At 37.3% G+C, this 288,358-nt stretch overlaps 1 protein-coding gene and 1 non-coding gene across 2 annotated transcripts; both read right to left on the reverse strand.

Moving 5' to 3' along the window:
• Positions 1-216: 216 nt before the first annotated feature.
• MEI4 (meiotic double-stranded break formation protein 4) lies at positions 217-177,357 on the reverse strand. Its single transcript, XM_087856895.1, has 4 exons — positions 177,135-177,357; positions 155,594-156,129; positions 70,967-71,098; positions 217-1,199 (listed from the first exon to the last, which is right to left on the reverse strand). The coding sequence occupies exons 1-4, from the start codon at positions 177,355-177,357 to the stop codon at positions 939-941; spliced, it is 1,152 nt and encodes a 383-aa protein (XP_087713021.1). The 3' UTR covers positions 217-938.
• An 82,024-nt stretch (positions 177,358-259,381) lies between these two features.
• Positions 259,382-259,487, reverse strand: LOC123797647 (U6 spliceosomal RNA). The gene has a single exon (XR_006781013.2). It is a non-coding gene; the product is annotated as a U6 spliceosomal RNA (small nuclear RNA).
• Positions 259,488-288,358: the final 28,871 nt, after the last annotated feature.

Here is a 288,358-nt window from a genome sequence, read left to right on the forward strand (position 1 = left end):
GCAGATGATGATATGATTTTATATACACTCATTTTTTTTTAAATACCAATGGCATTTAGAAATGGTAATTAACTTATGAAACAATATCGCACATAATAAAGTAAATTTGTATTTGTTGTGCCCTAAATTGCACAATAGGAAAGTACATAATGTGTACTCATTAAGCTAGTTGGTTATGAATTTAATAATTGAAATAAAGTCAATGAAGCTGTGTAACTGAAAATTCAACTAATACTTTTAATAAGTATAGATAACTTTCAATAAGTATATTTCTGGGCAGATGTCAGATTTGTAAAAATATCCTTAATGATTTAATTATACATGACTAAAGTACATTTTAACAACAACAGGAATATTATACATAATAAACAGAATCAAAACAAACACTTTAAAAACAAACATTTTAAACAATGAATTAGTACTTTCAAAGGACTTAATATGTTGATTTTACGAAATTGAGGGCCATTCGGTTTATAAATGTTAAAGAATCATCCTCTAAGATGATAGACAATGATGTAAATGAAACCATGTAAGAACAAAGTTTTAAAAGTTTCATTTATAACCACTTAAAGACTGTTGATAAAGCAACAAAACTTTTAAGATCTCTTCTGCCTTTTACTATCTATTCCATGTAAATCTTTTAAAATGTAAATATTGTTTATGAGATAGACAATTAATGGTCCATTAGAGAGAATAACAGAGCTAGACTATATTGAGTAACGTTGTAAACTACAGTTACATGGAAATAAGGACATTCTCAACTGAAACTGGCTGATTTTAGTATAGAAATATGACTCATAATTTTTATATACAATTTAAAACTACTGAATTAATGATTATATTTAGACATCCCTTTAAAATGCTCATTTAAAAATATTCTTGAAAATCTTGTAAGGAGATCTTCATACTTCAGTATGCTTCTGACATTTAGTAAATTGCTAAGGAAGTGAGTTACTCTCAACAGTTTCTACTGAGTTCAAGAGAATGCCCAGTCTCCACAAATAAAAAGTAAATAAAGGAAACGCATCAGAGAGTTGGAAAATAGTGTCATCATGCTTTTGAAGAAATTTCTTGATTTCTTGGTCATCATGCCCTCCACCTGAAGCGTTGCCTTCTTTGTTTTCCTTTTGAAGAAGCTGCTCCAGAACCCAGAACAGGGAGAAAATATTTTCATAGTGTGTCACATAACCGGCTTGAACCTGCAAATAAACAACAAACTCCTTAAAAACACATATTAGTTGTAGCTCAGCTCAGAAAAAGCCAAATAAAGGTATTAAATTTTCCGACAAAAAGTAAATTCTTCGTATATTTGACACTTTCTATCTTCCTGTTCCTTTAATTGGGATGGAGGGAGAACAAAGGAGAACATTTCCTTTCTTTCAAACACTTTACAGTCTTGGTGAATGATTTTTTCTCTTGACGGTTTATAAAGCTCAAAATCCTTTCTCTGTCTTACTGCTATAATTCATTACTCAGATGAATCTGAGAATACTTGGCAATGTCTTGTGTGTTGTGGGAAGGACTTCCAGTGCCCGACACTCCTGCCAATGATAACATAAAGATCTTGGGGGTAGGGTTTTAAGAATGTTTCTTTCTTCTTCTTTTTTTAAAGATCTTATTTATTTGTTAGAGAAAGAGAGAGACAGAGAGCACAAGCAGGGGGAAAGGCGGAGGGAGAAGCAGACTCCCCACTGATCAGGGAGCCTGATGTGGGGCTCGATCCCAGGACCCCAGGATCATGACCTGAGCCAAAGGCAGACACTTAACTATGGAACCACCCAGGTGCCCTAAGAATATGTTTCAGTGTATAACTCCGTCCTAGAAGAGTTATGATCTCTAAGAAACCAGACATGGATCTCTAAGAGACCAGACATGATCTCATTCTGAGTCTACACAAATCGAGGAGGAAGGGGATTAGATTGTGTAGAATCACACACATGGTTATGAGGGAAAATGCAGATGTGTCTTGAGAAGTTACTGTTTGGCCCTAGATGATTGAAAGTGAGACAAATCAAAGTAAGGCCTAAAAAGTAGACAATGGAAAGCACAACATGAGGGAATACAGACGTCAGTTTAAAGGTTTAAACTGACTTTAACATTTGCTTATTAAGACACGTGTTGGAAACATTCCCCAAATCTATCCACTCTAATAAATAAAAAGAAACCTTCTTCTAGAGCCCAGAGGAATGTATTCCATAACAAGATGGTCCTATAAACAGTTAAATATATACTTTCTTTTTATTGAGGTATAATTGATGATATAATATGCTAGCTTCAGTATCCCATAATGATTTGATATTGTTATATATTGCAAAACGATCACCACAGTAAGTCTAGTTAACATCTATCACTTACATAGTTACCAAATTCTTTTTCTTGTGAGGAGGACTTTCAAGATCCACTCTCCTGGCTACTTTCAAACATGCAATTCAGTGTTATTAACTACAGTCACCATACTGTACACTGTATCCCCATGACTTAAATTTATTTTATAACTGGAAATTTGTACCTTTCCATTCCCTTCACCCATTTCAGCCACCCCCTAACTAACTCCCACCTCAGGCAACTACCAGTCCGTTCTTTATATCCATGAGCTTGGTTTTGGTTTTGTTTTTTTAAAATATCCCACATATAACTGTATTATATGGTATTTATTTATTTTTTCTGTCTGACTTATATCATTTACCATATTGCCCTCAAGGTCCATACATGTCACAAATGGCAAGATTTCATTCTTTGTTTATGGCTGAATAATAACCCATCGTATGTATATGTGAGTATGTACACACACATATATATAAATATGTAAGTATATGTACATATACATACATGTATATACATACACACACCATAACATCTTTATCTGTTCCTCCATCAGTGAACATTTAAGCTCTCCCCACGTCTTGGCTATTGTAAATAATGCTGCAATGAACATGGATAATACATATATACTTTTGAATTAGTGTTTTCTTTTTCTCTGGATAAATACCTGGAAGTGGAATTGTTGGATCATATGGTAATTCTGTTTTTAATTTTTTGAGGAATCTGGATAGTGTCTTCCATAATGGCTGCGCCAGTTTACATTCCCCCTGACTGTGGGAACACAAGGGTTCTCTCTTCTCCACAGTCTCACCAACATTTATTATTTCTCTCTTTTTGATAACAGCATTCTGACACGTGTAAGGAGCTATGTCACTGTGGTTTTGATTTGCATTTCCCTGATAATTAGTTACGTTGGGCATCTTTCCATGTACCTGTTATGTCTTCCTTGGAAAAACATCTATTCAGATCCTCTGCCCATTTTGTAATTGGATTGGGTTTTTGCTATTGAGTTGTATAAGTTCTTTATATATTTTGGATATTAAGCCCTTATTTGGTATTTGATTTGCAAATATTTTCTCCCTTTCAGTAGGCTGCCTTTTATTTTGTTGATGGTTTCCTTTGTTGTGCAGAAGCTTTTTAGTTTGATATAGTGCCAATTATTTCTTTTTACCTTTTTTTTGCCTTTGCTTTAAGGTGTCAATTCCAAAAACTAATTTCTAAGACCAATGTCAAGGAGCTTACTACCTATGTTTTCTTCTAAGAGTTTTATGGTTTCAGATCTTAAATTCAAGTCTTTAATCCATTTTTAGTTATTGTTTTGTATGATATTAAATAGTGGTTCAGTTTCATTCTTTTGCATGTGGCTGTCCAGTTTTCCCAGCGCCATTTATTGAAGAGGCTACTTTCCCCATTGTACATTCTTGGCCCTTTTGCCATAAAATAATTGACCATATACGTGTGGGTTTATTTCTGGGCTCTCTATTCTGCTCCATTGATCCATGTATATGATTTTATGCCTATTCCATACTGTTTTGATTACTATAGCGTTGTAATATAGTTTGAAATCAGGAAGCATGATGCCTTCAGCTTTGTTTTTCTTTCTCAAGTTTGCTTTGGCTACTCAGGTTCTTTTGTGTTTTCATACAAATTTTAGGATTGCTTGTTCTCTTTGAGACTTTCTTTTAAAGTGCTTGTAATAAGAACTATTTCTCCAACTGCCTATATGTCACACTCCTACCAAACTGGACTCTACATTCTTAAGTGAATATACCTAATATCTGTGTGCCGATTCTTTTGATCTAGAATGGCCTCTCTCGTCAATCTCTGATTTCTAGGACCGTGATCAGCCTTCAGTGCCTACCATAGATGCCACATATCCACTGAGCCTTTTTTGAGCCCCTCAGTTTTATAGGTTTGAACTATTTGCCTTGTATTCTGGTTGGTTTATATTTATTTCATCACCCATTTAGATTCTAAACATGTTGAGAGAGCATATGTGTTCCTGTCACTACAGTTTCTACAATTCCTAAAACACTATCCATCTTGCCCATAGTAGATGTCAATATACATTTATTGTTTTGAATTGAACAGAAATCACACTAATGTAAAAGGAACTACTATAGGTACATACTGGTTACTGTCTGAAGGAGAATCACAGTGACATTTTTCAATATTAAACGTACTTTTCAAATACTTTCCTTATTCTAAACTAAAAAAATTCACAGTATGGGTTTAACCTGATCTTGTCAGCAATACTTAAATATTTGTCAACCTGTTCACTAATGACCATAGACAGTGCAAATCCTGTCGGAGTTAACAGATAATTCTTCCTTGGAACTATGTTATAAACATAGCTGCTTAACCTAATTAGACATTAACATAAATTAGGAAGTGCTGAAATACAAATTCTGTAGCAGAAGGGCACGTTTATTTCATTCACTTTGACACTTTACAACAATGTGCAGTACTCTATAATGATAATCTAGGCAGGAGTGTCGCAATATTTTAGGGTTTACCTCTATTGATAATATTAGCTCTATATTCCAGCGTTTATCTCACTGGGTTCTTAAAATACGATAGAATTTTGTGAACTGAATGACTATTCTTTTTTGAAATTATTTAATTTTTAGTGAATCCTGGTTTTCATGTTTAACATAATTTTATGAACAATAAAAAGTTGTCAAATGGTGCTTCTCACAAAACAAGGGAATTTCTCCCTTTGATGAAGGCCGTAGCATCCCAGGCAATTCCAGGGCAAGAGTGTGAAGCAGGCCGAGAGTGTCTTGGTACCTTTCCATTGGCTTTGAGAGTCTTACTTTGGGCGTGTTTAGCTCTCCTTCCAGGTAGGCGGGGGTCCCATCTGTAGTGCCCCATCTCTATGTTGTTTTGGACTTTGCTTTTACTCTTACTAGAATTTATCTGTCTTGGGTTCCACCTCTCTCCTAAATGCCTATACCACATCATTTGATACATTCTTTTACTCTAAGATATTACCAGTTATAGGACAGTAATTTGAAACTAACTCCTCTCTTTAGGGAAAGTATGTGCTTAGCTAACGTGCCTTCGCAGCCTTTCCTTCGGCACGACTGAAACGGCATGTCTGTGGGGCCCGTCTTTCCTGTAGTTTCCAGATCTCTTCACACTGGAAGCTGCCTGCTCTGCCTAATCATATGCTTAGGCGCTTTCTGAATTAGTGCATACACTGAATAAAAATGAAAATAAATGCTATTAAGGTGATAGTCTACCATATTTGGTGTTAATTTTACACTCTCAGCATCGAACTAGACTGAATCACATCAGTGTTGAAAAAATACCCAATACCGGTGGAACATACCCGCCAGCAAAATACTCAAGTGTTTTGCCTGAACATCCTGCTGGGAAGATTGAATGACCCCGGTACACGAACAAGACGGCTTCTGTATCTGATAAAATGCTATCAGTTTATCTTCCTATCCAGGTCTTTTAGAATTGAAGGAATCTTGAGAGAAAGCTTTTAGAGTCCCGTGACTACTTCCTATTACCTAATCCCATTTTATATAACAGGGGACCTTCAAAAGAGAAAACACTTTCTCAGTAGAAAAATCACCAGATATTTTTGTAGAGTATTTTCAGAATTAAAACATTTCTTCGATTTATTTTTCTATTCCTGAGCTGGGCTTAAGAAAGTTAAAGTCTCCAAATATTTTTTTCAGTGGTGAAAAATATTAATTTTCTTTACATGCTGCTAAATTTCACTTCAAAATTTAGATTCTGAAGTTAGGCTATAGACACATAATGCCAGTTTCCTAATTACTGTTTTAGTTGGAATTCAGTCAAGGTTAGCTTGACATTTTTGTGGAGACTTATTATCCTTGAAGCAGACACTGCTATCTGCTTATTCTATATCCATTTCTCCCTCCCTTTTCATCAAAAGAAACCCAGTTTTGCTTAAGGTGGCAATAGATCAACTAAAAATGTCTATTTCCAGTCTCTCTTAAGGCTAATTCTGCTCCGAGATACAAATATAAGTAACTGGGTGAGCTTCCCGAAAGCTCTGCGGTAGTAGGCAAAGTCTTGTAGAAGGCTGCTCCACCTTCCCTCTTCAGCATTGTTCCTGCTCCGAAATACCCATACCACACTTAGAGGTAGAGGAGCCCCTTGCGAGCTTGAGGATGAGGGCCACCAATGCGTCAGTAAAAAGGACCAGATTCTGGAGGCATGGTGCAGCTCAGTGCACCCACACAGGATGGCTGCACCTTCCTATGCTTGGGTCCCCCTCTTCCATTTTGGTCTTTTAACATTGGAACCTTGATGGGGCACCTCGGTGGCTCAGTCGGTTAAGCATCTGCCTTCAGCTTAGGTCATGATCCCAGGGCCCTGGATGGAGCCCTGAGTCAGGCTCCCTGCCCGGTGGGTGTCTGCTTCTCCTTCTCCCTTGCTCCTCGCCTCCCTTGCGCCTCTCTCTCTCTCGCTCATGCTCAGTCCCTCTCTCCAATAAATAACATCTTAAAAAAATAAAAATAAAATTGGGACCTTGAGAGTTCATCTCGGCAGGAAGGGGGCTCTGAAGGTTTCTTCGCCTTGAGAAGGTGGTGCTGTCTCTGACACAGGAAGGACAGAGATGCAGAAAACGGCAATAACAGTCACGTTTCCGGACAGCAGATGATGTAACAAAGTGTCCTGCACATTTGAGTGTGGCTCGTACTTTGGATGTTTACATTTAATACCGAAAAATATAAAGATGCAATAGTTCATTAAATCAGTGGTTTGATAATTTACGTGTGCTAGCCAAAGGCATGTGGCGGTGAAGTCGGACGCTTTCAGAAATAAGCATGCTGTTATGGAAGGGGTGAGAACACAACACGACGTTTTTCTTATTGCTACAAGCACAAGAGGCAAAGGAGAAAACTGAATCATTACGGGGCAGAAAATCAAGTCAAAGAGTATAGGCGAATAACCTAAATGTTCAATTAAATGTTCACTGAATATAAATATACCATTGGCTCAGTATCCTCCACGCCAGAATTTATTAGACAGAAGCAATAAGTAAGATACAACTAAAATTAGTAGTCTCTAAAAGAATGAATTAAACAGAATACTTTAAAGGAAAAGGTCAGTTGTCACCATGATAATTAAGTGGGAAACTTATCCCTGAGTTTTAATAACTTAGCCTTTTTTATCTACTAGAAAGCAAAGAAGGCAGTAGATTTCAGTGAAGGAGTTGAGGAGGGTGAAGTTAACCCTCTCTCAGCAGTTTGCTCAGCAGCTTGCAGCTTCTGAAGCCCGGCAGAGTCCTGAAGGAGCTGCTAAATAAGCAGGGCTGGGCTCCGGGGCCAGCGCAACCTGGAGGACGACCAGGGCAGCGACAGGGCTTGAGAACAGAGTAGGAGAACTGTGTGCACATTATATAGAATGTATGTTTGTTTATTTATTTACTTATTTTAAAAATATTTATTTGAGGGGTGCCTGGGTGGCACAGCGGTTAAGCATCTGCCTTCGGCTCAGGGCGTGATCCTGGCGTTCTGGGATCGAGTCCCACATCGGGCTCCTCTGCTGGGAGCCTGCTTCTTCCTCTCCCATTTCCCCTGCTTGTGTTCCCTCTCTTGCTGGCTGTCTCTCTCTCTGTCAAATAAATAAATAAAATCTTAAAAAAAAATATTTATTTGAGAGAGTAAGAGAGAAAGAGTGCATGCGGGCCCCTCCCGATCCCAGAATTCTGAGATTGTGACCTGAGCCGAAGTCAAGTGCTGAACTGACTGAGCCATCCAGGTGCCCCACGTATGTATATTTGAAACCAGTGCCCGTATGACTGCAGTAGAAGCACACATTCATTTAAACCCATGTCTCTGCAAAAATGAGTGTTCTTTTCTTTTCTTTTCCCCACAACCTTGGTGCCAAACCACACTGACGGTGTATAAAGCAAAAGGCTGAGCAGAGCAGAGCAGAGTTAATTGGGAAAGATTTCCTAGAGCTGAATTGTGAGCCAGGGCTCAAAGGGAGTGAGAGGTACACATTGGTGAATCATCTTTTGATCAGATTGCCAGGTAAAGGAGAGTAAAAAGGATCTAATGGGTATTAATCCTTTTTGCTTTATACAGATAATGGTATGATTATCTGCCTAAAACACTGAATCCTGGAGACTGGTTCTAAGGGCTTATGTCTAATTTTGAGAATAACTTAGATGGAAAGTTCTAAACTGTTGAAACTACTAACATTTGCAATCTTGATATTTTGCCATGTTTCCTATGGGAAATAGTTTGAGTATGATAGTTTGAGTATGCAAGATTTATATGTAAAGCTACTCATGAAAGGAATATACATAACAAAAAATTTAAATCTGTCATTATGAGCCTTGTTTAAAAATAATGATTTTCTCATTAACCAATTTTACCTACTTTTCTCAAATCTGTTTCTTAAGGCTGAAATTATGTAATAAAGTAATAGCAAAATGAACAGACTGAAAAAGAAAATGGCCTGCAGCGGGCTAGGAGTTTGGACAAGAAATCACAGAAAGGAGAAGGATGATTTGTATTTGTTTGACAAAAATATCTAGGCTGAGACTCCATATAAGAACAGATGTGGGAGAGGCCCCTGTTGGTTCAGATCTTTGAGAAAATAGAATCTTACTAATAAGCAAGACTTTTTTTTTCTTTTTCAAAGGAAGGTCATCAATCGAACACACATTCATTATTTATTAAATCCCAGCTCTGCCATTTACTAGCTATGTGAGCTGGGCAAGTTATGTAACCTCACTAAACCTACCTTCCCCATCTAAAATTTGGAAATAACAAGGATAACTCTTCCCTGGGGTTGCTGAGAGAGTAAATTGCATGTTCAAAACCCAGGACAGGATACACACACATATTTACACATTTAAAACACGCACATTTTCAAATAAGTATTACCTATTATATGTTATTATTACCATCATCATTATCGTTTTTTTTTTTTTAAGATTTATTTATTTTAGAAAGAGAGCATGAGTGGGAGGGTCAGAGGGAGAGGGAGAGAGAGAATCTCAAGCAGACTCCATGCTGAGCGGGGAGCCTGACGCAGAGCTCAATCACATGACCCTGAGATCATGACCTGGCTGAAACCAAGAGTCAGTTGCTTAACTGACTGTGCCACCCAGGCGTCCCATTATCATTATGTGTTTACCCAAAGTGAAAAAGATACAGTCGTATCCATGCGGTACTTTGCACCTGGAGGCAGGCTACTGCTACTACTCACGTACCGTACTGTGATCAATTTTTAGAAGCGTTACAAGCTCACTGCAAATTGTTCATCTAGAGTTGTGCAAAGAGCCTAGGCTGTATCTTCATCTACTTTCCTCTACCAAGGAAGTCCTTCGTAGACAAAAGTAGCGGAGCGTTCTGTTTTGCATAGAAGGGTGATGCTGAAGAACCAAAATGTGAGATAATTACCTTAAAGCCTTGCTGATGGTAGAAGGCCCTGAAGATGGTGTCAGTGTGGGTTAAATGGGTCTTATGTGATATGAACAACTGTAAGAAGGTCCATCTGCCCAGTCCCTACCTTTAACTCCCTAACAAGACATGATAAATAGCCAGCTTGACTATCTTTTTAAAAAAAGGTTATGTTCTCCAATTATCTGACTAGTGTGAAAGACATCAACTTGTTCAAGTCCATCCTAGAGGCAAGTTGGTAAAAATGAGTTTCTGATTCCTAATAATTTGCCCTTCTGGTGACTAACCGAATAATGTCATAGATTAAGTCCCAAGTACTTTAAAATTTTTATATTTGCACTTTTCTCTGGGGAAATATCCTGTGCTTTGACTCCTGTTTATCACTTTCATCAGAATAAGCAGATTGGTGGATATGATAAGATAGATTCCACATAGACTCTTATTCTCAGATTTCCTCACATAAAGGATAGAGAAATCCTAATACATGGACATGGCGTTTTTCTGTTCCAACAGATTTCCTGAGTCAACATTAAACAGCTTTACACTGGATCCTCACTCTTTTCTCAGGATCTGTACCCTACATTATGTGGTCATCAATCCCTCACAGAACAATTTTCAGCATTTTATACCATAATATGAAACTTAAATCTAAGGCTAGAAATCCCTTTCAAATACATTTGAGAAGCAAATAGATCACTCACTAGTTTGGACTTTCATCACAGTAGTTCTTGGCAAAGCAGTACAAACCAGATAATTTGATTGTGAATATAAGAGTCTATTAAGTGAAAGAACAGGGTTCAGAGACTGGAATAAAAGCAGCTAAATTCCTTAAGGACTAATTCAGCGGGGAGTACTTAGCACTTTAAAATTTTGTTTCTGCTTGCTTTGCGCTCATCCTTCTCTTCTGTCGGTCCTACTGCATGTGTTGAGTACTCTCATGTGTCAAGCCTCTGGTACGTGCTGGGGATACAGAGCTGAATAGGGCAAGATCCCTACCTCTATAAGAATTCTTAGTATCCTTCTAGGAAGACAAAGAAGTAAATAAATAATGACAGCGCAGAGTGCATGCTGTAAGGGCGAGAAAAGAACCCGCAAGAGAACGGAGTCGCGGTGTGAGAAGACGCTAAATGTCAGGAAATGAGTTTAGTTGTGAATGGGGATGTTGCAGGCTCACTTCCCCCTGGGGGGTATGGCAGGATTCTTTTGGAGAGATGACTTGAAAGTTATTATCAGCACAGGTAAAACACCTGTTTGGCTCCTACCACAGGGGCCTGTGTCTCTGGCTGCACTGAAGCAAGGGAGAGGCAGAGAGCTTAAAGGGTGTGTGGGGAAAGATGTCACCAATCTCTGCAGAATCCCTACACCTCTGCCTTCTCTAAGGCAGTGGAACCAGACTGGATTGAGCGGTGTGTGCAGTCAAGGGCCAAATCAATTCTGTCTGTTAACACAATTTAAAGAATGTGTTTGGTTCCTTGAGCTCTATTGCCACTTAAGTGTTTTATATTTACCTTCGTGAAGGAAGGCACAGATCATGATGCACAAAAATCATATTCTTGGGACAAAATGCACTGTCTCACCAAGTTAAGCCATTTCCATCATGTCATTAAGACACAGCTTGAGAAAAAGAAATCAAAAGTGGTGAAATATCTGATACATATTGAAAACAGATCCAGATGGCCATTACTGATGGAAAACAAATGTCCAAATAGCCAGTGGGGGTAAAATCAACACGGAACATTCTTCTTTAGGACTCTAAATAAAGATTATCCCAGACAGCATCAAAACCTGGTCAACTAGGCAGAAGGCAGGAGGCCGACTTGTTGGAGAAGCATCAGTGAATGCCCGGCCATGCAAAAGCCAGAGGCTAAAATAATTTCCTAGAGGCTGTGTATCTAAGCTTTGATATATTTGCCAACGTAAGCAAGAAACGTGTGTGTATGTGTGAAAGTTTATATATTTAACAGCACTGGATCCAAAGCCCAAGATCAATGACGACAAGAGGATGGGCTCATAGTGACCAGATCCTTTGCAATAATTTTGTTTGAAAACCAAAACCCAAATCTGATTGGCCTCAGATAATCTACTAATTATCTCCCAAAGGCTGACTGAAAAGGGTTGGAATCACAGAAATTTAAAGTCAATACATTTGCCCCTTTTTTCTTCCTGTTTTCAATATGTATCATCACTAATTCAATGAAACCAGTTTATCACAGCTTGATAAACTACACAACACACGGGAAAGTTTGGAAACACAACGGAGTAAAAGCTCTGGGTTCTTATGAACATGTTATATTATCGTTGCGGTAGAGACCAGGCCGAGAGCAAGATTCATGGTACATTCTTGTTCTTCTTTTAAAAATCAACCAACCACTATTTCTCCATTTTAAAAAATAAGACTTTTGAGATATAATTGAGTAAAATGGACCCCTTTTAAGTGTTTAGTTTTATGAATTTGATAAATTACTTGTAAGAACAGAGATATGTCGTAATAGAAATAATCTCTGAATAAAGAAACAGCAGTTATGCTACAACGATGTGATGTTGTTTAATGACACTGTAAATGTTACCTTTTATCTAGATGATTTTTTATTAAAATATATATACACAATATTTAGTTGTTTTCACAGCTATATGAAATACTATTTCAAACTTAACTATAATTTTGTTATCTGAAGGTACTCTAGAGGAATTTTTGAAAAGACAAGTTCCATACGTAATGCAGAAGAAAGCTTAGGAGAAGGAAGTAGACTTCGAACTATGAGATAGCTTTTCTGGCTTAACTATTTTCATTATCTTCACACAGATGATGCTGGGGAAATTTATCTGTCACAAAAATGCTAAGTGACCCTAGAGAAAGCTTTCTTAGGTGCTGGTGACAGTCACTACTGGATGACAAATGGAAAAAAAAAAAAAAAAAAGGAGAGGGGTATAGAACCAGAGAACTGAGACTTCCATTAGCTCTCTCGTTCAAATAACACGTCCTCAGTAGCTAGTGCCAACCACGATGGTGAGATGGAAATTACAAAGAATGACAGAAGTATAGGTTCATATCCTTTAGGCATCACAATTTAAGGTGGAGTTAAATATGTAAACAATCACAATTCAATGGGATATATATCGTAAGAGAGTCATGTCCACAGTGTTATAATGGCATTGCTGCTAAGTGGGTTACAGTAAAAAAAGAAATGAAGAATGCACTCAGCAAATAATCTCAATGGAGAGTTCTAAGTGCTCCTGTTTTGGCAAATTAAACTAGCAGTGGCCTACAGGGGAAATGAAGTACATGATGGGACATTTACAGGGTAACGTAAATGCAGTGAAAGCAAAACAAGTAAAACAATTTGGTATGCGTATAATAAACAGGTGTCAAAAGTGTTTGTCTTTTTCAGATACATATTACAAAATTAAAATCAAGTCTGGGGAGATACTTGCATTTATAAGACATAAATTAGTTTACTTAAGCAATAGTGTATGGACTTGGATATATGCTTTACAAACATATATTTTCAGAAAAAAATAATGTGCCCAATAAGTTGACTATCATTGGTTAATTTCAAAGACATGTTTAAATAACATCAATATTTTAAACGTAATTATATTTGTTTCTTAATCTGAGTCTGAAATTCCAATAAATTTTACCTTTTTTGGAAACTACGTTGCTAACATTAGAAGAGTGATCTATTCTTTATTCAAATTCAATCCTAAATATAATATCTGGATCTGACACAACAATGACATTAATGTTTTAAGTAAGATGATATATTTACTAATACAACAAAAACCCTCCAAATACATAAAGTGGTTTCAGTAAGAAAAAAAATGAATACTTTATTCAAAAGGTTTTCAGAACTCTAATTCATAATGTTTCATATGTAAAGGAACACAGTAGTTCCTTGTAAAATGTTCCATTTTTTGGGACTAAAGCCGCACTTCTCTGGATGTCCAGTTTCCAAACGTCAAACATCCTAAATTTGCGGCCCCTGAGCCAGTGAAACAGCTACCAGGAAACTATTCCTCGCTTACATCTCCTCAAGTCATATCATGAGCTAATTCTGAAGGTAACAAAGGCAGAGCAGGAAATGCTGCCACAGGAAATTAAAAGAAGCAAGAATTGATAGCAAAGGATAAATTAGAAAAACTATAAAATTCAGACATGATAATTTCTGGATCTTTTAGAATGGGAAGAGAGCTCAATATGCTTGAATCCAATGTGTCATCAAGGATTTAACAGTACAATTCAAAACAGATGATTCTTGATTTGCTCTATTTAATAAATAGTCAAAATATACTATAGAGTTCCGTTAAAATGTTAAAATAAAATTTGAGAAATATCTTATTTGTGTGCAGAATTTTCTTATTCAGAAATTTTTCTAATGATCTTAGATGATGTGATGTACCATCAAATAACATTACCTATTTGAGCCTAACATGTTTCTGGGGATTATCCACAGAAAATTATTACAAAACAGTTACTTCTTAGGAAGTTTACTAGAAAGTTTACTGGTATTATCCTTTCAAAGAAACAGTTTTTAGAAACCTCATTTAGAGAAAAAGAGTACTCAAACTATATATACAACTGTTTTAGGAAAATGTGTGTGTATACACATACATACATACATATATTCATGTGTGTATATAATTGCATATAATTAATATGGACATACGTATTTTAATGATCCATGAGAGTGTATATTTTGGCAACAATAACATTTTATATACATAGTTTTGAAGCAATTATGGGAAAACCTGCATAGGCTCTCATAAAATAAAAGAACTTTGGCTTAAAGGTATGTTATTTTTCATAAAAGTGTAGTGCAACAATTTAGTGAATGTGTATTGTATAGAGAAGAATCTGGTCTTTGTACCTCATTCCTGGGAGACAACCTCTAAATCTTTGGAATTTCCTTAGTGATAGAGGAGTGCCTTTGTTATTGGTAGTGGGCCCGGGGCTCACACTTGAGATTATGCTAACAAGAAGAGTAAAGACAGGGGCTATCACCTGAAACACCAACCATGTATTTATAGAGAATTGGGTCATTAAGCCAGCCTGACCTCCAGGCAGGGGTGGGGATGGAGACAGAGTTCAGTCATCTGTACGCGGAGTCAATCATTTCTACGTAATGATTCTCCAATAAAAACTCCGGAAAATGATGCCAGGTGCATCTTCCTTGTTGAACACATTGGTAAACTAAAAGGGGGCTGTACCTGGATTCCATGAAGAAAGCACATAAGCTCTGTGTTTAGGGTTTTCCTAGACCTTGTGCTATGGGTCTCTACATTTGCCTGACTTGATTTGTACCTTTTCTAATAAGGACAGAAATTTCCTGAATTCTGTGAGTTATTCTAGTAAATTACCAAACCTAAACGAGGTGGGAGGAATTCGCCCGCATTTGTAGCAAGTTGGTCAGAAGTGTAGATAGCCTGGAGGCCCATGAACTTGGGGCTGGCATCTGAAGTGAGAGCAGTCTTGATGGGGACTGTGTTATTAACTCAGCGGGGCTTGTAGTAATTCCGGGTAATCAGCACCAGAATTAAACTGAATTGGAATATACTCGTGTGTCTTGAGGTTAAGGCAAATTATGTGAAGGTGTGCAGATGGTCTAAGGAAGTCACCAAAACATAAAAGTAAATTTTACAAGATTCTCCCATTTCATACTTTTATAAGCTGAAGTGTAATTGACATATAACATTATATTTTGTTTCAGGTGTATAACAGTATACAGGAGATATATATATATGAAAAACCACAGTAAGTCTAGTTAACATCCATCACCATATATAGTTATAAAAAATTGTTTTCTTGTGAAGAGAGCTTCTAAGATTTGCTCCCTTAGCAACTTTCGAATATGATAGTATTATTAACTACAGCCAACATCCTGTACATTATATCCCCTTACTTATTTTATAACTGGAAGTTTGTACCTTTGGATCCCCCTTTTCCATTTTACCAACTCACTACCTCATGCCTCTGTCAAGCACTTTTTTGTCCTCTGTATCTATGAGCTTATTTTTTGTTTTGTTCTTTAAATTCCACATATTAGTGGGATCACAGAGTATTTGTCTTTCTTTGTCCGAAATACTTCGCTTACCATAATCCCCTTATGGGGCATTTGTTATTGCAAATGGTAAGAATTATTTTATGGCCAAATAGTATTCCATTTTATACGTGTATCACATTTTTTTAATCCATTTATCCATTGATGGACACTTAGGCTGTTTCCATATCTAGGCGATTGTAAATAATTCTGCAGTGAACATGAAGCTGCATAGATCTTCTCAAATTAATGTTTTCATTTTCTCTAGATAAATACCCAGAAGTGGAACTGCTGGGTCAGGTGGTAATTCTAGTTTACATTTACCTCAACACTGCACGAGGACTGCCTTTTCTCTACATTCTTGCTAGCACCTGTTATTTTTGTCTTTTTGATAATAGCCATTCTGAAGGTGTGAAAAGATATCTCATTGAGATTTTGTTTTGTATTTCCCTGATGATTAGTGATATTGAACATCTTTTCATGTACCTGTAGGCCATGTGTCTATTTCCTTTGGAAGAACAACTATTCAGACCATCTGCCCATTTTTAATTAGACTACTTGGTGGACTTTGCTATTGAGTTGTATGAATTCTTTAGATATTTTGGACATTAGCCCTTTATCAGGTAAATGTTTTGCAAATATTTTATCCCATTCACTAGGTGCCTTTTCATTTTGTTGATAGTTTCCTTTGCTGTGCGGAGGCTTTTTAGTTTCATGTAGTCCCACTTGTTTATTTTTGCTTTTGTTGCTTTTGCTTTAGGTGTCAGATTCAAAATATCATTGCTAAGACCTGTGTCAGGGAGCCTATTTCATATTTTTTTTTTCTTCTACGAGTTCTATGGTTCAGGTCTGATCTTCAAGTTTTTAATCCATATTTTTTTTTGTGTGTATGGTGTAAAAATAGTGGTCCAGTTTCATTCTTCTCTCTGTAGTTGTCCAGTTTTCCCGAAGTGCTTACTGAAGAGACTGTCCTTTCCCCATCGTATATTCTTGACCTCTTTGTCATAAGCAAAATAAGTCAGAGAAAGAAAAATACTATATGATTTCACTCAGATTTGGAATTTAATAAATGAGAAAAGGGAGAAAGAAAAAGAGAGACAAACGAAGAAACAGACTCTTAACTGTAGAGAACAAACTGATGGTTACCAGAGGGGAGGTGGATGGGAGATGCGTGAAACAGGTGATGGGGAGTAAAGAGTACACTTATCATGATGAGCACTGCGTAATGTATAGAATTGTTGAATCACTATATTATTTCAAAAAAAAAAAAAAGAAAAGTAAGAAAAAAAAAGAGTCTGGAAGAGTTCCCTCCTCTTCTATTTCTTGGAAGAGTTTGAGAAGGGCTGGTATTAATTATTCCTTGAAAGTTTTGTAGAATTCACCAGAGAAGCTGTCTACTCCTGAACTTTTGTTTGTTGGGAGGTTTTGCTTACCGATTCAATGCTCTTACTAGTAATTGGTATTTTCAGATTTTTCTATTTCTTCGTGATTCGGTCTTAGAAGATTGTATGTTTCTGGAAATTTATCCATTTCTTCTAGATTGTCCAGTTTGTTGCTGTGTAATTGTTTACAGTAGTCTCTTACTATCCTCCACATTTCTGTAATATCAGGTGTGTAACTTCTCTTTCATTTCCAATATTATTTATTTGAACCCTCTCTCTCTCTTTTTTTTTCCCCTTGGTGAGTCTGGATAAAGGTTTGTCAATTTGTTTATCTTTTCAAAGAACCACCTCTTAATTTCATTGATGTTTTCTATTGTTTTATTTTGTCTCTATTTCATTTATTTTCTTTCTGATATTTATTATTTACTTCATTTTACTAACTTTGGGCTTCATTCTTCTTTTTCTAGCTCTTTTAGTTATAAAGTTAGATTGTTAATTTGGATTTTTCTTGTTTTATGAGGTAGACCTGTATTGTTATGAACTTCCCTCTGAGAACTGCTTTTGCTGCATTTCATGGATTTTGAATTGTATTTCCATTTTCATTTATCTTACAGTATTTTTAGATTTCTCCTTTGATTTCTTCATTGACTCATTTGTTGTTCAGTAGTATATTGCTTAATCTCCACGTATTTGTGATATTTCCTGTTTTCTTCTCATAATTGATTTCTAGTTTCATACCATTGTAGTCAGAAAAGATGCTTGCTATGATTTCAGTCTTCTTAAATTTATTGAGACTTGTTTTGTGACCAAACATGTGACCTATTCCAAATAATGTTCCATGTGTACACAAGAAGAATGTGTATTCCACTTATTTTGGATGGAATGTTCTATATACATTTTTAAGTCCACCTGGTCTAATGTGTTGTTTAAATCCAAGATTTCCTTATCGATTTTCTTCTGGATTACTTATCCATGAATGTAAATGGAGTATTAATATTCTTACTTTAGTCACATCACTGTCAGTTCTTTTAGGTCTATTTATATTTGCTTTATACATTTAGGTATTCCTATTTTGGGTGCATAAATGTTTATGAATGCTATAACCTCTTGTTGGATTGGCCCCTTTATATTTACCCTTGTTTTTTATTACAGTCTTTGCTTTCAGGTCTATTTTTTCTGATATCAGTTTAGCTATATCGGCTTTCTTTTGGCTTTCGTTTGCATAAAATATCTTTTTCCATTCTTTACTTTCAGTTTATGTGTGTCCTTAGATCTGAAGTGAGTGTCTTATAGAAAATTACATGAATGGTGTTTTTTTATCCATTCACCCACTTTGTGACTTTCAATTGAAAAATTTAGTCCATTTACAATCAAAGTAATTATTGATAAATATGTACTTATTGCCAGTTTGTTAATTGTTTTTTTTTGTGTTTTGTATTTCCTCTTTGTTCCTTTCTTGTTCTCTTCCCTGTGGTTTGATGACTTTCTTTAGAATTATGTTTATATTTTTCTCATTTTTTTGTATCTACTTTTTTCGCTTTGTGTTTACCATGAGGTTCACATATGACAGCCTATATGTCTATTTTTACTTGATAGCAACTTAAATTTGAACACATTTTAAAAACTGTTTTTACTATCACCTTTCATTTTTTATGTCATATTTTACATCTTTTTATTTCGTGTATCACCTGACCAATAATTATAGTCAGTCACTTTTACTATTTTTGTTTTTTAACCTTCATATTAGCTTTCTATGTGTTTAATCCACTATTTTTACTTTATATTCACCTTTACCAGTGAGATTTTTACTTTCATATATTTTTTATTAGTGCCTTTCTTTCTTCCTTTCTTTCTTTCTTTTTCTTTTCTTTCTTTCTCTTTCTTTCTTTCTCTTTCTTTCTTTTCTTTCTTTCTTTCTTTCTTTCTTTCTTTCTCTTTCTGTAAGACAGTTTAAGTGGTGATGAGCTCTTAGCTTTTGTTTGTCTGGAAATCTCTTTATCTCTCTTTCAATTCTGACTGATAACATTGCCAGGTAGAGCCTTCTTGGTTGGAAGTTTACTCCTTTCACACTTTGGATATATCATGCCACTCCCTTCTGGTCTGCAAAACTTCTGAAAAATCAGCCGATAATCTTATGGGGTTTCCCTTGTACATAACAGTTTGTTTTCTCTTACTGCTTTTAAGATTCTCCTTTTATCTTTAACTTTTGACATTTAATTATAACGTGTCTTGGTGTGGATCTCATTAGGTCCATTTTATTTGGAACTCTGTATGCTCCTGGACATGAGTGTCTGTTTCCTTCCTCAAGTTAGGAAGTTTTCAGCCATTATTTCTTCAAGTATGTTTTCTGCCCCTTTCCCTTTCTCTTCTCCTTCTGGACCACTACAGTGTGAGTGTTATTCCACTTGATGCTGTCCCATAGGTATCTTAAGATATCTTCATTTTTTAAAATTCTTTTTTTCTTCTTACTGTTGTTGGGGTGAGTTCCACTGCCCTGTCTTCCAGGTTGCTGGAAACTTATGTTTCAGTCTGCCGTTGAACCCATTCTATTGTATTTTTCAGTTCAGTTATTTATTCTTTAAGTCTGTGACTTTTGTTTGGTACTTTCTTATATTTTCCATCTCTTTGTTGAAGTTCTCACTTTCGCCCATGTTCAGTGAGCATCTTTACGACCATTACTTAGAACTCTTCGTCAGGTCACTTACTTGTCTCCACTTTACTAAGGTCTTTTTCTGAATTTTTGTCTTGCACTTTTGTTTGGAACATATTCTTGTTCCCTCATTTTGCTTGGCTCTCGGTATTTGTTTTTATGTGTTAGGTAAAATAGCTACCTCTCCTAGTCTTGAAGAAGGGCTCTTGTACGGGAAATAAACCTTACTATTGAAACTTACCCTAGCTCTTGGTTGATTCACAAACCTTTGTGACTGTCTGAGTAGCCTGATTTATTCTTGATAGCTCTCAGTTGTTTAGGGTGTGCCAACACTTGTCATTGTTCCCAAAGGTGTGATCTCATTTAGCACCTAGTTTCAGGCTGATTGGAAGCCAGATTCTTCAGCAGCTTTTAAAGTATGCAAATATACATAGTCCTATGGAATAGCAATCATAAATCCTGCTGACCTTCAGATCAGATCTGGAGGCATTGCCTGGATGATAGTTGCAGGAAGAAGGGCTTCAGTTGAGTGTTTAACCTCCTTTCTGGAGGACTGTGGCAGTGTATAAACTCCTTTCACAGTGAACTGTGGCAAGGGCAATGGAGGGCACAAAGATGGTGTGTCTCTACTTACATTCCTTGACAGTGCATCTGAGGCCTCTGAGTATGTGGCAAACTAAAGCCTATCTCTCAGGTTAAAACTCCAGGACAGGTATATGAGCCCTTTTCAAAGACAGACTGGGGATGTTTCTGTTGCTGTCTGTGCAGTGCCCTGGGTAGAATATCTTGCCCAGGATTGTCTTTCCAATTGTTAGTCCCATGGGGCCCAAGCCCCTCTGGCCACCAGAGCCAGGTAATTGAGGGGAATCTCATGTATGTTCTGTGTACTTTCCCACCAACTTTAGCAATGCTGCGGGAGAGTGTTGAGGGCAGGCCATGTCTGCAGCTTTTGTGATGCAGGGGAGGTGCACTGGGGTGCACACTTGGGATTTTAGCAAGGCTAGGAAAGAGTTCTGGGAGCGGGGCACACACATAACTTTAGTGAAGCCAAGAAAACACTGGGGCTGACATGTCTATAGCTTTAGCAATGCAGGGAAAGACTGTTGGGTCATGGCCACACCCTTGGCTTTAGCAAAGCTCTGTCCATGCATACCTGCCAGCACTAGCATGGTAGAGGGAGAGTGCAAAAATGGTGCTCACCAGCACCTCTTTCCCCAAAGAAAGCCCCACCTGGTCCCTGTCCCCTGGCAGATGCTTTAAAATCACATATATTCCTTCACATATATTCCCGTCACCTCTCAAATTGCTGCCTTGTATTGGGTCCCAGGAAATTGAATCTAGGCATAAGCTCCTCAAAATGAGTATCTAAGATCCCCATGGCCCCCTGAGGCCCCTGGATACAAGCTCTGTTTATTTCCAAAGGCAGATATTTTTTGGTCCTCCTCTTTCTGGTTGCAGGTCCCAAGTGTTGTGGTGTTCAATGGGGGGATACCCCTCGAGGACTCCTCAGGGAGAAGCTCTGGATCCATGAGATCCCTCCCTACTGTGGTTTGCTTGTCCACAGTGGGGTTTTTGGTGAGACTGTGCCTCTGCCTCTCCCACTCATCTCAGTGTGACCCTTTTATCCCTTGTTGTCAAAGAGCTGTTCAGCTAGTTTTCAGTTCTTTTTCTGTGGGAATTATTCCATATGTAGCTGTAGATCTGGTTTGTCAATGGGAGGAGGTTCTTCCCGGGCCACCATCTTGGACCACCTTCATAATGCAGTTTTCAGAAAAGTCACACCATGGATTATCTTTTCCAAGAAATCTTTTTGTTCTTACTTAAATCATTAAACGTGTATGTGTGTGTGTGTGTGTGTGAAGAAAAACGCAAGATTTTTGAGAGGAGAGAGAATCATTCTCACAACTTCCAGTGCCTTTTCCGGTGCTCTGTACTCAGTTTTCCAAAAAAGATGGCTGACTACTTGATTCCTGGAGCACAGAATTTTTACCCTCTCTAAAATAAAACCATTAGGAAAATAGACTTAATCAATGCTTCTTTCAATCACAACACCTGATATTTTTAAAATACTCAGTTTTCAATAGCCAGAGTTGACATTTCTGGTTAATCAATATTTAAGATGGTTATTCAAGTTTGAACCTTGAGCCATCTATTTGGGTATGGATGTCAACTAAAAAGGTTGGAAAATCTAAGTGGGTGAGGAAATCTTCTCTGGTCAGTCACCATCAACTGCATGACATGGAAAATGGCATACTTTCTCTTCTTTCTGAATACTGGCATTTCAACTGTCAAAATATTATCTTCTGAAATATTTAGCTATGGAAATCTGAGCAAAGCCATCTATTAATGGGCTCATATCAATACAACTTGGAAGGGTCATAAGAAACTTAGAAGGAGATATATACTGCAGAACCTTGTACAATGCTGGGGTTAGGGATGCTGATCCCCTGCACAGTCTAAAATCCAAATATAACTTTTGACTCCCTCCAAATGTAACTACTAATAGTCTACTATTTATGGGAAGCCTTACTGATAATAGAAACACTTGATTAACACATATTTTATATGTTGTATGCATTATATGCTGTATTCTTACAATAAAGAAAGCTAGAGAAAAGAAAATGTTAAGATCATAAGGAAGATAAAATACTTTTACAGTACTATATTTATTGAAAACTGTGTATAAGTGGACCCATCCAGTTCAAAGCTGTATTGTTCAAGGGTCAACTGTTCTCTTGTTTGTAGCTAGTAACAATAAGAATTAGGTATGATTATATTTTATGGTAACATTTGAAATTTTCATTCTGCATTTTCTTTTTCCTTCATTCCCTCTCTCTCCTCCATTTCACACTTTTTCTCTTTCTCTTTCTAATTTGAGAAGCATTCCCTGAGACGTTTTGTCACTTGAGTTGTTATAGTATTTTCTCTTATATTTTTCTAAGTCATGATAACTGACATTTTAATAGCTTTAATTGACCAATAAACAGATTGTCTTGTAGCAACACTTGGATTTCCTATTATATTAGACATTATATCAAGAGAGGTGACATTTAAGAAAAGGGAAAAGGTAGAGGACACTAATATTTATTGAATACCAGTTGTAGTTCAGATACTATGCTAGGTACTTGACATAGGGATTCTTACTTAAATGACAATGGATTAGGTGGTAGTACTATCACTATTTTATAAAGAAACTGTCAAGCTGACCTGGATCATGATGGAACTGTGATTTCCTCCAGGTTTCTATGGCTCCGATGCCTGTGTTCTGTTATCCTAAGTTTCGTATCTCTTGGTGTGAGAGAAGTCAGTTATGTACTGCTTTATATCATCACATTCCAGAAAAAGGCTGTGAAATAGATAAATCAGCTAATCTCTCTAGATTGCAGTTTGTCAAAAATGAGGATCTCAATTCAATTATCCCTTTAATACTCTGGTTTGATAAATTCCATATGGACTAGAGCTCCCCCAAAGGCACAGCTTAAGTGTTATGTGCATCTCTCTTGCTGTATGATGTGCATTTTATCACAAAATATGTATTTCAATGCAATTCTCAATTCTCTACACATTCATAAAATCTGTTAAATTCATAAAATGCCACAAAACTTTATTAAGACGCTGATTTAGCATAAAACAATATGAAGCAGTATTAATTGTGTTTGTTATTAAAGAAAATTCCTTCCCAAGATTCAGAATTTCTGATCTTCTGAAGCACTACAAATCACTGACAATGGCTGAAACTACTCTTCATCTAGTTGACAGACCTTCTCAAGGTTTGTTTTACAATTTCAGGGAATTATAATGTGCCTCGAAGGGTTCTACATCTTTTACAGTCATGTCAAATATGGCAGAAAGCTAAAGCCATTGTTAAACTATACTTTGATCACAACTCCTTCACATTTAATCACATAGTCACTTACGGAGTCATTTATTCATATAACATTTCCTAGGTGCTTCCTATATGTTACCTAAAACATAGACCCTCTATGACCCAGTAGTGAACCAAAAAGATATAGAAAATGCCTTGTTGGAGTCTAGTAAATAAGAAAGAAAATAACTAAACACACACACATGCACATGCACACACAGAGCGGTGAATACTATGAAGAAAATAAATGCAATAAAATCAGGAAATGGGGAGCCACACATGAGTCTGTCATCAGGGGGAACAGAGAGACTATAGAGGAGCCAACTCTGTGAAGGAAAGTGAGCAGAGCATTCCAGGCAGAGAGAATAGCATGAACTGGGCTGGATGACTGGGTCCACGTGTACACTTGGATAATTTGAACCCCCATCCTTTAGCTATGGCCCTTTAGCTATTTTAAAGTAAGCAAATTGAAAATAAGCAAGACATCTACCTTCCTGCCTTCTTCAGTGCTCACAAAAGACAATTTTGCTTTCGTACATAAACATTTCTACTGAAAGTAACTTTTTATTGTATTTGGGGTATCTGTATTGAAATCTACCAAATTAAATTCAAAATAAACATATTCTACAGGATGATTATAATTTCTCAAGTGCCTTTTTTACGAAGGACTTATGGCTCTTTTTTTTTTCTTTTAGGTAGGACAAAAGTACACCAGAGGTCAGAAGATTCCAGTCCTAGTCCTGGCTTTGTCACTTGCTCTATGATCCTGAAGAAGTCCTTGCTGTCCCTTGAGTTCTCCGTATTTGTAAACAGAAAGACTGGCAGAGGGGTAAGTAAATCCTGTAAACCATCTCCAGCTATAAAATCCCGTGATGATCAAAAAACAAGGTAAGACTCTATTTGAATGTTAAGGAATCCAACATGGTACTAAGTATACAATATAAAAATATGCATAGGAGATGTGTTGTTATTACTATAGAAGTTGTCTTTAAACACAATTCATAAATATTTTTTTGCCAAAAAATGCTAAATTAACTGATGAAACCTCAAACCAAACCTATAGTTCAAAACTTAATCTAAAAACAATTGTATTGTAGTCATTATTTTAAAAGAGCTAGTTTCTTAAATTATCAGAATGCAATATGATAAGCAGATATTCATTACAAATTTGAGATATAAGCTTCTTTTAGAAACTATACTTCTTTGCTGTAAAAAAAAACTTTTAATAATACAACCACTTGATGAAAAACAGCGTATCATGGCTTCACTCAGTGTAATTACAGTTTTGCTAGCTCTGTAACATTCATGTTTGTAAATAGTTTGAATGGCATGTAATTATCTGTTTTCTCCTAATACTCTTGCTGAACCTCTCTGTGAAATGCCTGAAAAAGTTATGCCAGAATTAAGGAAAGTCAAGGCTATATCCGTTTATCTTTATAGTTTGGACATATCGCTCTATGAAGTAAAGTGACATTTAGCAGTACTGTGTGACTATTCAAAACTTAATTCATGGTTCTTTTGTTCATTCTCCTTGGCATTCGAAATGTGGATTTCAGATGCATCACTAAAATGTTTATATTTGAAGCAGACCAGTTTACCATATCCTTTCTGTCTTTCACCGCCCACCTGTTCTTCTCCCTGTGATTAGGGACATATTGTAGCACTTGCTCCATTTCCTCTCCAGTGGATGATGAGATTGCCCTGAGAAGCCTCTCCATACCTCCAGAGGCTTGAAAAGATGGAGTGTCCAGGAGTGCTGGAGAATTGGTGGGCTGTCCATTCATCCCTATGCCTCCCAATTCAACAGATACTTCCTATGTATCCACTCCTACCCTTCTAATCTGTCATTTATGCATTTACCAAATATTTATTCCAAGCACTCTGCAGCCTCAAGACCTCTTTGTTTTCTGCCTCTTTTCCCTGATACCTTCTTCACCAGCTATTCAGAGTATATTTCATTACTTCATCCAGGCTAGTATTCAAATGTCACCTCTGCAGAGCGGTCCACCCTACCTAATGACATGGCTCCATAATGTTCCATCTCCTCATTGCAACTTATTTTTCTTCATAGCACTACCTATTTGACAGTATTTATATGTATCTTTTTTTTTTTTTCTGACTCCCTCTACTGGAATGTAAAGTCTAGGAAGTATTTTGTTTTGCTCACTGCAGTATTTCCACCATGCAAACCAGTCTCAAGGTTGTCATTCAGTATATGAATGCTGAATGTGTGGGTAACTTTTCTGAGGACCTTTTCTGCATAAGGCACTGGGATGGGCCAAGCAGGAGATGTATCCAAGAGCAAGACATATTCCAAGAGTAAGGAAGCAGACCCCAAGCAAGGGCAGGGGCTGCATGAAGCGTGGGTGCTGTTCTTCCAATTGCCAGTCCCTTCTCTTCCACTGCAGTGGCCATGCTGTGCTTCCTTGGGCACTTCTGGTTGGAATCTTGGGGATGATCACAGGATCAGGTGTACATAGCTACTCCACAGCTAGACTAGATTATTAATCCAGTCTTAGACTCATTCTCTGGAGAGTTTTGCTCAATAGCTTTGTCTGCTTTTGACTTAATATAGAGAACAACAACTCTACAGGTGCGTTCTTATCTTCCTTTCTCATTATCCTCAACATGTACAGAGGTTAGGAGCATGAGGTTGGAATCAGACAGACCTGGGTTTTAATTCTCATTTGACACTTATAACTGTTTACTCTTGGTCAAGTTATTTGTCTTCCTTGAGCCTCAGCTTTAATACCTATAAAATGGGGATGCTGATAAGATAAATGATATAGTGCTTAAGAATCATTTAGTCTAATGACTGATACAGAGTGAAAACTCATTAAGTGTTCATAGAAAAAAGCCTTACAAGTGATATACACTTCCTGGACATTGGGGATTACTCCCATTTCTACCTATGTGTGCTCACCACACACCCCAACTAGAAAGAGAAGCCTCACCTACAAAGCACAGTTGTTAACATACCACAGGCCAGTCTTCCTTAAAGTAAACATCTTGGGGCGCCTGGGTGGCACAGCGGTTAAGCGTCTGCCTTGGGCTCAGGGCGTGATCCCGGCGTTATGGGATCGAGCCCCACATCAGGCTCTTCCGCTATGAGCCTGCTTCTTCCTCTCCCACTCCCCCTGCTTGTGTTCCCTCTCTCGCTGGCTGTCTCTCTCTCTGTCAAATAAATAAATAAAATCTTTAAAAAAAATAAAAAATAAAGTAAACATCTTGGGATGCCAGCAGGGCAACACAAATCATTGACATAGCTCATTAATTCTCCCAAACTCCATTTCTAGGTGAACAGTGAATGAGGAATATCCTCATCTAACTAACATGATAAAGACGGCTTGTGGAAGGTTGGAGAGTTCCAGCTGGTAGATGGTGAGGCAAGCTACAGGACAGGGTATTGAAGGATTCAAACCAAAGAAAGCTGTAGAGAAGGTGGATATTATAAAATTTTATGGATATTTTAATAATTATAAAACGTCAACCTTATAAAAATATAGTATTTATTCAATTGTTTATCAAATATTTATAAAAGCTGATCCTACATACTATGCGTGACTTGATATATTAAGTAAACATTAAAAGAAATATGTAGACCCCATGATATAAGCAGAATGCAGTAGAAATAGTAATTAATAATAAAAATATAAATAACCAAAATATAATAGTTAAGATTAACTGAATACTACAAACACTACTTTATGCATTTTACTTGTATTTGTTAATTTAATGCTACCAACCACCCCTTGAAGTACTTATTATTATTGTCTGCATATCACAGAGGAAGAGCACATGTGAAGCCCAGTTAATTAGAAGTAATGCCAGCACTGAAAATCAGGAAGTCTTATGATAAAACTTTTAGCTTGACCACTATCATACATTGCCTCCTAAACTCTTGGAAATGAACTTTTCTTTCTCAGAAAGAAACTTTAAATTAAAATACAAGTTTTTTTTTAAATAACAAAAGAAATCTAATTCAAGCAAGAAGAAAAAAATGAAGTCAAAAGTAAAATTAATGAATTAAAGAATTAAAAGCAATATACTTACTACAGATTTAACATACTTCTTTTTGAAGTGTGCACAATAACAAACAACAGTATAGTTTAATTTTAAAATAATGGTAATTGTTTTAGTATTACTTCTAGTAAGAATAATAAGTTGGTAGCATTAAATTAACAAATACAAGTAAAATGCATAAAGTGGTGTTTGTAGTATTCAGTTAGCAAGAGCTAACGGTCATGCAGAATTTGCTGTGTGTTAGCCTCTGGACTAAGCAGTTCATATGTATATCACCAGTTAATCCTCACAATAAACTTTTATGATAAGTAATCTAATAGCTATTTAACAGATGAAGAAACGAATCTTATAGAATTAAATTAACTTGCTTATGTTCACCCACTTACTAAATGCCTCCATCAGTTTTGAATTCATGTCTGTCTGACTGAACCCCAGTTTGTGTGATTATATATGCAGATGCTCAGAGAAAACAAATATCTAAAACTAAAAATGAAAAAGCACATGTAACAAAATAAATGAAGAGTATTAAAATTTGCAAGAGAACATTAAATTTTTTTTGGCACAGAAGTTAAAATTTCTATTACCTGACTGATTTTTACAGGAGGATGTAATTGACACAAATTGACATAACAAGTAGTTCAAAAACTCAATAGCCATGAAAAAAGTAAGAGCTGCTGTTGAAAAACAAAATGAAAACAAAGCCTTTAATGAAAGAACCAGGCCTAGACAGTTTTATAGGCAAATTTTATCGAGCTTTAAGAGGCAGATAATTCTGTTACCATGTAAACCTTTGCAACCAATCAAAAGGGCACTGTGGAACAAGACAGACAAATGGAGATAGCATTATGGAAGAGCAAGGCCATTCCTATAGATAAAGTAACAGTTACTATATATAAAGATGATTTCAGATAAGTTCTATAGGGGTAATGGGGCGGAGAGGCATTCTATTTCAGATGCTACTGCCAGGATAGCCCTTTCTAAGCAGGTGATACTGTTATTGGAGTAATAATATGAAAGACAAGAAGACAAAATATGAAGAAACAGCATTCAAGGCATAGGGAATAACAAGGAAAAATGCTGAGGCAGGAATGCATACAACATGAACAAGAAATAGAAGAACAGAAAAAAAGTATTCAGAGAGAGATGCAAAGAACATGTACAAGAAAATAGAAGGAACAGGAAAAAAAATTTAAACATTTGCAGTGAAAAGGGAGACAGTATGAGATCATTCTGGAGAGGCAATTTCAGGAATCCATGTGATTCATGCTGGCATGTGTTATGGAGGCAACAGAGAAGACGGCGAGTTGTGGAAAGTTTTGAACTATACTTTGGAGATACTCATATTCAATATAGATGTATATAATATGTATACTGTATATATGTTTCTATATGTACATCTATTTTACTCTTAATATGGCCAAGAAGACATGATTAAATGCAAAATAAAAATTCTTATTCTATAAGTGGTTTGATATAATGCTGTGAAGTGTAGTAAAAGGCACTGTTAGAAACTCTGAGCCTGAGATGAGAGATATAGTTTATCATTAATGAAAAGATGATTCTTTATGAAGGAAAATCATTTTATAGCATTTCAATCCATCTTGATGATTCCCATCAGCACTTGTCTGAGTATAAACAAGAAAGGTTTTTGCTTTTGTTTTTTGTTTGAAGTAGGCTCCACACCCAGTGTGGAGCCCAGCGTTGGGCTTGAACTCACAACCCTAAGTTCAAGACCTGAGTTGAGATCAAGAGTTGGATGCTTAAATGACAGAGCCACCCAAGCGCCCCTCCAGAAGGGTTTTTAATAAAGTACACTGACCAAAATGCTTTCTGAATCTTTCTTAACAACATTATGGATCCACTTTTCACTGGAATCATAAACCAGGTTAAGTAACAGATTTAGGTACACACAGCAGCTGCTATCAACTCTCCCCTCTGACTTCGTTCAGATTTAATTTCACAGATTTTTCACAATCATTTTTAGAGAAGCATGTAAGTAGAGAGAGCAGTGGAATAAATAGGGTCAGAAAATCCAGGAACACATTATCTCTGCTGCTAAGTTGTCTTCAAAGTGAAAATCACATTCCCTGTTCTGTGATTACATTATGTGAGAAGCAAATTAGTGGTCACATTGTGAGAAGCAAATTAGCTAAGTGATGTGAAAAGAGTTCTGGAAATTTTAAGATGTAAGATTTGGTTATTCTGTAGTAAGTTATTCTTGGAAGTACATGAGTTTAATAATGCACTGATATCAAATGGAATAAAAGTCCCGAGAGTCAGTTCATGTTTACAGGATCTGCACTGGCTTTTGAGAAGTACAGGTTTGTGATGTAATGCTCAGTCTGGATCACAAGTAAGCTACTACCAAACACAGATGGGCCCAAGGGCTTCATCTCTAAAATGTGGTTGGGGGATCTGTAAGCCTTGTCTTTCAAATGGATCTTTGAGTACATGAGATTAGTAACTTGGTTGGAATCAAAAGACTGCTTTCTCCATGATTCCTTCTTTTGTGTGGGTAGTAGCTTCCATAAAAATTCTTCCCTCACCAAAGTCTACTAAAATTCTACTTATTTCTCATTAGAGTTAAGAATTGAGAATTCAAAAACTTAAAATTCATCTTGGGATGCAGACTATGTCAGATCAGCAGCATCCTGAATGTCACTCTGCACAGTGTTTCTTCAATAAATATGGCTAAAGACATGGTTACACTGGACGGAATTTTGCATTCACAAATGAACAAAGGTATTCACCAATTGCTGGATTTTGAAATTATTTTAGAAAGTAACCTCTTTGGGCAACGTTATTTTATGGAGAGTATAAGACTGATTCTACAAAATGTTAAAAAGGAACTTGAGGCAATTTAGATATAAACTTTGCAGCTGGCATGAGCCTTCTGTATAATGTGGTCAGAGTGGCCCCAGTGACCAAAAGTGACAAGGCCAGGTGGGTCAGATGGATAGCTACAACCAGGTAACCCATGTGGAAGGCTAGTTCCATCACAGCTCATGTAACTGTGGTTTTGCTTTAGTAAGGAAAAATATAGGTGTCAAACTATGGCATGGAATCTTTGAAACTGCCAATTTTAGGGAATCATCAGGAATAACTTCAAATTATTGACTTCATAATTGGAGAATCTGTACCAAAGCAACAATCATTCCTATATGACGAAGTCAATGTCGCACTCCTTTGAACTCTTTCTGCAATCAGTTCATCAGTAACAACTTCTTATTCCTTCCAGCTATTTGCTGAATAGCAACCAAAATTAAACTATATCCACATTAAAAAAAATATTCTCCTCTGTAGGTCTTATAAAATGTCAGTAATTACCAAAATGAGAAATTTTGTCCTGAAAATATGACCCAAGGAAATAAAGCTTTCTAGAGTATTTGAAATATACAGATGTTTCAGATTGTCACAACATAATCTGAAATTTCTGCTCATAAACCCTGTCTGAAAGAATTGCTTGAGAATATACTCCAGTAAATAAAAAATAGATTCTAAAAAGAAAAATATGTAGACATAAAATTGGAATACACACAACATAGACATTTATATACACACAACCAATCAAACCAAAACTGAGCATAGTATGGTGATTAGTCCAAATAATTATTAATACACAATGCAAAAAGCACGAAATATATGAAACTAAAATCTCAGGGGGACACAAAATGGATGATAATATTCATGTGCTCTGGGTAAAAGCAGGTGGGAAGCTGAGAGTGCCTAGGTCCTTTTCCTGTTTGGAGTAAATACTGATTAACTCTAGGCACTAACTCAAAAGTTATACATTTAAATATATGTATAAATAAGATGTATAATGGGGGGCCTCGGTGGCTCAGTTGGTTAAGCGGCTGACTCTTGGTTTTGGCTCAGGTCATGATCTCCAGGTCCTGAGATTGAGCCCCTCATTGGCCTCTGGGCTCAGCAGGGAGTCTGTCAGGATCCTCTCCCTCTCTCTGACTCTCTGTCTCTCCCCCTCCGGCTGCTCCCACTCACTCATGTTCTCTCTTTCTCTGAAATAAATAATTAAATCTTAAAAAAAAATAAGATGTGTAACCTCAAATTAATATAAGGGAAAATACTCTCTATCAATAATAAAAAAACAAGAAAGGGAAAAGAAAACTAAACAACAAATTATGCTTAAACAGAAAAAATAAAAAGATGGCAGGAGTAAGGACCTAAGGGTAAGATAAAAGACAACACATGACTGATTTCCTTGTTTAACTTGACCTCCATATGGGTCCTCATTGTGTTCTTCATAAAGGTTACCAAAATATGTAATTAGTTTATTCTTTCTTGTTCAGGGTATCTCTGCCACCCTGCTCCGCTAGAATGTACTACAGGGAAGGGATTATTACCTTTTAATTCAGTAATATATTCTTAGTGACTTGCACAGTGCTATATGCTGTTTGCATCAGAAAATACAAAATAACAAAAGTATAAAATGGTTGAAACAGTTAAGTAGACAAATGCTAATAAAAATCAAACTGGCATGGACATATAATAGACAGAATAGAAATCAAGGTGAAAAGTACTGAATAAGATAAAAAGGTTTATTTCATGTTGAGAAAAGTCATAATCTACCTCAAAGATATATTGGCCATTTATCAACACAGCTGTAGAAAATGAACAAATAAACCCAAAAAAACAAAAACAAAAAAACCCTGTCAAAAACAGAAGCAGCAGTCTATGTATCTATAATCATATTAAAATAATTTAACATTTCTGAAATTGATAGATGAAAACAAAACATAAGTAAGCCTATAAATAATATAACTAGATAATTATCACACACAGAACTTGCTACCCAACAAAGAATATATTCTTATAAAGCATTCATGAAGTAGTTAAAAAAAAAAAACATGTCTTAGGTTACAGAGAAAATTTCAAAACACATGAGAAGTGTAAGTTATAAAGGCCATGCTTGCCCATAATGCAGTTAAATTGGAATTTAAAAACAGAAGTATAGTAACAATAAATCCACTTGGAAATAGTTACATAGCATGTACTTGGAAGAAAAGAATCAAAATTGTAAGATGTAAATTTTCACAACATTAAACTAAAGAATCACTGTAATCCTAGTGAAAATCTTGAAAATACTTTAATAATCTCACCAAGTTAGTTATAATCTGCCCCAGGAAGAGAAAATTAAACTTATCAATACATGGGTAAATTAAATATTTAAAACAACCGCAGGACCTGATTCACATAACTGCAGAGTACTAGAAACCTTATGCTCCCCATGAGATGCATGACAAATCAGCTGCCCTCCGAAAGGCAGCACAGCACTGAGAATTCAGGTTGAGAGACACCTGTTACTGTCTCTGTGAAAGCAGCAATAGTAATCTACTAATCCATTGTAAAATACTAATTTTTTAGATATTCTAAATATGTCACAACTGTTTTAGTAGTTCCTTTGAATTCTTCATTCCCTGAATAAGTAACACATCTATTCATTTACTGAATTTTTGCTATTTGCCATATAGTTTCTTCTTTATATGTAATGATACTGTAGGGTTTCCAGTGTTTTTTCATACCTCATTTTAACATCCATATATGATAGGTACATTAATATCATCATCCTACTTTATACATAGCCTCAACGTTTGGTTTGCCCAAATCTCTGACTGTGAGTGACAGTGCTAGGCCTTAACCATGCTCCTGCACTCTATACTCAGTACGGGGCCTTGATTCACAACTGGAGATCAAAGGGCATTCCTCAGTGTGACATGCTTATGGGCTCATGACATTAAATGGATTCTCATTAGTCTGTTTCCCACCCCCATTTCTTTCTTTATCAAGAAGGTAACAATGCTAATTTCATGAAGCCTGTCCTTCCAATCAATTTAGTAAACTTTGCTATGTACAGTGGTATGTATAGATGAGGTTTTATGGGAACATAGCACAGGGATACCCAACAGAGTGTGGGGAGGGTCAGGAAGGCACCTGCGTTGAGTTTAAGGATGAGAAGTCAGCAAAGACGAGGATGGCTGAGGTTAAGGAATGGCACTCGAGGCAGGGGTGCAGGGTTCAACCAAGGCCAGGGTCTAAGAAAGAGAATACTGGGGGCACCTGGGTGGCTCGATAGATTAAGTCTCTGCCTTCGGCTCAGGTCACAATCCCAGGGTCCTGGGACCGAGCCCTGCATTGGGCTCTCTGCTTGGCAGGGAGCCTGCTTCTCCCTCTCCCTCTGCCTGCTGCTGCCCCTGCTTGTTCTCTCTCTCTCTCTCTCTCTCTCTCTCTCTCTCTCTCTGTCAAATAAAGAAATAAAATCGGAAAGGGAAAGGAGAGAATACTGCTTTTCAGTGCACTGTGACCACTGTGAGAGAACAGGCTGGAAAGGTAGATGGGGCCTGCTCATAGACTCTCTTGTCTACCATGAGAGGGAACTTGCATTTTACCCCATAACTAATGAGGTGCCAGGGAAGGATGTAAATGGAAGAGAAACATTTTTGATAAGAGTCCTGTGGGAAGTGGGTAAAGAACTGATATCTAGGGTAAAATCATTAGATGAATGAAAACCTATGGGAGAAAAACAGACAGCAAATGCTACTCATAAGAATGCCCAGTGTGTATTCTCAATTTTAATTCTTTGTTAAAGAACTTTGTTAAAGTTTTAGTTAACCCAACTATCTCAATTACGATTACCTGATTCTACTGAGATGAATAAGGTAACTCAGTTACCTTCACAACACAGTTATGTTTCCTTGATAACGCAGTTTGTTTCCAAAGAGGAAGCTGGAGACTCTTTTGGAACTACCTTCTCATTAACAGAAGGGGTTTCCTCTATTTAATCTTTATTCTGTAAATCCAACCACTGTGGCAAAGCATAAGTCTTTTTAATTTACCCGCTTTGTTCCTCTTCTAGGAATAGAGTATACCAGATAAGGAACTAGAGTTTGGAGTCAGATAGACCTGAGCTTTACTAACCATGTGACCTGGAATCATTTATCTACCCCCTCTGAACCTCTGTTCCTGAGCTATGGTATAAAAAATATCTCTTTCAGAGAGTTTTGTAATGTTTAAATGCAGTAATTTTCTTAAGTATCTAGCACAGGTCCCACAGATAGGAAGGGCTAAAAAAAAAACAGATGCTATTATTATATTATTATTTTCTTATTATATTATTATTATTATTATTGAGGTAGCACAAGTTGATACTTAAGATCATGGGGCTTTGAAACCCTAAGGTTTGAATTCCAGCTCAGATACCAGTTCCTAATCTCAGAAGTTATTTATCATCTCACCTATAAAATGACCAAAAGTGATACCTACACCAGAGGGTTGTTCTGAGGATTCAATGGTACAACATAAGTCAAGTCAGCTCCGGGCAGGCACACAGCAAGCAGTCAGGGCGTATTTATATTACCATGGCCAACACCACTATCACTTTCCCCTGTCATGATGAGTACTCTCTTCTGTGCTTGGTCATGAGTATAACAAGGCAGACACAAACGTCAGTCTAAATAAAACTCTTCACATAAGCTACTGGAAAATGCCCATTACTGGTGCAAACATACGTGGGCCAAAATTACTTCCGTTCTTTCCTTATCGTTGCCAACAATTTGTTTCCCTCTTTATAGAAAAATTACTTTTGTCTTATTGAAAAAGACACACAGCATGGTCCATGAAAGAATTGATAAGGTAGACCTTTAAAATTAAAAACTTCTGCAGAAGACAATGTCAAGAAAAGAAGACAAGCTACAGACTAGAAGAAAATATTTGCAAAAGACACATCTGATAAAGAACTGCTATCAACAAGATACAAAGAACTCGTCAAAACTTATGTCCACACAAAAACCTGCATAGAGATGTTTATAGCAGCTTTATTCATAATTGCCCAAACTTGGAAGCAACTGAGACTTCCTTCAGGAGGCTAATGGATAAATAAACTATGGAACATCCAAACCACATAATATCATTCAGTGCTAAAAAGAAATGAGCTCTTGAGGCATGTAAAGATATGGAAGAAACTTAAGAGAAAGAAGCTAATCTGAAAATGCTGCATATTGTATGATTCCAATTCTTACGACATTCTGGAAGAGGCAAAACTATAGAGAGAGTAAAAAGATCAGTGGTCGCCAGGGATTAAGGGAGGGGAGATGGATGAAGAAGTGAAGCACAGAAAATTTTTAGGGCATGAAACTGTACTGTATGATATCACAATGGAGGATAAATGTCATTATACATTTGTTGTCTAAACCCATAGAATGTACAATAACAAGAGTGAATCCTAATATAAACTATGGACTCTGGGTACTGATGATGTGTCAGTGCAGTTTATCAGCTGTAATAAATTTACTACTCTGGTGGAGGATGTGGATAAATGCCGTAGGCTATACATAACTGGAAACGGGGGTATATGGGAAATCTCTGTACCTTCCTCTCAATTTTGCAGTAAACCTACAACTGCCCTAAAACGTGGAGTCTCTTTAAAAAAAAAAAAAGACATAGTATAATGGAAATTTAGAGAATTTAGATTAACAGCAATAAAAAATCGTCCATAGTCCCCCACTCTACAATTACTGCTGACATTAACTGTGTATTACACATTATTTTAGTCAATTTTATATTAATTCGTTTGATTTTTTAAAAGAAGAATATTTCCAGACCAAAGTCTTATGCTGAACACACTGGCCAACTCTTTAACCTGAAAAATTGGAGCGAGAGGTTTTTGAGTGATATCATCTCTTGTTTAGACTGAAAGGGTAAATTTAATAGCATGCCTTTAACAGAGCAGATTCTCAAATAAACACCTTAACTAGAATCCAAATAATGTCAAGTCCTCAATTAACGTACTCTTCCCACCCCGGTACTATGCTTTTGGGAAAAATGTGAACATAAGAATTGGAAAAAAGTAGGATGTATTTTTTAAAAAGGAGTTTATGGTCACACAAAATCACTTAATGCAGTCTTTTTAGTTCAGCCGAAGTCCAGTCGAACTGACATTCACAAGGATCGCACTCTCCAAGACTGTCTAGAAAATATTCAATTATGTGAAAGTAACGCTTAGTTAAACAGAAGATCCAGTGAAGTCAACCAAGATAGCCCGTTACCTGGATATTCCAACAAAATGTTGCAGAGTCTCTGAAGAATGGAACCGTCAAAAGCAGATCTTCTCAAACATAGTTATCTTTTAGATTATACTCTCTAAGCCTCTCATCATTTCACTCTGTCACCTTCTAACAGAACCTCATTTATGTCCTGATACAGAAAAGTCACACGACACATACAGGGATTCAGGTCATGTTTTGGACTTAACTCTTCTGAAAGACACTGAACATTAGTATTTTCCCAGAGAATAAGAACTCTCCTGACCTTGACCTGTCAGAGTTTCACTATAGTTTTCAAAGCCTCCTGATGTACACTGTTTCATATGCTTTTCATAGCCCTCTAAGTTATGTAGTGTCGATATGTTATCTTTGACTTACAACAAAGAATCTGAGATTCGGAGATATCAGATGGCTTTTTTCCTAAGGCCACAAAACTCTGAAATTGCAGAGCTGGCTCAGCACTCTTATTTTTGCTATTGTTAAAATGAGCAACCTCAGGCTAGTCACAGAACCTCCTTGGAGTTCTTCTGTCTTTCACTAGTAAAAATGCAGGGATCAGTCGAGATGATCTTTCCCTTCCCTTGCAGCTCTATGATTCTATGAGCTATAACCCTCCAGAGCACAGTGCTCTTGTCCCTAATACTTAGGTATTAGGGAACCTTGCTTTATTAGCATTAATCTTTCTTATTGGCTTTACTGACCCCTCTTTTCCATGGGCAGTTCTCAAAGCATGGTTCACAAACTGCTGGGGGCTCACAGACCTCTTCAGAGGGGCTATGAGATTAAAACTACCAGAATAAAATTTTAAAACGATTTGCCTTTCCACTGTGTTTGTGAAAAGGACAAATAATTTGTACTGGTTGTACAAAAGCAGTAATGGGTCAGTCACGGGATGGGCACCTTAGCACGAAAGCAAAGCGGTGGTACCAAACTATAAAAGTAGGCATTGTTTTCTTCCTTACCTGGTGTGAGTGTACAAACAAAAGTAAAAAACAAACAAAATAACAACAAAATGCCAGTTTCAAGATGTCCTTGATGGGGCAGCAAAATATATTAATTTTCTTAAATAGCAATTCTTGAGTGCACATTGTTTTGGTAGTCTGGGACAAAATTGGAAGTACGTATAAAGCCCTCTGCTGCAGGCTTCAGTATGATGGGTTCCACAAGAAAAATGACTTAGGTGACTGAACTGTGAGCCAAATTAATTTCTTTTTACATGGAACACCATTTCTACTTGGAAGAATAGCCAACAGAAAACTATGAAGTGAAACTGTCATTTCAAAGAAAACAAATTACAGTATTTGTTACCGATGATAAATTGAAGCTTTCAAGTAAAAAATCGGAAGTCTGAAAACCTTGTATCCACCACAGTGGGCTGGAAAGTTTCCTAATATTTAACAACTTTTCTGATGAGATTGGTGGTGATATTAAGAGATGTAATTCTTTTTAAATATTGTGCAATAGAATGGGTCAACATTGAGAATATTTATCTAACTCAGTGAACCAACCAAGTGACTAAGGCATGGGTAAAATGTCCATTCAAAGTGCAAGCTAAACCAGTGGATTTTAAGATAACAGAGTATGAAAAGTTCATTATTATGGTTTCAAATACGTTGACACCCAGAATAATTTCTCATCCACTTTGCTCACGTCCTTCCCTATTTCTACAATTCTTTCCCATTTGCTTTGTGTTTCTATATTGTTCTCATTCTTTAAGGTATATCAAATCTTGGATATAGGAGATACTAAGAAATGTGTATTCATTTGTGTTATAAGCCAAATCTTTCAAATCTTAACTCAAGAAAAAACAAGTATTTGTTGCCCATTTCCTATAAGGTATTGAGGATTCAGAGGTGCGTGGAATGTACTTTCTCCCTGAAGGACATAAATGCCTCCTGCACACTCTCTACCCAGAAAGGCCCCGGGACAGCCAGTGCCTTGTGTTCTCTTGCCTCGCATTGTGGGCAGCATTTATTTGATGCCTCGATCAGTTCTACGCTGTCTGTATATACTCCACTGTTCAGGGAGCCTGCAAAGCCCTTTGAACACCTGCTAGATAGGTTCTGGCATAATGAAGAACTCACTTGCTTCCCTGTCCGTAGTTTAAACATGAACATTTTAAAATTACTTGTCTTTCTATAATTTTTTTGGTATTTATTTGTATCCCATCTTAATTCAAATAGGAATCAGAGCATACACAATTGTCAGGACAACATATATGCTTTACACATTGTACGTCTTATGAATGAATTAGTTGACTCCTACTAAATGAGTAGGGCTTGCTCCTCTTTTCTAGATCAACATTTAAAAAATGACTGCAACTTGAATAATTCATAAGCGTCTTCAAAATGCACTAATGACACCTATTAGAAATACAAATAGCTACGAACTTTTTGATTTCTTGACCACAGTGAGTGGGTCTTTTTCTGCTTTGTGAATCACAGACATCTAATGTAGATCATTGCATACAGGATGCACTAAAAAATACTTGCTGATTCAGGTTAAATTCTAAGACATATATACTGTAAGCCAAATCTAAACTTGTCGCTACCTGGAGCTATTCATATCAGTATATTTTCAAAAAAGAGAAAGCACCATGCCAGCTTTCTCTGAATAAAAATATATCTTTTTGTTTCTCAGAGTCCATAGTCTCTCATGCTTCATGAGGGCTTCAGAGGGGAGGAGGGTGGGGGAATGGGATAGACCGGTGATGGGTAGTAAGGAGGGCACGTATTGCATGGTGCACTGGGTATTATACGCAACTAATGAATCATCGAACTTCACATCAAAAACCAGGGATGTACTGTATGCTGACTAACATAATATAACAAAAAAACATTAAAAAAAATAAAAGATCTACAAAAAAAAAAAAAATAGTCCGGTCCCATCCCCCAGTCTCGATTATTCTCTGTAACAGCCCACTCTTTATTCCTACCATCACTTACCATAATTAGCAATTATTGTATTTAACTGTTAACTTCTTTCTGATCTTCCCCACTACTCTAGAAGGGCAGGAACCATATGTCTTATTGGCCATTGTAAACTCCAGGACCTGATTGTAAACAAGGTCTGGCACATAATTGGTTCCATCAGGATTTGTTGAATGAAGGTGAATATGCCAAAAACCACAAGTGGAGATACTGGCCTTTCCCTTCCCCCCTCCACTTTGACACTACTCCTCATCACTTCACTCTGCACCTTGCCCTTTGAAGGGAATTGCTGCTCAAAGGCTCTTGAGCAACGGGCATACCTGTTTTCAGCACCTATCACTGTCCTCAGTGGGATTTCTCCCACTCCCCCACCTTCAGTCTTTACCACAAAGTGCCCACATCTTTGTGCAGGAAGGCCAAGCCAAGCACAAATGAGTGATCTGAACAGAGGGGACAAATGGCTCAGAACACCTACTTATGTATTTGTAAAGGGGACCAGCTTTAGAGCTTTAGAGTCTTCATTCCTAGAAAGGAAACTAGAATGCAATCAAGTGATTCATACCACAGGGGGCAATGGTCTTCTTTACGCTAGAACTAGTGGCATTAAACACGGTACACAAAATCTCTTTAAACCAATCCATTGAATGGCACCCAAGGTTTGAACCAATTAATCCACAACTAGATCACAGCTGGAGACAAGTGGTGGCAGAGAGAAGTCACTAGGGTCCCATCTCACATCCCAACTGTAGACAATCCATAGTCCTATTGACTTTTAGCAAGGAAAGAACATGGTTGGGGGTTGTTGACTGTGTTCTTCCCCCCACAAAGCCCTAGGAAAGTAAAACTGATAACTAGGGATGACTTAAAAGTGGCAAATAGTGCAAGTCAATGAGGAAACCAGGCTTGCACAATCATTAAAACAGCAGCATCTCCCAGAAGGCAATTCCTAGAAATAAAATGCCAAGCATAGTGTAAGTCATCAGAAAGACTCTGGAGCTGGAATTTCCAGCTTGACAGAAACTATCCACTTAGTGTTCAAAAAAAAAAAGAACAGCATCACCCCAATTTCTCACACTTGTGTTGTTTCTGAGACTTAGAATAGATTATTCAACTAAATAATGGCTCCAAAATTCATCGGACATTTTAGCTCTGTGACCCTGGTTAAGTTACTTGACCTCCCTTGGTCTTCATATCCTGTAGAATAGAAATAATTGTAGTACTTGCTCATATTGTATAAAGATTAAATAAATTGTAATGTATGTACGTGCTTAGTACAGTGTCTGACAAAGGGTAAATGCTATGAAAGTGTTGAAAATCAAAAAATGTGTACATATATCTTAAAAGCTTTCTTTCTGTTGTGGAGCATGAATATTTTAGTAATAAAGTCCTTCGGATGATTATAGCACCACCTGAAGAAAAATATAAGATTAAAGTAAGATTAAATTTATCCATTTCTATTTTCAAAGCCTTTTTTTTTTTTTTTAAACACTTGCCACATCCCATGCCCCTCTGAGGTTCTCACACAGGACAGATGAGGTTCAGCTTCCTAACAGAGGGTTTTTCCACAAAGCAACCAAGCTCAGAAGGCATTTTTATTTCTACAGAAAAGAAACAAAATGGTATAAGACTCAAGTTAGAGGAGAGAACTTGATTAAAACTCTAAAAATGGAACTTCATTACATATTTGAATCCCTAATCTAGCCCCCTTACATACAGAACTTAGATGTTCAGTTCTTTTTAAAAAAATATCCTAGGCCCGTTTGCAAATAAGCAAGTTAAGTAATATTTGAATTGGATTGTATGTTTAGGCCATTAAAGGATTAACCAGATACTATTTAATAATAATAATAAAAGCTCGCTGTTCTACAAGCTATCAGCATTTTCTCCTTTCCCAAATCCCTGCTTTCAACTTCTGTCGGTGCCCTTCAGTATACTAGTCCTTTAAAGGCTAAATGAAATAGAATATATGATATAGTTATCTCCTCAGATACTTAACCATTTTGCACGTGTTTAAGATGAAAATGGAAATAAAGTTGCTATGACTTTTTACTAAATTCTGTCTATGCTTTCAATTTTAACATTAGATGTGCTCATCGGTGAAGGGTTTAAAATCAATCTGCCACATGGGATGAATGTTTATGGAAACACTGCCTCAGATGTTACTGTAATATTGTGTAGAAGAGCAATTCCACAGAAAAGTCAGATTCTTAGGAATAAACACACACTGAGAGTCAAAGAGGTTTTCCTATACCACTATAGAGTGTCCTGAAGATCTCACTTCGGCATGCCAAGCACCACTAAATCCCTAGTCTACTCTATATTACGAGCTATCGATCTGTAATCACCAAGACTGTAAAGGGAGACGCCTTTCTTCATAAATTTCTTGGAGTCCTCATTTTTCCCTATTTGCATTCTTTTTTTTTTTTAAAGATTTTATTTATTTATTTGACAGAGAGAGAGACAGCCAGCAAGAGAGGGACCACAAGCAGGGGGAGTGGGAGAGGAAGAAGCAGGCTCCCAGTGGAGCAAGGAGCCCAATGAGGGGCTTGATCCCAGGACCCTGGGATCACGCCCTGAGCCGAAGGCAGACGCTTAATGACTGAGCCACCCAGGCACCCCCCTATTTGCATTCTTTGAACATCTGGGCAATTTCGAGAAAATATTTATAAAAAGCCATAAGCCATGGGTTATGGTTAAAATTCTAATCTCCAAGGAAAGCATCAGCAAAAACATAGAGTATGATTTTTTCCCCGAGTGAACAGGAATGCAGTTCTCATTTCGCCAGTCCATCCTTCTGACATACCCCGCCCGCGTGCTGTGCCGTCAGTATCCTCAGCTGACCTGAAATCTCCTTCGGTCCCGTCCTCACTTTAGTGCCTTAAATCCTTTCTCTCCTATGAGCCTGTCAGGGGACTGCCCAGCCACCATAGTTTTCTTTTTTCTTAAATCTTTTTGGACTTGCTTTCTATATTAAAATATTAACATTATCTCTCTATAGAATCTAAATATATTAAATAAGATGCAGACCTGTTCCTTTAACAATTACTTTATGTGCTCATTCAAAATACTTATTCGTGACCTACTTTGGTTTGGATGCTGCAGCAAGCATTTCTCTTCACAATTAAACTGTAAGTGCCCCACATGCCTTACCCCTCAGGACAGTCAGTACCAAGAGTTGCCTCCTGGTAAGAGCTCAATAAATATAAGATTAATAATAATGACAAGAATATAGTTTTGAAAGCAGCTATGGTTCATAGTCAAAATAATGTGCTTAATAAATGAGAGCAGAAGTAGTATTATAATTAGTATTGCAAGTCATGATTACTGGCGAGACTAACTTCTGCCTCTCTGGCCTCATAGAAACCTGGCTCTGCACTTAACTGCGGCAACTCTGGAGTTTCCTTGAGAGAGGGGCTTTGACAGTGGAAAGCTAGTTGGGAAGGGCGCTGGACACCATGGCAGATGATCTGAGTGTGCTGTGTCACAACCACCAAGCTCAGCTTCCCAGAAACTGTGGCAGACTCGAGCCCGTTGCCCACCACAGGGACCTTAATAATCTTTATACTAGTGTTTCTTCTCTACCTCTCATCCAAAGAATGTTCATTCTTTCACTCATCTTGCCCAGCACTCTTGGAGGCAGTGATCATGTCTCGCAGGCCCCTTTCCTTCTGCTTTACACGCTGTTATCATCTTAACTGATTCCTATGCCCGCTGCATGACACATCCAGGGCCCCGGACAAATAACATCTTGCACTAGTCAGCTTGCAGTGAACTTGACACCTACTCCATAACCAACAACTAGAAGTGCCTCAATTCTAAAACCTTAAATTCCAAACTTCCACAGGTGGAATACAGCTTTCCTTCGTTCTGTTTTTCTTTTATTCACTGGACTTGTCACTTGACATCTCTAGGCCATCCAGAACACCTCTATCTCTATACCTTTTAGTAGCGTCCATTTCCCCCCGTGTTACTTCAACAGAGTTGACACAAAACTTTGTATTGGTTTAAGATGTTTGAGCATAATGATTTGATATACATACGTATCACGAAATGATTACTACAGTAAGTTTAGTTAACATCCATCACCTCACATGGTTACAAAAAATTTTTTTTCTTACAAGAACTTTTAAGGTCTACTCTCTCAGCAAGTTTCAAATATACAGTACAGTATTGTTAACTGTAGTCACCATGCTGCACATTATATTCCCAGAATTTATTTTTCCTATTTATCTGATAACTGGAAGTTTGTACCTTTTGACCACTTCACTCATTTCCCCCATCCCCCACCCCCATCTCTGGCAATCTGTTCAGTTTTCTCAGATTTCACATATAATAGGACTTCTTTCACATAGAATAATGTCTTTAAGGCCCAACCATGTTGTTAGAAATGGCAAGATTTCATTCTTTTTTATGGCTGAATAATATTCCATTGTGTGTGTGTTGGTGTGAATGTATGTATGTATGTGTGTATCACGTTTTCTTTGTTCATCCACTGATGGATTTTGGTTGTTCCATGTCTTGGCTGTTGTCAATAATGTTGCAATAAACATGAGAGTGTAGGTATTTCTTTGAGATCCTGATTTCACTTCCTTTGGGCGTATACCCAGAAGTAGGGTCGCTGAATCACATGGCAGTTCTACTTTTTATTTTTTGAGGAACTTTTATACTGTTTTCCATAGTAGCTACACCAATTTACATTCCTACTAACAGTGCTCAAGAATTCTTTTTTCTCTACATCTTTACCAACACTTATTATCTCTAGTCTTTTTTATGATAAGACATTCGAACAGGTCTGAGGTGATCTCTCCTTGTGGTGTTGATTTGCATTTCCCTGATGATTAGTGATGTTGAGCAGTTTTTCATGTACCCATGGTCTATCTGTATTAGTTCCTGTGCCCTTTTTTTAATTCAATTGTTTGTATTTTTTCTATTAAGTTGTATGAGTTCCTTATTTATTTTGGATATGAACCTCTTATAAGATATGATTTGTAAATATTTCTTCCATTCCATAGGTTGCCATTTCATTTTGTTGATGGTTTCCTTTGCTGTGCAGAAGCTTTTGAATTTGATGTAGTCCCACTTACTTATTTTTGCTTTTGTTGTCAAATTGTTGCTTTCCATTCCTCCAGTAAGTACTTTTTAATGTACTAAATATGTGCCATGCATATCCTACCTTCTCAGAAAAATATTCTGAGAGCCACACATTAGTCTTTTTCCTGAAATTATTCTTTTGAGGCACTCAAAGGATTTCTGCATAAAATAGACATGGTGAGGAGATATAACTCCAATATTCTTTTCTTTCCTTTTTTCCTTTTCAATTCTGAGTGAACCACAGCTTACAAAACAAGTGGTGTGAGTTTCAGGGTCAGTGACAATTGCTGATTGTGGGTTGTTTCCTTTCTATTTAAAGTGAAAAATACTCATTTAGTCAACATATTTTTTTTTCCCCTTAAGTGAGTTCTAGAAATAAAACTATGGATAAGACATTTGCACTAACCTTAGTCCAAAGAGAAAGACATGAAAACAATACTGCACTATAATTATTTCCAATAAAATGTGTGAATATCTACCAAAGTTAGGAGGAAGGAGATGGGTGTTCCTGCCATGATGATTAGGTTACAGAGGGAATTAGGTTTTAATTGTGTCAGAAAATTGTTCAGAACAAATATAATTTTACTTGCACAGGGAGCAAAAGAATAACAATCAGGAAAAGATATTTTATTGAAATACATTTGGAATTTTCTCGTGACACTGCAGTGACTCTGATGATTTCTTTCAATACCAATAGACCTCATCATGACAGCCATTAAAACTGCAGCAACACATTCTCATGCTTATTGAAAAAAAGTAAAAATTAATCATACTTAATTGACATTTTGTTGTTACCACAGCCAAATACAGAGGAAATAATTGGCTTTATTTTTTGTACTTACTCACAACTTCTCTTGAATTAATTATAATCTAAGGCACAGAACTGTGACAGCAACTGCACCTGGTTCCTTACCACTGTTTGCTCCTGTATAGAATGATTCTGTGCACCATTTCAGAACTCAGAGAATACCAGTGATTCTCTTATTTAAGCACATTTTTCATTAACTCACCAAAATAAATAAATAAGGATATGTTCCCTAATTCCTTTCAACTTCTAAGAGCACAGAAACCTTAAAGGTGATAGGAATTCTTGCTAAAAATGATCTCCCTAAGAGCCCTCTAGTTTTTCACTAAAGAAACTTTATGCCAGAGGCTGGCTGAGTTGGATAGAGAAACATAATTCATAGCCCTCCAAAAATTCTCCTGGACTTGCCAAACAACAGGATGGGGGGATCAAGGAGCACTGATACTGCATATACAGCAAGATGCAGCAAAAGCTTTGGAAACTGTCAGTGTTTAGCCCTCTGGTCTTACTGCATCTCATAAGCTCACCAAATCACTATGGCCAGGGACACAGGATTCCATGTTGGGGTAAGAGAAAAGCACTGAACACAGGGGCCACAATCTCTTTAGCAGAGGAGTGGAAAGGGGGTTTCCTGTTACCTGAGTGCACAAGGACCAGGACCAGAGACAGGGACAAATGACATGGGCATTTGTGAGGAAATCTCTGTCAGATCCAATAATAATTTTCTCATTAGAAGATAAAGGCAAAGGAAAAAGGCAATTAAACAAACAAAAACACAGATAACATGAGAAATGGTACAAGAAAATGAGTAGTATCCTAAGTATGAGGAAAAAAGAGACTGAAAATGACTTACCTAGAAACCAGAATAAATGATGACGTACTGTATGGTGACTAACATAACATAATAAAAAACAGAATAGAAAAAAAAAAAAGAAAGAAACCAGAATAAATGGAGGGAAGACGGTTAGGCAAGGTCAGCACCACGTTCATCGTGAAAAGGTGAGAGCCAGTAAAAGGTAAAAAGACACGCATATTGAACGATAAAAAAAAAACACATGAAGAGTGAAATAAAAGTGGAATGGGGTCAAATGAGGAAAAATCATAAGATAACTGAGATTCCAAAGGAAAGCTAAAGTCCTCAGTGAAGATAAACTCAAGAAGCAGCATTATAAAACACTGAATGAATGAAGGGAGAGCTTGAGAAGTTTGCCTGACATATAGTGGGTAAGGACAAGGGATGAAAATGATGAGAAAATACTGTAAGTACAGTGAATGTGAGCTATAAACCACAACGACTGGTCATCTGAGGATATATTTTTAAAAAATGTTTCCTCAGGAAAAAAGAATGCTGTTTTAAAGGCTCACAGCATTCGACAAAAATTATGAAAATCTATTCGGTTTTATTTTTGAACTTGAAAAGATTATTCTGAAAGCCATTCACAAGTATGAACAGGAAGAACACCTAATATAAGGCAGTTATGACAATTAGGTATTAAAATAGATAATAAACCTAAAGTAACTAAATTGGTGTGGCAACAGTGTGAGAACTGATTAGCGAACAAACAATATACATGTGAAAACTAAATAACCCCACAAACTCAGAGAGCAAAGTGGAATTTCCTACCTGCTTCACCTGGTTCCCAGTGGATAGGAAAAAAAGGGCGAGGGCTTTCTAAACATTTGGAGTCATAAACCCACCCTTACACATAAACCCACCCTTGGAGGTGCAGCTCACACTTATTTTAAATTGTAAGATGGTCTTATTTCTTGTATGCTACGTAGTCATAGGCAATAGACTCATCTGTATGTAATGCTTTTTCTGAGAAGCCAGGGAAAGGGTTTGGAGATCTTGGATTCCCTTTCATTTTCAATATCCATATAATATAAATATTTAAGTTATACTAAATTTATATAATATAAATATAAAATATATATCTACAAAAATATATCTTATATATATGTAAATATATATTTACATACACACACATATATATGTATATATATATTTTTTCACAAAATACAAAACCATTGCCTCTAACTTCTCTCCTAAAATATGGCAAGGATTGGGGGATGCCTTCAGGCATGGTCACTGATATAAATATAATAAATATACTCTGATATATTCACTGCGTAATTTAGATTTTGGAATCAAAAACATTTGCCAAATTACTGATTGATTTGTGTATTTGTTTAGCGTTCTGTATTCACCCCATAGTTCTTGAACATAAAGATTTCAATTTGCAATACAAACTTTTGAATTAGTAAGCAGAAATTTAGAGAGCTGAGAAAGTTTAATCAATTCATGGGGAAATGACTACCCTAGAGATCTTCAAGATGAAGAAAATTAGCCCCAATGCATTCACTCATTGCTAGAAGGCTTCTGTTACGCTTTTAAGGCTTTGGAAGATGTTCCACTGTGACCTTTCAATGTAGCAGAGAGCCTTTGTTTACAGGTGTAAAATTAATCAGGAATTCCAAATCTAAACTTTAGGATATGATTTGTGATGACAAACTCTACTTTTAAAGTGTAATTAATATCATGATTCAAAAAGCTATGGATAATGATTGTGTCAAGAGAAAGACAAACACAGATTCATGAGCCATTCATACAAGCATTAGTAATGTCGCTATGCTGTGTGTGGGCATCTGCTCTATATAACCCTTGAGATATTCTCCAAACTAAAATGGTAAAATGGCCAGAGAAGTGGGTTGATGATGATGCAGTATGTTTAAAGAGTACCCATAAACCACATGTTGGGTTGGCTGTCACCCTGTCTTTGATTCAACTTCCTGGGATTAAAAAAATACACCTACCACCAAACAGCAACTGCATTTTATTATTTTTTTAAAAGATTTTATTTATTTATTTGACAGAGAGACAGTGAGAGAGGGAACACAAGCAGGGGGAGTGGGAGAGGGAGAAGAAGGCTCCCCGCTGAGCAGGGAGCCTGATGTGGGGCTTGATCCCAGGACGCTGGGATCATGACCTGAGCCAAAGGCAGATGCTTAACGTCTGAGCCACCCAGGTGCCCCTGCATTTAATTTTAGAATTAGGTTCAGAGTAGTAGATTTTCCAAAGCCGCTAAACTAGTTAATAATGGAGCTAGAATAGAACCCAAGGTTCCCAACTGGCACTCCATTCTCTTTCCAACCCACATTGCCAATTCTATTATATCTCTCTGTCTTCACCCATGATCAAATCACAAATAAATTAATAATTACTTTAAAATGTCGGCTCATCATTTTTAAGAAATCATAAAATAATTTATTTTCATATTTAAAGTTGTATGACACAGCCTCTTCAGATACGGCTTCCGAAATTAGGGCACAAAGGCCATTTAATATTCACAAATATACAGTAATATATGGCCTTGAGTGATAAATCATCCTGGTCTTTATCTCTGATTGATTATGCCCTCTAGCATGAACTAGCTATTCAAATGGTTAGTTTGAACCACTTGTTCTTGAATAGGTTTTAAAAAGAAACTTCTGCCTACGTCTTTATAGCTTTCTCCTTGGTTGTTGTTTTTTTCTTTCAACAGGCCTGTAGCTTTGAATTGAAACAGAAAGCAGGGTAATTAAAATTACCAGATATTTAATGAGAATATTATGGTAATAGAGAAGATTTTGCACAATAAGGCATCTTTAATCTAAAGAAATTTTACTTTTAGATAAAAATAAAACAAAACTCCCTGTTAACTTCTCGGCAAAGTCATCAAGTGGAAGTTGTACTCCACAAAAGTACTGTGATGCTGTTTCACTTTTTTTTTTAAATTTAAATTCCAATTAGCAGTGTATTATTAGTTGCAGGTGTAGAAATTAGTGATTCAACACTTCCATATAATACCTAGTGCTTAATCACAAGTGCACTCCTTAATCCCCATCTCTTATTTCACCCATCCCCCTACCCACCTTCCCTCTAGTAACCGTTGGTTTGTTCTCTCTATAGTTAAGAGTCTGTTTTTTGGTCTGCCTCTCTTCTTTTTCACCCTTTGCTCATTTGTTTTGTTTCTTAAGTTCCTTATACAAGTGAAAGTGTATGGTGTTTGTCTTTCTCTAACTGACTTATTTCATTTAGCATAATACTTTCTAACTCCATGCATGTTGTTGCTAATGGCAAGATTTCATTCTTTTTATGGCTGAGTAATATTCCATTATATACCTATGTCTATATCACATCTTCTTTATCCATTCATCAGTTGATGGACACTTGGGCTTTTTCCATAATTTGGCTATTGTAGATAATGCTGCTATAAACATCAGGGTGCAGGTACCCCTTTGCATTGGTATTTTTCTTTGGGTAAATACCTAGTAATGCAATTACTGGATTACTTTAAGTAGTCACTATTTACATGCCATTCAACCTTAAAGCATTTATCTAAAGTAAGCACAGTGTCCAAAACATCAAGAGATTTCTAAAAGGCTAAGTAATTTTTTAAATCAACATCCCACTACCCCACAAACTTTTGATAGTCAATTCTGTGAAAATCAGCCTCAAAACAAAACAAAACAAAATGATGCCTAATGTCTCTAGAAGATAATCAGAATTTATATCCCCACCCCCATCATCTCCTCTCTTTCCTCACTTCTTGCCAGAAAGGCCTCGGTTTCTCTCAGGGTTTTAACCATTCCTGCCACTTATGCACGGTTAAATGATTATGACCACTACTGAAGGGACTGGAAAGAAAACAAAACCAAAAATGAACATCTCAAGGATTCCTGCCATACTCTCCAGCTCATTAAGGCCCTGCTCCCTGTCTGCTTGCCAGAAAGACCTGTTTCTGTCTGAGCTCTTGTTACTCTCGAGCACTGTATACTTCTTTGAGTGAGGCTGCTCTTGGATCATACCTGGGTTAGAGAAAAAAAAGAGAAACAGATTCCATACTTTTTTTCTTCCTTAACAATTCATATTTTAGAGTCCTTGGGTAGTTGTTTCTTTTATGTTTCTTTTCAAAATTTTAAGTTTTAATCAGTAGGAGAGAGACGATAATGATGTATCCCATCTCATCCAGTCACATTTTGGAAGCGATGTCCGCACTATACACCAATGCAAAGTAACTCACATTTTGAATTTTGAATTTTAGGAATTTAAAGTATTACTCATTATGTAAAAGCAAAATCATAAAGCAAGAAAAATGTATTTTCTGGGTTCCTGTGAAAATCTTTCAGCCCTCTTCATATGCTCAGTGCCATAGTCAACACAAGGAAATTCAGACACTACCACCAGACTAATTTGGCACCTCTTCAGTTGTTTCTTAAATACTTGTCCAATGTTTATGTTGAGGGGAAAGAGTAAAACAACAACCTTTGTGGTTACCCATGTCTGCCTTCCACAGAAGATGGTTTAGAGACCATGAGCTGTGAAACAAAACACCCGAAAAACTGCTCTTGAACATGGTTCTGGTATCATTCATTTTTATAAGTGCATATTAATGTCAGAGGAGCTTTGTATTTTAAGCTTAATATCTTGTTGAATAGTAACAATAACAACAGGTAACAGTATTGAGCACTTATAATGTTGTTTGCTAAAGGCAAATATGGATTATTAATGAGACCCATAAAAACTATATGTGATAGATACTATTGCTGTCAATATTTTAAGAGAATAATTCAGGTTTAAAAGCATTATTATTTTTATTTTATTTAATCCTGAAATATTTATTTCTAAAAGATAAGGACCTTCTAAAAACATTACTACAATAATATTATCACATCTAAAAAATTTAAAAATTCCCTAGTATCATCATACACAGTGTTCAACTGTCCCCAGCTGTCTCATAATTTATTATATTTTCTAGTTTGTTCAAATCAGTATACAAGTAAGATTCCTATGTAGCAGGTATTGGCAAACCCTTTTTGTACAGGGCCAGATAGTAAATATTTGATGTTTTACTGGTCAAATGGTCTCTGCTGCAACTACTCAACTCTGCTGTTTTGGTACAAAAGCAGCCATAGACTAGACATAAATGAATAAACATGGCTGCGTTCCAATAAAACTTTATTTACAAAAGCAGGTAGCAGGCCATATTTGGCCCACGGACCACACTTCATCAATCTCTGATAACAGCAATAGGTTAATATGTTTCTTCACTCTTAAAATATAGGCTCTTTCTTCCTCTTCTTCTCCCCAACCTTCTCATTATAATGCAGTCTATCTGTTGAAGATGATGAGTTCTTTTTCCTCTGCAGTCTGAATTTTACCAACTGCATCTTCACGGTTAATTAAACATGTTCCTCTCTTCTGTATTGCCTGTAAGTTTGTAATTCATTCTAGAGGCTTCAGGTTTGAATTGTTGACAAAAGAGACTACTTCAGAGATCACATGACATTTTAACCAGGCATTTGATTCCAAAGCTCAGACACAATGATTTAGCTTTACCCTTGGAGACTTCTTTTCAAAAGATCTAGCTTATGTGTGGCAAATGCCCTAGCTAGCTTTCAACTTTGTTGCCAGTTGAGCTCACGGATAAATATTTCTTCATAAGCAGCAGCTTTAAAAAGGCATTCAGCAATGTAGAAATATTGAGGCCAATAAGTGTGTTTTGGAGAATTTTATGCCTTGCTCCACCCTTACCTAATATTTAATTATTTGCACCAAAAACACTGGTAAAGGAGAAACAGCACTAATCTAAAATAGAGCTCATTATCAGGAATTTCTCCCAAGTTCTTGTAAAACAAGAAAAGAAAATCCAGTGCTGAGAACCCCTAATCTCTTATATTGTCCATTTGAGCCCAGTTTGATGCAAACTGTTCTCCCTAATGGATTGACTGCAGACTGAACCAGACTTTCTAGATCTTAGATATGATGAAAATATGCATAATTTCAGAAAATATGGCTCCTCTCTCAGCTGAAATAGGTCAGTTGTTTGTTGCTCAGAGCTATGATTACTTTTCTCTTTATCTTGTTAAAAAATGCTTATTTTGTTGCTACATTTTGCCCTGATGTAGAAAATTTGTTTACTTTGGAGAAAGAATGTACAAACTCATTCCAGATTCAGAATGTTTAATTTGCATGTTCCATTTTTATAAATGAATTGCTTGGTTTTATTTAATAAGTTAGTTAAATAGACATCTGAATAGTAATGCTCCCTGATATAGGCAGCAAAGTTTTTGAATTTTCTTCTGCTATAATATGCTTTCCTTACAATTTAAAAAAATATACTTCGTGTAGAAATTTCATCTACTTTGTAAGCATTAGGATTCTGAAGTATTTAATATGAGTATGTTACCATACTCTAAATTCAGATTTCACCCCATCCTTATCAATATGCCAAAAGCATTATTCATTTTTAATAGCTTGGCTAATACACCCAACAATATGCTGATCGGAAGTATGAACTGTATTTAAGGAGAGAAACATTTCTGTAAAAAAGCCACTAAAAAAATGAGGTTTCATTTAAAATCAATATACTTCTGATACTCAGGGAGACTTTTTATTTTAGAATCTGTTTTATATTTTTAATTCTGAAATATTTTTCAACATAAAAATGTTTCACAAGTGGGACAAGCATAGCTCTTGAGTCCACTATATATTTTCACTGCTTAATAGTTTCTCACATTTGTCTTTTGGGTGTTCAGTTTTATAAGTTCCTTATAGATTTTGGATTCTAACCCTTTATCTGGTATGTTGTTTACAAATATCTTCCCCTATTCCATAGGCTGCCTTTTAGTTTTATTGATTGTTTCCTTCACTATACAGAAGGTTTTTATCTTGATAAGGCCCCAATTGTTCATTTTTGCTTTTGTTTCCCTTGCCTCCAGAGACATGTAAGAAGTTGCTGTGGCTGCGGTCAAAGGGGTTGTTGTCTGTGTTCTCCTCTAGGATTCTGATGGTTTCCTGTCTCACATTTAGGTCGTTCATCCATTTTGAATTTACTTTTGTGTATGGTGTAGGAAAATGGTCCAGTTTCATTCTTCTGCATGTGGCTGTCCAGTTTTCCCAACACCATTTGTCTTTTTTTCGATTTGATATTCTTTCCTACTTTGTCGAAGTCTAACTGACCATAGAGTTGTGGGTCCATTTCTGGGTTCTCTATTCTGTTCCACTGATCTATGTGTCTGTTTTTGTGCCAGTACCATGCTGTCTTGATGATTACAGCTTTATAATATAGCTTGAAGTCCAAAATTGTGATATCTGCAGCTTTAGTTTTCTTTTTCAACATTACTTTAGCTATTCGGGGCCTTTTCTTGTTCCATACAAACTTCAGAATTGTTTGTTCTAGCTCTGTGAAAAATGCTGGTGTTATTTTGATTGGGGATTGCACTGAATGTGTAGATTGCTTTGGATAAGTATAGACATTTTAACAATATTTGTTCTTCTAATCCATGAGCATGGAATGTTTTTCCATCTCTTTGTGTCATCTTCAATTTCTTTTATCAATATTTTATAGTTTTCAGAGTACAGGTCTTTTACCTCTTTGGTTAGGTTTAATCCTTGGTATCTTATTGTTTTTGGTACACTTGTAAACAGGATTGATTCCTGAATTTCTCTTTCTGCTACTTCATTATTGGTGTATAGAAATGCAACAGATTTCTGTAGGCTGATTTTGTATCCTGCAACTTTACTGTATTTGTTTACCAGTTCTAGCAGGTTCTTTGGTAGAGTAGTTAAGGTTTTCTATACAGAGGATCATGCCTTCTGCAAATAGTGAAAGTTTGACTTCTTCTTTGCTGATTTGGATGCCTGTTTATGTTGTCTGATTGCTGAGGCTAGGACTTCTAGTACTATGTTGAACAACAGTGGTGAGAGTGGACATCCCTGTCATGTGTCTGAACTTAGGGGAAAAGCTCTCAGTTTTCCCCATTGAGGATGATGTTAACTGTAGGTTTTTTGTATATGGCCTTTATGATGTTGAGGTATGTTCCTTCTATCCCTACTTTTTTGAGGATTTTTATCAAGAAAGGATGCTATATTTTGTCAAATGACTTTTCTGCATTTATTGAGAGGAACATATGGTTCTTATCCTTTCTTCTATTAAAGTGGTGACCAAAAAACAATCCAGAAACGGGCAGAAGACATGAATAGATTTCTTTTCTAAAGAAGACATCCAGATGGCTAACGGACACATGAAAAGTTGCTCAGCATTACCCACCAGCAGGGAATACAAATCAAAAGATAATAAGATATCACCTCACCTATCAGAATGGCTAAAATTAACAACTCAGGAAACAAAAGATGTTGGCATGGATGGGGAACAAGAGGAAGGCTTTTGCATTGCTGGTAGGAATTCAAACTGGTGCAGCCACTGTAGAGAACAGTATGGCAGGTTCCTCAAAAAGCTAAAAACAGAACTACCCTATGACCAAACAACTGCACTACTAGGTATTTATCCAAAGGATACAAAAATGCTGATCTGATGGGGCACATGCACCCCAATGTTTATAGCAGCCCTATCAACAATAGCCAAATTATGGAAAAAGCCCAAATGTCCATCAACTGATGAATGGATGAAGGAGATGTGATACACACACACACACACACACACACACACACACACACACGAAATATTACTCAGCAATCAAAAAGAATGAAATCTTGCCATTTGCAATGACGTGGATGGAACCAGAGTGTATTATGCTGAGCAAAATAAGTCAGCCAGAGAAAGATAAGTATCATGTGATTTCACTCATATGTAGAATTTAAGAAACAAACAGATGAACATAGGGGAGGGGAAGGAAAAATAAAATAAGAGAGTGAGGCAAACCATAAGAGACTCTTAAATATAGAGAACAAACTGAGGATTGCTGGGGGGAGATTGATGGGGGGATGGGCTGAATAGGTGATGGGTATTAAAGAGGGCACTTGTTGGGATGAACACCGGGTGTTGTATGTGGGTGCAGAATCAATCACTGGATTCTGCTCCTGAAACAGTGCTGCACTGTATGTTAACTTGAATTTAAAAAAAAATAAGGTTCTCACATTGACTTCAGATTCTGTATTTTTTTAAATTTTTTTTCTCAAAGACCTGGCTTTATTTATTTATATTTTTAATAATTTTTTTATTATGTTAGTCACCATACAGTACATCCCTAGTTTTTGATGTAAAGTTCCATGATTCATTACTTGCATATAACACCCAGTGCACCATGCAATACATGCCCTCCTTAATACCCATCACCAACCTATCCCATTCCCCCCGCTCCGAAGTCCTCAGTTTGTTTCCCAGAGTCTGTAGTCTCTCACGGTTCATTCCCCCTTCTGTTAACCCCCCCTTTCTTCTTCCCTTTCTTCTCCTACCCATCTTCCTACTTATGTTCCATAAATGAGTGACACCATATGATAATTGTCTTTCTCTGCTTGACTTATTTCGCTTAGCATTATCTCCTCCAGTCTCATCCATGTTGCAGCAAATGTTGAGAAATCGTTCTGTTTGATGGCTGAGTAATATTCCATAGTATATATGGACAGATGACTGGATTAAGCAGATTCTGTATTTTTAAAAGATTGTTTAAAAGTATGGACATACTGAAAGAGTATCTCGTGTGGGGTGTGTATGCAAAAAATTTTGTATATAATTTTCAAAACCGGTATATTTGGGTAGCTCTATTCCTTCAATACTTTGTTCTTCCTTATAACTTGACATTACAGTTTTCAAAATTTATGAAGACCTCATTTATTCATTTTAACTGCTACAGAATATTCATTGTTGATATACTACATCCAGCCATCTTTTACAAATGGGCACTGTTATTTTCAATTTTTAGTTATTACAAAAATGTTAAAATGAGCACAGATCTCCTTTGTCCAGTAGCCCTGCTATATCTTAGAAAATACACATCTTTAGCTTTACCAGTGACAAATTCCATTTCTCCATATAATCACTAACACCTGATGTTAATTGTTTTTTACTTTATGTCAGTATATTCAGTGTGAAACATCCTATTGCTTTTTAAATTTTCATTTCCCTGTTATTGCTGAAGTTGAACATCATTCATGTCAATTTTCTTTTCATATTTCCTCTTATATCAAACTTTTCATGTTGTTAGCCCAGTTTTCCACTGGATTGTTTATCCCCTTCTTTTATTGGTGTGTAGTTCATGATACAATCTTAGTATTCATCTTTTATTTACTATAAGTTATATAGATTTATTGGGAGAATATCATAAACCTATTTACCATGTCAACAACTAAAATACACCTTTATAAATAAATTTTCTTTCTTAGCTGGCTCAGTTTCATAACAATTTTCCTAGCACACTGAAGCCTTAGGAACTTGAGAGTGAGTTAGGAGGAAAAAAATAAAGCTGCTGGTACTTACTGGGAGTATGCCACAGGGGAAAGAAAAGAAGGCTGATGACTAGATCTAACTCAAGTGGGCCTCCTGGCATTTGCTATTAGGAGGAAATTTTATTCTATTTAATGTCCTTAATAGAAAATTCCTAGCTAAAGAATTACTTATACTAAAAAGACTCAGAATCTATGAGACATGGCTCCTTTGAAGATCATCAGATTACCTGTAAAATTCTCTGGGTTATGAAATGGAGATGTTTACCAACTTGAAGCTCCCACTGTGTGAAAAACCCTGTAGAATCTCACTGGGGGACCTCATCCATCATTCAAGGACAGAGAAACATGTCTCAAACAAGGACCCTGTGAACCACACAGGATGTCCCACATCCCTTTCTACTTCATCTGTGCCCTTTGATTGTCTATCTCTTTAAAATTATTTGTAAAGCTTGTGTTGAATAAATATAGCTCTCTGACTCATAGAATTCAATTTGGCAATTCAGTCATGAGTTTGCTCACAAGTGTCAGCAAGTATTTTGCTAGGGCTAAGACTGACCCCCATTGTCTATTTCCTGTCTTGCTTTGGCATTCTCTGCCTATCTGATTTTACTTGACACTCCACAGAAACTGTCTTTTGATTGATTTCAGCTTCTTTGTAAAATGCTGTCTTTACCACCTTCCTACTTATCCTCATATCAAGGTGAGAGGTTGGTTAATGGGGCCCAGATTGGAGCTAGACTGGAGTTAGGATTCTTTAACATTCATATAAAGTATAAACTAAGCATTTATGCCTCTTTTTCTTTCTTTTTTAAAAAAAATTTACAGATTTATTTATTTTAGAGACTGACAGAGAGACAGAGAGTACAGGGATTTGGGACAGAGGGAGAGGAATGAGAGAATCTCAAGCAGACTCCCTGCTGAGCAAGGAGGCCATTTCAGGGCTCAGTGTCTCCACCCTGAGATCATGACCTGAGCCAAAATCAAGAGTCAGATACTTAACTGACTGAGCCACCCTGGTGCCTCCACCTTTTCAATTTTTATGTAAGTTCCAGTTAGCTAACTTGCAGTGTACAGTGTAATACTAGTTTCAGGTGTAGAATTTAGTGATTCAACACTTACATACAACACCCGGTGCCCATCACAATAAGTGTACTCTTTATCCCCATCTGCTATTAACCGATCCCTCCCCCCCCCCACATCCCCTCTGGTAACCATCAGTTTGTTCTGTATAGTTGAGAGTCTGTTTCTTGGTTTTCTTCTCTCCTTTTTCTCCCCCTATATTCGTTTGTTTTGTCTCTTAAATTGCACATATGAGTGAAATCATATGGTATTTGTCTTTCTCTGACGGACTTATTTCACTTAGCAAAATACCCTTTAGCTCCATCCATGTCATTGCAAATAGCAAAATTTTATTCTTGGCTTATGGCTGAGTAATATTTCATTATACACACACACACACACACCCCATATCTTCCTCATCCATTCACCAGTCAATGGACATTTGGGCTCTTTCCACAGAAGTATACACACACATCAGTGGAACAGGGTGGGAAAACCCTGAAATGAACCCACAACTACATGGTCAATTAATCTTTGACAAAGCAGGAAAAAAGTCTCTTCAACAAGTGGTGCTGGGAAAACTGGACAGCAACACTTAAAAGAGTGGAACTGCACCATGTTTTTATACTATACACAAAAATAAATTCAAAATGGACAAAAGACCTAAATGTGAGACAGGAAGCCATCTAAGTCCTAGAGGAGAACCCAGGCAGTAACCCCTCTGACATCAGCTGTAGCAACTTCCTATTAGATAGGTCTCCTGAGGCAAGGGAAACAAAAGTAAAAATAAACTATTGGGACATCATCAAAATCAAAAGCCTCTGTACAACAAAGGAAAAAATAAAACTAAAATCCTATGGAATTACATATTTGCAAATGATATATCTGATAAAGGGTCAGTATCCAAAATATATATAGAACTTATAAAACCCAACACCCAAAAAACAAATAATCCAGTTAAAAATGGGCAGAAGACATGAACAGACATTTTTCCAAAGAAGATTTACATCAGATGGTCATCAGACACAGGAAAAGTGGCTCAGTATCACATCAGTCATCATCAGGGAAATACAAATCAAAACTACAATGAGATATCACCTCACAAAAATTAACAACACAAGAAACAAAAGGTGTTGGTGAGGATGTGGAGAAAGGGAAACCCTTGTGCACTGTTGGAGGGAATGCAAACTGGTGCAGCCACTCCGGAAAAGAGTATAGAGGTTCCTCAAAAAGCTAAAAATAGAACTACCCTATGATCCAGCAATTGCACTATTAGGTATTTACCCAAATACAAAAAGTGCTAATGCAAAGAGATAGATGCACCTTGGCGTTTATAGCAGCATTGTCAACAATAGTAATGCCTCTTTTTCCATGTCACCTTTCCACATAAACAGTACACTCTACTTTTGTTAAAGTTTAAAAATAAAATATATTGATAAGCCAGCTTTCAGTAGCATAAAATTTTAGTAATTCCTGATCAGAAGGCTGGTTCTATGAAAATCACATACCATCTAGTTACCCACAGAAATCTGCAAACTTATAACAAAATTCTTATAAACAAAACAGAAAACTTGTCTGTTGCTTTTGATGGAGATATTTACCCCACAGATGCTTTGTAACTATTTGTTTACTGACTGGCTTTTCCTAAATGACAGCTGCTTGAAGAGGAAGAAAGCCATTGAAAGTAGTTACTCACAAAGCTTTCCAACACAAGGTCCCAATGGCATAATGATTGAGAAATTAAAATCAATATCTTGATTTTGTTCTCAGTTTTGAACAGCCAAACAATGCAGGCCCTTAGAAAACCAATATGTCAGCAGTTTATGGAATCCTACAGAAGCCACTTTTTCAAAGTCATTTTCAAAATAAATAGAAAACCAAAGTGATTATGTCACAGATGGTAAATATACAATAATCATGATGAGAAAATTCTGTCACTCCAAACAAAAAATTTTAATTAGTTGATAAAGAAAAGACTCCAAGTAGGTATACACAAAATAATACCTGTCAAGATATTATGAAAGTGTTATCCTCACCATCACATAAACAATTTTTTCAAGACCCAAGAGAACTGCATTTAAGTAAGTACACCGATAGGAAAGGATGGCAAGATCAGGATACAAACCCCCCTTTCTCGAAAATCTGGTTCACAGATTATGGAAGCAGATATTAAAATTGATACAAATACATTACCTACAGTAATTTTACTTATATAAGAAATAAGTGGGACAATATACATATGAGTTGCAGACGACAGGTTAAAATATAAAACAATGTCAGTGAAATGCAAAGAACTATGGTGATCAGGCAGTAACAGAAAATATTGCATAGTTGATCTTCCAGACTCTGGAGTCCGATTTTGAGGGTTCAGTAATTGGTGCTGGGCTGACTGCCTGTGGGCTGGTTACTTAAAGCCTCTAATCCCACTTGTCCTCTTTTGTAAAATGGGAGCAATACTACTTCATAGTGTAGTTGGGAGAATTAAATGACATAACCAGAAAATTAAAATTAGTAGCTATCTATTTTGAACAAAAAAAATATAGGTAAAAGCCTTGGAGAAGTATAAAATGTTTAGAATCATGTTTACCACATAATAAGGCTCCATAAATATCTATGATAATAGTTATTAGATTTCTCACTAATTTTTATAAAATAGGATCTCCCCTGCATCTGATATACTAGTACATTAGACATTGGATCAGATTCACACATATTATATTATTATACTATATGTTCATTTTGACTTAGTGATTATTTAGAAAGCTTTCCAACATTAGAAACTAAAACTGTTTTTCATACATGCTTGGTGACATCTTAGCATTCATTATGATAGGAACAAAGAAATCGTAAAGTGAACTAAAAAATTGAGTATAAAATCATTGAGAAAAATTATATTTGCCTTGGGTTCAGATAAAAAAGTTAGATTTCAAAAAATATATTTTAAGTGAGGTATAGCTCACACAGTGGAATGCCCAAATCTCCAGTGCACATTTTGATGAACAGTGAGTGACAACTGCATACCCCCATCCACCTATACCGCAGTCCTACATGCCCCTTTCCAGTCAATCCCAGGCCCACTCCCTAAGTCAACCACTACTGCAATATCTTTCACCATACATTAGTTTTGCCTAATTTTAGAACTTCAGAGAAATTTAATCATACCATATATGTTCTTTTGTGTCTGGCTTTTTTTTCTTAGCCTAGTACTTTTTAGATTCATCTCTGCTGTTGTGTGTATTACTGATTCAATACTGAATTTAGTATTCATTCCACTGAATATGTTCAAGATAACTTGCTTATCGATTCTTCTCTTATTGGGAATATGAGTTATTTCCAGATTGATACTCAAAATTAAAATGCTATGTACACTCCTGAACAATTGTTTATGTCAACATAGCGCTTGAATTGCTCAGCCATATGGTAAGCATATAATTAACCTTCTGAGAAACTGCCAGTCAGCTTTACACTCCCAGTAGCAATTAATGAGTTCCCACACCCCCACCCAAATTCAGTAGTGTTACTCTTTTCAATTTTAGCCATTCTGGCCACTGTTCAATGTATTTTTCTGATGACTGATGATATTGTGCATTATTCCTCTATTTATAGGCCATTAGTATATCTTCTTTTCTGTGTTCAAATTTTTTGCTTGTTTTTATATTGAGTTGTTGGTTGGTTCTCAATTGGATTACCTTAGCTATGTCTAAAATCAATTAGCCATAAGTGGGTGGGTCTTTTTCAAGATTATCTGTTTGGTAGCTTTTTGGTAAACTCCCTAAGATCTTCTACATTACTATCATGTTGACTCTAAATATAGTCTTACTTCTTCCTGTGGTTGGGTTCCACCTATGTCACAGTCCAGAAAGGTCCTCTAGGCCAAAGTCAATGTGATCATGGGGCTCCTAACATTTGTTTCCCTCGTCTTAGGAATCACAGTTTGGCGCTGCCTTTTTCTTTTTTTTTTTTTTTAAGATTTTATTTATTTACTTAGAGAACGAGAGCAAGAGAGAGAAAAGAGAGAGAGAGCACACGAATGGGGAGGAGGGGTAGAAGTAGACTCCCTGCTCAGCAGGGAGCCTGACACTGGGCTTGATCCCAGGAACTGGAGATCATGACCTGAGCCAAAGGCAGATGCTTAACCAACTGAGCCACCTAAGCGCTCCCTGTACTGCCTGTTGTCTGAAATTCATGAATTCATATATTTATCTAGATTTTTAGCTTACACTGGAGAGGCTAACTCTGTTAATAGTAAACTTCCATGACTTTTTAAGTTCTTTTGAATAAGTAATTAGATATTTTTATATCTATGCTTTTCAAAAAAAAGATCTATGCTTTTTCAAAAACAAGCATTTTAATATGTAGTTTGGGATACAAATTGCTAATATGAGTTGAATGCAGCTAGTGTAATAAGGTCAACTTCTGAAATGTATCTCCATGAATCAGTTTCAGAAAATAATTGATACCATCAGCAGTCAATTCATATAGCAATAACCTATATGTTCGACAAAGACTAAATAAATCAAGAATGTGAATATAATAAGATACTACTGAGTCATTAAAAATCACATTTTCTTATGAAAGCAAAATTGAAAAGTGCTAATGATATGCTATTACACAAGAAAGCAGAAAGCAAAACTATGTGCTATATGATACAAATTATTTTGGGGAGCAAGAACCTCTAAGAGTTAAAAAGAAAACTGGAAAGACATAAAATGTGGGGTATGATACTAATATTAGTATTTTATTTTTAGATTTCTTGCATAATCCACATTATATGTTATAAATATATATTACTCTATATCTGACAAAAATTTTAAACCATTTAAGCTTGGCATATATAATAGCCATCTAACATTCTTATTGAAATAAAGCTTGTTTTTTCTTTGTACATCCTTTCCCATTTCACCTTACTTTTTCTCTGAGTCCCTATTCTCTTTTTTTAAATTATGATATGTTAGTCACCATACAGTACATCATTAGCTTTTGATGTAGTGTTCCATGATTCATTGTTTCCTATTCTCTTTCTGATTGATTTTATGATTGCCATATAGTTGTGATATTTCCCAAATTTTTAGGTATGCCCCTTTCCTTTCTTTCAAATTTTAATTTCATATTGCCTTGTGCCTACATTTAGATTACTTCAATGTTTCCTCAAATTTAATATATCTAAAGTAAACTTACTCTTTTCACAAGCATTCCTTCCTAATTATCCTCAATGACATCATTTTTCTTATCTCTTAGTTTTATAGTGTTAATTTTTCCACTGATTCTCCTCTCCTTCACACTGAATCTCTCCTGGAGTCCTCTGGATAACACCCCTTATATACAGTGGTTATCTCTATTGCTGCTTGTGGAAGGTTTATTGCACTGACAGTCCCAAATAAATAGCCTCCCTCTAGTCATGCCCTTTGCCTGTGTTGGCTCCTACTCTGATTCCATCTCCTACCAGCATATAACTGAATCTCTGAGCCTTAGATGTGATGGACCCCTTGGACTGACTACATCAATAGCCGTTCTATCACCTCTTCAAATAGCAAAGCTGAAAAAGCATAAAACTACATTATCTCTTTTTTTATTGAAGTATACTTGACATACAGTAGATATTAGTTTCAGATAAATAAGACAGTGATTTGATATTTTTATACATTAGGAATGATCACCATGACAGGTCTAGTTACCATCTATTACCATACAAAATTATATAATTGACTATATTCCCTATGATGTACATTACATTCCCATCACGTATTTATTTTATAACTGGAAGTTTGTACCTCTTAATCGCCTTCACCTATTTTGCCTGTCCTCTCACCCCACTTCATTCTGGTAACCACCAGTTTGTTCTTTGTATAAGTCTGTTTCAATTTTGTTTGTTCATTTGTTTTGTTTTTCTAGATTCCATATATAAGTTAAATCATATGTCTCTCTCTGTCTCATTTATTTCACTTCTAGGAACCCCCCTGTTGTCACAAATGGCAAGATTTCATTCTTTTTTTTATGCTGAGTAATACTCCACTGTGTGTCTATGTGTGTGTACTATATCTTTCTTTATCATTTCATTTATCACAGACACCTACGTTGCTTTCATATTTTGGCTATTGTAAATAATGCTGCAATGAACAAAGGGGTACATGTATTTTTTCAAATTAATGTTTTCATTTTCTTCAAATAAGTACCCAGAAGTGCAACTGCTGGATGATATGGCAATTCTATTATTAATTTTTTGGGGAAGCTTTGTACTGTTGTCCATAGTGGTTAGACCAATTTATATTCTCACCATCAGTACAAGGGGGTTCCCTCTTCACGTCCTCAGCAGTACCTCTTATTTTCTTTTTGATACCAGCCATTCTGTTAAATGTGAGGTGTTATCTCATTGGTTTTGATTTGCATTTTCCCAATGATTAGTAACGCTGAGTATCTTTCCATGTGCCTGATGGCCATCTATATGTCTTCTTTGGAGAAATGTCTATTCAGATCCTCTGCCCATTTTTTAATCAAGTGTTCTGTTGTTGTTGTTACTGAGTTGTGGGAGTTCTTTCTGTATTCTGGATATTAACTCCTTAGCCAGTACATCATTTGCAAGTACCTTCTCCCCTCAATAGGTTGCTTTTTCATTTTGTTGATGATCTCCTTCATTGTGCACAAGCTTTGTAGTTTGATGTGGTCCCACTATTTATTTTTTCTTTTGTTAACCTTGCATGAGAGACATATCCGAAAGAAAATTACTCAGACTGATGTCAAAGCATTTCTGCCTATATTTTCTTCCAGAAGTCTTATTGTTTCAGGTCTTACATTTACGTCTTTAAAACATTTCAGCTTCTTTTTTTTTTTTTTAAAGATTTTATTTATTTATTCAACAGAGATAGAGACAGCCAGCAAGAGAGGGAACACAAGCAGGGGGAGTGGGAGAGGAAGAAGCAGGCTCATAGCAGAGGAGCCTGATGTGGGGCTCGATCCCATAACGCCGGGATCACGCCCTGAGCCAAAGGCAGACGCTTAACCGCTGTGCCACCCAGGCGCCCCTGAGCTTCTTTTTTGTGTATGGTAAGAAAGTGGTCTAGTTTCATTATTTTGCATGTAGCTGTCCATTTTTCTCAGCACCACTTATTGAAGAGATGGTCTTTTCCCCATTGTATATTCTTGTCCCCTTTGTGGTAGATTAATTGATCATATAAGTATGGGTTTATTTCTGGGCTCTCTATCCTGTTCCATTGATCTATGTGTTGCTTTTTAGACAAGTACTGTAACTATTTTGATTACTATAGCTTTGTTAGTACAGTTTGAAATTTGGGGGAGTGTGATGCCTCCACTGTTATTCTTCTCAAGAACTGCTTTGATTATTTGGGGTCTTTTGTGGTTCCATACAAATTTTATGATGATTTATTCTAGTTCTGTGAAAAATTTCATTGGAATTCTGATAGGGATTTCATTAAATCTATAGATTAGTTTGAGTAATATGGATATGTTAATAATATTCTTTGATCTCTGAACACAATGTCTTTCCATTTAATTGTGTTATGTTTAATTTCATCAATGTCTTGTAGTTTTCAGAATACAGGTCTTTTACCTCCTTGGTTAAATTTATTTCTAGATATTTTATTCTTTTTGATGCAATTTTAAATGTTTTATTCTTAATTTCTCTGATATTATTATTATTATTATTATTATATAGAAACACAACAGATTTTTTTTATTGATTTTGTATTCTACAATTTTACTTAATTCATTTATTACATGTAATAGATTTTTGGTGGAGTCTTTAGGGTTTTCTCTACATAGTATGTCATCTGCGAATAGTGACTGTTTTACTTCTTCATATCTAGTTTGGATGTCTTTTATTTCTTTTCTTGCCTAATTGCTATAGCTATGACTTCCTATACTATGTTGGATAAAAGTGGAGAATGGGCATCCTTGTCTTATTCCTGATCTTAGAAGAATAGCTTTCAGCATTTTACTATGGAGTATGCTAACTTAACTGTGGGTTTGTCATATATGGACTTTATTAGGTTGCAATGCATTCCCTCTGTACCCACTTTGTTGAAAGTTTTTAATCATAAATGATGAATTTTGCCAAATGCTTTTTCTGCATCTCTTGAGATGATACAATTTTTATACTCTGTTTTGTTAATGTGGTGTATCACATTGACTGTGGATGTTAAATTCTCCTTGCACCCCTGGAATGAACTCCAGTGGGCATGGAGTATGATCCTTTTAACGTATTATTGAGTTTGGTTTGCTAACATTTTGTTGAGAATTTTTGCATCTATGCTCATTAGGGATATTGGCTTGTAATTTACATTTTAGCTCTGAAGTGAGTCTCTTTAGGAAACATATAGGTGGGTCTTTTTTTTTTTTTCCTTTATCCATTTAGTCATTTTATTTTTATTTTTTAAATTGGGGCACAGAGTTCATTTACATTTAAAGTAATTATTACTAGGTATACACGTATTGCCATTCTCTTAATTGCTTTCTGGTTGTTTTGTAGTTCAGTGTTCCTTTCTTGTTCTCTTTTCTTGTGGTTTGATGATTATTTTTTAGTGTTAGGATTCCATTCTCTATCTTTTGTATGTCTATTACAGGTTTTTGGTTTGTGGTTACCGTAAGGTTCATATAGAACATCCTAAGTATTCTGCAGGCTATTTTAAGTCGATGGTGACTTAACTTTGAACACTTTGTAAAAGCACTACATTTTTGACCTTCCTCCCCATATTTTATACCTCTGATGTGATATTTTACATCTTTTTATTTTGTGTATCCCTTAACTAATTATTATAGATATAACTGACTTAACTACTTTTGTCTTTTAACCTTCATACTAGCTTTATAACTGATTGATTTACTATCTTCATCATGTTTGCTTTTACTAGTGAAATTTTTTATTTCATAATTTTCTTACTTCTTCTTATGGCCTCTCTTCCACTTAAAGAAGTCCCTTTAACATTTATTATAAGATTGGTTTACTGAAAATGAACTCCTTTAACTTTTGTTCGAGAAACTATGTTTCCTTCAATTCTGAATGATAGCCTTCCTGGGTAGAGCATGCTCGGTTGTAGTGTATTTACTTTCAGCACTTTGAACAGATCATGCCACTCTCATCTGGCCTGTGAAATTTCTACTGAAAAATCAGCTGACAGTCTTATGGGTGTTACCTTGTATGTAACTAGTTGCTTTTCTCTTACTACATTTAATATTTTATCTTTATCTTTAATTTTTGACATTTTAATTATTAATGTCTTAGTGTAGACCTCTTTGACTTCATCTTTATTGGGGCCCTCTACGCTTCCTGGATCTGGTTATGTATTTCCTTCCACAGGTTTAGCAAGTTTTCAGTTATTATTTCTTCAAATAATTTTTCTGGCCCCTTCTCTTTTTCTTCTGAAATACTTATAATGTGAGTGCTATACATTTGATGATGTTCCAGAAGTCCCTTAACCTATCCTCCTATTTAAAATTCTTTTTTCATTTTGTTGTTCAGTTTGGATGACTTCCACTACCCTGTCTTTCAGATTGTTCATCCATTCTTTTGCACCCTCTAATTGATTCCCTCTAGTGTATTTTTCTTTTCAGTTACTGCATTTTTTCAGCTCCGATAACCTGGTTCCTTTTTATACTATCTCTTTTTTGAAGCTCTCATTGTGTTTATCAATTCTTCTCCCAAGTTCAGTGAGCACCTTTATGACCATTACTTTGAACTCTTTATCAGGTAGATTGCTTATCTCCATTTTACTTAGTTCTTTTTCTGAGGTTTTTGTTTTGTTCTTTCATTTGGAATATATTCTTCTGTTTCCTTATTTTGCCTGACTCTCTGAACTTGTTTCTGTGTGGCATTTTGTGGGCACAGGAGTGCAATACCTCCTGGTCATCAGACCCAGGCACTCCAGGGGTGTTCCTTGTGCAGACTGTGTGTGGCCCCCAGTTGTTGGCTGAGAGTCCGGGCTGCAGCTGTTGTGGGCATGCTGGTGGGTAGGTTTAGTTGCCGGTGTGGCTGGTTGGGAGGCCTGGTGGCAACCGTTGTGGAGGTACTTCTGAGTCAGGCTCTTCCCTCCCTCTCTGGGGCAGGAGTTGCTTTGGAGGAGTCCTGGACCTGGCCAAGACTGCCCACGATGTATGGCAGGGTGGGAACCGCTTTGGAAGGGCACCTGGCAGGGTAGGTGGGTTTGAGTAGGGAAGCCACAGAACACCAGGGTGGGTCACCCAGTGCTATCAGGGTAGATGGAGAATGTTCAGAACTAGCATCGGCTAACTAGGCTGAAGGAGGGTAAGAAAAATGGTGCCTGCCAGCACTTCTGTTCCCAGAGAAAGTTCCTATAGATCCCTGCTCCTCCAGCACATGCCCTAAAAGTAGTCAGTAAATCTCCTTCATGTATGGCCCAGGTGCTTTTCAAACTGCTGCCTCTATGCTGAGTCCCAGAGTGAGAGAGATTGTGCTCAGGCCATGAAGAACAATGTCAGCTTCTTATAGCCCTCTGCCTCTCCTGAAGCTAAGCCCTACTGATTTTCAAAGATCCTAGAGTTAAGTCCTACTGATTTCCAAATCCAGATATTATGGGGGCTTACCTTCCTGGTACATATCTTTGAAGGGTGGAGGTGATCAGTGTGGGCTTCTCTCACTCTTCAGGAAGGACCTCCACACCTGTGATCTCTCTCTCATTTGTTGGTTGTCACGCTGGGGGTTTTGGCTCCCAACAGGAATACTTCTCTGCCCCTGCCCTTCTTGATGTGGCTTTTTCTTTATATCTTTAGCTGTGTTAAAGTTGTTCTGACAGTCTTCACATTCTTCTCCGACAGAGTTGCTCTGTATGTAGTTGTAGTCTTGGTGTGTCCATGGGAGGAGGTAAACTCAGGGTCTTCCTATCCTGCCATCCCGATCCCTTTCCTCTGCATTGGTTAAACTACATTTCCTATACTCTCTTGCTGCTAGGGTTATGAATAGAAAGTTGGTTGAGAAACAAATGCACTCACACAACCTTTGTAGTTCAAACTGAAACACATAGTGAGACAGGTATAGCAAAGAGCACACATTTGTCTGTTGTATATTGTGGCAGGACTGTTTTCTGGAACCTATGATAATAGCAGCAGCTCCTTGATTCAGCAGGCAGCTTCCTAGTCATGATGACAAAGGCAGCAATTCCTCTGGCAGCCAAATTCTGCTGTGTGATTATGGGAGTCATTCACGAAAGTACAGCCTGAAGTTTCTTTCCTCGGCCCTCTCAACAATCCATAGCTACTTATGCATCCTTTCTGCTTAAAATGGCTGGACTGAATGTTGTTGTCTACTATAAGAATGCCAAATAATAGTCTGTCTTTGTCTTTAAACAACTATACTAACATCTCGATTGGGAAAATTCATGTAAAGCATATTAATGCATTATTACCTGCCAAAAAGTAGTTACTGTAGTGTTCTTCTTATTCTCAAGTGATTTTACAATCAAAATACCTATGTTTGAATTATGACTTTAAAATATGTTCCTTCTGCAATCTTGGTCAAGTTGCTTAACCACTCTAAGGTTTGATTTCTTTATCTATACACTAAGTAAAAAGTACAACTACTTCATGGAGATTTGTGAAGACTAAATGAGAATATGTAAATAAAAATTTCTTGTCTGTACTTTGTTATTTTCCATACAAATAATCTGATTTGATCAAAGTCATTTCCCACATTGTTTCCTGTTTTTAAACTCCATGACCTTACCTTGCTTTTTAGAATGCTGGGCACACATTTTATTTATTTTTTTACAAGACTTATTTATTTATTTTAGAAAGAGAGAGCACACATGAGTGGGGGGAGGGGCAGAGGGAGAGAATCTTCAAGCAGACTCCCCACGGAGCACAGAGCCCCACGGAGCACAGAGCCCCACACAGAGCTCCATCTCATGACACATGTGATCATGACCTGAGCTGACACCAGGAGTCAGACGCTTAACCGACTGAGCTACCCAGGTGCCCTTGGGCACACATTTTAAAAATTATACCCAATGCCCTAATTCTGTTATCTTCTGCTTTTCAAATACATTTTTCAAGTTGTTTCTTTTCCATGAAGCCCTTTCAGGGACCTGCAACCTACCTTGATCGATTCCTTGATGTTGGAGCTCTTACAAGCACCAAGTATTTTAGCACTTCACTGTTTCCCAAATGGATTTTTAGCTCCTTAACATCAGTAATAATTACTTTAAAAAAATCTCACAGAACACTTACGAGAGTTTACCATTTAGTAGTCCCTTGAAAAATTGCTGCCTAGATGGTTTATCATATTATTCAGTGAATTCAATTAGATTATACAGTATTTTTGGAATATATTGTTAAATGTAGGGAACATAGATATAAGTAATGGTTAAACGTTATTTAAAATTATATACATAATGTTTTTTCTAATAAATTTGTTCTTCTTTACCAAAACATTTCTTCGTCTGATTTCCTTTAATTGTGCTTAATTCTACCACAGAGATGGTAATGATATTACAATGGTTGACAAAGTGAACACATAACATACCAGGGTCAACATTAAAATATAGGAACGGCTTCTGTTCCTTAGGCACGTTTATCAGCATTGATGTGAGAGCTTGCACAGATGAGAGGACCTAGAGCATGAGTTTTCAACCTTGGCTGCACACTGGGATACCTGAAGAGCTTTAAGAATACCAATACCTGCATCTTAAACCCACAGACCTCCATTTAATTGAACCAGCATATGGCTTCGCAACAGGATGTTTATCAGTTAACCAGATGATTCTCATGAGCAATTAGAAATAAAAACCACTGGTGAGAAGCTTTGTTTACATTTAGCACCTCTCCCATTCACTTTTCTCTCACTGTTTTGCTTTAGGAACATGCTGCCCAGTTACAGAGATTTAAGGCCATTCACGTAAGCATTCCTTGTCATCAGTGGCACCTTTGGCATACATATACATGTAAGGATGATAAGATGGTATTATTTTGAAAATGATTTTCTGAAAATATCTTTGTAATTTTAGTAGACAGTAATAGTATTCACATACTCTAGGAAAACAAATGGCAATAACTAAAATATCAACCTGGCAGGAAGCAAAGAGAGGAGAAAAAGAAAGAAAAGTCTATAGCTGTATTAACTATAAATAAGAGTTACAGTTTCAGGCTATATGTACCTGATTGATGGTACCCAGAACATCAGTGAAGCTGTTTACTTCTGATAGAAGCAGAGATATTATAGATTTTCTCAACAAGCTGCAACTTCCTAGGGTTACCAGACTCTGGGACACACAATGCTGCACCTGAAACTAAGATAAAAATGAATAGGTTTCTATTTTTATCAAGTCACGTCAAAACATATTTAGTGGGAAATTTCTAAGACTTTATTACTAAATCCATACTGTCAGGAGTACAGAAGGTGTCAGCATAATTCTGGGTCATTCTTAAGCAAAATCATGAAATAGGCAAATTATAACTATATAATAAAATTTTGTACAGCAGTTAATATTTTGAAATGTATGACAAAGTGCTGAAATGGAAGTTTTAGTTGAAGTATCAAAATAAATAATTATATTTAGATGATAGACCATACATAGAATGAATAAAGAAGATAATACTCTTAAGCCCTTACCCACTAGATATAAGCATAGCTATAGATCTAGATATAAAAGGTGAAAGAATGGAGTTTGAAGATGTCTTTTGGGATAGATATTGGTGCACTATGAATTCCACTCTACACTGGAGACAGGTGGGAAGGACTTCTTTGTTCTCCGTAAGTCAAAAAAGAGGCACTTTAGAGAGAGGAGAAAAAAATGTAGGGCTCTAAATTTTCATCTAGAGGCAGCAAAAATACCACTAAATAAATGTGAAAGGACAATGGGAGGCAATAAACTATATTTTTATTAGGAGAAAGGCCATTTGATTATTAATCACATTAAGTTGTGTATAACTCATAGCTGGAACTTCATTAAACATGTCCCTTAATGTATTTTGGAGAAAGGAAGTTTCAGAAGTATCCTGAAACAAAGAACCAGCACCTACCCTGTCATGTTCTATAGAGTAAAATCATACTGAGGAGACATTACTTTTGTATATAAAATGTTTAAATGACAATGCTAAATAATGCCACATGAAAGTAGGAAATGTCACCTGTGTCCTTTAAGATAAACAGTTAACATAGATTTTTCTCAAGTTGGTATTTTAATAATATACTTTAAAAGTTAATCAATGACAATGAGATAGTGAACAGATTATAGAGTTCAAGAAATTTCTATTATAGATCTGGATATGCATAACTAGTTCTTAATAGTTTTTAAGTCAGCTCAATCCTAAAACCACATCAGTTTATTACCATAGGAAATCATAGTTATTTATTGTTGTTTCTCAATAACGTAACTGGCTAAGACTCGCACCCTCTGTAATTCTCCAGTGCCATTTTTTTGCAGATTGTTTACATTTTTGTTTGTACCTGAAAAAAAGAATACCCTTATCCAAGCTCTAAAACAAATTCTGTTGGGTAATTCACTGATGCTCTTGTTGTTTACCTCCTTTCTTAATATTTAAGTCTTAAGGAGATAAAGAAAAAAATTCACAGTACAATAAAAGGTATATTAGAGAGTGAGAAATAAATTATGAGGGTAGTCACGGGGTTAGGTTTGTGGACTCTGGAATCGAATACTGCCTGAGTCATTAAATAATAGTCCATTTTATGGATATACCACTTCTGTTTATCCACTCACCAACCAATGGACATTTGAGTTGTTTCCACCTATTGGCTATTAGGAATAATGCTGCTATGTACAGGTTTTTGGGTAGGTACAGATTTCTAATTCTCTTGGATACATATCTTAGGAGTGGCATTACTCAATAACATTGTAACACTGTGTTGTTTTGAGGAATTGACAGACTACTTTCTAAAGTGACTATACCATTTGATATTGCCACCAGCGATATACAATGATTGCAATTTTTCCATATTTTCATTACATCCTCATCAACACTTGCTATTTCTTTTTATTTTAGCCATCCTATTGTATGGTGTGAAGTGGATTCTCACTGTGGTTTTGATTTGCACTTCCCTAATTACTGATGATTCTGAGTATCTTTTCATGAGTTCATTGGCTATTTGGATATCTTCTTCTTTGCAGAAATATCTATTCAAATTCTTTAGCTATTTTTAGCAGGTTTATTTATTTTCTTATTGTTGAGTTATAAGAGCTTTTTTATATAGTCTAGATACAGGCCCCATATCAGATATATAATTTGTAAATATCTTCCCCATTCTGTGGAATGTCTGTTCTCGTGGTGGTATCATTAATAACACAAAAGTTTGTCTATTTTTTTTCTTTTGGGGTCATATCTAAGAAACAAATGCCTAACTCCAGGTCACAAATATTTATTCATCTGTTTCCTTCTCAGAGTCTACAGTTTTATCTTTTTAGGTCTATGATCCATTTTGAGTTAATTTTGGTAGATGGTCCATTTGTATGTGAGTGTCTGGTTGTTCACCATTTGTTGAAAAAAGGAATTTATTCCATTGAATTGCCTTGGCATTCTTGTTAAAATCAACTGACTATAAATGTAAGGGTGTACTGATGGAGTCTCGGTTCTATTGTATTAATATATATGCCTATCCTTAGACCAGAACCACAGTGTCTTGATTGCTGTAGATTTGTAGTAAGTTTTGAAATTAGGACATGTGAATTCTCCAACTTTTTTCTCTTTTCAAGATTGTTTTAGTTATTCTGGGCTCCTTTCATTTCCATGTGAACTTTAGCATCAGCATGTTAATTTCTGCAAAAAAAAGGAGGCTGGGATTTTGATAGCAATTATGCTGAATCTCTAGATCAATTTGAGAAATATTATCATCTTAATGATATTAAATCTTAGACTCCATAAACATGAAATATTTTTTCTCTTTATTTTCAACAATGTTTTGTAGTTTTCTGCAAAGATGTACTACTTTTGATAATTATTCCAAAGCATTTTGTTATTTTGCATGCTATTATAAATTGAATTATCTTAATTTTAAGATCACTTTTTAACATTCCTGAGTACGTACTCTCTTAAACATATGCAAAACCATGGATTGGAAAAATTGAAATTATCTATCCCTTCCTCCTACAGTAAATAAGATAAATCAGTAAACCTAAGAGTCATGGATGAGAAGTAAGAACAGATGACATATAGCATTGTCTTCAGTTCCCTTTTTACTTAAAAAAAAATTTACCACTAGCCATTAAAGACAAGAAATGAAATTTATAACAGAATTATCATTATCAAAATGGTATTGCTGTATAGCATTTTCATGAACATTTGGGATACACTTGGATTCTGTAATCATCTATATGTTCTCTAAGAATTCTATCTCATAACCTATCAGGAGGCTTCCAAAACTTGATGCGCCTTACCTATCTCTCTGCTGCTGGTATTAACTAGTAGTAGTAGTAGTAGTACTACTACTACTACTATTCTTACAACTATTACTACTACTATTCCTATCTCTGAGAGGTGAGTTAATCTAGTTAAAAAGTCAGACTCTGAAGTCAGACTACCTGTTGTTCAAACCTGCCTCTGTAACGTACTACCTATGTGACCACGGATCAGTTACTATACTTCTCTGTAGCTTCGTTTTCTCATCTATAGAAGGAGGCTAAGAATAGCTACTATTTCATAAATGAGTTAACCCATGTAAATACTTGTAATGGTGCTTGGTAAAATGAACGTTAGCTATTTTTAAGTCTGAGAAAGGAAGATAATCAGATGGAAATAGAAAGATGTCTCCCTCCTTTTTCCCCCCATCACATCTGCAGCTTTACAGAGAGCTTGCACCTCCTCCACCCCACTGCTTCTGTCGAGGAGGAGAAGCACAGGTATGACTGAGCTCGGGACTGACATGCCAGAGGAAAACCGTATAGGTAAAGACATGCAGAATCTGCTCCTTTGGCTTTAGTTCCCAGAGAATTTAATCTCTTTTGACTACAATGATAAGAGACTCTCAGTGGGTGCCTATCTCCAGACTAAGAACACTTCTCAGTTTAAAAAAGAAAGAAAAAAAGTGAAAATTAGGAAAAAACAAGGTATTGACTAAGAAGGCTTAGCTCAAGCTCTGTGGTTGGCCCAAAATATGCACATATGACTGACATATGGTACAGCCCAATTCTTTAAGGCAAAAATTCCAAGTAGGCCTTTATTATAGTAGGGTTTTACTCTAAAACTATGTATAAACCCATGGGCAAGATTCTGGAAATCTCAGAGGTGCCACTAAGTGGAAATCTACAAACTAGAGCTTGGCAGTTTCCAAAGGGAAGACACAGGCTTTATTTACACTGGGAGGAACTCCTACAAAGTGTGTTTGGAAGGACAGCGCAATAGCAAAGAAGTTCAGCCCACATCAGAAGAACGGCAAGAGATAACGGCACCCTGATGAGTACAACGAAAGAACAGAGGATCCTGAGAAGAGGTTATGTTTGAAGAACCATGATCTATCTGTAGATAGCAGGATCTCAGTTTTGAGTAGATGGTAAGAAATTGGGAAGGCTGACAAATGCAGAAAAGCAAGAAGAGGTAAATAAGACAGGAACTCCATTTCCATCCCTGCCAGATAGGGAACAAGGCACAAAAAATGTTTATTGGGACTAGAATGTGAGGTCAGAAGTTCCAGAAGCACTGCTAAACTACTAGTTTGAAATGAAATTATCCATGGCTCCCTGGATCACTGTTATGGAACAGGTGAGAGCCAAGAGCCTGAGGAAGAGTTAAGCACACAGGTATGGGTCAACTGATTGCTGGGAGAAGAGGTGTAAGTAAGGGGCAAAGTTAAACTATGTAATGACACTGAACTACATCAGGGTGTATTTATCATGGAGCTTCAAAATAAAGCAAGACTTTTTAAAAAAAATCAGAAGGCAAACAAATATTTGCTTAGGTTCACAGCAAAAAAGGACAAGGAAGGGGCAGTCTCATTATGAAAAAATGGTATAAAATTAACACATGACAAAAGAAAAACTATCTTATTACCATTTTTCCCATTCAAAGAAATGATCTTTGGTGTGGAGATAATAAAAAATAATATATATAAAAGATAAAGCAGAATTAAAGTTTCAAATATAATGAGTATATGAGCAACTGGCTATCTGAACTGAAATTAAAATTTGAAGAACTTTATCCTAAAGTATACAAAGTACTTGTAGATGGAATTAATAATATTATAATTACTGAGAAGCCATACAAAAGGCACTTAAAGGAATAGAAGTGGGAAGTGTTATGTGAATTTTTAAAAATATGAACGTTCATGTCTTAATCCACAGAATAATATATATGGATTCTAGGACCATTTGAGGACATTGCTATGCAGAAAATTTTTGAGAACTAAGAAGAGCATACAGAGTCCACTGGGAAAGTGCATCAATTAAGAAACAATGTCAGGCCACACTAACTTTAATTCCTGTCCTATTGTGGTAGAGTTGCTATGTTTTGTCAAAAGCAGTCCCAGACACAGAACACATTGATTTCAACAAGGCCTCTAAGCAAGCCCTTAGGATTTCTTTTACATACAGTAGGGACTGCATAAGATTCAGAATGGGTGAATAAACTGCATCTAAAAAGTAAAGATTGTAATTGCATGGACTCTTCCAATAGCATGCCACAGTACTCGGCATGGTTAGTTTTTAATGAATAATTTGAACAAAATCTTTCAAATCAAAATTTAAACTCTGCAATACTGGTAGAGACCACTAGTGCTGTGGTAGCAGAATAAAATTCAAATGAACTCTCTGAGCTATAATAATTAGTCTCAAGTAAGCAAAATGTAATAGAGATATAGGAAAAGCTATGTCTATTTAAGTTCCTATAACATGTTAAAAAGCAGAATTATAATTATATATAGATATTTTAACTTTTTTATCTGCTAAGCACTTATTGGGATTGGAGCTGAAGACTGTCCAGAAGTATCCAAAAGCCCCCAAAAGGGACTAGTGGCACCTTCATAAAAGTTCTCATATTTCCTGGAAGATGATCACATGGGCTTGGGTGGGGCAAAGGCAGTGATTTCTGTTAGATGGTCATTTTCAAAAATGACTTGTTCATTGTGACTCAGAATCTGGAAAGCTCTGGAGCCCTACCCAACAAGCTTTAAAACAGCCATCTGCCTATATACAGAGGGCACTGTGCTTATTTATGACCAACTTCTCAAAGGCAACAAATTAATAGAAAAAAATTTCATTTCCTTATCATTAGGGACTGTGTGACATTTGAGTGAAAGTCAAAAGTAAATACTAAAAACATGGCATTTTATGCACTCCAAAGGATGTGGGGAGGCTGTAGAAACCATATGCCTTCTCATTTAATCAAAACAGTTTGCACTGTTGAGTCACTGACATTTGTTTAAAGATGTACATGCATCACTAATATTAGATAAATCACACTTCACAACAGGATAACAGAAAAGTGGTGAGCGCTTGCAAGTTCACAAATGAATTCTGTGAAATAAATGAAAAGAAAACAATTTTAGGGGCACCTGGGTGGCTTAGCTGGTTAAACATCTGCCTTCAGCTCAGGTCATGATCTCAGGGTCCTGGGATGGAGCACCATCGGGCTCCCTGCTCAGTGGGGAGTGTGCTTCTCTCTCTCCCTCTACCTGCCCCCTCCCCACACACTTGTGCTCTCTCTGTCTGAAAAAAATAGATAAAATCTTCAAAAAAACCCAATTTCAGATCAAAGGTATATAATCATCACTAAACAGTGACAGAGATTGGTTATGTGGAAGGACTGCCTATGGATATATATTAGAATACTGAATCATTCCTCCTATTTCTGTTCTATCTATTCATATAACTACTAATGCATGAAACCAAGTAAAGCTAACTAAAAACTACTGGAACAATCAGAATTATGCTAGTTTCTTCTGCCTAAAGATTTAGACAAAAGACTTGGGACACTCCATCTGGTATCTCGACAACACTGATAATGACATTTCCCGTTTAAAAACTGAAGTAAGTGACACTCAGAAATGTTAAGTTCACATGGGGAGGGCCAGAGTCTAGTGTTAGATTCAGATCTTTTTAAAAATTTTTTAAATAATTTTTATTTTGTTATATTAGTCACCATATAGTACATCCCCAGATCTTTTTTTTTTTTTTTTAACTTGAATTCCTATTATCTCTGCTGCCAGCCAAGCAAAACTTACAGGAAAATGTGGCATCAGAGTAGCAGAAAACAATATCAAAATAAATATACTATAACTTTTAAGCTCTTATTTTGCACTGTGTACATTGCTCATTATTTATATACTGTATCATTTAATTCTTAAAATCACCCTATGAGGAGGTATAATCTCAATTTAAATAATAGGGACCCAGGTTTAGAAAGAGTAAGTAACTTGTTCAAAGTTAGATCAAATATTAGATCTAAGATAATCACAATCCCCTTGTGCTGTTGCTACCATTGCATACCCAAAGCCATCATATCTCAATCTCTCACAAAAGCATAACAATTCTGAAAGCCCCCAGGAACATTTATGGAAAATTTCCAACCACTTGCCAGATTCTGATAACAATGTTTATCAGTTACCACAGTGAATTAAGGAAACACAATTGCTAGACTGTGTGCCATCAATTTCTGTTAACAGACCAGCACTGGAAGTAAGCTGAACAATAGGGGAGAAGAGACTCAGATAGACAGGGACAGATGGTATCAGCCCTAAATCTGGATAGACGATGCACTAGTAAGCGTTCCCTACTTTCTAAAGCATCTAACATTATATTTCACCCCCTTTATTCTCCTGTTATTCTATAATTAATATGCATTAATCATATAAATAAGAAAACTAAAGTACTTAGGACAAGGAAAAAACATTTTAGATGAGGTTACTCCTGGGAGGTTGGGGAAATAGATAGCTATGAAAACCCTTTTCCCATAAATGTTATAAGTGTACCAAAAAACTTTTGAAATAACCAAAATATTTAGCAATATCAACCATAGCTATTAATATAAATCTGGCTTATCAGAATGTGGATGATCACAGTGGGGAAGCAATTAGCAGGCAGTAATGTCCAGAAAATTGACCTCTGGAACTGACCAACAAGGCTTTAAGCAAACTGGCATGAGTGAGGGGCCCCGCCACTCCCCTAGCTCTCCGGGATCAGAGCCGTGCCGATCTGTGCTGTAGACAGAACCTGCTGTACAAAGATCCTAAAACTTCACGCAGTAAGAATGAAGGTTAACAATCCAGACTCAATTGAAAGTAAATCATAAAAAAACAATTTTCAAAAGCTCTCACTCACATGAAGAAGTATAGACTTTAATAAAAGTAAATATGTTACATAGTTTAGAGTAAAAGTTATTGCTGCAATTAATTACATAAAATGATGTTTTAGAAATAACTAGATGTATTAAGATTCTTTTAAGGTAGGCAAATATTCATGAAAAACCATGATTCTAAAAAGGACACAACAAAATTAAAGCTGTAATAGCCAAACATAAATGGTTATACATTCATTCATTCTTTATAGCAAATATTGACTGAGCATAGTCCATGTGCCAGTGACTGAGCTAGTCCCCATTATCACTTAGATTCAATGAAGAATAAAATAAGATTACTTTCGCTTCAGTAGTTACTTCTGCTTATGGTTGGCAAGATTCTTTAAAAAAAGCTATCAGAGTGCAATCCAGCTTGATCCTGATGTGAAAGAATACTTTCCAAAAAGTTAAAAACGTGATTCTCATACAAATTTAGAGTGAATACATGTCAAGGGTGTATTTACATTATTAATGACTGTAAAGAACATTTGGGAATTGAGTATTGGATTTTAAGAAAAAATACTGGAATAATACTGTTAGGTTAGATACAAACTGATGAATATCCTACAAGATAAACCCCTAACATAACCTGAGTGTGTGTGTGTGTGTGTGTGTGTGTGTGTGTGTAGAGAATGTTTGTGTATAGAAATCATTTACATCTATACCAGATAGGAATTATGGGTTAATATGAAACTTTGCAAAATCAGGGATATGACAAAATACATCCCCAGACATTTAAATAATCCTTGGGTTAGCCTGTTAGGTAATGCCCTGGAGTGTCAGGATAAGCAACCAACATTTATTTATAGGATCTTGATAATGTATCTTAATACTAGATAAAGTAACATATATTAATACATTGCTGAATTCTTCAGAAAGAAAAGGAGATTCTCAGAGGCCAAAACAAAAAGGGGAAATAAAAGTTAGATAAAATCAGACAATTAACTTTCAGAAACGGATACACCAAGCAAATAATATTAACTGTACAGAACTCTCAGCTAAGGCCTGGACCCTTCCAACGTAGTCTAATATTCGTTAGGTTAATCTTACAGAGCTAAAGTACTAATTAAAGACTGGCTGATAAACATCTATGTGCCAGGAAAAGAAACTTCCAAGTTAGTACTGATACCTATAGTAGGACTAGAAACAGTCACCTCTAAGAATGTGCAAAGCCAGCCAGGTCTCTGTTGGGTCTGCAGTTCAAATTTACACTACTGAGTACTCCAGGAGCCCACACCGAGAAAGTAAGCTAACTTTGTATTTACAACTGGAAGATGCAAATACAAAACCACTTTTTTTTTTCAACTTTATTGAGATATAATTGGCATATGACATTAAGATGTACAATGTGATAATTTGATAACTTATGTTGTAAAATGATTACCACAACACAAGAGGGTTAGTTAACACATCATTGTTTCACATAATTTCTTTTTTTGTGGTGAGAACATTTAAAATCTACTCTCTTAGTATCTTTTAAGTATATAATACAGTATGATTAACTGTAATCGCCAAGCTGTTTTTTAGATCCCCAGAATTTATTCATCTTATAACTGGAAGTTTGGGCCCTTTGACCAGTATCTCCCCATTCCCTACACCCCACAGCCCTGCTAAAACACCATTCTACTATGAGTTCAGCTTTTTTAGACTCCACATGGAAGTAATACCAACAGTATTTGTCTTTCTCTGACTTATTTCACTTTACATAACGTTCTCAAAGGTCCATTTATGTTTTGTCAAAGTCAGGATTTCCTTCTTGCTCGAATAATATTCCACTCTGTGTATCCACACCACATTCACCTACAGACAGACATTTAGGATTGTTTCGCTACCTTGGCTACTGTGAGTATGCTGCAATGAACGTGGGAGTGCAGCTACCTCTACAAGATCCTGATTTCCTCTGGATATATACCTAGAAGTAGAATTGCTGAATCTTACGATAGTTCTATTTTTTAATTTTCTGAGGAACCTCCATACCATTTCCCATTGTGGCTGCACCAATTTATATTCCCAGTGCATAAGAGTTTCTTTTTCTCCACATCTTCACCAACACTTTTCTCTTGTCTTTTTGATGACAGCTGTTCTGACAGGTGTGAGGTGGTATCTCATTGTGGTTTTGATTTGCATTTCCGTGATGCTTAGTGATGTTCAGCCTTTTTCATGTACTAGTTGGCCATTTGTATATCTTCTTTGGAGTTCCTTTGCCCATTTTTTAATTGGACTGTATTTTGATAGAGATGTAAGAGTTCTTTATCTTCGGCTGCCTTTCCATTTTGTTCATAATTTCTTTTGCTGTGCAGCTTTTTTGTATGATGGAGTCCCATCTGTTGAATTTTGCTTTTGTTGCTTATGATTTTGTTTTTGTTTGTCTGCTTTGCTGGTGCTCAGTCCCAGTTCCATCTCTACCTTTCTTTTTATCAAAGTATAACTGATATACAATATTATATTAGTTGTAATTATCATATTAGTTATATTATACTACTAATTAGTTTATAACTATACTATATATAGTTATAATCACTTATAGAACATAGCGTTTGGTATTTATATACATTGTGAAATGACCACCATAAGTCTAGTTACCATTTGTCACCACACAATGTTTTTATAATATTGACTATAATCACTACGCTGTAACTTATTTATTTTATAAATGAAGATTACGCCTCTTAGTCACTTTCATCTATTTTATCCAGCCTCCAATGTTCATCCCTTCTGGAAAACCATCAGTTTGTTCTCTGTATCCATGAATCTCTGTTTTGCTTTGTTCGTTCATTTGATCTGCATTTTAGATTCCATATTTAAGTAAAATCATGTAGTATTTGTATTTCAGTCTGACTTATTTCACATAGCATAATGCCCTCTACATCCATCCATGTAGTTGCAAAATGGCAAGATTTCATTCTTTTATGGCTAATATTCCATTATACACGTAGGTTGTTCTGTATCTTGGCTATGGTAAGTAATGGTGTGACGAACACAGGGGTGCATATGTCTTTTCAAATCAGTGTTTTCATCTTCAAATGAATACGCACGAATGGTACTGTTAAACAATACAGGGGTTCTATCTTTAATTTTTTAGGAACACCCACATACTGTTTTCCGTACCGGCTGCACCAACTTAACATTCCCACCAGCAGCGCATAAAGGCCGCCTTTTCTCCACATGCTTGCCGCCATTTGTTATTTCTTGTCTTTTTGATGGCAGCCATTCTGATAGGTGTAGCGGTATCTCACTGTGGTTTTGAATTTCCCTAATGATTACTGATTTGATCATCTTTCCATATGCCTGCTGACGATCTGTATTTCTTTTTTGGAGAAATGTCTATTCAGGTCCTCTACCAATTTTATAGCACATTTTTTGGATACTTAGTTGTAGGAGTTCTTTGTATGCTTTGCGTATCAACCCCTTACTGAATGTATCACTTGCAAATATCTTCTCCTATTCATTAGGTTACCTTTTTGTTTTGTTTTGTTGATAGTTTCCTTTGATGTGCAAAAGCTTTTAGTTTGATGTAGTTCCATTTTAAAATTTTTGTTTTTGTTGTCCTTGCCTGAAGAGACAGATCCAAAACAGTACTGCTAAGATGGATGTCAAAAACTTACTGCCTTCTAGGAGTTTTATGGTTTAAAGTCTTATATTTAAGTCCTTAAGACAATTTGAGTTTATTTTTGTTTGTGGTATAAGAAAGTGGTCCAGTTCCTTCTTTTGCATTTTCTCCAATGTATATTTTTACCTTCTTTGTCATAGATTTATAGACTATATAAGCATGGGTGTATTTCTGGGCTCTTTCTTCTGCTCCATTGGTCTTTGTGTTGGTTTTTGTATGAGTACCATACTGTATTCCATATTATGGCTTTTGTAGTACGGTATGAAATCTGGGAGTGTGATACTTCCAGCTTTGTTCTTTCCCAAGATTGCTTTGGCTATTCAGGGTCTTTTATGGTTCCACACATATTTTAAGATTATTTCTTCTATCTGTAAAAAATGTCACTGGTATTCTGATAGGGATTGCAGAGGCTCTTCAGATTGCTATTAGTAGTATGGGTATTTTAACAATATTAATTCTTCCGATCCATGAGCACAGTATATCTTTCCATTTATTTGGGTAGTCTTCAATTCCTTTAAGTAATATAGTTTTCAGAATACAGGTCTTTCACCTCCTTGGTTTAAATATTCCTTGGTATTTTATTCTTTTTGATGAAATTGTAAATGGGGTAATATTCTTAATTTCTCTTTCTGGTTGTTATTAGTGTACAAAAACAAAACAGGTTTCTGTATATTAATGTTTTATCCTGCAATTGTAATGAATTCATTTATTAGATCTAATATGTTTTGATGGAGTCTTTAGGGTTTTCTATAAATAGTAACACGTGATCAGCAAAGACTGACAGTTTTAGTTCTTCCTTTCCAATTTCAATGTTTTATATTTCTTTCTCTTGCCTACTTTGCTGTGGCTACAAATGCCAATGCTGTGTTGAATAAAAGTGGAGAGAATGGGCATCCTTGTCTTGTTCCTGATCTTAGAAAAAAAAAAAACCCTTCCATTTTTCACTGTTAAGTATGATGTTAGCTGTGGAATTGTCATATATGCCCTTTATTATGATGAGGTATGTTCTGCTATAAACACTTTGTTGAGAGTTTTATCATAATTGGATGTTACATTTTGTCACTTTTTATGCATCTATCGAAATGATATAATTTTAAACCTTTGTTTTGTTAATGTTCTGGATCACTTTGAATGATTGGCACATGTTAAGCTATCCTTGCATCCCTGAAATAAATTTCATAATATCATGGAGTATAATCCTTTCAAGGTATTGTTAAATGCAGTTTGCTACTATTTTGTTGAGGAGTTTTGCAAGCAATGTTCATCAGGGATATTAGCCTGTAATTTTTTTTTTTTTTTTTTGATAGTGTCCTTGTCTGATTTTGGTATGAAGGCGATGCTGGCCTCATAAATGAGTGTAAAAGTGTTCCATCCTCCTCAACTTTTTAAAATAATTTGAGAAAAATAGTTATAAACTATTCTTTAAATGTTTGAAGAGTTCACCTGTGCAGCCATCCTGTCCTGGACTTTTCATGGGAGTTTTTTCAGTACTGATTCAGTGTCTTTTTTTCCCCTTGAAGTATAGTTGATATACTCATATTAATTAGTATAACTAATATTAGTTGTATTAGTTTCAGGTACAACATAATGAATTGACAGTTCTATACATTAACCTATGCTCACCATGATAAGTGTAGTTGCTATCACCATACAATGTTATTACACTATTATTGTCAAAAAAATAATCTCCATGATGTACTTTACATTTCAGTGATTTATTTTATAACTGAAATTTTATATTCTTAATTCCCTTCATTTATTTTTCCCATCCGCCGCCCAAATCCCTCCACTCTGGCAACAAGCAGTTATTCTCTATATTTTATAATTCGTTTTTTGTTTTTGTTGGTTTATTTGTTTGCGTATTCTTTTGTTTTAGATTCCACATATAAGTAAAGTCATATGGTATTTGTCTTTCTCTGTCTTATTTCACTTAACATAATATCCTCTAAGTCCATCGTTTTGTCACAAATGGAAAGATCTCATTCTTTTTTATGGCTCAGTTATATACATTGTATATATATACCACATCTTGTTTATTCATTTATCAATGGGCCTTTAGGCTGCTTCCATATGTTCACTACTGTAACTAATGCTGCAGTAAACACAGGTGTGCGTGTCTTTTTTTTTTCCTAATTTTTAATTTAAATTCCAGTTAGTTAATATATAGTATAATATTAATTTCTGGTGTACAGTATAATGATTCAGCACTTCCATACAACACCTCGTGCTCATCACAACAAATGTACTCCTTAATCTCCATCCCGTTTTAACCCATCCCCCTACGCACCCACCCTCTGGTAACCATCAGTTTGATCTCTATAGTTAAGAGCATGGGGGGGGGCAAGAGAGAGAGAGAGATACCATATGTTCTTTATCCATTCATCGGTTGATGGATACTTAGACTGTTTCCATAATTTGGCTATTGTAGAAAATGCTGCTATAAACACTGGGGTGCATGTATCCCTTTGAAATAGTATTTTTGTATTAACTGGGGAAATATCTGGTAGTGCAATTGCTAGGTTGTAGGGTTGTTTTAGTTTTAACTTTTTGAGGAAACTCCATACTGTCTTCCACAGTGGCTGTACCAGTTTGCTTTTGCACCAACAGTGCACAAGGGTTCTCCTTTCTCTATATCCTCGCCAGCACCTATTGTTTCTTGTGTTGTTAATTTTAGCCATTCTGACAGGTGTGAGGCAGTATCTCACACCTGTATGATAAGTGATCTTGAGCATCTTTTCATGTGACTGGTGGCCATCTGTATGTCTTTGGAAAAATGTCTATTCATGTCTTTTGCCCATTTTTTAACTGGATTATTTGTTTTTTTGGGTGTTGAGTTTTATAAGTTCTTTATATATTTTTGGGTACTAACCCTTTATCAGATATGACATTTACAAAAATCTTCTCCCGTTCTGTAGGTTGCCTTTTAGTTTTGTGGACTGTTTCCTTTGTTCTGCAGAAGCTTTTTATTTTGATGGAATCCTAATAGTTTATTTTTGCTTTTGTTTCCCTTGCCTTGGGAGACATACCTAGAAAGCAGTTGCTATAATTGATGTCAGAGAGGTTACTACCTGTATTCTCCTCTGCAATTTTGAGGATTTCCTGTCTCACATTCAGCTCTTTAATCCATTTTGAATTTATTTTTGTGTTTGGTGTAAGAAAGTGGTCCAGTTTCATTCTTTTGCATGTTGCTGTCCAGTTTTCTCAACACCATTTGTTGAAGAGATTGTGTTTTTCCCATTGGATACTCTTTCCTGCTTTGTTGAAGATTAATTGATCATACAGTTGTGAGTTCATTCCTGGGTTTTCTATTCTGTTCCCTTGATCTATGTGTCTATTTTTGTGCCAGTACCATCTGGTTTTGATCACTACAGCTTTGTAATCATACTTGAAGTCCAGAATTATGATGCCTCTAGCTTTGCTTTTCTTTTTCAAGGTTGTTTGGTTATTGGGGGTCTTTTGCAGTTCCATACAAATTTTGGGATTTTTTTGTTCTAGCTCTGAAAAATGCTAGTGGTATTTTGATAGGGACTGCGTTAATGTGTAGGTTGCTTTGGGAAGTATGACATTTTAACAATATTTGTTCTTCCAATCCATGAGTATGGAATGTTTTTCCATCCCTTTGTGTCATCTCCAATTTCTTTTATCAGTGTTTGACAGTTTTCAGAGTACAGGTCTTTTAACTCTTTGGTTAGGTTTAATCCTTGTTATCTTACTGTTTTTGGTGCACTTGTGAATAGGATTTCTCTTTCTGCTGCTTCATTATTGGTGTATAGAAATGCGACAGATTTCTGTAGGTTGATTTTGTATCTTGCAACTTCATTTGTTTATCAGTTCTAGCAGGTTTTTTGGTGGAGTAGTTAAGGTTTTCTATGCAGAGGACCATGTCACCTGTAAATAGTGAAAGTTGACGTCTTTGCTGATTTGGATGCCTGTTTCTTTATGTTGTCTGATTGCTATGGCTAGGACTTCCAGTACTATGTTAACAGTAGTGAGAGTGGACATCCATGGTTAGAGGAAAAGCTCTCAGTTTTTCCCCACTGAGGATAATAATACCTGTGGGGTTTTCGTATATGGCCTTTATGATGTTGAGGTATGTTCTCTCTAAACCTATTTTGTTGAGGGTTTTTATCATGAATGGGTGTTGTACTTTGTCAAATGCTTTTTCTGCATCTATTGAAATGATCGTATGTTTTTATCCTTTCTTTTATTAATGTGGTGTATCACATTGATTTGTGAATATTTTTTAATGATTATTTAGTTGAGAGAGAGCACGTGCATATGAACGGGGCAGAAGACCAGGGAGAAGCAGACCCCCTGGTGAGCAGGGAGCCTGCCCTGGGACTCTTAATGGACTGAGCCACCCAGGCACTGGATTTGTGAATACTGAACCACCCTTGCAACTCAGGAATGATTTTTTAAATGTATTGCTGGATTTGGTTTGCTAGTATTTTACTGAAAATGTTTGCATCCGTGTTCATCAGGGATATTGGCCTGTAGTTCTCTTTTTTAGTGGAGTCTTTATCTGGTTTTGGTATCACAGTAATGCTAGCCTCATGGAGTGAATTTGGAAGTTTTCCTTCCTTTTCTGTTTTCTGGAATAGTTTCAGAATAGGTATAAAGTCTTCTGTAAATGTTTGGTAGAATTTGCCTGTAAAGTTATCTTGCCCTGGACTTTGTTGGGAGTATTTTGATCACTGATTCAATTTCTTTGCTAGTTATCGGTCTGTTCAATTTTTCTATTTCTTCCTGTTTCAGTTTTGGTAGTTTATATGTTTATAGGAATTTAACCATTTCTTGAAGGTTGTCCAATTTTTTGGCATGTAGTTTTTCATAATATTCTCTTATAATTATTTGTGTTTCTATGGTGATTGTTGTTATTTCTCCTCTCTCATTTGTAATTTTATTTATTTTGGTCCTCTCTTTTTTCTTTTTCAAAGTCTGGCTAGAGGTTTATCAATTTTATTAATTTTTACAAAGAACCAGCTCCTCATTTCACTGATTTATTCTAATGTTTTATTTAGTTTCTATATCATTTCTGTTCTGATCTTGATTATTTCCTTCCTTTTGCTGTCTTAAGTCTTCATTTGTTGATCTTTTCTTAGCTCCTTTAGATGTAAGGTTAGGCTGTTTGAGATTTTTCTTGCTTCTTGAGGTAGGCCTGTACTGCTAAATAATTTCCTCTTAGGACTGCTTTTGCTGTATCCAAACATTTTGGACTATTGTGTTTTCATTTTCTTTTGTCTCTATTTAATTTTTTATTTTTTCCTTTGATTTCTTGGTTGACCTATTCACTCTTTAGTAGCATTTTGTTTAACTTCCATGTATTTGTGCTGTTTCCAAATTTTTTTCTTGTGGTTGATTTCTAGTTTCATGGTGTGTGATCAGAAAATGTAGATGGTATGACTTCAGTCTTTTTGAATTTGTTGAGGCCTGATTTGTGACCTAATGTGTGATCTATTCTGGAGAATGTTCATGTGTGCTTGAAAATAATATGTATTCTGCTGTTTAAGGATGGAATGTTATGAATATATGTATTAAATCCATGTGTCCCAGTGTGTCATTCAAAACCAGTGTTTTCTTGTTGATTTGTTGTTTGGATGATCTATCCACTGATATAAGTGGGGTGTTTTAGTCCCTTACTATTATTGTATTACTATTAATTACTTCCTTTTGTTTGTTTTTAGCTGCTTTATGTATTTGCGTACTCCCATGTTGGGTGAATATTTACAATTGTTATATCTTCTTGTTGGTTTGTTCCATTTATGATTATGTAATGTCCTTCTTTGTCCTTCTTACAGTCTTTGTTTTAAAGTTTATTTTGTCTAAGTATTACTATCCTAGCTTTTTTTTTCACATCCATTTGCATGATAAATATTTCTGCGTAACTTCACTTTCAGTCTGCATGTATCTTTGGATCTGAAATGAGTCTCTGTGGGCAGCATAGGAATGGGTGTTTTTTTTAATCCATTTCATCACCTTATGTCTTTTGATTGGAGCATTTAGTCTATATTCAAAGTCATTATAAATACATATGTACTTATTGCCATTTTGTTACTTATGTTATGGTTGTTTTTATAGTTCTCCTCTGTTCCTTTCTTACCGTGCTCTCTTCTCTCACAATTAGTTGGCTTTCTTTAGTGATTTACTTGGATTCCTTTTTCTTTTTGTTTATCTATTACTGGTTTTTTACTTGTGGTTACCATTAGGTTTGTATATAACGTCTTCTGCATTCAGCAGTTTGTATTAGGTTGATGGTTGCTTTCTCGGGTATTCAGAAGGATATGACAGTTACCTAGTTGTGTTCAAGGGATAAGAGAAGCCTAGGATCCTCCTATTATGTCAGTATCTTAGCTCCTTAAAAAAATAAGTTGAAGGTTGCTTAAGTTTAAACCTATTCTTTACTCTTCTCCTCCCCATGTTTTAGGTATTTGGTGTCATACTTTACATCCTTTTATTTTGTGAGTCCCTTGGCTGATTTTTATAGATATACTTATTTTTACTGCTTTTGTCCTTCCTACCTTACTCTTCTTTATGGTCTTTCCTTTCCACTCAAAGCATGCCCTTTAACTTTCTTATAAGGCTGGTTTAGTGTTCATGAATTCCTTTAACTTTTGATTGTCTGGAAAACTCTCTCCTTCTATTCTGAATGATAGCTTTGCTGGATAGAGTATTCTTGGATACAGATTTTGGAACACTGTGTTTCTAACTTCATTTGTCTTTTTTTTTTTTTAATTTCTCTGATTTCTTTGACATACTGGTTGTTTAATAATTTGTTTAGTCTCCATATATTTGCGTTTTTTCCAGTTTTCTTCGCGTAATTGGTTTCTAGTTTCATACCATTGTGGTCACAAATGATGTTTAATATTAACCTCCTTAAATTTACTGACACTTGTTTTGTGGCCTGATTTGTGGTCTGTCATATAGAATGTTTCATGTGCCCTTGAGAAGAATTCTGGAGAGTATGCTGTTTTTGCATAGAATGTACTGTATAAGGGCACCTGGGTGGTTCAGTTGTTTGAGCATCTGCCTTCGGCTCAGGTCATGATCCCAGGGTCCTGGGGTGGAGCACAACACTGGGATCCCCACTCAGTTGGGGAGTCTGCTTCTCCCTCTCCCTCTGCCTCTTCTCCATGCCCCTACTCATGCTTGCTCAAGTAAAAATAAATAAAATTTTTTAAAAAAAGGAGAATGTACTGTATACCTCTATTAAGCCCATCTGGTCTTATGGGTCATTTAAGACCAATATTTTCTTGTTGATTTTCTTCCCTAATGATCTATCCATTGATGTAAGTCCTCCACTATTATTGTGTTGCTATCAGTTTCTCTCTTTATGACTGTTAATATTTGCTTTATATATTTACGTATTCCTATGTCTGGTACATGAATATTTATCAGCATTATATTCTCTTGTTGTATTGACTTTATCATTATATAATGCCCTTTATCTTCTGTTACAGTCTATTTTAAAGTCTATTTTGCATGATACAAGTACTGCTACCTCAGCTTTCTTTTCGTTTCCATTTGCATGGAATACTTGTTTACATACTTCACTTTCAGTCTGTATGTATCTTTAGACCTGAAGTGAGTCTCTTATAGGCAGCATATCCATAACTCATATTTTTTAATCTATTCAGTCACGCTATGTCTTTTTATTGGAGAATTTAGTCCATTTATACTCAAAGTAATTATTAATAGGTATGTAATTATCCCCATTTGTTCATTATATTCTGGTTGTTTTTATAGTTCTCTGTTCTTTCTTTTCCTCTCTTCCATTGTGGTTTCATGCCTTTCCTTAGTGGTATATTTGGATTCCTTTTGCTTTATTTTTTTGTGTATCTATTATAGGTTTATGGTTTGTGATTACCATGAGTTTCATATATAACAACGTTTATGTGTGTGTGTGTATCAGTTTATTTTAAGTTCATGGTTTCCTTATTTTTGAACACATTAAAAAACCACTATATTTTTATTCCCCCTCTATGTTTTTTATATATTTTACATCTTTTGCACCGTATATCTCTTAACTAATTATTGTAGTTCAAGTTGATTTTACTACTTTTGTCTTTTAATCTTCATGCTAGTTTTTATAAGTGCTTGATCCTCCTATATTTATCAGTGAGATTTTTTTTTTGTTTATGTATTTTTTATTTCTAGTTAAGGCCTTTTCTGCTCAAAGTCTACTTAATATTTCTTATAATGTCAGGTTAGTGGTGACAAATTCCTTTATCTTTTGCTTGTCTGGAAAACTCTTTATCTTTTCTTCAATTCTGAATGATAACCTTACTGGGTAGAGTATTGTAAGTTTTCTCCTTTCAACACTTTAATATATATACAATGTCACTCCCTTCAGGCCTATACAGTTTCTGCTGAGAAATCAGTTGATAGCCTTATAGGGGTTCTCTTGTTCCTTGTAAGATTTTCTCTTTAACTTTTGACATTTAATTATAATGTGTCTTGGTACTAATCTCTTCGGGTTCATCTTCTTTGGAACTCCCTGTACTTCCTAGACCTGCATGTGTTGCCTTCCCCAGATAAGGAAAATTTTTAGCCACTACTTAAATTTCTTAAGTTTTCTGCACTTTTCTCTTTTTCTCCTTCTGGATACATGCATTGCAAATGTTAACATGTTTGACGCTATCCCAGAGGTTATGGCAGGACAGAGTCTGTGGAGTAGCTGAGGGTGGGGCTCTCTCCCCAGCTGGAATTCTTGGGTTGCCACAGCCATGGCTGGGACTACAGAGATGGGAGGTGCTTGGTTTGCACCTGTCATAGCAACTGTAGGGCTGGGAAAGGATCTCCCCTCTCCTGTATGACTAGGGCTGTGGCACTGGGCATGGCTTTCTCCCAGCTCAGCCGGAAAGAGCTCTGTGACTGCCATTAGGAACCGAAGTGGTGGGCATGGCTCTCCCTGACCCACCCACCCACACAATCAAGCTGGTTGAGGTGCTCTGGTGGGTAGTGCAGCTATGGAAGCTGGTGGGACTTTCAATGGACTGTACCTACCAGCATTAATAGGTAAAAAGTGAGAATACTAAGATGGCACTTGGCAGTCTCAGAACTAGCGTGGTAGAATGTAATCATAAAAACGGCACCCAACTCTGTCTCCATTTCCAGGGTTTCTCAGCAGTTTCTTGCCCCTCTGGCAGATACCCCAGGACTAGCAAGTGGGTCTCTTCACTTATATTTTAGGTGATTTTCCAACTGGTGTTTTGTTGGTGTGTCTCAGGGTGAAGGAGACTGTGCATACGCCCTTGAAGAGCAGTTTTTCAATTCCTATATAGCTCTGTAGTTTTCCTGAATGTAATCACTCTTAGTTTTCAAAGCCTGGCTTTTGGAAGGCTTGTCTCTCCTTTGTAGGATCTAAAGTTTGGCGTGTCTGTCATGGAGCTTCAACCTCTTGCTCCCCAGGGAGAAGTTCCATGTTTTTGAAAGCCTCCCACTCTTGGATCACTACGCCTGGGGTGCGACATTTCTCTTTTTGGCAAGACCTTGTCTTTATCTCTCATTGTGGATGCTCTGTTCATCCAGGTTTCAAGGCTTTTAATGAAGAAATTATTCCATATTTAGTTGTATATCTGTCGTTTCTGTGGGAGGAGGTGAGCTCAAGATCTTCCTATGCTGCCGTCTTGAAACCCCTTCTGTTGCTTGTGTTTTTGGTGTAATATCCAAAAATTCACTGCCAAAACCAATGTCAAAGAGCCTCTTCTTTATGTTTTCTTCTGGGAGTTTTACAATATCAGATCTTATGGTTAATTTTTGTGAGTGGTTTAAGATGGGAGTCTAATTTTGTTTGGTTATCCAGTTTTCCCAGCATTATTTGTTAAAGAGACTATCTTTTCTCCATCGAGTGTTCTTGGTTTCCTTGTCAAATGCATAATGTGGGGGGTTATTTCTGAGCTTGTATTCTGTTCTGATATACATATTTATTTTTATGCCAGAAATACAGTGTTTTAATTGCTGTAACTTTTTAGTATTTGAAGTTAGAAATCAGGAAGTATGATGACTCCAGCTTTGTTCTTCTTTATCAGGATTGCTTTGGCTATTCAGGATCTTTTGTGCATCCATACAAATTTAAGACTGCTTTATCTATTTCTGCGAAAAATGCCACTCCAATTTTATAGGGGTTGCATTGAATCTGTAGGTGGCTTTTAACAATTTTTCCAATCCACCCATATAGCCAGAATAAGCTTTAGAAAGAACAAAGCTGGAGGTATTATAATTCAGATTTCAAGCTATATTGAAAAGATACAGTAATCAAAAAAGTATAGTACTAGCACAAAAACAGACATATTGGTCAACAGAATAGGACGAAAAGCCCAGAAATAAAGTCATGCTTATTCAGTCAATCTACAACAAAACAAGCAAGAATACACAATGAGGGAAAAGACAGTCTCTTCAATAAATGGCACTGGGAAAACTGGACAGCTACATGCAACAGAATGAGACTAGACCACTTTCTTATACACAAAAATATACTCAAAATATATTAAGGACCTAGAAGTGAGACACAAAACCATAAAAGTCTTCAAAGAAAACTTAGGCACTAACCTCTTGGACATGGGCCTTTGCAACATGTTTCTAAATATGTCTCCTCAGTCAAGGGAAACAAAAACAAAAACAAACTATTGGGAAAAATAAAAAGTACTTGCCCAGCAAAGGAAACAATCAACATAGAAAAACACAACCTCTTGAATGGAAAAAGATACTTACAAATGATATATCTGATAAGGGGTTAATATCTAAAATATTAAAGAACTTATATAAACCAACAAGGAAAAAAAAACCCAACAAATAATCTGATTAAAAAGGGGCAGAGGACCTGAAGAGACATTTTTCCAAAGAAGACATACAGGTAGCTGATAGATACATGAAAAGATGCTCAACATCACTAATCATCATGGAAATCACAGTGAGACATCACCTTACACCTGTCAGAATAGCTAATATCAAAAAGAAATAACAAGTGTTGGTAAGAATGTAGAGAAAAGGGAATCCTTGTGCACTGTTGTTGGGAATGCAACTGGTGCAGCCACAAAGAAAACAGTATGGAGGTTTCTCAAGATATTGCAAATTTAAGTATCATATGATCCAGTAATTCCATTACTGGGTATTTACCCAGAGAAAATGAAAATACTAAATTGAAAAGATATATGTACCCCTATATTTGTTGCAGAATAATTTTTTTAAAGATTTTATTTGTCAGAGAGACAATGCACAAGCAGGGGGAATGGCAGGAAGAGGGAGAGGGAGAAGCAGGCTCCCTGCTGAGCAAGGAGCCTGATTTGAGACTTGATCTCAGGACCTTGGGATCATGACTTGAGTTGAAGGCATATGCTCAACCCACTGAGACTCCCAGGCGTCCCATTCAGAATTATTTATAATTGCCATGATATGGAAGCAACCTAAGTGTCCACTGATAGATGAATAGATAAAGACAATAATGAAATGTTACTCAGGAATAAAAAAGAACGAGATTTTTCCATTTGCATTAACATGGATGGACCTAGAAGATGTTATCCTAAGTGAAATGAGTGACACAGAGAAAAATACCACATGATTCCACTTATATGTGGAATCTAAAACAAACAAACAGAAATAGACCCATAAATCCAGAGAACAAACTGGTGGTTGTGGGGGAGTGGAGAAGGGCAGAATGAGTAGAATTAAAAAAAAAAAAACTTCCTATCACTGAACATGGGATATTTTCCCACTTATTTTTATCTTCAATTTTTTTTTTATCAAGGTTTTGTACTGATTCAGTGTGTAGACCTTTTATTCCTAATTTATTGTTTTTGATGCTATTGTGAATGGGATTATTTTATTTCTTCTTGGAAATGCATCTGATGTCTGTATATTGATAATATATCCTATAACTTTTGAGAATTCATTGATTATTACTGTTTTGGTGGAGCCTTTAGGAATTTCATATCCAAAAAGAGAATACTTACTTCTTTTCCCATCTGATGCCTTTTATTTCTCTTTCTTATCTACTTGCTCTGCCTAGGACTTCTAGTACTTTTGAATAGCTAAGATGAGAGTTGGGACCCTTATCTTATTACTGATTTCAGAAAAGCTTTCAAACTTTAAGTGTGATGTTAGCTGTGGGCCTGTCATATGTGGCTTTTATTGTATTTGAGATACGTTCCTTCTATACCTAATTTGTTGAAAGTTTTAAGATAAAATGATTTGTCAAATGCTTTTTCTGAATCTGTTGAGGTGATCACGTTGTATTTTTAGTTCTATGAACGTGTTGTATCACATTTACTGATTTGCATATATTTGACCAGTCTAGCATCCTAGGAATAAATCCCACTTGATCATGGTGTATGATCCTTTTAATGTGCTATTGAATTCAATTTAGTAATATTTTGTTGAGAATTTTTGCATATTTAGTTATCAGTGATATTGGATTATAGTTTTATTATAGTGTCTTTGGCATCAGGATAATGGTAGCCTTCCATAATGAGTTTGAAAATGCTCCTTCCTCTTTGAACCACTTTGAAACATATTGGCATTAATTTTTTTTTAAATTTAAATTTTACTTAGTTAACATGCAGTGCAATATTGGTTTCTGGAGTAAAATTTAGTGATTCATCACTTACATACAACACCCAGTGCCCTCTTTAATACCCGTCAGCGATCTAGCTCATCCCCACCCACCTCCCTCTCTCAACCCTCAGTTTGTTCTGTATCATTGAGTCTCTTATGATTTGTTTCCTAATTCCTCTGTAAATATTTGGTAAAATTCACCAGGAAAACCCTGGCAAAATCATCCATGATGAAAACATCCCCAATTTTTCAGAATGTCCACAGATAAAATTCAGAGAAACAGGGGGTAATACTGAACTTGAAAATAAGCCATCATCTGTTAAATAGCATAATAAACAAAAATAATAAATAAAGTGACAAAAAACCCGAACATTATAATAAATAACAAGCTTGGATCACCAAATACTTCAGGTATTAATTAGGCTTATCAAATAGCTATGAATGAAATGACAGGGGGATTTGAAAAAAATAAAAGCAACTGGAACTAAGAAATAAAAAATTAAAAATTCAGTGAATGAGAAAATATCAGATTAGTGACAGGTAATGGGAAAAGTAGTAAGCTGGAAACGGATATAGAGAAATCATCCATAATGTAGGAAAGAGAAAGGAGGTTAACAAACATAGAAAACAGAATGAGAAGTATAATTTTTGTTTTTTAAAGAGACACATTTGGAGAAGAAACAATGTAGGAAAATATAAAAATATTCTGGGCTTAAGGAACAATAAGAACTCACAGATAAGGAAAGCATAATGTATACACTAACAGAAAAGAAAAATTAGACTGGCAACATAATTCCTCAATAGCAACAATAAGAGCCATAGTCTTTCTTTGGTATATTATCTTCAAAACAGTGAAAATGTGTATCAATATATAATTGTATATCTAGAACTATTCTTCAAGAACAAAGAGAAAATAAGACATTTTTTGAATGAATAAAACATGAGTTAATTCAACACTTGTTAAGCCATACTGATGGGGCCTCTAAAGGTTAATGCGAAAGGAAAATGGTCCCAGGAATATTTTATTATTTGGGATTGTGAAGAGCCCTGTTTCCTTTACTAATGTCTGTTTTGAGGGTTTTAGACATACTTTTATATTTCATTTTAATCTACATCAAAAGAAATCATATCCTGATACTGACATTTCTTGGATGTGTTAGTAAAACTAGAGGGCACAGTGAGAAAACAAAAAACATAGGGAAAAAATAAATAAGGTTTCCTGTCTCTGAAAGTGAATAAGAAAGCTAACTCAAAAGTTATCAGAGGGACGCCTGGGTGGCAAAGTCAGTTAAGCATCCAATTCTTGGTTTCATCTCAGGTTGTGATCTCAGGGTTGTGAGATCAAGCCCTGCATCAGGCTCTGCGTGGAGTCTGCTTAAGACTCTCTCTCCCTCTGGGCCTCCTGCTCATGCTCTCTCTCCCTCTAAAATAAATAAATAAATCTTTAAAAAATGTACTCAGTGCATGGAAGAAACAGATGAAGGAAAGAAAATAAGAAAAGCAGGTATGCATAAAAGATAGATGTGAAAATCAGAGATATTTTTTTTTAATTTATTTGACAGAGAGAGAGACAGCCAGCGAGAGAGGGAACACAAGCAGGGGGAGTGGAAGAGGAAGGAGCAGGCTCTCAGCGGGGGAGATCCCCCTGAACGCGGGGATCACGCCCTGAGCCGAAGGCAGATGCTTAACGAATGAGCCACCAAGGCGCCCCAAAAAACCAGAGATTCTTAAGAAAATACAACAAATGAAGGAGAGTAAATCCTCAAAGCTCAGAGTAATCTTCCTAGAACCAACAAAAGATCAGATACAGGAAATAGAAGGACTTCTTCAGGTTTTAAATAAAATTGATACACTGAAACCACCACCAACACTGAAAGCAACACAAAAATACGTCTAGGAAATACTAAATCCCAAGTTTAAAAAAAAGGGGGGGGCTCTTATGATTTCCTAAGGCATTAACTGTTAGACCTCTTTCAAAGAGGAAGCTTCCAGTCAAATTACAGTTCTACATGATTACTTACAAGTATTTCCCACATCACAGGTTACTGTACTCACTGGGGGAAGAAAAGAGCAAAGGGAAGAAAACTCTGGATGGAAAGAATTTGGGGTGTTTACAGGTTAATCATAATATTCACATCACATTGAATTAAAAGTAGATTAAGGGTATTTTTTTTTTAATCCTAGGAATAGTACCAGCAAATAAGACTAATATCCATTAGAGTTCTGGGCAGGTCATAATTTTTCAAGTTTTGAGAAGTAAAATGACAGAAAATATGAAAAGGTTAAACTATAGTACCAAAATATTAAGTAAACTGAAAGTGAAAAAAAAATGGCGTGGAAAAAACCTACTAATCTGACAAACAATGGTGCTAATCAAAAAACACTTAAAACATTAATTATTAAGCACAAGAGTAATAGAAAAAAAACATTAATAGGAATTCACAGACAATAGAGTAAATACACGAAAAAAAATGTTCTACACCTCAAAATAAACAAAAATTTCAAAAAGGTATCAGTTTATAGTCATTCAATTGGAACATGTTTAAATAATGTGAAAGAATAAAAATACTGTATATTTACATTGAAATTTTGTTTTTTAAACAGCTAAGCATCCAACAATGTGGGAATAGGTAAAATTAGGTTGCATCCACTACATAAATATCACAAACACCACAATTATGTAATAACTAAAAACACATTATAATATACACAGTAGAAAGAGTAAAAAAATAAAGGTATAAAAAACTGATGGTTTTACAAAAAAGTAGAAAAATATGTGGTTTTTTTTTTTTAAGATTTTATTTATTTATTTGACAGAGAGGGAACACAAGCGAGGGGAGCGTGAGAGGGAGAAGCAGGCTTCCCTCTGAGCAGGGAGCCCAATGTGGGGCTCAAACCCAGGACCCTGGGATCATGACCTGAGCCAAAGGCAGACGCTTCACGGCTGAGCCACTCAGGTGCCCCGAAAAATATGTGTATATTTACAAAGACTAGGAAGGATGCTAAGTTTCTGGGGAAGGATTGTGAAAATTAATTTTAGAGTTGTCTTGATGTTGATATTTGTTTAAAAAGCTGACGAAAACATGAATTTATGAATCAGATTGATATAAATGTAACGTATATACTGTTATACTTTAATGGGACACATGATTTTTTACCCTATGAAAAGATTTGCAATTAAAGGTCCAATTTTGAAAGATCCTCTAACGCTTTTCAGATATGATCTAAAGGAAAATTAGATAAACTTTTCCAGAGAAACAAATCTTAAACATTAGTTTCAAATGAAAAGGCAGTAAAAATAAAAGTACCAAAATATAATGAAGATCCCGAAACAGAGGGTCTGGAGCAATATAAATTGTCCAGAATTAAGAGGGTAGATGGCAGCAATCATATTTAAAAATTTTTTTAAAAAGGCCCTAATTTGATAACACTTTGGAAAAGCCCTGTTCTGTTGGGATCAGATTCTAACGAGTAGGTTCTTACACTGGCTCAGGCTAAGATACCTGCAGTCCATGAGCAGTGCGGGTCAAGTCAGTATCCATACAGCAAGGACAGTGAGCCGAACAGACACTGCACGCATGAGAGAGAGCAGCCTTGCAGAACCCTGCTCTTAACAACAAGGTAAGCCACGGCACGTAAGGGTCTCTCTCACCGTGCTCTCCGAAACCTGGGCCCTAAGAGCTAGTCTGTCTGCATCATTCTGGCCTATAAAGAGGGGGAGAGAGAAATAATTTTTGAAGAAGAATCAAAAAATTTAAGAGTAATAAGAGTTAAGATTAAAGAAAAAAGATTTTAGAGTCTCTAAAGGCTAATTATTGCTTTGTCTGTGGTGTGTGGCAAACTTCCTTCAGATTTATGGGGGATGAAAAGAGCACAGGCAAAAGCTAGAGACAACCTGACTTGCCATCAGGTCAACAGAGGCATAAACAGAAAGACAACCCTGATGAGGATTTCGTATCAGGCAGCTTAGGTGACCCTGGATATACGAAGTGAAATCAGGGATCCTACACTCAAGGATGGTCCTTGCCACTCAGGGAATTTTACCATTTCTATCCTCACAGAGAAGCTGCATCTTTCAAAAGGATAAAGGGTACAGCAGAGAAGGACAGATTCTGTCAAGCTTCTGCTTTCTGGGAACTTCTCTGAACCAAACCTGCAGAGTGGGAGAAATGTCTCTATTGTCTTTTTTTTTTTTTTTCCGGTACCTCATTTATACCAAGGATAACATCTGTACAATTAAGGACAGAATTAAGCTATAGATAAAATGTTGGTAAGCAAGAATATTTAAGAAAGTGGGGAAAAAAAAAAAAAGAAAACATATACACACAGACCCCAGTGTCATTCAGTAATGAATACAGGATGAATTACAGCTTCACTCAATCTGAGTATACCTTAAAGATATAACGTTGAGCAAAGCAAAGCAAGACACTAAAGAATATTTGTTATTTACAAAATGTTCAAAAACAGACAAAACTAAACTACAATCTTTAGAAATACACACATAGGTGATACAACTTTCAAAAAAGGAAGCTGTTCGCATAAAAGTCAGAAAAGTGTTTAGAGAGGGGTTACAAAGGTGTTCATTTTTAACCATTTGTTAAAATATGAATGCATGTGTGTGTATCAAAGCACTTTTCTCTGTATTGCAAAATATAATTTATATAGAGATCTAAAAATTAATAATGCAGTCATCCTACTCTTGCAAACACATAAGGAAATGACACAAAGACAATTATCGTGTGGTTTCCCTTATATGTGGAACGTAAGCAATAGCACAGAGGACCACAGGGGAAGGGAGGGAAAACTGAAGGGGGAGAAATCAGAGAGAGATGAACCATGAGAGACTATGGACCCTGGGAAACAAACTGAGGATTACAGAAGGGAGGGGGGCACGTGTGGTGATGAGCACTGGGTGTTACACACTGGGTATATATATGTTATATATGAATCATTGAACACTACGTCAAAAACTAATGATGTACTATACAGTGGCTAACTGAACATTAAAAAAAAATTGAGCTTAGGAATGTATGGGTCATTACAAAAAGAGTAATCAGTAAGAAATTTGGGGGAAGATTCAGGCCAGGCCTTCACCACATCCAACAATAGGTTTGTTTTCTGGCAACGTGACACTGAGTGCTGTTCTAATGAGAATAAAAACAGGGATCTGTCTAGAAGTAGAATCCTAAGAAGCCATATGGGAAAGAAACATGTATATATTTGAAGTTCAGGGGCGTGTTCTTTTGGATTCTCGAACACATTTTCCTCGTGGTGTGAGTCTAGAATTTTGGCAGGTAGAGTGTTATTTCTCCTAGATACTCCATTGCCCCCTCACCACCCCACAGAGAAAGGCAGCAGCTGGGAACCTGTTTATAGCTGGTTGTGCCTCGCTGTTTCCCAGAGCCCACCAGCTCTCCCTGTATATGGTCCCCGGTACTTGTACAGATGAGAAAACACAAGAAAAAAAAATGATGGTGGTTATAGAAAGAGGAAGTAGTGCTGGCTTCTCTAGAGTATCAGTACTTCTTTTATGCATTGAAGATGCAGCAAAGTCAGAGTCGGGGCTCAGGGGCTCCCACAGTGTGTGCGGGTACCCAGCAGAGAGCGGCCTGGAAGCGCCTCAAGATGATTTCCTCTGACTCCTGGGGCTTGATTTGATTTTGTTTCTCCTCCTCTGGGTCTTCGCTTTTCTTTGGTCTGTGGGGTGATTTCTATGGAGCTGAGGCAGATTTATCGTCCACCAGCGGCCAAAACTAATTTCCGAACGTGCCCTCACTATATACAGCGCTGGCTCGGAGCCCTTCAGGGCGCCTCCTTAATACCTTATATGTATGTCACTTCTGTTGAACACTTGAAGTATGGAGCTAATATTTTATGACCAAGACATTTTTATTAACAAAAAAGGGTTACTGGTTCTTTTCTTATTGATGTTTTTAGACTAGGCAGTTTTCCTTTTCTTATTTAAAAAAAGGTTGCTTTGTTTTGCCCTTGATATCCAAGTATTCTAGAGAACAACTGATCACTTATTCCTTTTCATTCTTAGAATCTCTGTAACTGACCTTGGTCAGTTTTATTTTCTCCTCCTGACCCACAGCTAGCAACATGTGTTGCTAGTCTCCTGTGGACAGGCACTTAACTGTAAATGAATACAATGTAACTTCCTGAACAATGAAGGCTGAATTAAGCTGAAACACCACCTTGCCTACGTGTTTTAATTCTCTACCTGGCTTTTTATTCATTCTCTTGTAAGTAGATACTTTAAATTATTATTAGTAGTATTAAGCATTTAAACTATTACTGGAAATTTTTGAGCTCAACATTTTTCATTTCAAAATTGACCCATGCGATAATCCAATCCAGTTTGATTCTGTTATTAAAAATACTATGTCAAAGCTTCAGATCGGATAAGAGCCAAAGATGAATTACTACTGTACATATTCTAACTTGAATTCAAGTAAACTTTTGAACAGTTTACTCCTTAAATAATGCTTTAAGTTGTAAGCATACTGTAATTATGAATACCATTGTTTGGAATATTCTGTCATTTAATGTTCAATTCCAACTTGTCCTGATAAATTCTTGCCATCACCTGAATGCCACCATCATCATATTTATCTTTTAAAGACTACATTAAAGACCCCTTCAGACTACAATTCATACCTAGTTCTTTTCCATACAAAATCAAGGATACAACATAGCTAGAGACTACAGAGAGCTAAAAAAAAAAATTAACTTTGTTCTTCAGGCACCATTATACTTCTGGGCATTATTATATGAATATAAAAGAATATAATGGTTATCATGTCTTTAAAATATTTTAGTTCATTAGGACTTAAACTCCTCTGAAATAGATAAAGAAGTCTCCTTTGCAGTGGGGATGTTATGCACACCACTCCCAGTTCTAGACCCTTAAACACACCTCACTATCTCTCCACCTCCCTCTGGCTGCATGCAGAGAATCTAGCAGAGAACTCCAAGAGCTGAGGGGATGTGAAGCCACAACAACAAAGAAGGCCAGGTTCCCAAAGAACCATCTGTAAAGTTGCTCAAAAACACCTGCCTAGAACACAGAGGCAAGAAAAATCTTGTATCACACTAAACCACTGAGATCTGGGCATACCAGTCAACCTATCCTAATATGAATCTTATCACATTTCTCCACGCTAACCAGATTCCTATGAATTTTTTCTAATTGTTTTAAGTCACTGAAGATTGCATTCAACTTTTGATTACACAACTATGAATTGATGGACTTCCATAATAACTCAGCTTTTTGCAGCCTTCTACTCAAAATATAGACCAAAGACCAGGAACCCTGCAGGTGCTCAAATATCTAATTCCTGACAAGAATCTTCACCAAATTGGAAGGCTGAGGTGCCATAAATGACCTTATTTTTTAAAACTGATGAGTTTTTTCACTGGTACTAGCCTTTGCCATAACACCAGAAACTGAGTAAAGGTAACCAAAATGGACACTAATCCATCAAACGCTTTTAGACTGATATACATCTTTCAGAACAATGTATAACATACTCAACTACATTACACAAAATTAAATGTTCAGCAAGACTATATCAGGGTTTTTTTGTATAAAATCTGTTTCTTAAAAAAGAATATAAAGGGACATAGTAATATATTTTACTATCCTAAATAAGTTGAGTTAAACCAAGTAAGGAGATAAGGCAGACAATGAAAAAAGGTTCTGCCACCGACTGCTGTTGAATTTTCTTCATTCTTTCTTATGCATCCATAGTTGAAAATGTTCTAAGTGTGAGCCTCTCCTAATTCCCAAGGAACTAACCTATGTTAAACATTATATTGTAATCTAGTCCACTAACTTGCCTTAATAACCATTGTGCAGAATTGTGATGGTTTAAAAAGTTGGCCCCAAATTCTCTGAAATTCCTTCCATTGAGAAGCCACTGCTATGCTCCTTCCTCTTCAAACGGGGTCGGCTGTGTCTAGCCAATCAGCTGAGGTAGTAATGCTATGTGAATCCCAAGGATAGATTATAAAACGCCACGTAGCTTCTGCTTTGCTCACTGGAATACTTAATTTAAATTCAATTAGCCAAGGTATAGTACATAATTAGCTTTTGATATAATGTTCAATGATTCATTAATTGAATATAGCACTCTTGGAACCTTTGGCTACCACGTAAGCAGTCCAACTGCCATTAGGTCACAATGCTGTGGGAAAGCCCAAACTAGACCACAGCTAGAATCCATATAGAATGGTACGAGATAATAATAATTACTATTTTAAGCCACAAAGTTATGGGGTGATTTGTTAAACAGCAATCATAACAGAAATAAGAATATCTAGTCATTGAAGAGAAAATCTCTACTGAATGAATGCCAGTTATCAGTCACTAAGAAATCTCTTTAAATTTGATACTATCATCTTTTTAACACATGTTAATTTTAGGTATCTCAATCAAATATATTTTATATAAAATTAGCTAATTTTAAACATAATCACTAATGATAACTAAATAGAGCTTAATTTCACCATGAATAAAAGCTAAAAACAACAAAAGCATAGGGTTCTTGTTGAAGATGGTGACACAGGAAGATCCTAAAAGTATCTCCTTCCATTGACACACAGAATCTACAGCTATCTACCAAACAACTTCCCCTAAAAATAACTAAAAACAGGTAAAGTGACCCCTTTGCCTCAGGCAAATAAGAGGGAAACCACACTGAAGCAGCAGGAAAGGTGGAGACACAATCTTACCAGAAACCCCACACCTGGTGCTGCAAACCACAATCAGAAGAGAACTCAAAACCTGGAACTTCTCTCTGAAGAACGGAGTTCCTACCCTACATCAGATACCCCAACTTTTAAGACTGTCACCTGAGAAGTCCCCAAAACATCCAGGTTTGAAGACCAATGGGGCTCCTGTTCATAAAACCCACAAGGCTATGGGGGGCTAAGAAATGTTTCGTAAAGGGCCTGTACGGGGACTCATCTGCCCCAGGGATGAGTGCAGAAGTAACCCTTTGAAAGGTGCCCAGACTTTATGTAAAAGAGACTCATTTTCTAATTTTAAAGCGTTGTTCTGAGGAATAGAGGCTTGCTGCAATATTCTCTGTAGATGGAAGCTGGTGGGTGCCATCTTCCGGCTCTCCCTCTGATTTGCTAAGGCCAGTGAATGCCTTCCCCCCACTTACCTTTCCCCTCCATTTTTAGTGTCATTTTTGCAAACTCCCTCTGCCACACACCAGAGCACCAGTAGCTCCCGGCGGGAGCCTCTACACACATGTGGTGCCTGTGTTTACATCTGGAGAACTGGTCTTCGTGGCTGCCACCCAGAGGACGCCCCTTTACCACCTGGCTCTGGAGACTGAGGAGCTTACGTCCTGGGTACACGGGACTATAACAGTTGGAAATATAGTTCTTGGCAGACTACTACTCCCTGGGTACTGCACAGACAACAGACTGAAACACACCCCTATCCTTTCTCAGAAAGAGGCCTAGCTGCTTGTTCAGGACCTTTTGCCTGACAGCAGATTTCTGGTTTGGTCCACTGGTTGGGACCTACTGACGCTCTCAGAGAATGGAGGCCAATGGATGCAATCTTTATGCTATCTCTCTGCCTCACTCCAGCCTGCTAGTATCTTCCAGAAAGGATCTTATACCCATTTCTAGTGCCCTGATTTTAGAAGCTGCTGCCTGGGGAAACCTCCGCATCGTCTGGCACTGGTGGATACTGGGGCTTCTGCTCGCAGGTCCCATAGGACGGTACCAACACGGAGAGAGTTTGTAAGCGATTACCATATCCTGAGCACAATGAGCGGTAACAGACCCAGGAGCCCAATCTCTTTATGAAAGAGGCCTATTAGGTTATCTTCCCAGTTGCAGCCTGAGGGGCAGGTTTCTAATTAAACACACATCTAAGGGCTGACTGGAAACCTTTCCTGAGAACTTAAAGGGCAGGTACTATTTTCACACACTCTTTGTGCTATGTGCTAGACTGACAGCATCTCTCAGAGGGGAGCTCTCACACGTCTGCACCCCAGTTTTTATGTCTGCTGCCAGGGGATAACTCTGGACTCCCTTGTTCGGGGGGCTGGCATTCCTGGGTCTCATAGGACTACAACAATCAAAAAGACGGTTCTTAGAGACTACCAACCCCAGGGCACTGACAACACACTGAAACACTATCAGTCTTTCTGTGAAAGAGACCTACTTGCTAGTCCTGAAGCTTTATTTTAGGAGGAGGCTTCAGGTTTGGGCAACATCGAGAGGCTATGGAGGGTTTCTCAGAAATGTAGGCCAAAGGAAGGCCATCTTTGGACTCTCCCTGTGCTTTGCTACAGCTCACTACTACCTTTCAGAAACAAGCACATATGCTCATCTGGAGGCCAGATTTTTGTGACTGCCATCCAAGGGACACGTCCAGAAGGTCTGACTCTTGGGGGCCAGTGGGGCTTATGCTTGAGTTCCCACGGGACTACATACATTTGCATTCTTTAAAAGCTGCTACCTGAGGGTCTGGCTTTCACCCAGCCTGAATCTAGGTGCTGAGATCCTTCCCTTTGGGACACTGGTCTTGGAACACCTGCAACAACTGGGAGCTATTAATAAAATAGGCTTCTTGGATAATCACAACGTTTGAGAGACAATCAAAAGCTAGGGCAGGCTTGAACAATAAGGTTCATCTCCTACACAAGGCCAACCCTTCAAGACTGGAAGAGGTAGCTGTTTCATCTAACACTCTCCTACCATAGAAGAGTTAAGTAAAATAAAGGAAGAGAGGAATATTTCCAAAGAAAAGAACAAGGTAAAAACCTTAATGAACCAGAAATAAGTAATCCATCTGATAAAGAGTTAAAAGGAATGGCCATAAAGATGCTCGATGAACTCAGGAGAGGAATGGGTGAACAGAGTGAAAACTTCAACAAAAAGATAGAACACATAAGGTTCCAAACAGAAGTCACAGAGCTGAGGAATAAAATAATGGTACTGAAATAAACACTAGAAGGTTCAACAGAGGATTAGATAAGGCAGAAATAAGGATCCATGAACTTGAAGACAGGGCAGAGGAACTTGCCCAATTAGAGCAGAAAACAGAATTTTAAAATGGGGGAGAAGTTAAAGCCTAAGGGACTTATAAAACAATATCAGGAGGAATAACATTTGCAATAATAGTCCCAGAGGGAGGAGAGAGTGAGAAAGGGACAGAAAACTTACTTGAAGAAATAATGGCTGTAAATTCCCCTAAACTGGGGAAAGAAACAGACATCCAGATCCAGGAATTCCAGAGAGTTCCAAATAAGATGAACCCACACAGACCCACGGCAGACACATTATAATTAAAATGTCAACAGTTAAACACAAGGAGAGAGTCTTAAAAGCAGTCTTTTAAAGCAGAAAATCTGCAGGCAAGATGAGAGTGGCACAATATATTCAAAGCCCTGAAAGAAAAAACTTTCCAACCAAGCATATTCTATTCAGCAGTTATAATTCAGAATTGAAAGACAGAATATTACAGACAGGCAAAAGCTAAAGGAGTTCATCACAACTGCACTGCCCTTACAACAAATGTTAAAAGAATTTATTCTAAACTGATGACTCTAATATGAAAATATATAAAAGTAATAATATAACTGGAAAAGGTAAATATATAGTAAAGGTAGTAGACAAATCACTTCTAAAGCTATTGTGAAGGTTGAAAGACAAAAGTAGTAAAAATAACTATGATTATAACAATCAGTTAAGAGATGCACAAGATGTAATAAATAAAACATGGTAGGGGAAGAGAAATAATGTTGAGCTTTACAATGGGACCAAACTTAAGTTGCCAACTTAAAACAGACTATTATAAATATAAGGTTTGATGTGGAAGCCTTGGGGTAACCACAAAGCAAAACGTTACAGAAGATACACAAAAGATAATGAGAAAGGAATCTAAGCCTACCAATAAAAAAAGTCATCAAACCACAAAAGAAGACAGCAAGAGACAGAGTAACAACAAGAAAGCCAGAAAGTAAGTAACAAAATGGCAGTAAACATATAGTTATCAATAATTATTTTACATGTAAATGGACTAAATTTTCAACCAAAAGGCATACAGTAGCTGAATGGAAAAAAAATAAGACCCATCTATATGCTGCCTGGAAGAGACTCAATTCAGACATAAGGACACACACAGGGTGAAATTAAAGGAATGGATAAAAATATTCCATGCAAGTGGAAATCAAAAGAAAGCTGGAGTTGCTATGCTTATGTTGATGAAATAGTCTTCAAAAAAATAAAAAAGACTAATAAAAGACAAAAAAGGGCATTACATAATGATAAAGTGGTCAATCCAAAGAAGAACACAATATTTGTAAATATTTATGCACCGAACATAGGAGTACCTACACACACACACATATATACATATACATATATGTATATGTATACATATAACAGACCTAAAGGAAGAAACAGACAGCAATACAATAGTAGGGGAATTTAATATGCCACTTATATCAATGGATAGATCATCCAGACATTAAATTGGCTTAAATGACACAGTTACCAGATGCACTTAACAGATACACACAGAACATTCCATCCAAAAGCAACAGAAGACACAAATTTCCCAATTGCATATGGAACATTCTCCAGAACAGATCATGTTAGGCCACAGAACAAGTCAACAAATTTAAGAAGACTGAAATCATATCAAGCATCTTTTCTGACTATAATGGTAAGAAACTAGAAATAAATTACAAGAAGAAAACTGGAAAACTCACAAATATGTGGAAATTAAACAGCATGCTACCGAACCAATGGGTCAACAAACAAAAGTGAAATAAAAATACAAGGAGACAAATGAAAATAAAATACAGCATACAAAACTAAGAAGTAGCAAAAGCAATTTTAAGAAGGAATTTAATAGCAATAAATGACTACCTCAAGAAACAAAAAAAAATTTCAAACCACCTAACTTTACACATCAATGAACAAGAAAAAGAATAAAGCAAAAGTTAGTAGAAGAAAATAATAAAGATCAGAGCTGAAATAAAGGAAATAGAGATGAAAACGATCAATGAAACCAAAGGTGGTTCTTTGAAAAAATAAACAAAATTAATAAATCTTTAGCAAAACTAAGAAAAAAGAGGACTCAGATAAGAAATTAAGAGGAGACATTACAACCAACACCACAGAAATGCAATACAAAACTACTATGAATAATTATATGCCAACAAATTAGACAACCTAGAAGTAGATAAATTCCTAGAAACGTACACCATTCTAAGACTGAATCATGAAGAAATAGAATATCTGATCATATGATTACTAGTATGGATGTTGAATTAGTAATTAAAAACCTCCAAACAAAAAAAAAGTCCAGGATCAGACAGCTTAACTGGTGAATTTCAATATTTACAGAATATAAACTTCTCTAAAACTCTTCCAAAATATAGAATGGGAGGGAACACTTCCAAACTCCTTTTAGGAGGCCAGCACTACTCTAATATAAAAACTAGACAAGGACATCACAAGAAAGGAAAATTATATATCAATATCCCTTATAAATACAGATGTAAAACTCAACAAAATACCAGCAAACCAAATTCAGCAATACATTAAAAGAACACTCTATATGATATGGTGGTATTTATTTCTGGGGATGCAAGGATGGTTCAACATGTATAAACCAATCAATGTGATACATCACATTAACAAAACAAAGGATAACAATCTTGTGATCATCTCAATAGATGAAGAAAAAGTATTTGATAAAATTCAGCATCTGTTTATGATAAAAAAAATCTACAAGTAGATATGAGTACATACCTTAACATAATAAAGGCCATATATGACTAATCCACAGTTGATGTCATATTCACTGGTGAGAAGCTGAAAACTTTTTCACTTAGATCAAGAATAAGACCATTCCTATTCAACACAGTATTGGCAAGAAAGTAGGTAAGAAAAAGAAAAGGCATCGAAATTGGAAAGGGAAGAGGTAAAACTGTCACTGTTTGCAGATGACATGATACTATATATAGAAAACCTTGAAATCTCCACCAAAACTTACTAGATTAATAAATGAATTCAGTCAGGTTGCAGGATACAAAATTAATATATAGAAATCTTTTTGTTTCTATATACTAACAATGAACTGTCAGAAGGAGAAAGAAAACAATTTCATTTACATTTGAATCAAAAAGAATAAAATATCTAGGAATAAATATAACCAAGGAGATGAAAGACTGGTACACTGAAAGCTGTAAGACATTGATTAGAGAAACTGAAGAAGAAAGAAATGGGAAAATGTTCTATGTTCATGGGTTAGAATTATTAACATTGATAAAATGTCCATACTACTCACAGCAGTCTACAAATTCAGTGAAATCCCTATCAAAATTCCAATGGCATTTTTCACAGAAATAGAACAAACAATCCTAATATTTGAATGGAACCAAAAAGACCCCAAATGACTAAAGCAATCTTGAGAAAGGAAAACAAAGCTGGAGGCATCACACTTTCTGATTTCAAACTATGATATAAAACTATAGTAATCAAAAGAATATGGTATTGGCATTAAAAAATAAATCGATGGAGCAGGATAAAGAGCCCAGAAATAAATCCCTGTATACATGGTTAACTAATTTATGACGAAGGAGCCAGGAATATACAATGGGGAAAGGACAGTCTCTTCTATAAATGGAGTTTGGAAAACTGGGCAGCTCCTTGGAAAAGAATAAAACTGGACCATCATTCTTATACCATATTGAAAAATTAACTCAAAATGGATTAAAAACTTGAATGTAAGACCAGAACTATTAAACTCCTAGAAGAAAGCTCCTTGACATCAGTCTTGGTGAGGATTTTTTGGATTTGACACCACAAGCAAAGGCAACAAAAGCAGACATCAACATGTGGGACTATATCAAACTATAAAAGCTTCTGCACAGCAAAAAGAACCATCAACAAAATAAAAGGCAACCTACTTAATACGTGAAGATATTTGCAAGTCCTATATTGCATAAAGGGTGAATATCCAAAATCTATTAAGACTCCCACATCTTCATAGCAATACAACAATCTGATTAATAGGCAGAAGATGTGAATAGACATTGTTCCAAAAAAGACAGACAGAAGCCCAACAGGTACTTGAAAAATGTTCAACGTCACTGATGAACAGGGAAATGCAAATCAAAACCACAATCAAGTACTGCCTTACACTTGTTAAAATCGTTATGATTAAAAAAAAAAAGACAAGAAATAACAAGTGTTACAAGCATCTGGAGAAAAGGGAACCCTTCTGCACTGGCCATGTAAATGTAAATTGGTGCAATCACTAGGGAAAACAGTATGGCGATTTTTCAAAAAATTAAAAATTGAATTGCCATATGATCCAGTAATTCATCTTCTGAGTATTTATCTAAAAAAAAAATGGAAACACTAACTTGAAAAGATATATGCACCACCATCCATGTTCATTGCAGCATTATTTACAATAGCAAAGATAAGGGAAAAACCCGTTTCTGTCAATGGATGAATAAAGAAAATTGTTATATATACATGCAATGGAATAATATTCAGCCACACAAAAGAAAGCCTTGCCATTTGCAACAACATGGATGGACCCTGAGGACATTACGCTAAGAGAAATAAATCAGACAAAGACAAATATTGTATGATCTCATACGTGGAATGTTAAAAAACAAAAACAAGCTCATAGATCCAGAGAAAAGATTGGTAGTTTCTAGAGATGGGGGTGGGGAGTGGGCAAAAGGAGTAAAGGGAGTCTACAGGTACAAATTTCCAGCTAAATAAGTCATGGGTTTGTAATGTACAACATGGCAACTGTAATTAAAAATACAATGTGTATTGCATATTGCATATTGGAAAGAGTAAATCTTAAAAATCCCCATCACAGGAAAAAAACATTTTGGAACTATGTTTGGTGACAGATATTAACTAGACTTATTATGGTGATCACCTCACAATATATGCAAATACTGAATTATATTCTACAACAGAAACTAATGTAATGTTGTATGTCAATTATATCTCAATTGAAATAAATCCTCTTTCAAATGCTCACTTACTTCCCCTTGACTCCACATGCAGGGGTTATGTAAGGATCAAGATGATAATGTTTTATATATATATTAAATTATTAAATTAAATATGTAACAGTTACTCAGACTACTATAATATTAAAATAAATGTTCAAAATTTATTTTAAAAATGAAGCTAAAATTTCAAAAGTTTTAAAAAAGGACTAAATCTTACTCTCCTAATTTATACAGATTAACCTGATTGAACAGATCAACAACCCAAGATCATCATCAGTGTTTACAAACTATAGCTGAAGATACTCTCCTTTTGTAAGTGATGGACCTAGAATATTGGCTCTAATTTTCCTAAATTTTGTTTGTTAACCTCCAGTTCATCGTGGTGATAAGCAATACTACCCTCAGAATGAAGAAAGCTTGTGCACCCCACTATGCAGCCCATCTTGTGGGAGTCAAAGGATAGTGGGTGTAAAGTGAGAGTAGTTAAATGAGAGGGAAATTTTGGTCAAGAGTAAAAAAAGTAACACCACTGGAGGCAATCAGGCCAAAGCAACAGTCATTGAGGCTTAAGAGGAGGAAGAAGTGAACTCCTACTATTTTGTGCAGTAGTTATAGGACACAATCCTCACAATATACATACAAATATCTTACATATGTTATCTATGTATGTATGAATGTATGTATGTATGTATGTATCTATATCTATCAGCAGGATTACACTTTGAGAAAGCCGAAATAAATCCAGCTGTCAGTAGGACAGAACAGTGTTTCCAAACAAAGCATTAACAATTTTCTAACAGGATGTAGCCACGTCATAGCATAGTTGTAAATGACTTACAGTTCCTCCTTCTGTATCATTTCTGCTTTCTGAACCATGAATCTTGGGCCATGCTTTGTTCCTCCTTAAACAAAGAGTTGTTCTTCCCCAAAGATTCCTGAGGTATTCATTTGTTGAACTGCCCTAGGCTTTTTGACTGTCGTCAAATCTGAAGCTGGTTCCTATTTCCTAATCTCTCCATAAAGCCAAACCCAAACCCTATATAAAAATTCCTCCCAACACCCCTTTATTTGGAATGCACCCACAGGTTCCTCTGGGGTAAGCTGTAGCACGCTGAATCCCCTAACATTGATTGGAGGTGTAATCTGGTGGTCTTTGGCTAATGGGTTTCTATAATTTAAATTGAAAATCTTAGGGAAAATTCCCATATTGAAAAATCTTAAAGACAGGAGATTGTCTAGTCTCACTTTTGAGTCCATTCAACAAATATCATTATTAAAATTTATCATTCTGATGCAAATTAAAATAACATACACAAGTAAGTCCAATGGTGTTTTGAAAACGAACAGACATAAACAGGCCTCGGCTGGAATATGAGCAGAAAAGTGAAGTGCCAACTGTGATTAGAAAGAGCAAAAAGGGAAAAGCATTGTCAGAACTCAGTATCAACCACTCTCTTTCAGGCTCTCTTTTGCAGTGCTCTGAGGATACAGACCAGAGATCTGCTCCTCTAGGCATCCTGATATTTACACCTTGCTTCCCAACCCACCCACCACCTCCAGGGAGTCAAATTTTGTGTCACCACTAGATGCCCTACTTCAAGAACAGGTCATTTCTGCCTTATCTGACTATAGGAGAAATCAAGGATAGCAGCTTGACACAATTCCCTACAGAATAATCTATGTAGACAGTTTAGTCTATCTGTTTATTTTCTCCTTCACAAGTCCTACCTGCTTAATCTTTTTCTTACCAAAATCAATACAGTAATAATCCCTGAGCAGTATGAACTATATACTCAAATATTTAGTATTTTACATAAACTTGTGATAATTAAGGAATATGGAATATGTTTCTTTGTGGATTCCCCAAAGAATAGTTATTGATATGAATTTACAACAGTTTTTATATATTTCATTGTTGAGCTTTTCAAGAATCATTCAAGAATATTAACCCCAAATTAAAAAGCAACTACTCTGGAAAAAAATAAAATGAAAGAGAAGCTACAAGCATTATGATTTAGCTATAACTTCATTTTAGAAAACGACTGTTCATTACCATTTATGTAAGTACCTTCTTTTGAAGATGTATTTCTCAAATACATGACTTCATATACTGTTACGAGTTTTTTAACTGTCAGAAAGAAAGATCTTAGAAATCAAGTACACATATCAAATAGTTATTGTGAATGTCCAAAATTAGCAAAAAAAAAAAAAAAACCCTAATTGCTGCATATCTTTATGTGTATACAAGTACCTTCCTAATATCTGTCAAAATGTTAATATTTATTAAGATTTACTTCTCAGGTGACATTTCAAATGTTGTTTTATGAACTACTTCAAAATTACCTCATCATCAATAGAAGCTATAAACCTTATCATAAAGAGTTTTATGAATACATAATAACATCAAAACATACTTTTTAGAGTTTATTATGCTAGAAAGCATTCTAAGTATTCTCTCTAGATTAACTCTGAATTCTCACAACAACCTTACAAAGTTATTCAACCTCTTTTACAAGATTAGGAAATTGCAGTTCAGAAGGGTGAAGTGACTTTTCCAAGGTCACACAGCAAATAAATGGGAAAGCCAGGACTCAAATCCAGACCATTTCAAAACCTGATACAAGTCTGTGTTCTTAATTACATGCCAAACTACCAAATACACATGCACGCTTAAACAAATTTGTTTTCCAACACTGGAGATGCATCTATAAACAATGGAATGATGTCTCTGATATCTATTTACATAGTTTTAATCAGTTGTTAAAAGAAAATTAGAGTACAACAGAGCTTTAATTAAATACTCTTGAATATCCAATCATGCAATCAATTTCAATATAAGCAGTTCTGATTTTAAGTAGATTTTTTCTCTTCTCTTTCTGTTCCTAGCAAGCGATCTAATCAAGAAGATATATTCAAATGCATTAATCTGGAGACAGATCATGGATTCTTACAATATAAAAAGAAACCATTTATAATATCCAAAATAAAAAATACACGTAAGGATAGATACTGCTGTTCTTATAACAGAAAAAACTGTATTTCACTTGTGGACACTTCCTTCTATATTTTCTGATCTATTTATGTATTAAACTTTGATTAAGAATTCAGAGTGTCCATGACATGTATTTTCCTTTTAATACCAGTAAGATTCTATTTATAGGACTAAATACTAAAAAAGTTCCCAGAGTCTCAGTTTTAATTATTTTTTACATTATTAAAATAATAGCCTAGGGGCTTAATATAAGCTTTACATGAACACTGCTGTTACAACAAATGCTTGAGAAATGTACTAATTAACTTGCCTTTACCCTTTATTCTCTGACCCCAGGCAGACGCCTTCTTTACCACTTGTCAAAGCTCATGAACATTTTTACTTCCATGATCAAACTCTTTAAAGATTCCTTCTCTGGACAGCAGCTGGCCTAGAGATCAGTGTCTAATCATAGTGAACTGGGACAAATTTCTCCTATTCCCTTTTTTCCAGGACATTTACCATTCTGAGGCCCCAGCAGGCTTCCGGAGTCCCCAACAGGTGGTCTAGAGGAAGATTTGAAGATCCATTCAAGTGTTAACTACAAATTTTTGCTGCTTGGCACTACAAAATGCTAGACCATCTGCCAGGCACACCTCTACACTCATTAAAACTATCTTGTCATGTCTCTTCTCTGCCTGGAAGACTGGGTGGGCATTAATGAGATTCCACATCTGATGGGGCCAACATCCACAACATACTCCAGACTTGCTCAGCATGTACTGACTTAGCTCAGTCTAACTTAAATTCATTTATTCATGCCCATCAGTATAGGTCTAATATTTAGCAGGTCAGGTCTTAACAGTGTTTGTCAATTGCACGTTATCGGGGGAGTCTTTTTTTTTTAGCACAAACTATAAAGGAAGCTGCAACTCACTGTGTTGTAAAACTAGATCTGCCAGATTTAGCAAATTAAAATACAGGAAATAGAGTTGATCTGAATTTCAGATAAACAATGAATATGTTTTTAGTATAAGCATGTCTGAGATATTTCATCTGGCAACTCTATGTTGCATCATGCAACATTATGATTATTTGAATTTGATAACAGATAGTTAAGCCCTCCCTATTATCTACTGATGTGTAGGTCAGCTTGATTTGATGAAAGACAAGGGACAGATGAATCAAAAGACGTGGTTCTTAGCCTCATTTCACCTCCTACTAGACTTTGACTCTGAGTTTATCCCCTAACGTCTTTGAACTACAGGATCCTTACTTACAAAGTGGATACTCTTCAAAAGCTAGCTCCGTCAGACATTTCCTCAGCTGCAGAGAACCACCTCATTCAAAGTCATACCCCTCCTTAGGGTGACACACATTCCCATGGGAATATAATAAGCTGCCCTTTTGGTCCAACTCAGGACAGCTTTTAAGGACCATTCTAGCTCCAGAGCGCCCTGGGGGGCCAGCCAATATTGCTGTTGGGCCTACACTGCTAATCCCACTTCCAACCCTCTCTTCCACAGATGTTGATTCCAAAGGTCTTCTAGATAAACATCCTGCACATTACACTTCTTGCAAGAAACTGCTTCCCAGGGAATTCAAGCTGTGACATCCTCACAACAGTATTTAACAGAGATGAAACTCCCTCTTTGAAACAACGGTCCTCTCAAGGTTTTCATCCTTTGCCAGTCCTCTGTTTTCCTATTACAAACATTAAGATGCTAGACTGACCCAGAGCCAGTTCTGGTCTTTTTTTTTTTTTACACTCCCTTCATTGATCGCAGTCATGTCAGTATTTCTGGAAGCTAAGGGTTCCCACACCGATTGCTGATCCATACTACTCTCTCAATTTCACACTCGGAGAGCCAACAGTTCGTTTGAATGACATCCCCATTTGGTGCCATCATCTGGGAGCTGGGACACCCTTGCTACCCTTCAATCAATTCTTCACATCCCGGCCACTAATCATTTAAAAACAAAAATTGAACCACATTATTCTTCTGTTTCAGTGGCTTTCCACTATATTTTTAGACAAAAATTCAAATCATTTTCCATGATCTAAAAGTCCACTGAATACTTTTCGTATTAGTGAATGGTCACTTTTCATATTCAATCATAATTACCCAAACTGGGATCCTCTTGAAAGTTAAACAGAGTGCTATTAACAATTACCCCAGGACAGCAGGCAATAATCAGAACTAACCCAGGCAACTGGACGCATTATGTTCATACTGTGTATAAGACTTACACATAGTTTAATGTTCTAGTGTTCATAGCCTTAGTATTGACAGGTCCCAAAATGATGTAATAGTCAAAAAGCTAGCACCTATATTCTGTGAAAGCCATAAAGATATCTCATGGAACCATGGTATTTGAATGAGTTGGTGCTTCACGGCCTTTGGTGCTCATCAACATTACCCCTGGGACATTTTCAAATGCATGACCACTTTTCCAGAACCACAAAATCAGAATGTCTGGGGATAGGCCCAGGAATGTATATTTTGGAAAATCTTCTCAGGGTGAGAACCATTGTGCTACTCTATGACAAGTACTGTTGAACCACTTTTTAAGTTAAATGGGCAAACAACTAACATTGACTATGTACCCTTACCTGCAGCAAAAGTATCAACAGGCTTGGCATTATTAATTACCCTTAGATTAGTGCTTAGTTTTGATTTAGAATACTCTAGCAATAACAGATTTTTTTTAGGAGTGGATAGAAAAACATGATTGGCAAGTGTTGCTTATTGTTGAGACTGGGGAGTCACTATGTGATTGTTCATCCCAACTCTTGCATATATTTAAAGATTATGACAATCAAAAGCTTAAAAAATAAAAGCCATTGGTAAAACAAATAAATGACTGGTTTACTAAAAATGATCAAGACAAGTCCAGCTAGTTCTATTTTTCAAATAACTTTAGTGTAGACCCTCTCTTTACTCTCCATCTTGCCACTCTCCTCATTTCAGGATTTTATTATTTCCCACCTGAAATCTGAATTTAATTCTGTGATATGCCCTAATGAATATAATCCTTCATTCATTCATTCATTCTTTAAAATATCTTTATGAAGTCCATCTATTTGCAAAGAACTAGGATAAGAAACAGTATTTTCTCTGTGCTGCCAGTTTTGTAAGTCATAAATCTGATCAGATCGTTCCCCAAGGAAAACAAGACAAAATTATTATCTATGACAGAAGTGGGCAAACTTTTTCTGTAAAGGGTCAGATAATATATATTAGGCTTTGTAGGCCATAAGGTCTCTGTTGCAACTACCCAACTCTGCCACTGTAGTGCAAAAACAGCCATAGATAATACATAAACAAATGTGTGTTGATATGTTCCAATAAAATCATATTCACAAAGACAGGTGACAGGCTGGATATGACCTATTAGTGCAGTTTTCCAACCACTGAGCTATGTTAACATGTTAACAATCAAATTCCTTAAAACAGTAATCCAAGGTTCTGAACAACCAAATTCCTTTAAAATAGTAATCCAAAGCACATAATTAATATGACCCCAAACCACCATCCTAGTGGTATTTTCTACTAAAACCCCATGCTCTGGAAGCTCCTCCATATTTTTTTTGCATTGCCACAGACTTGGTAAACCTTGGGTTGAGGACATATTAATACTGCAAGACCCAGAACAAATACAACTCTGTAGGTGAAGCCTTCACCATATGCTGTGCTTACCCTGAATCTTGGCAGTGTCACCACCACCCCACAGATATATGACTAAAATAGTATGAAGGTATTTATCACATATTACAGATTCTCTAAGTTCTATATCCCACCATTACTGCCCCTGCTGATTTGTAATCAGATGGTCTACTGAGGGCATTTCTGGGTGCTCCAAAACACCCAAAAGCATAGTATCGTGACCACTGCCATGTCAGCCTCTCAGAGTAGATATTATACTTCCAGGGAAGAAAAAACTGAACGTACTCATAAAATTGAAGCTTATTTCTTTTTCTTAAAGTCCAAAGCAATAAATATGCAGAAATAGGACTTCATAGAAATCAACAGTGAGTCATATGCATGTTATATACATGCTTTGTTCTAAGGTTATTTCTTAGTCTTTTTTTTTTTTCCTAAAACCTTAATGAGGTTTCTGACCATATTTTCTACTCACACATAGCAACTTGACACAGGCCAGATAAAAGGGATTGTTAGAGGTCAAATTATTCATCCCTCTTCTCTTAGGAAGAAGCATTCTTAACATACCAAGAAAAGAAGAAATGATTCTATTTTTAGGGACCTCAAGAGAAAGCGATTTTACAACCTCCCCTGATAATCCATTCTAATGCTTAACAAATTTTGCTGTCAGAAAATAATTTTCATAAGTCCCTTATGCTACAGAATAAAATGATTTTTTTCTTGTCCTGTTCTCAGGAGAGATGGAAAACAGCATACATTGCCTGTGCAAGAGACCCGAATATGTTTTAAAACTTCATGAAATTATCCCTAACCTATCTGCCCTCATCCTTTTAGAATTTTCATTTCTTGAAGCAGTGATTCTGGTTTCAAAACCTGCAAGGTATTTGAAACTTAATTCCAAATATTTATTTTTCTGGTCTAACCTACTAGTGCTAAATAATTGCACATACAGACGTTCTTTCCCTATGTTTTGTAAAAATAAGAATTATTCATCAGACTGTAAAGTTCTAATTATTAAATAGAATTTAAAAAATTAGAAATCAAAATTCAACTATCTTTGTTTAGCCCTTGAGCAATAATATTCCTCCAACAAAGTTTTTTAACCCAATCACACCTAGAAGATTCTTCAAATATCCATTTTTATATAATAATATCTAAATGAAAATAAATAAACATAGCATTATCTAAAGTAGGAGGTTTGAAATCTCATGAAATTGTAATGATTCACCTTGAATAAGAAGAACATATAGCAGGGAATAGTGATAGTCTGCAGAATACCATTTCATTCATATTCAAAGCACTACAGTTCAATTTAATCAGAAGGCTGAGGGGATGACATGAAGAGAAGGAATTCTTATTTGTTTCTAGGTCTTCTCATTCTTCACTTATTCTTTATCTTTCCAGCTTAAGAAAATTTCTCTTTAACAGAACAATCTTATCTTTCTCATCCAAGATCAAAATATCTTCTCTTGTTTTATGGGACTTCATTGTATCAAACCAAAAGTTACAAATAACATGCTGCTAAACAGGATTTCAAACCGTTTTACAGTTAAAGTGTCATATGCCTAATAGCAATGCTGGAAGTACAGATAAAACCTGCTGACCAAAAATCAACGACCCATTAAATATATCTGATTGGCATATCGTACTCAAATGAAGACATCTATAAGCATACATGTGAATAAAACTCTATTAAATAAAATTAACAGATGACTCTTAGAAGACTAGAAAATTATCATGTACAGATCAGTGCCTCTCAAAGCTGCATATACTTTAGAATCACCTGGGAAGCTTTTAAAACTATACTGATACCTGAATCTCATCCACATATTTTGATTCATCTGGGGTGGGTCCTGGACATCGGTATGTTCAATAGTTGGCCAAATAATTCTAGCACACGGCAAGTGATATGAACCATGAATGAAACTGGATAACAGAGAATTATATAAAAAATGCAAAAAAGGGGGGTTAGGTTCAAGATGGTGGCACAGCAAGATCCTGAACTCACCTCCTCTCGTGGACACAACAAATCTACAGCTACATATGGAATGAGTCCCTCTGAAAAGCACCTGAAAATTGAATGAACAAAAGCCTCCACAACAAAGGATAAAAGAACAGCACTGAGACAGGCAAGAGAGGCAAAGACACAGACATACCAGGGGGGAGAAAGAATCCTAGCTGCAGTGAGTCACAGTGGGGAAGAATATTAAAGGCATGAAACTCTTACTTGAGGAGCAAGGGATTCAAGCTCCATTTGAGATACCTGAAACTTTAGATCCTGCACAGGTGAGACAAGACCCCAAAACAACCAGGTTTGAAAATCAATGGGGATTACATTCAGGAAAACTGTAAAACTGTACGGATGAGAAAATCACTCTTAAAGGGCTGGTGTGCAGATTTCCTCAACCCAGAAAGCAACACACACACACACCCACACCCACACCCACACCCACACACACACACACACACAAACTGAAAATCTCATATATCATAGGTAAAGGAGACCCATTTGCCAACCTTAGACCATCTGCCAGAGAGGCAGGAAACAGCAGAAACCCTTCCTAGGGATAGAGACACCGGCAGGAGTCATTTTCATGATCTTAGTCTACCTTACAAATACTGGGGTCATAGGGCCATTTTAAAATTCTCTAACCTGCTAGTGCCAGTAGGCAAGCCCCACAGGAAGCCCCACCCACCAAATCATGAGAGCAGGTGGGTCCAAGGCCCCAGCTGGGGCAGGGACCAGCACTGATCCATAACACACCCCAATAATTGTGGCTACACATGGAAGCTAGGGCAGGGCCTAGCCCCACACACCACCCAGCCTCACTCACCAACACACTACAACAGTGACCTTGCCACAACGGGAGGGCACGCACAATCCATGTAAGGGATACTCCTTGAGCACCTGGCTCTGGTGACCAGGGGAGATTCACTTCCAGGCACCACAGGACATCTACATAAGGCCACTCCTTCAAGACTGTGAGAGGTAGCTGACTTAACTAATACGTAGAAACAAATATGAAGAGTTAGGCAAAATGAGTAGACAGAGAAATATGCTCCAAATGATAGAACAAGGCAAAACCTCAGGAAAAGAACTAAACGAACCCAAGGTAAGGAATTCAAAGTAATGGTCCTAAAGATGCTCACTGAACTCAGGAGAAGAATGGATGAATACAGTGAGAACTTCAAAAGAGATAATAAATATAAGACAGTACCAAACAGAAGTCATAAATGCACTGAAAAATAAACTAGAGGGGTTCAACAGCAGACTGGGCGAGGTAGAAGACTGGATCAGCAAGCTGGAAGACAAAGCAATGGAACTCAGAACTGCAAAATGAATTTAGAATTAAGAAAAGTGAAGACACCCTAAAAGGCCTTCGAGACAACATCAAGTGGAACAACATTCACATGATAGGGGCCTCACAAAAAGAAGAGAGAAACAGGGGCACCTGGGTGGCTAAGTCAGTTAAGGATCTGACTTCGGCTTAGGTCATGATCTCAGGGTCCTGGGATTGAGCCTGTGTGGGGCTGCCTGCTTGGGGGGGGGGGAGCCTGCCTCTTCCTCTCCCCGTCCCCCTCCCCCTGCTCGTGCTCACACAACTCTTTCTCTCTTTCTCAAATAAATAAATAAAATCTTTTAAAAAAAGAAGAGAGAAAGGACCAGAACCATTATTTAAAGAAATAATAGATGAAAACGTCCCTAACCTAGGGAAGGTATCAGACATCCAGGTCCAGAAAGACCAGAGAGCTCCAAAGATGAACTCAAAGAAATGCACCCCAAGATACATTCTAATTAAAATGGTAGAAGTTAAGGATAAAGAAAGAGCCCTGAAAGTAGCAAGAGAATTAGGACTTACTATGAGCAAGGGAAACCCCAGAAGGCCATCAACAAATTTCTCAGCAGAAACTTTGCAGGCCAGAAGTGAGTAACAGGATATATTTCAAGTGCTGAAAGGAAAAAAACAAACAACAACAAAAATACAACTCACTACCTAGACTATACTACCTAGCAAGGTTATCATTCAGAATTGAAGGAGAGATAAAGAACTTTACAGATAAGCAAAAGCTAAAGGAGTTCATCACCACTAAATAGGCCCTAGAAGAAATGTTAAAGGGACTTCTTTAAACTAAAAAGAAATGGCCACTAATTAATAATAAGAAAACATATGAAAGTAAAAATTGTTAAATAAAAGTCACTATTCACAGATAACATGATACTATAACATAGAAAACCCTTAAGAATCCACCAAAAAACTGTTGGAAGTAATAAGTGAATTCAGTAAAGTGGCAGGATACGAAATCAACACATAAAAAAGTCTGTTGCATTCCTATGCAATAATAAACCATCAGAAAAAGAAAATATGAAAACAATCCCATTTATAATGACATCAAAAAAATTAAATACCTAGGAATAAATTTAACCAAGGAGCTAAAAGACTTGTACACTGAAAACTATAAGACACTGGTTAAAGAAACTCAAGAAACAAATAAATGGAAAGATATTCTATGCTTATGGATTAGAAGAATTCTATTGTTAAAGTGTCTTCACTACCCAAAGCAATCTATGGATCCAATGAAATCCCTATCAAAATACCAATGGCATACGTCACAGAACTAGAAAAAATAATTCTAAAATTTGTAAGACTCATCTAAAACCACAAATGATCCTGATCCTGAATAGCCAAAGTAATCTTGAGAAAGAACAGAGCTGGAGGTTTTCATGCTCCTTGCTTTCTAACTAAACTACAAAGTTACAGTAATCAAAACAATATGGTATTGGTACAAAAACAGACCCACAGGGGCACCTGGGTGGCCCAGTCATTAAGCGTCTGCCTTTGGCTCAGGGCATGATCCAGAGCCCTGGGATCAAGCCCCACATCAGGCTCCTCCACTGGGAGTCTGCTTCTTCCTCTCCCACGTCCCCTGCTTGTGTCCCCTCTCTTGCTGTCTGTCTCTTTGTCAAATAAGCAAAATCTTAAAAAAAACAAAAACAAACAAAAAACCAGACCCACAGATCAGTGTAACAGAATTGAGAGCTCAGAAAAAAACCCAAACATATATGAACAATTAATCTATGACAAAGGAGTCAAGAACATACAATGGAGACAGTCTCATCAATAAATGGTGTTGGGAAAACTGGACAGTCATATATATATACAAAAGAATGAAATTAGATCACTATCTTACAGTATGCATAGAAATTAACTCAAAATGCATTACAGATTTAAATGTAAGACCTGAAACCTCTGACTCCAGAGGAAAGGAAAACAAAAGCAAAAATAAACAGATGGGATTACAGCAAACTAAAATGCTTCTGCACAGCAATGAAATCCATCATCAAAATGAAAAGGCAACCTAGTGAATGGGAGAAGATATCTGCGAACCAAATATCTGATAAGGGCTAATATCTAAAATACATAAGGAACTAATACAACTCAAAACAACAACAAAAATCAATTAAGTGGGCAGTGGATTTGAATAGACATTTGTTCAAAGAAGACAGATTACCAACAGGGACATGAAAAGATACTCAACATCAATAATTTATTAGAGAAATGAAAATAAAAACCACAATGAGATATTACCTAAATCTGTTAGAATGGCTTTTATCAAAAGACAAGAAATAATTGTGGGAAAAGATGTGGAGAAAAGGGAAAAACTGTACATTCTTGGTCGGAATATAAACTGGTGGAAAACAGTCTGGAGATTCCTAAAAAAATTAAAAATAGAATTACCATATTACCTAACTATTCTACTTTTGGGTATTTACCTGAAGAATATAAAAACACTAATTTGAAAGGCTGTATGCACTCCCTATGTTCATCACAGCATTAATTACAATAGCCAAGATACGGAAACAGCCTGTGTGCACAATAGATTAATGGATAAAAAAGATGTTTATACACGCACACACACACGCACACACACACACACACACACACACACACACACACACAATGGAATGTAATTCAGCCATAAAAAAGAATGAAATCTTGCCATTTGTGACATGAATGGACTTTGAGGAGCGAAATAAGTCAGAGAAAGACAAATGTTATATGATTTCATTCATACATGTAAGCTAAAAAAAAAAACAAATAACAAACAAACAAACAAAAATTCATAGGGAACAGACAGGCAAGTGGCTATCAGAGGGGAACTAGGCTGGGAGACGGGCGAGGCAGGTGAAGGGGTCAGCTGTTTGGTGATGATGGAAACCAGACTTGTGGTGATCACTTTGTAGTGTATATGGATGCCAAATTATAAAGCTAAAACCTGAAAATTATTTAATTAAAAAAACTTGCTTTCTTAAAAAAAAAAAGGAAGGAAGAAAAAGAAAGAAAAAAAGGAGAAAGAAATGGTTTGGCAGGAAAGGAATAAATGTGTGGATAGGGCAAATGTGCTGAAAGAATAGACAGGCCCATGAGAAGTAAAGTCATCAATGGGGAGTTTCTCTGCCTCTCTTGGTAACCACTTATTTGAATTGTTTCTACTTTTCTATTCACACCATTTTCATCTCAAAATTCTGGATTCTGTCATTTTCCCACAACTCAATATTTATTCAATCCTTGGATTGTATAACTCTGAAGTTTTAGTGTTCACCATTGGTGGACTCAGGTTGTTTTTCAACTCTAAATCTGCAGGAGAGCAAATCTGTCTCTTTGCCTGAATTAAGCGCCCTTCTCTGGTAAACTTATTAGTTGTAACCAAGAAGAAAGCAGGCGCAAACATGGCCACCTAAACCCATCCTCTGGCATGATGTGTGGATAGGGGAAGATCTTAAGTGATGTTAGAAAGATTAACTGGAATCTGAGGATTGTTTCCAATTCTGAATATACTGGTTTATCCAGAGTGGGTTTGTCTACTTCACCAAATTTTGCTATTTATGTCTGACTCTAAAACTCATAGAGTACACGATATGTATAAGCCTTTGGACTTTGCAAGCTCAAAAGGCAATATTCCATACTGGTCCATCCATGGTTAAGTATTCCCAAGTGTTAACTGTCTGTAGCTTAATTCTTTGGCTTTTATTTCTTCTGCTTATGTTCTCAGTTATTACAACTCCTACTAACTGCATAAAATCGAGTCCAGCAGGGCTGGCATGAAACCAGAATGGCTGTAATTTTGTATACCAGTTGCACTAATGCTCACGGAGTCACAGTGACAGCTCAGGTACAGAACGTTTCCATCACTGCAGGAAGTTCTATGGAACAGTGCTGGAATCCTGCTCTATTAACCAGGCAGAAGTATTTCAGGTTTTCCACCATGTGCTTAGGTATTCACACTTACTTCCTTCATTTTTAGTTTCAGTTACTGTACCAGAACATAGAACAAATACAAAATGAGCGAAATGCCTGATCCAGATATAACTAACTCCTGGTATTTTATGAGGATATCCTGAGTGCTATGCCCAAACAACCGTCCAGTCCATCAGTACTATTTCTGATGGAACATGCAACTAACCTGATAATCTCATATCATCGCTTAAATAGCTAGGAAATAAGCACTCATGTTATTTAACAGTATTTTCAATACTCATAGTCTTCTCAGAGTATCACAGGCCACTGCTATATTTCTGCAACTAGCACGTAAATGGCAACTTGTTTTCTCAAGTCTGCACTAAAAATCAGAATTTCTTTTTTCATTTGTCAAATGAGTAACATACGACAGAGTCCAATGTCTCCCTTTCATGTTGAATTGTAGCTAAATGCATAGCCATCATTCCTTGAAAAAACATGGCATGAAATTTTTACCACCTATGTATTTTTTTAATAATTTTTATAATATTATGTTAGTCACCATACAGTACATCCCTAGATTTTGATGTAAAGTTCCATGTTTCATTCCTTGCGTATAACACCCAGTGCACCATGCACCTATGTATTTCTTATATCCAAAATATATAAGTAGTAAATTCCAAATAATGTTCAGCAATTTGATTCCAGTATTAATGTACCAACTTGATTTCATTAAAAAGTAAATAGGATTACTCTGAATAATACTGTCAAAATTTAAAGATCCCTAGTGAATAATCTTAAATTATGGGAAAAGATAACACTTAAGCTATACACTTTAGAGTGGCAAAAGGAAACAAAGTTGGGAGATAAGCGAATTTGATTATTTCGTTACAAAATTTCTTCCAAAATACCAAAGAAATATTTTGAACCAGATTTTTTTTCAATCTGACTCAGGTCTCCTTATTTTAAATTTGGAACATCCCATTAACTATGACAAAAATAAAAACAGGATAATATCATTAAAATAGCAAATACTTGTACAAACCTGATCCAAAATGAAAATTAAAAGGCATGCATAAGGTGAAATAAACATAGCCAATTTTTAAAAACAGACCTAAAGTTGGGGAAGAGGATTGGAGTAAATCAGTAAGACGAGGCTCCACTGATATGAACCTTTAAATAATGACTATCAAACATGATTTTATAAAATTCATCACTACCTTAGTATTAAAGTGATCATTTCTATTCCAAATAATTCTGTTAAAGATACAAAGTATTCAATCCATGCCTCCCTCCCCCACCAGCAGCTCCACTGATCTGCTTTCAGTCACTACAGTTTTGCCTTTTTCTGTAAATTTCATATAAGTGGAATGACGCAATACGTAGTCTTTTTTGTCTGGTATCTTTCACTTAGCATGATGTCTTTAAAACTCAGCTATGTTGTAACATATGCAGGTAGCGTATAGCTTTTTATTGTTTAATAGTATTTCATTGTGTGGATATACCATACGTTGTTTATTCATACACAGGCAAATGCTCATTTGGGCTGTTTCTAATTTGGGGCTATTATAAATGATATTGTTATAAAAATTCTTCACAAACAAGTACTTTTAAGGTCTAGCGTATAGCCTGTGTTCATGAATGTTTCATGTGTACTTAAAAAAGAATGTGCATTCTCCTGCTGTTTCTGAAGTTTTCTAAGTCAGTTAGATGAAGTTGGTTGGTGGTATTTTATATGCTTACTGATTTTCTAATTACTTAATCTATCATTTATTGCCCGAGTATTAAATTGTCTATTCCTCCTATCAGATCTTTCAGTTGTGTGATTCTGTTGTCAGATGCACATACATTTATAAATATCACTATCTCCCAAATAAATACATACATACATAAATATCTTTCTGATATATTGACACTTGTGCACTTTTATCATTATGAAATGTCCCTCTTTCTTTCTAGTATTATTCTTAAAGTCCATTTTGTCTGATATTAATGTACACATTTCAGCTCTTTTATGCTATTAACATTGTGTCTTTTTTTAATCTGTTACTTTCAACACATTTTTGTCTTGAATTTAAAGTGCCTCACTTCTAGACAGCATATAGTTGTATCTTACATTTTTCTCTAGTCTGACCATCTCTGTATTTTAATTAGAATGTTTAGTCCTTCACATGTAGTACATTTAACTAATATTTAATTATTTTACTGATTTGATAAATAATAAGCAGCATATATAAAATACCTATTTACCTGATTAATTTATATGTTGGGATTAAGGCTTGCCATTTTGCTTCTGGTTTTTATTTGTCTCATCTTTTGTTCTGCTATTCCTTTTTCACGGCCTTATTTGTGTCAAATGTGTATTTTTTTAAAGATTTTATTTACTTATTTGACAGTGAGAGAGAGAGAGCACAAGTAGGGGGAGCAGCAGCTAGAGGGAGAAACAGGCTCCCTGCTGAGCAGCAAGCCTGATGCTTGGCTATATCCCAGGACCATGAGACCATGACCTGAGCTGAGCTAAAGGCAGATGCTTAATGACTGAGCCACCCAGGCACCCCAAATGTGTATTTTTTATCTGTGATTTTTTTAGTGATTTATTTGAGTAAGTTCTTAGCATTGTGGTGGGTATCACAACATTCTCATTATTTCCAAGTTACTACTGACTTATATCCAGTAAAATACAGTAAGCTTACTCCAGTTTAGCCTGTTTACCCTTCTGCTACTATTATAATATGTATTATATTATTTATATTATAAACCCACAACATAGTATTTTGTACATACGTGTGTGTCTATAATTTTTACTTCACTAATTTTTTAAAGAAATTAATAGAAGAAAAAAATAAAAATATATTTCCTTACATACTTGCCACTTCTAGTGCCCTTCATTCTTCCTGGGATCTAAGCTACCATCTGCAGCCATCTCCTTTCAGCCTGAAGAATTTCCTTTAGTATTTCTTGAAGTGCAGGTGAGCTAATAACAAATTCTATGCATTTTGCTTTAGCTGGAAATGTCTTTATTCTGCCCTTATTTTTAAAAGGTAAATTTGCAGGATATAGAATTTTTGGTTGTCAGTTTTTTCCTTTCAACACTTTGACTATGTCACTCCAGTGCCTTTCTTGCCTCGGTTGTTTTTGATGAAAAGCTAGATGTTCATCTTATCATAGTGTCTTTCTTCTCTTGCTGCTTTACATATTTTTTGCATTACCAAATGTTCATCATGATAAGTGTACCCTTAATCCCCTTCTCCTATTCCACCCATCCCCCCACACATCTCCCCTCTGGTAACCATCAGTTCTCTATAGTTAACAGTCTGTTTTTTGTCTGTCTCTTTTTTAATTTGTTCATTTGTTTTGTTTCTTAAATTTCACATATCAGTGAAATCATATGGTATTGTCTTTCTCCAACTTATTTCACTTAGCATTATATCCTCTAGGTCCATCCATGTTGTGTGCGTGTGTGTGTATCATGTCTTCTTTATCCATTCATCTATCAATGGGCCCTTGAGCTACTTCCATAATTTCTCTATTATTTGGCTAAATAATGCTACAATAAACATAGAGATGCATATATCTTTTGAATTAGCATTTTTATATTCTTTGGGTAAACACCCCATAGTGGAATTACTGGACCATAAAGTAATTTTATTTTTCATTTTTTTGAGGAACCTCCATACTGTTTTCCAGAATGGCTGCACAGTTTGCATTTCTACTAACAGTGCACAAGGGTTCCTTTTTCTCCACATCCTCAACTAACACTTGTTGTTTCTTATGTTGTCGATTTTACCATTCTGACAGATGTGAGGTGATATTTCATTGCACTTTTGATTTGCATTTCTCTGATAATGAATGAAGCTGAGCATCTTTTCATATGTCTGGTAGCCATCTGTATGTCTTCTTTGGAGAAACTCTTACTCTAAAATAGGAATGTTTGAAAGTGATTATCCAACATCTCTATTTGTAGTAATGCTGGAGTGCTTATTAACATAGCTGGTCCCTACTTAGATTCTTCAAAGAAAGGCACTGATAATTTATTCAACATACATTATTCTGCATATTCTACAACCAAGTTTACTATGCTTACAATTTTCTCTTAATGAGACTTTAATAATTAAGTAACTATGCATGAACTCACTGTCAGCTGTCACTATGACATCACTCAAAATTTGGTTAATTTATACAATCCTAATAAACACTTTTTCTCTCCACTCTTTTTCCCCTCAGTGAATTCCCTTCCACTTCCCCTGCCACAGCTTCAACTTAAAAAAAAAAAAAAAAAAAAGGAAATGGCTCAACGAAATAATTTCCATGTGATTCCTTTTTTTTTAATTCTTTTTACTCTGAAACAGAAATAGTGGATACTTGAAAAGACATTTGGGTATACTAAATCAGAGATTTGTCAAAGGCAAAAACAAGATTAAACACTGGCTGTGCCTCTGATGTTTTTATGCTACTCATTCAAAATGAAATTACCACAAGTGCCATCTAAGATTCTAACACTGTAAATCTAATGGGAGCTAACTGGGTACTTCTGGTGTCCAGTGAGAACTGAAGATCTTTGGACAAACCGACAAAGCTGATGACTACTTATGTACGTACAACTACAGTAGGGAGAGTGACAGCCCTTGCTCAGTTCACTGTTTCTATCTAGCTGCTTCTTTCTCCACTTCTTCCTAATCCATTTTCTCCAGACCGTATTTGCTAGGTTCTTCTTAACCTGGGGACAAAGGCTTTCCTTATAAAGAACAGTAAACACCTCTCCCACCCCTAAAATATAATGCTAGCAATTTCTCCCACATTCTCATATAAATAAACCAGCAAATGTCCAGTGGCATATGCATATACAACTCCCTACACAATGTCTTGTTTCTGTTTGTTCGTTCTAGCTAACTGATTACATGAATCATGCAGCAGAGTCATATAAGAATGTAGGAATACTGAAATGTGAGAAATTTCTAGTCTGTGTCCATTTTCCTTTTCAGAGGCCTCTTACTCTTCTACTATGCCTTCTCTCATTCTCTAGTGTTTACTGCAAATATGTAAAATATGATATCTCTGGATACCAGCTTAGGCCTATTATCTCCAAGCTATGATCTGTAGTTGGGATTTTAATGAAGAATATGGCCTTTACATATCACTTCTCACTTCAGAGAGAACTGACTTTAATAATAAAATAATAGCATTTGTATACAGCTTCAAAAATTTACAGTGCTCCATAAACATCATTTTGTCCTCCCTAATCCATTTTCAAATGGCAAAATGCAATTGCACAGAGATTATATATAGACTTGCTAGTAAGTGAAACACTCTCACTTCCCACTCCAAATCCCTAGTGATTTCTTGTATTCTATATTATTTTAAGTCAAATGTTTATCTGAGGAATTTTAGTGCCAGTGTGTTATTCATAAAAGTACCTGGGATGTGAGGAAGAAATATGGACGTCTAATAAGCCTTAATCTCCAAGTAAGCAATATGCCTTGCCACTGATTTCTTGGAAACTCTGGACAAGTAGCTCATTAGGAAGAAGGAGAAATAGGATTAAAAAGGGTTGCCTAGGGGCGCCTGGGTGGCTCAGTCATTAAGCATCTGCCTTCAGCTCAGGGCGTGATCCCGGCGTTCTGGGATCGAGCCCCACATCAGGCTCCTCCACTGGGAGCCTGCTTCTTCCTCTCCCACTCCCCCTGCTTGTGTTCCCTCTCTCACTGGCTGTCTCTATCTGTCAAATAAATAAATAAAATCTTAAAAAAAAAATAAGGGTTGCCTAGGATGGCAACTGAACAGAGCCCAGGTGGTTGATTATATTTTCTTCTTTATTTATCATGGTGTATAAAAGGAGAAATTATACAAGTAAATACGACAGTCTGAGAAACCAACCTAGGGCAAGTCAATTTAATTTGACATTTACATTTAACAGTGATCAGCATCTAGTCATCTGCTGTTACTTACCAGACTGCAAATTTTAAAAGAGCTTCTTAATAAACCCCTGTGATTGAATTGTTGTTCTGCCAGCTTTAATTAACATTCTTGTACCTAAGAATGTACAGTATTCTTGAGTACTCATTCCCCCAGTAGTTAATTAATTCCTGGAGAATAAAACTTCGCGTTCATAGATAAGAAATGCATCAAGGAGATACATTAATCTATTTTTTAAATAGCATTGGTCCATAAACATAGAATGTCTCCTGGTTGCTGAGTCAGGTTATGTCAACCCAAGTTGCCAAAACAACCAGCATGAGCACTAGAGGGCTGCTCAGCTCACAGCTTTTCCTCAGCAACAGCTTACACCAGACATAAACATCACACTGAAAGACCAGTGCTCATTCCAGCACTTGAGAATTCAGGACCTGCATTAAGTCATCTAAAAAATAGATATTTTCTTGTTTCAGGTACTAAATGGTGTGTGTGTGTGTGTGTGTGTGTGTCGCTTTTTAAATATATTGCCCCTGCAACTCAGTGGTTCTTCACCATATTAAGCATTGGAATCACCTATGAAACTTTTAAAACCATCAGACACCCAGAGATTCCATTTCAGTAGGTCTGGCAGAAGATTCAGGCACCAGTATTTGGAAAAAAAAAAAAAAAACAAAGAAAAAAAAAAACACAGGCTAAGGACTACTGCTAATTTCATGTCATTTAGTAGATTTTATTTGAAGAGAAATTCTACACTGAAGTTCTCTATAACTCTGTCCAACTTGATTTTTCTTAATTCACTTATTTAAGATTAGTATGCTATAAAAAGGAGGTCTCAGTACTGTTCTCCAGGGAATTTATCTCCTGGAAGAGGACTGAAACCAAGTAAACATTAGTAAACTTGTATTTGCAACTAACTACATACAAATCTTGGCTTAAATGTAGCATGTGTCAGTGTTTAAGTATTCTGATTTTATTTGAATTTACTCAGAAGCAATAAAAAGATTAGACTAGCAACATTTACCTCCTAGTATTTTGCTCAATCTGATGAATGTCAAGAAAAAGTGCTTATCATAAAATAACAGAAATATTCATAAAAATGGCTAAAATAAAAGAAACCTTTTACTTTGGACAAAAATTGATCTCATATTTCAGAATAACTCACTTCCACAGTACAAGGTAAAACTCCCAGTGAAGGAAATTAAGAGACCTTTCTAAGCCTATTCTAGTTTCAATTAACTTACAGGGCCAAAAATGGAATATATATTATTGTTATATTTCCTATATTCCTTAGCATCTGAAGCTATTATAGTCATGTAGAGAGACTGGTTTCATCAGATTCTTCATGGTTTTATTAAGATTTATGGAAAGAAAATGAACACATCCGAAAAATAAAACAAACTATTTATAATGAAGGAAGGTGTTTTTAAAAATTATTTTGCCATTTGTCCTTTTATGCCCTTAGGTATACACCTGTCACAGATTAAGCATATATTACTATATATGTGCTCACCTACACCCCAATTCATACAACTGAATCCCTCCCCTTAGATAAACCTAAATTCATTGTGTTTTGTGACTGCTAGTAAGTCAGGAAAAGAAAAAGCCCCCATTTTGGGGGGGGGTGAGCCTGGGTGGCTCAGTTGTTAAGCGTCTGCCTTTGGCTCAGGGCATGATCCTGGTGTTCTGGGATGGGGGCCCCGCATCGGGCTCCTCTGCTGAGAGCCTGCTTCTTCCTCTCCCACTCCCCCTGCTTGTGTTCCCTCTCTCACTGGCTATCTCTCTCTCTGTCAAATAAATAAATAAAATCTTTAAAAAAAAAAAAAGAAAGAAAGAAAAAGCTCCCATTTGTGAGACAGTGATCATGGGAATCAATAGAAAAGCTCAGTTTTTCTGTTTCCCAGACAAATGCATACCAGAAGGCTGAACAAAGGTGCAACTGCCTACAAAGCGAGTGGTGGTGGTAGGGAGGCAGATTTACAAAGAAATTTAATGACCCCTTCTGAATTTCAGGTAAATTCCCTAAGGAGTATTACTCAACTTAAATGGTAGCTTACTATAACACTAGATGTGCTCCACTTACTCAGCCACAGACTGCTACAAATATGAAGTTTCTAGGCCTTCGATCAAAAATAGTAAGCAATTTTACATATCTTCATGAAGTTATTTATTCAAAACTCATATTCAATTTGTTACTCTTCTAGGAAGACCATATATGAGTAATGATCACACGTCCGTTCGACCACAGCTACATACAACAACCATTTTGTTTACAGATGATAATAAAGAGGCTAAAACAGTGAAATTAGAGAAGTTGCCCCAATCTTTCTTTATTCAAATCTCACCGGCATGCTTCCCTTTGCCCTTGAAGGCAGCCTGTGACTTCTCTCGCCTAGACCTCTTCCCTTATCAAAACAAAACAAGGAACTGGTTTTCGGGTACGAGGGTTCGGAGTATGCTGAGCTCACCTCCTCCTGGACACAAGAAATATATATGTACATATGGAGTAATTTCCTCAGGAAAAGTCCTGAAAACTGGATGAACAGAGTCTCCACAACAAAGGATAAAATGTTATCACTGAGACAGGTAGGAGTTTCAGAGGCAAGGTTTCACCAAAAAAGAAAAACCCCGCCCCAGAGTGTCCATTCATAATTGGGAGGGTTCTCAAAAAATGGAACTTCCTCCTGAGGACGCCTGTGGCACTCCATAGCAGACACTCCAACCCTTAGATCCTGCATAGCCCCAAAACGTCAGGCTTTGAAAACCAGTAGGGATTACGTTTAGGAAAACCACAGAGCTTTAGGGAACGGAGAACTTTGCATTAAAGGGTTTGCCCAAGGTTTCTTTCACCCTGGGAACAAATATAAACCATCAGCTGGAAAAGCACCTAGAACACAGGTAAAGGAGACCCACTAAATAATCCTGGGGCATCTGTGAGAGAGAAAGGGACCTGCTGAAGACACTCTCTGGGAACAAAGACACTGTTGGGCACCAATTTTGCAAAACCATTCTACTGTGCTAGTGCTGGAGCTGGCAGGCAACATCTCGAAACTCTCATTCTAACCTGCTAATGCTGGCAGGCATGCCCCTACTGAGAGGCCCACACAATGCCACAACCCTAACCAGCCAGGCAGTGGGGAAAGCCCTGAACACTGTCATGGCTGCTGGGGTAACCATGGCACCCATGCAGCTGGGCAGCAGAGAAAGCCCTGTACACCTTCACAATCACAGCAACAGCCATGGCACCCCACAGAACCAAGCTGGGGAAAGAGCCCTACCCACCACCATGCCACAGCTCACACAGGGGACGACCCTTAAGCACATGGCTGCGGTGACCAGGGGATATTGTGCTTCTGGGCTCCAGAGGATATCTCTGACACACAGCTATATCTTTAAGACAGGAGAGGTAGTTGATTTACCTCATGCACAGAAAAAAACACAGAGTCAGGCAAAATGAGGATACAGAGGAATATATTCCAAAGGAGCAAGACAAAGCCTCAGAAAAAGACCTTAAAGAAATGGAAATAAGCAATCTAACTGATAGAGTTCAGAGCAACACTCATAAAGTTCTTACAAAACTTGGGAGAAGGATAAATGAAGACAGAGAAAATTTCAACAAAGAGATAGAGAATACAAGAAATTATCAATCAGAGCTGAAGAATACAATATGTGAAATGAAAAATATGCCAGAATGAATCAACAGCAGATTAGAGGATGCAGAAGAATGGATTGGCAACCTGGAAGACAAGGTAGTGGAAACAAACTAATCACAACAGCAAAAAGAAAAAAGAATTTTAAATAATGAAGGATAGTTTAAAGGACCTCTAGACATATCAAGTATACTAATATTCACATGATAGTGGTCTCAGAAAGAGAAGAGAGAAAGAGGCACAAAATTTATTTGAACAAATGATGGCTGAAAACTTCCCTAACCTGGAAAAGGAAACATACATCCATGTCCAGGAAGGCTGGAGAATCCCAAACAAAAGGAAACCAAAAAGATCTACAACAAGACATATTATAACTAAATATTAAAAGTTAAAGATAAAAAGAAAATCTTAAGTAAGAGAGAGAAAAACAACTAGTTGTGTACAAGGGAACCCCTGTATGCTATCAGCTGATTTTTCAGCAGAAACACTGCAGGCCAAAAGTGAGTGGCATAATATATTCAAAATACTAAAGGAAAAAACTTACAAGAACACTCTACCTATTAAGGTTATAATTCAGTATTTAAGGAGAGAGAGAGAGTTTCTAAGGCAAGCAAAAGGTAAAGGAGTTCCTCACCAATAAACTGGCCTTATAGTAAATGTTAAAAGAACTTTTTTAAGTGTAAAAGAAAAGGCCATAAGTAGAAATAAGAAAAAAAAAAAACCTCACTGGTAAAGGCAATTATATAATAAAAGTAATGGGTCAACCACTTATAAAACTAATATGAAGGTTAGAAGACAAAAGTAGTAAAATCAGCTATAACTACAATAATTGGTTAAGAGAGACACAAAATAAGATGTGAAATATGATATCAAAAACATAAAACTAAAGGGGATGTATGGGAAAAATGCTTCTAAAATGCATTCATGCTTAAGGGACCATCAACTGAAAATAGACTGCCAGATAGATAGATAGATAGATAGACAGACAGACAGACAGGTGGATATAGATACAGACAGATAATTATACATGAAGTTCATAGAAACCAAAACAAAAACCTGTAATAGATAACACAAGAGTAAAACAAAAGGACTCCAAACATAACATCAAAGAAAGGCATCAAACAACAAGGGAAGAGAGAAAGAGAAGAAGACAGGAAAGGAGTAGAGAACAAAAACAACCAGAAACAATTAACAAAATGGCAAAGGGCATAGTATGAATAATTATTTTAATGTACATTGAGTAAATTCTCTACTCAAAGTACGGGATGGCTGAATGAATTAAAAGACAGGACCCATCTATATACTGCCTATAAGAGACTCGCTTCAGATCCAAAGACACATACAAACTGAAAGTAAAGAGATGAAAACAGATACTCCATGACAAAAGAAGGAAAACAAAAGAAGGTGGGGTGGCAATACTTATATAAAACAAAATGGGACTTTAAAACAAACACTGTAACAAAAGACAAACCAGGCTATATTGTATAACGACAAAGGGGTCAATTTAACAAGATGGCATGTAAGTGGCCAGCAGGCATATAAAACAGATGCTCAACATCACTAGTCATTGGTAAAATGCAAATCAAAAATCCCCAAACCACAATGAGTTATCACCTTAAACTTGTCAGAATGATGATTATTAAAAACAAAACAAAACAAAAAACAAAACAAAAAACAAGAAGTAATAAATGCTGGCAAGAATATAGAGAAAAGGGAACCCTCCTGCACAGCTGGTAGGAATATAAATTGATGCAGCCACTATGGAAAATACTATGAAGTTTCCTTAAATAATTAGAAATAGAGCTACCGTATAATCCAGCAATACCACTCCTGGGTATTTATTCAAAGGAAACAAAAACAATAATGTTGAAAGATATATGCACCATTACGTTTACTGCAGCATTATTTATAACAGCCAAGATATGGAAGCAACCCAAGTGTCCATCGATAGATGAATTAAAATGTGGTAAATATGTGGAATATTACCCAGCCTTAAAAAAGAGTGAGGTCTTGCTATCTGCAACATGGTAGACCTAAGGGTATCATGACAGAAATGAATCAGAGAAAGACAAATACCATATGTTTTCACTTGCACTAATATAGAATCTAAAAAGCAAAACAAAGAGATGAAACAAAACAGAAACAGACTCAGACACAGAGAACAAACTAGTGGTTGCCAGAATGGATAGGGATGGAGGGGATGGATTAAACAGATAAAGGGATTAAAAGGTACAATCTTCTGATTTTAAAATTAAATAAGATATGGTGATGTAATATGCAGCACAGGGAATAGACTCCGTGGTACTGTTAAAACGATATATGGTGACAGATGGTGATGAGACTTATCCTGGTGATCATTCTGTAATGTACATAAATAACTGTAGGAATGCTGACAATACCGACTCCATAGTTGGCCTCCACTCGATGACCCCTCTTGGGGCGACACGTTCCAGCCCCTTGGAGATTAATATACATGCCTTAGAAATGCCTGCCAAGACCAGAATACAGGGGGAGGCTTGCTTTGGCCTCCCAGGAGTCTGTTAGGGGTAACTTAGCCTTTCCCCCTCCTGGTGCACAGACAGCACCACCAGATCTGTTAAATGCTGGTTCTCAGTTAGGTGCATTCAGACCCTCCGACGTGCATGTGAACACTATGATCTCGCTTCAGTGCCCCCCGCCCCCCGGCACATCCCCTCACTCTGTCAAGTCTGTACGATAAGGTCTAGACTTTGTGGAGAACAGCTGCTCAGCTGGCTAGGCTGCGCCCTGTCCCATCTTCCCTGTTGGTAAGCAGGGAAGAATTAAATTCTGTGTACACTGTATGCACTTGATTTTTTCAGTCTCCAAGTGCCTTCTTAGTTTGGGGGAAATACCCACCTTCCAACAATATCAAATTACTATATTGTACACCTGAAACTAATATTATATTGTATGCCAATTATATTTTAATTTGAAAAAGGTCAGTATCGTTTGGCCGAAATCGTAATCATAGTGATATAAACTCTCCCGCACAGTTTCGTCTTTGCATTCTGTAGTCTAGGAGTGTTTGCCTCCCATGAACAAACTTTCAGACAAAACTGAGATGAAAATTGATCAAATTGTGTATTTTAAGTATGTGCAGTATATTTTATCACTCAATAAACCTGCTTTAAAACCTAAGCAAATGAAAAACATCTAAAAAATTAAAACCTGAGTAAATGAAGAAAATATTTTTTTCTGAGATGGAGATCCTTTCCTTATATCTAAACTCCCATGATGTCCTAAGCTGATACTAAAGATTCACCTATTTTCATTGTTTAGTGTCTAGACCTAAAGGGCTCAGAGTCCCTCCTCCTCTCTCATCTTTCCCTTAATTTGTAACCGACAATTTAACTTTTACTTCCCAAGGGAATTCCAAATCTCAGAATCCACACTGCGCTCATCATGTCTGTCTGCCTCTCTCCCCCTCCCCCCATTCTGAGTCTTCCCCAGTGGCCTGTGCCTCCTCAAGGCTAACAAGCGACAGGCACACAATCCATGCAGGTGGCTCTAAACCCTCCAATAACCAGGGCAGAGAGAAGGGGAATATTCTTCTCGAGGTTTCTGCAGTTAGGGTTTGGGGAAGAAAGAGAATCTCTGAGCTTAAAAGACAGATACCCACACCAGCAGAACACAAAGTGTTGGGCTCCTAGGAGCTGGTGGTAAGGACACCATAGCTTTGGGAAGGCAGCTACTGTCTTGTTTGAGAAGGGAGCCCCTTGAGTAGGACCGCCTGGATTAGATCCAGGGTCTGCCTAGCTGTGCTCATGAAAAAATGATGTCATGTCTTTATGTGTCAATTTCTCCATCTATAAAAGAAGGATGACAAAAAATACTTTTCGAGGTTGGTATAAGGATTAAGTGAACTGATCTACGCAAAGCACCCAGCAAGAACTCAATAAATGTAGGCCGTAATTAGTGGGGAGTCAGAATCAAAATTTGTCTTTCAATGCAGTGTTCCTCAAACTTTAATGTGTATCTGAATTACCTGGGGATCTTGTTAAAATGCAAAATCAGACTCTGTAGATCTGGGGTAGGGGTCTGAGATTTTGCATTTCTAACAAGCCCCCATATGATGTCGACATGGCTGGGCCCCGGACCACATTTCAAATAGTAAGGCTTTAATGTATATAGGAAGAGGCACCCATGTGCCGTAGGAGAGACAGCACCACACAATATTTGGGAAATCTAACCACACTGATGTGGACAGATCAGAGGCCTTTGAAAAAAAGCAAAGTAAAGGGAAGGAAATGTCTGTTTAGCTTTATAAAAGCGACCTGGAATTATCACATGATACAATTTACTATCAGATTAATTTTACCAGGATTTACATTATTTTAAAAGTAAAATTTATGTAAAAATACTAATCTTCATATATGAGGCTTCTTTGAACATGTTTGGTGATTCTGGCATGATGATCTTGACAGGCGCTTTTAACAGAGGGAACATTAGCTGCTCACTCATTAATTCACTGCTTGAATCCAATAAGACTATATTAGAATTAGAATTACTCAATTCATTAGACTATAATATACTAGAGACTATGCCAGGCCCCTAACTTAGCTCTAAGCATGAGGGGATCGAAAGGTCATGACATAGATAAGAGACAGACAGTAAGCCAAAATTACAAGGAAGCCAGAGAAGCTCATCAATGGGTTAACGCCCATATACGGCCAGCCTGCCGAGCCCGTCTGCATTTATTCTTATGATGAGCTTTTTCTTAAGTTGATCTAAAGGAGTCTCCATTCCCTGTCACCTCCAAAGAATCCCTGTTCTTTTCCAGGCAACACCCCTATTGGATGACTGCTGCCTAAAATTCCCAGACACTCCCAAATAATTTCAAATAGGTCTCATGTCATCTCAAAACAGTCACAGGTGTTTCTTCATTAGGGTAAAATAGTGTTTGTTTGAACGTGTTAACCTTCACTCTATGAGGGCCGCCTGGATGGTGCAGTCAGTTAAGCGTCCAACTCCTGGTTTCGGCTCAGGTCATGACCTCAGGGTCCTGGGATCGAGCCCCTCGTTGGGCTCAGCGTGGAGTCTGCTGGGGTTTCTCTCTCCCTCTCCCTCTGTCCCTCCCACCTGTGCTCTCTTTCTCTCTAAAATAAATTAGTAAATCCTAAAAAAAGACTTCCCTGTATGAACATGAAAGGCAGCCATCTCAACACCATATTCTTCTGTTGTCTGTTTCTAAAAGCTTCTGAACTAAAGTGCAGAACTAAAGAATTAAAGGATAGAACGAAGGGGGAACGGAAATAGCATTTTGACAGAGAACTGAGAGATGGAAACCCAAGAAAGGGGCAAATTATGAACAACAAAAAGACAGTTGTGGTAGAAACAAAGTAACATCCTTCCATACTTGCTAGGGAAAGAGCAATCAAAAGGTTCATCTGTCTTAAGGCTACCCAAAATTATATCCAGAGATATTAACAAAATATCTTAAAAGATACAATTCAAAATTATTATTTTAGGTTATCTATACTGTTGCACAGCATTAACTCAAAAAATCAAGCTGTTCATGCATAAGCAGTACTATTGACCACTAGGCACATTAAGATTTGAGAGTATTTTCAGCAAATTTATGACAATAGAATTAAATTATCTTGTACCACAGTTACATACTGACCATATGAAAAGCTTATGACTTGGGACACTTTTCAGTTCTCCCCTTATTAGGCCTCTGAGTAACACAGAGCAAGATTGACAGTTCCCCCCTTTTTTTTTTTTTTAAGATTTTATTTATTTATGTGACAGAGAGACAGCCAGCGAGAGAGGGAACACAGCAGGGGAGAGGGAGAGGAAGAAGCAGGCTCCCAGCGGAGGAGCCCGATGTGGGACTCGATCCCAGAACGCCGGGATCACGCCCTGAGCCGAAGGCAGACGCTTAACGACTGCGCTACCCAGGCGCCCCGACAGTTCCCTTCTTTTTGAAATACGCTCTTCACTCTCATGACAGTACTTTCTAATTTTTCTCCTACATCTCAGTCTTCTAATTCTTTATGTGCTCTGCTCCACCCAACGTGGATGCTCTGAGGCCTCAGTCCCGGGTCCTCTCTTTCTACCTGCGACTTGTTTTCTCATAGCTTTTAATAAACCTCTATATGCTGGTAAGGGCTGAATCTATCTGCAGGCAGGTTCTCTCCTTTGAGATTCAGACTGATAAAACCAACTGCCATGCTTTGCATTTCTATCTTATAGTCATCTTGCAATCATCATAAAACGCCATATACCTGAAAGGGCACTTAGTCTCTCCTACCCTTCCCTCAGTCTGTCCCCCATCCGGTCCTCCCTGAATCTGTACATGGCACTTCTGCTCACCTGGTTGGTTGTTAATGACCAGAAACCTAGAATACTGTTAGATGTCTACTCTTCCCTCATCTCTCACATTGAATCCATACCTAAATCCTATGGATTCTCCCCCTAACATATTTTTTTCCAGTTTTTATTTTTATTAAAGTTGTTCAGGCACATACTATCAGATAGGTTTACAATATTTATCCTAAAGTTGGTGGTCCCTACCCTCTTCCACTATCATTTCCATTTGAAACTTCTAGTAGATTCTTTGGGTATTTACCTGCATTTTTCTAAATAATGTGCTTTTTAAAAAATATTGATTTTCCACTATGGAAGTTTTTGATTTGACTATCCTTCTTTGCCCTGTAGTCATCTGCTCGCTTACTTACACACCCTTTCTCTGTCTTAAACACACACACACACACACACACACACACACACACACACACACACACTTCCCACCCATAATTTTGGGCAGATCATTACTCAGTTGTTATATTATTATAACTACATAAATACTATACACAAGCCATGTAGATTGCTATATTTTTTTTCCTTTTCTACACATTTTTCCTGTAAGTAATAACTCTCATTTTATTCACCGGCTTAATTTTTTAATGCACTTAATAAAAATTCACCCCCAAACTCATCAGTTGTCATAGTCTGCTCTGAAGATGTGCATATATACTCTGTATTCTATTAATTTCATGTTCCTTAAGCATCTCTCCTGGAATCTTCTGATCTACTCCAATCTAGAATGGTTGCTCTCCAGACTTAGTGCACAGCTGGTATCCTGAAACTCCCTTCAGAACCGTATCTCATGTGTCGTTCTTCTGTTCCTGGTATCTCATGTCTTCTTTCTTGGTTTGCTGGCTCAATTGGATTGGAGAATACCATCTAGTAGTGTCCTGAGAGAGGGTACAGGGGTGGTGCATTTTGAGACCTAATATGCCTAAAAATATCTTCACTTACACTTGATTGATAGTTTAATTAGGTACCAAATTCTGAGTTGGAAATAAATTTCCTGAAAAATATTTGGGAAGGTTCCATTGTCTTCAATTCTTCCACTGTCCTGCTTTTAAAAAATCTGAAATATTTGTATTCCTGATATTTTGCTTGTGAACTGTATTTTTTTCCTCTTTGTATTCCTGATATTTTGTTTGTGAACTGTATTTTTTTCCTCTTTTCTCTGGAAGCATATAAGATCTTTTCTTTATCCGGTATTCTGAAATTTCACAGTGATAGCCTTAATATAGGTCTATTTTCATCCAAGTATAGGGCACTTGGTAGGCTTTCAATCTAAAAACACTTTTAGGAAATTCCTTAAATTGTATCTTCAATGATTTCCTCTTACTTTCTCTGGGTCTCTCTTTTGGTAACTTGTATATTATTCATTATGTTGGGTTCCCCAAATTGGCCATCTAGTTTTCTTTCTTTGGTCTCCCTATTTTCTGGTTTCTCTACTTTCTGGAAGATTTTCCTAACTAAGCTTCCAAACCTTCATGTATGTTTTCACTATCATATTTTAAATTTTAAATTAGTATTTTTTTATTCCCTCAAAATTTTATTTTAAAGCACCATTTTCTTTTGTCATGGTTGTAACACATGCTCTTATCTTCCTGAGAATATTTACATGTGTATAAATATTCATATATATACATACATATATAATATATATACATTTCAGTTTTGCATCTCTGCTTGCTCTCTGGTTCCACCAAGTTGTTTTTAAGAGCTAACCTTCATATTAGATGCTTTCCTCAGAAATCTGCTAATCCTGCACTGTAAGACCAAGGACAGAAAACTATGTGAAAGCTGTTGGTCTGTGGGCAGGAGTTAGTGTTAAGCTGCAGTGTAGGGAGATCTGGGTGCTTTGTTTCCTTTAGAGAACCTTTGGTATCAGTATGTTCATGTTTTTCCTCTTGGGAAATTCAGTTTTCACAGAAAAGACTTCCTGTCTGCTGTCTGAGAGTTAAAGGTTTTGTTACCAGTGTCTGCAGCCAAATAGAGGGAGAAAGTTGGGGAAATATCAGCAACTGTACACATACGTTCCCTTAATCCCCACTTTAAAATATAGTACCTTCTCCCTCAACTCTGTGTAATTTCTCCAATTAAATACCTTTTTAAAAAATATTTCCAAAAAATAAATCTCCAGTGTTTTTCCAGCTGTTGCAGGGGCATACCCCTGCTCTGTGAGGTAGGAGAGGGGATCCAGGTTCTAAGTACTTCTGACCAATCCTCCTTGTCCTCCAGTATTTGGTCTCCTTTCCCTCTTCTGGAAGTAACAAGTAGAGCTGATTTCTGAGTTTTCGATAGATTCTACTGTGTCAATTGGGTTAGTTAATAGCTTTCTTAACTGTTCTTCTACGATTCTGTTTTCTTGGATCTGATAAGGCATTTACCAATAGTCCCAGCCCTTTCTAGTTTGTAGTATTTTGTTGCTATTGTTTGGTCTCTCATTTTCCCCATATGTCTATGCCATTTGAAAACAAGTCCTTTACTATTATTTTAATGATGGTGGGAGCCAAATCAGATGTCTGTCTCAATCTATCAACTTTAATGAGAAATCTTCCAGCATATATTTATATTTTTTCCCTAGTATATATTTCAAATCTGTATATTCATTTCATTTCTACTTCCAGCACCCTAGCTTAAACCATGGTCCACACTCACTGAACTACTACATGGCTTAAATGGTTTCTCTAATTCCACCTCTTGTCTCTCTAATCAATTATCCCAATGGTATCCAAAGTGAGGTTCTGAAAACTAAATCAACGACTTCCCATCATAAATCAAATTAAATCCACGCTCCTTACCATGGCCTACCCAAAAAATATTTTGAGCTACAAGTTGCAGAAACCCCAACTCAAACCACCTTAAGTGCTAACAAAATGCACTGACTCCTCTGATTGAAAATGCAGAGATTGAGTGGGCTGCAGGGTTGACCTAACCTGGCTCTGGCTCGGATTTATTGTAATTCTTTAGGCTTTATTTTCCTTTATATTTGCCCTTCAGATGGCAGCAAGATGACTGTAAGAGTTCTAGCTTTATGCCTTCACAAAACCGTAGCCAGAGGAAGAGATGAATTGCCTTTGGGAATCTCCCAGAGAATGAGGAGAAACTTTTCCAGAAGCCCAGAGGAAGCCACTCCTGGTGCCCCATTGGTCTGAAATGCCTAGGAGCCTACTCCTGGCATGGGAGATAAGATTAGAATTATCCTCAGACCCAAGGGTTATGGGGGTAGATGAATGACCTGTGTGGAGAAAGGGATAGGTATTTTTTAATTTTATTTTATTTTTCTGAAAGGGATAGATATTTTAATAAAATCAAAGAGTCAGAGTGAAAATGAACGCTGTGTAGGCGTGGTAGACTGAAAAATGGTCCCCAAAAGATGTCCACATCAAGTCCTGGGGAACCTGTGAATGACACCATCTTACTTAGAAAAAGGGTCTCCGCAGAGGCCATTAGGATAAGGATCTTGAAATGAAGACGTAGTCCTGAGTTGTTTATGCAATCCCTAAATGCCCCCATATATACCTTAGAAGACAGATGCAGAGGGAGATTAGACACACAGTGGGAAAGGGAGTGAGGAAGAAACAGATGCAGCCACAGGCCAAGAAATGCCAGCAGCCACCAGAAGCCATAAAGGCAAGGAAGCGCTTCTCCCCTAGCATCTCTGGAAGAGTGTGGCCAAGTTAACACCTTTACTTCAGAGGCGGCCAGCGGAACTGCAAGGGCGTACATTCTGTTGTTGTATAGCAATCAATTTGTGGTGCTTTGTTTCAGCAGCCCTAAGGAGTTAATACAGCAGGCAACCTACAGACACGCTGCAGTCTGTATTCTTGTGTGCATTATGCAGCTCTCCGTCCTTCACTCTCTCAACCTGAGCACACTGCCTGCCTTCCAGAAATTACTCAGATACATCCTGTCTCAGCAATACGTGATGACCACTGTCCTGAAAGCCCTTACTCTAAACTCCCACTCCTTCTATTTTAAAGCTACTTTCTCCATGAAACCTTCCAAGTCTCACTAATCTAAATTAGGTCTTCTCTTTTATTCTCTCCCATTGTACCCTGTTCATTTCTTTTGTTGTACCTGTTATGTCAGTTTACATCACCTGTTCATTTATTCAGTGGCTATCTAGATTATTATTCCCTTTGGCAGAGACCCATCTCATTCATCTACCAGACTATACACAGCATCTATGACAGTACCCCGCACATGAGAGGAGTCCCATGTTTCATTTTAGAGACCTAGCCCTGGAAAAGTACCATGGAAAAAACAAGCAAGTGGGTTAATGGTTAATCTTTGTATGCTCAAAATGTTCTGCTTTAAAACCATTACATCTATAAATAAATGAGAGGCAATTTCATGTTCTCAGAAATGTTTGATTTTTCCAGGCCTCACGTCTGATAGCTATGATTTAAGTTTTCCCAACTCTTATAACTATTGGTAACTATGGGCAGAGCAGGGAGGGGGTTACTCCAAGCAGATTCTGAACTCAATGGAAAAATTGAGCTAAAAAATGATAGCTTCAAAATCCCATTTATAAAGCTTCTAGAAAATAAAATGTATTTCACAATATTGTTAAAGCAGAGAGGAAAATATTTTTATTTTTATGTAGACACAAGTTAAACCACATAGTTTATATTGAATTAGAAACTAGATTCTGTATGTGATTATAAAGTTTTCAACAGATTTGTTATTTATAGCCAATAAAGAAAACAAGGAACAGGTGATCCTATAATGTAATACACAGTGGCCCTTTTTTTTCCTTTTATGCTTTCTTTAAAGATAAATCTCTGCACAAAATAAAATGCAGTAACTTACCCTAGCAAACTGTAAATACTGTCATAAAACCAGGAGAAATATTTGTAAGGTGTTGGATTTCTAATATTTTTAACCCATAAATGGAATTCAATTCATTTCTTTTGCACTTGGGACAAAAGTATATTAGTTAAGATGAAAATGAAATATAGTAGAACGAGGGAAGAATCTGTGGTCATGAACATAGGTTTGAGACCCAGGTCTTCCACGGCTGGTTAATTAAGTACTTTCACTGAGTCTTTTAACCTGCTTGCCCTCAATTTTTTCATCTATAAACTGAAGGTGGCAATAACAACCGTGACACAGAGTTGTTGTCAGAACCAGGAATAAACTCCAGGTGAAAGTACTTTACAAACTATAAAGTATAATAGGAAGGTAGACTGCTGTTAATGATCTCAGGAGGAGATTCTGGAATGTCGAGTATACCCTATAAGTAAGCTGAACTGGGTTCAGCTCTGTCTAGTCCTCTTTCCTCTGTATATGCACTGAAAGTCAAACACTGTTCTGAAAATCCAGATTTATATACTGATTTATATAGTGATACAGCGGTCAAAATAAGTATTAAGATCTGAATTTATGATACAACTTGCTTCAGTAAATGCTTATTAAATTAAAGTACAACTGCAGAATTATTAGCCCAGATTTTTCTTTCTTTCTTTTATTTAAATACAGCTCTGCACAAAGATGAAATGGAGCATGGAGCCTTAACCTTCAATTCCACTTTTATTTCCCCAGGAATATCCTAAAACAAAACACACTGTGAGTAGCCTTAAAAACCCTTGAGGCAACATGCAAGAAACTGATGGACACCCAGGACAAAAACAAAAGCAAGCAGCAGAACATAAGGATCTTTGGAAAAGTCAGCACAGGAACAAAAGCCTATGTCAATTCTAAAATGATGTCCTAACTCAGCAGAGAAATCGATAACAAATGCTACCTGAACAGAATTAAATTAAAAGTTAATATGTTCTACTGGTTGATATAATTATGGCATGAATGCTTTAAAATACAACCAAAAGGTACACACTGGTGAAACAAGACATTTGATTACATGAACCGTTATCTTCAGATTTACCGCTGTGCTTCCTGAAGGCCACATCACTGGTGAGCTGAGCAAAAATGGCAGTCTAAGAGGGATGCATCAACTACAAAATCCTACAAAACCAATGACAAGATGAGAGATGCAACCCAACCCAGCTCTACCGGAAGGGACTGGTGCAAAGGGTAGCTGACACCGTGACACTCCAATAGTTAACGTATGGATGCTCTATAATGAACATACGAAGAAAAAAGCCCAGGATGCCTATTCAGCTCATCAGTCGGTGGGAAACCGCAAGTGTGGACGGATAGTTAGTGACATCACAAGATGATACCAGCACCTGGTACACAGAAGTGCTTCCGGAATGCCATCATGGTGCCAATAAGACAGAGCTACTGCTAAGAAAGGTTCTATACACACAAATTTGACCAAAAGTCAGAAGATGGTATTTAAAGGTATGGGCGCAAATGAACCACAACTTGTCGTTTACTTTCATTGTCTTATTTTCAACTCAAAAAATACCTCATTTTGCATCCAATATGAGCTCGGCATTGTACTAACAAGAGTGGAGAAAATAAGATTCGGCCCTTCCTCAAGGGAGACAAGTCACAACAAGAAACATTTATTAACCACTTAATATGATACCGAATATTATACCAAGCACTTCATTTGCACTTGGCCATGGAAAAATTCCAACAGCCCTAGGAGATAATCGTATTTATTATCTCCATCTTTAGATGTGGAACTTGAAGTGAGTTAACGTGTCTCGGGTCACTGCTAATAAATAAAAGTTGGGGATTCTAACTTGAGCTATTAATCTCTGTGATGAAAACATTCAAAAAGCTAAACATCCAAGCTAGATAAGCTAATAAGATAGCATGTGGCAAAGTGAGAAGTGAATTAATGTAGATAATAATCACCACAGAAGTTTAGAAGAAGAGCCCGTTTCAGGATCAGTTTGATAAGAAATAATTTAAGAGTAATTTGAGATTTGAGCCATGTTTTGAAAGTTGGGTAGAATTTGGATGAGCAGAAAGGATTAATGTGAGCAGGGTGTGCCAACCCGTCCAAATGATTTCCCAGATGTTGTTACTTTTGAGGATTACAATATCTTTTCAGAATCATATAAAAACCATAGCACCTTCCTAGGAAAAAGAGCACAGGTTTCTACATACAAAATTATGCTGGCAATTTTATATTGTATACCTTAAGACACTCAAGTATTTAACAAAAAGCACAAGAACCTTCGTGACCTGGCCCTTCTCCATCAGTTCGGCTCCTTCACTGCTAAGTTCCACTCCTTCCCAAACCAAACCTGTGCAGTTCCAGGGCTCTCCAGGCTTCCTCCTGCCTCACGGCCTCTTCCCAGGCAGCCTGCATACCGCTCAGCACACTCGACTACTTCTTTGTCCGGTGGCCTTCATACATCTTACCCATCTTTCCAGATTCACTCAAGGCACCAAAAAGCCTTGAAAATGAAAAAGATGTTCAACTGAGGTGGGGAAATCAGCGGTAAAGCAGGGAACAAAGAAAATACGAACACTTTGTATCTTATTGATATAAACCACGAACTGGGAGCTGTATGAAGGAACAATCAAGAGAATAAGAACACATAGAAACTAAAAATATTTCAGCAGAAATAAAAAGTTCAATAGTTGGCTAGAAGAAAAAGCTAAGGAAATCTCCCAGAAAAAAAATAAATAAATGAAAAGACTAAATGATATAAGAGAAAAAAAAAAAAAGATCAGACCAAGAGATATTCTAGAAAAAGGGAAGAGAGAAGAGAAAAGACAGAAATATACAAGAAAAACAAATCAAAAAATTCAGAACCAAAGAAATGAAATCCCAGACTCCAGGACCCACTGAGGACTTAAGAAAAGGAATTTTAAAAGACACCATCCTGTAGCTACAAAACAATGGGAATATGAGAGATGCTAAGTGCTTCTGGGGGTACAGGAAGGTGGGAACTAAATCATATTCAAGGAATCAAAACCATAATTACATTGGAATTCTCATTAGCAACAATGTAATCCAGAAGTCAGTAGAAAAATGTCTTGAAATAAAATGGAAAAATGATTTCCAACCTGGAAATCTATCCTAATCCATCAATAAAGTTTAAAATTGGAATAAAATATTTTTTCTTTTTTTTTTAATTTTTTTAAAAAATTTTATTTATTCACTTGGGAGAGAGACGGAGAGAGCATGAGCAGGGGAGAGTGGCAGAGGGAGAGGGAGAAGCAGACTCCCTGCTGAGCTGGGAGCCTGCCAAGGGGCTCAATTCCAGGACCCGGGGATCATGACCTGAGCTGAAGGCAGACACTTAACCATCCAGGTGCCCCTTGAATAAAATATTTTAAGTGAACAAATATTTTAAAAGTTTATAACCCACGAACCCATTCTCAGCTCATAAAGAACGTGCGTCATCAAATGAAGTTATAAACCAAGAAAAGGAATATATGAACCCAGGGACTATGAGATACAACACAAGAAAACGGCAGAGGGAAGTCCCAGGTGGTGATTAAAGGAAAGGAGTCCCTGGAGTAATGCTGAGCAGCAGACACAGGGAGCAGGAGCCCGGATTACAACAGGAAGATGGAGGGCTTCAGGAGAGGTTTCTTTGAAAAAGGATGGAACTGATAAATGGTTTAATTTGTCTGGCCACACTGAGAGGATGTTTACAACCCTATCACAGTGATTGAAAGAAGAATCAATTATGGGTACATAGAAAACTAAGCAAATAGGAAAAAAAATTATTCTGAGCAATTATCTTTAGAAAAAAAGTTGTACAAAAGGAAATGAAATCATTGTGTGCTATATGTCTCCGTGCTAATAAAATTACTTATAATAGTATAAATATGTAATATTTATTTAACTAAAACTTATGGTAAAACCTACGTTCGGAGAGTAGGTAGAGGAGGGCAGCTACATAAGACATAAATTTTTATCTTCCATGATACAAAGTGAACAGATAAAAAAGGAAAATAAATGGAGTGCGTGGCTGTCAGGGTCATGAGTTTGAGCCCCACATTGGGTATGGAGCCTACCTAAAATAAAAATTTCAATCAATCAATCAATCAATTTTGGAAAGAAAAGAATCTGAGAAATAGCAGTGTAAGCCTTTTATTTAAAAACACAGGTATATGGGTGGCAGAATGAGAGTCAAGATCTGGTAGCGCTGGTCTCTGAGGGGTGGTGCAGCAGAGCTAGCTCTTTGTTGTTGTAAGTATGGAATATTATTTGACTTTTAAAAATACATTCACAGGTTTCCCCTTCTGGGAAGTGTACTTACTGATCTCCACTCCCCTCACTAAGAACAACTAAAAATCCTCGGCATTATCTATAAATCAAACCTAAGAAGACTGACAGGCAGACCAGCCATGGACCTGAAGACAAAGGAAAGACAGAGTAGTAAGTTCCCTAGTTTTCCTTTTGCCTCATATACCCCAGATTTGGAGCTAAAAAAGCCAACAACCTAGAAATACCAATGGGCATGGACAAAACAAAAATAACAGCAAAAGCCAAAGGAAGGTAAAGAGACAGCCTGGCAAGATGGAAAGCTTTCAGAGATAACCTCCAAACAAACAGCCAAATACTACAGAAAAAACTGTGGCCCGCCCCACCCACATGAGCCAAGGCCAAGTGGGAGCCCAGACGTCCACCCTCACCAGGCTATAACGAGATGCCCCCAGCCCACTGCTAGGTACCACGCTGAGCCCTGAGGATCTAAACTGAGTAAGGCATGGCGTATGGCCACAAATATGGATTCCAGTGGAGGAGGAAAAACAAGTGAGTAGTTACTGTACAGTGATATGTGCACTGTGGTGAATTTATGTGAGGGATATTTAATCAGCAAAAGGAAAAGACCACGGAAGCAGGGTGGGAGGGAAGGCTGCTTTGAGGAGCTAATCCTAGAGCTCAGTTTGTAAGGACACGTACGACTAGCCGGATGGAAGAAGGGTGTCCTGGGCTAAGGGACTGACAGGTACTAGGAAGAGAATAGAAAGTACTTGAAACTACAAACAATTCTGTCTGACTGGAGTGAAGAGTGGTTAGGAGGGAATACAGAAAGACGATATTGAAGAAGCTGGATAGGAGCCAGGCAGAGAAGGGCCTTGTGGGCCGCAGTGACGTATGTGTGCCTGCCTGCCTCCCTCCCTTCCCCCCTCCTCTGTTCTTTCTTCTCTCTCTCTCTCTCTTTCTTAATTCTGGTGTAGCTGACAGTGTCACATTAGTTTCAGGTGTACAATATAGTCATTTAACAATTCTGTAGGTTGCTCAATGCCCATCAAAAGAATGTGTGCTTTTTTATAAGTCCATGAGGAACCCCTAAAGGATCTTTGGCATTTTTATAAGGGTGATTTTTTAAAAAAGATAATTTCCCATTTTGTGCTACCTTTGTCATTTTTTAAGGATCACTCTGACAATGGTGAGGGGGATGGGTTAGAGGAGGATCAGATGAGTCAGGAACCTGAAAGAAGTTACTGCAGGAATCCAGACGGGAAGGGATGGACATATAGACCATAGCGGGGGGAATTATACAAGCAATATCTGCCTATATCCTAGAGTCTGGGTCAGTTTTACCAAATTTCAGCCTTTTGAGAAGAGAGAATGAAGAGGGAAAGCAGCACCACATTCAACTCCAATACTAGGTGCCAGTGTTCCCAGTGCTGACTAGCTTGGTGTCCTTGGGCCAATCTCTCTGAGCCTCATTTTTCTTATCTAACAAATGGCAAGCGTGCCTATCACACAGAGTTGCTGTATACATATCGGATGACATAATGGATGTGAAAACACTGTAAAATATTAAGCACAGTGGATTATTTCCCGTTGCTGCTATATATTAAACTACCACAGTCTTAGTGGCTTTTCAGCAACACAAATTTACTCAGTCAGAGTTCTAGACTTCGGAATTCTGAAGTGGGTCTCGCTGGGCCAAAATGAAGGTGTTGCCAGGCCTGCATCCCTTATGGAGGCTCTCAAGAAGAACCCATCTCCCTGTGTTTTCTAACCTGCATTTCTTGGTTCATGGCCCCTTTCTCCATCTTTAAAGCCAGCATCTTCAAATTTATCTGACACTCACCCTCCTGCCTCCCTTTTTCACTTACCAAGACCCTTGTGAGTATTGGGCCCATGGGTATATCCAGGCTAATATCCTCATCCCAAGTTCAGCAACCTTAATTCTCCACCCCACCCCGTCATGTAACATAAAACATTCACAAATTCCAAGGATTAGGATGTGGACATCCTTAGCAGAGACCATTATTCGGCTTACCATACATACAAAAGATTCTAAGTTAATATCTACTTGGCAGTCAAATTTTTTTTTCAATTTCACAACTAATATGTCCAAGAGTTGTTTTATGGTTTAAAAAATAAGAAATTGAAGAGAAAGCTTTCTAAGTAACTCACTAGTATGTCTCTAAGATCTAGCAATATACGCTAAGTACCTAAAAGCTGAAGGGTAACTATAGATTTTGATATTCAACGTAATAAAATATTTCCCATCTCTTCAAAACAAATGAAAATTTAAGACAGAGACCACTGTAAAATCTAAGTAGAATCAAAAGCATTCTGCTGTTTAACTTCTATGACAGTACCCTGGCCTATGACAAAATAAGTGGAAGAAATACCTAATCATAGAAATAAACACATTTTGAGGTCTGGAAATACAGGAAAGGTCAGGCTACCAGTCAAACAAAGGGCATGAAATACCTCAAAGGCAAACATTCCTGACCCCAAGGCAAGTACGCCGGCGAAAAAGGAAACATGCCATACTGGGGCCTGGAAGTAGAAAACAAGTCAAGACTGCTTCCCAGGACCCCTCAAGCAAGCCTAGTGCAGACCTCTGTAAGCCACCTGGTTTCAAGACCTGTATCTTCTCTACCTGTCAAATTTGTCATTGTGGATTATACCTTCTAGTCCCACACTAATGGTTATCCTAAAAATATGATACAGACATAACACTAAGATAACAACACCTAAAAATCTGTTATTGAATAAATATAGTGCATATTATAGCACAAAACAGCACAGAAATAAATAGGATTTATCCAAATCTGAAAAATCACAAATCATATATATATTCTCAGCAAACTTATTTTTCCCCCAAACTTATTTAAAATTTCAACCAAGCTACAATTAAGGAACTTTTCAAAATAATTTCCAGGGTGTCTCATTTCAACCTATTTCTTGAATATACACAACCCTGACATCACTGACATTCACAATAACAACCTCAAGATTCTGAAAAATACCAACTTCTTATTGACCGTTAAAGAAAAACTAAACTATGGCCAGAATAATTTTACTACTAAATGTATTGAGAACATGTAAAAGATATATATTTTATTTAAAACTGGCTGTAGATGAACTATAAACACATGAAATCCCTGTCAGACCAGTAAGTATTCATACCACAACTTTTCCTATCACAGTGCATAAACATAACTTTAACAAAACCAATAGCAGGGCTCGAGTTTCTAAGCAATACAATTTAAATATTTCCAATCGTGGAAACAAGGTTTTTCCAAGAAGCAATTTTTTCCCATAAACTATGGTATTTTGTATTAATCAATCAAAAATAGTATCAATAAAAATGCAATAGGAGCTATCCTATATTTCACATCAGAATATATTCCTTCTTGAAACTAAAAAAGACAAAAAAGCATTTCTAAAAGAGCAATCATTGGGGCGCCTGGGTAGCGCAGTCGTTAAGCGTCTGCCTTCGGCTCAGGGCGTGATCCCGGTGTTCCAGGATCGAGTCCCACATCGGGCTCCTCCGCTGAGAGCCTGCTTCTTCCTCTCCCACTCCCCATGCTCTGTTCCCTCTCTCGCTGGCTGTCTCTCTGTCACATAAATAAATAAAATCTTTAAAAAAATAAAATAAAATAAAAAAATAAATAAAAGCAATCATCAGTCCTTTTTTCTATTCTAATAAAGAAGCTTTATGAATATATCTGGAAGAAGATGATGATAGTAATAACGACAACTAAAGCTAGAATGATTTAATCTAAGAAGCTTTCACTGGCAAGAAAAAAAAATCCCCAGAGAGAATGTCATTAAAACTTATGTATGAGTCATCATCCTAATTGTAAATGCAGTGAGCAATTTTATGATTCTACTTTCTCTACCTGTAACAATTACCTCTCCAAGAAAAGACCAAAGCCATTCATTCACTCATTCCCCCACCGTTGACCAACTATTCAGTAACAGCTTGCATCACGGCAAACGGTACGGAAAGTACACTTCAGATCCATCCACACCATCACAAGCTTCTTCTACATTCTCCCTTCCCTCCATACAAGTCCCAAGGCTACTCGTGGGTATTCTAATGCTTAAGTCAAAGACTAGACTGAAAAAAATATATGCATCGTCTGTTAACTGATGAAGAATATAAATGCCAGTATTTGGAAGGTTCAAAGTCAACATAAAACCTGTTTACAGTAGTTTTAAAAGAAAGCAAAAATATGCAAAAAAAAAATATTAAATAAGATATTTATTAATGGTAAAGACACAGATTATATACCTCAGATACTACTGTGAAAAATCTGATATTTAACTCCTGATTGACCACATCAGGTAGCAAAAATTTCAGTTTGCCAAACAGAAAAGTCGCCTTTCACAAATGCCAAAAGCTTAATCGTAAAGTTTTCTATAATGTTGATCAAACCGCACATTAACGGAGAAGAACAGATGTATGTGCAACAAATTAGGCTATTAGTTCAAATTTTGTTAGAGTTTTAAAAATTCAGGTAAAGCCTCTACTGTACAAAATTCAGATAATGGCACTGAGGATAAACACTTGACAATGATGTATCAAAAGAAACAAGATCTAACAACTTTTTTCCTACAGTGAAATATACTGTTAATAAGCTAGATAGACCTTTTAGTCTCCCCTGTGGTATTTTAAGTAGTCAATTAGAAGGATTAAAATGTGAATGCATTTGGAGTTTCCCAAAGGTTCAGATCCTGAAGAAGATAGGAAGTAATACAAAAAAAACTGTCCCTTATGTCTCAAGAGGCAAACAAACAAACAAAACATAACAGCAGGTTACCTCAATGTCACCTGTTAAAAAAGAATCCCGGAGTCAACCACACTAACCCACGTTAAATAAATAAGAAAAAAAAAACATAATAAAGCCATATGTTATGTGTTCCTCAGCCAATTTACTCATTTAATCCACAACTGCAGAGGGTCCGTGGGGTATTATGCCACTTACAATGGAAATTCTAAAAGAAGAGAAAAATATTCTTTGACCTCCAGGCATCTGCTAGTCAATGCCAGAAAAAGAGCAAATTCAGTACAGTACAGGTAATCCATCATGAGGAATTTAACACCCGTAGAAGTTATAGATTGGGAAACCATTAAATGCTAGTGGTTTTTTGAAAAATACTGAGACTTTTTGATCAATAGGAAGTAACCGTAGGCAAGGGAAAACAAAAGAAGATAAGAACTCAAGGATAAAAATAAAAAACAGGGAAGATAACAACTCAAAGTAGAGAAGTACAAGCTGGAAGCACAGGCATCTATGTAGAGAACCATGCTGTAGCAATTAGAGGTCAGAGGAGGGGACATGACTGCAAAAGAAGGTCTTAACTGGAGACTCTGAGCCAGGAGTCTAAGGGACAGCAATCAACGTTATCCAATGGGAATGTTCTCCAAAACTACTGACATTATTTCATGAATAGAAGAGATTTAATACTTACCCGGTTTATATGGTTGCTCCTTAAAATAACCTGCAGTAGGGTTTTCTCAAATTCTTCCAACTTCTGGGAACACTTTTTAAGAATATGATTAGATAAGTTACAGTCACTGATCAGTCCAGCTAAAGTATTAACAGCTTCTGCCCAAAAGCTTGAAAAAGGAAATTTGGGTTTACGGTAAAAAGTGATCAGGCCGTCCAGCAACTGAAAAACAGAATCAGATACTGTGGAGAAGTCGTTTTCAAAGTGGCTTAGGTCTGTTTTCAGACTCCCTGATTCTGTCAAGTTCTTCAGTTCAAGAAGATGTTGCAAGAATTGCATGTGGGAAGACAGAGGATTTTCCAGAGTGCCACAATGTCTTTTCACAATGGGCAGTGGTAGAAAGGGTGTGGGGGTGCAGCTCTCCACAGAATGCTGGGCCACCTCTGAAGGTTCACTTCTCTGCTCATTTGATAAATCACACCCAGAATCTTCCAGCAGACTTAATGTATTTTCAGAACTTCCAGGTTCCTGAGCCTGCAACTGGGAAGACGGATCTCCTGAAACAGAAAGGAACGAAGTGTTATCTTTCTGTAGCTAATATTTCTTCATATAAAAACTAGACAGGGGGTCCTGGGTGGCTCAGTAAGCTAAGCACCTGACTCTGGATTTCAGCTCAGGGCATGTTCTCAGGATTGTGAGCTTAAGCCCCGTGTTGGGATCCACAATGAGCCTAGAGCCTTCTTAGTATTCTCTCTCTCTCCCTCTCTCCACCTGCCCTTCCAGCTCTGCTCATGCTCATTCTCTCGCTCTCTCTCTCTCAAAAAAACAAAACAAGCAAACAAAAAAACCCGCAAAAACAAAAAAACAAAAAACCCAAAAAACTAGACAGATTTTTCTAACTTAAAATATTAAATGAAGCATGCAAAAACATACTAAACATTTAAAAACCAGTAGTGTAAAAATCTAAAAGAGAAAAAACTCTGAAAGAAATTGCTTAAGCTGACTGTAGAAAGATCTCTGGTAGAAAGCAAGTGTATATTTACAGGTCACTATCTCTCGTTCAACTATGTGCCATGCTTGAAAGATACAGAGAAGAAACCACAAGACCTGAAGGAGGTAACTGTCTGTAGAGATTCCAACAGGTCACTACAAAGCAGTAAGATGTATGCAGAGACAGAGATCTGCTCAGGGCACTATGAAAACAGGAGGACCACTGAACAGCGCACCATGGTTGGACTAGTGCATCCTGGAGGAGGTGATGGTGGCACTAATTTATAAGGCATAAGTAGGAGTTCCAAGTTAAAAGTTACGGGAATGCAGGGAGAAAATTCCATACACCAAAGAGGTAAGAGCTAAAGTCGAGACTTAAAAAGAAAAGCATCGTGTGTATAAGGAGCCACAAGTAGTTTGATGTTCATTACAGAAAATATAAAGCAAGATACTAAAATAAAGAAACATGCAGAGGCCAAGTCATAAAAGATCTTAGAAGATATATTAAAGGCCTTAAAATTTATAGAGTGAGTGTAATTCAAACTTGAATAATGTAAGACCCCTTTGGAAAAATTATATACACATCAACATGAATACCTGATGTACAATAACGATCTAGGAACAACTTATATACGTCCTTGGAATTATTCAAGCACACCTGCATCGGTATAGAGAGAAACAGATGGACAGGTAAAGGCAGATCTCATAGATCCTTGAAAGTATGTCTATGGCCACTAGAATCTTCTGATGTTGGCTGAGGCACTGCAGTTAAAGCTAAACTAGTAATTTTAGGTCATTCTTTGACAGAAATTCCATCATAAACACAAATAAGGTTATTGTCCGTAAAATGATTATCAGTAAAATTTACAAACAAAATTGTGAAATTCTTATTGAATGTTCTAAAGCACATGTATATATTTAGGAAACCAAGTTTGGGAAGTATTGCTGTCCGCAATGAAAGGAGTGAGACGCTAAACAGTGCAATGCAGGAAAAGTAAATGGTTTTATTTTTTATTCACAGATCACTCACTCTATTGGCCGTAGGAAGGGCAGATTTGAGGAAGGACACAATGAGACTGAAGGATGTGCTAATACCAGATGATGAAAGAAATGAACCAAGTAGTTGCTGTGGAAAAGAAAGGAAGGGACTGACCAGGGAAATAAATACAAAAACGTCAAAATATAACCTAGAAGCCAGAGGACTGACTGGATATGGGCAATGAAGTTGAGGTAGGAATAAATGGCTCCTTTGTTTTTGAGTCAGGTGACTAGGTAGATGATGGTGCTACTAACTGAAATGGTAAAAATACAGACAGAAAAACTGGTTTAGGAGAAATGATAAGAGTTCAGGTTTGGTCTTATAAACTGTGAAGAAACTGGAGGAACTCGAGGCAAAGAGATTCACCTAGAAATTGGCCAATGAGCCTGAGGGTGGGGAAAAGGTCTAGACTGAAAATGCATCTGAGGAGTCATCAGTGTGTAGGTGGTATGTGAAATCATGAAAATGGTTAGGATCACTTGGTGAGAGTATGAACAGCGACTAGAACAAAGAAGATCAAAGAGTGACCCTGAGGAGTACTGATATTTGAGGGCTGACTAGAGGGAAAAAAATGATTAAGGACACAGGGAAGGAACAATTAAAGAGGTACAAAAGGAATAAAAATGACTGTGGTATGAAAGTCAAGGGAAAAGTTTCAAGGAGAATTACATGCAGGAGAGAAATCCATAAAATAAAAAGCTGAGAAAAATATGTTGGAATTACTCATTAGAAAATCACCAGTGACTGTAACCACAGCAGCTCTGCCCAGTCAGGGTGGTGGACAGAGGCCAGAGTGCAATGGGAGTGACGGGGCAGAAAGTCAGAGAGGACTGGCTGAGGCTTCTGAGGAGTTGGGTCAGGAGAGTATAAAATGGGACAGGAATTGCAGGCAAATGTGGCATGTCAAATTGGGAGAAATCTGAGCAATTATAGACTAAGAAGAAAAACATAACACAGAAGCAAAAGCTGGAGAAATGAGAAAAAATTTAAAATGCCAGGAAGGGCCTGGCCCTGGAGAAGGCAGGGGGGAGACTGAGTCAAGGACCCCAGTGGATGGGCTGTGCTTAGTGATGCAGAAGTAGTTTATTTCCTTTGAGGCTGAAGGAAAGAGAATGAGAATGTACAGGGATGTAAAAAAAAAAAAAAAAAAAAAAAGAAAGAAAAGAAAAGAAAAAGAAAAAAATGCCCTTAGCATATAGGAAGTTGAAAGAGATCTCACCTAACAGTCATTTTTTAAAGTTAGAGATGGGGGAATACTGGTTGATCAGGGCCTGGGAAGAATGATGAAAGGAACATCTATCCTCCCCATCTCACATTTGGAAATCTGATTTGTTGCTCTTTTGTCCCTCAATACAAATAGAAGGCGATGATGAGGCAAAATGAGAGGATCAGACTTTAATTTAGAGTTCATTGAATTAAAAAGTATCTGCTATAATCACCACAAATGTGCAACTGTGTGCTTGCCAATTATCACAACAGTATCTGTACTCCATGTTAAGGGGGAAACGCAGTTAAGTTAAAAAATGTGGTGGTAACCCAAAGGGTGAACTATCGACAAAGCATTTAACCATACGTGGCCATTTCTACACTAAAAGAGGCACATAGCCTGCTCATTTTTTTATAATAATTCTTTATTATGTTTTGTTAGTTGTATTAGGTTATGTTAGTCACCATACAAACTAGTACATCCCTAGTTTTTGATGTAAATTCCATGACACAGCCTGCTCATTTTAAGCCAACAGACAATTTCTTTTTCTTTTGAGCAAGAATAAACATTTGAAGTGACTTTTCACTCTTCACAAAAGTAAAGGGTGGGGGATTACGGTAATTATCTAGGTAGATTATATTTTTCTTCCATGGAATTCACAATGGTCTTCACTAAGAAAGTGAACACGAGTTTAAATATTTCATGAACCTCCTCAACTTCCCATTACAGTAAGATGAACTTCATGGGTGATGATTTCAGGGAAGACATAAAATGAATTCTACCAACTAAACTGGGAAGCAAAAAGCTATTTTCTTGTTTCTGCTTTTCACCCCTCACTGGTGTACCTTCTGGCAAGTCACAACCACTCCATCTCATCTCCTTCGTGTGCTGATTGGTACCCATTTGTGGGGAGTAGCTCTACCCATGCATGTGCTCGGGGCATAGGAATACACAAAGTGACCATCATTCGTCCTGCCTGCTTCGTTTCTGCCCCCACAGAAAAGACTGTTGAGGGCATGTGGGAAACCACACAGAGAGGAATGTCCTCTCAGTGCCCTGAAGGAATGCATAATTCCACCAGCGAGGACCAAAGTGAGCTTTTATGCAATATGGCTTACAATATTAAAGTCACTTTGTCAAAATGAATAGAACAATCTTATATTCGCATTTCACTTTACAAAGCAGTTTCATCAAATAACTCAATTGTTGTTCCCAACAACCCCTGAACATGGGTTATTATTATTATTCCTAATTTACCGATAAGGAAATGTAGGCTCCACTTGATTAAGAGGTCTAAGAAAAGCCACAGAGGGAGAAGCGAAACCAAGTACTCAGTTCCAAGTCCAATCATCTTCTAACCACAGCAAAAAGGCCTGTGTGTTCCCATGCCGGCCTCTGTACATACCCCTCTGCCTCTTTAAATGAGTCTTACAGAACTCATTCTACTCAGATTCTAGTCATTTGCTTGGATGACTTTTCTCAAAATAAATCTCGAAGCTTGACTAACAAAGCATCATACCCAAAGGAGAGAAGAGAAAAATGAAGCCATACTACTGCAACTTTCTGTAATTCCTGCTTCTCCAGGAGGGAGTAAGGTGAAGCAGAAGTCAAATGGTGCTTCTCTCTTAATTTGTTATTGGGCTGAAGGGATCGAGGACTATAATTTCTCTCCAAGTCACTGGACATGATCTAACCGACACATTTGTCATGAGATGTAAAGAGATAGTAAAGTACATACATACACATCCTGATCAAGCAGAGTCCAGGACATTTTAAGTGCTCAGAAATATTGTCTATTGTTATTAAATGATAATAGATACCAAGAATCTAAATTATGCTAAAGTATGACATCGCATATATAAGTGCATAAAATACCAGTTAAAACCACAGATTCTGTCCAAAATATTCTATAGTCCCTCTCATACCCTGGATCTCACAGACTTTCAATTCCATTTTCCTGGGCCCTGTCTCTTCCATCTTCTTTCAGTTAATAAATTCCACCTTCATCCCACTTACCATTTAAGAGTGGATCTCAAGCATGTTCAACAAAATAGAGCTGTGCCCGCCTGCTACACATCCTACCCTAGAAATGCCCAACCTGGAATCAAATTATTCTCTGCTGCTCCCCAGATTTTCACACCACATCAAATCTTGATGCCGTTTGTCATCCATTTCTACAGTCCTTACATTACTTATAAAGCTAGACCCAGAGAACCAACTGTCTAAAAGGCATCTTTTTCTCCACACCTTGAAAATCCCATGAATTTTCTGTTTATAAAGCTGTACAGATCTTCTTCATACACTGCACACGTAAACATACAATTCTTGTTTGTACCGCACACCACCAATTTCAGCCCCCGGCAAGACTGTTCCTCCATTCACCAGGCCCGAGCGAGGGATCACTCTTGGCAACTTTCTTTCAACCTCCACATACAGTGAAATGCCATGTTATGCTGACTCCACCTTCCGTACCTGTGTTAGTCAGGACTCTCCAGAGAAATGGAACAATAGGATTTATATACAAGAGAGAGGGAGAAAAGAGTTTTAACATAAGGCACTGGCTCACGTAATTATGGAGGTTGAGACATCCCAAAATCTGCAGTCAGCCAGCTGGAGACCTAGGAGAGCAATGGTATTATATAGTTCCAGAGCAACTACAAAGGCCTACAAAGGAAAGCTGACAGTGTAAGTTCCAGTCTGAAAGCCAGCAGGCTTGAGCCCCAAGAAGAGCCAATGTTTCAGGTCGAGTTCAAAGGCAGGAAAAGACCAATGCCCCAGCTCAAAGACAGTCAGGAAGAAGGAATTCACTCTTATTCAGCCTTTTTGTTCTCTTGAGGTCAACTGATTATATGAAGTCCATCCACACTAGGGCAGGTGGTCTGCTTTACTCAGTCTACTCAATTGTTAGTCTTGTCCAAAAACACCGTTACAGACACATCCACAATAAAGTTTGACCAAATATCTGGGCACTAGGTGACTCAGTCAAGTTGACACATAAAACCAACCACCATTACACATGTGAACCTGTCCTTGCCTGGACTCCCACCCCTGCTCTAGTTCACACCATCATCATCTCTTGCACTAATTACCACAGCACCCTTGCCTAACTGATCTACCAGCCTTTGGTTCTATCCTCTTCTAGGCCAGATTCTGAACTGACCTGACAGTCACCTGCTGAAATACTAGTTTGATCACAGGGTCGTCATCCTTAAAACCTTCCAATGGCTTCCTTTACCAGATAAGAGTCCTCCAAGATCCTCAGCTTGGCCCACAGAGCCTTTCACTGCTTACTTCTCCAGCCTTGCCTCCATCGTCACTCTGACTTATGTATAAGTAATATCAAACACTTACAGTTAACCAAAACACACCATGCTATTTCATACAACTATGTATTTGCACAAGTTGTTCCCACTACGTGGTATGTTCTTATGCTATAACCCAGAGATGGACTGATTCCTCAAACCCGGATTCAAATCCTCTGTGAAACCTTCCCTGCTTTGCCCAGAGCAAAGGAAATCATTCCCCATCTGGGCTATCGTGTACCTTACACGTACTTCTATTACTGCACTCATCAACCTGTTCTGAGTGTATGACTGACTCCCTCTTGGAAGGGAGAGATTCTTGAGGACAGACACAGAGCTTACTAATCTGAGAATTTCTGTTGCCTGATGCCTGCCCTCCTACAAAGTTGGTGGTGTGAATTCTTGTTGAATATACATATTAACAAAAAAGTTAAGTCAAACTGCATTTCTTCCAATGCACTGAAATGTCACCATGGGCATATATAACTGGTCACTACCAACCATGATTTCTTAGTAAGAATAGTCACTCACATGTACTGATGAATTGAACAATTTAAAAGTAGTGTTTTCGCCACCTGGTGGTCAAACAGAAATTGCTATTTTCAAGTACCACATAATTCTCAAACGACAGTGTTTCACTTTAAAACAATTGTTTGTCTTCTGCCTCTGGAAAGATATGTTTTGGCATATTGCAAAGAATATTTGAGAACTGATGACAAAGAAAAGCTTACAGTTCTGTTTAATCCCACTCTAGCAGCTGGCATCCTAATTCTAGTTTTGAATACACCAAGAGAGACAGCAATGTCAAATTATGAAATTATAAGCTAATGGAATGATTCATCTTAACAGAATTGTCTTCACTGCATTAGGTTCACAAAACAAAACAATGCATTTGTGGGTCAGCGTGGTCCCGAACTACTTGATAGTGCGATTCCTCCCATGCCCAGTGCTCAGACCCTCAGCTTTCCTTCTTGTCCCCATCTCTCTCATCTCTGAGTTCGCCAATTTAAACCTTCTGAATTGTTGTCTTTGGCTTTCTCTTCCTGTTCCAACTTCCTGGATGTCCCCACCTTTCCTAGAGCCTCAAAGGACTCTATAGGCGGATGATTCTCAAAGTTCTATGTCCATCCCACCTCCTCTCCCAAGCTCAAGTGCCTAGCTCTCAGCATTTTAAACCACGCAAGTCCAAAAGAAACCGCATCCTTCACTTACACTTGGTCCAATTCCCTGATAACAGTGCTATCATTCTCTGTTTCCACCATTAGAAACCTAAGGGTCAACTTTGACTTCTTCCTTGATCCCCATATACACTCTATTGACAAATAATGTTGATCCTGCCTCCCCTTTTTGTTCCTTTAGATTCACTAAGTTTGTTCCCATTTAGGGCCATTCCCTCTGCCTGGGATGCTCCCTCCACCCTGAACCCCAATTTTCTAAAGGCTGGTTCCTCATTATCATTCAAGTGTCTGTTAAAATGTCACTTCTTCAGAGAGACCTTACGTGACCACCCAGTCTAAAGAAGCCACCAGATCCGTCTCTGTCACACCTCCCTATTTTCATTCTCTAAATGTCACTTGTCACTGCCTGATTATTCTCTGCCGGTATAATCTGTCCCACCCACAAAATATATACTCTACGACAGTCTTGGACTGCTGATTTACCGCCATATCCCAGAGCATGGAATATTGAGAGAGCTCAAGAGAAATTTACTCAATCAATAAAAACCTTTTTTAGATCATCTCTTTTTTTCCCATGCCAAAATAATTACACATAAGATATGGGCAGTGACTGGGCTGTTCCTGTCTCTAGCTCCTCCCTCTTCCAAACAACCCTAAACATGATGCCCAATTACTGTGCCCAAATAACCTATGCCTCAGATTACCTAAAGGAACCACTTTCAGAAAGCATACTGCTTGGCACATGCATAGCACACCCCCAATAAATGCTAGTTTTCCCTCTATTTTCCTGCTGGAACATCTCCAAAGGCTCCTTGCTGCCTACAGAATAAAGCATGTTTTCCACTGGCTGTCACACCTCTTCTTAATAGGCTCCAACCTAGCTTTTCATCTTATTTTCCAGAACACCTCCTCAAGCTCTCTACGCCACAGTCAAATTAGATCATTTGCCAGCAGATTCCTGTGTCTGTCCTTTACACTGTTCCCTCTTGCCTGAAATACCCTAGTATCCACAGCTTTCTAAATCCTACCCATCCTTTAAAGTCAGCAACATCCTCCAAAAAGAATTTTAAAAGTCCTATTCTCTAAAGCAAAATAATCACTCTCTCCTCTAAACATCAGTATCTTCCTCTGGACCACAGTCTCACTGGGTATAATTAGTGATGTGATCGTGCTCCCAATAGACTGTATGATCCTATGGGCAGGGCATAGACCCATTTCTCTTTACACTGTCCACATTGTTTGTACTGAACAGCTACTGAATAAAAAGGGGCTGAATAAATGAACAGAATCTAACGGAAAAGAGTTTTTAGGACAAAATTAGATGCTGATAAGAAAAAGCAATTTCTCTTTGGATTCAGTCATCTGGGGGAAAGATATGCAGTATAGGTAAAAAGCATAGTCCTGATTTCATGTCCTAACAAACAGGAAGTACCATGTTGAGGGATAGTGCACACGTATATTACAGCCCTACAGAAGAACATCAAACCCGTGAAAATACAACCCTCTACCAAGCGAACCAATGAATCCACCTGCATAACTTCATCAGTGTGTGGATGTTATGAATGCCATGCAGAATTGGTAAAAACAATACAATGACAGACGTCAGCAATACACCACATTCACTGGCCTCCCAATGCTGTGAATGCCCAATGACACAGCTCTCTACAATCTAGCCCCAATTAGCTTTCCTGCTGAGATCATACACATCTCCAATCTTTCCCTGAGCAAGTCTCTTTCCAAAAGAATTTGCCTGAATTTGTTTTCCACTGAGCCCGTGATGACACTGCTTTGACTTCAGCTCTTGATCAGAGTTCCAACAGCTCACATCTGTACTGTTGAGATGTTACCTTCAAGCCAGCTTGGTCCTCCAACCCCACCCTACCAGACAGCTGAGGCTGGCATTCATTTCCACTGATGTGTCCATTTCACTCTCCTTATCGAAAATCAGAAGCACTGAGATCTTTTACCCAGTGCAATTTTTCCCAACTTATATCACCATAAGAGGAACATATTAAGTATTCCTAGGTACTATTAATCAGTGTTTCCAGGAGAGGGCTCCAGGAACTTGTATTTTAAATAAACATCTCAGGGGAGTCTCACAATTAAGTCTCAAAAGCACTACTCTGCACTACTCCCACACCTAGGCGCTCAGTCTGCTTCATGGGTTTCTTGCCGGGCTACAGGTCTCCTACTTTATGAGATCATACAATGGTGGTTTTCAACCTTACCTGCACATGTAAGTGACTTTGGAACATTTCTAAATTCCAATGCCAGACCACACTCCATGCTAAGTACAATGCCAGAATCTCAGAGGTAGAACCCAGATATCAGTATTTTTTTAAGATCCCCAGGTGATTCTAGTGTGAGAACCACTATCTCAGATTAATTTTTATTTGTTCTGCTTTCTTTGGAGAGCAGAGAAACGGACTGTGGCCCATTCATGCCATTTCCATTCCCATCTTCAAATCTCCCAGAAATATCTATTTCCTCTTTATCTATTTATGTTTAATTCATGTTTAATCTTTCAGGATTCAGCTGGAATTCTTCTCCCTTTTCAGGGTCATCTTTGCCACTTTATTTTCTATTTTGCAAAAGTAGAGCCTTATATATTCTAGCTGTCTCCTCCCACCTTATCTAAGCCAGCATCACATCCCTGATGGACCACAGCCTTGGACTGCTACCCAGCAGCCTGCGTCTCCTCCCACTTACATTCTCCACGCAGCAACCACAGCAAAAAGTCCAAAGCTCCTGTTTCATGCTCACCAAAGATTCCCAGTGTGCTTCAAGTCCTACCCCCTGGAAGAAGCCCTATATCGTCAGCACTCCTGGCCTTGCTCTGGTCTCATCTTACTCCCTCTGCTCTGTGTCTGCTCACTAAGCATGCAAGCTAGTTTCTGCCTCAGGGGCCACTCGGATGACCCTGCTCGAACACCTCCTTCTCAATGAGGTCTGTCTGACCACCCAGGCTCTTAGCAGCCCTGCCCCATCCACATGCATTCCATCGCTTCAACCTGGTTTATTTTTTTTCACAGCTTTTAAGCCTCTCAGAATTTTTCCTGCTTATCAGTTTGCTTGTTATTGTCTGTCTCCTCTATGGGAATATTGATGGTTTCTTTTTTTTTCACCACAACCTCCAGAAATCAGTTTTTGTTGAAGAAATGAATCAACTAATGAATGACTATCAATAAATATAACCCCAAATGAAACTATATACATCATATGTAGTGTCCTTCTATGTGTCCATCTCAGGAGATCTTGCCTCTCTAACCAAATAATAAACTCACAAGATGTAACCAGTAAACTTCTTCTCCAACCTTGGAAGTCAAGCACAGTACTGAACAAATATATTTAAGTACTTACTTGTTGATTATTTGGGCTATTTTAGAAGATCCTCAATATTATATTGAAACAGTTAAGTTGTTTTTTTTAAACTGACTTCCAGTTACCTGTAATTTTTCCTACCCGTAAGCACCCACACCTAAATCATAATGTTTACTATTTTTCCTACCCGTAAGCACCCACACCTAAATCATAATGTTTACTACATCACAACTGAACAAGCACAACAAGAAGTCTCTCATTTTAATTCACCTTCCAATTTTTTCACACTTCAATTCCATTCTCTAAATTACACCCATCTTGTAAAGTACCATGCAACTGGCAAATCTGTGATTGCAGGCGTGGCCTGTATGTGGCCACTGAACTGCCTGATAAGGATTCAAGCACATTTTTGTCTAATTGACGTGCATTTGTTCAGATCGAGCAGAGAGATATCTCAGCCAGATAACTGCTACAGGGATGGTCTAAGCCTCAGCTGCGTCTCTGGAAATAAGACCTTCCCCTGACTGGAACATTTTTTAAAGCCTGCCTTGTATAGGCTCATGGTCATGGGTTCTGGTTTCAAGATTTTATTATTATTATTTTTTACATCTGCTATATTGAAACCAGTCCATGAAATCTAGGCTTTTTAAAAAGCTGTCAAATAGTGGCGCTTAGGTGGCTCAGTTGGTCGAGCGTCTGACTCTTGGTTTTGGCTGAGGTCATGATCTCATGGATCTTGAGACTGAGCCCCGTGTTGGGCTCCACACTCAGCAGGGAGTCTCCCTGAGGATTCTCTCCCTCCACCCCTCACCCCACCTGCGCATGCACTGAGAGAATGCGCGCTCTTTCAAATAAATCTTTAAAAAAAAAAAAAGCTATCAAATAGTTACTATGCATAGCTAGAACCAACGTTTTACCCTAAAGCCTTACTGGCGATCACAGATACTAAGGAAATTGCTTTCTATGAAACAGAGGAAAAGAAAACAAAATTTAGGGGCGCCTGGGTGGCTCAGTCAGTTAAGCGTCTGCCTTCGGCTCAGGTCATGATCTCAGGGTCCTGGGATTGAGCTCCACGTTGAGCTCCCTGCTCCGTGGCGAGCCTGCTTCTCCCTCTCCTCCCTGCTTGTGCTCTCTGTCGCTATCTCTGTCTCTCGCTCTCAAATAAATGAATAAAGTCTTTTAAAAAAAGTCAGACACTTAAAAAAAAAGAAAAAAAAGAAAACACAAAATTTAGGCAATCACGTTATTTTGTTAGTATCATTTAAAATACTATTTTATTTATACCCATGGGGGGGCAATACTACCTTCCAATACCCCCTTCTTTATTTCAGAATCATTAACAGTTCAATGTGTTCCCAGGTAAATGATAAACATACATCTTCAAATAACTTAGGCTTCCCGAAGTCTTAGGATACACAAAACATTTATGTAATCCCTTTTAATCTTCAGTTTTGGTGACTAAAGATAATGTTTCTCCCAAGTGCTGAATATTATAATACAAGCCATAATACACACCCATCATCCTTTCAAAGGATGCCTTGCAAAGCCTTGATGTCTTTCTCCCCAGGGTGCTAGTAATTCCTGTCAAGTCTGCTGGCCCAGGTGAGGGGATTCTGCTCTAGGACCCTCACTGACCCTTGCAGGAATCAGAAATCACCTCTCCTTTTCATACAGAGATGTCACTCCAAGAGGAATCTAATAATGGATCTTGCAGGTACCAAAAAGAAATTATAAAATGTTGGTTCATGAAATACATATCCCCTTTCCCTCCCAAATTACAAAATACTTTTTGACCTCATAATCAGGCATTTCTGCTAAACGAATTTTACAAAAGCATTACAAGAAAAGCACCATGAAAACTCGGAGGTGAAAAGATTATTTCATTGTAGAATCACACAGATGACCCTTTTCTTTAAAAACTCACAAGACTTGAAATATTGATAATGCCCTTAGACTGACAGTCCAGAAATAGAGAAAGACTATAATTGGCCAATTTTGAGTTTAGGAATGGGTGCCTTTCATTTCACCATGGAATATAACATTTGATGGATGACATAATAGCTCGTCATATGCCTTATGTATATGAACTAATTACAGGCTTGTTATGAAGACCAAGAATCATTCACATGCAGCATTCTGGAGACACAGGCATTGCCACAGCTAACCTTCTTTTTTTAAGTATGGTCTATCTGCCAGTAAAGCCACAAATGACAATTCTGTAAGAACATATGGATGTGGCCAAAAGTCGTATACTTAATTCCGCAGAGTGTGTTCTCTAGCATAAGGAGACAAAGTAAAAATGTTCTTAATTCTAAAAAAGAGGCAGAGCCAGAGACAGCTCAGTAGTCAATTATTATACTGTCACTTACGATTAAAATGTAGTCTTGTTAGTAAAAAGGAGAGCTCAATTTTCTGTAGACACCTTATTGCTAACCAAGCAGAACTCACTTCCACTGACTTTTACTATTGTGATAATCCTGAAAATAAAGTCCATTCTCAGGGGTGTGTAACTTGTGAGTCCAAGTTATAAAGCAGTACAGCCGAGCTTTAGTATTACGGTTCATTCATCCATCACTCATTATAAAAATCAGTGGCCTAGGAAATTAAATAAACTTGACCAAAAGAACAACATAATCTCAACATTAAAAATGAAATTAAGACACATTTTTCAGGGAGAAAATAAGCCAAACTTAATATATTCTGTCTTGTCAGAATATGATTTCACAGAACATATACGATATTCAATGCTACAATGTAAAGGCATTGGAGTAAGGGCTGGGAGGACCCAAATGGTAAGTAAGAACACATGGATATGGCCAAAAGTCATATACCTAGTTGGCATGCCTCCTACCATCAAAGAACTAAGAAAAAGGCAGGCCAACAACTAATTCTACCACACTACATGGCAAAAGGCATTAGTGTCAAGCAGAGGTACCGAGGTACAGGTGATTTGGTAGAGAAACACGAAGGAATTGGTTCAAACTGGGGAAAAGCCAGAAAGATTTCATACAGTACCAGTGTTAGGGGATCGCAGTGCTTTCATTCGGGAGGCGTTTCATACCAGGAGGTGCATGAACAAGGGCACAGAAGCAGGGACCTGAGCAAGGCTCAGGAATGTGTGGCGAGAGCAGAGGGAAACCAGAGGTGTAGGAGAGTAGGGGACAGGGCTCACAAAAGATTCTGGGTTCACCATGGGAAAGACTGTGACTGTAAGCTGTACCTAGACAGCGGAAAACGACCCACTGCTTAAAACATGGTCTTTACTGTATCTTAAGAAAAACTGCAGAGGCAAAAAACACACACACAAAAACAAAAAAGCGTGACAGACAAACTAACCCACAGAAAGCTCTTGGAACAGTCAAGGGGTGATGATGTTTCTTTGGGAGAGAGAAATCGTATGGTCCATTGTGGAAGAACACTGAAAATTATACAATGGGGAAATCAAAACAGGACAGAAATCAGATCAGAACTTTATGTAGCCATACAGACACAGAAAATGAAAATCAATTTCTATTAACGTACCTCTCAATTAAACAGGATAACAGCTGAATTCCTACAAAATTTTCTAAGCAGTTTACTCCCAGAAGAAATCAGACTGCCGGGCCGAAGGATCTTCCACTCGTGCTACTGGACTGGGGCTGAGAACAATTTTACTGCTGGGAAGAAAAAACTCTCACACACCCTTAAGCCTCTGTTCTTTTCTTTCCCACTGGTATAATCTGCTAAACCAGATAGATCCAGGTCTTTGAAAGACAGAATTAAACAATAAAATCCTTATGTCCAAAAAAAAAAAAAAAATTAGGTTCTTCTGCTGCTAAGCAATCAATGACAAATCCCATCAGACTATCAAGGCCAAGGAGGAAGGAAATTGATATTTACTTTTTGTCCTGTGTCAAGAACCTTGGTGCCAAGCATTCTCCATTAACCTCGATTGCTTGTCGCTATCCTTCTCATCATCTTCATTTTACATCTGCCTAAGAGAACTTAGCTAATGTTGGTAGAGCTGAGACTCAACCCAGATTCATCTAACTCCGATCCTCTTGCTCTTCCCAGTGAGCAATCTCCCTCCAGAATTTGTCTTCAGCAACCCTTCCCATCATCAATAACACCTCTCCCTTTGTTGGATCTCTCTTCCCTCATTGCTGAATGTGCATTCTGAATCACTGAGCACCTCCTGTGTGCCTGACGTTGATAAGCATCATTCATCAGTGCAGCAGAATGCTCTGGGCATTGCCCTTTCCTTATTTTATTTCAACGTGTCAGAATGGATGTTACAATCGCATCACTTCTATTTACTTCCAAGATACCTTCTGGTAAACCAGTCATTCCATGATATTCATGCCATAAAAACTGAGTGTCTGCTACTTTCCAATAAATGCAGAAAATTTTAAGTAGCTGGAGAAAAAAAGTATTTACTACAGAACAATCTAAAAGATATTCCCTTAATCCTTTAAGTAATTTTAATAGCTAAGAATTCTTGGTAAAGTTGTTAACAGTATTAAAATCAGAATCATAAGTTACGACCATGTTGTCACAAGGTTTATAATGAAACGACTAAGGGGGGGGGTGCGCGCACGTGTTTAAGTGCCCTCTTAATTAAATATTTACTTATAAATCATGTTGTAGAAAACATCTCTGCATCAACGGATATAGGGTTTCTCAGAAATGCCTCGAAGTATTGCCAAAAAGATTTCATAGACAACTTATATGGGAAGTCGCCTATTTCATGGGAGTTGACAAAAGGAATGTTACTTGCCCCTTTCTCTAGAGGCTTTTTGACTCTTCATGGGCTGCTCAGTATTACTACTAACTCAAGGACCCTCAACACTGCAGAAATTAATGGCAATCACATAAGGAGATCCATTTTAAAAGTATACAAACTGTTCAATAAGCTACCTACTACAATAAATAAAAAATACTGAAGGAAGAGCAGAAATACAAGTATCCCCTGATTTTTAAAAACAAATGCCTTATGATATTGCTTTTACAGGATACAAGGAGCTATCTACTACTATTTACCATTACAGAAGAAAAAAAAGTAGATTGGAATAAATGCCAGTTTTCATTTTATAGTTGCTCACTATTCACACACAAGAGCTTAAGATCCCCCACCAAGGTCCCAACTCCAAACCCACCCATCCCACTAGCACATGCAAACGTGTACAAAGACAACTGAGCAGTCCTTCCCCCAGCTGCCCACAGACCCACCATCCCCTCTCCCCAGTGTCCTCCATGCTCTCCAATCTCACATTAAAGGACATTAGTCAGATGTTTTCCCCCTAAGAGCCAAAACCAGTGTCTTCTACTCTTTCTAATAAAGAACTGCAGCATACAACAAAGAAAACCCTAGTAACACAAGGGAACTAAAACTAGGTGGGATTAACAATGAAAACTGGTAATAAGAGCATTTGAGTTCAATACAGAATATAAATGTTTGTCTTAAACCAGTGGTTCTCAATCCTGGCCGTACTTTAGAATAATCTAGAGATTGTCAAAGAATACTGATGTTTCAGTCCAATGCCCAGGGATTCTTATATAACTAGCCTGGGGGGCAACACAGGCAGCAGGATTTTTAAGAGCCCCCTCGCTGATTCTAATGCACGGGCAGGGTTCAGGGCCACAGCCGGGAACTCTAGCCTTATGTCTACCAACACTAAGGAGGCAAAGCCTTTCAGAAAGACATTTTAAAAACAAAAATAAAATTTTAGACTTAAAGTTGCAAATCTGATTAATGGTACTCTTCTTTTTCACACAGACCTATAGGTACCAAAGGCCTAGATCTGTATGGCATTTGCTGTTAAAAAGGTAAGTAAGCAGCTAAGTTTGTCATCACTGTGTTCACCATCACAGACACCTGTGCACGGACGAGGCACTTCTTTACAGAAACATTTCAGAGGAACTGGAAAAGTACAGCTCACTGAGGCATGCGGTTCTCCGGGTCCAGCTCCTGCCGCACCGCTCGCCCCACCAGACATCAGAGAGCTGCAGAGCCACACAAAGCAGCCCACCAGCGTGGACTTGGCCTACTTTGGACCGACTCCTGCTTGGAAATTACAGATATGATGAGATGCCTTGCAGTTCACAGGATAAAAAATAATCAGATGAGGATAAACACTTCATAAAATACACAGGTGGAAATAACTTCGGAGTCATTAAAGGCACAATTATTAGCAAAATTAGGTATTCAAATGTGAGAAATACCATCTAATTTGTATGACCTGGGTTGAAGAATAAGGTCATTTTTTTTTTCAAACATATGATTTTACAGAAAGAATAGACAAATGACACTAAATTCCCGGGGGAGAGGAATCTGTTATTAGAGTAACAATGGGAGGGAGGAAAGATGCCTAAATTCTGCGGTTTCTGCTTTATTGATGAATTAGAAAAACTTCAAATACAATAAAATGTAGAAAGACCAGAAGCATTGTTCAAATTTTTATCAGTTACTTCTTCGCCAGTGGTTACTTGTCAAACTGATATAAAATGTTGACATTTTGCATGTCCTACATTTCATTTTACATAGAAAAGCCTGCCTTAGCTCATGAAAATTATTTCTGCTACAAATATTTATAAGCCTCATCAGAAGTGATAATTCAAATATCCAAAGCCCAGAAATATCTTTGAAAAACTACTCTGTGAAAGATCTTGCTGAATCCAGCACCAAGGGAGGGCACAAAAGCAACGTAGTCTTTGTTCTTCATGTGACTTATTAATTAAAAGAGTAATGAGGAATTTTTATAGCTAGGCTTGTGCAAGCATTAAGAACCAGCTTTCTTTGGACGCAATCTTTCCCTTGTTTATTTCAAAGCATAAAACTTGGCAGACATGGTCTGAATGTATTAAAGACACACAGGCAGTATTTTTCTCTGACTCTAAGAGAAATGGGAGGGATGGAAAACAAGAAAAATTATCACACACTTACTACAGAATAATGGATGATGTGAAACAACGGATTCGCTGAAGGCTGAGAACAGCTCACAACCTGGGTCTCCCTCACGGCACACACGTCCTACAGCTGAGCGCTCTCTGATGCGATTTCTCACATTCACTCTAAGACATGCTTACACACAATTAAAATTGCAAAATTCACATAAATGATGTTTCCAAAACAGGAGACTCAAGTGAAAAGACCACCATTTCCCTGTAGTATAAGAAAAGAATAATGCTGCCCCTCCTTGTGAGGAGCGTTACTACACAAATCACCCAAGAGCCAAGGGGGTCCCAGGTGCACGGCACCTCCCCTACAGGTACTCGCTCCCCAGCACTGCACCTTGCTGCAGGGTTTCTGCTGCTTTCACGGAGACATTAGCTTCGTCTTCACATTCAATTTAGGAATTCGTTCAAATTCATTTTGTACTGAAGTTATAGCTATTTAGTTCTCAGTAGGGCCTAGAATATAATGCAAGTGTGTGTGTTCCAAGAGCATGATACAAACTTTATTTATGAATGTGTTTTGTCTTATCGCCTGCAACATGCTAGCATTCATTTATAGCAATATATTTCTTTTTAGCCATGTTACGTCATGTACTTTTTTAGGATTGGTAAAATAGTATAGTTTAATCAGAACTGAAGGTTTTCTACTGATTTTTAGGATACAATATCTTGCATTTCTGACCCCCAACTTTTCCCCCTACGAGATGTCTTTAAAATTACTTGAAATTTATTCAAAAGGATGTTTCCCCTGCAGAAAGGGGAAGGGCTGTCTTATACAACCCCACATCTTATATACTTGGAAATAAACATTCAGACTCCTCAATGACAGAACATATCAGTGCTTATTAGGAAGGGATGTGGGAAGTAAAGATGGAGGGAGGGAGAGAGGGGAAGGGGGATAAAGAGGGAAGAGAGAAGTTCTCCTAGAACAAAAATCAGCAGTACACACTCCTCGGATTCCTACTATACTTATATACACACTTCACTGCACAGTATGAAACATAGCTGTTAGGGTGATGTTAATGTTACTACTGTTTGTTCATTTTCTCTAATTTCTCCCATCTGCCTCAGCTCTATCAGGCTCTAAATAAACACTTTCTCAATTCTTTGGTGACCAGGGTTAAATATTATCGACTGGGATTATGAAATCTTTCAGGGGCTGGCCTACAAATCCCTCTTGATTTGTCACTCAGATGGTTTGGATAGCAGATGAATAGGTCTCTACCGACCCATTTTCTGGAGAAATTACTACATTTCCTGAATATATATTTCACTTCTATTTGTTTAAACCAGTGGTTCTCAAACTTCAGTTTTCATCAGAATCACCTGGAGGGTTTCTTAAGCCACGGGCTGCTGGGTTCTACCCCCGGGGTTTCTGATTATGTATGTAATGAGTGGGCTCTGAGAATCTGCACTTTAACAAGGTCTCAGCTGATGCTGATGCAGCTGGTCTGGGGAGCACAGCTTGAGAACCACTGGTTTAAGAAAGCTCCTTAAAGTACTAGAAAGGCACTGTTCTAGGATTTTACAAGAACTCTACTCCATTTACTACCCACTTAACCTTTGGCAAGTTACTTAACTCTGCTTTCCTCATTTCTTTTTCTATAACCAAAGCAGGAGGTGGGGATGACTCCGACAAGCGTTGCAGCAGCAAAGAAATGCAATAATGAAAATCCAAAAGCAGTTTGAAACAACAACAACAAAACAACAGGACAGGTTTAAGAAGGGACACTGGAGGAGGAGAAGGGAACAAAAATGAACTTTAAAGGACAGCTGCCAGGAATGAACTCAGCAAAAACACAAATAAAGGGTACCTACCCCTACCTTCAAAAGTCTCAGAAGAAGAAATGTTGGCCCCTGCTTGAGGTCCAGGGCCAGGCCCACCACTCGTGCTCTGTATTTCTTTTGGGTTTCAGGCCCCAAGCCCCTGTGGTTTCTTTATTATCTTCTTCTGTTCAGATCTTCACTTTCTACTCTGTTAATTCCTTCCTTCCCAAGTACCAGCATGTTGCCATCTCTTCTATCGTAACAACAATAAAAAACCTTTCTCTCCACCTTGCCCCGCTCCAACTACCAACCTATCTCTTCTCCTTCCCTTCACAAACTCCACCCCAAAATAGTCCAGAGTCCTTTGCTACTCAAACTATGGTCATCAGACCACCACTACCAATATCACCTGGAGCTTACCAGAACTGCAGGATCACAAGCCTACTCCCATTTACCCTATTTACCTGATTTACCCTCTTGCTTTGTTAATGGAATTGATATTACTCCATTAATTTTCCCTGTGTGAACTACAGTCCACGGCTATCTAACTGGATTACAGTCCAGAGCTATCTCAGTCCACACTGAATTTATTCTAAAAAAGTTTTCAAGATGTTTAGGAGCCAAATATCAAATTCAGAATCCTCAACGGTACCTTTAGATTTCTAAAAGAATCTAAAAAATCAAATACAGACAAACAGCAGGGCATTTAAAAATGCAGACAAAACCTGCAAAAAATAAATACAATCCTAAGTATAAGGACCAGATTAAAGTTTACTACATGTTAAACTATTCAAAAAAAAATTACATTGAGAAAAGATCCTGGAAACCAAAAAAGGTACTTTGAATAGTTTTAGCTTTTGTTCCATAGGTGAGAATCCAAAATTGTCACTCCTCATTTCATTTATTCTATTCTCATCAAACCACTGTATGAATAGATGGCTCCCTCAAATGCAGGAGCCCTGATACTCATCCAGCCTTAGTGTCTCCTTCCCTAGGATGCTTTGATCTTGCCCTCCTGACCCTCCTCCCGGCACTGTAGAGCTTCTGTAGATCCCCAGAAATGAAAGATCAGCCTGGTCACCTTGTTCCAGGGATTAACATTCACATAAACCATGTCTAAACTTATTCACTCAACAAAATCCCCAAGCACCCCACCACCCCATGCCAGGCACTGTGCTAACCCCGGAAATAGAGCAGTGATGAGAAAAAGCACTCTCCTTCAAACATGGAGCTTAGGCCCTACGGGGAAGACAGACCGCTTAAACAATTATAACTTGGCTCAGAAATGCTGTGAAAAGTACAGAATAGTACGGTCCCCCAGCAGGAGAATCTAATCTAGTCTAAGGAGGCGGTCAGCAAAGGCAGAAAGGGTATTAAAACTATATCAGAAAAAAAAAAAAAAAAGAATAGGTACAACCAAACCAAAAGGATTGGGAGAATCTATCCTACAGAGAGAAACGACAGGCGTAAAAGCCTTGAGCTGAAAGAGAGCAAGGTGGATTGGAGTAAGTGAAAGACATTTCATGTGTTGCAGGGCAGAACGTGGAGGACATAGTGACAACAGGATGGGCTAGAGAAGAAAGCAAGCGCCAAACAGTGGAGAAGCTTGTAGCTTATTTTAAGGGTTGTGGATTTATCCCACAGTAAATGAGAGGACTTGAGTCTGGGCTGCAGCCTAGATTTGAAAGTGGCAAGGCTGCAACTGTAAACATGGACTCTAACTGAGATAAATCAGGCAGGGCCAAGGAAGTGGTGCTGGAAGGGAGAGAAGTGGAAAGAATCCAGAGACACACAGAAAGTTGAGGCACCCTATTTAGGGGATTACCTGGACATTCAAGATCCCTTCCGGGAATCCCAATCAGGCGAAAAAGGCGGCTGCACCACACAGCGAGACTCAGAGCCCGGCGCCAGGAAGAGGTGTGGCAGGGCTGATGACATCCATCTGGAACGCGGCACACCAGGGGACACTGGGCTGCCCTCACCTGAGCCCAGCCTCTGAAGCACCTTGCCTCTTCCAGGCCCTTCCTACACCCTGTCTCACCCACCATTCCTACCAGAGCCAGCTCTTCTTACAACTGACATGTTTACATTTCTAAACAGTTGCCTTGTCACTCCAAAGCCATTTAAGATTCTGAGCTTTTTTAGCCTTAACTTTAATTTCTTTGTATGCTGATGGTCTCTAATATCAAAAGATTAATTCAATTTTTATGTAATGAGTAAAGCATGTCTAATGTGTAATTATCAATGTGCTTTAAATTATTTTGGAGGCTTTCATTAGAATCCATATTAAATTAACAGCACATTTCCTGATGTTTATGTACATTATGCATGTATGTTTTAAATCAACTGCAATTTTAAGGAAATTTATATGATAAAAGCTTATGTCAAAACCAAGAAGGGAAATGCTTATGCATTCATTTCCCATGCTCTTTCAGCACCGGTGGAACAGTGACGCCCCTAGCATATAAACGCTGAGCTCCAAAGCTGTGACTGTATGTCAGTTATTTGTGATGTCTCCTCAGTATGCGGTCTGGAACAGGCTGGGATGGGACAGAGGCTGGGTGGGCCTGGGCTGGAAAAGCAGCAGTCAGGAGACAAAGACAGGCTCCACGCTGGGTCTGGCAAGGTGCGCACAGGCAACCAGGCTATCCAGCCCCTTTCTGACCACCCCCGCCTCCCAGTCAACACTGATCTAGCTAAAAGTCTTCTCCTGAATCCAAATTCACACGGCATGAGAAGTAGGGTCTGGGGCAGGCACAGGAACGCTGAGGATTTGATCCTCAGAGTATAAAACAGTAAAGGAGACAACAGGCAAGGAGGTGGATAAACTGAAACACTGTCAGCTAGAGGGGAGGGAAGCTCCTAAAGCCATCTGGTCGGTCAGGTGTTTCCCAGGAACAGAACACACAGAAGACCTACGTCCAACTCTGAAAATAATTGTGCTGCTGTGCACACCACCACCACCCACCCCCAAGCACTCTACCCATTAGCTCTGTATTCAACGAACATTTACTAAATAGAAATCAATGAACTCTTCTGTTTTAATTTTCTCTCACTTTCTTTTCACTCTAGTCAGTTGCTCATCTAGTAGCCTAGCTATCATTTATGAAGACACCAAATACATAAAATTGTAGGGGGAAAAACATACACCTGTCACTCATCTATCTACAACCCTCCTGGGAATGCCAAATCACTGTATAATTGTAACTGTCCAGATTCTTCTTGCCTGCCTCTCTCTCTCTCTCTCTCTCTCTCTCTCTCTCACACACACACACACACACACTCGTTTTAATCCTAAATCTGCTCATTGAAATTCGGTGCCATGATTCCCACTAACAAAGCCCTGCTCCTGTCACCCTGCCCCCTTTAAGCCCTAGTCAATATTTAACAACAACCAAGGACACCTTCCTGGCCAGTCTCTAGGCTCTGGGTCACCCTCACCTACGTACTCAGACACAGATGAAACTCTTGCCAACATTATGACGCCATCCATAACAGGAAACTGTTCAAGATTAAAGAACATAGTTTTTCTCATTCATTTTCTCCCCTATAGATCAAGACGACTCTGGATAAAAGAAAAAATAGGGCTGTTCTAAATTATTCATGACCCTCGTCCCTTCCTCACTCCATAAATTAGGATGTGCTCAGATACATGGAAGAGAACGTATGGACGACAATGGCTTAAACCCTTGCTTGTCTTTTTAAATATTCCTAATAAAGTCATCGTAGCATTGCTTTGACTGCTCAGCAATGTCGAGAGGGACCCAGGTTCTTTTCCTCCGACTATGTCCCTATTCTTAGCATGTTGGCATTAACTTTTCAATATTGCCTCACAGTTGCAAATTGGCTACCACAGATCCAGACATTGTATCTTCAATTGGCAGTGCTTTGTGCAGGAAACAAGTGGCTAAGATTAAAAAAAAAAAAAAAATTAATTGCTCTCTTTCATGAGCTTCAACCTCTTTATACAGAGAGGCAAATCTTTATCAAAGGCTCAGAAGATTGCTTTTTACCTTTCATTGGCCCCTGCCCAACCTTAGAACAATATTGGCAAAACGTATCTAAGCCTTTCATGGATTAACCCGCTGGGAATAAGCACATCTCTGCCAAAGCAAACTCGAGTGCTTTAGAAAGGAAGGAGGAAGCTAGCTATTGAGTAGACAACTACCATGCCTACCAGCCACCACCCAAGCTGACTTTGAGAAATGTGACACTGGGCTTCTTTGATCCTTCCTCCCTTCCTTCCTTCTCACTACTAAGGAGCATTTAAGTCAAATTACAATGTGGCATAATTCTAAGAGCAAGTTAGTTCTACTTATCCCGTCTGTGTACAGTCTAGTCCTTTAATAAATATAATAAAGAAGTATATCTCTCTCTAAGAAGCTATAGAAAAATAAATCAGAATAAAGAAACAGCTGAGTTACTGAAATGCTGAATAAACTACATGAAGCTTTTTTATTTACTTTGCCATTTCAGCTCTGCTTTATTGAATTCTGGGTTGCTCGGTTGTTTCAATGGATAGTTGATGCTGTAAATTAAGTTCCCCAGCCTCTCAATCTGTCAGGAAGCATTCCATCCAACATTTATTGAGGGCCTGCTGTCTCTAACCACTTGAGAACAGTTGCATATGTAAAGCAACCCTGAAAATTCCAGACGAAAATATTTAATCATATAAACATATCTAAAATACAGCTTTGATTCTCAAGTATGGAGTTTTCTTAGAGCAAGCCATGTCAGTCTTTCAAATTAGACATATTTAAATAATGCTATGTTCCCTCTCTATTTCCCTATCAATCTAATATCCCCCCTTTGTTAGGTTTTGTTCCTTCCCCTTTAATAATGACTCTATTTATCTGAATCTATCTGTTTATTCCTCGTGTTTCAAGTTTAAGCTAACAGATGGAGAGATAAGTTACTTACAAACATCTGTGCAGAAATGCTTTACCTATAGCTCCTGCTGCGAGTAAAACTGATTTTAATTGTAAGTGCTGTAAGTGCAAGTTTTCAGTGTGAGAACAAGTTCTCACCTAGGCTCTCACTGTCAGGCACATTCGTGTCCCACACGAATCATCCACACCACTAGAGCGGTGGTGTAAACAGACCCTTGACAGTAAACAACAGTTTTGGTGTCACAGATGTTTGTAAGAGTCTGTTTAAGATTACCGGCAATGTTCAGGTGTGTGGCATTACTCATATAACTGCAGCTACAATAATTAAGAATATTGATTGCATTTGCATTCATTGAGTACAAAGAGCCCATTAGCTAGAAAGACTCTAGAGAGACTAAACTGTGGCTATAAATTGTATAACACCATTTTCACTCACATAATAATGAGATTTTAGTAACATCTGGGCATGAGATTAGCGAGTTTTCCTGATAATACCCAAAACTAAAGCTAGTGAGAACCTTATTAGCCACAGCAGGCAAGTGTGCACCACACCTGCACACTCCTAACCTGACACTCGCAGTCCTTTCATGGCTCCTTTCCCTCACCCCTGGAATGCTGGGATTCCCGGTGCCCCCCACCCTGAGCTCCGTTCTCCCTGTAACTCTCATCTCTGGCTAGAGCTTCAACTATGATTTAAATGTCAGTGGACCCTAAGTCTATGTCTCTATTTCCAGGCTGCTCATCTCCTTTGACTAAGGACCATCCCTCCATTTTCCTTCTATGTAATCCCTATATATTCAGGGATTAGCCTACACTCAGACAAACCTGGACTCAACTTTTCATCCTATAGATTTCTTTCAGTGTTCACTGTCCATATTCAAAGGATTGCAATAAATTCAATAAACTGGGATTATGTCCCTTAATCTCTCTGAAATCATTCACAAATATCTGAAGTGTCCACTCTAAAATCATGCATGTATGTCTGACCTCCTTTTAGTTCTCACTATCATAGATCGATTCCAACTCATCATTCTTCATATGGGTTTTGGTAAATATGTTTAAAACTGGTCTCCTTGCCTCCAGTCACTGCTATGGCCAGAAACATCCTCTCCGCCCCACTTCCCTGTGGCAAATATTTACTGAGCACTTGCTGGGTGTCAGGCCTTGCGGTGGGCATTGAGTAGAGAGTGCTGAGCAAGTCAAAATCCACTCCTCAATGAACTCAAACCCTAGCTCAGGAGATAAGGCAGCAATTACGTAAACAAATACTTCAAAAGGGATGTCTGGGTAAAGAAAAACTAGTGGGGAGTGCTGTGTATGTAGAGTGGTCATTAAGGAGGTATCATTTTAAATGAGACCTCTAGAAAGGGAAGAAGTCAGTCACAAAGAGATTCAAAGAGAAGAACATAACAAAGGTCCAAGGCTGGAAGGAAGCTCATGGTGGCTGGGGCCGAGTATACAATGGCGAGGTCGTATGCAACAAGGTGGGAGAGGTAAATAGGGGTGAAATCACCCACAGCATCAGAGGCCACCACACAAATCTGAATTCAATGTGAAACATAATTGGGAGCTAGGGAAGGGTTTTTGGCAAAGGAGTCACATGATTTGGTTTACGTTCTTTAAAAATCACCAGAATTGTTTCCAATACCAATACGAGGATCAATCATCTGCATCAGAAAAGTTACATGGCTTCTAATGAATGGAGTGACCACATGTTCCAGCATGTTCAAGTGAGTCTTGGTTTCTGCCTGTTGTCCTAGTATAATCATTAACAGTTCCCTACTTTCACTCTCACAAGGGCCCTAGGGAGAGAATAAATTATATGGTCAACTAACTGATAGGAAATAAACTAAAACGGTCTGTAGGCTGTCATTCCAGGCCCTTCTGAGCCTGGTCCCAATTCACTTCTGTTCCTTTCTCCCTCATGGTGTGATGGTCACTTCTGAAGTGTTATGCTGACAGCATCCTAAATGGCACATGTATTCTTTATTGCTCTGCCTTTGGTCATGTTCCTGCCTCTTGCCCCATGCTCTATGACCATGACTAGTAGACAGAACCTTGAAGGCCAGACCTGAGAAGTCTTTTCAAAAATCGGGCAGAATGAATGGCTTCTTCCTCTGTGCTTTGTCAGTATCTTTATTAAAGCATTTATCACACTGGGTTAATCATTTATAGGTCTATCTTCCCTGCTAGAATGGCAGGTACTTAATGACAAGGACAGCACCTCCTCTTATGTGTTTTTTGCATCCCCACCACCCACTGCATACCTGGTCCATAGCTGGTACATGATATATGACTGCTAGATGATTTATTTAATATAAATGCAATATAACATACATAGTAAATAATAAGGTTAAGTAATGAGACTTTAAATTTTATCCAGTAAGCTTAAAACATTATGGCCTTCACATCTAGATATTTTCATTCTCCAACTTCATCCCAATATCTAATGTAGCCTCATTCATTAGGAAGCAACAATAAACTTCTAATGAATGACTATAAGTAAAAAAAAATCTTTATAGGGCAAGAGTCTAGTTTTAGGAAACTACACAATTTCCAAGTAATTGTGAAGATGAAATAAAACAGAATTGGTGCAGCCACTGTGGAAAATGGTATGGAGGTTCCTCAAAAAATTAAAAATAGAAATATCATATGATTTAATAATTCCACTATTGTATATTTACCCAGAGAAAACTAAAACCCTAACAAGAAAAGATATATGCACCCCTACGTTATTGCAGCATTATTCATAATAGTCAAGACATGGAAGTAACCCAATTGTCCAACAATAGACGAATGGATAAGGAAAATGTTATACATACATGTAGACACACATACACTTACACACACACACACACACACAATGGACTACTACACAGACATAAAAAAGAATGAGATCATGCCATTTGAGGCAACATGGAAGGACCTAGACGGTATTATACTAAGGGAAATAAGTCAGACTGAGAAAAGTAAATACCATATGATTCCACTCATAAATAGAATCTAAAAAAAAACAATAAACAAACAAAAAGCAGAATCAGACACATAAATACAAACAACAAACTGATGGTTGCCAGAGGGGAGGGGGCTGGGAGACTGGGCAAAATGGGTGAAGGAGAGAGGTAGATACAGCCCTCCAGCTACAGAATGAGTTAAGTCCTGGGAATAAAAGCCACAGCATAAGGAATACAGTCTATGATACTGTAATTGCGATGTAACGAGACAGACGGTAGCCACACTTTTGGTGAATACAGCATAATGTATAGAGTTGTCAAGTCACTAAACTGTATACCTGAAAATAATGTAACATTGTGTGTCAGCTATACTCAATTTTTTAAAAATTAAATTAAATTATAAGTAAACAATAAAGGGGCACCTGGGTGGTTCGGTCACTTGGGCAACCAATTCTTAGTTTCAGCTCAGCTCATGATCACAGGGTCATGAGATCGAGCCACACGTTGGGCTCGGCACTCGGCGCTGAGTCTGCCTGCGAGTCTCTCCCTCTCCCTCTGTTCCTCCCCTCCCCACTTGCTCTCTCTTTCTCTCTAAAATGGATAAATAAATCTTTAAAAAAAAGTAAACAATAAAAACCCAGAATGACGTTTTCATATACTCACCACTCTTACACACTCCCGCACGCATCCTGCTCAGAAGAAGTGTGTGGCGTAATTGCAGAACTTCAGCTTCCAAGGCTTGGACTTTTGATTTCCACGTTGACTCCTGCTCAGACACCACCTTCGCAAGGTGCTCTGTGTATTCTCTGCTGCTTGTGTCTGCTGGTGTTGAGCGGATAATTGCCAAGGCCAGAGCCACCTTTGACGTTCTCAAATACCATGTTTGATCATCCATCCTGGCTTTTGTCCCTATCATTTAGTAAGAAAAAAGTTGCAGAAATTTCTTTTAACTTTTGTAGTGCATTTCATTTGCTCAAAATTGATTTTTCAGAGTAACGCTAATTAGTAAGTTTGTAAAAGAACTTGACACCAAGTAACAGAAAAAAAATTCTCAGGAACTGAAGAGAGTACGAAAAAAATATGCAAAAGAAAAATGCATAACATGCATATTAAGTGTATAAAAATTCAAAACAGTAGGTTCAGACAATTCAACAAATTCCTGGGGTGGAAAAAACACACATTAATTCACTTAGTGTTTTCTAACCAGAGGCACACATCAGAGTCTCTAAGGGAGCTTTAAAAATACATACATATACATATATCTGGTCTCATCTCCCCAAAATTGAGATCCAGCAAATCTGGGAAGGGCACTGAGCCTTTTACATTTTGAAATGAGTCAACTCTGTAATCAGAACCACTAAATTAAACCCTTTAAATGTAAACCCTTCTCCTCTGACCCATTCTGCTAAATCTTAAAGTCCGTGCTTCCCAGTCCTACATTCCTTCATGAACCATGACCCACTTGCTACTATTCCTGCCTTTAGCCAGGCCCCTCCAGTCCATACTGAGAACAGTCCTTAGCATATGTGCATCATTTAAGTTGTGGCTATGCTCTGATTCTGCACCTCCAAAGATTTCCAGCTGCCACCATGAGCGAACTTTTCCAAACCAGCACTGTATCGCAGTCTGACTCTAGGAATGTATTTGTGAGGACATGACAGAGCCCTGCATTCACTGGATGAATACTATGACCCTCACTGAAGTATAAACTCCTGCGGGTCTCCACAAGGGGGAGCTCTGCACATTAAATGTGCTACCTAAAGATTCATAATGAACAGTACAATGCTCCAGAGAATTTAGGACCTTTGATTGCCACATCTATTCTAACAAATTCAAATTCTTTACTCCACATTTCAAGCTTTATTTTGTTCAATTTCTCAAGCCTATCCTTCCACTGTGGTTCAATCATACTCCTACAAACAGATGCACACAGCCTAAGCTCATTCCTATTCACGTCGCTGCTCCTGAATTTTCCCCGGTTGTGATGCCCTGACTCTCATGACTCTCATGGCTGCCCTGGTGGTGCATCTTTCAAACAACAGGTCATATACCAACATACAAAATCTTTTCAGACTTATCACCACCTACAAAACTGTGTATCTATCTGGTATTCTATAGTTTAGCACTGAAAATACACAATCTAAGAGAAAGCATAATACTGCTTTATTATAATCAGAGATCAACACAAAAATGTATGTACGACATGTTCATGACAATAATTTATAATTGAAAACTAGGACCAACGGCCAAATAGTTAAGTAAATAACAACAGGACCATTCAAATGAATATCATCTATTAAAATAGGGTTTTTCAGAGGTATTTTTTATTACCATGAGAAAGTACTAATGATATGCTGAGTGGAAAAACAGTGAGGACATAACATTATATGTACAGTAGGATCTCAATTATGTAAAAAATTGGGAAATACAAAAAATGTAAATAGGATTTATCTCCACTATATAATTATCAGTGATTTTTATTTTCTGACAGATACTTCTCTAAATTTTCCTAATTTTTAACAATGAACATATATCACATTATAACTAGAAAAAATTTATGAAGAATAGATTTCCAAAAGCAAAGTATAGCTGCCTTATTTTCAGCCATTCACAGCTGTACAAGATACCCAGGACTAGACGCTGCTAAGATAGACAAACTAATTCGAATTATAACTGCACTTATTTTAGCCTCCACGGCAACCATGTCACTTGGCTGGTTTGTCCCTCATCTGCTGTGTCAGTGTGGGGACAGGCTCCCTGCCTCTCAGTGCTTCAGGAGAGCACCTGTGTGCAGAGAGCACAGAGCGTGGACGACCCTTCTAAAGAAGTAAGCCTACCATCAGATGCAACAGCACTGACTGAAGATAACAACAATAACGATAATGAAAATAATAACCTATTTAAAGTGTTCTGGCTAGAAAACAAGCTGACATTCAATTATGAATGGTGGCAATCTAGGCTAAAAACTAAAAAGAAAAAAAACCTGTTTATTAGCACAAAAGGACAAAATTCTCTGGATAACAAAAAACTCCTTGTCATCTTGCAAAGATATTTCATTAATTGATTTAAGCAAGCTAATTAATTAAATGCTCTGATTTTTAAGTCATCATATGTGATTTGCTAATAGCCTTAAAATCATGCTAAATGTCAGTCAACAAAAAAGAACAAATTATAAAAAAGTCCTTCTGGATTATAACTATCCCAAGGTCACTTGTCTGAACACTAATTAGAACTGTACCACTAGTAAGCAGAAGTGATTGCTAATAGATATGTTGGTAGAGCCTTCTACCATATAAATTACACACATAGAATGATAACCTACAACCAAACAGAAGCAGGCATTTTAAACTGCTTCCTCGTATTTTAGTGTGAGTGTGTATGTGTGTGTGCGTGTTTACAAACATGTGCCATTTTTATCTAAGGATAACATTCTTATCCTCAAAATACCATTTGCAAGGTAAAGATAATTCTATTTCCCCTGAAATTTCATGGAAGAAAATATAAGCTTCCTAAACATATTCTCTACTTAAATGAGGAAAGATTGGTAGTAACTTTCAGAAAGCCTTTTTAAAATTCAATTTATGCTCAAATAATTATCATAAATAATTAAAATGAACATTAAATGTTTCCCAAGAAGGTATTTATTGTCTTTGAATTCTTAACAGCAGAAAACACAAAATTCTAACAGTCATTTTAGAATACAGCATTAGCTCAAATGATCTTTCTTTTTCTTTACATTTGGGAGCAGACCTTACTTCAGTAAAGTTCCCATGGGGCTACAGAGAAATCTAGTCACATTCTTTATGACCCCTGGATTCTCCCTCAAGCAGTGCATGCAGAAATGGCTACAGTGCAAACAGTATTTTGGCAATTTTTGTCTGTCCTATTTCTCCTACCCTCATTTTCCCCTGCTGAACTTTAATTTTTATCAACTAACCAATTCTCTAAGCTGTCAAAACTGTTTTGAATTATAATCCTGAATTCTAAATTCTGTTCATCTCCAAGATCACTGGTGAACATTCCATGAAATAAAGAGCCCCAGATTATTCCTATACAAGAAGTGAAAGTTTAAATTAGGTAACCATTCAGGAGGATATTTCCCTAGTGTGTATCAAACACCTTCAAAATACTTATCCCCCTTTGGACTAGCGATACAAGTTCTAAGATCTTAAAAACATGACCAGAGCTACATACAAAGTGTTATGCCCACAGATGATCTTATAGGATTACTTATAATTACCAAAACAAAACAAAACCTGTCACCAGCTTGAATATACAACAATAGAGATGCACTAAATTATGACATAATATACAATTGAAGTGAAAAAAAATTTTTAAATCTTTAAAACCATGGGAAAGTGTTTCCCACGTGATGTTAACTGCAGAGCAAACGTAAAACAGTAAATACAGTAAAACTGGAAAAATTGGGGGGGATCCATACACAGAGACTGATATATTGATAGATTCGGAGGTAGAAAAGGGGAAGGGAAGGAAAGAGAGAAAGAAGAAAGAGGGAAGGAGGAGGGAGGGAGACAGACCAGGGTTATTCACCAAAATACAAACAAAACACTGACTATGAGTTGAGGAAGTCTGATTTCGTTTTCTTGTTTATGCTTTTCTATAGTTTCCAAGTTTTCTACAATAAATATTATAAAACGTGCTATATATGACAGAAAAATTTAATACTAACCCTATAAAAATATTCCCTAGTCTATATTTTTCAAATTACATATTATAGGGAAAATGAAGATGAGTTTTGAATGAAGCCTCAAGTCTACACTTATCATGTCATGGCTGTGATGAGAAGCTCCAGCCTGTAGTGCTCACCTCCTCGATTCTAAGAGAACTTCAACTGTAAAACACACTATCGGTTCAACTACAGCTTGGGAGACGAGGAGGGTAAGAATAACATAATAGTACATTCAACATACTCAGAAATTTGAAACTGTCAGAGTGCCTAAAGAATTGAGGAAATACAGTCAATGCAATGAGAATTCTGTCCCTTAAATTCTCTAATCTCCACCCTTGATCAGCTTTCCCCAAATTCCACTAAGCTTGTGGACTTCAGGCTTTTTTATGCCCACACGTAGATGCATGCCTCTTCATTCAGATGTATTTGGTGTTCCTTCCACTAATCCAAAGGACACAGTGGATTTTGGAGGTAGGGCAGAAAAACTTGAAAAACTTTCCAACATGAGGGCGCCTGGGTGGCTCAGTCGGTTAAGCGTCTGCCTTGGGCTCAGGTCGAGATGCTGGAGTTTGAGGATCAAGCCCTGCATCGGGCTCCTTGCTCAGCAGGCAGTCTGCTTCTCCCTCTGCCCCTACCCCACTTGTGCTCTCCTTCTCTCTCTCAAATAAATAAATAAAATCTTTAAAAAATTATATTAAAAAAAAAAACACCCAACTTTCCAATATGAGCAACCAGGAAGCTACTAGCCACTGTATTCCCCATGCCATGAATGCGGACTGTCAACTAAATACTTGAATGAGTGCAAGAGTGAATGAATGATGAACATATCAATATAGGTCAGGCAGTCACAGAAGACTGCTTGGCCAGCTCTTAATCCCGTCTCTCATCAGTAAGTCTTTGTCAATTACATATTAGGGAGCATGGCACTAGAGGGAGAATGTATTAGGAGGGGAATTTAATTAGTTGACCTGAAGGTCACATCGGTCTGTCTTAACTCTGCGACACATCCTTTCTTGACTACTTCCAGTGACTCTACTCCCTCTAAACGTACGCCTTTGTACAATATACCCATGAACTTTCACCAAAATAATTCTTGAGTAAAGAAAATACAAGAATGATAAAATCTAGTTCATACACAGGTTATAGAAGAGGGTAAGCTATAAAGGAAAAAGCCAGGTATTATCTCATGTGAACCCTACAATAAATACTTGTCTTGCCCATAAAGCAAGACACTGAAGAGCATTCCCTAAATCACTGAGATGAATATGATAGGATAAAGTGAGTACAGGGGGAAGTCCCTATGTACTATGATGATGGAATATGCATTTATCAAATATTAGTCTGGGGCGCAGCAGAGTTCTGGCAATGCCAGAACAGTAAGGTATTGTAAGACTTTTTGGATAATTAGTTTCAGTAAAATCTGGACAAGGTCTGACATCTGATTTTTGGATTAGGTGGCTGAAAAATTCTCTAATTATTGTTATAGTTTCAGCACACACTGTACTGGAAAGTGCTGAGCAGATTAACATGTGAAATTTTACATAAAAGAATCAGGAGTTACTCAAGATTTCAAATCTTTCCACTTAATTATTAAGGGGGCCTTTAAAAGCCTTCTCAGCAAAGAGATCTGTTCATGACAAGAGGCTAGTAAAGATAAAAGGATACCTACTTTTTTTCTTTTCATTTTCATCAAAACAGGCCAACTATCTATCATTTTCCTCATGTTGAAAAAGTTAATTAATCATAGATTTTAATTGTCCACAGAGTCTCTCAACAACTGTTTTCTTTTTATGCAAATCCCCACCTTCCCTCCTGACTCCTCAATGCTTCTTTTTTGTCAAAGGAAAGGTTTTCTCTGGATTCTAGCAAGGAATGCTGCACAATTTCGTATGGGAAAAATGTATCACATTTTATAAGTCAACAAAAAGTACACTGATTTAGAAATGCAAAGTCATGTACATATAGAATAATCCTCAACCATCTTCCTGCATTACGTAAGTCCGCAGAAGGGAAAAGAACCTGATACCTACTATTAACACATATTTAAAAATAGAATTCAGAAGAATTGTAGGTGTTTCCTAGTTACACTTGTATTCACACACTGATACAGATATAATCCTTATCACAAAAACAAACATCTTGTTCTCACAGGGTATATGAAAAGGTCTGATGATCTACAGAACTCAAATCCATAAACTCCACAAATTTGGAATTTTTATGAGGCTACACTCTGGAAATCAAAAAAGTTATATGTCATAAAATGAGGAGGACTATAGAATGAAGCCAGAAGCCAAAGAAACAACCAGAAGAGGCAACTGAGAAAGGTTCCGCCAATCCCAGGGGAGAAGAGCAGCTGGCTTCTGCAAGGGGCACAGAAGACTAAGGAGGGGAGGTGGTGAGGCAGAGTCCCCTGGAAAAAAGTAAAAGGCCCTATCCAAAGAAGTCCCATTTTGTAAATGACACATTAGGAAACACGATTTGCTTTCTAACTACTATTACATAATACCTTCTTATACTTCCCTTCTGTGTACACCTAAGACATCAACTCAAGGAAGCAGGAGCAGCCCCACAAAACATTTTCTTTAAGGCTGAAAAGGTGCCCTAATTCTCATCTATCTCTCTCATTTAAATCTCACCAAGGTAACCACTGAGAATTTCAGAGAGCAACTGACAATGCTTCATGGCTTCTCAAAGGGCTTCATTTATAAATAAGTCTAATACATTTTTACATTCACTTAGGTTAACATTTAACAAAATAGAATTCTACTTTTTACTAGCCTAAAATAACCTACTAAAAGAGAGGGACTGCTTCACACATACTGGGCACTCTGATTCTCGACATCTTCTAGTATACGATGTCCTCTGGATTTCTGTCCCTTTCAACTCAGCCCCTCAACTTGCTCCAGACAACAAACACACGGAGGCAATATAGCCTTTGTTACAGGTAAGCCATCACTCAGAACTTGGTCCTCAAGCTTTTATCTACAACTGTCTGCTCCCACCTGCTCCTGCCCAGGCTCCCAACCTAGTTCTATGGCATTGTACCCTCCAAAATCAGACATCCCTTATCAATGCTCTTCTCCACCAAGAACTTTTCAGTTCACTGGATTCATGTTACCTATCTCCTGTCCCACTGAGTACCACTACAACAACCCCTAACCAACTAAGGAATATCAGAAGAAGCTGCAGGCTCTTCTAGAAGCTCAGCACAGTACCCTCCAGGGCAACAAAAAACAGCATAAGGCACATGTTTCTGGTACCAGGTGATGGCATCTGGAGCAGGAAGTGGTCCCTAGCTTTCCTTCCACCATTGTAACTAATATCTACCTCTTCCCATGTAACAGGAACCCCTCAAGGTCAAAAGTATCAGCAATCCTGTGGTCTTAACAATGATTGTTTATTTTTCCCAAGCAACTACATCAAACTTGCCAAATTCCCTGTTTCTTCACCCATCAAAACTTGCTGTCCTCCTTAAAACTTAGATCTGACCAACCTGAGATTACCAACCCAAACCCATGATAGCGAAGAAACAGCCTCATAATGACATCATGGCCAGGCCTGAACCTTGGTGCCCATGGAAAGTATAGGCAGAACAGCATTGCATTAGGTGTCTTTTTTTTCTTTTCTTTTCTTTTAGGGAATGCTATTTGTATTAAGAATTTCTAGAATCTATTTTAATATGCTATCTTCCAACCATGAAAGAGGTCTTTTATTGGCACGAATATGTTATCTATTTCATCTTGTAAATGGGATACTCAAATGATAGTAACTAGCCTTAGCTGTATCAACGTTCAGTTTTACTCTGGGGTCATCAATTAAAGTAACTTGTTTAAAGCCATAGTAACTTCTCAGAGTAGCTCATGCCATAGAAGAAATTCGGATCTTGAAGTCATCATACTTCTATGTCTAAATCTATTTGTCCTTTCAATTACTATAGACAATTTTAAGAGTTGGGTTTTATCCTTTTACAAATTTTACTGAAATAGAGAAAATAAAGGAAATTTATTAATTTACACATATATTTGGCAATTTATCTCAAAAGAAAACTTCTACAGAGATGCTCTACCTCACTTATTTGATTTGTGTCTGAAGGACTAAATTACAAATATGTAAGTTAAGGTAATTATTCTCAAACAAAGATAGATTGAAAGTAACTGAAAATGCAAACAGTAAACATAAGAAGTCTGGACTGGTTCTATTAATATCAGACAAAAGAGACTTCATGACAAGAAAATATTATGAGAGATGTAGAGGAACATTTCATATGATTTTAAAAAGGTCAATTAATCAAGAAGATTAACAATCCTAATTGTGTATGCACATAATAGCAATAATAGAATTTCCAAATACCCGAAGAAAAACGTCAGGAAGAGACACAAATCCACAATCATATGTGAAGATTTTAACACACTTCTTTCAGTAATTGATAGAATACCTAAACCTTGACTAACCATGATGATGACAGAAAAGATTTGAAAAATAATACCAACCATCGTGAACCAAATGACAGTTACAGAACTTTATACCTTATGAAAGCAGAGGCACACATACTCTGTTGAAGTTCACATGGGACATTCAACAAGGTAGATGATATGCTGAGACAAAAAAATTCCCATTCGGTCCTGGGATTGAGCCCCACATCAGGCTGCCTGCTCAGTAGGGAGTCTGTTTCTTCCTCTGCCTCTTCTCTCCCTGCTCATGCTCTCTCTTTCTCTCTCTCAAATAAATAAAATCTTAAAAAAATATATGAATGAAATTGTGGGGTACGTGGGTGGCTCTTTTGATTGAGCATCTGACTCTTGGATTTGGCTCAGGTCATGATCTAGAGTCTTGAGACAGAGTCCACATCAGGCTCCACACTGGGCAGGAAGTCGGCTTGAGATTCTCTCTCCCTCTGCCCCTCCCCCCCTTTGTGTGTGTGCACGTGCTCTCTCTCTCTCTCTCTCAAATAAATAAAAATAAAATATAAAAAAGGAAAAAAAATGAAATCTTGCCATTTGCAACAACATGGGTGGTTGTAGAGAGAGTATAATGCTAAGTGAAATAAGCCAAAGAAAGACAAACACCATATACTCTCACTCATATGTGGAATTTAAGAAACAAAACAAACAAACAAAAGAAAAAGAAAGAGAAAAAGAGAGACAAACCAAAAAACAGATTCTTAACCACTAGAGAACAAACAGATGATTCCCAGAATGGAGGTGGGAGAAATAGGTAAACAGAATTATCTTGATGATCACTGAGTAATATATGGAATTGCTGAATCACTGTATTGTACACCTGAAAGGAAGAGAACACTCTGTGTTAAGTACACACTGGAATTAAAGTTAAAAAAACTCATATAATATTATGAATAATCTATGCTAATAAATTTGAGAACTTCCTTGAAATTCCTTGAAAAAATATACTGACCAACATTGACAAAAGAAGACAAAGAATTCAGAGTAGCCCTCTATGTATTAAAATTTCACGTTTATTAAAAGCCTCACCACACTCAAACAAAATTCGATTCCCACGTGGTTTCACTACCAAATTCTAGTAAACAATGAAAGAAGAAATTGTACCAAGTTTATACGAAATCTTTCAAAAAATAAAGGAGAGGGGATAGAACAAACCTCACAAACTCTTTTTGTGAAAAACAGAGAAAAAGGAAATACCACAACTTGTTTTATAATCTGATATGTATATCGATATAACCCTGATACCAAAATTTACAAAAATATTACAAAGGGTAAAAAAACACACTACAAACCAATATGTGTAATGAACACAGAGTCAAAAATCTTTTACACAGTGCTAGCAAACCAAACTCAACAATTTATTTATTTTTTTAATTTTTTTTATTATATTATGTTAGTCACCATACAGTACATCCCTGGTTTCTGATGCAAAGTTCGATGATTCATTAGTTGAGTATAACACCCGTGCACCATGCAATACGTGCCCTCCTTACTACCCATCACCAGTTTATCCCATTCCCCCACCCCTCTCCCCTCTGAAGCCCTCAGCTTGTTTCTAAGAGTCCATAGTCTCTCATGCTTCATTCCCTCTTCTGATTACCCCCCTTTCTTTATCCCTTTCTTCCCCTACCGATCTTCCTAGTTCTTATGTTCCATAGATGAGAGAAATCATGATAATTGTCTTTCTTTACTTGACTTATTTCACTTAGCATTATCTCCTCCAGTGCCGTCCATGTTGCAGCAAATGTTCAGAACTCGTTCTTTCTGATAGCTGAGTAATATTCCATTGTATATATGGACCACAGCTTCTTAATCCAGCCATCTGTTGAAGGGCATCTTGGTTCCTTCCACGATTTAGCTATTGTGGACAGTGCTGCTATGAACATTGGGGTGCATATGGCCCTTCTCTTCACTATGTCTGTATCTTTGGGGTAAATACCCAGTATTGCAATGGCTGGGTCATAGGGTAGCTCAATTTTTAACTTTTTAAGGGACCTCCATACTGTTTTCCAGAGTGGCTGCACCAACCTGCATTCCCACCAACAATGTAGGAGGGATCCCCCTTCTCCACATCCTCTCCAGCAATTGCTGTTTCCTGCCTTATTAATTTTTGCCATTCTAATTGGCGTAAGGTGGCATCTTAGTGTGGTTTTGATTTGAATTTCCCTGATGGCTAATGATTTTGAACATTTTTTTCATGTGTCTATTGGCCATTTGTATGTCCTCATTGAAAAAGTGTCTGTTCATATCTTTTGCCCATTTTATGATTTGTTTATTTGTTTCTCGCGTATTGAGTTTGAGAAGTTCTTTGTAGATCTTGGATACCAGTCTTTTATCTGTAACATCATTTGCAAATATATTCTCCCATTCTGTGAGCTGCCTCTTAGTTTTTTTGATTGTTTCCTCAGCTGTGCAGAAACTTTTTATCTTGATGGAGTCCCACAAGTTCATTTTATCTTTTGTTTCTCTTGCCTTTGGAGATGTGTCATGAAAAAGGTTGTTTTGGCCAATGTCGTAGAGGTTGCTGCCTATGTTCTCCTCTAGGATTTTAATGGATTCCTGTCTCACATCGAGGACTTTCATCCATTTGGAGTTTATCTTTGTGTATGGTGTGAGAGAGTGGTCAAGTTTCATTCTTTTGCGTGTAGCTGTTCAATTTTCCCAGCACCATTTATTGAAGAGACTGTCTTTTTTCCACTGGGTGTTTTTTCCTGCTTTATCAAAGATTAGTTGCCCAAAGAGCCGAGGGTCCAATTCTGGGTTCTCTATTCTGTTCCGTTGGTCTATGTGTCTGTTTTTGTGCCAGTACCATGCTGTCTTTGTGATCACAGCTTTGTAGTACAGCTCGAAATCCGGCATTGTGATGCCCCCAGCTTTGTTTTTCCTTTTCAACAGTTCCTTGGCGATTCGGGGCCTTTTCTGGTTCCATACAAATTTAAGGACTATTTGTTCCAGTTCCTTGAAAAATGTCATCGGTATTTTGATCGGGATAGCACTGAAAGTGTAGATTGCTCTGGGTAGCATGGACATTTTAACTATGTTAATTCTTCCGATCCATGAGCATGGAATATTTTTCCATCTTTTTGTGTCTTCTTCAATGTCTTTCAAGAGTGATTTATAGTTTCTAGAATATAGGTCCTTTACGTCTCTGGTTAAGTTAATTCCAAGGTAACCTGTGGTTTTTGGTGCTATTGTAAATGGGATGGATTCCCTAATTTCTCTTTCTTCAGTCTCATTATTTGTGTACAGAAATGCAACTGATTTCTGAGCATTGATTTTGTATCCTGCCACATTACTGAATTGCTCTATAACTTCTAATAGTTTGGGAGTGGATTCTTTTGGGTTTTCCATATAGAGTATCATGTCATCTGTGAAGAGAGACATTTTGACTTCTTCTTTGCCAATTTGGATACCTTTTATACCTTTTTGTTGCCTGATTGCTGTTGCAAGGACTTCTAGTACTATGTTGAATAATAGTGGCGAGAGTGGGGATCCTTGTCGTGTTCCTGATCTTAAGGGAAAGGCTTCCAGCTTTTCCCCGTTGAGAATAATATTTGCTGTAGGTTTTTCATAGATGGCTTTTATGATCTTGAAAAATGTACCATCTATTCCTACACTCTGAAGAGTTTTAATCAGGAAAGGATGCTGTATTTTATCAAATGCTTTTTTTGCATCTATTGAATCATATGATTTCTGAATTTTTGTTTCTGGATAAAATCTAAGACACTGATAGATTTGCGAATGTTGTACCATCCCTGCATCCCAGGGATGAACCCCACTTGGTCATGATGGATAATCCTTTTAATGTACAGTTGGATTCTATTAGCCAGGATCTTGTTGAGGATTTTGGAGTCCATATTCATTAGGGAAATCAGTCTATAATTCTCCTTTTTGTTTGGGTCTTTGCCTGGTTTGGGGATCAAGGTAATATTGGCCTCATAGAATGATCAAACTCATTCTATGAGGCCAAACTCAACAATTTAAAATATCATCACTGAAGAGAGTTTGAAGAATGGAAGATTTGTTTCACATTCAAAAATCAATCACTGTAATTCAACATACTAAGACAATAAACTATTTTAAAAGCAACATAGTCTTCTTAATAGTTTCAAAAGAAACATTTGAAAAATTCAAACTGATTCACGATTTTAAAAGAACTCTCCATTAAAAATAATAAAAAAAATAAACGAAAGGGATTTTACTCACTGTGACAAAGATCTATAAAAATTCACAGTAAACATTACCCTTAATGATGAAACAGTGCATGCTTTACCTCTAAGACTGAAACACAACAAAGATATCCACTTTTCTCATTTCTATTAAATACTTTACTAGAGATAACAGACAGTGGAATACAGAAAGAAATAAAAATAAATAGAGATTGGAAAGAAAGAAGTAAAATTCTACTTACTGATATACAGCATGAATGTCTACAGAAAACCCTAAGGAATCTTAAAACAAACAACTACCAGAATTGAGTGACTTTAGCTAGTCTCAGGACATAAGGTTAATATGCAAAAATCTATTATATGTTTACACAAAATCAATTTAGGTTAGAATTTTAAAAATAATAATAAAAATAATAATAATTAGGAATAAATTTTCCAGTGGATATGAAAGACTTCTACCTTGAAATCTATAAAACACTGTTCAATAAAATTTAAAGCTTTAAACAGAGACATATGCTATGTTCACAGACTGGAAGAGACAATATTACTAAGATCTTAATTCTCCTCAAATTGACCTCTATACACAATCCTAATCAAAATTCCAATCAACTTCCTTGTAAAACTTGACAAATTATTTCTAAATTTTATACTAGAATAGCTTGAAAAAGAACAAAGCTGAAAAACCGAAACTGCTTAATTGCAACACTTAATATACAAGCAATTAGGACCAGGTGGTATTAGAATAAAGATAGACAAACAGATCGATGGAATAAAATAACATGTTTAGAATTAGAGCCACACTTATACAGTCAATTCATTTTCAATAAGGGCACCTTGACAATTGGGAAAGTAAAGTATTTTTATGTATAATGCCAGAACAATTAGTTAAATACATGGAAAAAATGAACATTGCCATCTCTTCAGATCTTACATAGATACACACACACACACACACAAATTTAGCTGAATCACAGCCTTACATGTAAAAACTAAAACTAAAATTAAAAAAGAAAACAGGGTGAATTAGGGCATGGGAAAGATGATTTAGAGAAGTCATAAAAAGCACTAATCAGTATAGAAATATTGATAGACTTCATCAAAATTAAGTCTGCTAGTCATCAAAAAACATTATTAAGAAAACAAAAAGCAAAACCACCAACTGGGAAGAAATATTCACTATATATATCTTACAAAAAACTTGGACATGACTATATGAAGAACTTCCACAAATCATTAAGAAAAAAGACAACCCAACTAAAAAATGGTCAAAAGACGTAAATATGTCATACAAGAAACCATAAGGTTTCTTTATAAAATAGTCAATAACCATAGGAAAGGTATTCAACACTATTACTATTCTTTTTTTTTTTAAAGGTTTTATTTATTTATTTGACAGAGATAGAGACAGCCAGCGAGACAGGGAACACAAGCAGGGGGAGTGGGAGAGGAAGAAGCAGGCTCATAGCGGAGGAGCCCGATGTGGGGCTCGATCCCATAACGCCCGGATCACGCCCTGAGCCGAAGGCAGACGCTTAACCGCTGTGCCACCCAGGCGCCCCAACACTATTACTATTCTTATCCAATAAGAGAAACAGAAATCAAAATCACAGCAAGACACCACTTTACATCCACAAGAAGCGCTAAAAAAGTAAGTGTGTGAAGCAACTGGGACTTTCATACATAGGTGGGAGAAATGCAAAATGGCATAACCGTTTCTGGAAAAGGTTTCACCTTTCACTCTAAGGTTTCTTAGAAGGTTGAACATACACCTCCCTAAAGCCCAGGAAATCCACTCTTGCCAAAGATATAAAAATATATGTCACAAAGACTTACATAAGAATGTTCATAGCAGCTTTATGCATAATACCTAAAAACTGGAAATAGCCTGTATATTCATCAGTAACAGGATGAATAAACAAATTTTGGTATATCCATACAATGAAATACTACTCAGCACTAAAACGGAATGAACTACTGATACATTCAATACTGTAGCTAAATCTCGTAACATTGCACTGAGTGAATAATGACTTACACAAAAGTGTACATACTCTGCGTTTCCATTTAAATGAAGTTCTAGAACAAACTAATCAACAGCAGACAAAATAAGAATAACGTTTCATTATTAGGAGAAGAGGAAGGGCAAAGGGATTAGCAGGAAAGAAGACTGAAGGAATTTTCCAGGGTTCAGGTAAAATTCTATATCTTATTATGAGCCTGGGTGGGATACACAGGCGTGTTAATTTGTCAGAGCCATCAATGGTACGTGTAATATTTCCATTCCATTGTATGTAAATTTTACCTTGATTAAACAAGGGTTTTCTAGCAGGGATGGAGTTTAAAAGGACCTTATTTTATTTTATTTTTATTTTATTTTTAAAGATTTTATTTATTTGTCTAAGAGGGAGAGACAGAGAGAGAGAGAGCGCGCACAAGTGGGGTAGTGGCAGGCAGAGGGAGAAGCACGCTCCCCGCTGAGCAGGGAGCCCGATGTGGGGCTCAATCCCAGGACCCCAGGACTAGGACCTGAGCCAAAGGCAGACGCTCAACCAACTGAGCCACCCAGGTGTCCCTAAAAGGACCAGATTTCAAACTCCACCTTAAAACAATTAAAAAAAACACAAAAAATATATATCAACGGTTTTCAAACACTGGACAGAAAGCCGTGCAGGGCAATAATTCCCTACAGAAGGCATACAAAGGAGGTGAGCCCGCACACCGCATCGGCTTATTGCCTGAAGGCAGTTTGCAGGCCACAGTACTGGAAGGTGGAACCCAGAGCCTGAATATCTCAGTGAACTGGGAAGACTGAGATGGGAAACTAGAGAGGTCAGACATACAAGAATTGGTCAGGGTACAGTATTATATAGCGAAATTTTATATAGCCAAATTTTCGCTACTGATTTGTGTATGTATGAAAGCAAACTATCCAAAGTCCAGCGGCTCCAATGTTTTTCAACCACCTAACAGTAAATGACAGAAACAAATCCTTTAAAGGAAGAACATGACAAAGGTTAAGCAAAAAAAAAAAAAAAAAAACCACTAAACACTTGCAGTCCACTTTGACCACATGTAGCTGTTGCTACATTCCAGAGAATGGAAGGCCAACAAAAAGCAACAGGTAGAAAGGCAATCCACAGAAATTGGCTCTTCACAAATGTGGAGAACAAAAAGCAGTCCAAAAAAATAAATAAATAACAGAATTGGTGTTTCCTCCTCCTCTCTCCTATTTCAGTGGGTCTCACACTTGAACCTGCCTTGGAATCACCTGGAGGGCTCATTAAACACAGATTCCCAGGCTCCCCCACTAGTTTCTGAATTAGCAGGTCTGGAGTTAGCCCAGTAATCTGCATTTCTTACATGCTCCCAGGTAATATTGATGCTGCTGGTCTGAGGACTACACTCGAAGACCCACTGCCATACCCATTCCTGGAAATAACAGTACTTTCAAAAGACTATACTTACTTTCTCTAAGCAATGGTTTATTCCCAGACTGCTATAACCGTCAGTCCTAAAACAAGCACAAACAATGGAAATCACTCATATTTTAGGCAGCTTCATTGTTCATCACACCATAATCTTGTGAAGTATTTCTACCTTCCACTCCTCCGTACCATATCATATTTTTTCTATTTTAACAGATTAGGAAACTGAAATTCAAAGATATTTTATACATTCATCCTTAATCCTACAGCCCAAGTCTGATATCAGAGCAAATGCTCTTTCCCGTGTATCATGCAACCACCCTCTGAAATCCCCATGAGCCTTGGCTGTTGATACCCACCCACACTGAGGCTGCACCCTATACTCTGCTAAATGAAAAAGTCTAAATTCCACTTGAATCTGAACAATACATATTTGACTAGACTACTGACAAAGAAGGAGAGATTCTATCATATCCCATGGAGCACAACTTCATAAATACCTACTTTAACCAGAGCTTCATTCCTCCCATCCCAAGAACTGATAATATCCAACATTTAATAAGTGTTTCCTATGTGTCTCTTAGCAACTTTCAAATATACGATACAATAATTTTAACTATAGTCACCATGCTGTACATTATATCAAGAAAATCAATTAACTTAAGATAAACCTCCAATATTTCTCATAGAATTTTCTTGGGTAAGTAGACTGAAGGGATGTAAAGGTCTTGACCAGAAACCACTAACCTTATATTTTTACCCACAAAGACAAAACATGTGGTCAGACTTTTAATAACCATTCTGTTTGGTGTATGGCAACGCAATGACAGCAATTCACTTCCACAAACATATTGAGTATATGTAAGACTAGAGGCCAAAACTGTGTTCAAATCTGATCAAAGATGAATTAGATGTATTCCTTGCTTTATTTAGAGTTCATAATAATGGAAGAGGGGATAAGGGGCAGAGGATAGTTAAAAATTCAGCATATTTCAATCTGATTAAGAGATTTAATCAAAATCAGAGTATAGGGGCGCCTGGGTGGCTCAGCTGGTTAAGCGTCCAACTCTTGATTTCAGTTCAGGTCATGATCTCAGGGTCGTGAGCTCAAGCCCCTCGTCAGGCTCCATGGTCTGCACAGAGTCTGCTTGTCCCTCTCCCTCTGTTCCTCCCCCTACTCGCTCTTTCTATATATATGTGTGTGTGTATGTGTGTGTGTGTGTGTGTGTGTGTATAAAATAAATAAATAAATAAATAAATAAATAAATAAATAAATAAATAAATTTTTTTAAAAAATTTAAATCATAAAATCAGAGTATAAAGGATGACACCCATGGAGTCATCCAAACCTCTAGGCTCCCTACCCGAAAGCTTTTAAACTCATACTCAGTGGGTCTCTAACAAAGAGAATGCCTGAAATACTCCAAGCCAACATTCAACTACATCACTGCTTTACTACAAAGCATGCAAATACCACTCGGGAATCTTATTGAGGACTTCACTAGGTTGTTGTTTTTTTTTTATCCTCTTCTGAAATCAGTGGTAATTTTTTTTAACAGCAAATCATTACAATAGTTACAACCATTTCATAGTGAAATGAAGCGAAAATTTATGACTGGTAATGATAAAAATGAAGATAAATCATTGAGATCCTGATGACAGGTATATTAAGAGACATCAAGAGATAAAACAATGGTTTTTATGAGGATCTCTCCTTGTAAGTCCTTATATTTGTGAGTGGTTTCAGGAAAGACAAGATTTCAGGAATTCTGGATATTGACAACCCAACTTGCATGGTTGATAAAACTCTATTTGGTCTGGCTAGACCATGACTGTGTAACTCAGGCCATCAAATCACTGTGCAACTAAGATCAAACTTATCAAAAAGATGCTGATGAGTAAGCAGAGAAACCTGAAAAGGCCATGAAGACAGCCGTTAAGAATGAACACCTCGGGATCATTCTACTGAAATTGTATCTAAAGGCTCTGCTTCTTCCTCCATTACAGTTAGCAAAAGCCCATCTGAATTATTCATGGTTACCATGAGCTTTCTGTACAGGAAGGAATGTGCACATGTATGAATGATCACTTTATTGGGGGTGAAAGGTTTTTATTAATATATACACTGATAATCTGAATTCTGTGACTACTTGTATTTTATCCATGGCTTCTTCTTCCCCCTTAACTCTTATTTTATAAAACAAAGTATTAAGTTTGAATAGAAAATTTACACATAGTAGTTACAGTAAAACAGTGCCCTGTGTTTCGAGTAAACGGGTATTGATAAAAGATACATTAACCGCAGGTGACCAACTTTGACTCTCATTTTTTTTTTAAAAAAAGGTCATTCTTGATATTTTCATTTTTAGCTTTTAGGGGCACTTTTAAATTAAATTTTATTCCCTCAATATGTAAGATTTCTTAAACGAGAGACATAATATAAATGATAATGAGGAAAAATGACAAATTTTACTACATGAAAAATTTCGAAGGTCTGTTCATCAAAAAAAACCAGCAAAAAAGTAAAAAGAGAAGCCACAGCCTAGGAAAAGAAATTTCAACACATAGAGTCAATAAAGGGTGAATAATCATAACATCTAAAGATTGTCCATGAATCAGTAAAGAAAAAATGAGCAAAAGAGATAAATGAGCAAGTCACAGAAAAGTTAAGAAAATGGTCTTCAAACATGAAAGATTGTCACATATATTCACAAACAGACATGTTCAAAACTCTTCACAACTTTATTACAATAAAAATTACGAATAATCTAAATATCTGTTGCTAGAAGAACAGCCAAGTAAGCTGTGGTAAATTTGTGCCATCAGATACTACTGAGCAGTAAAAAATGAATGAACTAACGCTATACACAGTGAGTGTATAAGTAAAAGAAAAAAGCAAGAATTAAAAATGCATATAATTTGATATAATTAATATAAACAATACTATATATTGCTTAGAAATATAGCTATGTAGAAAAAGTACAAAGAAATGCATTGGGAGATATGTTTCACATTTAGCATTATAATTACGTCTGCAGGGGAAGGAGGGGTAAAATCAGAAAGAGGATGGGTTTCTTCTGCCTTGAAAAAATCTAGTTTTTTAAGCTGGAAGTTGAGCACACTGATACTTGCTATATTATTCTTTATTCCTTTTTGTGTATTTTAAGATGTTACAGCATATATGTATTTTAGATTTTATTTTCTGTTGGGATGACTGAATGATCTTGTAGTGATTTTAAAACAAGGGCCCAAAGATGAGATTTGAATAAAGAATTCATGTAGTTAATACAGTCAGGCCAACACAACTGCTAAAGGAAGTATTTACTGTGGGTGTGACCCTAAAATGTGGAAAGCTGTCTTTGTACAGCATTGTTCTCTCTCTTGCAGAACACTTCCAGGTCTTCCTAAACACCTCTCTGAACTCTCTTTCTCCTACATCTATACAGAAGACAGCATGAATGAGCTGATAAGAAGACATCACTAATACTAAGATAACATTAGCTTATTATCTGCTTGCACATTTTTGGAGGGATAAACAATAAACGATAGCCATTTTCAGAAGTGCACTGCGACATCAAAAGCACAGCTGACCGCTGAACACCATGGGTTTGAGCTGCACGGCTCCACTCATACATGGATTTTTTACAGCACAGGACTGTAAATGCATTTTCTCTTCCTTAAGATTTTCTTAATAACATTTTCTTTTCTCAAGCTTAAAGAACACAGCATAGACTATATATTAACATATAAATACATGTGAATTGACTATCTTATCAGTAAGGCTTCTAGTTAACAGTAGGCTATTAATAGTTAAGTTTTGGGGGAGTCAAAAGTTATACTCGAATTTTCAACTGTGTGGCAAGATCAGCCCCCAATTCCCATGTTGTTTAAAGGTCATATACACATGTTAGAACTATTTGTTTAAAGGATCCCCAGAAGCCCTTTAAGACAAACAAGGCTAGAAATCTATGAGGGTGCCATTCATAAAATTCTTATCAGAACTTAACACTAAAGGATACAATGTGTTGTGGCAAAAAGCTTATACCTCACTTAAGGCATAAGCCAAAGTCCACTTCTTCCACAGAGCCTTCCCTCACCATTTCAGCCGCTAGTGATTTTCCCTTTTCTCAACAACTGGAGTCCCTGTCAGCCAGAGGAGTGATGCTGGCTCTTACTCAGTAACCAGCGGCTTCTGACTTCCCTCTGTGGTAAGATTAAGTTCCTTTGGGCTCAGGCGCTATGTCGCCTTCCCCTTTTTCACTCCTCCACCAACACCCCCCGCCCCCCCAGAGGGCTGAATAAGTAGGTATATCCTCAGTTGGGTTGGGTAGCAGAGGAACGAAGGCCCAGACTTCAGAACGGAGGGACTCCAAGCCAAATCCAGCTCTGTCCTCTGCTAGCTGAATGACAAAGTACTTTCTGCATCTCACTTTATCCATAAAACGAAAAATAGGTTAGTAACATTTTCATAAGACTGTCTGAAACACTAAAGTAAAACACAGTTGTAAAGCATATAAGATAGTTCCTGGCATATGGTAAGCACTCAAGGATTGTTATTTTTATCCCTACTAGTCCCAGTACTACTATTACAGCTATGCTATCTCACTACCATTTATTTGGAAGAGAGAAATGAGTCTTGGAACCACATAATTCCTAATTTTGTGCTCTCCTACCCAATTTTATTAGTTTAACCATTCCATTGATCAATGTCCTCCTTGACACCCAATTAGTAAGCTTGAATCCAAATGCGGTTCTGGTATAACTAGAAAAACAATTAGTCAATTCTGTGCCCAAAATGTTCACTTCCCTAGACAAGGATAATTGTTTACTTAACAAAAGCTTTTATCATGATTGCTGTTATTAATTAAAAGTTTACATTGGCCTTGTACCTGCGATGTCTCTAGTGGAATTATAGTGTTTAATTCCCATGTATTTTGTAAAGCCAAAAAGACATTGTCATACATCCACCACAAACACAGATTCTTCTAAAACATATCCCCCTTCCCATTTAAAACATGGGATAAATTTTTTTTTAAAAAATCATTCATTTGGACGTTATTCTCCCATGCCAAGTATACTTGCGACGCTTTGGTATTTAGCAATGATAGATTTATAGCATTCTGTTGAAAGCTCCTTTGTGATTAAAATGCTTTAGAGCAAATTGAAAATAAGTTTAAATAAGAAGCTGCGGGATTTTTCAGGCATTCTTACCAAACATGATTCTGCAGATTTAAATTCAGAACAGTTTGACAAAGCACTAGCTGCTGACAGCATTATTTGATCCAAGCAGACGTGCAAATGTTCAACAACAAGAAAGCATGTCAATAATTCATAGATCTAGAGTCAACTCTCTTGGGTAAGGAAAGAGTATCTTTTTTTTTCCCCTATATCCCAAGACAGTATTCTTCTGTGAGGAAATTCTTCCCTCTTCAGCCTGCCAGTAGACACATCACCTGTTACAATCAGACATTTTGCTGACTACAGTTATTTCAGTCCATTAAGACCAGGCAACCAGCGAGCTCCATGTGCAAGTCACTAAACCACAGAAGATGGCGATCAGTCTGGAAATTTGGTACTCCTTGCGACTCCAGCAATCTTAACCCCACAATCTACTTCAAATAGATGAATGAGGTTTTCCTAACCCAACCCTGAGAACTCTGTCTAGGCAGGTAACATGTTTCCTAGACTCTGTTCAAGCTGGAGGTCCAGCTGAGACCTCAGCACCCCTCTGGCCTACTTACTCTCCTATTTGTAGGGCTTAAATACACCTGCATTTCTGCCTACTTTCCCTGTTAATTCCCCTTCATCCACTGACTCAAAAAACCCCTATTAACACAGAAACAGCCAACTATCTATGTAGGACTGTGATACTTTGAGACAAAGGTCTTGTGGTTGTAAGATACGCTATCAATCAGAAATCAGGATGGTGAATAGTTACCATGAGCATAGAAACAGGAAATTCAGTGAGTTGTTGTTACTTTAAAATAAAAATGTATATGCATTTGCCCACCAAACTGTGACCCTGAGTCATTAGAAATAGAAGAGAGTGATAAACTACATTTTTTTTCATTTTCAGTAACATTTCTTAATTTGAAAAATCTAATATTTCACTCCAGGAGTCCAGCTCAGATAACTGTTCTGTCAGAAAATACCCTTTAGCACAAGGAAATTAACTGACAAATTAATTTCTGAAATTGAAACACTAAAAGAACAATTCATAAATGTACCAGCTATGCTTTCCTTCTGTTAAAAAAAGCTGGGAAGCATCTCATTGTGCTTTTTGAGGGTCAGACCACATCAGAGACATAAACATGTTCGTAATTCATTCATTTATTCAGTAAGTATTTTGTGATGACCTGGTATGTCCAGAGAATATAGCAGTGATGGAAACAGATGAGTTCTTCAGCTCACGTTGCTTCCATTCTAGTGGGAAGAGTCACAACATAAATAAGTAAAATACATGTATGTCAAATTGCGATAAACACAGCTGAGAGACCTGATGCAGGTAAGATGGAGAGAGAAGGTAAGCAGTTGGTTGCAATTTTAAATACAGTAGTCAAGAAGGGCCTCAATTAGCCCCTGACTTTTGAACAAAGGCGCAAAAGAAGGTGAGGGAACAAGTTATGCTGACATGGAGGAGCACAGAAGAGCAGGGCAGAAGACAGAGCAGCTGACAGGCCTGAGGCAAGGGCTGTGTATAGAGCACCTTCCCAGCACCATCCTACTTGACCCCCATATTAAAGCTGTACATTAGGGTAATTACTATTCCTGTGTTACAGATGAGGGTCTGAAGCTCAGCTCTGTTGCCACTTGCCCAATGTCATGAGTTAGCAGTAGTACTGATACCTTAACCTAGGTGTTACATCTCAGTCCAGGAGTCCTCCCAGTGTACCAACTGCCACATTGCTGGGTCCGATTCTGTGTACCGCAACTCGCCAGCAACGACCGATTAAACAGGACTGTCAGAAAGTGTGACTCTGAGGGCAAGGGCTGTGGAGACCGCCCATTGAACCGCTGGAGAAGCAGAAGACTCCAGGCACATAGCATCTGAAAGGCTGCTGGACCAGAGATGGAAGGGAGGAGTTCAATAATCCTCCAGAAGGCAGAACTAGGACTAATATATGGAAATTACAGGGAGACAAGTTTCCAATCAATAGATGAATAAGATATCCCGTACAGGAGCTGTCCAACAAAGGAATGGGCTGTCCTGTGAAGTTATGAAACTCCAGTTACTAGAGTTACGCAAGCAGAGGCTGAATGGCCATCTTTCTGAGATGAAGACAGATTTCAAAACTGATGTGAAAGCTACGTGGACTGACTGGTCTTACTCAGTTCTGAGTCCGTGATTACACGAGCAGCGGGCAGCGCAGTGTACAGTGAAAAGTTCCAGCTGTGAAATCAGACCGCTTCACTAGAATCCAGTCTCCACCACTTACAAGCTTTGTGCACTTAACCTCTGGCAAGCCTCAATTCGCTTATCTAAAGGAGGCAAATAATAGAAGCTGCTTCCTAGGGGTTATTGAGAGAATTCAATGAGACAACCCATGTAAAGCACTAAACACTGTGCCTGGCACAGAGTAAAAGCACAACGACATGTAGCTCATACAGGCATGTGTATTGGAAAGCCTGAATAGAAAATGTGTGTGTGTGTGTGTGTGTGTGTGTGTGTGTATAAAATGTGTGCAAATTTCTCCATCTTTACTCTCACTCAGTGGCAAGAAGAGTTCAATGAGTTGTAACAGCATAGTAAATTACAACATGACAATACTGACAATAACAGCAATAATAAACACTTAAACAGCTTCTTAGATTAATAATTTCATATTATGTCTCTATTAACAGGAAATACACAGAAAAGTTCATCTTTTAAACATGTGAAACACCAATTTAATAATAATGAAAGAAAAATCAACATTTTCTTAATTGAAACAATTATTAAAAATTTAGAGTATTTCAGCATGAGAAAGAATAATCTGCACCCGTATTGAACGTGTGTGTATATGCAAGTACTCAAGTGTACACGTGTAGGTACATACACACACACACACACACATGCTTTCTATGTGAAAATGAAGGAGTTAAACTAGAAAGCTCACAGTTACTTTTTAATTACTTTTTAGTAAGCAAAAGTATTCCAGATATTTCTTATCTGGGCCAAGTATTTTATGCATATATGTCTGTATTAATAGGAAATAAAGGAAAAATAACCACAGAAAGTTGTATCTGTATGCTGGAATCTGGAGGTGCTTCTAGATGGTGGAGAGTGAGTTATGATTTTAGATTAATTTGCCATCACTCTTCTGTCCTTCTGGATAAACTGACATTTATTATTCATTGAGAAAACATTTAAGAATGGACCCCAATGATAAAAGGAAGCCTCCACTTTAGAAAAAACTTGGGTGATGTCACTATATTTTATTTCTGGGTACTCATTGCTGTTAGAAAGTCACAGTAAGACACATACAGAACAGGGAAAAAATACTTTCAATAACAGTATTTGCATGATGCAACGGTACGTGTATATATACATATATATATAGAGAGAGAGAGATTCATATCCATCATATTTGATCCTTCCAATAAGCTTGTGCCATAACCACTATTATTCCTGCTTTATCAACATGCAAACGGACTCAGGGAGTAACTTGCTCAAAATTACATAGTAAGAAATAAAGATACAATTTGACTCTAAAACTTTTCATCTTTCTATACTGACTGCCATGTAGACACACTAAATTAGCATATCTTGACACAGATAATCCATTTTAATAGGCTTCAAGTATAATAAAATTTATGTAATACAAAACTGTGTTGAACATGTGTCGTAGACTCCCAAGAACTTGGTATCAGAAGAAATGATCCAGTCTGTCACCCAATGAGAGAATCAGGAAACCAACCCAGTCTCCATGGACATTATAATATTAAAAATTGGATTACCTAACAATCAGTTCTTAGAAATTCCTTCAAAATATTCTATAACTTCTGCTTATGAATCCCAGGTTCACCTTTGAAAGCAAAATAGTATAAAGCCCACTTTCCTGAATCACCCTCCAAGGATCTGAAGCAAGCAAAAGCCTATAAAATCTCCTATACCCATCATAACATCATAATATGGAACATCTTTTCATTCTGACAGCTTCCTTTGATTATTCTCTGTCTGGTCGAAGTCCCTCTTCAGTGACACCCAGCACTTAACTTCCAATTTGGCGATGAACATAATCAGTCACAACATTTGAACCTTTCTCTTAACGCACCCAAAACGGTGTAAGTTGTTGAACAGTCAGTCTCCATCATGGTTCAAATGGACATAATGAAGACACAATTAAAAATCCATTCTTTTTCAAAACTGCTTTTAAGCTAGATCTCTAGTCCTGCAACTGATTTGTTGAGAACCAAAAACACTGCTACCCTCTAGTTTTACTTTTCTCCACTGCCCACGGGCAATCTAGCCACAGAAGACTCTTGAGGCTTCCCAAACAAAGCACATGCTGTCATGATGGTGGGCCTTTGTCTGTGACATTCACTCTCTGACAGAAACACCCTTCCCCCAACCCCTGCCTGCACACTCTCCACTCACCCTTCAAGGCCCAGTCCAACTGCCCCTGTCTGAAATCCGCTAGGCTTCCTGCTCCTTCCTTCCTCACCCTGGCTCTGTTAACTGCACCCTCATCTGCATTTCCACAGCATTCTGGAAATGTTCTCATCACAAGGTTGTATCAACAGTCATGGGGGGAGAGGGGGTTTCTCTCCCTACCTGACAGCAAGTGAGCTCATCAGCGGCGTAGACTGCGCCTTCATCTTTTATTATTGCTAGCACCAGGCTCAGAGGGAATGATTAAGCCACGCTGTACACGAATGACTACAATGAAGAGTTGGAAGTGAAATACTTCACAGAAAGGGGAAAGTAATGCCAGCTAAGGGATCACAGGAAGCTTCATGAAGAAGTCAGTACCTAAGGGAAGATAGGAGAAGTTAAGGAGATCGAGCAATGTGGAAATGAGGGCCTGCCTGGTTATACAGGCAAAGGGAAGAGCATCAGCGGGGTGAGGGGAGCCATGAGCCTGGCTAGAGTATGGAGCCTCAAAGGAGAACATAAGTATCCCTTGGACACCTCTGCATACTGGACACCATGCATTCACTTTACATCCCGTACCTCATTAAATACCTCATTTTATTATCTCATTTAATAACTCTGCAATGTACAATTTAGTATCACTGTTCAAAGCTAGGGAAATTAAAGTTCAGCGAAGGCAGCTTTCTCAAGGATATCCAGTTCACAAGTGGTAAAACTGTATTTTTTAGTATTTATCTTTCTGCACGCATTCTTTCTACAATATGGTTTCTGGGCTTGGGAGTAGGAATTAAGTGTAACCTGAACAGGAGTAGGCCTCGTGAACTGCCCTGGAGTCACTCTGTGCCCACCTCCATGCTCATCTCAGCTTGTCACCATAGCAACACACACACACACACACACACACACACACACACACACACTACATATGCAGGTACACCAACTCCAAAAGCACTGTTAGATAGGGGATTTTTTCCTCCAAAGACTGCCCAGGGAGACAGGCAAGAGTAATATGCATATCAGTCAACCCTAAAAATCCCCATCAAAACTCATTTCAAATGTATCTTGCCAAGGCAAGAATAGCATAGAGGCTAGAAGAGCAGGTCAGGAGCCAAGCTTCCTAGCTCTACCCCTTACTAGCTGAGTGACTTTAGACAGGTTGCTCAAACTCTCTATGCCTCAGTTTGCTCATCTGTAAAATGGGAATCAAGGTAGTACTTAATATATAAAGTTACTGAGGAGATGAAATTAGTTCAAGCACATGACCCCTGTGAACTCTATCAGCTACACAGTAAACACTCAACGCAATGCTTGGTCTACTTGAGACTAGTATGTGGCCATGATTCGATCCCAGACCCGCTGTAATCCCATGGGTCTATCACTCTGTTAAAAGCTCAGAGAAGAGACACATGTGGGCTAACATGAATAGGAGGAGAAAGGCCCTCTGGAGCAGGCTGGGAGATCTGAAGGATACACAGAATTCAGAGAGGCAAAGGGGGCACAAGAGCACTCCAGCTGGAATGAAGCAGACAGCAGGGAATGACAAAGGAATTTGTGGGAGAAGACAGAACTCCTCGACTAAAGAATACGGTATTTTAGGGAATAAAGGGAAATAATATAAGACAAGGAAGCAGAGATCTTGAGAGTCAGTCAGAAGTGCTGACTGGACAGATGGAAATAGCTGTGGTCTTCTGAGTGGAGGAGTGAAATGATCCCAGTGGGGTCTTAGGAAGAAGACTGTCCTGGGTAGGAAGGAGCTCGGGACTATTTGCACCACACACTAAAGAAGGGCCGGAAGGAGAACGAGGCCAGGACACTGAAAGTGAGCACACAGAAGATGAGAGGCTCTGAAAGATGTTTGTGGAATGGTACAGCTTGCTACCAGACTGGAGAGGGAGAGAGACTGAGGGAAGAATCCAATACAACTCCAATATTAGGCTGGTGAAGAATGGAGCCAATTCAGAAATACATACCAAAATGACTTGGAAAGTACGAAATGTTCCAAATAATGCTGACGACACATTTACTCAGACCACATGACCTCTTCTCTGAAGTTGTTTCTTTAATTCTATACTGAATCTCCGCTTTTTATCAATGAGTGATGGAAATGAGGTAAGCACATTAATAATTAAAGAAGCCAGCTTCCTGCTATGTACTTTGAATCAGCGCCTTTCTCAGTGATTTTACACAGGAGTCCTATTTTTGGAATATACTGGGAAACTGGGAATTTGTCTATTATTTACCATCAGCAATCTAGCATGAAATGTACTGTGGGGTCTTTGAGCTGAAACGGTTCCTTCATGGCCAATCCACAGTTATGCTATAGTCACTTGCATGCCTGCAGCATTCAAAGTATACAATTTTGGTTTTGGGAAATTGATTTTGATGAAGAGAGCTTATTGGAAATGTATGTAATTTTTAAAATCTACTCATTATATACACAAAATACTGCTTAATAATGATCAAATAAATGGATGATGGATGGTAGATGATTTTTTTAAATTAAAAGATAAAACAATCTTTATAAAGATAGATTATATAGGAGCCATATTTATAAGAGAAATAACTTTTCAGGAAGCAGCAACTTTCTGAGAACCTCATAAGTGTTTTGTTCCCTGTTATAAAATGGCAGACTGGTCAAGATCAATTTATATTCTCCCAACAAACGTTTACCACCATTTATTGGTTGTGCCAGGCATTCGGGATAAGCATGCCCCTTCCCTCAGGAGCTTTTCTTCTACTGGAGGAGGCAGACAAGAAAATAAATAAAATACAAGCTAATGCATGAATAATAGTACTTTAGACAAAGTACACAAACAGATCAGAAGAGAAAGTAGCTTTCTCCTACCATTGTTCCAAGAGATAAAAAGAAATGGATCATAAACAATCAGCTATTGTAAAACCCATTTCAGGAATTTGAAAAGAATCACAAGTATGTTTTGTTTTTTAATCTTGTAAGAAACAGATAGTCATGAAAACAGAAGGAAGGCATGGGAAAAGGAGCAATCAGTAAGCAGCCTCTGAAATATATTTCCAAACAATTATATTAAAGATTAAGAAAGTCGCATCTCTCTAACAATCAACATTACTTTCTAATGGGTTGTTTTCATTTTTCTATTCATCCAGATTAAACCAAAGCACACATTAAATACAAGAGGATTTATTTTCCTGAGTTCTGCCACAGTGAAACCAATCTAATCAAAAATAAAATGGGGAATGAGCTCACTGAATAAATCAGAAGGAAGAATTAAAGAAGCTAACCGATATTTTGGAGGCTTATTAAAAAATAAATTGAACTTTCATTATAGAAATTGACTTACATGTATGATACACTTAAGAACCTACTTCAGAACATTTCCTTAAAGTTAGATTATTAACCAAAAAATATTGCATTTCAATATATTTTGTTGTATTTCCCAAATGCAAGAGATAGAGTAATGGACATAAGCAAGAGTGAGTGTCCAGAAAAAAAAGGAAAAAATGCTAAAGAATCTGTGAGTCTGCTGATACATGCTTTCCAGATTTGAAACTTAAATAAAAAGTTCTGTGAAATACTTTAAATCATGTCCCCTAAAGTAATTAAATGATTATCAGTGTACTTTTGATATTTGAAGAAAAGCAAAATTAAACTGGATAGTAGACATAGCCCTCTAAAGATCTACAATTTGTAAGTTACTTTACTCCCTTGATAAACAGCCTTTAAGTATAGATAAACTTAGTAACAGGGGAAAAACTAAGCTGTTATCAAAGACAGCTGTGCCTATGACATGTTTTTTTTAATAATATTTTTTATTATATTATGTTAGTCACCATACAGTACATCCCTAGTTTTTGATGTAAAGTTCCATGATTCATTACTTACGTATAACACATGTAACCCTGAAATGAGCAGAGGTGGGAAGTGTGGAATAGAGTCAGATCACGTTGCCTCTTAGAGCTGCAAAGCAAGGAAAGAGGACATATTGATCCTTCTCCTATTCACTTGAGGTAGCGAGCCTTCCAGGGAGAGTCACCATGCTCATGCTTAACTGAGCATGATCAGACAACACATGGAAAAAGAGATTCTGTTCTAGGCACCCTGCTTGTAAACAGAGACGGTAAAGGAACTCAAAAACCTGCTGTCTGAAGAACAGTGGGATGAAATGTAAACTGAATAGATTCCATGAAACCCCAAGGAACAAGACAAGGACAGTGGATGGAAGTTATGTATACATATTCTATCAGCCCAATGTGTCTAAAGACGTGTGAGAGAACATTAGGAGTAATGAATTCCCTGTTGTGAAAGGTGTTCACAGCTCTGATAAGGATGAGACAGAATGTACCCAAACTCGGAACAGAAAAATTAAATGGATCACTTTCTAGGACCACTTTCACCCTGATTATAAGAAATAGAAGCCACAATCACTGTCTTTGGGGGACTTAAAAGTCATTCAGTGACATACAATAGGTGCCTCTGAAAAAGTGGTGGGAATACCATATCCACTAGGGTCCAGGAGGAAAGCGACCACAGGGTACCACAACTTGGGTAATATGAGGAGACATTAATAAGGAGACTGTTTCTAAAAGTGTGGGCAATTTAAGGGGGTAACACAATGTCCTGGGGCCAGCAACAACAGAAGGGACAAGGCCATCCTTCATTTCCTCTAGACCTTAAAAGGATGAGAGGAGGAAGCAGTTACCAGAGCTGGGAGAGAGAGAGCAAGGTGGGGAAAGGACCACCTGACAAGAGCTGTAACTTTTCACTCTACAGGATCACTGTTAGGACTGTGGAGGGAGCAGGGGCTGGTATGAACCTGCAGGACAGAGAAGTGGAGAAATCTGGAGGACCAAAGGAGAATATCTAGCACAAATGCTAGCCAGGCACACAAAACAGGGCAGACAAGAAAAGACATAGCCTGGGTAAGAGGTTGGAATATATTCTCTTTCTCAGGTCCCTTCTAAAGGGTATAGTATGCATTTTTATTGGTGGACACTCATAGACCTATTGTTCTTTACCATCATGTATCACTGGCTCTTTTTCTTTATTCAAGCATCCCCCTGGATTTGTTCTCTGAACTAAGCACTCAACTGCAACATATATGCTATACCCAAAATCGTAGTACCATAGAATACATGTTATAGAGCCTGAAAATCTGAATACAGAACCATCTACCCAAATTAGGCAATTTTCCATCAGATAGCCGTGCTACTCATTCCTTTATTCAACAGATATGTTTAATTATCTCCTACCTGTCAGGCACTGTGCTAGACACAGAGACACAACAGTCAACAAGACAAGTCCTTTGCTGCCTTCACAGAGCGTTGAGTTGACAATCACTCTAATCTGTAACACCCCTCGTCAGTCAAAGAATCTCAGAAGTGCTGTAGATTAGAGGTTGGCCAACAATGGCCCAGGCCGAATCTGGGGGGTCTTGTTTAGATAACCAGCCACAGCCATTCTCTTATATATTGTCTACTGCTGCCCGAGTGCTACAGCTTCGGAGTTGTGTCACTGCCACAGAAACAGCACGGCCCTGAAAAGTCTGAAATATTTACTATCTGGCCTTGTACAGAAAAAGTTTGCCAACAGTTGCTCTAAATAAAACCTAACGCTTTAAAGATGTAAATGTAAGGACCCATATTGTCACTCATAAAACATCTCTGAATGTTTTATGTACAAACCAAATCATGAGAGGGTCGGCTTCCTGCAGGGTTGTATTTCTACTAAGTTTTGTTTTTGTTGTATTTTTTTCTTCTTTCATTGTGAAAAAAAGGTATCACGTGGCTAATGTCTTCTATCGACACATTGTCTTACATTATATCTAGTCTTTTGACTGATCAGAGTTTTTCCACATCATAGAAGGTCCATTTTTACAAAAGATCCTTTTCTCTGAATAATACCAAACAAATTTTGACAGGGGTGACTTTAGGCTCTCTTTTAAACTGAACAATAAAATTGATTGTAAAAGCACTTAGCTAACACTCAAATGCTATATAAATGCAAAATCATAGCAGCAATAGTACCTTCACTTCCCTACAGACAGAAACATGAGTGGATGCTTTTTCCCAAATCACTTGTCCCAGAAAACATTAAAATTTTAAGTGAAAGAAAATAAAACCTAGCTTTCATTGGCTGTTAACAAAAATTCCTAATAAGAAGTAACAGGATCTGTGCTGGTTGTGGAGAGGCTAAGTCAGTGGTGGCTGTGGCTGCCTATCGATTTGCCATTCCCAAAACCCTTCTCTTTCCCTAATGGTAATCAGTGTAGCATAAATAAAATTAAGTGGACACTTAGTTCATATTTAATCACTACAATGCAGCAAAAACTGGATTGAGAAAGATCCTTGCAAAATCTTGGTTCCTGAAAGTTTTGCTACCCCACCAACCCACCAATAAAATACACAACAAGTGCTCGAGAGAGGGGAGACCCAGCCCAACAGTGAACAGAGAACCAAGAATGAGATAGTAACAGACAGGCAGCATGGGGAAGGGAAGGCTGACTCAGCAACCAGAGAGATCTCTTCATACCAGCTTAGCCATTCTATCCTTGAAAATGCCTTCCTTCGACCATGTCAACTCCCTCTAATATATACACCTTTAACATCCCATACTCTTGCTTCACGTCAGTTACCCCAACTGCAACTGGATAATTCCTTCTTTAATAAGTTGTTTGATGTCTATGTCCCTCAGTGACAAGCAAGCTCCACTGAACTCATTATCTGTCTGCTTAGAGCAGGAATCCCTACAGCTAACACATGATGAGTACTGAAAAAATATCGGGTGACTGACCTAATGAATGAATGGATAGGTAAGCAAGCTGGATTCTAGATACTCTGCAAGCATATAAGAAAGCTCTGGTTTTTCGGTGATATGTTCCTCAAAAGAAAAAAAAAATGGCCAACATCTTCCTGTGCTTATATACCATATACAATATTCTAAGAATATGCACTAATTGCATACCAACACTTATCTTCTCTACCAACTATCTCTCTGCTCCTACAACCTCTTCTTCTGTGCTGACTTTTATCTCTCAACAAACAACCATGCTCAAGTTGCTCCCAGCTTTAAAAAAGACAAAAAAAAAAAAAAAACCCTCTCTAATCACTCCCACTCAACCTAGCTGTTCTTACCAAGGTCATAAGTGACATCATAACTGCCAAACCTTATGTCTATTTGCAAATTCTCATTCCATTTCTCTGCAGCATCAGACCACTAATATGACCCTAATGGCCATTCCTCTATTCTTGAAACACTTTGCTCTCTGACTTTAGGGCAGTACTCCCCCAATTATCCTTCTATACAATTCCCTGTCAATTCTATAACCGAATCTAAAGAGGTGTCTATTTTCTCCTCAAACCATTAATACCTCTTGTCTTTATTACCGCATCAACCTTCTGACTGATCTCTTCACACCTTCCAATCCATTCTTCACAGTGCAGTCATACACTTCCCTCAATAAAGCTCCAAAATGACCAGGCCGAATTTAACTGGCTCTATTAAAATGTGACTCTTAACCTCCAACTTCAAGTAGCTTTTTCAAGTAGTTTAATGTATATGTGACATACACATGTCCCATGAAAGAACTAAAATATTCTCTCTGACCTTCACCACAATATCCACTGGACTCCTAACATCTTTATATATGCTAAAACATATTTAAGATAGCATTTTCTAAGTTTTAACAAAGCCTCCAAAATACTGGTTTGGGAAAGCTGGTTCCAAACACTGGTATTCCCTCCATCATTCATGAAAAAATGTCATCCAGATTATGCATGTTCCAGATTATACATGTTCCCAATTACACATGCTCTTTATCACACTTGATCTAAAACTCTTCTAAAGCAGTAAGTCTTCCAAAATAAAAACAAGTAGAATAGTGGATAGCAACTAACAAATCTTGGCCAAGCAACTGAATCTCATTGCAGCCACATGATACATTATAAATTCTCTGGATTTTAAATAGGAAAAAGGCAATACAAACAAGCCCAAGAAAGTGATCAGTGTGTGTGTAATTAATTCAACAAAAACATTGCTATTGAAAAATATATCCTGCTCATGAACAGTCCGTGTTATGTCTTTTTTCGACACTATAAGCATTTTATGAATACTAAACAACAATACATTTCTTTATAATCTACAGATCCCGATGGAATTCAACTGTAAAAACATGTTTCCGCAATTCCAGACTACGAAGCTACTCGAGGCCTTTCATAATTCAGTCCAAGCTACTTCTCCCGTCTTATTTCCTGCCACTTCAAACACTCTAGACACACTAAAACATTCTGTTTTCTCCCATGCATGCCTGGCTTCTTGCCTTTCCTCTTACTAAACCCTTCATCTCTAATGAATTCCCAACTTCTTCCCCTATTTTCCAAATACCTGGTACCTCGCCCACCTCCATGAAGCTTCTCTACCCCACAGCATTTTGTCTGATCCTTCTATTGCAATTTCACCCTTTCCTCTGAATGTTTCTTGGGCACTTATAGATCCATCCCTAGCACAAGCCTGTGAGGTCCTTGAGTGAGGAAGTCATGTGTGTCCCATCTTTGACACCGACAGCACTTTATACTGTTCCTCCAATACAGTAGGTGATCATTTAAAGATCTACTCAATGAGCGGATTTCCCAACCCTACCAATGATTTCAAACCACAGGTCTCGCCTTCTCCTCGAAGCCTCAGGAACCATTTTGGTGGTCAAGCTAGGCTTAAATATGCCCAGAGGCGTGGAGCACACCACAGACACCCACAAATTTGTGCGCCAGTGCTCCGGTAACCCCGGAAGCTCCAGTGCAGGCGCGATCGACGTAATTAAGTGAAGGGGAACCTCAACAGTGTGTGGAACTAGACAGGGCGGTGCGAGTGGCATGAATGTAGGTCCAACCCCTGGGCCACAGGGAATGCACCGCCAGGCCACCTGCGCAGAGGGCGAGGCCCGCGAGGCTGGACAGGGGAGGCTTGCGGGGCGCTTCCCCACCTACCTTCGGGGCTCCTGCAGAGGAGGGAGGGCGCCGTCCGCGGGCAGCCAGTGCAGGCGGGAAGGGAAGAGCTGGGGCTGGGGCCGGGCCGTGGAAGCCCGAGTACCTCCCCACGCGGCCAGGCCCCGGACCCGGAGCCTGGAACGTTTGCCCAGCTCGCCTAGCCTTCTACCCTCGGGGGAAGTAGGCAGGGGCGGGGCCAGAGCCCACAAGCCCCAGAAGGCCCCGCGGCCCGCTCGGCCCGACGTCGTGTCGGCCGGCCATTCCGCAGAGCGGGCTGCGGACCCCGGGGAGCGAATGGGAGCGCACTCACCCCGAGCGGGCTCGGCCCGGCGTCGCCGAGTTCTTCCAGGAGGGCTCAGCGGAGGAAAAGGAAACGCCGCGTCGCTTTCCGAAGGCGTGCGCCCCCTCGGGTTTGCCGGTCGGAAAGTGAAATGGAGAACTTGATGAAGAAGAAATCCTCGCAGGGACTCGTTGTGGAAAGAGAGGCATTGATTCCATTGGGGGAGGGGAGAACTCCGAGAAGTGAGGAAAAGATGAGTTCTAAAACAATTGTTCTTTTTCCAAAGGTGAAATTAAATTTCTCTGTCTTACAAGAAGTTATGATTGTTATAGAGTGAATTTGCTCACTTTTTACCTTTCACGTTGTATTTTTAATCTATATTCTCAAGTCATGTATGACTTGCCTCGTTCTAAAATTCTTCCGTATTTTAGAATCCCAATGGACTCTAAGCATCCTGAGGACACGTTCTTTGTAGTCCTCTTTAGTATTACACACAGCGCGTGGTTGCTATTGGATAGAAGTTTCAACATACATTTATAGAATCCATTATCGATCATTTCTACGTGGAGGTCTGTTCAGTTTATTCTACTAAATGGATGAACCTTCTTTATTAAGACATCCATTTGCATGCAGTCAGTTATTGTACATTTCTTTAAAGCATCACTGCTCTAACCATCTGCCCATCTGCTATTGGGTCGAAGTTTCAACGTACATTTCTAGAATCCATTATCGATCATATCTACGTGGAGGTCTGTTCAGTTTATTTTACTAAATGGATGAACCTTCTTTATTAAGACATCATTTGCATGCAGTTATTGTACATTTCTTTAGAGCATCACTGCTCTAACCATCTGCCTGTTAGAGTCAATGATGTTCAGTCTACTGTAATTTGTTTAATATATCAGTCTTCATTAATCCTGCAGAGGTAAATTTCAGGTAAGCCCACACTGAATTATCTTGAACTCCAAATTAATGAACACTAGATTAATGGTTTACTGTATTTGCAGTTCTTATTTGAGAAATGTAAAATCCAATCATAGGTCATCTATCACAGAGATAATCAAGAGTCAGATTGGGGAAATGTTGCAAAGTTGCGTTGTGTACTGCATGTGAAATGCACTTCAGTTCCACTCATTCATTCATTATGCAAATTGGATCGAACTCTTATCTTGTGCCAGGTACTGAGTGAGGCATGATTATTGCCCTTTACAAGTGTAGTCTGGTAATTAAAACAAATGGGTAAACAAACTATCAAAATATAGTGCAATCACTGAAATCCTATTGGAAAACAGCAGTCAGTTTTAAAAAATTGTATCCTTTCTCATTAAGCCATACATAGATATTTATTAACCTGAGTATATTTACAATTTTCTTTGAGCTTCTGTAGGTGGAATGGTTACAGATTTTATTAAAGTGTATAATGGAAAATAACTTTCATGAAAATTGTACAAGTTTTCATACTAGTTTTTGTGTTACTCATCCCTAGTGGGTATATATAAAAAGTAATCAGTACATGTTTGTTGAATAAAGAAATAGATGGGTTCCCAGTATCTTAAAACATTTAATTTGTGCCTTTTGAAACTACTTTTCTAAAAATGTTGAGATTCAGCTATGTGTGCCATGGCCCAAACAACTTTTCTAAAAGAGTTAATAAAGAAGGGTAAGGTGAAAATGTGCAAAGATGCACCTAAGCTCTCTTATCGCTTCCTTTTGTTCACTGCATGTAAATGCAGAATATTTGAAGGAGGCTTGAGTAAAGAGGCAGAACAGAATATCTTAAAAAATTATGTTTCTCTCGTGTAACAGTTTCCCCCCCCCCCAATGGAGCAAATTCATTAAGTGCCAATCCATATAGAGCAGAGGAAATATTATGGTAACTATGTAGAAATGCATAAAAGAAAATGGTTTACCTCTGTGCAAAATATAAAACCTTAGATGGAGAATACTAAGTTGTTATTAGCTAGTTTAATGTTAACCTGAAATAAGTAAAATGGATAAAGTGAATGCAAAAAATGTAATCAACAGGGGTGCCTGGGTGGCATAGTCAGTTGAGCCATGGACTCTTGGTTTCAGCTCAGGTCCTGAGATCCAGCCCCTTGTCAGGCTCCACACTCAATGCAGAATCTATTCAAGTTTCTCTCTCCCTCTCCTCTGCCACTCTCTCACCCGCCCCCATGCTTGCTGTCTATCTCTCTTTCTAAAATAAATGAATAAAGCCTTTAAAAAATGTCATCACTTATTTATGGAACATAAGAAATAGGAAGATCGGTAGGAGAAGGAAGGGAAGAATGAAGGGGGGGCAAACAGAAGGGGGAATGAACCATGAGAGACTGTGGACTCTGGGAAACAAACTGAGGGCTTCAGGGGGGAGGGGGGTGGGGGATTGGGATAGGCCAGTGATGGGTATTAAGGAGGGCACTTATTGCATGGTGCACTGGGTGTTATACACAAATAATGAATCATGGAACATTGCATCAAAAACTGGGGATGTACTGTATGGTGACTAATATAACAAAATAAAAATTATCTAAAAAATAAACAAATAATTTGATATATACTATAAAAATGTAATCAGGAAAACTATTAATTTTAAACAGCTACTTTAATCATAAAGAGCAAAATATCTAAAAATTTAAAATAAGAATGTAAGGAGGTCACATTTTGCATGGAGCACTGGGTGTTATATGCAAACAATGAATCATGTAACACTACATCAAAAACTAACGATGTACCATATGGTGACTAACATATCATAATAATAAAAAAAAAGAATGTAAAGTATATTTTTAAAAAGCCTACTGTTAGAAAATGTTATTGTTAGGTAAGTAATTTGCATTATTTTATAATATAAAATTATGGAAACAGTAGTAAGCCTTTCTATCAAGAAGCAGAAACTTCAATAATCCCTAGGCCAGCACCCATTTACACAGGAGAAAATAATTAGCTCTGTGTTCAATTCAGTAGTCCAAGGAACATTTATCATGTTAGGTACCAAGTATAAAAAAGTTCTTGTCCTCAATGATCTTGCTGTCTACTAAGGGAGCCAAATTTTACCATTAAGATAATACAACTAGCAAATTGAACATCCCCACTACGCCAGGTAATCACGGGCTACCTCATTGAATTAATCCTCACAAAATCCTTATGGGCCAAGTACTGTTTTCCTTATTTTACAATGAGGAAACTAAAATTTAAATTGGTTATTCATCCAAGGACGTTCAGCTTGTACATGGGGTAGCGAGGACTCCTACACCACCCTTACTCCAAAGTGAGTAAACTTAATCCTTCCACTCTAGCACAACCAGGAAGCCAGCCAGGTCCCTCTTTAGCTGCTGCCTTTAATTCTAGTCCTTATTCAGAGCATTCCATCCACTAATGTCTTAACATTCTCAGTGGTATCTGGGACACTAATTCTATAAGTCTTTTTTGTGTCTTTAACTCTTCATCAGACTTTTTGGAGCCAGGTCTCTTGGTTAGACTTCTACCTGATAACTTTAACACCTGCTTTAATTTCATATCTATATTTGTCACCACTCACTATTCTATGGCCCATATTTTTCTCAAATTGATCTAATACTCTAACATAATTTTCAGCAGATTATGATCTCATGGTCATTAGAATTAACATTATACTACAGATTCCTGCCTATCATTATCATCAATAATTCAAGTACTATTAACACAAAATTAGTAATTTATACTGTTATTTATATAATTATTAGCATAGTCCAGATAACATCTTATAGCGTTTCCCAACCTTTGTCAAAATGGTTGGTATCTGTGGTTTAATGGTTTAAAACACATCAAATTCATGAAAAAAAATAAGCAGTATGTGTTTTTAAAGTACTTAATTTTGTATTTTAAAGTCTAGAATTGTAGAAAAGTTGGAAAGATAAAGAATATGACTGAGGAAAAGAAGCTTTTACCACTATGAATTACATCTCTTTAACATACGTAAAATCACATACTGTAAAAATAATTATTTCCCAAATTAAAATATGTCGCTTTACTTAAAAACTCGTATTCAAGAAGAATTTAAAAAGCATTTTACAGGAAATTTATATTTTGAATTCACAGAGAATGTTAGGCTTTTAGAAGAAATATGCCCCCCAAAAATCTGCGTGTAAAGTGAATACTTTTTCATATGAATATTGATTCCTAATTTATGTGATTGTAAACTCAGTTTTTAGCATTTTTTGTTTTCTCAAAGCAGTACATTAGTGAATTTCGGTTTTTTTCTTTTTTATTGAAAGGGTTCACAGTTTTACCATCTGAATGATCAAAGATATAAATAACAAACTGGACTAATCTACCAGAATTATAAACACCACAGAAGATATTTTAGGTCTATTAGGGAAAAAATGGTGCTCTACGAAAATATGAGGTGAAAAAGAAGCTTGGGCTAATCCTGGAAATCATTAAGGCATGTTACCAATTTGGAAAAGGGGTGTTAGAGGCACATCTAAGAAAGCCTTCTGTGGAAATGAAAGAAAGCTTACAGAAGCACTGACCGCTCTGTTACCGTTGGATTTACTGGGACTTACTGAGAGGCCAGATGACACATGCTAGCAAAGAAAGTTAAGGCAAAATAAGTGCTATGAAAAAGATGCACATTAAAGCATTAATTTTAAATGAGCAAAATATAAGAATTAGGCAGAAATATTCAAAATTGAATGGTGGTAAGTTCAGCCATTAAAAATGCAAAGGTGATTTAATAATGGGAAAAATTTAAAGTGACAATCTTTTGGTCTTATTTAATAATACAAATATTAATCTGTGTGAAACAATTCAGATAAAATGTTAAAGAAAGGACCATTAAGATTATTTGAAAAAAAAAGGAAAACGTATGTTCTGGCGGAAAAAAAAGCAGAGTAGTGGCGAATCTCCTAGAGGAAGAGTGTGGAACTGATTACAGACATACAAACTGCCTAAGGAGTCAGGAAGATAGATATTAAAAACACTGAGAAAAAGCCCATATCTCATGTTGTTTTATCTAGCAATGCATCTGTTTTATCTTCGGTCAAGATGAATTTGTCTTTTTTTTTTTTTTTTTTTTTTTTTTTTACACATTGATAGAAGGCTCCGAACTGAGACTACCTGGTTTGGTTCACTAGTTTGCCTCTTAGTAGCAAGTGACCCAGGATAAATTTTCTTGGCTTTTAAGATCCCAGTTTCTTAATCCATAAAATGGAGATGATGATAATTGTACTTATATTAAATGATATAATTCTTACATAGCACCTCAGCTCCTAGCACACTGGCACACACTGTTTTAAGTAAATATTAGCTATTGTTAGCACTTCAATTTCTACCTTCCTTGCATAGTGATTTTTTTAGCAGCTCCAAATATAAAAATAGATGACTGTAATTCATATTGCAGTGTTTTCTCTGCTAATTAGCAAATGAGTACAGTTAACTGCTATCCATAAGAAAATCCTCAACTCCTTTTTTCTTTTTTTTTTTTTTTTGAAGATTTTATTTATTTATTTGACAGAGAGAGAGATAGCCAGTGAGAGAGGGAACACAAGCAGAGGGAGTGGGAGAGGAAGAAGCAGGCTCCCAGTGGAGCAGGGAGCCAGATGCGGGGTTCAATCCCAGGACTCTGGGATCATGCCCTGAGCCAAAAGCAGATGCTTAATGACTGAGCCACACAGGCGCCCCAGTCCTCAATTCCTTTTATCCTCAGTAGCAAGAATTCCTAAGTAAATATGGATCTCCCAAAAGAACACAATTTTTCCATTAAACTTTTCCCAACCATTTGCCTATGCATTGTGCCTCCAAAATCACAGAAAATCATTGCCTTTGAACACATCTCTTCCAAATAACATTTATTATAGTAAGGTGAAGTAAAAATTGAAAAACATCACAACCACCCCAAATAAACTTCTTTCTTGTGTCCTCAAAATATGAATTTTAAAGAGCTCTCTTTAGATTATCTAAAATCCAGTTTTTATTCAGAGAGAAGTTTGGATAACAAGCAGTATCAAGTTTTTATACGACATATAACCCAAGAGAAGAGGAAGAAAAGAATCTACATAGTTATTATGTATTGAAAACAAATTATAAATATTATTTTCTGCTTCATGGTCTGTTTGTTAAGTATTTATTTGGGTACAAACTTCAACCAAGGCTGTTCAAGCTGCAAATGTGAAATAGGAATACAATCACAACAACATCTATTGTTTATTGATGCCTTACTCTTCGCTAAGGACCTCACATGCCTCTTCTCAATAACTCTATGAAATAGGTATTCTTATTTTATTTGCCTTCCATTAACAAATCATAGAAGTTAAGTAGCATATCCGAAGTCACCTAGGCATTTTAAGTATCAAAACTGAGGACCCAACCCATATCTGACACCCCTTTACCTCTCTGAGTCGATACTTTCTGGCTTTGGGTTTATTTCTTCCAGTGGAAGCAAATGCCCCTCCACCTCCCCACCCTCAACACGCACACACACACACACACACACACACACACACTCACACACACATTCACACCCTGAGATTAGGTGACTTTTGAAACTAACTGTACCCTAAAACCATATCCCTATATATTCTAGTAGTTGGCCGACATTCATTTATATACCCTCTTCCAAATGATCTTATGTAAAGACTTATTCATTTGATTCTAGTGGTATCTCTTTAGTATAGTGGAAGGAATTTGCATCACAAATGGCAACAGATGTTTTCTTCATTTACATTATACAAAGCAATAAACATATGTTGCTCTGGTTGCTAACTTGGAGCCAGAAACATGCAGTTTCTATTTTCACTGTTGAAGAGTCTGTGATATCCTGGAAAAGACATTGAATTTAAAGTCAGAGCACCTGGGATTCTATCTATATTCTACCATTTATTGCACTGTGACCCTGGGAAAATCACTTTACCTCTCTGTAAAATAAAGGATTTGGGCAAGATGACCTCAGAAATTTCTCTCTGCCCTTAAATTCTGATTGCGCCTCACACCATATTACTAATTTTCAATCTGCTTCAAATTTCTGAAGTTGTCTCTTTATCCTTCTGCATAGCCTCTACATTTCCCACTATTTTTCTAGGAAAAAAATTTCCACATTCCCTGTTTAAAAAGAAAAAGTCACATGTGACCTTATTATAAGAAATATTGATTAAATACATAATGTAAAATGTGAATAGAATTTAAGAATTAATTTATTACTGATCTTCAAGCTGTATTCAGTTCTTGGTGACCCGTACTAGAAAACTGAACACCTATGAGGTACCATGCAAAACACTGGGCAAACAATGAAGAAACTGCCATTGAGGAACTTACAGTCTCTTGGGGAACACAGTTAACGAGCATCACAGCGTAGCATGTGTTTAGTGGGGTCAAGACTGGGTGCCGTGGAAAGCATGAGAATGGACACCAGGCTTAGTTGGGGGTAGAGAGTGATGAGTGGCTTTTTAGAAGTGACAATGTCAAAATGAATGCTGATAATACAAGTAAAGTTATGCCAAGGGAAGATAAACAGGGGAGAAAGTGGAAGAAAGTACCCAGGCCTCATGGGGTCTGATGTACCTGATTTTGTGTCAAAGTGTATCTACCGGTACTTTTAAATTGCTATCTCTTTGAAACAAACCAAAAAAGCCCCCACACTTTCCAATTCATATCCCTGATATATGTTACTAAAATAAACTGAGCTATGCTGGTAGATTAATAACATCTGAATGTTCATTTTCTTACTTACTAGTTAGTACCCTGCTAGAAAAGTTGTTGCCACTTATTTATTGTGAAAAGATCTTTGGGCACTTGTATGCTCATCAGAAATTATAGTATTCTTATTTATTCTAATTCTTACCTGTCCTTTCAAGATGTTCTCCTTAGGCTGAAAATCAGTAGCTTTTGTTCATGAATAATAATTCATTTTAAGAGTTAAAACTGAAGGTCTGATACTGTATCTTGAGATAACTAAAGCTCTTTGTCCTCAATGATTTCACTATTTGATTATCTTTTAGAAATGCTACCCTATTGAGGATTGCTTTTTATGCTATCTAATGCCTCATCCAGATAAACAAATTTTAAAATCCCAGCTGGAGGTGAGTGTTTGCCTTCATGGCAAACTCATCAGAAGCTTATTGTCTTCATCCTTTTCTTGCTCTTGCTTTTAAATCCATCCTCAAGCAAATTCTCTCCTTTTGTTTGTTTTTCGATTTGATAGGGCATATTAATGGGACAGATGCAGCAACAATGTGAAAACGGATTTGAAAGAGATAAAGCTTCATTTATACATTGTTCCTGTCCTAACACTTCATAGAGTTACTAAGTCTCCGTGCATTATTAAAAGAAGGCTCTGACATCCACAATGATCTTTTCCAGTTCTGAGTGGCATGGTGTATTGGCCTGTGCACAGCTTTACTTCAGCATCTCTATAGAGGAGAGGAGTAAGAAACAGAAAAATGTTCATGGAAATATTTATGCATGTGTTTTAGACTTAAGGAGTAAGAATATTCTGGAAACTACTTTTAAAATCAAATCTGTGCAAGTATTAATATTTTAATGTGTTGCTCCAAATAGGTGTTCTTGTCTTTTAAAACATCTAATTTCCATTTGAAATATTTTGATGAAGTAAATGTAGTGAGTCCTGATAAAAAGTAAGAAAGTCACTCAGGTTTTTTATAAACAATAATAAGAAATAGGAGTGGAGGTTGAAGAGGCTGGTAAGCTGTGATATTAAGAACTAGTTTATTCTTTTGTTGATTATATTAACTCTTGTCCAGATGTCTTTAGAATATGAGTAATAAGACAGACATGCTTTGTAAGAGCGTTAAGGGAAGTATGGAAAACCCTTTTTGAAATCCATCCTGCTTTAAGCTCGAGGCACATATATCTTCCACCCAATGAATTACCTGCTCCCCTCACCCCCAACTGAGCTAAGAGTTTCAAAGGTACTAAAAGCCTTCAGCATTGCAGTAAACCTGCAAATTCTAGAGTCAGACAACTTAACACAAATGTCAGCTTTGCCACTCACTGGCTATGCCATCTTGGAAAACTTAACCTCTCGAAGTCTTTTCATATCTATAAAATGAAGTGCCTATAGTGTTATTGTGAAAGTTATGAGAATAATTCACTTGAAGCAATAGCAAAGAGTCTAGCACACAGAATATGTCCAACATATTAACTACCATTAACAAATAAGTAAGACATATTAATATCCCTACTACTCTCAAGACTCCTACAGAACAATTGTGATGCTTGTCCATTAGAGCAATCAGTAGTAAGTGAATATGTCTGGGTGAATGTATGTATATTAGTGGGGAAAGTAGGTAGTATCGTCCTAATTTTAGACTCCATGATTCTGTTTTCAACATTTTTTTTTCTGGGCAATACATTGGATTGTGGTTTTTGTTTACCACGTCCACAAGCTCAACTTATTTTAGAAGTTTGGATTTGAAATATTATTTCTAAATTTAGGACAGAACAATGGCATAGAAAATTAGGCACAAGCGTTTTGTACTTCAAAAATTATTGCCAGAAGCATATTATAACTATGAACAGAAAAATTGCTATATTAAAAATTCATAACTCAACACATTAAGGTTTTATATCAGCTAAGTAGCTAATTAATTTACTGAATCAATCTAAAAGTACAGATTGTTAAATATGAAATATGATTAAATAGTCCTGTTTTAACATCAAATTTGATAAGCTATAATTCTTTCATTTGCTTTGAGCTGTAAATTAAGACAAAATATAAATAGCCAAAGAAAAATGTTTCCATTGTAGAGAAGACCAAATAAGTATGCTTTAGGGTGGTGACTTGTACATTGTAGGTGGTCAGTAAATATTCACTAAACTAAACTGACATAGACAGAATAAGTTTCAGAATAACTAGAGATGATTAAAGAATAGTTAAGAATAACGATGGTGTCTTATTTAATTAAGGGTGAGAGGCTGTTTGGGGAAGTTTTAAAATTGCACCCATATTAACCCCTGTCTTGTCAAGAGCAATGAACTTCTAAATAAATTTCTAATTTTGCAAAGAAAATCGGCTTCACTGAGCATGCATTATTTTAGCTTTTAAACAATTATCTGTGTTACTTTCAATCGTGTAATTTAACCTCACCAGCTTTCCATATCACTTCTTCTGTAAAAGGAACATGGCAATCATGTTCTGTGCTGTTGAAAACCCCCTGAATCAGGAACACCTGACAGAACTTGTCCAACAAGAACATCCCAGGGCCCATCTTGGGCTTCCTGAATTAAAATCTCAGAGACTGGACCTGGGAACCTGCATTTTAAGCAGTGCTCCCGCCCTGTGTGGTTCTAATGCAGACTAACCTCAGAGAACCACTAGTCCTTAGAGTCCCTTTTAATGACTGATTGAGGAAAGGGGTACCTGGTAGCATCAATAAGGGAGCCAAGGCATCCTTCCCTTTGGAACAGAAGTCAGAGACATAATGTTTGCTAAAAATTGAAAGATGAAATAATAAAAAATGCCTATATAAAAGGAAGTAAAAATAAATAACATTATATAGTAAACTGTTATTTATTGTCTCCCGAATCAAATCAAGAGTAAAGAAAAATAACATTTTCTCATGTAATTAGTATATCACAAATGTGGAAATTTATGGTTCTTTCCTAGAATTTAGGCGTCTCATTACAGTACATCCATGACTCTGCTACTGTGTCTATATTGTTTGTTTTCAAATCCAGACAGAGCACATGCTCTGTGATCAGGCATTGTTATAAGCATGTTACAAATTCTAATAAATTTTATAATCAAGCAGCAGATAGCCTGCTTTTTTGATATGAGTTTCCATTCCCAACATATGTTCACACAGGCTTATCAAAAGAAAGCTTAGCCCCCCCCCCAAAAAAAAGAAAGAAAAGAAAGCTTAATAGAAAATGTACTTTCTTCACACAATATTCTCTCTTCAAAATAGGAATGTAAGCAAAAGAATGCATTTCTGTTTGAATCAATTCTATTTGGCTATTTGGCAGCCTTGTTACAGTAGAAATGAAAAGACTCACACAAAGTTATTCATTACATTTAGAAAAGAAAGCCCAGGATACAAGGGAAAAATCATTCAGAAAGTATTAATCTTAGAAGGCATTTTCTAGGAGAAATAAACAAAATTGCTGAGATAATTTAATGTTCCTGAATTTTTAATAATAAATGGTTTGTATAATGATTTTCCCCAAGTTTTTTTGAATTTTTTTTTCTTTTCAGGGTAGAATATACTATTACCACTGGCTCAGCTCCAGGAAAGATAAAGGAGAATCAAATCTGCTTAATGTAGCAAAGGCCTTGAATATAGTTACCAAAAATGCTGCATACTTTGTAGGGAGTCTGACTACTTTTGAGCAGTAGCAGAAAAAAAAAAGTTGAAAGTGAAAAGAAATACATTAAAATTTTGAGTTAGGTCATGTGATTTTTCTACTGGCAAGTGTTTCCTGTCTCCTTATAATAGAAATATATTTGATTTGTTAGAACATTAGTGCATATATCTATTATCTTTTTACTAAAGACACGCTTGGGTGTAAGCAGCTCATCGTGTTCTAATAGACATGACACTAAATTGGAATCTGAAAACAAGGCTTGCTTGCTTGCTTGTTTTTTGTTTTTTGCCAGTTCTATTGCCTCACAAGTCATTTGGCTCTTTTGATGCTCACTTCATAATCCTCTTTATTCACTGATTCAACAAATAGCTGTAAGCTTAACGTATCTATGTTAGATACAGTAAGTGAAGGGAAAAAGGATGTGCGTTCCTTTAAAAAGTTCATCCCTCAATACCTCAAACCTTCCAGACTTTGCTTTAGGTAAATCAGGTCAAACCAATCAGGTTCCAGGTGCGTAATACCAAATTCTAGTCCATGTTGCTTCTATTCCTAGCACTAATCTGATGCATAATTCTGCCCTATATTTTTATATCCCATGTCCATGCACTGAAATTCATAATTTTTTCCAAATAGTACCCTTATTTAGTGAGGGGAAGATATCTCTCAAAAGCAGTCAGTACTCCTTACTTACAATCTCGGAACTACCAACAAAATGGCAAACTATACGACCCAAAACTACACAACCCAATGTATATTTATTTGGAGTTTTGTCATGTAATTAATACATTTACCAAGTTTTTAGCCATCTATAGCAGATAATCATAAACACTTATTAATCTGTTACCAGTCTATCGCTTAAGCTTATCTTCCATCAACAACAACAAAAAACCCCCTGCTGTTTCAAAATTAATGATAGTAGGAATTTTTTTTTAAAGATTTTATTTATTTGACAGAAAGAGAAACAGCAAGAGAGGGAACACAATCAGCGGGAGTGGGAGAGGGAGAAACATGTTGCCTGCTGAGCAGGGAGCCCCAGGACCCTGGGATCATGACCTGAGCTGAAAGCAGATGCTTAACAATGGAGCCACCCAGGTGCCCCAATGATAGTAGGAATTAAAATCATTATAGGAACTTAGGCTTTTAACCAAATTTTGGAAGTAATTATGCTGAATAATGAAGGATGGGGATAGATTCCCTGCCCTCAGCAGATTACAACTAATTCTCCCTTGTGGACCCCCTAATAGCCTGAATGTGTCTGAACCCCCTAGAGGATCTATCTGATTTTACCAGAAACCAAAAATGCTGGAGAGGTGAATATGCAAGCAAGTCCTCAGACGCAAAGTAAGGGTCAGAGCTCTGGAGGGTAAATGGCCAAAAGCATGACGAGGTGGTGCGGCAGAGAGTCAAGCCAGGGGAAGCTATAAATAATAGAGCAACTCAAAACAACCTAGAACAGGGTTCATAATCATCCAGCTCTTATCCTGAATGGACATTAGGTAGGGGTATGGGTTGTCCTAAAAGGAAAGCACTAGGGTGAATATTTTTGGCCCTTAGCTTCAGGATAAGAGGATAAATTCCTCTTACACTGTTGATAGTAATGCAAGTTGGTGCAGCCACTCTGGAAAACAGTGTGGAGGTCCCTTAAAAAGTTAAAAATAGAGCTACCCTATGATCCGGCAATTGCACTACTGGGTATTTACCCCAAAGATACAGACGTAGTGAAGAGAAGGGCCATATGCACCCCAATATTCATAGCAGCATTGTCCACAATAGCTAAATTGTGGAAGGAGCTGAGATGCCCCTCAACAGATGATTGGATTAAGAAGATGTGGTCCATATATACAATGGAATATTACTCAGCCATCAGAAAGAACGATTACCCAACATTTGAAGCAACATGGACCGGACTGGAGGAGATTATGCTAAGTGAAATAAGTCAAGCAGAGAAAGACAATTATCATATGGTTTCACTCATTTATGGAACATAAGAAATAGCAGGAAGATCGGTAGGAGAAGGAAGGGAAGAATGAAGGAGGGTAAACAGAAGGGGGAATGAACCATGAGAGACTATGGACTCTGGGAAACAAACTGAGGGCTTCAGAGGGGAGGAGGAGTGGGGGACTGGGATACGCCGGTGATGGATAGTAAGGAGGGCACGTATTGAATGGTGCACTGGGTGTTATACGCAAGTAATGAATCATGGAACACTACATCAGAAACTAAGGATATACTGTATGGTGACTAACATAACATAATAAAAAATTATTATTAAAAAAAAGGAGAGAGAGAGAGAATAAATCCTGGCCCTGTTAATGATATCAGTAATAAAGGGCATAGTCTTACAAAAAATTATACAATCATTTATTTCCTGTCACAAAATGTAAAAAGAAATTCTATCAATTTTTAAGTGGTGCAACGATAACCTAGTTTTCTAGGCATTACTCAGGATAATCCACCTTATTTAACCATGCCACCAATATTCAAACTAATATGCTGAGGTGAAAAAACTCTAAAAAGCTACTGAGCTCAAGAGGTAAAAACTTCAAGCCAACAGGCAATGATGCAATTATGATTCTTCCCTGTGTATATTCTAAGAAAGGTATGTTACTTAATAAATATTTAATATATTTCCAAAGGTTTATTGATTTTAAGCCCTGTGTATTTTCAAAATTTTATTTTGCTAATAAAGATATTGCAAAAAATATATGAAAGAGAGAATAACCTTGTCGTTCGCTAACATAAAGACCAGTATCTAATTATTTTAAGATTAAAGAACATTTATTCTTTAAAGTTAATGTCCATTCCCCTATCTTACTGATAAACGTATAAACACAGAGCTTCATCCACTAAAATTATAACAATAATTTTCTTCTGTTATATGTGCCCCTATCCTCATCTATTTATTTTTCTGTCCATTACCAACTCCTAGCAATAAAGATTTCTCATTTATAAGAACAAGGAAGAACTAGTCCTCACACCATTCTTCCCTAGTCCCACCAATAGCTTTTAAGAACCATAGAATATGTTAGGCTAAGGATACTTTACTAAAATAATATATTCTTGTTATTGTATTTATGATTTTATTTTTTGAAGCACTTCAATATGTCTCCTGAGACTCATTGGGCTAGCTCTAAGAGTACTTGGGTAATCCAGGTATCTGTGGGGCTCACTTTTGACTTGAACTCTCTCTGACCTATGCCCTTGTAGCCCGTGGCATTTCTGTTCCTCACGAATTCTCTAACTCACCAAATTTGCTTAGTTAAAATGTGTTCATTTGAAAAAACAGCAATCTCAACTCAAACTGTCCTAAAAAATAAGAACGAATAACGTAACAGCAGGTTCATAACTAGAGTAGATTTCACAAGTGTTTGATGTAGCGGCTGAGCAATGTCTTGAGGGAACCAAATTCTTTACATCTCTCCATTCACCTCTCCCTAGTGTCGGGTTCAGCCAGAATATCTGGTTATCAACCAGCTGTCATAAACAGTTGGGGCTACATAGTTTCTTGTTCAAGACCGGCTAGGAAGAAGTTGACTACTTTTCATGTAAGATTAAGGAAGAACTTTTCCCAGAAGCCTTCAGAAAACTCTTCTGGAATCTGTCGTTAGCTCTATGCATAGATTCTCTCATTTAATTTTCACAATAATCTTATTAAATAAGTACTATTCTTTTTCTTTCTTTTCTTTAATTTTAATTCCAGTATAGTTAAGATATAGTGTCATAGTAGTTTCAAGTATACAAGATAATGATTCAACAATTCTATAGATTACTCAGTGCTCATCATAATAAGTGTACTCTTAATCTCTTTCTCCTATTTTACCCATTCCCCACCAACCTCCTCTCTAGTAACCATCAGTTTGTTCTCTCTAGTTAAGAGTCTATTCTTAGGTTCGTCTCCTTTTTTTCTTTGTTTTGTTTCTTATATTCCACATATGAGTGAAATCATATGGTATTTGTCTTTCTCTCACTGACTTATTTCACTTACCATTATACCCCCTGGGTACATCCATGTTGCTGCAAATGGCAAGATTTCATTCCTCTTTATGGTGCCGTAATATTCCATTGTGTACATATACCACTTCTTTTTTATTCATTCATCTATTGATGGACACTTGGGCTTGCTTCCATAATTTGGCTATTGTCAATAATGCTGGGATAAATATAGGGGTGCATATATGTTTCAAATTAGTGTTTTCATATTCTTTGGGTAAAGACCCAGTAGTGGAATTACTGGATCATATGGTAATTCTAGTTTTAATTTTTTTGAGGAACATCCATACTGTCTTGCACAGTGGCTGCCCCAGTTTGCATTCCCACCATACTGTTTAACAGATACGTCATTTGCAAATATCTTCTTCCATTCAGTAAGTTCTCTTTTAGTTTTGTTGATTATTTCTTTTGCCGTGCAGAAGCTTTTTATTTTGATGTAGTCCCAATAGTTTATTTTTGCTTTTGTTTCCCTTGCCTCAAGAGAAGTATCTAGAAAAATGTTGCTATGGCTGATGTTAGAGAAATTACTGCCTGTGCTCTCTTCTAGGATTTTGATGGTATCTGGTCTCACATTAGGTCCTTAATCCAGTTTGAGTTTCTTTTTTTGTTTGGTGTAAGAAAGTGGTCCAGTTTCATTCTTTGCATGTAGCTGTCCAGTTTTCCCAGCACCATTTGTTGAAGAGACTGTCTTTTCCCACTGTATATTCTTAACTCCTAATTGAAGATTAATTGACCATATAATCATGGGTTTATTTCTGGGCTTTCTGTTCTGTTCTACTGATCTATGTGTCTATTTTTGTGCCAGCACCATACTATTTTGATTACTACAGCTTTGTAGTATAACTTGAAATCTGGGACTAGGATACCTCCAGTTTTGTTCTTTTTCAAGATGGCTTTGGCCATTTCGGGTCTTTCATGGTTCCATACAAATTTAGGATTATTTTTTCTATATTTGTGAAAAATGCTGTTGCTATTTGGATAGGGATTGCATTGAATCTGTAGATTGTTTTGGGTAATATGGACATTTTAACATTTGTTCGTCCAATTCATGAACATGGAATGTCTTTATATTTGTTTGTGTCGTTTTCAATTTCTTTTCATCATGTTTTATAGTTTTCAGAGTACCAGTCTTTCACCTCTTGGCTAAGTTCATTCCTAGGTATTCTGTATTTTTTTATGTAATTGTAAATGTGATAATTTTCTTAATTTATCTTTCTACTACTTCATTATTAGTGTATAGAAACGCAACAAATTTCTGTATATTGATTTTGTATCCTGTAACTTTACTGAATTCATGTATCAGTTCTAGTAGTTTTTGGTGGAGTCTTCAGGGTTTTCTACATACAGTATCATGTCATCTGCAAATAGTGAAAGTTTTACTTCTTCCTTATAAATGTGGATACCTTTTATTTCTTTTTTTTTCTTTTTGTAAGATTTTATTTATTTATTTGACCGAGAGAGAGACAGCCAGTGAGAGAGGGAGCACAAGCAGGGGGAGTGGGAGAGGAAGAAGCAGGCTCCCAGCAGAAGAGCCTGACGTGGGGCTCAATCCCAGAACGCCGGGATCATGCCCTGAGCCAAAGGCAGACACTTAATGACTGAGCCACCCAGGCACCCTAATACCTTTTATTTCTTTTTCTTGTTTTATTGCTGTGGCTAGGACTTCCAATACTATGTTGAATACAAGTAATGAGAATGGACATCTTTATATTTTTCCTGATGTTAGGGGACAGGTCTTCAGTTTTTTACCAGTGAGTAAGATGTTAGCTGTGGGGTTTTCATATATGGCCTTTATTATGTTGAGGTATGTTCCCTCTAAAGCAACTTTGTTGAGAGTTTTTATCATGAATGGATGTTGTACTTTGTCAAATACTTTTTGTGCATCTATTGAAATGATCATATGGTTTTTCTCCTCTCTCTTGTTGATGTGATGTGTTATGTTGATTGACTTGTGAATATTGAACCACCCTTGCATCCCAGGAATAAGTCCCACTTGATCATGGTAAATGATTTTTTTTAACATATTATTGGATTTGGTTTGCTAATATTTTGCTGAGGATGGTACTATCCTTACTACCGTTGTGCAGTTAAGTACTTATTCAAGACCGCCAAGCCAGTAATGAGACAAGGGCAGTCTCATCACAAAATCATAGCAAGTGAAGATGCATTCTTGCATATAGATAGATTGAAATTAAAGACATACACTGTTTCTGAAAATTAATGTCAAAAAATTAGGTACAACAATAGTACTGGTATGATTGCTTAGCTACATTGTGGATGAAATAAGGATTTTGGGAGTCCACTTTAGGATAGGATTATAAAGATTCTTTCTAAATATCATTTCTGTGGAGGGGCACCTGGGTGTCTCAGTTGGCTAAGTGTCTGCCTTTGGCTCAGGTCATGAGCCTTGGGTCCTGGGTTGGAGCCCCACATCAGCCTTTCTGCTAAGTAGGGAGCTTGCTTCTGCCACTCCCCCGCTTGTGCTCTTGCACTCTCATTCTCTCTCTCTGGCAAATAAATAATAAAATCTTTTTAAAAAGTCATTTCTGTGGAAAGAACATTCTTGTGTTCAAAAAGACTAACTGAAAAATAAGCAAATTTTAGAATAGACAACGCAGTCAAAGATTAAGAGAGTCTTCATAGGTGGGTGTTAGGACAAAGATAGCAGAGACTAAAGTGTGGTGTCAGAGGTTTAAAACCAAACATTAAGCTAAAAAAATTCCAATTTTCATAAAAGCAGCTAAAATACTTGGCTTTAAGAAATTATCTGGACTGTTGCTGATCACATTTTGATAAATTATTGATTATTTGGTGACAAAAATTAGTAGGGAAAATTTATCAGATTTCTTTAATTTAGAATGTACCTCGGTAGTGTTGAAACAAACTTTGGGGCCTGAGATGGAGCTGCCTCAGGCGCCATGTCAGCCACTGAGATAACGTGTGTACTTCTGTAAATGCTTCACCTGATCAGAAATGTAGTGTATTCAGTCAGCCAATCCCCAAATCCCAAGCCAACTCTGGGCTCTGAACTTATTTCCTTGTTCCTTCTCACCCGAAACAAGGTTGACTCTGTGGCTCCAGTCAATCATATATTTTCTATTTGCTTCTTCCTTGTTCATTATTCTTCATCTTATAAAAGCTTCTTGACTTTGCCCCATCTGGCAGTTTTCTGAAGGAAGACTGTCCTACTTCATGAAATAGTAAATAAAGTTTGTTTGGTCCACCCAAACTATCTTCATTTTTTTAACAGCAGGAGTAAATAGGTATGAAGAAAGTAAAGAAATACATACTGAGTGAAAAACAAAACCAACAAAGAGATTAATTAGAAAAAACAAATGGTAACAGTACAATTAAAAACAATTTAAGAATGAAAAAATGCAATAGTTACGCAATCTGAAAGACTGAGAGAATGAATTAAATGATTACTTTAATGGAAAAAATTACACTTACATAGATATTTTATCCACCCTAGGTTTGATAGGATATATATCATGAAGGAGAAATTTGCCAGAACCAAAATGGTAACATTAAAATATATGTGAGGTTGTCCCAGCAATAGCTTTATGGAGAAAGGGATAAATTTCAGAAGTTTCCTGAAGGGAAAAGTAAATTTAGCCAAGTGAGATGAAAGAAAAATGATCAAAGGTTTCCACTGATTTGCTTGCTTGAAGGCAGTAACAGTAATGGGTGGGAAAGATGAGAAGAGGAACTGAGTAGAATCTTTCTTTTTTTTTTCATTTATGGACAGTCAGACACATAACATGTGACTTTGCTCATATGATAGCTGAAAGAAGTCAGACTCATAAAGGTAAAATTAATGTGGGCCATGTACAGTTCTGATTAAAGCAAATCAAATGAGAAAATTACAAGCTTTGGTTTAAAAGATTTTGTTTAAAACTCTTACTTTAGAAGATTAGCTGTCACAAAGTAAGCATCCGGATTACAGAATGGAAAAAATAGTAGAGATGACAAAAACAACAGGAATTAAAGGGAAAAAAGACAAAGGTAGTGGGGAAAGCTTTAAAACTTTGTTGCACTTGAAATCAGAAAATCAGAATAGTTTGGGATTACTATTCACCAAATTTATTACTAAAGACCTTTTCATAACAGCACAACACCTAAGGAATGTAGAAGTTTCTATCAAGAGAATAGTTGACATTGAGAAACAATAACTTTGGGAGAACTTTTCTTTGAAAAAAGAGACATGATAGCTGCTTGTTGGCCAATATAACAGACTCTTTATGTTTATGTCAATCAAATCACAGAAGTTATCAGAGTTTTCTGCAAAATATATTTCTCAATTTATGGATTCTCATTTATGTTAAATCTTGTCATCTTAAATAAAATCTCCAAAGATCAGATAAACATTCTATCATTTCAGATTGGAAGCAAACTACTAAATTGTTTTAAAAATATGTTTACAGCAGACTGGAAAGTTTATTCTGTGGTGTTTTATGAATTCAGCTTTTTTTGGTCAACTTTATTAGATTGATGGGGAAAAAAACCACTCTGACAACCCCTCTGGCAATGATTATGGATTTGATATGCTATATTTGTTGAATATTCCAATATTCCACACAAGTTATTAACAGCAGCCCAGAATGTAATATCCCTGTAGTACTGCTTCAGTGATTTTTTTCACATAAAGATTTTATGAACTTTGAAGTAAAACTGATATGTTATTGGCACTTTCTCTCTTCTTATGTAAAAATATGGGGGGGAAAGATCAAAAAACACAATTAGAAGTAGTGTTACAGTAGATAATATTTGCAAGAACTGGCAATTCTAAATATTCAAATTATGGTAATTAGTTACTTGTTTATAATGGTAATAATGATAACTTTAAAAATGAGTCCATTCTTTCTCATGCTTTCCTTTTGTTCCCCACAAATTATTATCTTACTTGTTTTACATGCAGGAAACTGAAGTGTCAAGTGATTTGTCTAGGGTCATTCATGCATTTTCAAATTGAATAATTTATGTGGTTTGCAAGGCAATCACCAGAGATTATAATTAAAAACAGTCTTCAATGGTTATGGAAGTTCATAGTTTAATTACATACACATATCCACAGTTCCTCTTGCACAAATAATTCAGTCATCTCACCAGAGTGGCTTACTTTGGTAGCAAGAGAAATGAGAACCAGTTTCAATTGTAATTGTAATGGCATGTTCTGGAGAAATTCCATGTGTAATGGCATTTCCTAAACTAATAGAAGATGACAATATTTCATCAGTTAGTGCCTGTGGATTCCAGAGTATTCTTTTGCTGTTCTGAGATGGGGGTGGGGGAGTATCTTAGCTCTTCGTGCAGAAATTCTTCTTTACTCAGAGCTAATGATTGGCATTGATTCTTGGGAAACTTTAGGACATATATGTTTTCTTCGTTTCTCAAAAATAAAAGCCATTTTAAAATATTTTTATTTTCATGTTTTCGTTTTAATGTTAATATACTTGTCATTCAACATATTATTACTATCGAAGCAGTAATTCCACATCTAAAGATATAGTAAAATACGTGGGCACTGAAAGGTCTATGGATGCTCATCACAGCATGTTAATAATGTACAAAACAAAGCAAAATGCCTAAATGTGTTACAATAGAGAGTGGTTAAATAAATTACGAGAGCTCTAATCCATAGAATATTATTCCACCATGAAATATGGTTTAAAACTTTTTGTGAAATAGAAAAATTCTTAGAATTCAGTATTATCAGTGAAAAACAGAGCTTCAGAATAAATACACAGCATGACCTAAACCATGGTAAAAGTTATGTGCATAGATAAAACACTCCACTGTTAATAGAGTTTGTTTAAAGTGGTGGGGATTGTGAATTATCATCATTTTTGTCTCTGTACTTATCTGGATTTCCAAATTGCATCTAACTGGCATGCATTTCATTTATAATCAGAAACACATACTACTCTTTGGAAATGACTATTGCTCTTGATTTAAACTTTCAAAAAGTGAATCAGAGTTTTTTCTTTGCTAGTATTCACATTCAGGACCAGCCATTCCTGTAACTACACATAATTTCAGTTCCTCCTCAATGCAGAAAATGAGAGGCAAAAGCAAAGAAAGTCATAATTATTGTTATTTTCTATAAGATCATTTCATCCTTTAATGCTTCTTGAACACTTTCAAAAAGCATGGGTCTTCACGAAGTCTGTGAAACACGGCATGAATGACGCACAAAAGGAAAACAAATGTGTTTCATAGCTAGAGTACGGAGTTCAAGCTCTCCTTCCCCTGAGTTACGTACACAGTTTACTTTGCAATATGAGTTTTGTTTCAAGGACATAAAGTAGAAATTTCTGTTTTAAAATTCACGTAAAGTGTAGGAAATTTTGAAGTTTTTTGGAAGAAAATCAATAACTACAAAACACAATACATAATTATATGCAAGAAATTAAGTAAAAGCTTGTGTTCCTCCCTGCACAGAAAGAGAAATTTTGTGTCAGTGTTGTTGCATTGTGAATGTCAACCTACATTCCTCCATTGCAGGGTTAGTTCTGTTGCAGGGTTGCGGGGTTCTTGTCTCACAGAGTCGAAGAAAGAATCTCATGGACGATAGGGTGAAGCGAAGTGAAAGTTTATTAAGGGAACTTGAGAACAGAAAGGAAAGAAAAGGAGGTCTCTAGAGAGAGAGGGGTCCCAAATGGGTTGCCATTGAGGGCTTTTATGGTCAGTCTTTTATAGAAAACTGACCAGGGAACTTGGTAAATATCTTGTCTATAACATTTAAGACAAACAAGGTGCATTTGTAAATACAATGAAAATATCTCGTCTATATTTAGAACAAACAAGGTGGATTTGTTATGTTCCCTTCCCTCTGGCTAGTATCTTGCCCATAGCATTTCTCCACATCTGGGATTTCTGTGAGCCTGGTTATGTAGCCCTCAGTGTGAGCCTAGTCACTTTGCCCCCATCTGTCTCTCCCTACCCAGCCTCGCCAGTCCCTTACTCAGTTTCTCCATGCTATCTAACAAATTAGAATATACTTAGTGGCTTAAAACAACAGAAACTTATTCTCTCGCAGTTCTGGAGGCCGGGAGTTTGAAATTAAGTTGTCGGCAGGGTCACGCTCCTTCTGAAGGCTCTTGAGAAGTATCCTACCTTGTTTCTCCCGAGTTTTGGGGGGTTGCCAGCAATCTGTGGAGCACTCCTTGGAGATCTTAGGCTTCTGGTATCAGCGCTCCAATTTCCACCTCTTTCCTCACATGGCTGTCTTCCCACTGTGTCTGTATCCAGAATTTCCCCTTCTAATCTACTCACTCTAATCCAGTATGACCTCATCTTAACTTGATACATCTGCAAAGACTCTCTTTTCCAATAGGTCACACTCACGGGTACCAGGGATTATGACTTCAACATATCTTTTCTGGGGACACAAATCAAACTGTATCACCCCACTCTCCCTTCTGCCTTTCCTTCCTTCTTTTCCTCCCTCTCCTTCCTCCCTCTCTTTCCTCCCTTCCCTTCCCTACCTCCTTCTTCCCTCCCTTCCTTCCTTCCTTCCTTCCTTCCTTCCTTCCTTCCTTCCTTCCTTCCACAAATGAAACACTTCCATCTCTTGGCCTTGAAGTTTCAGTTTCCAAGATGTACTTAAACCTCATTACCTACCCCCTCTCACTCTCTTGCAGGAGTCTCCTTTTTTTTTTTTTTTTTTTTTCAGCTTTAAAATTTGCTGGGCCCGGGACCTGATCCTCAGCATCTTGTCTTTAGAATCCTTGCATTTTCCATAGGTGGTCTTATCTATTTCCAGGCTCTAAATATCATTTATTAAACTTTGTATTTTGGAATATCTTGGGATTGGTTATCAGGGTATCTTACTACACACTACTATGTACTCATTCCCTGGATGATGCTATTAATTTCAAACCTTTCAAACATTATCTAACAGCAGAAAATTCTTACACATATCCATCTCCACTCTGTTTTCTGATTCCAATCCTGTTTTCCATATGCCTGAAAGAAATCTCCATTTGGTGCTTCACAAGCTTCTCAAAATGAAAATGCTCAAAATCCATTGTAAAGGGCTCTTCCTTCCATACCTAAGAATTGCTTTTTTCCTTTACTGTTTCTCATGTCAGGAATGGCCCTAACTTCCATTCAGTTGCTGGTGTCAGGAATTGATCTCCATTAGTTCAGATTTCAGCTACATTTCCTCTAGTTTTCTTCTAAATCTTGGTAGGGGAGAAAAAACACCCCACGGAGCCTAAAAACAGGGGCCAGAGGAGTAGCAGAGTGGAGAGTCACAGGAGTGAAGACAAGAATGTCTTAAGAAAAGATTTATTCACTGTTTTAAATGATGCATCATCCCTTGTTATGAAAAATATAACATTTCTCTAAATGCAACAACACTGAGGTCAGTGTTCACGATAGAGGGTGAGCTTTTCATGGAGCTGTTACGATATAATGGGTCCAGGCACAAGAGGAAGGCAAGAAATGGAGAGGGATGGAATCCAAGGTCAATTCTTTGGAGAAGTTTGACTATGAAAGCAAGAAGAGAGATCAGATAATGGCTTGGTGGGTGATATGGGGTGCAGAGATACGTTTGTTGTTTAATTTATTCATTTCTTTCTATTGTTTTTAATTTGAAAGAAAGCATATTTGAATGTTGATAGGGAGGGCCCAGTAGAGCCATCAGAGATTGTTATAAGAGAGGCCGGTACTCGATGGAACAAAAATCCTAAGAATGCTGATTGGGATGAAATCCAAGAACATATGATAAATTTGACCCCTGGTACAAAGACTGGCACCTCTGAGATTGGATAGAAGACCCTTTCCTCTGAAATAGCTGCAGGTTAAGATAAATTTGTGCATGAAGTGATGGGAAGATGAGTAAATTTCTGATGCTGTCTGTTTTTGTTGGAGAGTGTGAAGGTAGGTCACCCACTGAAAGTGACTGATAAGGGATGTTCGTGGGGGAGTGAAGAAGATGGGAAATATTTTCCTGAGAGATTGGAAGAATGAACTGAAAAGAGAAACATGGAAGAATATCAGGCAGTCTCGGGAGCCAAAATGTAATTAGTAGTCATGAATTCAGAGTAATATCAATATGCCTGTTTATTTAATTGCTCTGATGAAAACTGCTAACATACTGTGTAGATCTTTTCAGGAAGTTGGAAAGGTGGCTGTCACCTGGGGAAGCCGCCCAGAAGCTGTCAAGGAGCATTACCAAGTGGCATTAATCTTAGTGAATCCACCACAGATTGGAGGCTAGGGCGCTGCTATGCAGGATCAGAACTTCAATCTACCAGCCTCTGGGGGGTCACACATCTTTTAGGAGCAAACCTATCTCTCTCAAGCTCACAAGTTATAATGTGTCAGATAGCATCACAATTTGTTATTTACAGTTATCACTAGAATTGATATGTTCACAGTGGCATGTTTATAATACCGGAATAGACTCAAATAGGGCTTGATGAACATGAAATCAGAACAAAGGGGATTAGAAAAATGAATTGCATACTGGATGACATGGGATATGTAGTTGCCTTCACAGTAGGTACATGTTAGCCATAAGCACAGAGACGCCAGAAGCCTTGGACCAGGACACCCCAACCTTCGTAAGCAATGACCTGGCACAGCCAGTGTAGGCTCTCCACCTCGCTGCTTTTTCAGCTCTCCTAGTTTGTTCACCCTCTTTCTAAATGACACATTTTTATTTTTTTAGACTTACTTTGGTCTGGGATCCACCGTGTAACACTAAGTGACTTTGCATACCTCTGCTTTACTCCATTTCGGGCTGTTCATAATTAATTCCCACACGGCAATCTTAATTTTCTTTTTTTCCGTGTTCTTGGACTATAGATTGCCAAGACAGATCAATCATATTTATACTTCTACAAAATTAGTCTATGACTCTGGTAGCTCATTGACATTAAATGCAAAAATGTCATAATTTCTTAGTTTGTCCTTGATTTTGTAACAATTTGTTAATTTTTGGTTTGTGACCATTGAGAAAGAAGGTGCTAAAGATAATCCTAAAATTTTCAAGTGATACATAAAGATTAAATTAAATCATTTTCCTTGATATTAATCAGCAACTTCTGGAGAAAATCTTAACAAATCGCTTACTGTTAATAAGCTGATTTACAAAATGTAAACACATAGTACTTTTAACTATAGCTGTGATAGTTTAAAATGAAGTGTGTGTCTCTACAGCCTCTCATCTTTGAATTTCCCAAACTGCACAACTAAAATTCTGAGTAAAGAAATCTTGAATTATATTCCTCCACTTTCTCAAACTAGTTCCACTCAAAAGATTTTTTAAAATCTGCGTTAAGAAACTGAATAGCCATAGGAATATATTGAAAGAGAAATCACTAACTTTATCAGAATACACACATTCCTAAACTTTTTTTGCAAAGACCTAAATGATATTTCTATTTCTTTTAGTTTTATAATATTGCTCTGTTCCTTAAATCTACCGAGATTTTCTTATGCTCCAATTATTTCTTTGCTGGATACATGCTAAAAGACTGTTAAGCAGAAATAATCCTTTAAAGATACTCTTCTAGAAGCAACCAACGACCTAGTTTCTGTTCTTCTACAAGACTACTGCTAAAGACAAGCCAGAAGAAGTCAGTGCTGGGGCCTCATTTCCCCCAGTAACCTCAATGCCAAGCATCTGCACTGTGCTACTTTAAAGACAACAATAATATTAGAATAGTAATGGTGATAGTAATGAAGCTACTTTTCACGAACCAGGAACTTTCCTTACACTGTTTCATTTAATTCAATTAATTCTCAAAGCAAACCTCTCTGATATTCAATTGTAGGTCAAAGGCCTGTTAGCACGACTCCCATAGACTTCTGGATAAATTGTCATGATTCTAATTCCATACCTAGGAATTCTTGAATCTACTTGAACCAGGCTCTGCTAGCTTGGGGAAGCCGGTAATAAATAATGAGATGTTCATTCAAGCCTGACTCTATACCATGCATAAAATAATTCTGGGGTTGATGAGAAGTATCTGGCTCAAGTAAAAAGTTTCCAGCATATTTTCAGGCAAGGCTCTTTGTAGGATGATCCCAATATTATATATGTAAGTCTACATCTGTAAGAAAGCACTTAGGCCTTCTGAAGTTCTGATGTTACTTCATTCCCTTTCTGTATTATCAACCCCAAATATGCCTCTTCTCACCACTTCCATCACATTGTCTCCCAACCAACCTCTAGGGTGAAGCATCTCCCTCTGCCCTAGATAATGTTTATCTCTTAAGTATTGTCACCATACTGACTTCCTTCCATGTCCTTTAGTTTAGAAAATTCTAATTTGTCCAGATGTTTTCTATAGATATTTTCATTACACTTTCTTTAAATCTTTTTATATGTACTTTAGTGTGTGTATATAGAGTGGTTACACAGCATTACTATCCCTGTTTGTATTAATTAAAGAAAAAAACCTGGAAAGCAACATGATTGAGTAAAGTTGTAGTGACATCTATCATGAAAGCAAAGGTCTGCGTGGTTTACATACCTCACGTTACGTTATGACCCCAGTGTGATGTGATGTCGGCCATGGGAACCCACTTTCTCTCTACTAAGGGATCACTGTCAGTATGCTTCCCACCCTCCAGTAACACTCACAGCCCTGAAGCAGTGGTTCTCAGTCAGGGACAATTTACCCTCAGGGCACATTTGGCAATATCCTTAGCCATTTTTGATTGTCATGTCTGGGAGATTACTGCTGCAAACTAGTGGGTAGAACACAGGGCTGCTGCTAGATATCCCGCAAGGCACTGGACATTCTTATAATAAAGAATTATCTGATCTAAAATATCAATAAGGTTGGGTGGAGAAATCCTGCCCTAAAGCTTTTAGATCTTCGGTGAAACAGAACAACACTTTGAGAATTTGTGGAGCCCGTGTGCTTTATCTCTTACCACCCCCTTTATCTCTTACCCCACCCCCTGCATCTGGACATCTTTGCCAGATGTACTGATGTTTCCTCATGTACTGATCTCTCTGGAGCAATAAGATGATGTTCACTTAGAAGTATTCCTATTCATGTATGCGATGTTTATTTCCTTAGTATTTATTTATACAAACATTTTTTAAAGTGACCATAATAAATATGTTTTTCAAACCCCTCAAAAACTGTATGTGGAAAAAAATTCTAGTTCAACTTTTTGCAGTTTAAAATCTGAGATTCTTCCTCTGATTCAAACATATAACAATAGTGGCTAACACATTTAAAAAAGAACATTAAAATGCATTATTGTGTTTAAAATAATATTCATACTTTCATAGATCAGCAATGAGAGAAAACATACCAACATAAGTGGGTTGCCTTTTTATGAGTATAGAAATAGCAGAGGTGAAGAAAAAAAGTCTACCCTTGCAGAAAGAAAGAGATCCAAAGTCTTTGGCTCCAACAAGAAAAACAAAAACAAAAACAAAAGAAACCTTATGAAAAAAAATGAGCAAAGGACTAGATGTTTCTCCAAAGAAGATCAATGAATGGCCAACAAGCACATGAAAAGATACTTATCATCACTAATCATTAGAGAAATGCAAGCTAAAACTATAATGAGACACTATCTCACACCCATTAGGATGGCTATTATACAAATAAAAATAGAAAATAACAACTGTTGGCAAGGATGTGGAGAAATTAGAACATTTGTGCATTACTGGTGAGAATGTAAAATGGTATGGGCACTGTGGAAAATAGTCTGGAAGTTCCTGAAAAAAATTAAACACAAAATTACTATATAATCCAGCAATCTCTCTTCTGAGTACATACCCCAAAAAATTGAAAACAGAGACTTGACCAGACAATTGTACATCCATGTTCATTAACATTATTCACAATAGTCTAAAGGTGGAAGGAAACCAAGTGTCCATTGACAGATGAATAGGTAAATGACATGTGGTATATACAACAATGGCATATTAATTAGCCTTACAAAGGAAGGAAATTCTAACATAGGTTACAAACTGGATGAACTTGGAAGACATTATACCAAGTGAAATAAGACAGTTGCAGAAGAGCATATATTGTATGATTGCTTCTACTTATATAATGTACCTAGAGTAGTCAAATTCATAAGGACAGAAAATAGAATGGAGGTTCCCAGGGACTGGGGGGATGGAGGAATAGGGAGTTGTTGTTGAATAGGTACAGAGTTTAGTTTGGAAAGATACTTGGGAAAAATTTCTCTGATGGATGGTGGGGATGATCGCACTACAATGTGGGTATACTTAATGCCACTGATTTGTACACTTAAATGGTCAAAATGATACATTTGATGTTATGTATATTTTGCCACAAAAAAAAAGTTCCCAGTCCAAAACTGGAAACAACCAAAATGCCTATCAACATTCAAATGGATAAATTGTGGTATACTCATACAACGGAATATAACACAACTACAATGCGACAGCATGGATAGATTTAAGACAGCACTGAGTTAGAGAAGTCAAAGGATACATATAGGATTCCACTTACATGAATATAGCTTCATATAAAACTAATTTATCATTGCAGAAATCAGAAGAATACCTTTGTGGGGGGAAGAGGTACTGAGAAAACTTTTCGGGGTGGGCAGTGAGCTAAATCTTGATCCGGATGGTAGTTACAGGGTGTCCACATATGTGTACTTTATACTGTATATTATACCTAAATTTAAATAGGAAAAAGTTCACTATGCAAGGCCTAGTACTTCGGCCATTCTCACTTCCTGAAAAAAAGAGTTGGAGAATATTCCTATACCCATGAAAAGAGTATGGAAAAACATGCAACTGACTTTACCTGATGTTAAATAGAGCTTCTGGCATGAGGCAGCGGGGATGAAGTCAGAAAGTAGAGATGCATGAGGAAATAGACCCTACTGGAGGCCACCACTGAGTCAAGTTATTCCACTAGGCAATATCCCAGTGTACATGAGTGAGTGTGTGTGTGTGGTGTGTGTGTGTAATCAAGGTTACAAGTTAAAACTTTTTGCATTTCTGAGGAATGACCTCCCACAGTGTACCCTAGCAATCCTTTTGGGTGGGGAGATGAAGGGTAGGAAAGAGATTAGAATTTGCTATGGAGGATTGCCATGGAAGGGGACAAAAGCTTCTACAACTCAAAGTAGTTTTATCCATATGGCTAATGCTAAACTTGAAGAGATTTTAAAAAATGGAGATGTAATGGCTCCTGATGTTTTTCTCAGTATTTCACATCAAAACATTATTTGGAATATACGCCACTTTTCTTTTCAAATATGAGGCTACCGCAATTGTAGAAGAAATATAAACTGTTCACCCAATAGAATGCAGGTAAAAGATTGAGTATTCAGAGTCCAAAGTTGTGAGGAGAGTTTCAAGTGACCTCAGGCCAGTCCACAGTGTATGTTGGCTTCTTTAACCTCTAGTGCTTGCTCCTAGGTCCTCCCTTTTCTGTGGCAGTTGCGTCTCTGGGCTTTTGGGGAGTCAACAATACGAAAAGCAATTCACAATAAGGTATTCTGCTTCTTAGGAGAAATTGAAGAAGGTAGCACGTAATCCTTGTAGGAAGTCTATAATTTCAAATATTTCAAAAGTCAGAAGGAAAAATACTGAAATATTCAAATAATCATTAGTTAACATCTTCGTGATTTACACCCTACATCAGAAGTTAATAGCTGGAATCTGTGAACTTGAGTGATTAATTACCACATTTTATCAATTCCGGGATGCTATTTGAAAATGTTTTAGCATTTTTAAATTGGGATGCATCTTATAATTCTGGTATTTTATGATCATGTTCAGCTAATTAGCAATCATCACCTGGTCGTATAAAAAAGCTTCAAGAAAACACCAACATCAAAGGATTTTGGCTTGAGGGAATATGGTAACTCAGAGCGGCCTAGAGAGTGCCCACTATGCCCCAAGCACTGTGTAAAGTGCTAAGAGTAGAATGAAGAAAAAGTCAGATATAATCCTTGTTTCTCATGGAATGTGCAGTCTATTGAAGGAAACAGATATTAAAATAAAGTATAATGATGGATATAATGGGGAAAACAGGGTAAACATTTTAGATGTGTCTGTGAGTGTGTTTTTGGATAAGATTGATATTTAAATCAGTGGACCTGAGTAAAGCAGATTACCCTCCATAATGTGGGTGGGCCTCCTTCAATCAGTTGAAAGCTTGAATAGAACAAAAGACTGACCTCCTCTGTTTTTCTGGAGAACTCTGACTAATACAGCAATTTATTCCCTAGGTTGGGTGTTTTACTCTCTATCAAGTGCCATGCTGCATTTTATAACAACTATTCATAATACCTCTATATTTCCACCCTAAAACGTAACCTACCAAAACAAATGATTAATAAAAGTCAATATAAGGCTATAAGTGTAATACAAAAATAAAATAAAACATAATAAAATATACTTCTAATAAAATGGTATATATGTCATCATGCAAATGCATAGGCTTGACTATCCTAAAAGACATATAATGAAGTAGACAAGTGCTTTCAGTGATTTGTAATAAATAAATTGGGCTGTAAGATAAACAAAAAGACCAGAAACTATTCTGTACCAGAATTAGCAGTAAATGAGGAATCAAAGGTTTTAGGTGGACACTAAAGTAAAAACTACAGTTAGAAAAAAAAAAGAAAAAGAACTGAGGTTTGCTTTATGATAAGACGTAAATAACTTTGAAGTAAGAAAAGCATTCTTAGTCAAACTATAGACCATTAAGATGACAGAAATGAGAAGAAATGATACTCTGATACTCTCATCAATGAGCGGAGCTATATTTATTTAAGTATCGTGTCAAAAGTACTCTACATGGTACACAAATATTATCACATAAAATAGATCTTTACTTAGAAGTCCACTCATAGCTTCTAGTTCTTAGCGAGATCATAAAGACCATATTCCTTGACAGGCAACTAGGAATAGAAGATGAACTGGAAAAAGAAGCAGTCTCTCAATACAAATTTCAAGAAGTGATTTCGCAGCACAGATTTCTTATTATAGTGTTATAAAATATTTAATACACAAAGAATACCAGTGAGATTAACTATTTTATAATATTTATTAATAATATTTTATAAGATCCTTCCATCTTATGTATCTTCATTAACTTAACAGTATTTGATTCTAAGTATGTTTTAAAAAGAGTCTCAAAACTCTGCCACCATATATTTGAATACAACAGACAACTATAAGGCAGACTGGTATTTAGGGACAGGTCAGTTATTACCTCAAATATCAGTAATGACGAGACTGCCGATCGCATCATTTTCTGATATGAAGAACTCTTGAGAAGTTGAAAACAGAACAATGTGCGATATTCTATTGATTTGCATAGCAGTCAGATTCTGGAAATATTCAGAAAAAATCAGAACACAAATTGTTAACCTCGCTGGAATTGACTGCAGAAGACATTCAAGAATTATGAAAAATCCAGGGAAATTCAGAAGCTGTCGGGATTGCTCTCTGTGCATTGTAAAAATCTTAGAATCTTTGGCCTCTGCCCTCACAATGTCAGTTTACTCTCTGTAGTCATTAGGACAACTGGAAAGCCCCAGTATTTTCCCAACACGAGAGAGGTAGTAAAACCCAGGTTAATAACTAGGGTCTTGAAGCAAATGATTCACAAACTCCTACTCTGAGCCATACCTGCTTCCAGCTGCCTACTCCTACTGCCACTCGGATGAATTATCAGCAACTCAAATCTAAGCATAAGCGAAACTCACAGTGGATCTCTTCACCGACACCTACTCTCCTTCCCTCACCATGAGCCATCTCTAGCAATAGCAACTCCGTTATTCTAATGTTGCTCAGGTCAAAAACTTTGACTCCTTTCTTTCTCCCACACTCCACATCTTATCCGATATTGTCTGCTCCAATCAGAGTTTATCAAGAAAGTAATCCCTGTCACTACCCAAGTAATACCACCCTAATCCAATCATCACGCATCCAGATTATTGCATTTGTCCTTTTGACTCTAGTCTCATCATGGCGCTCAGGTTTACTCTTCAATCACAGGAGTCAGAACATATTTACTCCTCTGCTGAAAAAACTCTCAAGCAGCTTACCATTTTTCTCAGAGTAAAAGCGGTATTTTTTAAGTATCTGTGACATCAGCCTCTTCCTTCCCCTCTCTGAACTCATCTTGGACCACTCTCTGCCTAGTTCATTCCTCTTCAGCCACATGGCTACTGTGCTGTTCCTTGATCTGCTGAGCATACCCCTGCCTCAGTGCCTCTGTACTTGCCATTCCCGCTTCTTAGACTCCTCCTTCAGATGACCTCGTGTCTACCTTCTTTATTTCCTGTAGGCCTTTAGTCGAATATCACCTTATCCAACCTTTCTTCATTACCTTGTGTCAAATAGCAATCACTTTCTCACCATGGTCCTTCCCATTCCTCTTGCAACAGGGTGTTTGGCTTGCCTGTGTGTATACAGATAGGGAAAGAGAGAGAAAGATTAATTTTTAAAAACTGGCTCATGTGATGGTGGGGGCAGGCAAGTCCAAAATCTATAGGCTAGGCCATCATGCTGGAAACACAGGGCAGCGTTGTGGCAATGTTGAGTTCAAAGGCAGTCCAGAGGCAGATTCTCTTTTTCTTCAAGGAACCTTGATCTTTTCTGTCAAGGCCTTCAACTGATTGGATGAGGACCATACACATTATGGAGGGTACTCTGTTTCACTTAGTCTACTAATTTAAATGTTAATCACATCTAAAAAACATCTAGACTGATGTTTGACCAAAAATTGGGAACTATGGCCTAGCCAACTTGACTCATAAAATTTAACCATCATACCTCTTATTCTGCTTTCTGTTTCTCCATAGCACTTACCATTATCTGATTTTATGTAATTGTTAGTTGTTTATTGCTATCTTCCTTTACTAACATGCAAGCTCCTTTAGGATAGGAATTAGTCTGTTTACTGCTCTGAATGCATACTAGTCACTCTATAAACACTCGTTACATGAATAACTGAATGTATTATTAAATTGAAACTACTTGACTGGTTACCAATGACTATCACATGTTACAACAGAGACAAAAATCCAGTTGAGGCCAATACAATTTCCTAATTCATGAAGGATAAAGATTATATAAGGTCTATATCTTCTGTAATTTGGTTTATAAAAGTTTCTGTATATACAGAGCATGTTTAATTTTCATCCCAGAGTACAGATTCGACAAACAAATCCTCCTGTTGGCTTTACTGAGAAAAATTAAAAGCCTCTGTTAAACTGACAGAGAATACTGAATTCTACAGCCCCCATAACAGACAGCAAAAAAGCTGGTACCTAGCATGTCTCACCAAAAAAAAAAAAAAAAAGACTAATTTTTTTTCTAGATGTACTATGTGTCACATAACTCTTAAATATATCTTCTATAAAATTTCTTATGTAAAGAAATCATAAGAAAATTGTTTCTGCTTTCAGAGAAAGAAAACAAATTAATTAAAATTTTAATTCCTTTTGCATAAGTAAGATTTTGGTTTTCACTTTCTTCAAAGCAAACACAAAATAGCTGTATATTTACATACTGGGTATATTCAACCTTCTCTCTGTGTCCTTTATTTTCTTAAGCACAATAGTCTTGAGTAGAAATTTTGCTTAGTTCTTTTCAAGTCACAACATCTTCTCTTAGTACTAAATATGGCAATGAATAAATAATATAATATCTGATTTACAATGCCCTTCAAGCTCTTTACTTCCAGCAATTTCTGGAATCCTATATTTTAAAAGCCTGCATGCTATAGTATGTTTGACTAGATTTTACATGTTTTGTATACCAACGCTCATTTCAAGTCTTTGTGAATTTAAACTGGAATTCTATTAAGTAATTGATGTTCATAGTTTCATTTTCAAATGGGATCCACATTTGGACCAAATAATGAAATAACAAAGTTTAGTGAATAAAGAAATGAACTAATTTAATATTAGTGATATTAATACTATTATTATATTAATAATGATAATTAATAATGTATTATTCACCACTCAGTGATTAGACACATTCTTTGCAAGAATATGTTGACACAGATTAGACAAAATAGACAGTAGACTTCAAAAGGCTGTTTCCATTAAAAGGTGTTTCAAGCTAGAAGCACTTACCCTAAGGCATTCTTGTTGGGGACGGTGGGGGGGGGGAGGGGCGGGCTGTGACATGGTTCTAAATTTCTTACTAATAGAAGAACTAAATTGCACTTAAGGTGGAGTTCAGAGAAAGAAAATGTATTTCTCAGAACTTACTCTTGAAATAACAGAAATCCAACTCAAACAAGTTAAAGCAAAACCGAAATCCATTTGCTGACATAACTGAAAAAAATCCAGTGTTCCAGGGGCTCAAAACATGTCTCCAAGTATCCTCTCGCTCTCCTAATTTTGATTTCCTGCATATGGCTTCACTCTGGGCAAAGTTCTTTCCTTATGATGAATGTCTACTAGCACCTCCATACTGACATTCTCATAACTGTGCCCCACCGGCAAAGTGACAGTCCCCTTTTCTCAATAATTTCAGAGTCAAGTCAAATATGTATCTTTGACCCATTCACTGTTTCCAGAAAGATGGAATATGATGATTGTCCCACATGTCCATTCCTGGAGTGGAGGCTGGAGAAAAGGAGAAGGGAAAGAATGGGGCATAGGGTCAGGCCAACCTAAGCAATATAGACTAAGTGTGGGCAAGAGGCTATTCTCAAAGGAAGACCTGAAGAGTCCTGGGGAGACTAGAAGGAAAGGAGTAGGTGAAAGCCGCCAGATGTCCACTAGATTCATTTCACATTGGTTCAGAAATATTCATTTCACATCTGCTCAGAAGGAACAGATAATTGAGAAAAGGGTTGTAAAGACAGTAGAAAAAGAAAAAGGATGAGAGGGAAAACCTAGACCTCCTAGTAGAATGGTTGGGAGTTGTCAGAGAAAGCAAGGTTAATTAGCTCAGAAACAAGAACGGGAGTGAAGTTCCCACAGGATCTACTTTCCATTTCATTCAGGACACTTTTAATATGGAGTTAAACATGGATTTCACCTTCTCCGGTGATTACCAGGACTCCAGTAATGGAAATGAATGTTAGGCACGTTATTTGAGCTCCCTGAAAACTGACACTTTCCAGATTATATGGATTATGGCTTCTAGTTTTACAGTCCAGAGAGTACTTGTACTGTTTAGGTAAAAGTTACACAATCTTTATCTCTATGTCTTCCACAACGTGACGAGAGGAATGCCTCGTTTTATTGGGGACCTACAATTTGCCAGACCCTATGTTAACACTTCCGCACGTGTAATCCGGAAGAATAATAGACATTCACTGGAAGATGGTGGAAACAGAGTGAAACAAAATCATGTAGGAAGTCAATGTGCCAGGTGAGTTGTGTAACGTAAGGATTAAGGCCGTGTATCTGTCTTTGGAGGCTGAGTAAATGGAGCTTACAGACACCATTGGCTGTAGGCTGTTTGTAGCTTGTCTTCAACTTCCATGTGCCATTTTAAAAATAAACATTCTCTTTCTTTTTCTGAGAAACCCATATATGTCTAGGTAGCTCTCACACATCCATAGTAAAGCACTCCTTGAACTGGTAGAGAATATTACAATGAGAAGAGAAGGGGCAGATCTAATAATCCAGAAGCTCAGCCTCCTGGAACATGGAATTTTCTACTGGACTGCCTTCTACTAGACTAGACAAAGTCTAGATAAGCCACAAAAGGAAAATAACAAAGCATTTTTCTTAATATACTTTTAGCATCCTGTTTCATTTTGCATTATATGTGAAGAATAACTAGAAATATTGTATAATTAAAGTTTAACAGCATTTTCATGGCACTTTGGAAACAAAACCAAATATTTGTGTCATGTGTGCTATACATACAAAATTTTATGAGGCATTTTACAGAGGTTAATTATTTTTATAATCAACAAAGTTCTAAGAGTCCACAAATTTTAGTGGTTACTCTGATACACATCAAATTCGAATATAAGATCATTGAAAAATTGAAAAAGATTTTATTTTATATATGCCTATTTAATGAGGGAGAAGCTAAGTAATTACCTTCAGTACATACTCCTAATTCTTAGTGACCTTTTAAAAAGAAGAAAGTTGCTGATATGATAAATAGTTTGTATATGATCAAAATATTTTAGTCTGAATCTACTACCAACCAGATAAATGACTTGAGCAAGGCACTCAGCTACGAGAGACCTCATTTTCCTCATGAGAGACCTGGATCAGATAATTTCTGTGAATCTCTGAAACTCTAAAATTCTAATATCCTAAAAATTAGAATGTCTCTTATTTAATTTGCCCCTAGATACAATGGGATTTAAATAGTTCTGATCAAATAGATAGATATCATATTTAAAAACAAAAACAAAGTCAATGTGTAAAATGAGAAAAGTTTCTCCCGAACTACTGATAATTTTTATCATCTTGAAGTCACCCCTGCATGAGGGAACAGCTATGGGATTAGTAGCTTGTAGACAAATTTCATGCTTGGCAGCACTTTCCCATGGTAACCAAAAATTTAAACTATATGACTTATGAATATAGTTTGAGTTCTTATTCTCAGATGCAGCTGAAAACTAACATAGATCTAAACCATATACAAAATTCCCAAATTCAGGAGACACCTCCCCTTCCCTAAGGATTGTTTAAGCTTAGCCTGACAATCCCTAGCACTTACTTATAACAAAGGGACCTCTTCTGTTCGCATAGAAGATGATGTTTCATTTCTCAAGCATCTCCATAGGCTCATGTCAGGCACAAGCAAAGCCCACCTAATAAACAATTTATATGGTCTCTCATTGTTGGTGTTGATTCATCTCCCAAGTATGGATGAAATACATGAGAAAAATCAAGGGGAGAAGAGAACGGGCATCCTTTACTCATACTCTGGGCCTAGAATAATTCTGTTTGAGCTCTGATTCTATTGATTGTGTTTTTCATTCTAAGGAAGCCTCAAGTCAAATGATAATTTACTTATAAGAAACTCACAAGACTAAGATTTTACAGAGTAGTAGTGTGAGTTATAATTTTTCTAGACTTTTCCATATCCTGACGCAAAGCAAGTATTAGGGAGAAGTTGTTACACAATTGGTTGATTTAGGACTGATTCCATAACTTTTATTCAATTGCTTCAAGGCCAAGTAACGTATTAAGCTATATTTCTGGGTAGGAAATAAACAAAGTTTATATATTTCATACTTTAGTAATTTATAAATTTTGGGCTCTATTTCTGGTAAATTGGGCTCTATTTTAGGTAAATACATTCAGTTAGTGATTTTGTGACTATTTACCCTCTTTTTTCAGATAATTTAAGGGAGGAGTGTAATATTTAGTTTTCCATACCTGTACTATTTGAAGACATGAAAATTCATAATTTTCGTGTGGAGACTGGTCAAGGGAAAAAAATTGCAATTTAATTTTCAATAATTATATCACTTGTCTTAAATTTGCCTTTCAATTATTGCTGTCATTTAAAGTTTTTTATTGTCATATTGATATAAAAAATAATAAAAATACCGGGGCACCTGGGTGGCTCAGTCAGTTAAGCATCTGACTCTTGATTTTGGCTCAGGTCCTATCCCAGGATCCTGAGATTGACCCTGCATCAGGCTCTGTGCTTAACATAAGAGTCTGCTTGAGATTCTCTCTCTCCCTCTGCCCCTACCTTGCTCATGCACTCTCTCTCTCCAAAATAAATAAATAAAATCTCTAAAAAAGATAATCAGAATACTATACACAACCTTTGTGAGAATGTCACAAACTTTAAAAAATCAGGTAAGATTAATGGCATAAATTTTAAGAAGTTTCATGTGTACTTTGTGAAATGATTACTGCAATCAAATTACTTAACACATCAATCATATCACTTACCTTTGAGTTATACACCCATTCAAGTAGTGGTAGAAGGAACAGAGTGATTAATTTTATCTGAATGTCTTTAGGGAAGTATTTACTGCAAGATGTTTATTTTGAGTCTAGGTTCATGAGTACCATATTTCAGAATTGGTAATGCAGAGTGCACAGAAAAGGGTCAATAGGGCAAGACTGAGACTGCTATCCTTACAAGATCCTGCTTGAAAATTTGACCCTTGGCCCGTGTCTGGAAACTTAGATGTTACACGTGTTCCTACCATGCCCTGATAAGAATGGTTCACTGTGTCTAACCTATCTGCACAAATAATATAGCTTTTGCTGAGTACCTGGTTTCCTTCTGGGAGTCTGGAAATTTGGTATGTGCTGGAGGGCTAGGCAGAGGTTGCCTATATGACCAGCCCTCATTAAAAATTCTGGGCACTGTGTTTCTAAGGGGCTTCCCTGCTAGACAACATTTCACAGTATTGTCACAACTTATCGCTGGGAGAATTAAGTGCATCCTGTATGACTCCACTGGGAGAGGATCCTGGAAACTTGCGCCTGGTTTCCTCCAGACTTCACTCCCTCACCTTTTCCCTTGCTCCTATTTATTTGTATCCTATAGCTGTCATAAATTGCAACTGTATGACTTATGTTTAGTTCTATGAATCCTCCTAACAAATCAACATAGGGGTAATCTTGGACAGACCCAGTACAGGAAAGATTTTTTGGGAGGTCGTCTTTGGCAGAGAAAACAGTAGTGGTCAGAGACAAGGGCAACTTGTCAAAAAGGAAACACATTATGTTTTGGGAACTGCACCTCATTTTGACTGATTCTAAGATGGGGAGGACTATTACACAAGAAGCCAAAGAGGACCTTAAACATCATCTAGGTATTTGGTTATTTCCCTTTTTAAGGGCTTTGATTAGTTCAATTCTTATTCGACCAAGCCTTCCTAAAAGCTTCTTACTGAGAATGATCACAGAAAGGTCATAAGAGTCCAACTGAAGTCAAGGACCTGACTCAAATATCGCCACCCCAAGAAAACTGTTCTGATTCTAACCAGTGAAAAATGGAATCTGTTCATGGTCTTATTTTTCAAAATATTTATTACAAAGTAAGCTCCATGAGAGAAGGATTGTGTGGGTTTTTTTTTTTTAAGATTTATTTATTTGTGGGAGAGAAAAAGAGAGAGAGAGCGTGAGCACAAGTGGGGGGGGGGTGGAGGGAGAGAGAGACTCCCCACTGAGCAGGGAGCCCAATATGGGACTCAATTCCAGGACCCCGGGATCATGACCTGAACTGAAGGCAGACGCTGAACCGGGCCACCCAGGCGCCCGAGAAGGATTGTGTTTTATTTGTTTTTATTTTTCCTTAATGCAATGCCTAGCATAGTGTTTTATTAATAGAGGACAGTTAATAAATATTATATGTATGATCCCTTATGAGATTATGAGCTTCTTACGAGATGGGACCATATTTTACTCATCTTTGTATCTGTGTAATCTGGTACAGTATCTGGTTTACATTATCCATTCTTTCATTTCCAGGATATTTATTGAACATCTATGATGTGGCACACAGAGTTCTAGGTGCTCCTACTGAAAAAGCAAACAAGACAACAGGGCTAGCAGTCACGTGGGAGCTGGATAAATGTTTGTTGCATTCAGTGGTGTTTATCAGCCAGACTCTTGACTTCCCACAAGCCTGGCACAGTGAAAGCCGTCCCTACCTTTCTCCTATATTCTCTTTGCCTTATTCCCTTATTTGTACACTGTGATTCTGGCTTTGAAACGGGAATAACTCCTGCTGCTCTTGTCATTCAGACTTTTCCCCTCAGAAACGGCATAAACTCCTGGTCTAAAACAATTCTAACCAAAAACACAATTTCACTGACCAAGATGGACTATGACAATTATAAATTGTAACGTGTGATTTACAATGTGTTCCAACAAAGGCAGGGATTTTTGCTTGTTTTGTCTGCTTCTATTTTCTCAGAACTTAGGATAGTACTTTCTCAATAAAAAATTTGTTGAGTAAATTGGTTGAATAAATAATCTGATATAAGTATCAAATGAAAGTTTATCAACAAAATATTTAAGATTGTTTTTTGGAAAATAGTATTAGCCAGGGGAGCCAAAACATGCAACACATAATGTAAAAGAAGCTGAAAAACTGGGACACCTGGGTGGCTCTGTTGGTTAAGTGTCTGTCTTTAGCTTAGGTCATGATCCCAAGGTCCTGAGTTTGAGTCCTGCATCAGGCTCCTTGCTTAGCGGGGAGTCTGCTTCTCCCCCTATGTGTGCTCTCTCTCTCTGACAAATAAATAAATAAAATCTTAAAAAAAAAAAAGAAGCTGAAAAACTCAAGATGATTCTATAATGAAAAAGTTTCCTAAGATGGGAGGCAGAGAAGTTGGTCTCTGGGTGCTTTGCCATTAACTTGCAATAATAGGACTTTGGTCTGGTCATTTTAACCTTTATGCACCTCAGTTTTCTCATCTGTGAATTGAAGATGTTGAAAGAGATTTCTACACTCCCTTCCATGTCAGTATTAAATCTGTGTGATTGCTTAGGAATGATACCTGATGGGAGTTATATATTTGCATGTCAGCCTTTGTATGGGCCATGCTAATCTTCTCTGTATTGTTCCAATTTCAGTATGTGTGCTGCCAAAGCAAGCACCCTGATGGGAGTTACGTACAACCTAATTTGACTGTTCTGTAGACTACTTCCATCAGTTGCTGGTCATTTTCTCATATTCTAAATTTATTAATGTCTCAGACAGCGATGACAATGGCGATGGGCAGGCAAATAATAGAAACAATGGTATCAACTTACAGGAAAAACTTTCTAGCAGATGAAGCTTTATCAGAATACAAAATAAAATAGTAAGCTAAGGGATGAGTAAATAGGGGAAAAAATAAGATGATGCATTTCTATCTGTCTCTATGGCGCATTTGAATTTAAGTTGTGAATAGCAGGAAGAAGGTTGAATTGCTGCAGACTGATCCAGGAAGACGGATTTTCTTTTCTGGAAAATTCCTCATAGAATTTCACATGCTTTGTAGTCATTAAATCTGTTATCATCATTTTTAACAGTGATATGTCTTAGTAGATCTATTATTTATATTTAATACATAATAGTTTCTAATAGATTTGTATAAATTGGTAAAACAATGTATTTGATACAGTAAAATGAATACCGGTGATATTTACTTTCTGTGTTGAACCCTCTTGAGAGTTAACACTTAGGTAAAATGCTATAACACATAGATCACATTATTGAGGATTGCCTTGGGACAGGCCGCCGTTGCTAGTTATCCAAATATACAGCCATCTGGGGCTTTCATCAGGGATGAGAATTCTCGGACAAAAACAAAGATTTACCATGAAGCCTGAAACAGGCAGACAAGTAGCTTTAAACAGTAAGCAATCTTTTCAGATTGATCTTTTTTTCTTTCAACAAGAGTCGGTGTCAATGATGTCTGGCTTTCCCCAGGATTCATGACATAAAATTTTTATCTTAGGAAATGTTTGTTAAAAACAGACAGGGCGCGTGGGTGTCTCAGTCCTTTAAGCATCAAACTCTTGGTTTTGGCTCAGGTTGTGATCTCAGTGTCATGGGACCTGCTCAGTGCCCAGTCTGCTCGTCCCTCTCTTTCCTCCCCCTCTGCCCCTTCCCCCACTTGCACACCTGCTCTGTGCCCATGCTGTGATCTGAGCACACCTGAGTGTGTGCTCTCTCACTCTTTCTCTCTCTAAATGAATACATAAAATCCTAAAGAACAAACAGACAGTGTCTAGTGTGTACTTTTATCACACAATGCCTATAATGTAGCACCAGGATTTTGTTGTATCTGTCCATAATTATTTATCTGGAATGTAAGTTTTTGAAGAACCTGATTCTGGAAACTCATAAGACTATCGTAAAGATTGATGTTTGGGTATCCAGTAGAAACTTTTAAGAATCAAATGTTTTTTGATTTATTATATATTGGGCTAAATATGAAGGGAGTGGGGAGATAATTCTTCTAAGTCCTTTTTTAAAAGACTAAATAAAAAGTTTAAGACTGATAAAATACGACCTCTCAAAAACTTCTCAGCAACCTTTTGAGAAAAAAAAGTTGTGATTGGTAAGTCACATTGATGGTGAAACTAATTTACAAAGGCATTTTTACATAAATTTTAAGTATCTGAACCTAGTCACCTTTGTCTAAATGCTCTATTTTGGTCTGACTTTGAAATTCTCATTTTTGCATACTGGATATCTCCTTGATTTTTGACTCATGTCATTTTCAAGGAAATCATAAAAAATTATGTCATTAGAATTTATATTTCGTGTTTTTTCCATTCAAATTTGTCAACTATAGTCCTCTTGCTACAAGATTACCTTATCCAGGGGCGCCTGGGTGGCGCAGTCGTTAAGCGTCTGCCTTCGGCTCAGGGCATGATCCCGGCGTTCTGGGGTCGAGCCGCACATCAGGCTCCTCCGCTGGGAGCCTGCTTCTTCCTCTCCCACTCCCCCTGCTTGTGTTCCCTCTCTCGCTGGCTGTCTCTCTCTCTGTCAAATAAATAAATAAAATCTTAAAAAAAAAAAGATTACCTTATTCAATACCAATATTCTGTCTTGTGATTATGTAGTACTTCAAAGAATTCATCCAGCCCCAAATCTCTAACTCTAAAGTCCAAGTTAGTTATCATCAAATCCATTTGGTTATTAATCCTATTGATAGATATTTATTGAGTATCTTCTGACCTGCAAAGCACTGTGTTGAGCACAACGGTGAGAATTTCCTCCACCTCAGTCTGTCTTTCTGCTTGTTTCTTCATTCATTCTTTTATTCAACAAATATTTAATAGACTCCTATTTTGTGCCAGGAAAAGTACTAAGTGGAGGAATTACAGTTTATAATTTTTTTAACCATGAAAGATGTAAATGGACAATTTCAGCTTTAAGAAGTAAGTGCTAGTATGATAAAGGTTTTCTACAGGAAGCTCTGGAAGATGGGTGAGCATGGAGGTTCAAGAAAAGGTTCTGCATTATTTAGTATCTTGCCTGAGATATCAAACCCAAGCCAGTTGTGTTCATTTGAATTTCTCTAGAAGTTGACCCTGAGACAAGGATTCAAGTGCAAGTAGTTTATTTGGTAAACTGGTAGACAAATGGGGAAATAAAACAGGGAGGAGAAAGATGACAATAGAAAGTGTACATGCTCAAGCCAGTTACCACCATGGACAACTGGAACTCCACCCCTCTAGGGAAGCAGGAGAAACATTATGGTATATAACTTAGAGTTACCTAGCGTCCTCTGCCCTAAGTTGAAGAATCTGGTTTTTATTCACCAGCACCCTGTCCATCATTGTCCACTTCTGGGGACACTGACTCTTTGTCACTTCTAGCTTTCCTTATGCATGACCACATGTGCTCTTGAGGCTAATAAAACAGTTAGACCAATAAGTGCGGATATTTACATTAAGCAGCCTTGGATGTATATAAATGAATGTTGCAGGCATTTGCACAGGGTAGCAACACCATCGGTTAAATCAGGTAATTCATAGAAGGAACTTAACACAGGAAATTGGCTGTGAAGTTGTCAGAAGTGCTGTAAGAACAAACAGGGGAAAAGTGAGGTGATACCAAGATTAGCAAGTGCAGGAAGTCAATATGACCCTTAGGGCAAGAGGAACACAGGAGGCAAAGAGTGCGTCTGGGCCCAGGAGGCAGGGCTGCGTAGCCGAAGCTGAATCACTGAGAAGACAAAGCAACCACTAGAGATGTTAATTGAAAGAGTAAGATAAAGATAGACCCTGGTTTTGTCTATCTTCCTGTTCTCCAGAGTCCAGCCAGTACTTCCCATTGGCCAAACCCAGCTGAGAAGACATTAGTCAGAGAAGTCTGGTAAGTGTGGCTTCAGGGATCAGGCCCTTGAAATACACAGCATAGTAGAGAAGGGCAGGGGATAGACCTCAGCCAAAAGGCAAATAACCAGCCAGGGTCTTTAGATATGCTGCCTACACAGAGTTGCCAAGATTTCCCCCACCTAATTTTATTTTGCCCTTTTTGTCACCAAACCACCTCTATTGCATTGAGGGTAGTGTCTTTCTAACCCTAAAAAAGTGATATACTCAGGCTGTTTTCCCAGTCTACAATCCTCCTTTCTACAACTAATGGTCTTTCAAAGTCCAGGTTATGACCTTCCCAAATATTCTAGGTGGCAATGATGGCCCCTTTCCTGGGAGTTTTAGTGTCTGTGTTTGTGTGTGTGAGACACATCATTCTATGCCACCGTGCACTGGTTCCTGTTTAATGATGTTTTATTTGCCTCTTCCCCACCTCCCCGAAGGGGAGGGACCTGTATGAGTCAGAATTACTTTGTGCTGTTTGACAGAAGAGCAAAAATGTCACCGACTATTTTTCTCTCTTGTGTAAACATGGATCATCTAGGCTGATATGACAGTTTCTCTACCATCAAGGATCTATAGCCCTAATCCTAAATACCTGCTTCCACTTCATGATCTGAGCTAGCTGCCGTGAACCTAAGCACTACGCCCACATTCTCGCTAGCAGGATGGAGGCCGTGAGGAAGAGAAGACCAACCTCCTGGTAGATCACTTCAAGGTTAGTACATATCATACGCACTTATAGCCACATAGTCATGGTCACACTTGGATGCCAGAGAGTCTGGAATATTACTTATTCCGAATAGTCCTATGTATTATGCTGGATCTTTTAAGAAGCAAACATCAAGATAGAATTAGCTGTACGAAATCTTACCTGGGTGGGGGTGGGGGTGCCTCTGAAGAAGAAAGGAGACAGAGTAGGAGCAGGCAGGGAAGACTTTCAGATCATGATTGATGCAGATCAGACACCTGAGAAAGGAAGGAATTGGGTAGGAAGAACTTCATACTGCAGTACAACTCTGAGAAAGTCTCAGGGAGGCCTGTAGGAAGCCCCAGAGCAAGGATTTCCCATTAAAAAAGTCCGACGTTGGTCATGAATGGCCCAGTTTGTGCTCTCACTGTGCGCAGTCCTCCCAACTGGTGGTCCTCCCACCCCGTCTCTGGCAGGGGTGATGAGTGGCAGTCCCGGGGGTTGCCACAGCAGGTGACCATGGCCCCCTTGCTTCGATTACTACAGAATCTTCACGGAATCCTTCCTCGCACTTCTTTTCTACCCTGTTAGCTTCCAATGCAACATTATATACGTGGCTGTGGAATAGTACACACACGTGCTCTCGGAGTAATTTTCTGACTTTAGATGCCGGGTCATACTCTAGTTTTTTCCTGGTTTTCTGAGCACAACCACACAGAGAGACTTTCAGATGTAACCAGATTCTGAGTTCCAGCACAGTCTTGAAAGCCAAGAAAATTTTTCTAAGAGTTGGGATTTTATCCGTTGTTGAATGGAAGTTAAGGGGGTGAACACTGACAAAGGCAGCAGAATATTATGGGTTTGCAGAATTCAGAAGGAAATGAACACATGTACTTTCAGAGATGAAAGCCAGTTCCACTTCTGCTCTTAGCGAACAGCTGAGGGAACAGAGGCACAGGTGATAACCTACCTAAGTTCTCACGGTACACTGAGGCATCGTCAGGCCGAGGTCCCTGGTCTCCCAATTTCCCAATATTATGGTCTGTGCTCTGCTCTGCCTCTCTTTTTGCATCGGGCTTTATCACCAAACTTTGCTAACTGGTAAGTTCTATTTGGAGGTCATATCCTACAAAAAGAATTGAAGAGAAAGAAAGTGATTCGGGGTTTTAAAGGTCAGGCCAAAAAGGCTATTTTCCTAGAGAATGAAAGACTTTGTTATACCCATTAAGCATAGTAATTGGTGACTGATAGTCATAATGCCTTATGCTCTGGTTAACCCGATCAACAGGATCTGTAAAATAGCAATCCATTCGCTGCTTACACTAGGAGGTGCTTCTGGAGAAATGCTAGGCTTTCATATTAATTGGAACAAATTGCACATAATGGGTTTCTTCTAAACGGTCTGATGCCTCACGCTGTCAAGTCTTCGCAGTCCAGATCTGGAGGATAACTGTCTTGGGCATAAAGATGCAAACAGCTTCATCTGCCCAAAGTTGTTCACCTGCGGTGTGAGAGGATTGCCGCATGAGTCACAAGTAATAGTAGTTTGCTACTCCTTCTCCCATTATTGTTAAGCAGCAAATAAACCGCAAAGCTAAACACTCACCCCAGGCTTCCTTACGTCTTCATTTCCGTACCTCTGAGAATTCGGGTGCCTTTTCCACAAGTTTACAGCTTCATAAGACATCACTACAGCCCTTCGGTTGCAGTAACGTTCTGCCAGGTGCGGTGCTCAGAATGGCATCCTGTGTACTACTAACAGTGCATTAAATCTCTCTCAGATCCTGCCGACCCCCAGGATCAAGGCCGTTCTGGGGGAGCTGTTTGAAGAGATTGCTGATGCTCAGGATTGATAACAAGGAGCCAAGGGTGAAGGTTGCATTCAGAACTGAAACTGCGTCTTCTTTTACAATAAACACCTCAGCTTTCTTTTCTCTTTTGGACCCTGATGTAATAATGATAACTAGAGAACAGTCTTCAGCAAAGAGAAGGTAACTGGTCCAATTAGGTAACAATACACGCATCATGCAAACACCAGGAGCAAGATAAAAAACGATCAGTGTTGGGCTAGTTTGTCGTGACTTTTCTGCTGTTTCCTAGTCACACTTAGGAATAAGTGCCAGGTAATTAACCATGGCCCCTTTAATCAAATAATGAGAGATTAGCTGCTAGTAACAGAATATTCAGACAAGAGTGGCCCAGACAATAAGAACTTTACTATCTTACCTAGTAAGAAGTCTGGAAAGAGGTGGTTTTAGGGTTTATTTAGGGATTCAGTGACATCATACAGGGTTAAGGATCTTGTCATTTTTTCCAATCTACCACCCAACATTTACTATGTTCATGGTCATTATGGTTGGTCAGAGAGTACATTGACCAGTTATTAATTTAAAAAACAAAAATCAGGGACACATGGATGGCTCAGTTGGTTAAGCATCTGCCTTCAACTCAGGTCAAGATCCCAGGGTCCTGGGATCGAGTCCCACATCAGTTTCCTTGCTCAGCAGGGAGCCTGCTTCTCCCTCTGCCTGCTGCTCCCCCTGTTTGCTCTCTCTGTCTCTGACAAATAAATAAAATCTTAAAAATATAAATAAAAAACAAAAATCCCTAATTCCCAGTGGATTAAGTGCAATTTATAAGCAATGTAAAAAAAATGGAGGGTAATACTTTTATGACATTATCCTAGGGAAGGAGGAACACTTTAAGGAGTTACACAAAATTTTAAAAATCACAAAATTATTAATTTAGCTATTATTAAAATTAACATATTCTATTGATTAAATTGTTATAAAGAGAGTAAAGATATAAGCCACAAACTAAAAAATATTTATAACACAGATAGCCAATAAAGGAATAAATTCAGGATATGTATATATTAGTATAATACTTACCTATTAATAAGAAAACAAACACTCAAATAGGAAAATGAGCAAAAGATACGATTTCATAGCAGAGCAAATAAAGGCCCTTAATCACATAAAAGAGATGTTCAACCTATTTAATAGTTAGGTAATTTGATAATTAAAACCACAGCTGCAATGGACTGAATTTTTGCCCCCCAACAATTCATATGTTGCAGTTCTAACCACCAACACAATGCTATTTGGAGATGAGGCCTTTGGAAGATAAAGTTGCATTAGTTTATGAGGGTGGGGCCCTCATGATAGGATTAGCGGTCTTAGAAGAAGAAGAGAAGGAGGTCCTTCTCTTGCCAAGTGAGGTCATACTGAGAAGGTAGCCATGGGCAAGCTAGGGAGAGAGCTCTCACCAAAACTTGACTATGTTAACACCCTGATCTCAAACTTCGAGCCTCCAAAACTGTGAGAAAATAATTTCTGTTTTTAAGCCACCCAGGCTATTATGGTATTTTGTTACGGCAGCCAGAGCTGACGAAGACGATAGCATACATCCGATTGGCAGCTGTTAAAAAATGAGATCATACCATGTGTTTGGCCAATTTGTGGATTAAAAGAAATTACATCCACTGCTTGTGGGTGAATAAATTGGAACAACCGTGTTGGAAAGCATTTTGGCATTCCCCAGGAATCTGAGCATGTAAACATCCTACCTTTCACCTAGAAATTAGGGAAACATTTCCAAATGTGCGCCGGGAAGCAAGCATGTGAATGTGCAAAACAGCTTTGTCCAACATGGCCCCAAACTACAATGATCCTGAATGCTTATCAACAGCTAAATGGACAAATACATTGTGATACATTCATAATACACAAGACTGCTGTACTACAGTGAATATAAACTGTAACTAACCCACAGGGTAAATGTCAAAAAGATAATATAAAATGAAAGAAGCAAGTCACAAAAGAATTCTTACAATATGATTTCATTTATGTGAAGTTCAAAAACAGGAAAAACAAAATTTCATTTTATTTTATTTTTTCAAATATATTTAATATACTGTGGTATATTAGTTTCAGGTGTGTAATATGATGATTCAACAATTCTATTCATTTTTCAGTGCTCGTCAAGATAAGTGTACTCTAAATCCCCTGTATCTGTTTTACCCATCCCCTCCCCCACTTCCTCTCTGGCAACCAGTTTGTTCTCTGTATTTAAGAGTCTGGTTTTCTTGTTTATCTTTTTTTTTCTTTGTGTATTCATTTATTTGTTTCTTAAATTCCACATATGAGTGAAATCTTATGGTATCTGTCTTGCTCTATCGGACTTACTTCACTTAGCATTATACCCTGTAGGTCCATCCATGTTGCAAGTGGCAAGATTTCATCTTTTTATGACTAATATTCCATTATATATACACCACATCTTCTTCATCCATTCATCTATCACTTCCATATCTTGGCTTTTGTAAATAATGCTGCAGTAAACATAGGGGTGTGTATATCCTTTCCAGTGTTTTCATTTACTTTGGGTAAATATGCAGTAGTGGAATTACTGGGTCATACAGCAATTCTATTTTATTTAAGTTTGTCAGGAACCTCCGTACCATCTTCCACAGTGGCTGCACCACACTGCACTGCTACCAGCAGTGCAGAAGATTCCAATTTTTCCATATCCTCTCTAACACTTGTTTCTTGTGTTTCTGATTTTAGCCATTGTGACACATGTGAGGTGATATCCCATGGTGGCTTTGATTTGCATTTTCCTGATGATGAGTGACGTTGAGCATCTTTTCATATGTCTGTGGGGCTTGTATGTCTTCTTTGGAAAAAATGCCTGTCCAGGTCCTCTGCCCATTTTTTAATCAGATTATTTGGGGGTTTTTTTGGTGTTGAGTTGTGTAAATTGTTTATGTATTTTGCATATTAAGTCATCATTGGATATATTATTTGCAAATATCTTCTCTCATTCTTTGGTTGCCTTTTTGTTTTATTGTTGGTTTTCTTCACTGTGCAAAAGCTTTATATTTTGGTGTAGTCCCAACAGTTTAATTTTGCATTTGTTTCCTTTGGCTGAGGAGACATATCCAGAAAAATGTGTCTATGGGTAACGTCAAAGAAATTACTGCCTATGATTTCTTCTTGGATTTTTATGGTTTCAGGTCTTACATGTAGATCTTCAATCCATTTTTTTAAATCAGCATTACTAGGCAAAATTGACATAAAATTGACTATGTATATTTAAAGTGTAAAATCAGATACACGTTGACATATGCATATATCTGTGAAACCATCACCATAATCAAAACAGTGAACATATTCATTACTCCCAAAGTTTCCTTCTGCTCCTTTGTAATTCACATCTTCTGTGTCACATCCCCCATTCTTATCAGAGATCTGCCTTTTATTACTATGTGTTAGTTTGTCTTTTCCACAGGTTTATATAAATGAAACCATACAGTAAGATTATTTCTTGATTTGTCTTCTTTCACTCAGAATAATCATCTTGAGATCAACTATGCTGTTGTTATAACAATAGTTCATTCTTTTTTAATTGCTGAATAGTATTGTATGGATATACCATAATGTATTTTATCCATTCACCTGCCGGCTGACATTTCAATAGTTTCCTGGTTTGGGCTATTATAAATAAAACTGCTATGAACATTCCTATACAAGTCTCTGTACGCACATTTTTTTCCTTTTCTCTTCAAGTGGGATGGCTAAATCATTGTTAGGTGTGTGCTCAACTATGTAAGAAATTTCCAAATTGTTTTCCAAAAAGATCATACCATTTTATATTTCCACTAGGAGAGCATGAGCATTCTAATTTCTCCACACCTTTGTCCAAACTTGGTATGTTTGGGTTTTTTAAATTTTAGATATTCTGATAGGTGTGAAGTAGTATTTCATTGTGGTTTTGATTTGCATTTCCCTAATTCACATAGTAACCGATGATATTGAACATCTTGTCATATCATTACTTGCCATCCATCTATCCTTTGGTGAAATACCTGTTCAAATATTTGGATCGTTTTTAAATTTGGTGTTTGGGTTTTTATATCATTATTGTTGAGTTTTTAAAGTTCATCACATATTCTGGATACAAGTTCTTTATCAAATATAAGCTTTGCAAATATTTATTACTAGTCTGTGGGCTTGTCTTTTAATTCTCTTGACAGTGTCTTTCAGGGAGCAGAAGCGCTTTAATTTTGGTGAGGTCCGATTTAAAAAGTTATTCTTTTATGGATTATGCTTTTGGTATTATATATAAGAAATCTTTGTCTAACCCAAGTTCACTCAGACTTTCTCTTACATTTTCTTCTGGAAGTTTTATAGTTTTCAGTTTTCTATTTAGGTCTATAATCTCTTTGAATTGTTTTTTATATGATATGAGGTATGGATTGAAGTACACGGGTTGTTTTGTTTTTTGTTTTTGTTTTTTTTTTTTTGCATTTGGACAAAGATTCCAATATTCCAGCACCATTTGTGGATAAGACTGTCCTTTGTCCACTAAGTTACCTTTGTACCTTTGTTAAAAAATTGGTCATCCCTATTTGTGTAGGTTCATTTCAGGATTCTTTATTCTAAAATAATGTATTTTAAAACAATATATAAATAAGGGATTAAACTATAAATAAAATAAAAGGAATGACTAACACAAATTTCAGGGTCATGATTACCTTCACGTGAGTTGACAGAGCAAAGAAGTATGAGATCAAAGAAAGGCTTTTATGACACAAAATGTTCTGCTTTTTTAAGTTGGGTTATGGGTATAAGCTGTTTGGTTTTATTCTTAGTCTTTAAACTTGACTTTTACATTACAGAAAATCTATTTTATAAACTGTACTCTAGAAACCCTATATTTCACACAAAAAAGTACCCCCACACGGACTTCTCTGTAGCTTCTATTAGTCAAAACTGGTTTACATGATATGTTCCCCAAAACAATCATTGCCAAAAGAAAGTTGAATTTTTATGTGTTTCAAGGTGACCAAAGCCAATGTGCTGTTATTAAGCTATGTTCTCATTGCCTCAAACCCATTTTTCTATACAGTTTTCCTCCCTGACCCACAGTTGTCTTTCTGCGGTTTCAGTAACCAGGGCCAGGTGCCATCAGGAAGCAGATGATCCTTCTGACGTATCATCAGAAGGTCAGGAGTAGTCTTAACACCACATCACAGCGCCTTTGACATTCACCTCACTTCCTCTCATTATGTAGGCATTTATCATCTCACATCATCACAAAAGAAGGGTGAGTACAGTACAATAAGATATTTTGAGAGAAAGAGGCACATTACTTTTATTACAGTATATTACAGTTACAATTGTTCTATTTCATTATTAGTTATTGTTGTTAATCTCTTACTGTGCCTAATTTATAAGTTAAAATTTGTCATAAATATGCATGTAGAGGGAAAAAAACCTACTAATATATAGAGTTCGGTACTATCTGTGCTTTCAGGCATCCACTAAGAGTCTTGGAATGTGTCCCCCACAGTTAAGGGGGGGGGGGTGCCATGAACTCGGCTTTGTGAAGCTGGGGCTGAAACTGCAAACGTTTCCCCTTTGCCGACTCCCTCTCTGCTAGGCTGACAGCAGAGGGCGCTAGAGGCAGCCCGGACAGCAGCAAGCTAGAAAAGGGATAGGAAACTTCCTCAGCAACCTGGTCCTGCTAGCAGCTCCAGGCAACGATCGGTTCCAGTCTTCAGATTGTATTCCACATTTCTAGACCAGTCACGGAGTTATCAACACCAGGAAGTGCCGCCTTTGCCTTGGTCTGAGTCCAGATTTCCTCCCATTTTCTCGGGTCTGATAAACGGAATTCTTCCCTTTGTTCCTCTCAAGACCTGGGGCTGGAAGCCGGTTCCTACATTTTCGATCATCTTCACCTCACAATTCCCTTTTTGCCTAGTAGTCTTCGAAAAACCTTCCAGTTACCCAATTCTCTGTATCAAATTCACTCTTAAAATAGCTGAGGTGGTTTCAGTTTTGCTGACTTGACTCTGAATATGTCATTCATATTAGCTTTTTCTTTCTGGAAGATATGGTAGCCTCCAAGAGGAAGTTATATGTTAAAGCTACCACACAACGTTGGTTTTTTGTTTTGTTTTGTTTTGTTTTGTTTTTAACTTTTCTTTGTAATCACGTGGTTTGTTACAGTAAGAACTAGTCTTACATTAAATTCTGCTACACACTCCAACATCTATTAGCCACCAGGATCAAAACTGGTATAATAAATTTTGCAATTCATTGAAGTACCAGTTTTTATCTTTATAAATGCTTGGAGAAAAAAACCACTTTGTAAGATAGGTGCAGTCGAAGCAGGTCGCACATATTGTAATGGCAGAATTCAGCTAGCCTTTTAGCCAGAACAGGTGCGAGGACCCTCCAAAACCATTTTAACACAGTTGTGAAGCTTAAGTTAAGGACGCAGCTTTGTAAGGACCATAGGCTATCGAGCTCACTAAGTTCTTCTTTTTTTTTTTTTTAATTTTTTTTATTATATTATGTTAGTCACCATACAGTACATCCCTGGTTTCTGATGTAAAGTTCCATGAATCATTAGTTACGTATAACACCCAGTGCACCATGCAATACGTGCCCTCCTTACTGCCCATCACCGGTCTATCCCATTCCCCCACCCTCTCCCCTCTGAAGCCCTCAGTTTGTTTCCCAGAGTCCATAGTCTCTCATGCTTCATTCCCCCTTCTCACTAAGTTCTTACACACATCCTATGTAATGATGAAAAGGCCGATGTACACATTTGAACAACACTTAGTCAACAAATGAAAAAATATTTTCTAACAAGGTCTCTGATGCTTGATAGAAATAGCAGTAGTGAGGGGTGCCGGGGTGGCTCAGTCGGTTAATGGTACGACTCTTGATCTCAGATCAGGTCTTGATCTCACGGTTGTGAGTTCGAGCCCCGCATTAGAGCCCACTTAAAAAAAAAACAGTAGTGAAAACACCTGCAGTTAGTGGTGTCTGAACTGTATATACACGACTAGAATCTTTTAAATTCTGACTGTCTATACCAGGATTAGAGTATTTCACATGACAACTAACGGCCCCGGAAGTATACAAAAAATAATACATATCCAGGCACTGTACACATGCAGCATACGTGTGTGTGCACACATGTACTCCTCAGTAATGAAGTAGCACAGTGTAATTTATAGTTAGCATAGCATCTAGCATGGTTCATATCCTGAGGCTGGAAGAAAAGCCTTCCCTGGATACATTACCTCCCCCTGCCTAAGTAATACTGGGGTTCTATTGTCAAGACCAACAATATCTGCCTCAAGCCTAAGTATGTTTTCTAGATTCGTAAATCTTAACATGTTAGGCTGGTGGAATTTAACTTTATTGGATTGTATGAGGAAGACTAAAATTTTATTTGTGACTCTAGTATTTATATAAACGTTTCCATATTTCATGCATATTTCCATATTAAACCCAGTTCTGGTTTATTTTTGTTATCTTAGTACTTATTGGCAAGAACTCCTTCCAGTTTCAATAGTGATCAGGTTTGAACAATACAATATTCAATAATTCTAGTAAATAAAGTAATAAAATGAACCATGTCACTTTTCATTGTCAACATGCTCAATTAGTTTGGGTGGAAACATAAAATGCTATATAGTCTCTAAAAATGTTCTCTATTAAGGTTGAAAGGCGGATTATTATTTAAATTTATTTTCAGAACTTCAGTAAGTTTTACTTTCTATACTTCTAACCCTCTACATGTCTGTATGAATTCTTAGTATGAATTTAAAGTACTTTTTCTCTGCATATTGGGAGAATGTGGTATGTAATTAAAATGAAAGATTAAAATTTGATGAGAAAACTCTGTTCTCCTCTGTTTTCTAACAAATGAAATATCAATGTGTTCTTAGATTATAGATGAGAGTTTTCAACCAAGAAATGTAAATTGATTGGGAGTGATTTAGTGCAAAGTCACTGCATCTGTACTAATTATACAACATAAGAAATCAACTTTAACTCAGAAATCTCAAAATCTGCTACAATGTTAGTGAAAGCATTAGTAGCTAAAACCTCTGGCTTTTAATTCAACTGATCAGAGCCATTTAAAGAAATAAAAAATGTGCAGAACCAGAGAGACACTTGAAAGTTCAAAAGGTAGGAAAGAAGATGTTCGTGTGGAACAGGCACCTTAAAACTACAGTAATTAGCCTTGAGTTAATAGCTGAGCAAAAACCAAAACATTGAACCTGAGACAAAATTACTGCATCTAATATATGCAGAAGATATCATATTCATATAGAGGTTTTAAAAGGCTCTTTCCTCCAATATTTGCATACAAGAGAGAATAGAGATCTTTATATTGCCATATTAGCTTAGAGGTGTAGAGCTCTTGATTTTCTTAAAGGTACTTAAGAGAGAATTCTTTGTAGAAACTCTGAAGAGGATTTGGAAATAACCCCCAGAGATGAAGTTATACGCTCCTGAGATCCAACATGCCCCCTAAATCCAGACGCGTAAGGTAATGGGTCTGGAACATTAAGTCTAATACAATTTTCAGTCCTGACTTTCTGTTCTTTCCTGCATAAGGCAGTCTGAGAATAATCTACAACCCCTTCCCTTTCATCATATTTATAAAGGTAACAGGCCATCCTGCTTATCTCTCCTAATCAGGCCAGGTGTGGGAATGGTAGGCTTTGTCTAATTTTCAGCTCTGGACCGTAAAGGTCATTGATGACAAAAGGTTTTGATTTCTCTTATTCACTGTAGAACTATTTACTGTAAAATACCCCTATAATTGAAATTTAAAGAGATTTACTTTGTCTAGCCTTAAGAAGATAAAGTGCAGAGAAGTGACTTAATTTCATTCTGAAGTCGATTCTGTGACAGTGGTCTTCAGTTCTATTAAAGGTCAGGGCAAAAGGTACAGAGCAAAAGAACAAGAGAAGTGTAGGGTAGATCTTAGAAATTTTGGGGTTTTACTTTGGGAATAACTAGAATTTATTGGCCAGATGTTTGTTCTTCTGAAGATGTTTAAGTAAAGCGTCCCAAATCATCATTCTCCTGGGGAGTTTGGAATGCAATCTTTGCGGGACCAGAGTAACGAGATATTAAGTAAGTAATGCTATTCTTTTGAAGTTGATTTTGTGCAGTCCCCCTCTCTCTCCTCTCTCTCTCTCTCTCATCTATCTATCATCTATCAATCACTTAAAGTACTTTATAACTATAAATGCATTTTATGAATCTAAATTTATAAAACCTACCTAGCAATCAGTAAGAACTCCTCGAAGGAATCTAATTCCTCCAATGATAAACTGGAAGCTTTAGAGTAGACTGAACATTTAAACTGCTATTTGTATGAGCGTGGGAATGAATGTTTGTGTGTGTGCGTTTTGAAAGCACCGTATCAAGAAAATCCTCTTCCCTCTAGGTTGCTACAGAACTAACAAGAACCACAAAGTCCTCAGTTAAGCTGCTGGGGAGACTTGGAGAAGTCAGGTACTACAAGGAATCAGGAAATAACTGTGCCAGACTTGAATCACTAACATATATACCTAGTGACTCCCTCAGTGGGTCAGACTTGAATCTGAAAAGGGATAATGACTTGTTTCTCAACAAGTTTGAATCTTTACGGTTTGGCAGAAACCAATAAAAGATCTCAGGCCATTATAAGATATTTAATGTGGCCATTAAGAGCTTCAGCTCCCTCAGTGCCTGACTCTGGCAGATAATCTCTCCAAGAATTACAAGTAGGCAAATTTATTTAGTTTTGACTCTTGAGTCCGATTTTTAATTTTCAATTTCATTGCTGACATTTTATCTTCAGTCCTAAGTACAAAAACATTTCAAACCTTTCATTATGAAATTCGGTTTAGTTATTCTGTTAAAATATCAGCAATGTGCTAACTACTAGGGCCGTGTAATTGTTAAGATACTTAGCTATTGGACTTTCTTTGTCAGGAAAAAGAGAATTTTTTTGCTTTGTTTTATTTCAGATAGGCTTGGCAACATCTTATTTCATGGCCAATGAACGATGCTATTAAAAGAAGATTCTGAAACTTACTACCTCTACCCTTAATGAAGAATTAAAAATGTTTTAATAAAATTGAGCTTTTGTATGATATTATCCAATACTCTTGAAAGACTTTGGCATCTTCTTAATAGTGACTTCATGTTTATTCGGTACTCAGGGATTGAAACACATTTTATCAATAACTTTTATCTGAATCTAAACCCTTCTGATATTCTCCATTTTTGTGAAGTTATTTGATAATTTTAAAAAAGCTGCTCAAACAATTATCAGTGTAATGCTCTAATCCATGTGTCCGTATGCAATATGTATACAGACACATATACATGTATGTATGTAAACACATGTTCATAGTAAACATATTCCAGTATTTTACAAATAAATAAGTAATACCCTTTGTCGTACTTGTCTGTATGAACATATTATGGGAAAAAATAAGCAAACTAGAGATGTACATTGAATTTCTGGAACTGTAGAAATTTCACATAATCTAATCAAGAAAGTAAGATGCAGATTTTTGGAATGTCCCCTGAGCTGTAAGATCAATGATATTGATTGGCTTTTCATAGCCACCTGTTCATCTTACGTGGGTGATGCAATATCAACAGTGCACATTTTATAGCTGCCCCCACCCCATAGTGCTTGCTTCTTAACTCTGTGGGTGGTTTCTTACTTGAATGATGCTCTCTATGTGCTCTATGGGTTATGGAACCATTTCAGATCCTCTGAGGAATCCAGAGCCTTATGGAACATGGTCAGTGTTGGCCTAGGTAAAACTCAAAAGGCTTTTTCATTTAAAAGTACTAGGTCGGGTTGCCTGGGTGGCTCAGGTCGTGCTCCCAGGGTCCTGGGATCGAGCCCCACATCCCTGCTCAATAGGCAGCCTACTTGTCCTACGCCACCACTTGTGGAGCTCAAATAAATAAGTAAAATCTTAATAATAAAAAAAAAGAATCCAATATCATTAAAAAATAGTGCTAGGTCATGTATATATCTCCATCTACACTGACATGTTTCTATTCAATCTGTAATTGAAATGTGTTATTAATCCCTACGTTGTTAAAATGCATGAAGTCAGTCCATAAGCAGGTAGACGACATTTTGAGAGAAATAATGGGATACTCACCCGGGGGCTGGCAAAGCTGGGTAGGACAGAAGTTCTACCGCTCTGATCTTTCTAAGATCCCCAAAGTTACTGTGGCCTTGGACTTTCCACCAGGAACCATTATCAATTCACCTGCAATAAACCTCATGTCCTGTAGCTGTACCATAAGATCGCTGCTGAAGCAAAGCTCTGCTCTGCTTCTTTTCACACTAAGACAGGAACAATAAAGAAAAGAATAGGGGCGCCTGGGTGGCACAGCGGTTAAACTTCTGCCTTCGGCTCAGGGTGTGATCCCGGCGTTACGGGATCGAGCCCCACATCAGGCTCCTCTGCTAGGAGCCTGCTTCTTCCTCTCCCACTCCCCCTGCTTGTGTTCCCTCTCTCACTGGCTGTCTCTCTCTCTGTCAAATAAAATTTAAAAAATCTTAAAAAAAAAAAAAGAAATGTATTAAAGAAAAGAACAATAATCTTTTATCCCAAGGGCAGGAGGAGTCTATTGATTACAATAGATAAATTGTTAGCAGGTTTTTGCATGATTTGACTTGCTCCATTCGTATCCAATGTTTAAAAAATTAGGCTGAGATATATTGTACATGCACTTGTTCTGAAAACCGAGAAAATAAAACAACAAAAATAATCCTTTGCCATAAATGTGGACGGTTTCTTGAGGTTTTATTTGTCTTAGATTTACGTGTGTAATTCAACTGCATAGAATTTACCACCGGTTGGCTTCACCACAGGCTTCTGTTTGTTTGACAGAGGCATGATCGATCCGTGCTTTTCTACGGAGTGTTACGGTTTCGAATGTTCCATTATCTAAACTGTGATTACCCAACCTGATCAATTATTCTTATGTGATGAAAAAGTCTCCGTTCCCAAATGAAAGAGAAGTTAAATGTACTGTATGAAAGCAAAAGAGAAGGAAAAAAAGTGTTGATGGATTTGGTCCTTTAAGCTGAATTACTGACAGAAATAAAGATTGGAAAAAACATACATGCTATCCCCTCTGCCTAGAATCACTTTTTTAGGTACCACCCTTGGACGGCAAAATCTGACCAAAATATAAGATACAGATTAAAGATAAGCTCCTCTCTGAAATTTTCCTGACATTTACTAGTTAAAGCTAAGCACTTTTCGTTCTCGCTCATGAATCTAGATTGGGCTCAAATGGAGTTCAGACATAGCTGATAGTATTTGGGAAACTCTTAGGTGTGGACTGAATGAGCAAGTTGGCTTAGGCATTTTAGGCAGTTTATTGATTTCCTAGCTCTGCCATAGCAAAGTACTACAAACGGGGTGCTTTAGAACAACAGAAATGTATTCTGTCACTGTTCTGGAGGCTAGAAGCTCAAAAGCAAGGTGTCAGCCATGCTCTCTCTTGGTATTCCTTGGCTTGCAGCTTCTTCACTCCCATGTCTGCCTCTGGCTGTCATCATGGGACACTCTCCTCTGTGTCTGTCTCTTCACATAGCCATGCCCTCACATCGTCTCTTATAAGGATACCAGTTATCTTTGATTAAAGGCCCATCCTATTCCAGTCTGATCTCATCCTAACTAATTACTTCTGCAAAAACCCTATTTCTAAATAAGGTTGCACCCTGAGGTACTGGGTGTCGGGACTTCAACATATCTTTTTGGAGGACACAATTCAACTCATCAGAGGCAGAAAGGAAAGGGTGTATCTTGTTGGGGAGTCTGGGTCAAAGCCTGCACGGGGAGGATAGCCTGTCCTCAGTCTTGGGTGCTGGCTCCTCGGCTTAGCACTTGGATTTGCTTCTGAGTTCTGTGAGGAGGGGGCAGACATGGGTGCGGAAATTCACATAAGGCTTTATGTCCTTAAGACATGGGATGGAACTGAGAGGCTGGGGAAACCAAGATGGCTAGAGTTTGGGATGCCCGAGTGTCTCAGTCTGTTAAGTGTCTGCCTTCCGCTCAGGCTCAGGTCATGATCCCAGGGTCCTGGGACTGAGCCCCCGCGTCCGGCTCCCAGCTCAGCAGGGGAGTCTGCTCCTCTTACTCCCTCTCCCTCTGCCCCTGCTCCTGTGCTCTCTCTCTCTCTGTCTCACTCACTCTCTCTATCTCAAATAAATAAATAAAATCTTCAAAAACAAACAAACAAACAAACAAAAAAAGATGGCTAGAGTTCGCAGGACAGGATACTGAAGAAGAGAGAGCTGAATGGAGAGAAAACTCCAGCTGAATACTGATCAGATCATATGTGTGGGGAAACTATTTAAGGCTAGAGAAAGAACCACCTGGAATGATCACAGATAATGTTGCACTGCAAAGAATGTTAAAGGTCGTCCTTCAGGCAGAAGGAAAACAATGCATAGAAATACAGATCTGCACAGAGGAATGAAATACTCTGGAAATGGTAACTACATGGGTAAACACATAAGACTTCAAAATTTTTTTATTGTTTAAATCTCTTTAAGAAATAATTGACTGTTGATCACAAGTAATAACAACATGCGATGTTTTCTGCTAAGAAAGCATTCACGAAAAACCCTTGGCTTTTGAAGTGGGCAGCCCTGAGTAACTGGAGATCTTACAGAGAGTGAAGGGTAGGCAACACTTCACCTGAGGGCTATTGGCGGAACGCTCAGCTGTGCGTTCTGGTGGCAGGTTGTCTGTATACTAAATGGGGGCTAAGAGCTTGCCAAAAGTTTGCCCCTTGCAGAAGAGAATTGCAGCACCTGTCAAAGGCTTCTGATTCTTTTCTTGCAACCTTGAAACATGCCCTTAGAGCACTTTTAAACTCCTTTCCTGGGTAGCTTTGGAAAATTGAGAAACTTCACTAATGTGCAGTAGCTTTTAGCTGCTTTCCCGTGAGAGATCTTGTGGAAGGATGTTGGGGAAGAACATTTTCTAGTGCCCTAGAGGATGATGAACTCAGTGACAAGCCTTATGAACCTTTGTCCAAACAAACACAAATTGGATCAAGACATACAGTCTCATAAAAAAAAAAACAACACAGATGACAAATCAGGAAAATTGAATCCAAATCTATTTGAATTCTGACAACTGACATAAACATGATGCCAAGTTTTTCAGCCAGACAGGTGTTTATTTTATGAAACCAGTAACTTAAAAACTTTACCAAAAAAAAAAAAAAAAGGAGGGGGAGAGAAGAAATCAAAATAAAATCATCAAACAGTTGGAGTTCTAATGGAGTTTTATATTAGAAGCCCCTGTAGCATTGCTTTAGTCACATGTTTAATTTACGATGCTGACTTTCATTTAGAAACTTTTCTACTACGAAGAGTCAAACTATCTTTATTTTGTCTCTTATTTCCTGAGTCTGCAGGGGAGCAGAGATGACAATTCCATGACAGTCCTATACCAAGAACGTCAGTCAGTTTTACAAATAGTCAGCATTTATCTCTGAGATCATTCTGGAGATTGTCGGTGTCCAGCCTGAGGATCACGCACGTTCTCCTGCACTGTACGTACTGCCGTGGGCGTGTGGCCGCTGACGAGAGCACGCGGATGAGCAAGAGTCAGGGCCGGAGAGCGTTTAAACCCTCAACTCTATGGGTCCACGGTTCACTCTTTGGCCTTGGCAGCAAGTTGCCAACCGAGCTGAGTGTGAAAGAACAAGCCTATGCATCTTGCCGGGGCATCACTTCTACTCAAAATCTGCTAGGATATAGTGTTAAGGGTAAAAAAGCTTAAAAGTTTAATATTATAACGAATACAGTTATGTTATAGAGTATGTTGTGGTCGATGTGGGTTTAAGGACAGTGGAATCTGGAAGCATATTATAAAGAGCAGCTATGGTGACTGCTGATTCTGCTTTGTACTTAGAGCGCGATGATGGTCTGTTGCTAACAGGGTCTGCACTGAACGGAAAGGGACTCAATTTGTTTCTTTATTATAAAGTGAGTATACTACTATCTTGTCCTCCCTGGCTTTCAAGGAAATTGCCAGGCCTAGAGAAAGGAACAAAGGAAGGTGTTGGGTATGGAAATTAGGACCGCACAGATGCTAAGCACATGGCCTTCCTCTAAGTTACACCCCTTTAGTTTGAGAGGTCTGGGGCAGGAACACCTTGTAAGCCATAAGGAGGACCTCCTTAACTGTGAGGAGGAGGGAGAGGAAGAAGAGGTGGAGAAGAGAGAGGAGGAGGAAAAGGGCAGTAAGAGTAATAAAGCCAGAAGAAGGCCATTCTATTTTCTTTGAAGTCCAGTTTCCAACAGGCCACGGATTTCCATAGGTTCATGCTTTGCATTAAGTTTGGTAACGTCCTTCCGCAAATTACATTGTTAGCAAATTCCTCTTCATCCTTCAGCTCGGGTATTGTTTTTCTGTGAAGCATTTTCTGTCCCGCTTTTTTTCCTCAGGCATGATAAGGTAAGACCCTCTTTCTGTTCTTGGATATATGTTCATTTGATATTAAGCAATCTTATTTTTATAACTACTTTATTATTTAGATAAAATTGACGTACAAGAAAATGCACAGATTTGTATACACCTGCTCAACCACCATTTCTATCATGGCATGTCTATTTTTCTAGAAAGTTCTCTTTTTCCCTCTTCTCATACACCTGGAGGGAAATAGTTTTCTGATTTCTGACACTATACTTGATTTTGCTGTTCATAAACTTCATACAAAAGGAATCATAGAACACGTACGCCTTCATGCTTGCCTTTTTTGGTGTTTTTAAAATTCTTCCCTGTTGTGTTTATCAGTAATTCTTACCTTTTTTATTACTTAGAGATATTTTATTGAATACATTTATCATAGTTTATTTTTCCATTTCCCTCTCATGAGTATTTGAGCTGCTTTTTTAGTTTTTGGATACTATGTATAATGCTGCTATGAACATTCTTGTACAGGACTTTTCGTGGGTGCATGTGCTCACTGGTATTAAGTAAACAACTAGAAGTGGAACTGCTGGCAAAGGGCAGGTGTGCGTTGTAAGTTAATTGATCATATTTGTGTGGGCTTATTTCTGGGATCTCTCTTCTGTACCATTGATCAGCCTAAATGCCAAAACCATACTGTTTTGATTATAATAGCTTTGTAGTATAGTTTGAAATCTGGAATCATGATGCCTCTAGCTTTGGCCAGATTGCTTTGACTATTCGGGGTCTTTTGTGTTTCTATACAAATTTTAGGATTATTTGTTCTATTTCTGTGAAAAATGCCAAAGGAATTTATTAGGAATTATATTGAATCTGTAGATTGATTTGAGTAGTGTGAACATTTTAACTATATTAAATCTTCTAATCCATTAAAGATGATATCTTTCTGTTTATTTGTGTCTTCTTCAATTTCTTTCATCAGTGGCTTTCTTATTTTTTCAGTGTATTGGTCTTTCACCTCTTGGATTGAATTTATTCCTAGGTATCTTAATCTTTTTGATGAAATTATAAATGGGATTGTTTTCTTTCTTTTTTTTTTTTTAAAGATTTTATTTTTATTTATTCGACAGAGAGAGAGACAGCCAGTGAGAGAGGGAACACAAGCAGGGGGAGTGGGAGAGGAAGAAGCAGGCTCCCAGCGGAGGAGCCTGATGTGGGGCTCGATTCCATAACGCTGGGATCACACCCTGAGCCGAAGGCAGACGCTTAACTGCTGTGCCACCCAGGCGCCCCTGGGATTGTTTTCTTAATGTCTCTTTCTGGTAGTTTATTGCTGTGTAGATACTCAACAGATTTTTTATGTTGACTTTGTATCCTGCAAATTTACTGAATTCATTTATGTGCTCTAACAGGTTTTTTGTGGAGTCTTTAGGACTTTCCAGATAAATTATCACATCATCTATAGTTAGAGTTTTACTTCTTCCTTTCTAATTTATTGCTTTTTCCTGCCCAACCGCTCTGGCTGGGACTTCTAATACTATGTTGAATAAAAATGGCAACACCAGGCATCTTTGTCATGTTCTTGATCTCAGAGGAAAAATTTTCAGCTTTTTACCATTGAGTATGATTTTTAGCTGTGGGCTTGTCATTTATGGCCTTCGTTATGTTGACGTACATTCCCTCTTCACCCACTTTGTTGAGAGCTTTTATTGTAAATACATGTTGAATTTTGTCAAATGCTTTTCCTGCCTCCATTGAAATGGTAGATTTTCTCTATTTTGTATTGATCTCCACTCTAATCTTTATTATTTCCATTCTTCTGTTTACTTTGTATTTGGTGTTCTCATCTTTTTCTGTCATGAATTGACTCTCTTTTTTTGATTATTAGTGTTAACATTGTGAATAGTTTTCTATCCTTTTACTTCCAACTGTTGCATGCCTTGGTACTCACAGTGGATTTATATAGGCAGCCTGTAATTGCATTTTCCTCTTATAATCTGATAAATTCTGCCTTTCAGTTGGAGGATTTAGACTGTTTATAATTAATTCGATCATTAATATGTGCGCGAGGACAGAAATCTGCTGTTAGTATTTTCTTTTCTCATCTCTCCTTTGATCCTTATTTCTCTTTTTTAGTCTTCTTTCAGATTATTTGAATATTTTTGTGATTCCATTTCATCTCTTTAGGTTGATTTATTAGTTTTTTTGAGGTTGCTTTAGGGTACTTAGCAAACACCTTTAACTTAACACCATCTGCCTTCAAGTAAAATTATACCTTTTCACTGAAAGTATAAAAAAATAAAGACAATATGCATCTATACTTAACTTCTGGCCTGCGTTCTTTTCTTTTCAAGCATTTCACTTCTGCATATGCTCTAAACTGCACAATATATTGCTGTTATACTTGCTTAAAAGAGATGTAAATAATAAGAAAAAGTCTTTTATATACACAAACATGTTTGCTATGTTTAAGGCTCTTCATTTCTTCGTGTATCTTTTTCTGGTATCTTTTTCTCAGTTATTCTGTTCAGTTGATTTCTTTGAGCTATTTTCAAATTCACAAGTCGATTGTTTTATTTTTTTGTTTTGTCCAATATATGGCTAATTCAATTCTTTTCAATTACATATTATATTTTTATTTCTAGGCTTACCAAGTTTTATTACAGTTTCATTTTTCCAGAAATTCCCAAATCTTGTCCCATTATGTCCATTTTTCTTGTTGATTTTTAAGTATATGTATTATAGGTATTCAAAAGTACTTTTCTGCTAAATCCATCATCAGTATTGTCAGTGAATCTGTTTTCATTGACAGATTTTTCTCCTGACTATGGGACATATTTTCCTATGTCTTCATATTTTTCATCATTTTTGTTTGTATACTAGACATTGTGGATTATGTGGTATAAAGTTGTGATAATTATTTAATTTTTTTCCTAGTAAGCTACTATATTACTATGGATTAAGTTTTCAGAGGCTTGGTTTTGGCTCTTTTAGGAGGATTTATTTTAGTTTTTGTCTTTAGGCCTACAGAAAATCTCTTAGTTCTAGAATATATATTTTTTACTCCTAAGGCAATGCTTTTCTGAGGTTTCAATGAAAAGTATGAGATATTTACTGTACTCTAATGTGTGAAATTTGAACTCTAAATTTTGTCTCCTGTGCCAGGGGCAGCAGGTGCTGGGATATCTGCCAAGCTCTTGAAGCCTTCCGGTCGCTCTTTTCTTCTTGGGCTCCATTTAGTTTCCTTCTCACATGCACAGTTCGAGATCAGGCAAGGATTTAAGAAAATTTATATGCAGATTTTGGGCTCTCCTCTCTGGATATCCTCCTTTCTGAGTCTTTTTCCTCTAATGTCCAGCCCCTCCAGCAGCTCAAAACTTCAAGTGTGTCTCTTCACTCGGCTGCAGCTGTCCGCTTACATTCATCTGTCTCATGTTGTATGGACTATGGAGAATCCTTGAGGATAAATCCTACAAATCTAGCTTGAACACAGCATGATTCACTTCTTTCAAGTGTGGACTTCCCTCAATTATTTTTTTTCTCTATGATCATTTCCACTGTCATCCACAGTTCCTTTTCCATCTTCTCAAGAGTTCGTATTTGGTACAGGCAGGAGGATTCATCCAGTACATGCTACCCCACCATGACTGGACTCAATAGTATCTTTTATTTCTTTATTTTTTAACTATCAAAATTCTGAACACCTTGAGGGGCAGGGGCTTTATTTATTTATTTATTTATTTATTGCTTGTAAAATCTTTTTAATTATACCACAAATTGTGGTAATGTTCAGGGGCTTTATTTTTATGCTTAGAACACTGTCTGACATATAATTGATGTTCATAAATATATGTTCAATGAACATTGACATCATTGACATTTTTGATCAGGCCCCATGAAATAAGAGAGCCAAAATCATCTAAGAAGTCTTATAAAAGGCAAGGATGTCCAGTAAATTGAAAAATGTAGTTTTACTTCAGAATTTGTCATGTTGTGTTTGAGATAAGACATCTGGATATACACCTGTGCTGACCATGAATTTAATGTTGAGGAAAGAAATTCATATCCTCAGCAATGCGCTTCTTCCATTTAATTTTGTCTTTCAGGGAAACTTAAATTCTGTTTACAGGAAGTCAGACTTTCCCCAACACCTACCAGTAGATGAAATTTAAAGTACCATGAAGATACAAGAGTAATTGTATTTTTATTAAAGATATACTCCTTTTCCTATTTGGATGCAAAAGCAATAGATTCCAAGCATGTTTAATTTAAAGGATCTTTCTTAGTGCTTTCTTTGCAAATGGCTATTACATTCTGTTACTTTCAAAGAAAATAGCCCAAACTGGAATGCATATGCCTTCATGCCCTGGTCCACAGCGTATGGTATTTTTGTCTTGCTTTCCTTTTTTTCCTTTTTCTTTTTTTTTCTCTCTCTCTCTTTCAGATAGCAGCAGGAGTGCAGTATAAGGCAGGGTTTACACATGCAAACGTAAAAGATTAATTTTGTGAAAGAAGAATTCAAGGGCTTTTGTGCCTCCCATCAATCACCATTGTCTTCTGCTGATGTCTGAGCCTGAAAAAGAAATGGGATAATATATAGGACACCATGTGAAACACATTTTCTGTGTCTCTGTCGGGACAGTGAACTACAAAATAAATGATATTGGGGCAAGTTCAGTGTGGCTGTCAGTTAACTGCTTCCAAAGTGGAAGAACTAAGAGAAAAAAAAAATAGACAAAGAAATCAAAGGAGCAAAAGAAGCTTCTACTAGAAAACATCTGTCGAAGAAAATATACCTCTGAATATATTCTTCTGTTCAATTACTGAAAAAGAGCAACCTGTTTGCCAGCCAAGATATAATACAGAATGCAGCCACAAACACTTCCTAATATATATTCATCTGTGCTTCCAACACAGAGTGTGCAGACACCCTCATTTTCTGCCCCCTCTAAAAGATAATAGGCAAGAGTGAAAGATCATGCACTCCTTTTGGAGAAATATCTGCCCTCTTGCTATGGTAGGAAGGAATTATTAAAATAAATTTATCTCACAAGAGGGTATGGAAACTCAAATATTTAAATTTAAACATTTCCCCTTCTCTACTTTAAAGATAGTTTTTAGAGCAGGGCAGAGAAAAGGAAACTAATTTTTGTATTTCTTATTAACAGTCTAGCGTTTTTCGTTCAATTTTAAAATATTTGTTGAGTACTGGGTTAGCCACCTCAGTGGCTATAAGATAAATAAAGCATAATTCTTTACCTCAAGCTTAATGCCAGACAGACACAAGCCAGATTGTTTAAAGTACCATAAGAAATATTCTTACAAAATGCTATGTCTCTACAAATGCTATCTATACATGCTGTGTCTATACACGAAGAGCTCAAATCCAGTTAGGAAATTAGAACAAACTTAATTGGGAATACAGCATTGTGGATGCAACTTGCAGGGATATGTTAGGTTCAGCTCGTAGGAAAAGAAGATCCAAGGAGAGTGATGGGTAGATTTAGACAACAGCAAATCAATTGGTACTGCAAAAAAGCAAGGACATAAGTTACATGAGACTTCCATTAGAAGCCTTAGTTTTTACGGTCATTTACCTCAAAACTGCTATTAGCATGATGTCCCGTCCCCCAAATAGGTCCACCTGCCCAACACATCAACTCAAATACGAAATTATGGGAAGATTTACATGAGGAGGTGAGGACAAGGGCTTCCATTAGACAAGTTAGAGAACTAAGCAAATTAACAAACTATAAAATGAATATATAATTTATCAAATTCTCTGACAGACAATTCTGGATTCCCCACCACAGTTCATCTCCACCAGTTGCCACCACCTCATCCCTCCTGCTCTACTTCTCCCCACCTTGCTCCTTCCAGATCAAGTTTCCTGCAAGCCAGGTAGCTCCTACTGGCCCTTCGTAACTTGTTTTTCTGCTTGATTTCCTGCAGCTAAGCTAAACCTTCCACCTCTACTATGCTCAGGCTGACATAACCATCGCAGACGACAAGAATAGAGCACAATGACTTTACTTAATGGATCCAGGAATGGGTCTGATTTATTTTATGTGGTGATTTGTTTATTTACATAATCTGCCCTGGAGAAGACTTACCAATTTTTCCTACTCTCTTCATTCCATAAGTGTGGTTATAGGGCATTCAGGAGTCTAGGACTTCTATATGCTCTTGAAATATGTATCCAAATGAATCTAATCATTTGATGTGAAATTAGATAAACTGTACTATATAGTACACTGGTTTTTATGAAAACAATAGGACGTGTTATGTCCTGCATTGGAGGATGTATTTATTTCTCAATTTAAGAGCCATTAGGGATTCTGAGAGTCATTGGTATCATGCCATTGGCTTTGAACATTATCAACAAAGGCCAGAATGTAATGAGCTAACATTTGTTTAGAATATTCATTCATTACTAAGTATCACTTTCTTCCCTTACAGCAATTTGTTCCAAACTACAGCCTAAAATGTCACATTATTGATGTGGCATTATCAAGTTTCATCATGATTGACCTGATGTCACACTGTTTTGTAACACAACTGGTTGCTGTCAATCAAAAGCACATACAGAAACCTGCTACAAACATAGGAAACAACTTGTGCCGGCAAAGAACCATCTGGTACACTCCTCACTTTAAAGATGAGACTTGTGGTTCTTTAAAAAGTCATTAAAGTTTCCATGTGAATTTTTGCTATATATTTTTGCCTTTGATTGATCCTTGAAATTTTTAACACTTCAATAGGCATTCCATGTAAGTAAAAATGTTTAGGACTTTCCTTTATGTAGGAGTTTTCATTGACATTGGTGACATGCCAGGAGGTCAAGAGCCTGGCATACACCCATGACTCTTCTCTGGGAAAGAAAAAGCACTCGTTGATGAGGCTAAGAGAGGCAGAAAGACCCAGGGAAAGGAGATAGGGAAAGGCTGAGAAACAGAGTCAAAGAGGTCCTTTGGCTAAGCTACTAAAAAAGAAAAACAAACAAACAGAGAAAACGAAACAAGGGGTGCTGTTGTTGATCTGAGATGCCAGTCGAGTTGTATGAAGCACCCTGCATGGGTTCTGAAACATGACCTCAGTCCCACTGTGGCTGCTTTCGCCTCATGTGTCATGGGGCTTTTACCCGAACTAATGCCCTTGTCTGCGTTCCTAACCACTGCTATTTCTGCCACTACCACTTTGTTCAAAAGTGACTTTTATATGTCTAAGTCTTTGAAGTCAGCTCCCTGGGATTTGTTTTGTTTTGTTTTGTTTTTAGATTTTATTTATTTACTTGAGAGAGAGCGAGCACACATGCTCACACGAGTGGAGGGAGTGGTAGAGGGAGAGGGAGAGAATCTCAAGCAGACCCTCTGTTTGGTGCACAGCCTATGCCAGTCTCCACACAGGGCTCAACATGGGGTTTGACTTGGGGCTCCATCTCACGACCTGGAAATCATGACCTAGAGATCATGACTCTGCGATCATAACCTGAGCTGAAACCAAGAGTCATTCGCTTAACTGACTGAGCCCCCCACGCACCCCCAGCTCCGTGGGTTTCTGAAGAGAAGGTAAAGAGAGCGGAGGGTATGGTTTAGGGTGAATGTGGGAGAAGGTGGAGCATCCGCTGCAGCTTTCTCACCCCTCCCCCACTGAATAAGAAAGTATATGCTGTCAAGA

The sequence above is a fragment of the Ursus americanus genome, chromosome 29 (genome assembly GCF_024610735.1).
Source record: "Ursus americanus isolate L20-20 chromosome 29, mUrsAme1.1.p, whole genome shotgun sequence".
Taxonomy (NCBI): Eukaryota; Metazoa; Chordata; class Mammalia; order Carnivora; family Ursidae; genus Ursus; species Ursus americanus.

Coding starts and splice junctions, on each gene's coding strand:
- MEI4 (XM_087856895.1), bottom strand. CDS start 177,357: ATGGTGGGTGAGACAGGGTGTAGGAAGGGCCTGGAAGAGGCAAGGTGC. Junction 71,099..155,593: donor GGAGCAACCATATAAACCGG/GTAAGTATTAAA, acceptor TTTTTATCTTAG/TTTCAGGTGCAGCATTGTGT. Junction 1,200..70,966: donor TTCTGGGTACCATCAATCAG/GTACATATAGCC, acceptor GTTTATTTGCAG/GTTCAAGCCGGTTATGTGAC.